This window comes from Erythrolamprus reginae, chromosome Z (genome assembly GCF_031021105.1).
Source record: "Erythrolamprus reginae isolate rEryReg1 chromosome Z, rEryReg1.hap1, whole genome shotgun sequence".
NCBI lineage: Eukaryota > Metazoa > Chordata > Lepidosauria > Squamata > Dipsadidae > Erythrolamprus > Erythrolamprus reginae.
The window spans coordinates 22,047,525-22,335,882 of record NC_091963.1 but is presented as its reverse complement, the minus strand read 5'-3'; the positions used below and the strand labels follow the sequence as shown (position 1 = coordinate 22,335,882).

Here is a 288,358-nt window from a genome sequence, read left to right as displayed (position 1 = left end):
TATAGGGCTGGTAGGCTCCGCCCCCCTGACGACGTCATCGGCCTGGGCCGATGCCCAAAGATGGCTGGGATCTTGCGAAATCTCACGAGATCCTGGCCTTCAAGATGGCGGCTACGCCAAGGACCGTGTCTCCTTGGCCCTGCGGCAAATCCGGGCTGGGGGTAAGCCACCGGCCACGCATTCTGGTAAGTGGTAAATGTGGTAGTCAGATTCAGTTACAAGGAAGTTACTAATTTAACGACTGTAGTGATTCACTTAACAACTGTGGCAGAAAAGCTTATAGAAATGGGGCAAAACTCACAACTGTCTTGTTTAGCAATAGATATTGTGGGTTCAATTGTGGTCCTAATTCAAGGACAATCTACTATTCTGTAAAAGTCAGCTGTTGGTATTATGAGCTGGGCAAAATCTGTATAAAACACAGTATTGTCTACCAGGTCTCCAAATATAACAGAATTGTAATCGTTTACTCGAAATGAAGTGCCAGGAGATTAGATGGCTGGGGGTCTTTAAATCTTGGACAACTGGGAATATGCTGTACCCTGCGCAGCTATGCAGTTTCCCCACATTTGAGATTTGAGATCTCTGCCTTGCACTTTTGGAATGAGGTAGGGTTGAACTCATTGACTTTGACTGTATGTAGGTCCAATCCTTCTGCACCAGTTTTCAAATTGTCCAATACACTGCACCAGATATCTACACAAAAGTATGCATGCATTTCTAGGTAAATTTCATCTGATTAGATAGATAGATAGATAGATAGATAGATAGATAGATAGATAGATAGATAGATAGATAGATAGATAGATAGAGATAGAGATATTACAATATTTGTATTGTGTGCATTTTGTGTAACAAACATTTTAAAATTCTTAAAATTGTGGATGTTTATGCACATATCTGGAAGATGCAAAATAGATAAATATTAATTGAATTTTGAATCCAATTTCTTCTCCATCATTACAGAGAATGTAAATAGTCCTTATCTTAAATCTGTTTATGAAGCACTAACATATCCTTCCTCTTCTAAACAAGAACAGAATCAAGAACAGAAATCTTACATGCGTATTAACTTTCCCTGGGTTTATTTTGTTTGTAAGCATTTTTTAAAAGAATCTGTAATTTTCCATCTCAGGATGATGTCCAAAAGCTTTGTTTATTTGTTGGAAATGATTAAGTGGTGGGCAAAGGCACTTATCTGTGAAATATATAAATATAAATGTCTATCATCTTGTATTGCATTCCTTCACTGAAGATATGGGTTTCATGTACAGCTTTGACTTGGGTGGAAAACCTTATTAGGGAAGGAAAGAAGACCATGACTACCATGTGCTTGGAATTTCATCAGCACTTAGAACTGTTTGTCTGGAAGGCAGACTTTTAAAAACAAGATAAATTGCATCATGCTCCTAAAGTACAATTTCTGGCTAATAATTGTTTCAAGAAATAAAAATAATTGGAACAGCAGGATTTGGAAGAGCATTCAGAGTCTATAAGAAAGTCTCAGTTAGAATAGAATGCACTCTTCTAGCAAAGGTGAAAATCCTTTCACCTGATATTCCCAAAGGTGCCTTTTTAGGGGGCAACTGGACTTTCTACTTTTTTCTTTGAAGACATTTTGCTTCTCATCCAACAAGCTCCTTTAGCTCTGACAGGATAGTTGGGAATGGAAGGATATATATTCTTTGCCCACAGTTGTTCATTTGCATCCTTTTAGAGCAGGGGTCTTCAAACTTGGCAACTTTAATACTTGTGAACTTCAACTCCCAGAATTCTCCAGCCAACATAGCGACAAAATAAAAATTAAATTAAATTAAAAAATTAATTTAAATAGCAATAGCAATTAGATTTATAGACCTCTTTGCAACCCCCCCTCAACAGTTTACAGAGTCAGCATATTGCCCCCAACAATCTGGGTTCTCATTTTACTCAAATCGTAAGGATGGAAGACTGAGTCAACCTTTAGCCCTGTGAGATTCGAACTGTCAAATTGTAGACAGTCGGCAGAAGGAGTCTGCACTGCAGTACTGCGTTTGTTTGTTTGTTTGTTTGTTTGTTTGTTTGTTTGTTTATTCATTCATTCATTCATTCATTCATTCGTTCATTCATTCATTCATTTAATCATTCATTCATTCATTCCCAATCCTGTGGGACTCACGGATTCTAACCACTGTACCATTTATGATGAAACTTACTTGTATTGTATTTATGATGAAACTTACTCCAAGAGCTGAAAATACAAAGAATTTGCAAGCGCTAGTAATAAAAGTTAAGGAACAACATGAAAAAAAATGAGATGTTAACTTGAAGACCGAGTAAAATGACTACAACATTTACAAATCTTAGAACAGTGAAAATATTGAAGTGGTATATTCTTTTTGCCTTTCATGATCAACCATGAAAGAGGAACAAGTAACCAAGAAATTTGCCATAGTTTAATACTTGATAGAGCAAGCATGAAACCTAGGAAATGATATTCAAATACCATGATTTGTATATACCTACAAAAGTAAAAAAAGTGCAAGCAGTAATGATCCCAGTGACACTATAGAAGTGAAAGTCGGATTTTGAATAGAATAACAGACTTGGATGGGACCTTGGAAGTCTTTTAGTCCAACCCCCTGCTTAAGCAGGAATCCCTATACCACTTCAAACAAATGGTTATCTAATCTCTTCTTTAAAATGTCCAGGGTTGGAGCATTTACAATTTCTGGAGGCAAGTTGTTCCACTGTTCTGTCAGGAAATTTCTCCTTAGTTCTAGGTTGCTTCTCTCCTTGATTAGTTTCCACCCATTACCTCTTGTTTTACCCTTTAGAGAACAGTTTGACTCCCTCTTCTTTGTGGCAACCACTGAGATATTGGAACATTGCTATTATGTCTCTCCTAGTCTTCCTTTTCATTAAACTAGATATAGCCTGTTTCTGCAACCATTCTTCATATGTTTTGTCCTCGAGTCCCTAACTATCTTTGTTGCTTCTCTGCACTCTTTTTACAATCTCAACATATTTTTTACATCGTGGTGATCAAAATTGGATACAGTATTCCAAGTGTGGTCTTAACAAGGCATTATAAAATGAAGAATAAAAGCAGAAGGAGTTGTTGTGGTTAGCTCTGGCCCAGCTCCTGCCCCAAGGAACGTGCAGGTGTATGTGGGGGAAACATCCACATGTCGCAGGCCTGTTTTGCTCCTGATGGAATCTGCCAACGAAGCCTCCTCTGACCAAGGAAGCGTGAGTGACAGGGAAGAGGGGAGTTTGGCAGACAGCCCAGGAGATCAATCATCTGTATCATCCCTGGATTCTGAACAAGAATTAATGACACATCCACGCATGTGTAGAGTGATGCATAGGAGACAACAACTGAAGGATTATTACAAGAGAAAATGAGGTCACCTGTGGTTGGGTGGGGCTGCTGTAATTAGTGCTACAGATAAAAGTGCAGCCTGGTGTTTTAGGCTCATGGCAGTTTATCTGATTCATTGTTTCATCAAGATTGTGGTTTTTGTGCTGTTCAAGATTGTGTGTGGACTCTCTGGACTTTAGAATTGGACTCAATTTCCCAGTTATGGGGTGAGCAATTGGATTGCATTTAACCTGTGCCTTGTGTGTACCAGAAAATCCCTTTGACATTTAAAAAGGGAGCTGTTTCTGTTTTTCTGTTTATAAAAACTTTTGGGTTTTCCTTTTATTGTGTGGTGTGTGTCTTCCTGGACTAATTACCCTGTAATTACCGGCGGTTGAAACATGCCAGCAGAACAAGGAGTATTAGTGTTTTTGAATGTTGATGTCATAGAAGACTCCTGATCATGCCTTAGAAAATAAATGGATCATTGAATAAAATGAATCCAGATTTCTTATTTAAGACAAAAATGTCTATGTTCAAGTTATCCTATTTTGAACACATGATGTGAGGACCTAATTTTCTGCAAAGGGCTATAATGCTGGGAAAGGTGGAAGTAAAAAAATGAAGAATAACCAGCAATAAGGTGATCCACTCAATCTCATCAGGAATAGGTGCACCATTAGAAAACATGAAGGACTACGTTAAGGAGACATGATCACAGAGTAATTATATATTAAGTATTATTTCTTTTTTCCCCAGTAATAACCATTTTTCCCAAAATAATCATTTATTTATTTAGTACTTTGATGTTTGTAATGTTATATAATGTTCAAGACTTATGTAAGAATTTTGCTGTCCAGAAGATTTTATAAAAAATAGTAATCTGGGTGTTTTTGTTTTGTTTTTTATTTGTTTTTTATTTCATTTTTTGATATAGTTAAATAAAACAAATAACAAATAAACAAAAACAAAAAACAACAAAAAAGGGAAACAATACAATAAATATCACATGTAATAATACAAAAACCCAAAACATATAAATACAACATTTGGGAAACAAAAGTTTCCCCACTTCTTTTTTGAGTGTTCAACCAGAGAATTTTCCTTTGTCATTGAATATTTCTTTTAAGTATCATTTCTAAGAGTTGATCCCATCTTGATGGCACATACCGTATTTTTCAGACTATAAGACGCACCTTAGTTTTTGGGGAGGAAAATAGGGGAAAGAATCTGCTTACCAGATACTCATCTGGCTAGTGTCCTTAGCCAGCACATTATATTATCCCCTGGTTAGGGCTTTAAAAAAACTTTATTCGGAGAGAGTAACAATGAAAGAGCTTGTAAGCCAGTAAGAGCTAGCACCTGGAAAGAAACATTCAGAGCAAATAGAGCAATGGGAAAAACTCTGTAAAGACTTAGGGCTTGGAAAACATTATTTGAAGAGAGAAACAATGAAAGAGCTTGCGAAGTAAGAGCTGGGAAGATCGTTAGCAGCTAGTTAGGGCTGGGAAAAAAATACATTCAGAGTATACGAAACACCCAAATTGTTAGCTGTTTTTAGGGAGGAAAAGGGTTAGTATTCTGAAAAATACGGTAATCACTTAGTCATAAAACTAAATTAAATATTTCATAATGCTTGCCACATCTTTTGTAAGAACTCTGGAATCCAGAGAAGATTATCTGTTGCCCTGGGATTACAAAATGAGTGTTCTTGCTCTAGGCCAATGATGGCGAACCTATCACATGGGTGCTACACGTGGCATGCAGAGCCATATCTGCTGGCACATGAGTCGTTGCCCTAGCTCAGTTCCAACATGCATGTGTGTGCTGGCCAGCTGATTTTTGGCTCTCACAGAGGCTCTGGGAGGCCGTTTTTGGCTTCCAGAGAACCTCCGGAAAAGCCTTTGGAGCCCTCCAGAGTCTGAAACACGAGCCCACCAGAAGTTGGGAAACAGACAGTTTCTGGCCTCCAGCAGGCAGGGAAAGCTTTGCTTGCTCTATGTCAGCTCCAGCACGCATATACACACTGTCCAGCTGCTTTTTGGCCTTACGGAGGGCAGGGGAGGCCTTCTACCGCACGAATCCCAGCGACCAGTTAGGTCCCACAGAGTTGGCCTTCTCCGGGTCCCGTCGAATAAACAATGTCATCTGGCAGTACCTAGGGGAAGAGCCTTCTCTGTGGCGGCCCTGACCCTCTGGAATCAGCTCCCCCCAGAGATTAGGATTGCCCCCACCCTCCTTGCCTTTTGTAAACTTCTTAAGACCCACCTCTGCCATCAGGCATGGGGAAATTGAGACACCTCCCCCTGGCCTATATAATTTATGCATGGTATGTTTGTATGTGTGTGTTGCTTTTTAAATGGGTATTTAGAGACTTTTTAATATTAGATTTGTGATACATTGTTTTTTATTATTGTTGCGAGCCACCCCGAGGGGCGGCGTACAAATCTAATAAATAAACAAACAAACAAACAATTAATTAATTAATTAATCCCCCCCCCCCTCCAGACCCCTTTTTTTCGCCATCCACAAGCTCCAGAGGATTTTTGGAAGCCTGTGGAAGGCAGAAAAATGCCTGACAGGCCGACTGGAAGTCTGGAGGCTTCAGTAAGGGCTGCATGCATGCGTGAGGGGGCAGCGATGTACGTGTGTGTGCGTGCGCTGGGAAAAGGCATTGAATTATAGCTGTGGGCATGCATGTTCACATTATCACATACGCACGTACTCTTTTGGCACCCGAGAAAAAAAAGGTTTTCCCTCACTGCTCTAGGCTAAACTCAATCTCCCCATTAATTAAACTGTTGCAGTTATTCTGAATTAAAATCATCATAAATTAAATTTGCTTTAATAATCCTCTAAACTTTCTTGAATGCTTTCCGTTTTAATCACTTTTATTTGTCCAATGTTTACTGTCAAGATCCTTTTATGAGGTTTCTCTTCTCCCTCCTTTTTCTAGAAGCTGCAAGTTTGTGGTTTCTTTGTGTTCTGGAACTGCCTCCCTCATCCGGAGTGCAAGTTTTCTTCCCCATTTATGTGGTCCATGACTCATCTCTTTGTGAAGATACCTAAGACCTAGAAGATTAGGTTGTCAGATTGTACATTGTTGGAAATGTCTGATTCAGCATTGTTGTAATTTTTGCTTTACCTTTTTTTTTGTTTATTTAAGAATTGTGTAACTTAGATTGTGACTAATTTCAGCAAATAAACAAATTTAGATACTCATAGTAAAATATATCTATGAAAGAATAGAAGAGAAGATATAGTAATAGAACATATCAATGAGAGAATAGAAGAAGATATATAGGAATAGAAGAAAGGAATAGGAGATATAGGAGGGCAATAGGACAGGGGACGGAAGGCACTCTAGTGCACCTGTACTCGCCCCTTACTGACTTCTTAGGAATCTGGATAGGTCAACCATGGATAATCTAAGGGTAAAGTGTTGGGGGTTTGGGGATGACACTATGGAGTCCGGTAATGAGTTCCACGCTTCGTCAACTCGGTTACTGAAGTCATATTTTTTACAGTCATGTTTGGAGCGGTTAATATTAAGTTTAAATCTGTTGCGCGCTCTTATGTTGTTGTGGTTGAAGCTGAAGTAGTCGCCGACAGGCAGGATGTTGCAGCATATGATCTTGTGGGCAATACTTAGATCATGTTTAAGGCATCTTACTTCTAGGCTTTCTAGGCCCAGGATTGAAAGTCTAGTCTGGTAGGGTATTCTGTTTCGAGTGGAGGAGTGAAGGGCTCTTCTGGTGAAGTATCTTTGGACATTTTCAAGGGTGTTAATGTCTGAGATGCGATATGGGTTCCAAACAGATGAGCTGTATTCGAGGATGGGTCTGGCAAAAGTTTATGTTGTTGTGAGCCGCCCTGAGTCCTTGGAGAAGGGCGGCATACAAATCTAATAAATTATTATTATTATTATTATTATTATTATTATTATTATTCTTACATATTATTAGTTTCTACTTGTATCTTATCTTCTGCGGTTGTAACATGTCAGACTTGTCAGGTGCTACGTTTCTTTTTATCCTGCTCTACAGAGTGGAGAGTTGGTTTCTGGCAGAAAGCCTCTTAAAGAGACTAGAAGCATTTAAAATGTGGATTTGCAGACAGCTGTTACGTATAAGTTGGATTGACAAAAATCAGAAATGAGGAGGGGATCAGCCACCTGAGAAAGCCAAGGAAAATAGTCAAAATCATAAAAAAGTGAAAGATAGAATATTTTGGACACCCAGAAAGATATGGCATACTTCATTTAATCCTTTATGGCAGCAATGGCGAACCTATGGCATGGGTGCCACAGGTGGCATGCAGAGCTGTATCTGCTGGCAAGCGAGCCGTTGCCCTAGCTCAGCGCCAACATTCATCTGTGTGCCAGCCAGCTGATTTTTGGCTTGTACAGAGGCTCTGGGAGGGTGTTTTTGGCTTCCAAAGAGCCTTTGGGTGGGATGGGGAGGACGTTTTTACCTTCCTCTGGCTCCTGGGAAGCCTTTGGAGCCTGGGAAGGGTGAAACACGAGCCTTCTGGGCCCACCAGAAGTTGGGAAACAGGCTGGTTTTGGCCTCCCGAGGGCCTCTGGGGGCGGGGGAAGCTGTTTCTGCTCTCCCCAGGCATTGAATTATGGGCGTGGGCACTCATGCTTCCACAACAGTGAACACGTGTGCTCTTTCGGAACCTGAGGAAAAACAGGTTTGCTATCACTGCTCTAGGGAAAGACTGGAGTTAAACGAGGTCCAGCAGAACAACATCATTGCTTCAAAATTTAAGGGACTGGTTTGGATAAAAGTCAATGCCACCTTTTTGTGGAGCTGTTGATAAAAATAGGATTACCAACATGAGTCTACGGAGAGGGGCGGCATACAAATCTAATTAATTAATTAATTAATTAATTAATTAATTAATTAAAATAAATAAATAAATAAATAAATAAATGATCGCCAACGTTTGATGATCGATATGGCACAACAATAAGAAGAAGCTTCTATTATCTCTTTTCATCTGGATCTACATTCTCATTATTATTATTATTATTATTATTATTATTATTATTATTATTATTATTAATTGAATTTGTATGCCACCCCTCTCCGTGGACTCGGGGCGGCTCACAGCAAATATAGAAAACATAGTAATACAATTGATCCAATGAATACAATTTTAAAACTTCAAATATTCCTAAAACACTTTAAAACAGTCAATTATCATTCCCTCAATAGATCATGTTAAAACACATTGGTCATGGGGGAGAAATCTAATGACCCCAAACCGGGCGTCAAAGATGTGTTTTTAAACTTTTTCAGAATGCAAGGAGGGTGGGGGCAGTGTGAATCTCTGGAAGGAGCTGGTTCCAGAGGGCCGGGCCCCCCACAGAGAAGGCTCTTCCCCTAGGCCCTGCCAGCTGGCATTGCCTGGGAGACCAACTCTGTGGGACCTCACTGGACGCTGGGATTCACGCGGCAGAAGGCGGTCTTGGAGATAATCTCCAATGACTTTAAAACATTGCTCATCCATTATTGAGATGATACAAACCTTGGCTTCTTGCACCACAAACATATCTCCGTATCTTCTTTTTACTTTTTCTTCACAGTTTTGCATTCACATCATTGCCAGTCAATGAGCAAGGCAGCCTTCAGCCATTTATATTTATTTTATTTATTTATTTCATTTATTCGATTTTTATGCCGCCCTCCTCCTTAGACTCAGGGCGGCTTACAACATTATCAATAGCACTTTTTTTAACAGAGCCAGCATATTGCCCCCACAATCCGGGTCCTCACTTTACCCACCTTGGAAGGATGGAAGGCTAAGTCAACCTTGAGCTGGCGATGAGATTTGAACCACTGACCTGCAGATCTACAGTCAGCTTCAGTGGCCTGCAGTACAGCACTCTACCTGCTGCACCACCCCGGTTCGATATATGATAGATAGCGTGTTGCTCTCGTTCCAACAACATCCAAGGACAGCTTCAAAGTACAAAATTATCTTAGAAGGCAGTCAGGAGACAAGGATCACTTAAACCAGAGGCTGGTTAGGATCAGCAAGTCCTGTCGGGGGAGTTTTTTCCAACCATAGATAGGCGGAGTACCCTTTAATTGAAGAACGAGGAAAGATCATTGGTGGGAATCTTGATGTGACTTCTTCCTAAAATCAAAGTAAATAGCACAAAGGAAGTATTTCAAGATGTAAATGACTTAGTTTGATCCTTTTAGTCTAATCTACAACTGATCCTTAGATTTTAAATTTTGCAATCTTTGTGGGAAAGCAGAATTTCCCCAAAGTCTTAGGAATGCTGATTTTGGCTTCAGCACCTTTGAGAGGTAGTTACTTTTACCGCCAGACAACAGGCAAGCAGAAATTAAACCACAGAAGTTGAAATGTGACGTATTCTATTCCCCCCCCCCTATTCCCTTTTGTCATAAAGGTAAATAGATGTTGTAGGCAAAGATATAGAATTATGTAGCCTGAGACAGGCTTTTATGTTTCTGAAACGTATTATACATAAAGAGAAGATGTATGCATATCCTTTTTTGGCATCTTCCTCTTTGCTTTTTTCCAAACTTAAATTTGATTGGAGATTTCAAAAACATTTTGCAGAAAAAATATACATTTTCCCTACCACTGACATTTTTGTATATGTTTATGCTTTATTTTATTTATTTGAATTTATTAGTTACCCATTTCCACAGCAGAGGTGTTAACCTGGATTTCTTCAATGGCCACATCTTTATTCCTTCCTCCCTCCCTCCCTCCTCCCTCCTTCCTTCCTTCCTCCCTCCCTCCTTCCTCCCTCCCTCCCCCCTCCTTCCTTCCTTCCTCCCTCCTTCCTCCTTCCTTCCTTTCTTCCTCCCCCCTTCCTTCCTCCCTCCCTCCCTCCCTCCTCTTTCTTTCCTTCCTCCCTCTTCCCTCCCTCCTCCCTCCCTCCTCCCTCCCTCCACCCTCCCTTCTTCCTTCCTTCCTCTTCCTCACTCCCTCCCTCCTTCCTTCCTTCCTCCTTCCTTCCTTCCTCCCTCCATCCATCCCTCCCTCCTTCATTTATTTCATCAAGCATGTATTATATTATCAGACATAAGTACAAACATAGCTATGAATATATGAAATGCCCACCAGGGAGAGAGGGGAGATGGGAAGAATGGCAGCAGGGTGGATGCCTCCTTCAGCACTCTGCTGGCCAAAACACAACTGTGCACAAACATCCCCTACTCCCGTGCCCCATTTTTGCTAGGAGAGGCAACATGATCTGGTCCTTTGCTATTTCCAGGCTGGCCTCGTGGACAAAATTTGGCCCATGGGTCTTAGGTTTGACAACCTACACCAGTGATATCTTCTAGCACTCTAGTTCAGCTCCAAAGTGCATGTGTGTGCCAACCAGCTGATTTTTTGCCTGCACAAAGGCTCTGGGAGGGTGTTCTTGGCTTCCAGAGAGCCTCCAAGGGGATGGGGGGAAGGTGTTTTACTCTCCCCATGCTCCAGAGAAGGCTTTGGAACCTGGGGAGGGAGAAACACAAGCCCATTGGGCACACCAGAAGTTGGGAAACAGTCCGTTTCCAGCCTTCAGAGGGCCTCCGGGGGGGGTGGGGTGGCGGGGATCATTTTTTGCCCTCCCCAGGCATTGAATTATGGGTGTGGGCACTCGTGCCTGCGTGATAGCGTGCACACATGCTTTTTCAGCACCCGAGGAAAAAAAGGTTCGCTATCACTACAATCGCTACAATATGTAAAAAGTGCTTCCTATGACAAACATGGGTTAATACATTGTTTTCTGAAATATTTATTTTTATTTGTTAAATATAGCTGTGTGTTACACAAGATACAAGCCTCAGAGAAGGAAAAAAAATACCAGATGCATGGAAAAATGCTGAAATGAACACTAGGCCCAGGATGACTTAAAGAACTATCACCTGTTGTGGTTGGCTCTGGGCCAGCTCCTGCCCCAAGGACTGTGGGGTTGGATGTGGGTGAATCCTCCGAGGGTCAGAGGCCAGTTTTACTGCCGACTGCTTCTGACAGCGAAGCGTCTGAAGCAGAGAGTGAATGTGAAATGGGATCCTCAGAGGAGGTCATGGCAGACAGCCCATTAGGGAGTAATTCATCATCGTTATCCTTGCTGGATTCGGATGGAGAAACATTCATTGACGTATGCAGATGCAGAGCAATGACTAGGAAAGAGCAACTGCATAAATACTATAGGAAATAAGGGAGTTCACCTGTGGTTGGGTGTGGTTCGACAGAAGGAAAAGGGGGGACATGATCGAAACATTTAAATATGTTAAAGGGTTAAATAAGGTCCAGGAGGGAAGTGTTTTTAATAGGAAAGTGAACACAAGAACAAGGGGACACAATCTGAAGTTAGTTGGGGGAAAGATCAAAAGCAACATGAGAAAATATTATTTTACTGAAAGAGTAGTAGATCCTTGGAACAAACTTCCAGTAGACGTGGTAGATAAATCCACAGTAACTGAATTTAAATATGCCTGGGATAAACATATATCCATCCTAGGATAAAATACAGAAAATAGTATAAGGGCAGACTAGATGGACCATGAGGTCTTTTTCTGCCGTCAGTCTTCTATGTTTCTATGTTTCTAATTGGGGCTGCTGTTAAATTGGCAGCGTTCTGGCCTCTGAGTGTGGAAGTTTATCCATTTGGTGAAAGAGGAAGTGTATTTTGTCTCAGGATTCTCCAAGGACTCTCTTTGCATTGATTCCATGACTTTTAAACTAAACCATAGTCAACTGTGTGAGTTGAAAACGTTTGAAGGAGAGTGGCTGTGACGTCTTCACAGCTGCTTGTTATTTGCTTGGCATTTTTTATTGTTTTTCACAGCATTGAAGTCTCTTGCTTTGAAGGTGAGCCCTTTGACTACCAAAAGGGTGTTTTTGCTTCTATTTTTCTTTCGATAAAAACAGTGTTATAGACTTTTCAAGTGTGTGTGTCTGAATTCCTACCTTTGCATTTAATTGGGGGCTCGCGCCGTGAAGCCCAGCAGAACATCACCCAATAAGTCTTTTAGTCATCTACAAGGTTTTCACCAAGGCAATAGCAAAAAGAATATTAGATCATTAAACGATGCCCAGCCAAAGGAGCAGGCAAGGTTCAGAAATGGCTACAGTGCGATGGATCACATCCAGGTTGTTCAGCAAGTCATTGAAAGGCACAACAAGCATACCATGCCTCTGTGCATGGCTTTCATTGACTATGAAAAGGCATTCCAGCAAGCAATAATCAAAGCATTGCTCAACCAAGGCATGGACAATGCTTACATAAATGTACTACAACCAGTATATGAAAAAAAAAACAATGGCAACAATTGGCCTTAATGACCTTAAAGTACAAATAAACATAGAAGGACGCGTATGATAAGGCAGTGTAATATGACCCACCCTTTTCTCAGCCTGCTTTGAAGAAGTATTTCACAAACCGGACTGGACAAAAAATAGAATAAAAATCAATGGCACCTATTTAAATCATTTAAGATTTGCAGATAATTTTGTTCCCTTCTCACAAGACCCAGAAGAGCTAGAAAGACATATGCAACAGCTGCACAAGGCAAGAGAACCATTTTGCTTAAAATTAAACTTGAAAAAAAGCCAGGTTACTATCTATCTATCTATCTATCTATCTATCTATCTATCTATCTATCTATCTATCTATCTATCTATCTATCTATCTATCTATCTATCTACCTACCTACCTATCCATTCATTCATTTATTTATTCATTCATTCAAAAAAATTTATGTTGCCCTTCTCCTTAGACTCAGGGCGGCTTACAACATGTTAGCAATAGCACTTTTTAACAGAGCCAGCCTATTGCCCCCACAATCCGGGTCCTCATTTTACCCACCTCGGAAGGATGGAAGGCTGAGTCAACCTTGAGCCAGTGGTGAGATTTGAACCGCTGACCTGCAGATCTACAGTCAGCTTTAGCGGCCTGCAGTACAGCACTCTACCTGCTGCACCACCTCAGCTCATTATTATAATTCTTATGGCTATTAGGCTTTTAACTTCCAGCATCTCACTACCATTTGAACACATTCTGTACATTTCCCTTTAAAGCAGTGGTTCTCAACCTGGGGGTTGGGACCCCTTTGGGGGTCGAACGACCATTTCACAGGGATCACCTAAGATCATGGAAAAAGAGTTTTCGGAGAGGGGCGGCATACAAATCTAATTAATAATAATAATAATAATAATAATAATAATAATAATAATAATGGTGTTAGAAACTAAAACTTCTATGCTAGCGCCTTGGAACATATTTTTACAATCCAACCAATCAGGTGTTTACAGTGGGGGTGTCCTTCTGACCTTCCTGCCAATCAGCTTAAAGCTCTGTTGGAAGAATTGGCGCTGGACTTGTGGTTGTGGGTCACAACATGAGGAATTACATTAAGGGGCCACGGCACTAGAACCACTTCTTCAAAGCAAGTAGAGAACCACTGCTTTAAAGCAAATAGCAGAAATTCAGACTGAGATTAGGGCTACAGTGTTCATATCTGTCTGCTGAGAGAGAATGGCCCAAGGTCACTCAGCCAGCATCACACATTTAAGCCAGGACCAGAATTCAATTATCTGTTTCTAGTGCTGTTCTTTTAAAGGCTACATCTCACTGCCTCGCAATGATACAACTCCTCGGCTAACTTAATTATTGTTTCTCTATTAAGCCAGTTTTTCGGATTTGCATCACAAACTGAGCAAATGCGCCTGAGATTTGAACCGCTGATCTGCAGATCTTGCAGTCAGCTTTAGTAGCCTGCAGATTTATTTACACACACACACACACACACACACACACACACATCTGGAGAAGATATAAAGACATAAAAACATAGTAGACCACATAATAAACCACTAAATAGAACTTGGCCAATAGATCTCAATGGAAGGTGATATAGTGAAGAAAATTGAACAACGTGTTTAATGTGGTTGGCATTTGGCAAACTAAGCATAATTTTCAAGAACAACTTTCTCCTTTCCTGAAGAGTGAAGTTTTTGATCAGCATGTACTGCCTGCTCTAAAATATGCTGGTAAAACTTGGACACTAATCTCACAATTGATACAAAAGCTGCAGATGGGTGCAAAGATGGGTAGAAAGATTCCCAACATTACACACCAAGACAAGAAAGTCCAGTACATGGATTAGAGAACAAATGAAAATATACAATATCAAGAGCATTGAATGGAAATGAAATGGAAAATAATTGAAATAGGAAGATCACATAGCAAGAATAATGGCAGGTAGACCAAGGCAGTCATAGAATGGACCCCAGTTGATTAAAAAAAAATCCATGAAAGAGATCAAAACAAGAGATATCCTTTCCCCCTAGGCCTATACAATTTATACATGGTGTTTGTGTGTGTGCTTGTTTGGTTTTTAATAAGTTTTTTTTAAGGTTATTTTAAATATTAGATTTGTTATATGCTGTTTTTATTATTGTTGTTAGCCGTCTCAAGTCTACGAAGAGGGGCGGCATACAAATCTAATAAATAAACAAATAAACAAATAAACAAATAAACAAATAAACAAATAAACAAATAAACAAATAAACAAATAAACAAATAAACAAATAAACAAATAAACAAATAAACAAATAAACAAATAAACAAATAAACAAATAAACAAATAAACAAATAAACAAATAAACAAATAAACAAATAAACAAATAAACAAATAAACAAATAAACAAATAAACAAATAAACAAATAAACAAATAAACAAATAAACAAATAAACAAATAAACAAATAAATAAATAAATAAAAATATTTTGTTATTATTTATTAGATTTGTATGCCACCCCTCTCCGAAGACTTGAGACGGCTAACAACATGACAATAATACAATGCATTACAAATCCAATAATAAAAATTAAAACCAATATAAAACATTTATAGCATAGCCAATATTATAATAAAACCCCCAACTACACAATCAAACACATTCAACCCAATCCATTATACAGTAGGGGTCGAAAACATAACAAGGGTGGTGGTGGTGATTATCCCCACGCCTGGCGACAGAGGTGAGTCTTCAACATTTTACGGAAGGCGAGGAGGGTGGGGGCTATTTGAATCTCTGAAGGGAGTTGATTCCAGAGGGCCGGGGCCGCCATAGAGAGGGCTCTTCCCCTGGGCCCCGCCAACTGATATTGTTTAGTCGACGGAACCCAGAGACCCAGAGAAGGCCAACTCTGTGGGACCTAATCGGCCGCTGGAATTCGTGCGGCAGAAGGCGGTCCTGGAGGTATTCTGGTCCAAAGATGGGTCAATGACATGAACAAGTATTTCAGGTTGGCAAAAGCAGTCTCAGGACTACATTGGTTGGAAACATGCAGAAGAGGCCTTCATCCTACAGTGGACAAACAATGGTTAAAAATGATGATATACATTTTGTATATATTTTCCTCTAAGACTCTGTAGGGATTCTCAGTCACCCAGGTCACGATTGTCCCAAAGATGCTTTTTCAGGAGGCAACTGGCAACTTTCTTGTTTTTTTCTTGGAAGATGTTTCGCTTCTCATCCAAGAAGCTTCTTCAGCTCTGGTAGGACGGCAGGGAATGGAAGGATTTATATCCCTTGCAGATAGCTGGAATCAAATTATAGCCCATCATCTCTCAATTGATGCCTTCCAGGACTGCTGTGTTTTTGTGGCTTTTGAAACAAGGTTTTGCAACTGATTCTTAATGCTTGACAAATGCAGGGCAAAGAGCATGCCAGGAAAAAGAAAATCTTGGCAGCCTATCAAACGCAGAAGGTGCAGCCCTGAGATAAGTGGCAAACAGAACAAAGGAACCTTAGTTATTCCGACAAGTAAGCAACAGAAATACCCACTGTTTTTTCATTATTTTTCCAAAGGGAATTGGGGTTGAAGACCCAGCAGTTTCCAGCTGTTATATGGCCACACCAGACCACTATTAATGCAGAAGGGAAGAAGGCAGAAAAGTGGTTTATGTACAACTTTGTCCTTCCAATAGGAACTCCATTTGTATATCTTAATGATTGTTAACAGTATTCTAATCTACATGAGCTGAATATTTCAGGCTCCTGATGAAACAAGTTGAAAAGTCAAACTACGTTTTGAAAGATCAAGTAAAATATGTGATAAATTCACAACTCTGATACAGGCACCGAGCTGAAGGTGACATCTATCTGACCTTAGGTGATTTCAAAAAGCTAAGTAGGTTTAGGCCTAATTAATATATGGGTGGGAGGACAATAGGAAATTCCAAATGAGAAAACGAAAAACATCCTGGAAATACAGAAAGACAAGTCCTACCCATTTTGTGGTCAATGTGGTATAAAGTTACTTTTCAAATGTGTACTATATCTCTTTAAGCAATAGGGTATAATTGGAGAGGAATGTAGGAAAAATATATAATAAACAAAGTCTACAGGTATTGCCTTGACAACTTTCTTGTAGGATTTTCAAGCACTAATTTTACAATAGGACAAGTTACAGGTTACCATTCTAGAATCTATAAGGGTAGTGAGCTTGATGGGCATTATATGTAAATTAGAAAGGAAAGAAGGGGGGGAAGGGAGGGAGGGAGGGAGGGAAGGAAGGAAGGAAGGAAGGAAGGAAGGAAGGAAGGAAGGAAAGTTGTCCATTTCTAATCGCAGAACAATCTATTGTTGACTTTGCATCATTTCTCCTACAATCCAGGATTCCTGATACATTATTATTTGCATTCAGATAAATGTTTTGGAATACTAGGCAGGGTTATTCACTGGAAAGCAAGAGCTTTGGGAGCTGGTTTAGTTGAGGAGCAAGAGAGATTGAATTGAACCTATTTTGGCTAATTGGACTATCCATTTCACCAATGTGCAGTTCTGCACATGTATCACTGCACAACAACCATTTCACAAACGCATGGGATAGCACAAAAAAAAACAACCAGATCTATCAGGAGAAGATTCAGCTGTCCAAAGGTCACTCTTCTGAAAATAGCAAAATCCACATTCTGGACAGAGGGCTTTGAAAGAGGGGTCAAGGAGGCTATTCATATTAAAATTGAACAGCCCTCCTTTTGCGAGTTCCCTGGCTTATCGGTGTCTTTATTGGGCATATTTTGCATAAAATATCTTAGCATTAATCCTGATTTTGTGATGGGTTCCCGTTCTGGTTTATTTCTGTCTCAATTTTCATAGAGAAATCTGCTACTCTATAGTCTAGATTATCAGAATCACTGGATACATTTTCAAAGCTGTTAAAGACAATTTTCTCTTGGGCCTATCCAGTTGTAGAAAATAGAGCATCGATTTTGGAGATTCAGACTTTGTCCAACCTCTGCATGCCACACGGACAAAAAGAGAGATATAATTCTGAAACATTTGTATAATGTACCAAAAGGAGAGGCAATGAAATTTAAAAGCTACTGAAATTAAACCAAATGGAAAGTGGTTGATGTATTATGGACAAAACAAGGATAGTAAAACTTTATTGTGAGTTCAGAAAGCAATTGAAATGCACACTGGCATAAAGATCAACTACGTTCTTGACCTTTTAATAACACCATCTTCACTGATGCCCATATGTTGTCTAAGACAGTTCTGATAGCTTGAGTTCCATTTCTCAGATCAAATCTTGGCACTGAAGCTGATGCATATTGAAATTTCACACCAACAGTATTGCTTTATGTATTGGAACAATTTCCATGTACATATTCTTTTGGGCATAGGAAATAATATGCAGATATTTACATATACTGTACTTAGCACTTGGAGAGCCAATTTAGTTTAGTGGTTCAAGTCTGGTTAAGATAGAAACATAGAAGACTGACGGCAGAAAAAGACCTCATGATCCATCTAATCTGCCCTTATACTATTTTTTGTATTTTATCTTAGGATGGATCTATGTTTATCCCAGGCATGTTTAAATTCAGTTACTGTGGATTTACCAACCACATCTGCTGGAAGTTTGTTCCAAGGATCTACTACTCTTTCAGTAAAATAATATTTTCTCACGTTGCTTTTGATCTTTCCTCCAACTAACTTCAGATTGTGGCTCCTTGTTCTTGTGTTCACTTTCCTATTAAAAACACTTCCCTCCTGGACCCTTTAACATATTTAAATGTTTCGATCATGTCCCCCCTTTTCCTTCTGTCCTCCAGACTATACAGATTGAGTTCATGAAGTCTCTCCTGATACGTTTTATGCTTAAGACCTTCCACCATTCTTGTAGCCCCGTCTTTGGACCCGTTCAATTTTGTCAATATCTTTTTATAGGTGAGGTCTCCAGAACTGAACACAGTATTCCAAATGTCGTCTCACCAGCGCTCTATATAAGGGGATCACAATCTATCGGACTGTAAGTTCTATTATTGTCTTAGAAATGATAGCTGTTGAGTGACTTTTGACCAGTTACTCCCTTTCAGTTCAACCCATCTCACGTGATTTTTGTTTTGGTGGAAAATAGGGGAAGGAATATTATGTATGTTCCCTATTTTGAATTACTTCTGAAGTAATAAATGTGGGATAAAAATCTAACAGGCATACATGCAAATATAAATACTTGGGCTCTGAGTCTTGTGAAAATAATGTTAATTATTTGTTTGAATTCATAAGTTGCATTTCAGCCAAAGAATTCTAACTGCCTTGAGCTCCATGAAAAGCACCATTGACATGCACAAAAAGAGCCTGTTAATTCATCCACCAAACTAACTTACATGTTGCAGTGGAACAGTTGATCCTATAAAATGCAAACTTGAAGGTTTCAAACATTCTCTCCCAGAAAATATCTGGGACTTCATACCCTGTGTTCACCTCTTGCTTTGAAATAATAGCTTTTAGTTCCTGCTGTTACCCCTCTATCTCTTCTTGTTTCCCCACCCCACCACCCCTTAATCTTAATATGAGAGAGAAATAAAGATTTTTTTATTCCTTATACTGCCTTTATGGCAATTAGAATACTTTTTTAAAAGTCAAAATAATTTTTATATTGCACCCTCCTGGCCATTGTTGTGATTCAGCCCGAGGCTCCTCAGGGACCGGCTGGAGCTCTGCCGGATCCATGCCCAGAGGAGGAGGAGGACAGTGACCAGGAGGGGGAGGACCAGGCAGACGGGGGAGAGGAACGTCAGGAAGAGGAGGAGGGAGAGCAGCCTGAGACCCCCGGGGGGGCCCCTCTCCCCAGCTAGTAGCCTGGATTCATTGGATGAAGACGCACAGGCTATAATAGACATGAGGCAGAGACGTGCAGCTCAAAGAAGGGGCCAATGAGAAAGGTATTTCCATCCCTGAATTGGCAACAGCTGGGTTTGGGTGTGGTTCTCCTCAGCAGGGTTGAAAAGGCAGGCCCGCCCTTACAGTCTTGTGGAGAGTTATCAACTGGGAGTCCTGTGACCTTGCTTCGATTCTTGGCGTCTCTGATCTTGGCTTGTGGCCTAGAAGGCTGAAAGACTTGGGGGAGGCGTGGGTTTTATTATCTCCAGTGTTGATTTTGCCAGCAAGAATCCTGTTTTATTGCCTGGCCTTCGTGAAACCTCTGTGAAGCTTCATTGTGTTCCTGTCTGTAAGAACAGTTTTTTTTACCTGTGTTTGCTTTCCAGTATATAAACTGCCTTTGCTTTTTACCAGTGTGTCTGGCTACTCTTTTTGGTTGGTGTTGGCGTCTGGGGGAACCCAGACAGAACAGCCATGTGGCATAGAAGCATGTTAAATTATGATTTTAGTCTTTTCTTTCTTTTTGAAAAAGAGGCCAATAATATTTTAGACATGTTTTTAGTTGGCATACAACATATTATATTTGGACTTGCAATATATCTTAACCTTTCATCTGGAGATTTTATTGAGTTTTATTAATTTAGATGAAATACCAGAGATAAAAAGAGAAGAGGAGATATTACATTTTCGGATACATTAGTGTCAACATGCAAGAGGATTGTACGCCCTCCCACTCAGCTATTTAACTTCTAGAAGGTCAAAGTTCAGCAGGACTGAACTCTGAAAAATGATACTGCTCATACCACAATAAGATAAAAGCACAAAATACGGGCAAGTGATTTATCAAGGACACACACAGTACTAAAAGACAGAAACTGTCCTTTATTAACAGGAATAACCTGGATGTATTCTGCAGCCTGTTTAATTTTGAAATTAATTTAAAACATAATTGGATACTCTTGTGTTCAGCCTATTTGCAGAAATATTGTTCACGCCTCTGAGCTTATTCAGACTTATGCAATCTACTTGCTGTGGTGCCTCCTTTTCTGTTATTCTTCCCCAAAGTTACTAAGCAACAATGTGTAGAAATTGATGGAGATACTTTTCGAAATTAAAAGAGATTAGGTCCAATGGCACTGATCTAAGAGAAAAATCAATCTCATTACAACGGAGGGCATTATATGTTCTTTGGGTGTCCCTTCTTTTAATCTTCTGAAAAGGGATTTGCATCAGATGGAAACCTGTTTGTTAAATTAAAGAGTGGAAAGGCTTAGATGGGAGAATAAATTACAGATGCTTGGATTAGAGAAAGGTTTGTCATTTCCTGGGTCTAGTTGATTAAGTCAGTGTCTAAGAAATGAGTGATGGAGAAGTTGCAGCTGCTTGTGCCCTGAAAGGAGGAAAGTTCACACTATAGGACATTATTGTAAGGCTCCAAGGTAAAATGCATCATGTATCATACTTTATTTCTCTTATTGCCGTTTCCGAGCAAATTTTCCCATACATTTCTAAGCTAGGGTTTGCTCAATCCTGGCAGATTCATAGAAAAAGCAATTTTACAAAAGGAACGTTATGGCATTACCTGATGCATGGACCTAATCTCAGTTCCAAACAACCAAATACTGTGATACCTCTACCTACAAACACCTCTACTTATGAACTTTTCTAGATAAGAACCGGGTGTTCAAGATTTTTTTTGCCTCTTCTCTAGAACCATTTTCCACTTACAAACCCAAGGCTCCGAAACTGTAACCGGAAAAGGCAGGGAGAAGCCTCTGTGGAGCCACTCTAATAATCTCCTGGGAGGAAACAGGTCTGGAAAAGGTGGATAGAAGCCTCCATGGGGCCTCTCTAGGAATCTCCTGGGAGGAAACAGGGCATCCACCCTCCCCGTGGTTTCCCCAATCGCAAGCATTATTTGCTTTTAAATTGATTCCTATGGGAAAAATTGCTCTTCTTACAAACTTTTCTACTTAAGAACCTGGTCACGGAACGAATTAAGTTGGTAAGTAGAGGTACCACTGTAAATAGCTTAGAGATGTTTCACTGAATTGGACTATTGTCTTTTGCAGACACAAATGGATGGCAAAGGACCATGATGGCGAACCTATAGCATGTATGCCGAAAGTGACACACAAAGCCATGTCACCCAGCACACGTGCCCCTGCCTGTTTGTTTTCCAGATTTCTGATGCGCATGTGTGCAATGATCAGCTGTCCTTCATGCATGAGGGAGTGCTGAAAACCGGTGTGTACATGTGAGTTGGCCAGTCGATTGTCGGGTTCACATGCGCACTGGAATCCAGAAGTTTGGCTTTTCGTAAACACTCCCCCTGACAAGAGTATGCGCCGGCCAACCTTTTCAGCACTCAATGCCAAAAAAGTTCTCCATCACTGGTATAGAAGAAGTTGAATTCTTCAATGAGAGGGGAGATCCGTACACTATCAGGCTGAAGCCATCATTTGGAGTCAGAGGCTTTGCCCTGCCACAGTAGAATACGATTATGGGAATTGGGAAGGGTGGTTGCATCAGAAGGAAAGTTACTAGCCACAACAAATTCCTTTCTTAGAGTCCAAGGTCGTCCTTTTGTTCTGCACCAGCGGATGTACGAAGGAGGTCGATGGAATTCCCTCAACCAGACTGGTCCACATGATGAACTTGTGGGTGTGGGGACGAGGGGTGAACCTTAACCTGAGTGGGGTCCTGGAAGGAAGTTAGTATCAGGATGGCTACTGTGTGTTGTGATTCAGCCTGAGGCTCCTCAGGGACCGGCTGGATCTCTGCCGGATCCATGCCCAGAGGAGGAGGACAGTGAACAGGAGGGGGAGGACCAGGCAGACGGGGGAGAGGAATGTCAGGAAGAGGAGGAGGGAGAGCAGCCTGAGACCCCCCGGGGGGGCTCTCCCCAGCTAGTAGCCTGGATTCATTGGATGAAGACGCACAGGCTATAATAGACATGAGGCAGCGACGTGCAGCTCAAAGACGGGGCCAATTAGAAAGGTATTTACATCCCTGAATTGGCAACAGCTGGGTTTGGGTGTGGTTCTCCTCAGCAGGGTTGAAAAGGCAGGCCCGCCCTTACAGTCTTGTGGAGAGTTATCAACTAGGAGTCCTGTGACTTGCTTCGATTCTCGGCGTCTCTGATCTTGGCTTGTGGCCTAGAAGTCTGGAAGACTTGGGGGAGGCGTGGGTTTTATTATCTTGTTTTTGCCAGCAAGAATCCTGTTTTATTGCCTGGCCTTCGTGAAACCTCTGTGAAGCTTCATAGTGTTCCTGTCTGTAAGAACAGTTTTTGTTACCTGTGTTTGCTTTGAATTATATAAACTGCCTTTGCTTTTTACCAGTGTGTCTGACTACTCTTTTTGGTTGGTGTTGGCGTCTGGGGGGACCCAGACAGAACACTGTGTAACCAACCTGGCTCCGTTAATAAATCGAATCTTGGATGAGAGAAATGGATTGGAATCTGATTTATTTCTCAGATGCTATTTGGAGCTCTGAAATACACACGGAGAAACTCCCAATGATTTCTGCTATAAAGAATGAAGAAAAACATATGTATGCCTTTGAGTCATTGTTCATTTCTGTTAATTGCCTGGTGAAGTTGCTGCAAAGTTCAGGAATTGCCATCGCTCCCTTTCTAAGACTGAGAGCGAAAGAGAATGAGTGCCTCAAGACCATCTAACTGGCTTTATGCCTGAAAACTAGAAGTCCTGGACTAATTGTTTATAGCCTGGTATTTTAATCATTACACTAAGCTGTCTCTCACTCAGATGGTTGAACTGCTGATTGTTTGGTTGCCCTCTCCATTACTGGAACTGGATTTTGTTCTCCTTCTTGGAGGAGAGATTAGACCCCGGTTCTCATTCCTATCATTACATAGGATTACTGCAACACTGACCAAGCAGCACAGGACCAAGGCTTCTGTGAATCTAATAGGACAGCGTGTACATCCTTGGGTGCCAAAAATACTAGAGAGTTGTATCACATTTATAGATTCTTCATAGCTTTACCACCGTGTCACAAAAACAGTACTGAGGTTCTGATATTTTATATTGGATATGGCATGATATAGCACTATCAAACTACTTACTAAGTCTGCACTACCATTACTATTATTATTTTTCTTCCCGGGTATGAGATTTTTATTTTTCTCCACCATAAAGTAAAACAATAGGTACAGTGGTACCTTTACTTAAGAACTTAATGGGAATCAAATAAAAGTGGACAAAGTTAATCTAGTGTGAAAAGGTATGATCAGGTAGCTTCCTGTTTAGATTACTGCAATAGGCTTCCTCTTGAATATATTTTGAAAAGTTCAGTTAATTCAAAATGCCGGAGTAGTACTACTGATTGCAACTGGAATACAACACTCCAGTTCTTTGTTATTTCCACTGGCTCTTTCTATCCCAAGCTATAGGAAAGCCTATTTCTATATACAGTGTTTCTACCAGTGTCCTAAGGTGGTCTCTGATACCAAGCCATTTTTAGATTAAAACCAGCATTTTACATGGAACGTGAAAACCTACTGGTAGCCAATGAAGGGCATGCTATACTGATGTAATATGATCATTTATTTATTTATTTATTTATTTATTGGATTTGTATGCCGCCCCTCTCCAGAGACTCGGGGTGGCTAACAACAACATGAAACAGCATATAACAATAATCCAATACTAAAAACAGTTAAAAACCCATTACTGTAAAAACCCAAACATACATACAGACATACCATGCATAAAATTGTAAAGGCCTAGGGGGAAAGAGTATCTCAATTCCCCCATGCCTGGCGTCAGAGGTGGGTTTTAAGAAGCTTATGAAAGGCAAGGAGGGTGGGGGAAATTCTGATCTCTGGGGGGAGTTGGTTCCAGAGGGCCAGGGCCGCCACAGAGAAGGCTCTTCCCCTGGGTCCCGCCAAGCGACATTGTTTAGTTAACGGGACACGGAGAAGACCCACTCTGTGGGACCTAACGGGTCGCTGGGATTCGTGCAGCAGAAGGCGGTCCCTGAGATAATCTGGTCTCCTAGCACCATTTAACATATGTGAGCTGCCACAGTTTGTACCAATTGCTGTTTCTCAAGAGTGGAAATTATATATATTCCCTTTACTTTTCTGTACCCCGTTTTTAATGTATATTTTCAATAAACATATTATTTTTTAAAAAAGGAAATACAGTGGTACCTCTACTTAAGAACTTAATTTGTTCCGTGACCAGGTTCTTAAGTAGAAACGTTCTTAAGTAGAAGTAATTTTTCCAATAGGAATCAATGTAAAAGCAAATAATGCCTGCAAACCCATTAGGAAAGAAATAAATGCTCAGAATTTGGGTGGGGGAGGAGGAGGAAGAAGAGGAGGAGGACAGCTGCTGCCTAGGGAAGAAGGTGAGGTTGGGGGAATCAAAAAAATCCAAAACTTTAAGGCTTAAAAACCAAAAAAGAGGGGCTCTGAGGCGGAGAGGAGGAGCACACACCTTCAATGCACCCAGTGCGAGGCTGCCTCCCATTCACTGGCTGCTGCTGCTGCTACCTGCTGCCTCTTCCTTCCCATGCTGAAGGGCTCCCCTCTCCTCTCGCTTACTCGCTTTGTAGCCGGTGCCTTTCCTTTGCTGTGGTGACTCCTCGGCTGCCCAGAGCGAAGGGAGCATTTCTTTTCTCTGGGCGCCGGCAGAGGTTTATTCCCTGTGTAAGCGTCCACAGAGAGGAAAATGCTTTGTTCGCTCTGGACTGCCAAAGACTCCTTAAGCGCCACCAAAAGGCTCCTCCGGCAGCCCAGATGCCTGGGATTAAAGGGGGAATGGCAGGAAGCTGGCTGACCCTTCGTGCCGCTCTCAAATTTCCTGGGAAATTTTTTGGGGCTCGGGGTCTTAAGTAGAAAATAGTTCTTATCTAGAAAAGTTCTTAAGTAGAGGCGTTCCTAAGTAGAGATATCACTGTATAGTTATAAACACAACAACAATGCTTAAAATCAATCATATATGAACTTTTCTTATTACTCCCTCAATGGAGGCTCTTATCTCTCCTCTACCATTATTATTGTTGTTTCCTTATCATTCCTATCACCCATTTCCTCCCACTTATCACTGTATGATTGTAACTTGTTGCTTGTATCCTTAAGATTTTTATTAATATTGATTGTTTCCTGATTGCTTAATTGACCTCTATGACAAACATTAAGTGTTGTACCTCATGATTCTTGACAAAAGTATCTTTTATTTTATGTACACTGAGAGCGTATGCACCAAAGACAAATTCCTTGTGTGTCCAATCACACTTGGCTAATAAAGAATTCTATCTATTCTATGTTTTGCTCATAACGGATTTTGGGGGGAAATGGTATCCTATGGCCCCTTTTAGGATATTACTTTATTGTCATGGATTTGACTGTGGTGAATTAAAGCCCTTAACTTTGTCCTTGGGGTGATATTATATTACAGTGCTGTCCATTGCATATAAATGTCACTCTTTGAATCTCCAGATTCTTTAGTAATTAACCTTTGACTAGGATTGAATTGCTACTTCTTTCTAATTCATATAAGGAAAGTGATCGTCTAAATCAGTGATTTTCAACCTTTTTTGAGCCGCGGCATATTTTTTACATTTACGAAACCCTGGGGCACATTGAGCGCGGGGGGGGGTGCTAAAAAAAGTTTGGACAAAAAAATTCTCTCTCTCTTCCTCCCCTTCGCTCTATTTCTTTCTCCCTCCCTCTTTCTCTCACTACCTTCCTCTTTCTTTCTCTCTCTCCATCCCTCTTTCTTTCTCTCCCTTCCTTCCTCTCTTTTTTGCTCTCTTTCTCTCTCCCTCCCTACGTCCCTCTATGTCTTTCTCTCTCTCTCCTTCCCTCCCCCTTCTCTCTCTTGCTTTCTTTCTCTCTCTTTCTCTCTTTCTTTCTCTTGTTCTCTTTCTCACTCGCTCGCTCTTTCTCTCTCTTGCTTGCTTTCTCTCTCACTTTCTTTCTTTCTGTCTTTCTTTCTCTCTCTTTTGGTTTCTTTCTCTCTGAGCTTCGCGGCACACCTGACCATGTCTCGCGGCACACTAGTGTGCCACGGCACACTGGTTGAAAAACACTGGTCTAAATAACTTGGCAACCACTTGGATCTTATAAGTGAGCACTGGTAATTCAGACTTATTTCTAATTTGTTTCCAAGCCCAAATCAAGTATTAAAAGACTTATAGGCAGTGATGGGATGCTGCCCCCATGGAGGGAACGTAGTGCTTTAATACGTAATAGGTTTTTTTGTTTTTTAGACAACAAATAATGTTGTCTATCATTTGTCCTTTTTGTGGCTATTCAAATAATGTGACTTAATCAACTGAAAATAGAGTTCAATCACTTATTTGAAAACTTATCTTAGTCAGTCAGTCACTCCCACCCTTTCACATGATCTTTATACCACCCCCTGGTCACATGATTGTTAAGGCACTCCCACCTGGTCACATGGCTGGAAAGCCACTCCTATTCAGCCACATGACCATCACGCCACACCCACAAAATAAGCCAATCTCACAGCGTGGCAGTAAAATTTTTGGCAGCCCATCACTGGCAAGGTGAAATGAATCTATTGAAATCATTTGCGGAGAACTGTTGTATCTTCTATTAAGCAAAAGAAACAAGATGTTTTATGACTACAGCGTTGTTATGGAATTCTTGTAGAGAAAACCAAACAAAGATAGCATTTGAGCAGGCATTGAAAACCTTCCGATTCCTTTAGGCATTTTCCGTTTTAATGTTGAAAGTTTTGCTGTGTTAATTTGATCTAGTCAAAATGCATCTGGTTTGTGATTGCTTTGTTCTTAAATTTTGTCTTTGTTTTAAAAAGTGTTCCACGGGATTTCATTAGACTTCGAAAGCAGTACAAAATGATTTATGTGAATAAATGAAATACATTTCATATACTGCTTATGCACAAACGTTAATATAGTCTCGAGACTGCGGACCGTTAGTTCACATGCCGAAATGGTTAAATTTTGATAACAGTTAGTCCAACAATGTTGTGGTTGGCTCTGGCCCAGCTCCTGCCCCAGGCAATGGGGAGGTGGATGCAGGGGAAATTTCAACATGTCACAGGCCTGTGTTAAAGCAGACAGAATCAGTTCAGAGTTTAGTTTCCTTGGACGAAGAAGAAGGTGGGAGTGACTCGGCAGAGGGGGGCTTGGCACACAGCCCAGGCAGTCAATCTCCCTTATCTTCTGTTGATTCAAATGATGACGTTTTGGATCCACGCAAGCGCAGAATTATGCGCAGAAGAGACCAAGTAAGAACATATTACAGGAAATAAGGGAGGCCACCTATGTTTGGGTGGGGCTCCAGTAATTAGGGCTGCTGCTATAAATAGCAGCATGTGGGTTTGGCCGTTGTGGAAGAATATCTGATTGGAGTTCGTCAGGAATCTTGTGTTGCTGGACTTTGTTGCTTTTTCACGCCTTTGAAACCAAAGCAGAGCAACGTGTGTGTGTGTGTCTCACTTCGTTGGAAGAAGAAGGGGTGTGAAGTTTCTTCACAGCTGCTAGCTAAGTACTTAATGACTGCTTAAGGGAAATTGTACAGACTACCCGGTTGTTTTGGGAAGAGTGCTCGTTGCAATACAAAAAGAGTGCTTAGTTTATTTTGAATGTTGTGATAAAGAACATTGTTTTGAATTTTCAAACGTGTGTGTGTCTGAAATTTGTACCCTTGAATTTTCGGGAGGCTCCTATCAGAGAGCCCGGCAGAACAAACAAGGAAGATATTCTAGCATTATCTCCACTTCAGCCTAAACAGCAAACCAGCTCTTCACATTTTACCTTCGTAAAGGATAGCTTATCTTAGGGACAGTGTATAACTTGGGTTGCATTGCTGAGTCAGTCATCTTTGATATGACAATAGAACGTCCCTAATGAAGGAAAATATGATTAAGTGGGCACAGGATTTTGGTTACCCCATTACCCTAAACGAAAGGCAACAAATGTGGAGCAGAAACAAAAAGATAACATTAGCCACAAACTTTAAATAAAACTAGTACTAGCATATAACCCCCACAAAATTAGTTAAAATAGACAAAAAACATTCACCTAGATGTTGGAGGTGCAACAAAGAATTTGGATCATATTATCACATGTGGTGGAGTTGTGACAAAGTTAAAAGATACTGGGGGGAAATTTAAACATGATTAGAAGAAATATTAGAGAAAAAAATAGAGAAAAAACCTGAATTTTTTTTTTAGGTATAACCCGTGAAAATTGGGGGAAAATCAATTGTTTCTAACCATCCACATAACGACCGCAGCAAGAATAGTACTTGCACAACATTGGAAAAACAGAAATCTGCCTATTGAGGAAGATTCAGTATAATTGAAAAAAATCACAATGTGTGCAGAAATGGATAGTTTAACTAAAGAAATAAAAAAATATAGATGAGCAAGAGTACATTAACGGAGTAGGTTTTATCACTGGATGGAAAAAAGGAAAAAAAGTAAAATCAGAGAGTTAATAAATATTAGATAATATGGGAAGTAAATGTCAGAGAATCGGTCACAAAAGGAAAACCAAGACATACCAGAATAAGATCTTTGCCAAAACTCGATGTATATATGTAAATACAATTTATGTAATAGTAAATAAGCACCATTAGATTTATACTACAGGCACATCACAAAGTGTCCAACTTTTATTTTAATGTTTTTTTTTCTTTTTGTGTGTGAGTTTAATTGTTTGTATTTTGTGTGTTTAGATAAAGTTTACTTTTATTTAAAGAAAGAGAGAATAGAGTGTTCCTATTTTTGTCTAGGATATGTTGGTAGATGCAGAATTATGGCAAGAATATTATTACTGATAACTAAAATTAACAAATCGGCCCAAGTAAATGTGTTCCAATATTAGCAGTTTTGTCTAAAGATACTACAGAGCTCTAACTTCCACCATTAGAAAAATATTCCCACCCTACATCTTGAATTTATTTTGAGAACAAATAATAATCCTACATCGAACATGTTTTTAGTCAATATGTTAGCAAATCAGCTGGGAAGAATCTTCTGAAGGCAGGGATATCTTATGACCTCTAGTGCACAGAACACAGAGTGGTGAGTTAATCTGCTTAAGAAGTTGAAAGTGGGACACCACTTTCAACTTCTCCATTTCCAGGGAATAATTTCAGCTTGGTTTCCATGTCCTCATTTTTGTTTCTTTGAAGCGTGAAAGTCCATCCTTTTTGTCATAACAGTGACAGATCCTTCAGTGGTTATATGGATATAGTCCCCAAAGTCTTAGGAGACTCTCAGTTATCCAGGCTGGTTGTCCCAAAAGTGCTTTTTTTCAAGAGGCAACTGGACTTCCTTTCTGTCTCCTTGAAGACATTTCACTTTTCATCTGAGAAGCTTCTCAGTTCTCCGAGGAACCTTGCAAGTGATCAAGTCCAACCCCTTGCCCAAGCAGGAAACCCTACACTACTCTAGCCAGATGGCAGTCCAATTTCCTTTTGAATGTGTCAAGTGATGGGGCGTTCACAACCTCTGCTGGCACGCCCTTCCATTGGTTGATTCCTCTCACCATCAGAAAGTTCTTCCTTATTTCCAGATTGAATTTCTCCTTGGTCAGTTTCTATCCATTGCTCCTGGTCTGGCTTTCTAGTGCCCTGGAAAACAGTGTGACATCTCTGTGGCAACCCATCAAATATTTGTATACAGTTTTATGTCCCCTCTGGCCCTCCTTTTTGCTAAATTATCCATGCCCAGTTCCAGCAACCTCTCTTTGTATACCTTGGTTTCCAGTCCCCTTATCATTCCGGTTTCTCTTTTTTGTACTTTCTCTAGAGTTTCAATGTCCTTTTTGAAGTGGGATGGCCAAAATTGAACTTATATCCATATATGGGATATACAGTGTTCCCTCACTTTTCGCGGGGGTTGCATTCCGAGACCGCCCGCGAAAGTCGAATTTCCGCGAAGTAGAGATGCGGAAGTAAATACACTATTTTTGGCTATGGACAGTATCACAAGCCTTCCCTTAACACTTTAAACCCCTAAATTGCAATTTCCCATTCCCTTAGCAACCATTTAGATTATTACTCACCATGTTTCTTTATTAAAGTTTATTTAAAAAAATATTTATTAAAGGTGGACGAAAGTTTGGTGATGATATATGACGTCATCGGGCAGGAAAAACCGTGGTATAGGGGAAAAAACCGCAAACTATTTTTTAATTAATATTTTTGAAAAAACGTGGTATAGACTTTTCGCGAAGTTCGAACCCGCGAAAATCGAGGGAACACTGTACTCCAATCTTAATGTCAGACGTCCACCTATTGGTGGGAGTAGGAGCAATGATAGGCACAAGATGGATTACAGCTTTTCTCAAACTCTTAGTATGGGAAAGATTTCCCCCTTTTGCCCCTCTCTCTGCCTCTTCTCAAGCTTTTCCCAAAACAAACAAACAAACAACAACACTATCGTGTTTGTATTTTTTTCCTCCAGAATGTGGAAACATCCTCTGGAATTTTTGGTATGGTTGCCAGGAGCTCAAGAAGTCATAGGAAAGTTCATGACCAGCTATTGTTTGAAGCCCGCAGGATATTCATTCCTGTTTGACAATTAAATAACTGAACTGTGCAGCTTGTCCCCTGGGGCACAGCGTTGTTGCTGACCCACTTTAAATCCTTCCATCTCCCCTAATTCTTCATCTCCCCCCACCAGTTCTTTCTTTCTTACGTTATCCAGAAAAGTTAAGTCCCTCAAAAACATTCTACCATTCCTCAGATTTATCTGCCCTACCGACTTTCCTCTCTGTGAACATCGAGATCCATTCAGGTGTATTATTATTTTGTCAAACATGTTCAAGATAGCAAGGTATATGTATAAACATAAATATATACAAAGTAAGTACAGATGAATGAGGACAGTAAGAAAGGAATGGTAGGCACAATGGTGCATTTATGCACACCCTTTACAGACCAGTTAGGAATGGGGTGAGGTTGAGAGTTAACAATCGAATATTAAAGCTTTTGGGGCTTGGGGAAGAAACCACAGAGTCAGGTAGTGCATTCCAAACATTGATTACGCTATTGCTGAAAGCATATTTTCTGCAATCAAGTTTGGAACGGTTTATATAAAGTTTATATCTATTGTGTGCTTGTCTATTGTTGTGGTTGAAGCTAGAGTAGTCATTGACCTGTATTGTTGCAGATAATTTTAGGAATTATGCTTAGGTCATACTGAAGGTGGTGTAGTTCGAAATTACCTAAGTCCAAAATTTCAAGTTTTTTTTAAATTTATTTATTTATTTATTTATTTATTTATTTATTTATTTATTTATTTATTTATTTATTTATTTATTTATTTATTTATTTGTTCCAATACACAATACATATTGAAGAGCATAGACATGAAGTATTATATATAAAGAGAAGATATAAAAATAGAGGAAAAGATATATGAAAGGAAGAAAAGATATATCATATATAAGATAAGGAGAGACAATTGGACAGGGGACGAAAGGCAGGCTAGTGCGCTTATGTACGCCCCTTACTGACCTCTTAGGAACCTGGAAAGGTCAATCGTGGATAGTCTAAGGGAGAAATGTTGGTATAAGGTATTTTGTTGCAAGCAGAAGAGTGGATGACTCTTCTTGTGGCCTGCACTGGCTGCCGATCAGTTTCCGGTCCCAATTCAAAGTGTTGGTTATGACCTTTAAAGCCCTACATGGCAATGGACCAGAGTACCTCCGGAACCGCCTGCTACCGCACGAATCCCAGCGACCGATAAGGTCCCACAGAGTTGGCCTTCTTCGGGTCCCGTCAACTAAACAATGTCGTTTGGTGGGCCCCAGGGAAAGAGCCTTCTCTGTGGCAGCCCTGGCCCTCTGGAATCAACTCCCCCCAGAGATTAGAACAGACCCCACCCTCCTTGTCTTTCGCAAATTACTCAAGACCCACCTATATCGCAAGGCATGGGGGAACTGAGACACCTCCCCCAGGCTTTTATATTTTATGTTTGGTATGTATGTGCTGTATGGTTTTAATTGTTGGGGTTTTATATATCTTTTCTTTTAATATTAGATTCGTTTACTGTTATATTGTTTTTATTATTGTTGTGAGCCACCTCGAGTCTTCGTAGAGAGGTGGCATACAAATCTAATAAATTGAATTTAATTGAATTGAATTGTGAAATATTTCTGGACTCTCTCAATTGTATTAATGTCTGATATGAAGTGCGGATTCCAGACAGGTGACCTGTATTCGAGAAGTAGTCTTGCAAATGTTTTGTATGCTCTGGTTAGCAATTTAATGTTGCCAGAGAAGATACCATGCAAGATTAGATTAACAATTCTTAGTGCCTTTTTGGCAATGTTGTTATAGTGGGCTCTGGAACTTAAATTATTAGATATGAGTACAGTACTCCAAGGTCTGTGACAGAGAGAGGGTCATCTACAAGATTGTGTCCTTTGAGCTTTTATTTTGTGTTGATTCTTTTTGCCAATGTGTAAGAAAGAACATTTAATGGTTGAGATTTGAGGCTGCAAATTGTTTGGCCAAGACATAGTCAAGGTCTTTTTGAAGGGTAGTAGCATTGCTGGTGGTGTTAAATAGTTTAACATCATTAGCGAATAGAACGAAGTTGCTTATAACATGATCACAAAGTTTGTTTATGTATAGAATGAAGAGTCTGGGTCCTAGAACACTGCCTTGAGGGACACCAAAACTGACAGTTGCAGGATTTGATAGAATGTTACCTATTTTGACCCATTGTTGTCTGTTCAAATGCAGTTATCCAATCATATAAGGGTCCGGAACTGCCATAAGATTTTATTTATTTATTTATTTAATTTGTCAAACATGTATAAGATAGTAGTTTGTATAAACATAAGTAAAAAGTGATGATAAAAGAGGACAATAGGACAGTAAGACAGGGACAGTTGGCACAATGTTGCGTTTATGTATGCCCCTTACAGATTTCTTAGAAACGGGGAGAGGTCAACTGTAGACAATCTAGAGTTAAAGTTTTTAGGGTTTGGGGTAGTGCATTCCAGGCATTGATCTCTATTGTTGAAGTTGTATTTTCTGCAGTCGAGTTTAGAGCGGCTTACATTTAGTTTGAATTTATTACGTGCTCTTGTATTGCTGTGGTTGAAGGTGAAGTAGTCCTTAACAGGAAGGTCATTTTGGTGTATGATTTTATGAACTACAGATAGATCAGATTGGAGATGACTTAGTTTTAAATTGTCTAATTGCAGTATTTCAAGTCTGGTCCAATAAGGTATTTTGTTGTGGGAGGAGGAGTGAAGGATTCTCCTTGTGAAATATTTTTGGACTCTCTCGATTGTATTAATGTCTGATATGCAATGGGCATTCCAGACAGGTGAGCTGTATTCTAGAATTGGTCCAACAAATGTTTTGTATGCTCTGTTTAGCAGTTCAATGTTGCCAGAGAAGAAGCTACATAAGATTAGATTACCAACTCTTAATGCTTTTTTGGCAATGTTGTTACAGTGGGCTCTAGCACTTAGGTCATTGGATATGAATACTCCAAAGTCCTTGACAGAGTGAGGGTTATCTACAAGTTCATTTCCTCCAAGTTTGTATTTTCTATTCTGATTCTTTTTACCAATGTGTAAGACAGAGCATTTGTTGGTTAACATTTGAAGTTGCCAGTTGTTTGACCATTCTGCTACATGATCAAGGTCCTTTTGAAGGGTAGCAGTGGTGCTGGTGGTATTAAATAGTTTAACATCATCAGCAAAGAGAACACGGTTGCTCATAATGTGATCACAAAGATAATTTATGTAGAGTATGAAGAGTGTTGGTTCTAAAACACTGCCTTGAGGGACACCACTGTTGACAGGAGAGGGATTAGATATGGCACTTACTATTTTGACCACTTGTTGTCTGTTAAACAGGAACACTGTTATCTAATCATAGTGATCCAGAGATGCCACAGGATTTTGGCTTCAGAAGTAGTTTGTCATGAACTACTGAATCAAAAGCTTTAAAAAAAGTCTATGAAGATTGTGTCTATTGCTTGATACGTGTATCTGGGTTTTTCCTTTTGGATATGAAAAGCAGAAGTTACAAATAACTCCAGCAATCTGATATTCTTGAACTGAAATCTCAGTGCTAGGCTTCGAAAAGCCGCATCTTCTGCAGGTAAGTTAAGAAAAAATTGTAAGAGGAACTATTTTGAAAAGGTTTGTGATGGTCCAGCCTCAGCAAGCTACAAATGAGTAATACATTCAATTTCACCGGAGGAGGTAAGTTTTTGTTGTCCTCTATTAAGGTTCTTAACAGTATATCTTCTTACTAATTAAAGTAGGACTTACGAATAGATTAAAATTTCACAAATGGATATTCCCCACTGATTTTATTTTTTAACCCGTCTTTTTTTAAAAAAAAAGAACTTAGAAACACAATGTAAAAAATTATTATATCCATCTCAGTATCTATGTGAAAATTGATTCCTTCTGTCACATCAAACACGACTATTTGTTAACACTTCAAGGGAGCTTTTGAAACTATATGCAAGGCTTTCAAGGTAATGCACTTTTGCTGTAGAGATTTTCAAGGGGGGAAATTATAATGCAAATCCGGTGTTCAGTTTGATCCTTGGACCAATTCCAGGTACTCATAAATTAATTAGCAGATGTTTACTCTTTCCCGATCTACTCTTCTGAAGGTGAATAGGTCCTATAGCTTTTCCCACCTCCCTGAAAGCCCATATGGGTTTCTTAGCTTCTTGACATTTCCAGAAAGCTAATTGAGATTGTATGAATCTTGAGCTAAAATCATATTTTTGGGGGTGAGAAAATAACTTCTTTTACCCACTGTGAATGCTGGATACAAAGCAAATGGGCTTTGAACAGGCATAGAATGTCAAGAGAAAGTTAAGGGGTTTGTATATATGACTCACTAAGCCAGGGATCAGAAACCTGTGCCCCTGGAACCGCATGTGGTCCTTTCATCCTTCAGCACCACAATTTTGAGAGGAGCTTCTAGTTTTGGGAGGGGGAGCAGGGCATGCCAGGAGGCGACTCTGTGACAGTGGTTCTCAAACTTTCTAATGCCGTGACCCCTTAACACAGTTCCTCATGTTGTGATGACCCCAGTGGCAGGCCACCATTCCCGGGACTACCAGAATGGGTTGGGAGCATACGTGCGCCTGGTGCACATTTGTGCCCGGCACAGGATTAGGCTGTTGTCCATGCACAGAAGCCGAATCTCGCACAAGGATGCACAATTTCTGGCTTTTTTTTTGCTTCCGCAAATGTGCAGAAGCAAAAAAGGTGAAAAACAGCAACAATCAGGTAAGTTATCCCCGCCGCCTACCCTGCCCATTTGCCTGCCCATCGTGTGCCCTGCCACGAGCGGCGGCTCTGCCCCGCCGCCTCCCTTACCTTTTGCTCCAGTGCTTGCGCAACAGTTTCTCCCTCGCTGCGCGGAGAAGAGGGCATGCGGAGCGGGCGGGAGGCCAGGCAGCCCCAAGCTCCAGCTGAGATATCTAATATCCTGCGTTTAAAGAAAGTATAAGTATTTGAGCCGGGGTGGCGCAGCAGGTAGAATGCTGTACTGCAGGCCACTGAAGCTGATTGTAGATCTGAAGGTCAGCAGTTCAAATCTCATCACCAGCTCAAGGTTGACTCAGACTTCCATCCTTCCGAGGTGGGTAAAATGAGGACCCGAATTGTGGGGGCAATAGGCTGGCTCTGTTAAAAAGTGCTATTGCTAACATGTTGTAAGCCGCCCTGAGTCTAAGGAGAAGGCAGCATAAAAATTGAATGAATGAATGAATGAATGAATAAATAAATAAATAAAATAACTTAGAAAGCCTCTTGAAACTTTGAAACCAACCTAAACTTTGTCATAAGGATAAATGATTTTTGACACTTAATTTTTTAATAGTAGTGTTTCCAGATACAGTGGTACCTCTACTTACGAACTTAATTCGTTCCGTGTACCGTGTAAGTAGAAAAGTTTGTAAGAAGAAGCAATTTTTCCCATAGGAATCAATGTAAAAGCAAATAATGTGTGTGATTGGGGAAACCACAGGGAGGGTGGAGACTCTATTTCCTCCCAGGAGATTCCTAGAGAGGCCCCATGGAAGCTTCTCCTCACCTTTTCCAGCCCTGTATCCTCTCAGGAGATTCCTAGAGAGGTCCCACAGAGGCTTCTCCATGCCTTTTCCAGTTCTGTTTCCTCCCAAGAGATTCCTAGAGAGGCCCCACGGAGGCTTTTTCCCACTTTTTCTGGTTACAGTTTTGGAGGCTCAGGTTTGTAAGTGGAAAATGGTTCTTAAGAAGAGGCGAAAAATTCCTGAACACCCGGTTCTTATCTAGAAAAGTTGGTAAGTTGAGGCGTTCTTAGGTAGAAGTACCACTGTACAATATCCATTGTCCCCCAGGAACTAAATTATATAATAGTATATTGTATATTAGTGGAAAAGTTGAATACAAAACCTCTGATTAAGATAGGTGGATTTAACTCCCAGATTTTCCCCTGGCTGGAGGATTCTGGGATTTAAAATCTGAAGATTTTTAAGTTGCTGAGATTCATATGAGTAGTCCTTCAGGCATGATCCTGATTGAGTCTGGAAATTACAGCTGTTAGTTGCAATAAAGTGAGTCACCCTATGACTCGACCTGGTTTTATGGTTATTATTTTTTTTGCAGCAATTATTAAGCAAATCCATCAGTCATTCGGTGAACGCATTGTATCTATGGGCTGGGTTTCATCAGAAACTGAAAGTAAACAATGTTTGTGGCAGAACTATCAATTGTGCTTACCTGATTGCAGAATGCTGCGAACAGCGTAAATTGTGAGCCGGTTGTTGAGGGCCAAAATGTGCTCATATATAACCTCAATGTTGGAACTTCAAAACCAGTCCATAAGTAGCTTTTGGGGGGAAAGTATAACCATAAAAGCAACTGATCATAAGTCAATAACTTTCCATATAGATAGGGAATTCTTTCACTGATATTGGTAAAAAAAAACCACACCACTTGCACCAATATTACAAAGCAGACTGTAGGGAGGAATGTTTGCCTAAGCAAAACACATGGTTGCAGTTCCCAAGAAGACAGGTCTATGCCCTCGACATTCTCCAGTTACAAGATACTGCATTGTTTGCAATAAACTATGATTTTCAGTCTAATGATCTACACCAAAGTACAGGGCCCTTTGTATACTTTTTTCCTTCTGGAGTGGTCATAAGGAGAGGGTCAGAATATTCCACTTTTGATTAAATGTCCATCTTCATTCACTAATAGAATCTGCGGAGAGAGGTGGCATACAAATCTAATAAATTATTATTATTATTATTATTATCATCATCATCATCATCATCATATCTGGTGTAAGAAACTTCTTGGATAAGAAGTGAAATATCTTTAAAAAAAAAACCCAGAAAGTCCAGTTGCCTCTTCAAAAAAACACCTTTGGAACAACCATGACCTGGATGACTAAAAATCTCCATAGATATGTGTTCAGAAGTGGGTTCCTCCTGGTTTGGGCTGGTTCTTTAGAACTGGTAGTGGGAATTTCCCCCCGCTCGCCAAACCAGGAGTGATTGCCAGCTGGCCCCACCTCTGAACCAGCACCTATGGTGCCGCCATCTTGTTTTTAGCTTCTGCACACGCAGAGAAGCTGTTTTTTGCTTCTGTACATGTGCAGAAGCTTGGTTTTTGACACTGTGGTTGCATGGTTTCCTATGCAGCATGGGAGGAAGCAAACCGGTGGTGAGGTAAATTAGAACCCACCCTTGCAAGTATAGTACATGAATTATAATCTTAAAAAGTTTAGGCCTGGTGTATCTATCTATCTATCTATCTATCTATCTATCTATCTATCTATCATCATCATCATCATTATTATTATTAATTAGATTTGTATGCCGCCCCTCTCCGTAGAGTATTGTGTATTATTGTGTATTTTGTCCAATACACAATAATACACAATACACAATAAAGGTTATAGAGAATATACTCGAAGTAAAATATATCAAAGAAAGAATAGAGGCGAAAATATATGAATAAAATATATCAATGAGAGAATAGAAGAAAAGATATATGGATAGAGGATATAGGAGAAACATTAGGACAGGGGACGGAAGGCATGCCCCTTACTGACCTCTTAGGAATCTGGAGAGGTCAACCATGGATAGTCTAAGAGTAAAATGTTGGGGGTTAGGGGATGACACTACGGAGTCCGGTAATGAGTTCCACACTTCAACAACTCGATTACCAGTTGTATTTTTTTACAGTCAAGTTTGGAGCGGTTCACATTAACCTTGAATCTGTTGCGTGCTCTTGTGTTGTTGTGGTTGAAGCTGAAGTAGTCGTTGACAGGCAAGGTTGTTGCAGCATATGATCTTGTGGGCAATACTTAGATCATGTTTATGGCGTCGTAGTTCTAAGCTTTCTAGGCCCAGGATTGTAAGTCTAGTTTCATAGGGTGTTCTGTTTCGAGTGGAGGAGTGAAGGGCTGTTCTGGTGAAGTATCTCTGGACATTTTCGAGGGTGTTAATGTCCGAGATACGGTATGGGTTCCAAGCAGATGAGCTGTTTGGAACCCATGCGAGACGTTGTCCTATGTCACCTCCAGCAACAGACATAAATATGAACCAGTTGCCAATCACATGGTCATAGAGACAATGCAAAGGTGGTAATTATGAAAACTGGTCATGTCACTTTTTTCAGTGCTGCTGTAACTTCGAACAGTCATTAAATAAACTGTTGTAAGTTGAGGACTGTGATTTTCAGACTTGGGGAAGGCCATTTCACCCTCTGGAGCCTTTTGGAAAGCTTCCTGAAGCCTTAGAGTGCAAAAAAGTGGCCAACAGGCAAACCAAAAGTCTGTTTTTTCTGAACTTCTGGTTTGCCTGTTTTTTCACCATCCCAGGCTTTAGTGAGGCCTATGCATAAGCACAGAGATGGGGGGGGGGGGAGATTGTGTGTATGCGCAAGGGCAGCACCCGGGGTATGCATATGTGGAGGGGAGGGAATGAGTGTGTAGACACATGCGTGCATGCTAGCACACGTACACATTCCCTTTTGGCACACGAACCAAAAAAGTTTTGCCATCACTGGTTTAGGCTGATGGGGCCTATTGTTCCTACATTGATAAACTATGTTGTTTATGACTGGCAGCTGTTCGATTTAAGTTGCTCCTTATTTGATGCACATTGAATGTTACAATTGCAACTAAACATCAATCTTGGTTGCAAAGCTAGAGGTATAACAAGCAGGAAGAGGGAGATTGTGACCCCGCTGTGTAGAGCGCTGGTGAGACCACATTTGGAATGCTGTGTTCAGTTTTGGAGACCTCACCTACAAAAAGATATTGACAAAATGTGACGGGTCCAAAGACGGGCTACAAGAATGGTGGAAGGTCTTAAGCATAAAACGTATCAGGAAAGACTTAATGAACTAAATTTGTATAGTCTGGAGGACAGAAGGGAAAGGGGGGACATGATCGAAACATTTAAATATGTTAAAGGGTTAAATAAGGTTCAGGAGGGAAGTGTTTTTAATAGGAAAGTGAACACAAGAACAACGGGACACAATCTGAGGTTAGTCGGGGGGAAAGATTAGAAGTAACGTGAGAAAATATAATTTTACTGAAAGAGTAGTAGATGCTTGGAACAAACTTCCAGCAGACATGCTTGGCAAATCCACAGTAACTGAATTTAAACATGCCTGGGATAAACATATTTCCATCCTAAGATAAAATACAGGAAATAGTATAAGGGCAGACTAGATGGACCACAAGGTCTTTTTCTGCCGTCAATCTTCTATGTTTCTATCAATCCCTTAATGTCTCTGGAAAATTGGAATGGACCACTGGGACCACAGCCACAAAGGTTCACCGCATGGTAAGATGTTAAATGACTATACCTATAAAAGCTGAAATTCTTCGGAGAGGGGTGGCATACAAATCTAAATAATAATAATAATTAATAATAATAATAATAATAATAATAATAATAATAATAATAAATTCATTAAGTTCTTTTCATTTGACTCATTCCTCTGTGCATGTGTATACTCACACACACATAAACATGCAGAAAAACAGGGGAATACAGTACAGGCAGTTACATAGAAACATAGAAACATAGAAGTCTGACGGCAGAAAAAGACCTCATGGTCCATCTAATCTGCCCTTATACTATTTCCTGTATTTTATCTTAGGATGGATATATGTTTATCCCAGGCATGTTTAAATTCAGTTACTGTGGATTTACCAACCATGTCTGCTGGAAGTTTGTTCGAAGTATCTACTACTTTTCAGTAAAATAATATTTTCTCATGTTGCTTTTGATCTTTCTCCCAACTAACTTCAGATTGTGTCCCCTTGTTCTTGGGTTCACTTTCCTATTAAAAACACTTCCCTCCTGGACCTTATTTAACCCTTTAACATATTTAAATGTTTCAATCATGTCCCCCCTTTTCCTTCTGTCAGTTCTCTATTTACAACCACAATTGAGTCCAGAATTAATGTTGCTAAGTGAGAAATTTATTTTCCTGCCACCTTCGCTAAGTGAATGAGTGCAGTTGTTAAATTAGTAATATGACTGTTGAGTGAATCTGGCTTTCCCATTGATTTTGTACGTCAGAAGATCACAAAAGGTGATAATGTGATCCTGGCACACTGCAACTGTCATCAATATGACCCACTTGCCAAGCATTTGTTTGCAAATGACATGACTCTGGAGATGCTGCAATAAATGTGGAAAATGGTCACAAGTCATTTTTTTTTAACGCCGTTGTAATTTGGAACAGTTGCTAAATGAACTGTTGTAAGTTAAGGACTATCTGTATTGAGAAGGAACAAAGAGAAAGCAGTTTGGGCTGCAAAACTGATATAACCAGACTGGGTGGCGCAGCAGGTAGAGTGCAGTACTGCGGGCCACTGAAGCTGACTGTAGATCAGCAGTTCAAATCTCATCACTGGCTCAAGGTTGACTCAGCCTTCCATCCTTCCGAGGTGGGTAAAATGAGGACCCGGATTGTGGGGGCAATAGGCTGGCTCTGTTGAAAAGTGCTATTGCTAACATGTTGTAAGCCTCCCTGAGTGTAAGGAAAGGGGCAATATAAAAATCGAATAAATAAAAAAAAATTGAATAAATAATAAAAACGTAGAAACTTTTAATTTTTAATTTATTTTTTTCTCATTTTCTTCTGCCTTGCTTACTTTGACCTTCAGCTAATAAAAACATGGGAGAATGGTTCTAAACTACCCTTCTCAACTTTCTTGTTCTGGATGAGCATTGAAATAATTTATAGATCTCAAGGAACTCCTGCTAAGAAATAAATATATCACAATACAATTCACATCTAACCTGCACACTCCATGTTTTACAAAGATCCAGGCAGTGTCAGTCTGGTAACCATTTACTTATGCCAGCATAAGTGTGTTTTTAACGCCTTTCTGAAAGCGAGGAGAATGGGGGCAGTACGAATCTCTGGGGGGAGTTGGTTCCAGAGGACCGGGGCCACAACAGAGAAGGCTCTTCCCCGTGGTCCCACCAGCTAGCATTGCTTAGCCGACGGGACCCAGAGAATGCCGACTATGTGAGACCTAATCAGTCGCTGGGACATGTGAGGCAGAAGATGATCCCGTAAATAATCTGGTCCTAAATCTGCATTGGCTACCGATTAGTTTCTGGGCACAATTCAAAGTGTTGGTTATGACCTATAAAGCCCTTCATGGCACAGGACCAGATTATCTCCGAGACCGCCTTCTGCCACACGAATCCCAGTGACCGGTGAGGTCCCACAGTTGGCCTCCTTAGGGTCCCAAACAATGTCGGTTGGTGGGACCTAAGGGTAGAGTCTTCTCTGTGGGAGCCCCGGCACTCTGGAATCAACTCCCCCAGAGATTTACACTGACCCCTCCCTCCTTGCCTACCAAAAGAGCTTAAAAACTCATCTTTGCCGCCAGGCTTGGGACTTTTAGATCTTCCCCTGACCACTGAATGCCTTAGGTATGACTGCTGAATGTTTGGTTAATAAGTTAATTGTTTGGTTAATTTTTTTTCTTTTAATTGTTTTTAAATTGTAGTATTAATTGGATTACATTATTGTTCTGTTTTTTAATATATGCTGTGAGCTGCCCCGAGTACTCGGAGAGGGGCGGCATACAAATGTAAATGATGAGCCGGGGTGGCGCAGCAGGTAGAGTTCTGTACTGCAGGCCACTGAAGCTGAGTTGTAGATCTGAAGGTCAGCGGTTCAAATCTCATCACCGGCTCAAGGTTGACTCATCCCTCCATCCTTCTGAGGTGGGTAAAATGAGGACCCGGATTGTGGGGGCAATAGGCTGGCTCTGTTAAAAAGTGCTATTGCTAACATGTTGTAAGCCGCCCTGAGTCTAAGGAGAAGAGCGGCAAAAACAATGAATGAATGAATGAATGAATGAATGAATGAATGAATGAATGAATGAATGAATGAATGAATAAATAAATAAATCCAATTAAATAAATAAACAAACAAACAAATCATGTCAGACTTTATAGGTAATAACCAACACCTTGATTTGTGTTTGGAGAAGTAGGTCATGGCATGTAAAAATTCCGACTACTTCAAGCAGTATGTAGTGTGCAAAGTTCAAAAAAACTTTACTGTTTTGCCAAACCCACAGTGACACCTGTGGAACACCAATTGGAAAAAAAATGCTTTACACTATTGTAAATCACTTTTCACTGGGATGTACCTGAAGGTGGTTTGGAAGTTGCGCCTGGTCCAAAACGGAGCTGTCCACCTGCTGCCCAGCACCAACCAATTTAACAGAATAGACTTGTTAAGTTCTGGGTGAAGAATGGTGAGGCCTGGGTGATTTCTAACAGCTCCTTATTCAACGCTGCCTGTGAGGCAATTGAATTTCCTGGCTGACACAGCTCCTGTTATAGGGGACTGTTCAACCACACAGCCAATTAGGACAGAGTATTTTCCTGCTCCCACAGAGGACTAAAATGAGAACTTCAACTGACAACTATACACTATACCAGGGATGGGGAACCTTTTTCAGCTCGGGTGCCAAAAGGGGGTACACATGTGAGATAATGTATGCACGTGTGCCCACACCCATAATGCAATGCCCTCCCCTTGCATATACACACAGGTCCCACACTGTGCCTTGCATGTGCACAATCCCCCACATCAGTGATTCCCGAAAAAGCACATGCCGAGTGCCCACCCGTAATTAAATGGGAGAGGGAAAAAATCTTCCCCCACCCCCTGGGGACCACCTGGGGCCCGGAAACAGATTGTTACACAACTTCTGGTAGGCCCAGTAGGCTCATATTTCGCCCTCCCTAAGCTCCAAAGGCTTCCCTGGAGCCGGAGGAGGGTAAAAACACCCTTCCCCATCCCCCCGGAGGCTCTCTGGAAGTCAAAAACGCCCTCCTAGAGCCTCTGTGCAAGCCAAAAATCAGCTGTCCACCACACACATGCACGTTGGAGCTGAGTTAGGGCAATGACTCGTGTGCCAACAGATATGGGTTTGCGTGCCACCTGTGGTACCTCTGCCATAGGTTCGTCATCACTGATCCACATGGTCCCCCTGTGTATGCACACAGGCCTCACTGAAGCCTCTGGACTTCCACTAGGCCTGTTGGACTGTTTTTGGCCACCTTCAGGGTTCAGGGGGCTTTCCTGAAGCTTGGAGAGAGCAAAAACGGCCGAAAGAAGGCCAAAAATCAGCTGACTAGTGGACACATGCACATTGGAGCTGACATAGGGCAACACCTCATGGGCCCTCAGATATGGCTCCACGTGCTACCTCTGGCCATATGTTCGCCATTACTGCAATATACCTCTACCTAAGAACGCCTCTACTTACGAACTTTCTAAATAAGAAACGGGTGTTCAAGATTTTTTTTGTCTCTTCTCAAGAACCATTTTCAACTTACAAACCCGAACCTCTGAAACTGCAACTGGAAAAGAAGCCTCCGTGGGGCCTCCCTAGGAATTTTCTGGGAGGAAACAGGGCCGGAAAAGGCAGGAAGAAGCCTCCATGGGTCCTCTCTAGGAATATCCTGGGAGGAAACAGGGCCAGAAAAGGCAGGGAGAAGCCTCCATGGGTCCTCTCTAGGGATCACCTGGGAGGAAACAGGGCCAGAGAAGGCGGGGAGAACCCTCTGTGGGCCCTTTCTAGGAATCTCCTAGGAGGAAACAGGGCCAGAAAATACGGGGAGAAGCCTCCGGGGCCTCTCAAGGAATCTCCTGGAAGGAAACAGGGCCTCCACCCACCCTGTGTTTTCCCCAATCACACACATTATTTACTTTTACATTGATTCCTATGGGAAAAATTGCTTCTTCTTACAAACTTTTCTACTTAAGAACCTGGTCACGGAACGAATTATGTCCGTAAGTAGAGGTACCACTGTACACTGTATAATACATACAAGCCTCTTATCTTGTGGGAGCTGCATTAAGTTCCCAATAAGCATCAAAGCTTGTATCAATGAAGAGAGATGAACTGAAAAATCCCAGATGGCTTTGGCATTTCTTCTTGTTTAGATAGAATATACCCAGGGATGAAATCCAGCAGGGAGAGGATGCTTGGGAAGCACTAGTTGATATTCTTAGCATCAACCTTCTTATTTTAGAACAGTTTGCTCCCTGAGGACATACCGGCCCACCCTTCGACCTGTACCTTGTCCTTTTCCACAGGGCTCTTGAATAAAAAGAATTTAGCCGACAGCAGCAATTTGGGTAAAATTCAGGATATTTTTTTTCAGAGATATTTTTTTTTTGGCACAGGGGTGTCAAACTTGATTTCATTGAGGGTCGCATCAGGGTTGTGTTTGACTTTTGGGGGGCAGGGTGAGTGTGGCCAGCTTGTGTCGGGGTCACTGTGGTGGCTTGAGTGCTCTACCGGTGAAAACTGGCTCTCAAGTTCCATTTTCAGCTGCGGCAGCCTCCTGCAACCCTCTTCCAGCAAAAAATGGACTTCGGGAGGGCCGTCTATAGCCCCCGCAAGTTCTGTTTTTGGCTGCAACAGCCTTCCGCAGCCTCAATTGAAAATGAAGCTCAGGAGAGCTGCGAATGGCCCAAGCTCTGTTTTCACTTCAAGAGGCACCATAACTGCTTCCTTTGCTGTTTCCAGAGCAACCCTGCGGGCCACATGTGGCCCACGACCCCTGAGTTTGACACTCCTATTTTAACATGTCTATAAAATAAGCAATTTAGAATTGCACAAATAGGTAGCCTACAGATAGTCGTTGAGTAGTTGCTTGATGACAAAAGTTCAAAAGACGCAGGCGCTTGAAACTGGACATTGTCCTATATGCCTATGATTGTGATTTGCAATGTTTTTGGCCATTTCTATAATCTGGCAACCATACTCAGAAGCACTCAAGTCCAAAATATAGCATTATTGCTATATGCCTTTATTTATTTATTTATTTATTTATTTATTTATTCATTCATTCATTCATTCATTCATTCATTCATTCATTCATTCATTCAATTGTTTTTTATGCCGGCCTTTTCCTTAGATTCAGGGCGGCTTACAACATGTTAGCAATAGCACTTTTTAACAGAGCCAGCCTATTGCCCCCACAATCCGGGTCCTCATTTTACCCACCTTGGAAGGATGGAAGGCTGAGTCAACCTTGAGCCGGTGATGAGATTTGAACCACTGACCTACAGATCTACAGTCAGCTTCAGTGGCCTGCAGTACAGCACTCTACCTGCTATGCCACCCTGGCTCATTATTTTAATTCTTATGGCTATTAGGCTTTTAACTTCCAGCATCTCACTACCATTTGAACATATTCTATATATTTGCCTTTAAAGCAGTGGTTTTCAACCTGGGGGGTTGGGACCCTTTTGGGGGTCAAACGACCGTTTCACAGGGATCACCTAAGATCATGGGAAAAGACAATTTTCTCACGGTGTTAGGAACTAAAGCTTCCATTCTGGCACCTTGGGACATATTTTTACAATCCAAACATTCAGGCGTTTACCATGGGGTGTCCTTCTGATCCTCCTGCCAATCAGCTTAAAGCTCTGTTGGAAGAATTGGCGCTAGACTTGTGGTTGGGGGTCACAACATGAGGAATTACATTAAGGGGTCACGGCACTAGAACCACTTCTTCAAAGCAAGTAGAGAACCACTGCTTTAAAGCAAATAGCAGAAATTCAGACTGAGATTAGGGCTACAGTGTTCATATCTGTCTGCTGAGAGAGAATGGCCCAAGGTCACTCAGCTAGCATTACACATTTAAGTCAGGACCAGAACTCAATTATCTGTTTCTAGTGTTCTTTTAAAGCAGTGTTTTTCAACCAGTGTGCCGTGACACACTAGTGTGCCGCGAGACATGGTCAGGTGTGCCGCGAAGCTCAGAGAGAGAAAGAAAACAAGAGAAAGAGAGAGAGAAAGAAAGAAAGAAAGAGAAAGATCGCAAGAGAGAAAGCAAGCAAGAGAGAGAAAGAAAGCGAGAGAGAGAAAGAAAGAAAGCAAGAGAGAAAGAAAACAAGAGAGAAAGAAAGAAAGAGAGAGAGAGAGGGAGGGAAGGTGGGAGAGAAAGACATAGAGGGAAGTAGGGAGGGAGAGAGAAAGAGAGCAAAAAAGAGGAAAGAAGGAAGAGAGAAAGAGGGATGGAGAGAGAGAGAAAAAAGAGAGAGAGAAAGAGGGAGAGAGAAATACTGTAGAGCAAAAGGAAGAGGAAAAAATTTTTTTGTCCAAACTTTTTTTAGAGCCCCCCCACCCCATGTGCCTCAATGTGTTTTGTAAATGTAAAAAATGTGCCGCGGCTCAAAAAAGGTTGAAAATCACTGTTTTAAAGGCTACATCTCACTGCCTCGCAATGATACAACTCCTCGGCTAACTTAATTATTGTTTATTATTGTTTCTCTATTAAGCTCCCCAGTTAAGATTCCGTTGTGAAATGCGTTGTGCGAACTTTCTCAGGAAAGCTTAAACTGACCTGAATTCCAGTGACCGCCGGGAACCTTGTGAAATATATTTACAGTGCAAGATTCTGCCAGCAGACGGGACAGAAGCTGTTTGTAAAATCATTTTGTGCTGTCTGCAACTGCAAGGCAGAGGGCACTGGTACAACTCAACCCATCGCCGGCACGTTGCCCGCGCGCGAAGGACCGTGAAAGGCAGAATGAGACGCGGTTCCTTTAAAACGGACGAAGAGCCAGGGGGGGAAATATAAAAAAATAAAAAGCCGGCCAGAGGCTCAATTTTACGGATGCCGGGCGAACCAGGTCGGCTGCCGCTTTCTGAGAGAGCAGCTGCAGCAGCAGGAGCGCCAAGAAAGGCTCGCGCCTTTGCAATTAATAACTCCGCGGGGCTGCCGGGTGGGAGAGGTAAGTCGCGAAATCGAGGTGGGACAAAAGCCAACTACTTCTTCTTCGAAAAGCAGAAGGGGAAAATCCTCTTTCTCAACGCTCCCCTCTGCAATTTTTTTGCAAACGTGCTGCTTTATTTCTGAAAAGGCGGGAAACTCCCCTCGGGAACCAGGCCGGCTGGTCCGCGGCTCCACGAAAGTCTGATTAATAAATGAAATCAATGATGCGAACGTGGTCTAGACGGCAAAGCTAGCTAGCCCAGTTTTTCGATTTGCGTCTGGGGCGAGGGCAGCAGCGGCTGCTGCTGCTGAGTCAGGAGGCGTTTTTCAAAGTGACTTTGGAACGAGGATTTTGCAACAGGTTTTTCACTCGCGCGGTGTTGCAAGGACGTCCCTCCACAGGACTCGCTCTTAGGAAACAGCCTGAAATGTGCTTTGTTTTGTAGGTTCTTCGCCAACTGAGCTTTCCTTACGAAAATGTATGCGATTCGAGTCGGGTTATTTAGGCAAGGGGGGCGGGGCAGGAGAAGAAATGCCTCCCCCCTCTCCACAAAACAAACCGTCGTAAATTTCCATAATGTTTGTCTTGGGGAAACCCCCCTCCCCCCGCTGTTCTGTCATTTAAATAGAATCCACTATCTCTCATCCCTTGCAGCACACTGACAAGATAACATGTAGGCCAACCCCCGCTCTGTTATTCATTTGCTAATTGTGGATGGCCACAGTTTTTATTTTATTTATTTATTTTGTCCAATACACAAAGAGGGTTTTAGTGGGTATATATCAATATACACATAGTAAAATACATGATGAAGGTTATAGAGGAGATACTCATAGTAGAATATATCTAAGAAATAATAGAAAAGAAGATATAGGAATAGAATATATCAATGAAAAAATAGAAGAGATATAGGAATAGAAGAAAGGTATAGGAGATATAGGAGAGCAATAGGACAGGGGGATCTGGATAGGTCAACTGTAGATAATCTAAGGGTAAAGTGTTGGGGGTTTGGGGATGACACTATGGAGTCCGGTAATGAGTTCCACGCTTTGACAACTCGGTTACTGAAGTCATATTTTTTACAGTCAAGTTTGGAGCGGTTAATATTAAGTTTAAATCTGTTGTGTGCTCTTGTGTTGTTGTGGTTGAAGCTGAAGTAGTCGCCGACAGGCAGGACGTTGCAGCATATGATCTTGTGGGCAATACTTAGATCTTGTTTAAGGCGTCTTAGTTCTAAACTTTCTAGGCCCAGGATTGAAAGTCTAGTCTCATAGGGTATTCTATTTCGAGTGGAGGAGTGAAGGGCTCTTCTGGTGAAGTATCTTTGGACATTTTCAAGAGTGTTAATGTCTGAGATGCGATATGGGTTCCAAACAGATGAGCTGTATTCGAGGATGGGTCTGGCAAAAGTTTTGTAAGCTCTGGTAAATAGTGTGAGATTGCCAGAGCAGAAGCTACGTAGGATTAGGTTTACAACTCTTGAAGCCTTCTTGGCTATATTGTTGCAGTGGGCTTTGGCACTTAAATCTTTTGTTATTAGTATACCAAGGTCTTTAACCGAGTGGGGATTATCTGTGATAATTTGATTATTCAGTTTGTATTTGAATTCTTCTGTGGGTCTTTCTTTTGGGTCTCCCCTGGACAATCTAGCAGCAGGCAAGTTTTCAATTGAAGGATCTTTTTTGTAGAACAGACTACAGCAAGGCCTCTTTTCATTTGGTTTTGCCATCAAAAAACCCCACCCCATTTTATTTAGTCAAATTTGATCAATTGTTGAACCGGCTTAATTGCTACAGCAATTCTAAGTAGCAGGCAGTCTTTTTAATTAAGTGCCATAAAGTCATTTTTGACTCCTAGCAACCAGATCAGTAGTGGGTTCTAAATCCTGTTGCTACCGGTTCGCTTATGCGTGCAAAGTTTAGCACACGCGCAGAAGCATCTTGGGTGGGTGGGTGGAGCCTCCTGAAAGCTGCTACTGGTTCTGAGAACCAGGCTGAAATGGGAGCAACCAAATATATCATGCATGCTCAACCCATGGGCCTCATGTAGTCCTGGAGAACTAGTAACATAGAGCATAAACCTTAAATATTATTGTACACACATATATAAACTATATTACATGCCTCCTATGAAGCCCAGGCAAGCCAAATGGTTACACATGGTTTAAGCAAAGGGGTGGGCAAAATTGGCTCTTCTATGACATGAGGACTTCAATTCACAGAATTCCTGAGCTAGCATGATTGGCTCAGGAATTCTGGGAGTTGAACTCCATAAGTCATAGGAGAGCCAACTTTGCCTACCTCTGGTTTAATATTTTATCTATCTATCTATCTATCTATCTATCTATCTATCTATCTATCTATCTATCTATCTATCTATCTATCTATCTATCTACCTACCTACCTACCTACCTACCTACCTATCTATCCCCTCTCCGTAGACTTGGGGCGGCTCACAACAACAATAAAACAATTCAAGACAAATCTATTAATTTAAAAACATTTTAAAAAAACCCCGTTATTAAAGCAGACACACAAACATACCATACATGAATTGTATAGGCCTGGGGGAAGATGTCTCAATTCCCCCATGCCTGATGACAAAAGTGGGTTTTAAGGAGTTTATGAAAGGCAAGGAGGGTAGGGGCAGTTCTAATCTCAAGGGAGAGCTGGTTCCAGAGGGTCGGGGCCGCCACAGAGAAGGCTCTTCCCCTGGGACCCACCAAACGACATTGTTTAGTCGATGGGACCCAGAGAAGGCCAACTCTGTGGGACCTAACCGGTCGCTGGGATTCATGCAGCAGAAGGCGGTCACGGAGATATTCTGGTCCGATGCCATGAAGGGCTTTATAGGTCATAACCAACACTTTGAATTGTGACTGGAAATTGATCGGCAACCAATGCAGACTGCGGAGTGTTGGTGCAACATGGGCATACCTGGGGAAGCCCATGATTGCTCTCGCAGCTGCATTCTGCACGATCTGAAGTTGCCGAACACTCTTCAAAGGTAGCCCCATGTAGAGAGCGTTACAGTAGTTGAGTCTCAAGGTGATGAGGGCATGGGTGACTGTGAGCAGTGAGTCCCCGTCCAGATAGGGCCGCAATTGGTGCACCAGGCAAACCTGGGCAAATGTCCCCCTCGCCACAGCTGAAAGATGGTTCTCTAATGTGAGCTGTGCATTGAGGAGGACACTCAAGTTGTCTCTTAGGGGTCAATAATTCCCCCCCCCCAGGGTTATGGACGGACAGATGGAACTGTCCTTGGGAGGCAGAACCCACAGCCACGCCATCTTATCTGGGTTGAGTTTGAGTCTGTTGACACCCATCGAGACCCCAACAGCCTCCAGGCACCAGCACATCACTTCCACTGCTTCGTTGACTGGACATGGGGTGGAGATGTACAGCTGGGTATCATCTGCGTACTGATGATACCTCACCCCATGCCTCTGAATTTCCCCCATGATACTTTAGCCCTAGTCTGTTCTTTCAAGTCTCCCAGTGGTGCAAACATAAAAAGAACAAAATACTCTGGCAACCCATGCTGGGGAATCCACAACTAGAAACACTATACAGACACCGATCGGTTTCAAAAGTGGGGTCTCAAATTGCCTCAATTGCCTGATGAATAATCTCCAAGACCTTCTTAAAAATCAATAAAGTCCTGCCATACCGCCGTTTGTATGGTGGAGGTCCAGAGGAAGGGCCAGCCACAAAGAAGGCCATCTCTACCTAACATCCCATAAGATGGAATTGTTTTAATAATAGAATAGAATAGAATAGAATTTTATTGGCCAAGTGTGATTGGACACACAAGGAATTTGTCTTGGTGTATATGCTCTCAGCGTACATAAAATAAAATATATATTTGTCAAGAATCATGTGGTACAACACTTAATGATTGTCATAGGGGTCAAATAAGCAATGAAGAAGCAATATTAATAAAAATCTTAGGATATAAGCAACAGGTTACAGTCATACAGTCAACATGGGAGGAAATGGGTGATAGGAATGATGAGAAAAACTAGTAGAATAGAAGTGCAGATTTAGTAGAAAGTCTGACAATGTTGAGGGAATTATTTGTTTAGTAGAATGATGGTGTTCAGAAAAAGACTGTTCTTGTGTCTAGTTATCTTGGTGTGCAGTGCTCTGTAGCGACGTTTTGAGGGTAGGAGTTGAAACAATTTGTGTCCAGGATGTGAGGGGTCAGTAAATATTTTCCCCGCCTCTTTTTGACTCGTGCAGTATACCGGTCCTCAATGGAAGGCAGGTTGGCAGCAATTGTTTTTTCTGCAGTTGTGATTCTCCTCTGAAGTCTGTGTCCGTCCTGTTGGGTTGCAGCACCAAACCAGACAGTTATAGAGTTTCAGATGACAGACTCAATGATTCCTCTGTAGAACTGTATCAGCAGCTCCTTGGGCAGTTTGAGCTTCCTGAGCTGGCGCAGAAAGAGAATTCTTTGTGATTTGATTTGAGCACACTCTTCTAGATCTTCAGAGTATGCACAAACTAATTGGAGAAAAGCAATTAAATAAATATCCAAGAAAGAGCCAGTTTTCTCTAGTGCAGTGGTTCTCAACCTGGGGGTTGGGACCCCTTTGGGGATCGAACGGCCATTTCACAGAGGTCTCCTAAGACCATGGGAAAAGACAAATTTCCCATGGTGTTAGGAACTAAAGCTTCTATTCTGGCACCTTGGAACCTATTTTTACAATCCAACCAATCAGGCATTTACACTGGGGGTGTCCCTCTGACCTTCCTGCCAATCAGCTTAAAGCTCTGTTGGGAGAATTGGTGCTAGACATATGGTTGGGGGTCGCCACAACATGAGGAAATGTATTAAGGGGTCATGGCATAAGAAAGGTTGAGAACCACTGCTTTAGAGGCTAAGGGATCCTGTTAGAAACCAAGAGACTGTAAGTTGGATGATCTTGGGCCAATCACACTCTCTCAACTCTAGGAAGTGGTCAATGGCAAACCACTTAAGAAATCTTGAAAATTGCAGAGACTTATGCAGGCAGTCAACCCTGAATTGAAAACATCTATTTACATAGTTATCTAGGCCCACTTCCTCCAAAGTGTCTTTCCCAGAGAACTCTGAAGATAATGCTTAATTAATGTATACATTATATGTATACAGACACAAACACAGCATGTTCAAGTGTATTTGTGTACACTTACAGAGTACAGTATATGAATGAATTAGTATCAAAGGAATTGTTTTTCCTGGAAGTCTTTATTCCCAGTCTGGAATGCCCTAATTTTTACTGCTTGCATATATATCAAAGAATGTTGTCTTATTTTGGAACTCTCGGGCCAAATGATTACCTAGGGTAGGGGTAGGTAAAGTTGGCTCCTCTATGACTTGTGGACTTCAGCTCCCAGAATTCCTGAGCCAATCATGCTAGCTCAGGAATTCTGGGAGTTGAAGTCCACATGCCATAGAAGATCCCGGGAAGGAGAGCGCAGGAAACGTGAAGCAAATTGTCACTCAAGCGAGCAACACTGGTAAGGTTGTAAGTCGAGGATTTAACAGTTCACTTGGACAATGATGATCGTTCAAGCCACTCCCACCTGGTCACATGGCTGGCAAGCCACTCCTACCCAGTCACATGTCCATTAAGCCACACCCACAAAATAAGCCACACCCACAGTAAAAAATTTGGCTGCCCATTACTGAGCACACATACAGAAACATAGAAGATTGACGAAAGAAAAAGACCTCATAGTCCATCTAGTCTGCCCTTATACCATTTCCTGTATTTTATCTTAGGATGGATATATGTTTATCCCAGGCATGTTTAAATTCAATTACTGTGGATTTACCAACCACGTCTGCTGGAAGTTTGTTCCAAGCATCTACTACTCTTTCAGTAAAATAATATTTTCTCACGTTGCTTCTGATCTTTCCCCCAACTAACCTCAGTTTGTGGCCCCTTGTTCTTGTGTTCACTTTCCTATTAAAAGCACTTCCCTCTGGAACCTTATTTAACTGTTTAACATATTTAACATGTAGGCACTGGTCACGCATGCACTCCAGAAAAGTGAAATTTCTGGCTTGTAGTGTGCATGTGCGCCCGATGATCACCTGGCTACCACATATGCGCAGGCCATTCACATGAAGGGACCGCATTCTGGGAAAGCTGAATTTCTGGGTTTTGGCATGCATGTGCACACAATAATCAGCTGGCTGGCATGCATGTGCACACTGGGCTTTGGCCCTGTCTCACACGCAGACAGCTGATCATGCATGTCAGAAACCCAGAAGACAAACAGGCAAGGCCATGCGTGCTGGGCGACATGGCTTCCCGTGCCATGTTGAGCACGTGTGCCATAGCTTCGCCATTCACAGGAATAGGGAGATTTTTGTACAGCCAAAATGAATGGTAACTCCCATGTGTGCTGAATGATCTCAGAAAAGTCAATGTATAAGTGCAAAAAGTAAGTTTGGTGTACTTTGTGAATGTAGCCTATGGCAGTGTTTTTCAACCAGTGTGCTGCAGCACACTAGTGTGTCGTGAGACATAGTCAGGTGTGCCATGGGGAAATTAAACATGGGTCCCCAAACTATGGCCCATGTGCCGGAAAAGGTCCGCGGAGGCCATTTATCCAGCCCACCGCCAGCTGCCTCCATCCGAACATAAAAATTCCCCTCAAACCCCTCCAGCTATCAGCAACAGGAAGAGTGGCGGCACAGGGAACACTCACCGACCAATCACCTTCTAGGATTCATCCCGACCACTAGCGATGAACCAATAGCAGGCCGCCTCTCATCCACACCCAGGAAGGTCCCCACTCGGGCTGCCGCGCACTTGTCTATGTGTCGCCGCGGCGAGTAGTTGAAGGTACTACTCTTCCCCATGGTCCCGATTTCTAATCCTGGTCGGGACTGGAGGTAAATGTTGCCACCACTAGATGAAGATTCAGCCTCAGCAGGCTATGTCTATCCTGATGGTGTATTTAGACATTTGACCCTTTTCTTTTTATAAGAGGCCCCCGCAGAAAGTGATATGCAATGCATCATAATGTTATATATATAATATGTAGTGTTAGAGTGCCATTTTGTGTCATTTTGGTTGGTGGTGTTCCCCAGGATTTTGTAAATGTAAAAAATGTGCCCCGGCTCAAAAAAGGTTGAAAATCATTGGCCTATGGCAATGTTTCCCAACCTTGGCTACTTGAAGCTATTTGGACTTCAACTCCCAGAATTCCCCAGCCAGCGAATGCTGGCTGGGGAATTCTGGGAGTTGAAGTCCAGATACCTTCAAGTGGCGAAGGTTGGAAAACACTGGCCTATGGGATGGATGATCCAATGGAGAGCCTTTCTTCATTTCTTAACTTTGCTGGGAAGATACAAGGAGGGACAATAGTTGAATATCTTTCTTACTGTACATAGCAGTTTAAAAAAGAAACAAATGGTTTAAAAATCAGTTGGGTTAGATTTAATTTTCATATATAGTTTATACCTTGTGTAATAATCTTAACCCAAGGACTTACTGTGCAGCTCACCTGAGGTTATCAAATTTGTTTTTGGGACAGGGTCTGCTGATATCTGCAGTTTTTGCTATTTTTAGATATGGAACAAATGAATGCCATGGTAGGTACTAAAATAGACACACTACAATTAAACAAAAACAAGAAACATTGGTTTAGTTCAACCCCATGTAACTGATATGATTCTCATCTGCCCAAATTTAGGATTGTGAGCTCCAGAATAGATGATTGGAATGATATATAAATGTTGGGGAAATATAGTTAAGCATGTCTTTAGGCCAAAGTTACTCCATCCCAGGTTATATGTTTAAAAAACAAGAAACATTGGTTTAGTTCAACCCCATGTAACTGATATGGTTCTCAGCTGCCCAAATGTAGAATTGTGAGCTCCAGAGTATATGATTAGAATAATATATAAATGTTGGGGAAATATAGTTAAACATGTCTTTAGGCCAAAGTTACTCCATTCCAGGTTATATGTTTAATGTATATACATAATTGATATACCACTTTGGGTATGAGGGACAAAATAACACATTTTTGTACAAAGTAATACAGATTTAACATGTATTGTTTCTAAGAGGTAAATCCTACCAAAGTTGGGATTTGGAAAAGTTAGATTAAGAATTACAGCAGTTCAACTCGGCTATGCATCTTCATAGTTGAATGTTATATACCGTGAATCCTCAGCTGATAGCCACAATTGATCACAATGTGCATATGTTAATTTCTTACTAGAAAGCTGTGCTAATGATGCCGAGAAAATTTATTTATTGGTTTTTATTTTATTTATTTATTTTGTCAAGTACGTATTGGTAATATACAAAGATATAACAATGTTTATATACATGATACTAGTAGGAGAGAAACATTAGAACAGGGGACAGTAGGCATGCTTGTGCACTTATGCGCACCCCTTACTGACCTCTTAGGAATCAAGTGAGGTCAACAGTGAATAGTCTAAGGGTAAAGTTTTACTTAAAGGTTTACTTCAAGTTTGTATCTGTTGTGTGCTTGTGTGTTGCTGTGGTTGAAGCTGAAGTAGTTGTTGACAGGGAGGAGGTTGTAGCAGATGATTTTATGGGCTACGCTTAGGTCGTAGTTCTCAGCTTTCTAAACCTAGGATTGTAAGTCTAGTTGCGTAGGATATTCTGTTGCGAGTGGAGGAGTGGAGGGCTCTTCCGGTAAAGTATTTCTGGACATTTTCTAAAGTGTTTATGTCTGAAATGCGGTGTGGGTTCCAGTCAAATGACCTGTATTCAAGGATTGGTCTGGCGAAAGTTTTGTATCACTCACTCAGTGGTACCACCATGGCTGCGAATACCATAATTGAATCCTGGATCATTTTGGTCCTAGTCCAGTAGCATCTTAACCATCCTCTTTGACAAGTCCTGGGATTCCCAAGAGCCTCTTTGAAAAAGGAGAAGTCCTGGGATTTCCTGGAGGCCTGCTTTAGAAATATTAACCCATCCTGACCCTTCTGAACTTTTTCAAAGCAGCTAAGCAAAGCCTTTTATGATCTCCTTTCCCGAGGCAAGGAGGGCTTCGGAGGTGAAACCGCCACAGAAGGCTTAAGGGAAGAGTTAGAGCTAGAGAGCCACTTTCCCTAAATGGAAAAGCTCATCTGTTTGGAACCCATATCGCATCTCAGACATTAACACCCTTGAAAATGTCCAAAGATACCAGAAGAGCCCTTCACTCCTCCACTCCAAACAGAATACCCTACGAGACTAGACTTTCAATCCTGGGCCTAGAAAGCTTAGAACTAAGACGCCTTAAACATGATCTAAGTATTGCCCACAATATCATATGCTGCAACGTCCTGCCTGTCGGCCACTACTTCAGCTTCAACCACAACAACATAAGAGCACACAACAGATTTAAACTTAATATTAATCGCTCCAAACTTGACTGTAAAAAATATGACTTCAGTAACCGAGTTGTCAAAGCATGGAACTCATTACTCATTTCTAAGAGGTCAGTAAGGGGCGCGCATAAGTGCACAAACATGCCTACTGTCCCCTGTCTTAATGTTTCTCTCCTACTAGTATCATGTATATAAACATGGTTAATTCTTTGTATATTACCAATACGTACTTGACAAAATAAATAAATAAAATAAAAATCAATCATCCCCAAACCCCCAACAATTTACCCTTAGATTATCCATGGTTGACCTCTCCAGATTCCTAAGAGGTCAGTAAGGGGCAAGTACAAGTGCACTAGAGTGCCTTCCGTCCCCTGTCCTATTGCTCTCCTACATCTCCTATACTGTACCTTTCTTCTATTCCTATATTTCTTCTTCTATTCTTTCATTGATATGTTTTATTCCTATATCTTCTCTTCTATTCTTTCTTAGATATATTTTACTATGAGTATATCCTCTATAACCTTAGTTATGTTTCTTTTTATTTTATTTATTTATTTATATTGTCCAACATACAAAGCATATTGAAGAGAATAGACATGTAGTATTGTATGTAAAGAAAAGGATAGAAGAAAAGATATAAAAATAGAGACGATATATGAATTTTACTTTGTGTATACCCACTAAAACAGTGGTCCCCAACGTTTTTTCCACCAGGGACCAGTTTCAGCAAGACAATTTTTCTATGGCCCAGTGGGGGCGGAAAGGGGCGTGGTTGGGGGTGGGATTAAGCATGGGGGTGCTGGTCCTCCCCGCCCCTCTTTCCCGCCATCGTCCTGTGGCCGGCAGAACCTGCCTCCCAAGCCCTCTTGCCCAGCGGGAGCTAAGCGCTGGAGAGAGGGGGTCAGGCTGGCCCTCCTGCCTCCCCCCAGCCAAAAACGCAAAAGCGCCCCGCGGCAGAAGCCAAAAGAGGCTTGAGCCTCTCGGTCCTTCCCGCCCCTCTGTCCCATCCATCATCCTGTGGCCGGCAGAACCTGCCTCCCGAGGCCTCTTGCCCGGCGGGAGGCGAAGCGCTGGAGGGAGGGGGTGGCGGCATGAGGGCCGGCAGCTGCTGACTCCACGGACCGGTGCAACATGCCCCGCGGCCCGGTACTGGTCCGCGGCCCGGTGGTTGGGGACCCCTGCACTAAAACCCTCACTGTGTATTGGACAAAATCAACCAATCAATCAATCAATCAATCAAAGCGCTCTTGACATGCCCCAAAGCAACCCCTTTGTTCTCCTCGACGCTCCCGAGCGCTGGGAGCTGCCCAATGAAATCAACCCTCCGGCGGGGCAGCAGATGATCAGCCTCGCCTTCCCCCGCTCTTCCTGATTTATACCCGGGAAGGGGGGAGACGAGGCGTCCCCTGGTCTCCGCCCCCACCGGGAGGAAGCGTCTCCAGCGCTCCCTCCGCGCTCGTCTGCTGTGTGGCCGACAAGGGTGCGGCGGAGGCGGCAGCCCTCCACTTCCGTCCCAGCGTGAAGGCACTCCTTGCCTCCCCTGCCCGCCCGCGGGTCACGCACTTCGGGGTTGCTGCTGCTGCTGCCGGTGCTCGGTCGGCCGGAGCAGCTTCCTCTCCAACCAGACCGGGTCGGCGGCAGCACCGGCAGCGGCTGCGTTTCCTGCACCAACCCAACTTTCTCATTGGGCGCCCGCGAGCCTGCTCGCCCGGCCCCCAGCCAGCTGCTTCGCCGCCGGCGCAGGCTTCGCAGAAGTTTTTCCTTTGTTGGGGAAGTCGCGCGGGCTGCCAAGCCGAGACCGGAGCGCGAACTCGGGGGAGCGGCACAGGTGGCCGACGCCCGCGCTCGGTTGCCAGACCCTCGGTTGCCACACAGGTAATGTGACTCTTCCGGCTCGGGACTCTCTCTCTCTCTCTCTTTGCGCTTTTCTTTTCTTTGCAACCGGCCGTGAAGGAGAAAGAAAGAGATCGGGTTGTGTGAAAGAGGCCGGGGTTGGGGGAAGGGGAGAGGTAAGATGTGTGTTTTATTTTTTTTATTTTTTTTGCAACGCCGCTCCGTTGGGGAAAGAGGGAAGGTGGTTTGCTCGGAGTTGGGGCTGAACAGAAGCGCGTGGAGAAGCCCAACCTTGGGGTGGGGTGGGGGAGAAGGGAGAGCAAGGAGGGCCATTGTGCATTGCCAGGTGGTGGGGTCTCCCCCAGTTCAAAAGGTGCCTTGGCTGGAAGAGTAGCTGGTTTCCAGGGCATAAACTGGCTCGCTTCCGGGGATGGTGCACATCCGCTCACTTGCAGGGAAACAGCTTTGGGGCTAAAGAGGCGCTCCGGGCGCAAGATTGTATCCCGAGTAAGTAATTCCATTTACTGCTCCGATGTGCCTCGCTGCAGGCTTTCTGTCAACGAAATAACAGCAACATGTTCTTGGAAGCCAGCTGACAGCGCGGTGTCGAGTCTCACATGGGGTTGCCAAGTTTTGTTTGTTTCTGATATGGAGCGAGCGCCCTTTAATAGGCTTATCAAACATCTGGAGGGCTAACAAAGCTGTCCCCCTCCTCCATTCTGAAGTAAATAACAATACGTGTTGCTGTCTAAGGAGTGGCCCCATAAAACCAATTCAGCCCACAGTCTAAAATGTTTTCATTTTATCACCAGGCACAGACCAGATGAAAGTTAAACATGCTCCAGTCTGTTTATATTTTTATCTTATTGCTTTGGAGTGTTTTCAAAGGGTTTTGTCGCTTTAGCAATTAAATATCAACTAAGTCCTGTTCAATTTTTGCTTTTCCACAGGCATCCCTTGAGCTTATCCTCACTGAGTCTAAAGAGACTCTTTAAACTTTGCACACCATAGTGTATATAAAGCAAGCTGTTATTTGCAACTGGGTAGATTTTAAACTTAAAGTGCTTTCCAAGCAAGCTGGCTTAATAGTAAGGTTTCCTATTATTCAACTGCAGGGTTATATTGGATTCTACCTTCCGGAACAGAGCAATGTTAAGAGAAAAGGATTAGCTTTCAGGAAAAACGATACTAAATGTTAAACAAACCTTTGTTTAACTTAACATTAGTTATCTTTGGCCATGGCTAGATTAAAATTTTTAGAATTCAGTTCATTTAAATTGTATATATAGGCAGACATAGAGGGTATTTCAGATTCAAGCTTTAGAAATGCAGCCAGCTGTTAAAGAAATCCAGATATTTCTTGATTTTGCAGAATGTACAAACCAGAATTGGGAAATCTTTAGTCTGACACAAGCTAAAGAAAGGCACATTTTCAACTTGTCTGTTCTGCACAGCAATTGGACTTCAAAATGTTTCTTTCGGTGAAGTAGAAACTTCTTAAAGCCTAGATCAGATCCAAACTCCTTACCTTTTCTCCTCCTTTAAATAACCTGTAAAATATTTTGGCTGATAACCTTGAAAGTTTTTCATTCTTAATGCCTGTGCTATTTCTTATAGCAGACAAGGTAAATAAACGAAACACAGTGGTGTTTCCAATTCAGAGGTAGAACTTGAAACTTGTAGCCTAGCTCTTGGCTAGGATAAAAGGATTTCATCTTAACCAGTGTTGCCTTCCAAATATGGCCAAAGTCTACCTTTTAGCCTCTTTCATCATTGGCCATGTTGGCTGGGGCTGCTGGGAGCTGTAGTTCAACAATATTAAACCACAATGCTGTTTGGAATCAGCCATTTAAAAATGGCTGATTCGATGAACCAAGATTTGTTTTTTAAAAGGTACATCTCATCCTGTGTTTCTTTCCAAGATTAAGAGTTATCTAGTCTGTTTAATATGGAAACAACTTTTTCTGATCCTCATTTCTTTTAGCTACAATAGTAACAAGAATAAATGCCAATTAAACATTCTGTGGGGAGAAAAAAAGGATTTTATCTTCCTCCGGAAGCCAACATTAAAAGGGTTTTAGGTACACCAGTGCAGTTGCCTACCCAGATGTAATTTTTTTGTGTTTACAACCCACATATTAACAAATTATTTAAGAAATACAGACTCCAAAATCTTTCCATATTCTTATTTATTTGTGGCCTGACAGGGCATGTCTTAAAAGTAAGCAGAGCAGTGAATGACATAAATGCTTAACAATCTGCTTAAAATCTTATAACTCAAGAAGAAAGGAAAAAAAGAAACATCTGGAAAACAAAAAACCTTGGGGAGTATCTACCTAAAGGTGTTTCCTTGCCTTCCTTCCTTATGGCCACATTGGGCTCTGATAACATTCAGTGCAAATAGATCAAGTAGAGCAAACTGATCCAATACAAATAAATCCAAGTAATTTGAATGAGAGCACCAAAACATTGCAAACAAAAACAAAGAAAGAATTCCAATTGCCATGACACAACTTTTAGACAGTTTTAACTGGATGCCTGAGAATAGTTGTTCTCCAAAGAAAGACTATTTTTATCGAATGGTGGGTAATTTAGCCAGGTTTGGGAAACACCGGGTTAAACTAAAATTCGCAGCCTTGCGAGAAATTGCAGTCGGATCATAAGGCCAAAGTCCTTTCTGTAGAAGAAAATCAACGTTGGTAGGCGAAGAGAATGATTGGGAAGCTCATTATTTTCTCTATAAAACTCTGCTAGGATAAAATTATATTGGCCTGCTAAATTGTTCAAAAAGGAGAAGACAGTTTACTTCTGATGAAGTTAAACCCCTGCCTAATCTTATACCGTGTGTGTGTGTGTGCATGCATTTGTGTGTGTGTACAACCATGCACCCACTCATTTTCAGTTTTCAACTCCTGGTAACTACATGGACTAGCCCCTGCAGTTTTCTTGGCAAGGTTGTTCAGCAGTAGTTTACCATTCCCTCTTTCCTAAGACTGAGAGTGAGTAATAGGTCCCACAGAGTGGGCCTTCTCCGGGTCCCGTCAACTAAACAATGTCGGTTGGCGGGCCCCAGGGGAAGAGCCTTCTCTGTGGCGGCCCCGACTCTCTGGAACCAACTCCCCCCAGAGATTAGGACTGCCCCTACTCTCCCTGCCTTCCGTAAACTCCTTAAAACCCACCTTTGCCGTCAGGCATGGGGGAACTGAAACACCTCCCCCGGGCATGTTCAATTTATGCATGGTATGTTTGTGTGTGTGTTTGTTAGTAAATGGGGTTCCTTTTAAATCTTTTTAAATACCGTATTTTAAAGCTATTTGGATTTGTTATGATTCGCCGTATCTTGTTGTGAGCCGCCCCGAGTCCGCGGAGAGGGGCGGCATACAAATCTAAATAATAAATAAATAAATAATAAATAAATAAATTGGCTCAAGGTCATCCAGCTGGCTAAGGCAGAACTAGAACTCACAGTCTCCTGGTTTCTAGCCTTCTGCCTTAACCACTACATTAAAGTGACTTTCCTATACATCTTTTGTTATAGTTACTCTCCATTGGGCTTTCTTAATGGGTCATTTTCAGTTGCAATGATAGCCCTTTCCATTTTTCTCATGCATACAGAAGCTTGCAGCCACTTGGGAAAATAGCAGATGTTCCACCTTATCTTCCTGGAATCTGATGAGAAGTTTGGGATTGGAAGAAACTCACAGTGTGAATCTCTGCTATAACGTTCATCATAACTAATCACACTGTCAGTTAAAACTTGCAGCTCTGGTAAATATCTCCTAAAGGCAAGCCACATGGTTACTGTCATTCGTTGTACGTGGCTTAATCTCCAAGACATAATGTTAACTAATGTCTGTGAATATTTATATAGTCCTCCTTGGTCTGAAAACCATTATCACTTTGTTGAAAAGGAGAAATATGGAAAGTTAAATGAATGGAAGTATTTCTAGATAGCTTTACATGTGTCGCTACAAGCGAAGCAGAATTTTTGAAATGCACAACATTTCATTTGTTTCATATTTTGCTGCTGGACTCTAGGGAACATTTCTTAAAGGTTTATTTTTGTTTATTGGTGTTATTTAGCTGCGAATAGAACAGAAGTATGTATCAGGTTACTATGTTCTTCGCCATGTTAATATCCTGTTTGTTTTGAATCACTTCAGTTTGAACTTCTACAATTACTGTGGTGCTAAGTATAGACTGGGCTGAAGTCTGAATTGTTCAAAACTATTTTGTAAGCAAAGTGTCCCAGCTTAGCTGAATAACATCCAAAAACAGTGCCTGGAAGTGACAAATGTCATAGTTAAGAATAGTCTGCTATCCACCCTAAGATCTTAATTTTTTTTTAATCATCAGCTTTTCAATCTTGTTCATGCTAAAATGTTTGCTCAATTTGTTAGCTCAGTTATAGATGGTTGTTTTAATTACACATTTAATTGTAGTTGGGAAAGATGTACTTATAAGTAAGTGACTAAGATGTAAGGTTTCTTAAATGTCTTACTGAGCAACATGGTGAAAGAACTAAACTTTGTGAAGGATTAGAGAAAGCTATTGTTTTCTCTGGTTGTCATTGTATTTCTGAAAGCTCACCATTACATATAATGAGCTGAATTTGGTTACTCTGATCTGGCATATTTAAATGAGATGAAGATATGAAGCAGTTTGTTCTACAGGATAAGATTAGAGTGCTGTAATCAGAGTTTATGGTCTTTATACATTTAAATCCTCTGATCTCGGCTTTTGAAATGATAGCAAATGACTGATTTATAATCTTAAGTTTGTTCCTGCAGATCTTATTGCTTCTAAAAATTCCATGGCATGATTGAGGTAAGACAAAGCTGTTTCACTTCAGTAACTTAGATCATGGTCTATGCAATTTACTTAGAATTGTGGGTTCCCATGAGATTCTGAGCCAAGAACCAAAGCTACACAGGTTGAGTTAAGCCAGTGTGTAGAAACTGAAATATGATTGACTGGTTAGAGGTTCAGTCTGTTATGTAAACAGTTTTAGTTTATGCCAGCTTCTAATACTCGCTGGGATATTCTGGTTGGAATTAGTCTGCTGTTTTCATACTCTATTTTATGTCAAAAAGGTGAGTTTACTTTCATGGAGTTGTGACTTAAAAGCTGGACATGCTTTCCAAACAAGAATTATTCTTAGCTCAAATCTCCCAAATATTTCTGTTCTTGCTTATCACAACTATCGTACAGCAAGATGCTTTGCTAAAAGCTGTTCTTAAATCTTCCAGATTTTAATGAAAAGTTATTACTGTTTGTAAATGGAATGGATTTAAAGATTGTGTTTGATTACACTGTTTCTATTTCTGCTTTTGAGAATGCAGAAATAAAGACACATTTTGGAAATTCTATAGATTATTTAAATTGAATAAATAGTGATTCATTTGGGATTAAGAACATAAAAACATAAGAAGAACCATGATGTATCAGGCCAAAGCCCATCAAGTTCAGCATTCTGTGTCACACAGTGGCCCACCAATTGTACATGGGGATCTTGAGTAGAAAGAGAAGGCAAAACCCTTCCTTTCCCTTGACCCCCAACAAATGGTACTCTAGGGAATCCTGCCTGCCTCAATCAACATAGAGGCAGCACAGGGACATCCATTTCAATAACTACTGATACACTTGGCATCCATGAATCTGTCTAATCCTGCCTTGAAGCTATCAAGGCTGACAGCTGTCATGACCTCTTCTGGAAGTGAATTCCATAAACCAATGACCCTCTGGGTGAAGAAATATTTCCCTTGATTTGACCTCGCTTTCTTATCTATGAGCTTTAGGGAAGGCCCCCATTGTGTGATAGAGAAAAGAATTTTTCTCTATCCACTTTTTCTATCCCATGCATGATTTTATACACTTTGATCAAGTTACCCCTTAAATGCCGTCTTTCAAGGCTGAACAGACCAAGGTGATGCTCCATTTCCTTGATCATACTTGTTGCCCTTTAAAGTGAGAGCTTCTGTCTTAATCTCCTGGAATTTTACCATTCTTGAAAAAGGAAAAATTCCAGAAAAACATGGATGGCAATGCAATTTTTTTAACTTATAAAAATCAAATGCCTTGCACCATTGGGGGGGTTCATGTATGTGTAAATTATTTTGCAGTAATCAATATTCAATGTTTAGGAACAACACAGAGACACTTAAAATATTATTCATATTCAAATATCAATTAAAAAATGGAAATCATCCTCTATATTGATAATGGCTGGATTCACGTATCTTTTATGCCAAATTTGGTGTTTCTATTCTCTCTCTCTCACTTGATCCTATGGAAACTAGGCTTTCAAGTGAGACACTTGTACCAAATGATCACTCACCATTCACAGTTCTATCCTTCTTCTGATACCTTGTCCTATTTTTTAAAATTGCATTTATATCCCTAAGACCGCTCATAGGATCCTATGTAGAGATTACTTAAATCTCTAGGCTAAATGAAGATTTAGCTGGGTTTTTCTGATCCAGGTGTAACATACTGCATCGTAATGTATAATATTCAGCTGCTGCTTTTCAAACGATGCTTATACCTGCACATGCAGAACTGGGGACGCACCCTTTCTATTTTGTGCCTTTTTAAAGTAATGCCCAGTTATTTCAGTGTTCCACAATTAATATTCAGCAAAATGAATTCAAGGGCGATCTTGCATGTATGTATTAGAAACTGAACTGCTTTCTTTGATGCTGAGGATTAAACGATTTGTTCTACAATCTCTTGTAGCTACTTGCGCATGGGTGAAGTAAGGAACAGCTGGGGTGCATGTGCCAGGCTTGAGTTGGCTGCTTGTTACCCTTGCTTCATGGTGTGTGTGCCTCTAAACATGAAGCATTATTTTGGATTATAGCTTGCCCAGAAGTGTTTTGCATTTCCCAGCTGTTTCACAATTTTTATCTGCGTAGCCTCATCAGCTGCTTTCACACATGTAACTTCAGCTATGTTGGTGCTCTGAGTTCTGTTTCAACCAATTTAACTACTTAGGCGGCTCTTGATAGAGTAAGCTAGTAAATGGCTAGAATAATATGAAAACAGCTTATTAAATCTGGGAGTGCTTTGGCAATGTGTAGGTGCTAAAATATGGCAATTAAAATGATTTGTCAAATGAGTAATTTTATAATGCAGCACCTAATGCAATATTTAATAGTACCTGATTAAAGTGGCAGAATAAACTCCAAAAACAAGCGGAATTTAGAAAATACACTTGATCATCTGGTTAAAGAGAAATGGTAAGTAGGCAAGAAGTTGAATGAAATATATAGACCTTCATAGGAATTGACCAGCACTTGTTTTTCAAACACATTGGTTCAAATAGTCACACAATGAAAGGTAGACAGTTTCTTGGCAGAATGGACTCTGGTCCCAAGCAATAAATACCAAATTCCTGAATATCAAAAAGGACAAATCGAGAAGAAGTTGCTAATCCTCATACATATATACTGACTCTTTGAACATTTAATTAGCACAGTACTGTCTTACGGTATTTCTAATGATGTGTATCCATGTCGTGTCTGTATTATTGTTCTCATCTTTTTCTCATCGGTCCAATCACACTTGGCCAATAAAGTGTTCTGTTCTATACCCATTCCATTCCATTCTATTTTAGCGGTGACAAAGGTTAGAGTTCCAGATGTTGAGGTATCAACTCCTAAGATTGTTCAAAGTTGACTCTCATCACTAAGGTTGCTTGGAACAAATACAGTGATACTTCGTCTTATGAACCCCTCGTCATACAAACTTTTCGAGATATGAACCCGGGGTTTTAAAAATTTTTTGCCTCTTCTTCCGAACTATTTTCACCTTACGAACCTGCCGCCATTGGGATGCCCCACCTCTGGACTTCCGTTGCCAGCCGAACACCCGTTTTCATGCTGCTGGGATTGCCCTGAGGCTCTCCTCTATGGGAAACACCACCTCCGGATTTTGTGATGCCAAAGCACCCATTTTTGTGCTGGTGGGATTCCCCTGCAGCATCGCAAAATCCGGAGGTGGGGTTTCCCCATGGAGGGGAGCCTCAGGGGAATCCCATCAGTGCAAAAATGGGCGCTTCGGCTGGCAAAAGGGGTGAAGTTTGGACTTGCACACATTAATCGCTTTTCCATTGATTCCTATGGGAAACATTGTTTCGTCTTACGAACTTTTCACCTTACGAACCTCGTTCTGGAACAAATTAAGTTCGTAAGACAAGGTATCACTGCACTTGGAAGTCATATCAGACTCAGCCCTCATGTAAATAGAGACATATGGGTGCCAAATAATTTTACATAAATTAAAAGCTGGCTCATGTTGTGTTTGCAATCATTTGTAAATAATGAGGTTAGCACCGTGTGCGAACATTATAAATCAGTCAACCATAAGGCAGGAGTGGTATTCCTATCTAGATGGAGTTGTTTGATATTATAAATGTTAAATTGTCCTTTTCAATCTTTTGTGTTACTAAGCCCAGTTAACAGTGAGGTGGGTTGTTGTTGTTTTTTAAAAAAATCCCATTTTATCAGTCCTCCAACTAAGGCTTGAACATACAAAGTGGAAGGAAAATCAGGCTTCTCCATTACAGAATTGTCTACAGCAGTGGTTCTCAACTTTTCTAATGCCACGATCTCTTAATACAGTTCTTTATGTTGTGGTGATCCCCAGCCATAAGTCTAGTGCCAATTCTCCCAACAGAGCTTTAAGCTGATTGGCAAGAAGCTGAAAGGGACACCCCCACCGATTGGTTGGATTGTAAAAATATGTTCCAAGGTGCCAGAATAGAAACTTTAGTCCCTAACACAATGGAAAATTTGTCTTTTCCCATGGTCTTAGGCGACCCCTGTGAAACTGTCATTCAATCCCCAAAGGGGTCCTGACCCCCAGGCTGAGAACCATTGGTCTAAAGTTATCTGAACCATACTCACTGCTACCTACCTTGTTTGTAGAAAATAAGTTGGTGGTGATTGCTATTACATCCTTAGTAAAACCCAAGGTGCCAGGATTGGTTGCTCTAGGAGGCGGGGAGATTTCCTACGGCCTGATTGGTTTGGGCTAGTTGAGAGTGTATATAAAGGAGGGGTTTTGAGCCAGCTGGGCGTTCCTTGTACATGGATTGTTTGCTTGTTGTTGTTATTGCTTTTACTAAGATATTAATAAATCCAGTTTGTTTTACGATTTGAGCCTATATAACAATTGCCAATTCTTAGTATACTGGCTTATGGTATGTTAAATAATAACAGAGGAAGTTGGATGATCCTAATTATTTTAAGTATTACTGAATGAAGCAATTATTCTGAGTTTAAAAAGAATTGTTACTACTTTTCTGGAAACTTTGGAGTTTGAAATTGGAGTTCTAAATTCAGAAGTAAGTTTTGGAAGGGTTCTGGAATGGGACATTTCAGCCTCAACATGTTCCGGATTCAAAATATTGAGACACTCTAAATTGTGAAATGGCTTTGGCTGGGTTGGAGGCTGACTAGATGAAGCATGCAGTGTAAATAGTATGATACAGTGTAGTCTTGTGCAATCTTTGGTATTCTATGAGCTTAGTTGTTTGTTTGCAGACATTTTATTACCTAGCCAGGTAACATTATCAGTGATGTTAACCTGGTTGGGTAATGAAATATATGCAAGCAAAAAGCCGAGCTTAAAGACATCAAGATTCTATAGTTCAATCCCGAGCCAGGAAATATTCTGTATTGGAAAAATACAGTGGTACCTTAAGATACGAACTTAATTGGTGCCGGGAGGAGGTTCGTAAGGTGAAAAGTTCATAAGACGAAACATTGTTTCCCATAGGAATCAATGGAAAAGCAATTAATGCGTGCAAGCCCAAAACTCAGAAACAGGGAAGCCGGCCGCCACCACCAAAGGAGGCTTGAGCCTCCCTTTGCCCCAAGCTGCTTCGCCCTGCCTGTTGTCCTGGGTGAAGTGCTGGGGGGAGGGAGTCAGGAAGGTCCTCCTGCTCCCCTCCCCAGCCAAAAACACAAAGACAGACAGGGCGGAGCAGCGTGGAGCAAAGGGAGGATGAAACCGCCGGCGGCTTCAGCTTCCCATTGCTCTGTGGGAGCGGCAGACCGCCTTTGTATTTTTGGCTGGGGGGGGGAAGCAGGAGGCGCAGGATCGGGCCGGCGGCGGGCGCGCCGTGAGGTAGCAGGTCAGCATCCTGGGCGGCTGGGGGGCGGCGGGCGAGGAGGCGCGGCCGAGCGGACCTGGCTCCGGCTCCGGCTAGACCTCCAGCGAGGATGGGGCGGGCAGTGGGCGCGGCGGCAGCGGTAGTGGTGAGGGTGCGTCCAATTTGGGGCTGGCGGCCCCCGACGCAGTGGGGAACATCGGCGCGGGAGGCAGGAGAGGACCGGGCGACTGGAGCAGCAGCGCGGCTTCTTTTTGCCTGGGAGGGAAGGTGAAATGCCGGCAGCTCTAGCAGCTGCTACGAGCGGCATTTCACTTTCCCTCCCTTGCAAAAAGGCTGGCATTCTGGGATGATGGGGCCGGACTTCCCAGGCGGAAGGCGTGCCCCTCTCCCTGGCATCTTTTTTGCCTGGGAGGGAAAGTGAAATGCCGCTCGTAGCAGCTGCTACGAGCGGCATTTCACAGCCGGGCTGGGGGGCTTCCCAGCAACCTCCCGAACCCCGAACTTCCGGGTTCGGGGTTGGGGGGGTGCTGGGAAGCCCCCCAGCCCGGCTGTCACCTTTTAAAACAGCCGGGCTGCTTTCCAGGAGCCTCCCGCAGCTGAACGCCAAACCCGAACTTCCGTGTTCAGCTTCGGGAGGCTCCTAGAAAGCCGCACGGCTATTTTAAAAGGTGACCGCCGGGCTGGGGGGCTTCCCAGCACCCCCCAAACCCCGAATTTTTGCCGAACTTCCGGGTTCAGGGTTTGGGGGGGTGCTGGGAAGCCCCCCAGCCCGGCGGTCACATTTTAAAATAGCCGCACGGCTTTCTAGGAGCCTCCCGCAGCCGAACGCCAAACCCAAACTTCCGCGTTCGGCTTCGGGAGGCTCCTAGAAAGCCGCGCGGCTATTTTAAAAGGTGACAGCCGGGCTGGGGGGCTTCCCAGCACCCCCCCGAACCCCGAACTTTTGCCGAACTTCCGGGTTCGGGGTTCCGGGGGGTGCTGGGAAGCCCTCCAGTCCGGCGGTCACCTTTTAAAACAGCCGGGCGGCTTCCCAGGAGCCTCCAAACGCCGAACCCGGAAGTTCGGGTTTGGCGTTCGTAACTCGAAAAACGTTCGTAAGAAGAGGCAAATTTTTTCTGAACCCCGGGTTCGTATCACGAGTTGTTCGTAAGACGAGGGGTTCATATTTTGAGGTACCACTGTATAGTTCTTTTCTCTCCCCCCCTTTCCTTTCCTTTTCTTTTACACAGAGTTGAGGAATGCTGCAAATTCTCAATTCCCACCCCACTCCAGAGGAATTAAATTGCAAAATCTCCATTCCTACCCCATTCTGGGGCCAGCCAGAGGTAGTATTTGCCGGTTCTCCAAAACTAATCAAAATTTCCGCTACTGGTTCTCTAGAACCTGTCAGAACCTGCTGGATTTTAGCCTGAACTTAACATGTAGTAAGTACTGTACCTTTCAAAAGCTTGCTTCCTCTTCTATCTATAGCAAAGAATTAAGCTTCTGTGTATTTTTCTTCATTTGTAAATATATATTCTAGACCTGCCTCTAGGGAATTTATTGTAATTATTTAATTATTGCAATGAAATGGCATCACTGTTGACTTCTTTCTCAAGAAATGTTGATTCCACTGCTAATCTGGGTGTTTTGGAGGCAAATACTTCATGGGTGATTTTTAACTATTATAGAAATTTCTTACTCATGACTATTTTACTAACATTCTTGATATTTTATTGGGAAAGATACTACATTTGTGAACAGCTGGTATTTGTTCATTGGGCAACATAGAGATGAGCCATTTTATTCAGAAAAATAGTTGTAGAAAACTTTTCATTGCAAAATAGCGCAAACTTTTCATCTAGCAGTCAGCATTTCCTAATTGCTTTGAATGCTCTTCAAATATAACATCTCGTTATAATGAGATGTAATTATCTCATTAAGAAATGAGATAAAAAGCATGACAACACTTAAAAGAAGAAAAAGGTTAAAATTTATGGCAAAAGCTTAGCATGACTAAAATTACAACAATATAAAAGAAACTTAGAACAGTAAAATTCAACAAAAATATTTCAGGATAAGTACCAGCAAAACTATATTTTAAATATTAATGAATTGATAGTAAAAGCAATAACAACAACAAGCAAACAATCCATGTACAAGGAACGCCCAGCTGGCTCAAAACCCCTCCTTTATATATACTCTCAACCAGCCCGAACCAATCAGGCTGTAGGAAATCTCCCCGCCTCCTAGAGCAACCAATCCTGGCACCTTGGGTTTTACTAAGGATGTAATAGCAATCATCAGGAATTTTCATTTTTACCAAAAATCAGAAATAATCTTTCTCAATGTCTTCCTGCAGAAAGTTTTTCAGTCTTTGTGACTGGATGTTAGAGTTAACTGTTAATAATTGCTTCTGTAAGCTTATAACACTAGTTGATATCACCAAAGATAAAGCAGGTACTCTTCACTTAATGCCCGGTTCAGATTTTTTGTTCAGACTTAACAATGGACTTTCCAGGAGTACTTACAACCTGCTTTTAATGTGATGGTGGCCTCCATGATCATGTACAGTAATTACACTTTGGACTCTTGGCAACTGGTTCACATTTGCAGTCATTTACAGCATCCTATGGTCATGTGATTGCCTTTTTTTTTTGGATAGTTTTGATATTTTTGGCCTTGAGCAAAATATGGCCATTGGGAGGAAAAGGTCTTGTTTAACAACCATGATATTTGCTTAAAGGTTGCAAAACAGAAAATGATCATGTGGTGACCCATTTAACAACCTCCACAACTATAATTCTGAGCTCATTTATGGTCATAAATTGAAGGCTACCTGTATTTAACGACCCTTTTAAGATTTTCTCTAGGTTTGCCAACCACAGGAACATCCCCAACAAATTTACTTGTATTTCAGGTCCAAAATAATTTAATTATTGAAGGGAGCTCAATGGCTTAGCAGTTAAACACACTGAGTTTGTCAAAACACGCTGAGTTTGTTGGAAAGTTGACAGCTTCGGTTTGAAATCTATGTGTGTTTATTCTCTCCTCTATTTCCTCAGTTTCTTTCAACGAAGTTCTATACATCAAAAATATATACCAATTGTATAGATTATGGTGTTCATAGTAAATAAAAAGTACTGAGCAGAGTAAAACCAAATACAACCCCAAGAAAATAAATGTAGAATGTATTAGGTATTTAGTTACACATATGAATTGAGCAGATGTTACGTTTCAGTGCACAGAAATCCTAATCTGTTATATTTATTTAACATTTGATAATGATTGTGCTTTAAATAGAGTCAGTTCTGGGCTACAAGATGTTTGCGGTTCACCAAATACATATGGTGATTTGACTTCATCTTAGAAGATGTAAATAATTTACAATCTGGATTTTTGAAGAAAACAGGTGTTCGGTGAATTGGGCCAATTGTTGAATTGAGTTCAGTTGTTATTTAATCCAAATCCTAATAATGCAAGTAGAATTGCATCATTCAATAAGGTGGATTTGCATTCATGTCCATTGCTAATGAGCTATTGCTGAAGTATGTCACAACTCCTGTCTGTATCTTGCTATTGTCTGCAATGCTTATTGTACTCTTGGGTAGTTCTGTATTCTGCTAGTGAAAAAAGAGACTATCAAGAATAATACATTGGAACTAGACTTTAGTTTGCATGAATTATTTATTTTCCTTTCCGTTCATTAATTATAGGATATTTGAGTTTCCTAGAAGCACGTTGAATAAGAAAGAATTCTGATTCAAGCCACAGGTGATTAGTGAATCTATATCCAGATAGACCTCCAGACATTTAGATGGGTTTTCTGGGCATTTCCGTCTTCAATTGTTTTAACAACGTGATCGTGTTGTGTGATGTAATGCCCCACTCTGATGTCTTAAGCAATAGTTTCACAATCTTTGGATGTTAGCTTTTCAGACTATAATTATGTAAGCTGTAATTCAGATTTTTGAGGGCACTGTTTTTATATCTTGAAAGTATCTAAGGTTATAAGGAAACTCTGTTTTATGCACACACATATACACAAACATATTTTTTGTTTATGTATATGTATATATATATATATATGTATATGCAATGGTGGTCAGCAGGCAGGATGGGGTGGAACGCAGTTCCACCGGCAGAAATAAAGATGTGTATGGAGCTCCAGCTGATCGGCGGCTGTCGTTTCCTGGATTGCTGGTCTCGGCTTAGCTCTCCTTTTTCCCCCTGCTGCTGCTGCTGCATCTGCGCTCCTTGCTTTTTTCCTCTTTTCTCCTTCCTGGCCTCGGACGAGCTTCCCTCTCTCCTGCCTGGCTCCCCTCCAGCCTCACACGGCCACCTCCTGCCTGAGCTGCAAGCAGAAGGCATGGGTGAAAGCCGCCCTGGCAGCATTTATGCTTCTGGCAGCACCCGTTCGCCTAGCTACCCAGCCTGAGGCGGGGAGGGGCGACCCAGGAAGGAGAGCGTGGGAAACGCGAAGCAAATTGCCACCCCCTCGAGCGACACTGGTAAGATTGTAAGTCAAGGTCTTAACAGTTCACTTGAACAATGATGAGCGTTCAAGCCATTCCCACCTGATCACATGGCCGGCAAGCCACTCCTATCCAGTCACCATTAAGCCACACCCACAAAATAAGCCACACTCACAGTGTGGCAGTAAAAGTTTTGGCTGCCCATTACTGCGTGTATATGTATGTATGTATGTATGTATGTATGTATGTATGTATGTATGTGGCGGTCTTAGTATATTCTGTTTTTTTCCGTGTAGGATTTAGAAATTTCTGGCGACGTTTTGACGACGTTCCACTCGTCATCTTCAGGCTGGTGCTTCTGTCCTTGTTCTCGGGCGAACACTAGTGTTCTAGTGTTCGCCCTAGAACAAGGACAGAAGCACCAGCCTGAAGATGACGAGTGGGACCTTGTCGAAACATCGCCAGAAATTTCTAAATCCTACACGGAAAAAAACAGGATATACCAAGACCTCATACCTGTACCTGTGAAAATCTACGAAAACAAATATATGTATATGTTTATATACATACATTGAGCCTGTCATCTGCACCTCTATAACCGTCTGGTTTGGTTCTGCAACCCAACAAGACAGACACAGACCTCAGAGGATAATCAGAACTGCAGAAAAAATAACCTTCTATCAAGGACCTTTGACCACGAGTCAAAAAGAGGGCTGTGAAAATATTTACAAACCCTCACATTCTGGACACAAACTGTTTCAACTACTCCCCTAAAAGCGATGCTGTAGACCAGTTGTGGTGAACCATTTTTCCCCTCAGGTGCCGAAAATGTGTATGCGTGCATACACACATGCCCACATCCATAATTTCATGCCTCCCATGTCCCCCCTGGACATGTGCACCATGACATCACCTCCCCACCGACCCAACCCCCATGGATGTGTGCATTACCCTTCCCTCCCACATTTTTCTGACTTCTAGTGGGCCTTGTAGGCCCTTTTTCCAGAGGCGTTTTTGAAGCCGGGTGGTGTGTATGTGTTAAAAACTGCCTTCCAGAGGCCAAAAACACCATCCCAGAGCCTCTGCATGAGCAGAAAATCAGCTACATGGTGCGCACATGCGCACTGGAGCTGAGCTAGGGCAATGGCTCGCATGCTGGCAGATATGGCTTCACATGCCATCTGTGGCACATGTGCCCTGGTTTCATCCTCACAGCTATAGACTACGACACACCAGAACAACTAGACAGAAGAACAGTTTTTCCCCGAACACCATCACTCTGCTAAACAAATAATTCCACTCTGCTAAACAAATAATCGACAGCAATACCGTCAAACTAGTTACCAAGTTTGCGCTACTATTACTAGTAGTTGTTTCTCATCATTCCTATCACCCATCTCCTCTCATTTATGACTGTAACTTGTTGCTTGCATTCTTAAGATTTTTATTAGTATTGATTGTTTCCTCATTGCTTATTTTTACCCTTATGACAATCATTAAGTGTTGTACCCCATGATTCTTGACAAATGTATGTTTTATTTTATGTATAGTGAGATCATATGCACCAAAAACAAATTCCTTGGGTGTCCAACCACGCTTGGCCAATAAAGAATTCTGTTCTGTTCTGTTCTATTCTATTCTATTCTATCCTTTTCTATTCTATTCTATTCTATTCTGGTCTAAGTCTATTTCAATTTTCTCTTCCAGTTTTAGCAGACCAAACTTCTGCTCTCTTACTCTGAAATGCCCTGAAGATCACCCATTTTCTCTGTCTGTTCATACTTTATTCCTTCTTGGGTTTTCGGAAGAATCTCAGATAAAATTTCCCTATGGAAAGGAATCCATCAACTTGGTATTTCTTGTTAACTTTCTAAAGCCAGCTTTCAAATCTTTCTTAAATGATTAAACTTGAAAGAATACAGTATGCCTTGAGGGACACATGTATGCTTTGGGCTCAGCCGTAATGAAGATTTAGGGAGTTGGATAAAATTCAGGAAAAAGATTTCCCAGAATATATATATATATATATATATATATATATATATATATATATATATATATATATATATATATATATATTAAAAAAGGTCTTTCTATAGAAAATGTTTGACAGCTGAGGAAACAAGTTTATGAAAACCCACCCAAGCTTTCTTCTCGCTTTGCTGTTAACTAGCTCTGATCTTCCACTCACTGTATTTCTTGGCTGGGTATTCGTTTTCAATGGTAAGATCTGAAATATTGTTCAAATTTTAATAGGTAGGGCATAAAACTTGGCTTGGGAAATTCTTTTTCTTGTGCTCTGTCCACATAAGATAGGGGATCAAGTGTACAGTGGTTTTCAACATTTTGAGAAAAGTAATTGGTAGAAGAAAATACTTGTAGTTCAGGGACTGAACTATGGTGTCCCTGTTGCTCTCTCTGGTTTACTTGCAGAGGTTTCATTATTAAACTAGGTAATATCACCTGAGGATGTTAATCTAGTCTGGTAATGAAATATTAGAAACATAGAAACATAGAAGTCTGACGGCAGAAAAAGACCTCATGGTCCATCTAGTCTGCCCTTATACTATTTTCTGTATTTTATCTTAGGATGGATATATGTTTATCCCAGGCATGTTTAAATTCAGTTACTGTGGATTTATCAACCACGTCTGCTGGAAGTTTTTTCCAAGGATCTACTACTCTTTCAGTAAAATAATATTTTCTCATGTTGCTTTTGATCTTCCCACCAACTAACTTCAGATTGTGTCCCCTTGTTCTTGTGTTCACTTTCCTATTAAAAACACTTCCCTCCTGGACCTTATTTAACCCTTTAACATATTTAAATGTTTCGATCATGTCCCCCCTTTTCCTTCTGTCCTCCAGACTATACAGATTGAGTTCATTAAGTCTTTCCTGATACGTTTTATGCTTAAGACCTTCCACCATTCTTGTAGCCCGTCTTTGGACCCGTTCAATTTTGTCAATATCTTTTTGTAGGTGAGGTCTCCAGAACTGAACACAGTATTCCAAATGTGGTCTCACCAGCATTCTATATAAAAGAGGAGAGAGAGCAGAATGGTATTAGGGTGGAAGGATAGCAATAAATGGACAATCCAGAATTGGTACTGGTACATGGTGGACCACATCCACTTCGAAATTATGGAAATAAGATTAAATAACTTTGATGAAAATAAATTGGAGAAGCTGATGGCATGATGGAATAAGGTGAAAAACTATATCTTAAGTAGAATTTATGACGACAATGTGAAAAATAAATTCCAATCACTTTTTGTATGTAAAGAAATGTAAACCGGAGCTAAGGAAGAAATTGAAACTTATTGCAAATAACTTAACCCCCTAAATGGTGGTGGGGTTTTATTAGTGTTGGGCACTTTTTCTTTAAGTATTTTTTTTCTTGTTTGTTGTAATAAAATTTAATAAAAATATATTAAATATATATATATATTCACAAGAAAACCACCAAACTCAGAGAGCAACAAGGATACCACAAAAACATTTCTTCTCCTCCTTATAATGTTTCATATTTTATTTTTAAAAATTGCTGCATGGTCTGTTAAGATTTTTAAACTAATGCCTTTGTATGTTTGTTTTTGTTTATTTGTGGCTCTACCATCTAATTATAGTTAATGCTTTTGTTGGTGGTACGGTGCTCCCTCGATTTTCGCGGGCTTGAACGTCGCGAAAAGTCTATACCACGGTTTTTCAAAAATATTAATTAAAAAATACTTTGCGGTTTTTTTCCCTATACCACAGTTTTTCCCGCCCGATGACATCATATGTCATCGCCAAACTTTCATCCGCCTTTAATAAATATATTTTTAATAAACTTTAATAAATAAACATGGTGAGTAATAATCTAAATGGTTGCTAAGGTAATGGGAAATTGTAATTTAGGGGTTTAAAGTGTTAAGGGAAGGCTTGGGATACTGTTCATAGCTAAAAATAGTGTATTTACTTCCGCATCTCTACTTCGCGGAAATTCGACTTTCGCTCGCAGTCTCAGAACGCATGCCCCGTGAAAATTGAGGGAACACTGTATATTAAAAAAGGGAGGACACGAGGCCTCAGTGGCTAAGACCCTGAGCTTGTCGATTAGAAAGGTCAGCAGTTTGGCAGTTCAAATACCTTGCACCGCATAATGGGAGTGAACTCTCATTACTTGTCCCAGCTTCTGCCAATCTAGCAGTTTGAAAGCATGAAAAATACACAGATAGAAAAATAGGGACCCGCTTGGTGAACAAGCGTTCCATGCACCTTCGATATTTAGTCATGCCGGCCACATGACATCAGACAATGCGGTCTCTCCTGTTTAGAAACAGAGAAGAGCACCACCCCCTAGAGGAGGGAATGACTAGTGCATAAGTGTGATGAGAATCTTTATCTTTTACTAGAATGGAATAGAATAGAATAGGCCAAGTGTGATTGGACACACAAGGAATTTGTCTTGGTGCATATGCTCTCAACGTACATAAAAGAAAAAGATACATTTGTCAAGAATCATGGGGTACAACACTTAACAATTGTCATAGGGGTCAAATAAGCAATGAAGAAACAATCAATATTAATAAAAATCTTAGGATACAAGCAACAAGTTACAGTCATACAGTCCTAAGTGGGAGAAAAAGGATGATAGGAATGATGAGAAAAAAAACTAGTAGAAATAGAAGTGCAGATTTAATAAAAAGTCTGACAGTGTTGAGGGAATTGTTTAGTAGAGTGATGGTGTTCGGGGGAAAACTGTTCTTGTGTCTGGTTGTCTTGATGTGTAGTGTTCTGCACCAACGATTTGAGGGTAGGAGTTGAAACAGTTTGTGTCCAGGATGCGAGGGGGTCAGTAAGTATTTTCCCCGCCCTCTTTTTGACTCGTGCAGTATCAGGTCCTCAATGGAAGGCAGGTTGGCAGCAATTGTTTTTTCTGCAGTTCTGATTATCCTCTGAAGTCTGTATCGGTCCTGTTGGGTTGCAGAACCAAACCAGACAGTTATGGAGGTGCAGATGACAGACTCAATAATAAAAATATAAATTTAAGAGGAAATGAATGTTCTTCTGAACTCAATGAGGAAAGTTCTCTTAAGCAAGTTGTGAGAATGTTGGTTTATCCTTTCTCTAGTCCTTTTGGGATTTTTCAAGGCCACCATTTCCTGTTCAGATGTTTATTTTCTATACTGTACTTACGTGATCAGAAGTGGGAAAAGATGTTTTTTAAAGAAGAGCAGATTCTTCCGTTTCAGTTATTAATATGTAGTGAATGAACTGAAATAGTCAATGTACCGATAGAAATGAAGATAGTTGATCAAAGTCAAAGAAATTTGGCACTGTTCGCTGAACTGGCAATGATGACCGGTGGTCCACCACTCCCGAACCGGTCCTCAGGTCGCCGCAGCTTGCAAAAAAACCCCCTCTGCGCATGTGCAAAGGTTTCTGCATATACGCAAAGGATCATTTCTGGGTAGTGATGGGTGCACATGAAGAGAGTACTTCCATTGTAATGTGAACCAGTGGGGAAGGTAAATAGAACCCAGCCCTGATGGGTTTCTCAATTATGTGATTAAGTTAACTTCATATCAGGCTAAAATCCTATGGTATGGACTGTGTACACGTAGTCTAGTGTGACTGAGTTTGTTTAGGGAATCAGAAGAAAACAGCATCAGAAGAAAACATGGGTTTTGTTTAGACTTGCTTCCCGCAAATCTAAACTTAGATTTCCTTGACCTCCTTCTAGGCTGTCAATTAAGTACCACTGATTCTAGATATTTGGCAGGGGTTTTCGTACCCTAATTTACAAAGAGAAGAAAGGGGATTATTTTTGCAAATATGCAACAACTGAAGTGCCTTTCCCATGAAGCGTTAAATGTATTATAATCTTATGCAAACAGAGTGACAGACATTTCTAGCTCTTGAATCTGGAATTTGGGATATGCAGTTGGTGAAGTAATTGCTTATAGGATTAATTTTTGGCACACCTATACAAAAGGAAGTACCTGCAGGCAAAATATATGAACGTTCATATTTACAAATGCTCGTTGTAGCAGCAGGGCCAAGCTTGTAGAATGAAAGTTCAGAGGTCTCAAATCATCTTACCCGTAAGGGTCCTTGGTTTACACATGCCACCTTTCTGCCTTAGTATAACTTCTTTATCCCTATCTGTCTGTGCCATATCATTCTTCCCAAAGTCTGACTTGCGTGAGAGATAACAAAGCTTCCACAGTCTCCTCTGCCTTACAGGTGAATGTGTAAACATGGAAATAATGGCCATATCTCCACCTAGTGGTCATATAGCCTCGAGGATTCAGTGTTTCTTTTCTCTATTTTGATAGGATAGACAATTCCTATAAAAGATAAAGAAAATGAAACTTTTTTAAAAAAAGAACTACATTTGTTAACATGGAGCCATCTCTTGTTAAAGAAAAGAAAGGCGGTATTCCTTAATAAAACAAATGCTTTCAAATAACGGAATAACAGAGTTGGAAAGGACTTCGCAGATCTTCTAGTCCAACCCCCTGTTTAAGCATGAAACTCTATACCAGTGATGGTGAACCTATGGCACAGGGTCCACAGGTGGCACGCAGAGCCATATCTGCTGGCACATGAGCCGTTGCCCTAGCTCAGCTCCAACATGTATGTGTGTGCTGGACATCTGATTTTTGGCTCGCACAGAGGCTCTGGGAGGGCGATTTTGGCTTCCAGAGAGCCTCCAGGGAGTGGGGGAGGGTGTTTTTACCCTCTCCGGGCTCCAGGAAAGCCTTTGGAGCCTGGGGAGGGCGAAACATGAGCCTACTGGGCCTACCAGCAGTTGGGAAACAGGCTATTTCCTGCCTTCAGGGGGCCTCTGGGGGGATGGGGGAAGCTGTTTTCGCCCTCCCCAGGCATTGAATTATGGGTGTGGGCACTTGCACATGTGCGATAGTGCATGCACATGCTCTTTCAGTACCCTGGGGAAATAAGGTTCGCCATCAGTGCCCTATACCGTTTCAAACAAATGTTTGCCCAATCTCTTCTTTAAAAGCTCCAGTATTGGAACAGCCATGATTTCTGGAGGCAAGTCATTCCACTGATTAATTGTTCTAACTTTGAAGAACTTTCTCTTTAGTTCTAGATTGGTGTGCTAGATTCATTAAATGAATTAGTTAAATGAACAGTGGAACTTTAAAAAGTGACTTACAACTGGTCCCCACATTCACCATCACAAAACAGCCTCGTTGTTTAGCAATGGCAATTTTGGACCCAGTTGTGGTCGTAACTCAAGGACTGCCTCTAGTGAGTAATATTGCATCACCTGAACAATCTGGCTATTTCTGTTCTTCATTGCTGCTCAGTTGGAAGCAATAAATGTTTCTCATTTAATTTCTTTCTCTCCTTTCTCTCACTATATGGAATTAAGTGAAATATTTCCATAAACAATAAGTGTGTCAGAAACTAAACATTTGGTTTTTCACTTTGGCTTCATTGTTCAGATCTGCCCCTATAGATTTTTAAAGCCATATTATTCTGTTTCCTTATTCAATTGATTCAACAACAGTGTTTCCTAACAGTGAGAAATTTGAAGTGTATGGATTTTAAATGCCATAGCCAACATGAACATTGTTGAGAATTCTCTGAGTTGACTTCTACACACTTGGCAATTGCCAAGGTTGGAAAATACAGGTTTCTGGGTAGCTTTTCTAAGGCAATCTTCATACTTCAATCTTCAAAGAACCAGGATGGCAAATTGGTTTAGAGCAGGGTTTCCCAACCTTGGCCACTTGAAGATATCTGGACTTCAACACCCAGAATTCCCCAGCCAGCATTTGCTGGCTGGGGAATTCTGGGAGTTGAAGTCCAAATATCTTCTTCTTCTTCTTTTTTTTTTTAAAGATTTTCATTTACATATAAACAATTGCACAGATAAACATTTATAACTTACAGTACATTACTTACAGTACAGACAAAAAATTAAAAGACAAGTATGTAATATATCTCCTCTCCCCTCCTGAGGCTGGCTTAATTGACAGCCTCCTTAATTTAATTCTTAGCGGTATTGTAACCAGTGGTCATAGTATATAGTATGCAATATTACATTCTTTGGTTTTTGTTTTACTATTTGAAATCTTATATTCCATTAACTAAACATAGAAAAGAGTTATATTAAAGTTTAATTCTTAAGTTGTTTGTGTTTATTTGTAACGTTTATTGTCACGCAGCATTACTAGTAGTTATTCTTTTATTCAACCATGTATAAAAGTCATTCCATATTTGATAGTATTTTGAGTTATCTTGTTCTTTTAGCTCCATTGTGAGCTTGTCTGATTCAAGATTAAGTTGCGTTTGTTCGGCATAACTTCATTTTTCCAGAATTGGACTAAGGTTATTCTTGTTGCTGTTATTAAATGTTGTATAAGATAGTACTCTTCCTTTTTCATCTGTTTATCTTCAAGTAGTGCAGCACTGCAGGCTACTTCAGCTAACTGCTAGCTGTAGTTCAGCAGTTCAAATCTCAAAAAAGGCTCAAGGTTGACTCAGCTTTCCATCCTTTGAAGGTGGGTAAAATGAGAGTCCAGATTGTTGGGGGAAATATGCTGATTCTCTAAACTGCTTAGAGAGGGCTGTAAATGCACTATGAAGCAGTATATAAGTCTAAGTGCTATTGCTATACAGCCTTAGAGCAGCATGTTCATATTATAGGTAATTCTTGACTTACAACAGTTTGTAGACAGGTGCAACAGGCAGATGTTGTGCCAAGTGGGATGCAACATTAAAATATTTTTCTAAGGCATTGGGCGATGTTGGTCCCCCACACTGAAAAAAAACAACTTGATGACCATTGCAGTATTCCCCATAGTCATGTGATTTTCATCTGGATGTTTGACACATGACTCACATTTATGACAGTGGCACTGTACTGGGATCATGTGATCACCTTTTTCAACCTTCTGACAAGCAAAGCCAATGGAGAAACCTGGTTCACTTAACAACCATATTACTAATTTAATAACTGTGGCAAATCACTTAACAAATGAAGAGCCGGGGTGGCGCAGCAGGTAGAGTGCTATACTGCAGGCCACTGAAGCTGACTGTAGATCTTAAGGTCAGCAGTTCAAATCTCTTCACCGGCTCAAGGTTGACTCAGCCTTCCATCCTTCCGAGGTGGTTAAAATGAGGACCCGGATTGTGAGGGCAATAATGCTGGCTCTGTTAAAAAAGTGTTATTGCTAACATGTTGTAAACCGCCCTGAGTCTAAGGAGAAGGGCAGCATAAAAATTGAATAATTAATTAATTAATCAATCAATCAATATTGATTGATGGATGGATCAATTGATCGATCAATCAATCAATCAATTAATTAATTAATTAGGCAAGAAAAGTTGTAAAATGAGACAAAAGTCAATTAGCAAATTTCTCACTTAGCCACATAAATTTGACAAAAGTCAATTAACAAATTTCTCACTTAGCCACATAAATTTTGGGCTTGACTATAGTTGGAAGTTGAGTAAAGCAAAGGAAAAAGTAAAATATAACTTAAATCATGCTCATTCTTGATAAATTTCTGGATATGGTTTCTTGGATGTGAATTGTTCTTGCTTTCTAATTGGATTCTTTTCAATTTCCTGGTTATGCCAGCCTGAAATGTCTTCAATTCAAAAACTAAGCAAACTTCAAACTGTTTAGATGTTGAGCCCAAAGCCATTGTTTAATCTGTTGACACTCTAAACTTCCAAGATCATTTCCTTGTAATTGCAGTTACTAATAAAATAAATGTTTATTTCTGTGGCGTCTTGTTTTGAATTACTGTATTTGGTACTGGCTTGGAATTATCGCTTACCTTGCTTGAGACAATTATCATTTAGACTTCTATTGCAGCTCACCTTAAACGTGGCTTAAAATGTCCTTTCATACAAGTCAAATGAAGTACTGAATTGTAAGTTCCTTGTTTTGCAGTGAAATGTGATAGGGTTAGCAAACCTTCTAAGCTGCTCTGACAACATGATTGTAGTGTAATTTAAGTATCCTGCATCTTTTCAGCAACAAAATATAAATCCTGTGCACAAAGAAACCAATTCTTCTATTTAATGAATTCTGAATTCACTACAGGTAGAAAAACGTAATCACAGGGTTCTGCTTCTCCTAATAAATTTGTCCACCATTGCACCTTTGAGATAAAATATAATAACAATAAAACTTAGATATGAAGAAATCGGTATAGGTTTTTAAAAAAAACCTCAATGTTTATCATCTTTCAAACCATTTTTTAAAAAGTATCTTGCTTCTCAAGCAGTTTTCTCTTCTGTGGAGATCTAGGCCTGTTCGGCTAATTGTGTTAAAAGTCCACGAAACTTTTATGTGACTCTGGGTGAAGTTCTATATCTATTTTAAAAAATCAGCAAACTTATATAAACACTAGTTAGTTTGCTTATCTTTCCAAGCAAAGCTTTAATTAGTGGTGAGATATGTGTGTACACCCACACACACATGCGCTTATGCACGTGTGTGCGCGCGCTCACACAACACACACACATGCCCTGAACATAACATGACTCTGTTGTTTTTAAATTCTTATAATCACATACCAATCTTACTATGTACTACAAAATTCCTTGTATTAAGTCAAATCATCAGGCCTTCACAAACAGGAGTGATTTATTGTCTTGGACTACAGATCATATACACATGTATTCTAACTTGGACTCTGTTTTCCTAATTTGGTGACTTTGAAACCTGTTGATTTTTATCTATGTTGGCTGAAAATTAGGAGATCTAACATCCACACATCTAGAAGGAATTGCCCACAAGATCATATGTTGCAACGTCCTGCCTGTCAAAGACTACTTCAGCTTCAACCACAACAACACAAGAGTCCACAACAGATACAAGCTTAATATTAACCGCTCCAAACTTGACTGTAAAAAATATGACTTTAGCAATCGAGTTGTTGAAGCATGGAATTCACTACCAGACTCTGTAGTATCATCCCCTAACCCCCAACACTTTACCCTTAGACTATCCACGGTTGACCTCACCAAGTTCCTAAGGGGTGTACATAAGTGCACCAGAGTGCCTACCATCCCTTGTCCTATTGTTTCTCCTATATCTCCTATATCTTCTCTTCTATACCTATATCTTTTTCTGCTATTCTCTCATAGTTACATTTCACTCCTTTATTTTCTCCTCTATTCCCCCTTTAATACATTCTACCTGATTATATCCTCTATAACCCTCATTGTGTATTATTGTGTATTGGACAAAACAAACAAATAAATAAAATAAATAAATAAGTATTAGGCAAGGCAACCAATATTGTGAAGCCATACTGGGAGATGCTGGCAAGAATTAAGTTTAGGATTTCCTTTTCTCTTTTTGCATTTTGCAATCCTATTGATAGTTTCTCTATGTTTGTAGTAATAAATTAGACTGAAATCTAATTTAGATGGACTAGAACAGTGATGGCAAACTTATGGCACATGCGTGCTGTTGTGGTTAGCTCTGGCCCAGCTCCTGCCCCAAGGAATGTGGAGGTGGATGTGGGGGAAACATCCTCATGCCACAGGCCTGTTTTGCTCCGGACAGAGTCTGCCAGCGAAGTATCCTCTGACGAAGGAAGTGTGGGTGACATGGAAGAGGGGGGTTTGGCAGACAACTCAGGAGGAGATCAATCATCTTTATCTTCGCTGGATTCAGATCAGGACTGTATGACAGACCCACGCATGTGTAGAGTTATGCATAGGAGAGAACAACTTAAGAAATATTACAGGAGATAAGAGAGGCCACCTATGTTTGGGTGGGGCTCCAGTAATTAGAGCTGCTGATAAAATAGCAGCATGCTGGCTTGGTCGTTGTGGAAGATTATCTGATCATAGTTCGTCAAGGTGAATTGTTGTTTCCTGATTGTATTCAAAACTGTGTTTGGCTTCCTGGATTCCTGGATTTTGGATTCTACTTCATGGTGAATGTTTATCACTGTTTGGCAACAGTAGCTGTGACCCAATTTCACAGTTACTGAGTTAATCATTGGACTTTGTTCTTGTATTGTATTCCAACTGTGCAAGAAATCCCTTTGAAGTTCAAAAGGGAGTTTTTTCTTCTCTTCTGTTGATAAAGAACATTTGTTTGCCTTCTATCATGTGTGTGTGTCTGCTTGGACTAATTAACCTGTAATTAAGGGCGGTTGGCACACGCCAGCAGAACACGTGCTACAGTTGGCACGCGGTGCCATATCTGCTGGCATGTGAGCCGTTCCCCTAGCTTAGCTCCAATATGCATGTGTGTGCCAGCCAACTGATTTTTGACTCACACAAAGGCTCTTGGAGAGCAGTTTTGGCTACCAGAGAGCCTGGGAAGAGGAATGGGGGAGGGCGATTTTCCCATCCCTGGCTCCATGGAAGCCTTTGGAGCCCAGGGAGGGCGAAACATGGGCCTACTGGGCCTATCAGAAATTGGGAAACAGGCCATTTCTGGCATCCAGAGGGCCTTTGAGGGGGCGTGGGAAGCTGTTTTCGCCCTCCCCAGGGATTGAATTATGGGTGTGGGCACTCGCACATGCATGATAGCGTCACCAGAGGAAAAAAAGTTCACCATCACTGGACTAGAATCTCTTTTGCTTGAAAGACTGCATCCCGTCTCTGGGACTCCAGATGCTTCAGCGAGCAGTGCACTGGATTCGTATCAGTGGTCTGCTGGATTTAAAATTACTAATTTAGGGGTCCCTGAGGTCCGAAAGGTTGGTGACCCCTGAGCTAAATGATAATTCAAGCCAGATGACAGCATATTTGGGAAGAATTATTTCAAATCATCCATGACTTCACCTCAGTAAACTAACGATAAATAAGGGTTGGAAAATCTTCCTATAGTTACTAAGATTCTGTACCTACTTTCTGAGTGGAATTAAATGGAATTCAAGAATGGTGGAAGGTCTTAAGCATAAAACGTATCAGGAAAGACTTAATGAACTCAATCTGTATAGTCTGGAGGACAGAAGGAAAAGGGGGGACATGATCGAAACATTTAAATATGTTAAAGGGTTAAATAAGGTTCAGGAGGGAAGTGTTTTTAATAGGAAAGTGAACACAAGAACAAGGGGACACAATCTGAGGTTAGTTGGGGGAAAGATCAAAAGCAACATGAGAAAATATTATTTTACTGAAAGAGTAGTAGATCCTTGGAAGAAACTTCCAGCAGACGTGGTTGGTAAATCTACAGTAACTGAATTTAAACATGCCTGGGATAAACATACATCCGTCCTAAGATAAAATACAGGAAATAGTGTAAGGGCAGACTAGATGGACCATGAAGTCTTTTTCTGCCGTCAATCTTCTAGGTTTCTATGTTTCTGAATATATTTTACGAAAAATCTGGGTAGGTCTTATTTCTTTTAATCTTACCCAGCTAAATGGGGTTTGAAAATAACAATCCATGAAATATAAGAGAGAATACATGGAGTTAGCAAGAACAAGGGTAAAAAATTACAACATCTGTATGTTGTTAGGCTTAACATAGCTATAGACTTAGAGTTAGAGACCACTTCAAAGGGCTTTAAGCCCTCTTAAAACAGTTTACAGAGTCAGCATATTGTCTCTAACAATCTGTGTCTTCATTTTACCCACCTTGAAAGGATGGAATGCTTCCTTAACACAATCTTATTCCCAAATAAATATGGAAGAAATACAGGATATGTGTGTATCTCCGTATTTATATCTATATGTGAAAGTGTATTAGTGATTGGACAAGGCAGAATGGCAAACTGCTTCACAAATATTGCTAAGAAAAATGCAAGGTTGCTTCCATACTATTAGCAATAATTGTACTCAACACAAGCTGTTTTTACTCAAGTAGAGAACGGGAACCAAAATATGACCCGCAGGTTTTTTAAACCTGTTTTTCATATAATCTGCAACTTTGATGCTCTATCTACAATATACATGGATGATGTATGTTTTAAATACACATCATGTTTCCCTTAAGACCCTGAAGCTAGTTTGGGATACAAATACACTTTGGTGCCACATTTTGACATTTGTGTTCCTAAAAAGCTACTTTCTTCTATCCCACCTCCAGGCTGTTGTTTTTCATAGAGATGTAGGATGCTATAATGGTGTTCTGGAGCTCCAAAATGCCCCCCCCCATTCTCCGCCCCCACAAGTGAATATATGAATGAAAAAGGATTATGTGCCTCCTGCAAATAGGATACATGCTGAAAGAACTTAGTTTGTTAATGCTCATCAATTAAAAAACTTGGATCTGGAAAGTCAGACTAATATCTTTTCAGATGGTTACAGCGACAGACCTGATGGATATGGAAACAGCAACTCCTTGGCCAAACAAAACATAAGGGAAAAAACCCACACCCTTCCTGTATACCTACAACTGAGTATCTGTTGCTTCAGACAACTAATGCAAACTTATTTCAGGCACTCTTCTCTGGCTGACGATAAGGATGGGGAAAACTTTGGCAGTTCTAGTGGGGATCTGAGGAAATGGACTATTGTCTATAGCAGGGTGTCCAACTCAAGGCATGGGGACTAAATCCGGCCTGGGCAGCTGCTTCGATCTGGCCTGTGGGGCTGCAGCAAGGATTGGCCCAGAGTGCCTCTGCCAGCAAAAACGGAACTCAGGAAAGCTGGGAGCAGCTCTCACAAACTCTGTTTTCACTGGCAGAATGTTGCATGAAGCCATCGCAGCCAAAAACAGAGCTTGGGAGCCAATTTTCGCTGGCAGAGCCCTCAGGCCGCCACCGGCAACCCCAATGTTGAACCGGCCACACCCATCCTGGCCCCCCAAGGGCAAACACAATCCTGATGCATCCCTCAATGAAACCCGAACTATTTTTATTAGGAATCATAAGACAAAACTTTAGTAAAGAAAACAGATATATTATAATTCACATTATTACAGCCGCAAGGATCTTATATGCACAATTCTGGAAACAAGAAAAAAACCCAACCGTTCTATCACTTTTGATTAAAATAATGGAATGTGCAGAAATGTCCAAGCTAAAAATGGAACTGCAAAACATGGATGAGATAGATTTCTACAAAGCATGGGACAAATGGTACCTCTGGTTAAAAAAAAGGAATTACTTAAAAATTATCCATCAAGAAAAATATCCAACAAAAACAACTTGAAAAACTAGCAACCTACATCACAAATCATAACATCAAATTGAAACAACAAACTCTAAACATCGATCGACACGAACTTCAAAATTACAAAGAAAACCCTTAAACCACTGATACGTATTGGCACTAAAAATTACATCCAAAACATATGGATAAAACTTTAGGGAAATTTACACCAACTATGGGCTCAAATCACAGGCCGCAAACCATGAAAGACCCAGCTTTAACGCTGGCCTACTCTTCTTACCACTCCCCTTTTGCTCCAATTTCCTACCCCCCCTTCCCCTTATATCTCTTTCCCTTCTTCCCCAACCCCCTACCTTTCCTCTGTTCTCTTTTCTTCCTCCCCACCTACGTGTACTATATAAGTAAATTATAAATGTTAGAATGTATAGTACAGTGGTCCCCAACGTTTTTTCCACCAGGGACCAGTTTCAGCAAGACAATTTTTCTATGGCCCGGTGGGGGCGGAAAGGGGTGTGGTTGGGGGCGGGATTAAGCATGGGGGTGCTGGTCCTCCTCGCCCCTCTTTCCCGCCATCGCCCTGTGGCCGGCAGAACCTGCCTCCCAAGCCCTCTTGCCCAGCGGGGGCTAAGCGTTGGAGACAGGGGGTCAGGCTGGCCCTCCTGCCTCCCCCCAGCCAAAAATGCAAAAGCGCCCCGCGGCAGAAGCCAAAAGAGGCTTGAGCCTCTCGGTCCTTTTTTGCCCCTCTGTCCCGTCCATCGTCCTATGGCCGGCAGAACCTGCCTCCCGAGGCCTCTTGCCTGGCGGGAGGCGAAGCGCTGGAGGGAGGGGTGGTGGCATGAGGGCTGGCAGCTGCTGACTCCACGGACCGGTGCAACATGCCCCGCGGCCCGGTACTGGTCCGCGGCCCAGTGGTTGGGGACCCCTGGTATAGTATATATATCCCTTTTGCCTTTCTGTACCCTGTTTTTAATGTATATATTCAATAAATTTATTTAAAAAAAAAAAAAGAAACTGAATTTGACACCCCTAATCTACAGGGATTGTTGGGGCAATCAGTGTGTGAGTCTTTAAGACTCTTAGTTACGTTTCACTGAAAGTTTATAGAGATACTTTCTTGGGAGTCATTTCAGGGGGAAAAAATGCTTATTAAATTCCTGGCTTAATTCTAGTTTTATCAGAAAACAAAATTATATAGATAGAGATATCTCTTTCATCATTTGTGTGCAACTCTATGAAGGCTTTAATTATTGGACCTGTCTTTGTAGACCTGTTTTTTTCCCCCCTTGAATTCCCTAAGGGAATTCTGTGCTACAACAGAGTCTGGTTTAGTGAGGACTTGGATCAAAAGATGGGTGGACGTAGCTCTAACACAGAAGAAACACGAGGCACTTCTTTAGGAGGAAGGGATTCATTTTTAATGGAAGGTTAAATACAATTCCTGTGGTTTCTGTCGGGAGGCGAGCTTTTACAGTATAGAGGAGGATAGGAAGTGGGGGAGTTACTATAAAGCAAAAGTCAGCAATCTTTGGGCCAGAAGCCAATCTGGCTGTGAATGCAGTCCCTGGATTTCTGCTTGTTTTTCCTACCAGAAAGTAACCAGCTGCTAGAAGGAAATTGTAACTGCAAATTTCAAATCTCCTCTTTCTATTGATGCTTTGGAATCAGCAATTAACTTGGAAACTAGTAGCTCACCTGCACTATTGATCTCAGGTGGGGCAGGCAGAAAATTCCTCATTGCCTCTTAATAGAATAGAATAGAATAGAATTTTATTGGCCAAGTATGATTGGACACACAAGGAATTTGTCTTGGTGCATATGCTCTCAGCGTACATAAAATAAATAATAATAATAATTTAATAATAATAATAATTTATTAGATTTGTATGCCGCCCCTGTGGTACGACACTTAATGATTGTCATAGGGGTCAAATAAGCAATGAAGAAGCGATATTAATAAAAATCTTAAGAATGCAAGCAACAAGTTACAGTCATAAATGAGAGGAGATGGGTGATAGGAATGATGAGAAACAACTAGTAGTAATAGTAGCGCAAACGTGGTAACTAGTTTGACGGTGTTGTTGTCAATTATTTGTTTAGCAGAGTGGAATTATTTGTTTAGCAGAGTGATGGTGTTCGGGAAAAAACTGTTCTTCTGTCTAGTTGTTCTGGTCATACAGCCAACATGGGAGGAAATGGGTGATAGGAATGATGAGAAAAACTAGTAGAATAGAAGTGCAGATTTAGTAGAAAGTCTGACAGTGTTGAGGGAATTATTTGTTCAGTAGAGTGATCTCAGAGATCCAAAACCCCAACAAGGAGGGTAGTGTGGAAGAGTGCAAGAGATGGATTTTGGCAGGGCAGATTTGATTTAAATCATAAGTTTTAAAGAGCAACTGTCTCTGTCCGACAGCGGGTCCACTGACCCGCTGTTGAGTCACCGACAGTCCCATTCACTTTAATGAGACAGCTGGTGATGCAGCAATGACACAACAAAATGAGGGATGTGTCGGGCAGCAGGTGAGTCGATGCCCGCTAACAGGCGCTTCCGGGTGGTCTTTAAATTTAAGGGGCCTCGTTCTTGCTGGCAGTTATAATCTTTAATATTATTATTTGAAAACAAAAGGTTTCCTAGTTAGCTTGCAAAGCGTGGATTCATTGAATGTGTTTACAAAAAATGTAAATATTACAGAATATGCAGCCTCATGCTACATAACTAAGCTCCATTTAAGGCTGACTCAACTAAATTATTAATGTATGTTAAATGGATAGATTTTTATTCCAAAAGCATTTTATTGAAATAAATTCGTTAGAAATTAAAAAATCATTTTAATTAAAAAAACCCATCAATTTTTATCCACCCTGGATTTGGAGTTAGAAAAGGATTAAAAATGGGTGCATAGATACTCTCTCTGACATGAACGTTTGTGAAACTCTCAGAAGTAAATGTGCTATAAGCTATAAGGTTCCTCCTGGTTTGGATCAGATTGACCTTTTCTTCAGAATTCCAGATTACCTCCGGAACCACCTGCTACCGCACGAATCCCAGCGATCGATAAGGTCCCACAGAGTTGGCCTTCTCCGGGTCCCGTCGACTAAACAATGTCATTTGGCGGGCCCCAGGGGAAGAGCCTTCTTTGTGGCGGCCCCGGTCCTCTGGAACCAACTCCCCCCGGAGATTAGAACTGCCCCCACCCTCCCTGTCTTTCGTAAAGTACTCAAGACTCATTTATACCGCCAGGCATGGGGGAGTTGAGATAGCTCTTCCCCCTAGGCCATTGCAAGTTATGCATGGTATATCTGTATGTTTGGTTTTATAATAGGGGTTTTTAGTTGTTTTTTATTATTGGATTGTACATGTTGTGTTTTATTATTGTTGTGAGCCACCCCGAGTCTGCGGAGAGGGGCGGCATACAAATCCAATAAATTATTATTATTATTATTTTGGCAATTTTTTTTCAATGTTTGGGTGGCTGCTCTTTATCCTCTGCTTTGAAAAAATCCTCCCACCTGCCCCCAGGTTAATACTGAATTTTATTTCTTTTCCCGAAGCACATTTGAGCAACTCCTCAGCTGTGTTTCGGGCTGAAAGCCCCTTCTGAGCATGTGTGGAAGTGAACTTGCACGAACATGGGAGTGGAACGAGCACACAAGCTCAAAATGTCACAATGCGAAACAGTGGTGAAGATAAGTGGAATCCACCCTTGGGCTTAAGAGTTAAGGTCGAAACACTAGACTCAAATCCATAATTATGCAAGCTCATGGTGACCTTGGGCCAGTCACATTCTCTTCACTTGCAGGGTTATTTTAGGTATAAAAGTAGAGGAGAAGCTGCTAGAGATGTCCCCTTGAGTTTTCGGAGAAGATATAGAATATAAATTTAAGAAATAAATACCTTCAGTTTTTTTATTTTTGAATCTGCAGATTACTTGCAGTTTTCTTTGTGTGCTTCATTTCAATCGGCAGTTCAGAAAATATCAGGGAATTATCAATAAAACCAGAATAAATCAGGGGAAAACGCCAAACTATTAAAATGTTTAAAAATCAGGGGGAAAAAATCATATACTGTATATATATTTAAAAAAGGATCGAGCTGCATGGCAGAGTCAAGCAAAAATGAGCATAACTGTGGCAACAACTTGCTTCCTCAGCTACCAATATTTCTCCATGGCTTAGCTGTTTGGTATGATATCATCTATGACCACACCTTAACTAGATAATAAGTTACAGGGAAATGTCAGGGAAATATCAGGGAATTTAAAAATGCTTTCTCCCTGATTAAAGATACCAAAGTCTCAAAACACAAGATATAATTAGATCCTCTAATAAAAGGTGTTAAACTTGTGGCTGCAGGGTGGTATAGTGAACTGGGAAAAAAATCTCGGTTTAGTGAACTGGGGAAAAAAACCATGATATGTCACGTGACATATCATGCCGTGAGTTTGCTCTAGTGCCACTTTGCATATATTCAAAATTGTAATTGTTGCCCTAGTAATATCTGCAACATTGAAACAGTTGTGTCTATGGCTCCTAGCCTCAAAAATACAACTTTTTGTTTGTTTGCATGTTATAGAAACCCATCAATTTGTATAACTACCGGTAGTAAAACCTTAACTTGGGCTATGTATCCATTTGGCAAATAAAGAGTTGATTGAGTGACTGAGTGCATTGCATTATGCAAAATAGAGTTTTTGTTTTGACTTGGCCTAATTCTGTTAGAATTCGAAAGATGGCTCTTAAAAGTGCTGCATAAAAGTGACCACTCATATCAGGGTAATAAAGCCAACAGAACCAACCAAATAACGTGTTTCCCCGTTATATTAATTTTTGCTCCCATAGATGTGCTACGTCTTATTTTCAGGGTATGTCTTATTTTTTTCCAATGAATTGTATCCTGTATCCTGCTGCAGCAAAAATGCATCCAAACACGCAGCTGCATGTTGGATGCGTATTGGATGTGTTTTAAAGCTGATTGATGCAGCATTTTGCGATGCAATTTATGGACAGCAGTGTTATATATGTTCTGTTTGGGAATACTGCGAAATGAAACATCTCCTATGTCTTACTTTCAGGGGATGCCTTATATTAGGCAATTCTACGAAACCTCCCCCATGTCTTACTTTCGGGGGTGACTTATATTTGGGGAAACAGGGTAGTAACATTCATTGTATATGGAATTAAAGTGCAATGATAATACCAGAAGAATAGTTCTTTTGGATCATGGGGTTACCTTTGAAGAGTGTTCGTAAACTTCAGACCATGCAAAATGCAGCTGCGAGAGCAATCATGGGCCTCCCTAGGTATGCCCATGTCACACCAACACTCCGCAGTCTGCATTGGTTGCTGATCAGTTTCCGGTCATAATTCAAAGTGTTGGTTATGACCTATAAAGCCCTTCATGGCATTGGACCAGAATAACTCCGGGAACGCCTCCTGCCGCACGAATCCCAGCGACCGGTTAGGTCCCACAGAGTCGGCCTTCTCCGGGTCCCGTCGATGAAATAATGTCGCCTGGTGGGACCCAGGGGAAGAGCCTTCTCTGTGGCGGCCCCGACCCTCTGGAACCAACTCCCCCCAGAGATCAGGACTTCCCCCACCCTCCTTGCCTTTTGCAAACTTCTTAAAACCCACCTCTGCCGTCAGGCGTGGGGAAATTGATTCCCCTGGGCCGGTCCATTTTATGCATGGTATGTTGGGGATGTTTGATTGTTTTTACATTAAGAGTTTTAAACTGTTTTAATAATTAGATTTGTATTATGCTTTATTGTTGTGAGCCACTCCAAGTCTTCAGAGAGGGGGCATAAAAATCTAATAAATAAAATAAATCATCAGGGCTCATCTTGGTCCAGTATCTGAGTGAATCAGGTACTTCAGGGCGCTCACAAGCAAAAGAGATGGGGATAAGCAAGCACCTCTTCTACCATTTTCCCTCTGGTAGCTAATTGGATGCAAGAGGCACCAATCAGTGGTAATGTTAAATCTTCAAAGTAACCCTTGATAGATTTTCCCCCCACTGATTTATTAAATCTCCTTTTAAAACCATCTAATTTAGTAGCCATCACTACGTCTTGTGGAAATGAATTCCAAAGGTTAATTAAGGTTAGCTAATCAAGCAGAGGAGCAACCTGGAATTAAGGAGAAACTTCCTGACAGTGAAAACAATTAACCAGTGGAACAGCTTACTTTCAGAAGTTGTGAGTGCTTCATCACTGGAGTTTTTAAGGAGAGGCCAGACAGCCATTTTTCTGAAATGTTATAGGGCGGTGATGGTGAACTTTTTCCCCCTTGGGTGCCGAAAGCATACACACACATGCCCATGCCCATATTTTTGTGCCTCCCTGGGCCCCACCCCCTGTAATGAGCATTCAACCCCCCCCCCATACTGCCCCGTTCCCCCATTCATGTGCGCACATCTCCTTTCTCTGTTTCCCGACTTCTGGTGGGTCCAGTAGGGACGTTTTTTACCCTCTCCAAGTTCCAGAGGCTTCTTTGGAGCATGGGGAGGATGAAAACTGCCCCCCCATTCCCAGAGACCAGAAACGGCTCATTTCCTGATTTCCAGTGGGCCCAGTAGGACTGTTTTTCGCCCTCCCCAGGCTCCAGCAGCTTCCCTGGAGCCCGGGGAAGGCGAAAACAGCTTCTCCCACCCATCTGGAGGCTGGAAATGGCCCATTTCCTGACTTCCGTGGGCCCGATTGGCCCGTTTTTCACCCTCCAAAGGCTTTCTTGGAACTGGGGAGGGCAAAAACACCCCCACCCATCCAGAGGCTGAAAATGCCCTGGCAGAGCTTCTGCATGAGCCAAAAATCACCTGGCCAGCATGCTAGAGCTGAGCAATGGCTTGCGTGGTGGCATGTATGTCTCCGGATGCCACCTGTGGCATGTGTGCCATAGTTTCACCATCATGGGTATAGGGTCACTTGTTTGAGCAGGGGGTTAGACTAGAACACCTCCACTGTTCCTTCCAGCTCTATTAGTTAAGATATATTACAACACATTGAGCTCTCAAGGGATTTCTGTGTGGCCATTGTGAAATATTTTTCCCCCTTATTCATACTCTCTTTGTGTTATTAATCAGTTAACAAACCATAAAATCCCAAGCTATCTTATTCTGTATCTTCTTAGAGCCTTGGGAAATTTGTCAAATGCTTTACAAAAATCCACAGCTACAATGTTTACAAGGTGGCATCTAGTCCTTTCATCTGCTGATGTTTAAAAATGGTTGGATTGGAGTTCCAACTTTACAGAACTGCTGTTTTTTTCCCAGCAAGACTCGTTGTTCTGTGCACTTAATTATTTTCTATGATTTTTCATCTTTGTTCCAAATAATCTGACAGGACTTAATTTTTTTTAGTCATTGTACCCCCTCCTTTTTAATAGATATCTTCCAGACCATTGGGACCGAGGCCTGTTTGAAAAATAAATTATATATTTTTACTAAGAGGTCAAGAAATCTCTGAGAAAGTAGTACAAGGCTGCAACATCTGACCTTTTTTTTTTGCTCTTGTGTGAATATAGCTGATTAAAATTGCTTTGAAAAAATATGGTTAAGTAATCCATGGCTTTTGAATCCAGTAATTCTAGTTCTCTAGCTCAAATGTATCCATAAAAGGAAGAAATTTCATTTATTTTCTGAGGAGGACTATTTGCAACGAGAAATCTACTTATGTAGAAAGTGTATTGCTAAAACAAAGTTATCTGCCCAGTTTACTTGCTAGAAGTGTGGAATATCTTTATTAAAATTGCAGGCAATGAAAGAACCCAACAAACCCCAACTTTTCCTCCTTTTTTTGATGATTTTTCCTTTTATCTGCTCAAGGTATTCTGCTTAGTTTACTAAACTCCCTTCAGTTACTCTTTAAACCAACATTAGCAGCTAATCTGGAGCTAACTCCTATTTTTATAAAACTAGGTGGCTTCCATTAACCTTCCCAGGTAATCTTTTAGTTGCGTATGCTGTTTTGTACCACAAATCTATAAGGTTTGTCTAATTGATACATACAAAGCTTTGTGCTAAAGAAATCTGTTAGCAAAGTTTTCTACTATAGAATAAAAATTGTATTAGACCTATTTTTGTCGAAGACACAATTTTTGCATTATATCATTCTATGAACCTAGCTTGCCTTCTCTGATTTAAGAAAATACTTTTGTAAAAGTTTTACACATCAGTGGAGAAGGTGCTATTTTTGCCTGTGATTCGCCTTAATGAAGGGGGAAAATCAGTAACACTTTGCAGCTTATTTTGCCCTGCTATATATTAGAAAAAAAAAATATAAAGCCTTAATTTTCAGGTACTTCATAGAGTCTCAAAAAAGCCATCGATGAGTATAGAAGGCAGATTATCCCTCCTTTATTTAATGGTAATCTGTTTCTCAGTAAACAATATGCTTGCATTTTCCTCTACAGTACACAATTAAATGGTTGCTTAATTCATTATACCGTGTTTCCCCGAAAGTAAGACAGTGTCTTACTTTCTTTTTACCCCCAAAAGCCCCACTACGTCTTACTTTCGGGGTTTGTCTTACATTGGAAAAAAATTGAAAGGGTCGCGTTCCCGAAGGCATCTCCCCAGAGTCCAGAAGGGCAGCCGCGGGACAGGAGCCTCGTGAGCCCTTTTCCAAGTTCAACCTCAGGGCTGCAAGCGGCGTGCACGCGTGGAGCCACAGACGCGTGTTGGGGAAGCGTGTGTCTGGAGGGGAGGAGCCGCTCTGCGCAGTTGGGAAGCCCCACCTGCCTGCCGGAAAGGAGGCGGGCGAAGGAGGGCGCAGCTCCGACCGCTCGCCTCGGAGCTGGTCGGCCTTGCTGGCCGCTTGCAGCCGAGCCTCGGCAGGACTCGGTTGCTGGGACGAGTGCCTTCGCTGCAAGCCGCTGCCCGCTCGGCTCACTTCGGACCAGCGCCGTCCTTCGCTTTGCCAAGCTGGGGAAGAGGCGGTGGCGCCACGGCGAGGCGAAGGCGACGGGCGCGCGGGGAGCTTGGAAGCGACATCATTGGGCTCCCCCCACGGCAATACCCCCGTGTTTCCCCGAAAGTAAGACATATGTCTTACTTTCGGGGTACGGCTTATATTAGCCGACCCCCCTGAAACCCCCGATACGTCTTACAATCGGGGGTGTCTTACTATCGGGGAAACAGGGTAGTAGTTCTAAAAGTATACTTACGGGACCACCTCCAGCCTCTCAGCGACTGATCAGAGTTGGCCTTCTCCAGATCCTGTCAGCTGAGCAGTGCCGTCTGGCAGGCCCTAGGGGAAGGGAACCAACTCCCTCCAAAGATTTGTACTGCCCCCACTCTCCTAGCCTTCCGGAAGGTTTTAAAAACTCCAACATTTTCTCTGCCCATTAGTATGACTGAGGTGTGAATGAAAGTGGTTTCGTGATTTTATGACCTGGGTTTAGATTGGTTTTAAATTTTATAACTTTTTACAATTGGGCTTCAGAATTTTTGTTTTGTATTATTTACATGTTGCGAGCCGCCCCGAGTCTTCGGAGAAGGGCGGCATATAAGTCCAATAAATACATAAATAATGAATAAATAGGCTTTCACTTTCCAGTGAGAATATACTGCTGTCTGGAGAATTCTGGAAGTTGAAATCTATACATCATAAAGTTCTGGAGGTTTTATTTACAGAATAGCAGAGTTGGAAAGGATCTTGGAGGTCATTTAGTCCAACCCACCACCCAAGCAGGAGATTCTACCAAGGGTTTCAAACTTGCGGCCTGTAGGCCGTATGTGTCATGTGCTGGCCTTGCCCACCCCTGGTTTACCCACGGGGGAAAAAGTCACAATATGTTATGTGATGACGACATGATGACATGTGTTTGACACCTGCTCTACACCATTTTGGGAAGATGGCAGTCCAGTCTTTTAATGAGTGAAGGTTTTAATTGTTATAATTGTTATATTAAAGAGCCGGGGTGGCGCAGCAGGTAGAGTGCTGTACTGCAGGCCACTGAAACTGACTATAGATCTTTAGGTCAGCGGTTCAAATCTCATCACTGGCTCAAGGTTGACTCAACCTTCCATCCTTCCGAGGTGGGTAAAATGAGGACCCGGATTGTGGGGGCAATATGCTGGCTCTGTTAAAAAGTGCTATTGCTAACATGTTGTAAGCCGCCCTGAGTCTAAGGAGAAGGGCGGCATAAAAATCAATCAAACAAACAATATTAGTTTTATCATTAAGGTAAGATTAATATTTTTATGAAGTTCATGTAAAACAATTGTGCATTGCAGCATAGGAAAAGTCATAGCATACATTTATTTATTTATTTATTACTTAGATTTGTATGCCGCCCCTCTCCGAAGACTCGGGGCGGCTCACAACACGTGGAAACAAATCATAAATAATCCAAACAGATTTAAAATATTTAACGATTTAAAAAGATCCCATATACTAACAGACATACACTCAGGCATACCATATATAAATTAAACATACCCAGGGGAAGTTGTTTCAGTTCCCCCATGCCTGACGGCAAAGGTGGGTTTTAAGGAGTTTTCGGAAGGCAGGAAGAGTAGGGGCAGTCCTAATCTCCGGGGGGAGTTGGTTCCAGAGGGCTGGTGCCGCCACAGAGAAGGCTCTTCCCCTGGGGCCCGCCAACTGACATGGAAGAACTACTGTATTTTCTTTGTGGTTTCTTAAGAGTTCTGTAATTTTTTTAAAAAAAAAAATACATCTGTGACTTGTCCTTAGCTCCTACATATTAAGCAAAGGCTGAAAAGAATGCAAGCCTTTTGAAGGTTGTTCAGTTTCGCAATCAGTTGGAACAAAAAATTATTTCACTAGATTATTATTAGGCAACAGGGCAAACTATAAGCTGATTGATTGGTAAAAATTCCCCTGAATTTCCTTTGACTCCTGGTGACCATGGACACATCATGTTTATTTTTTTAAAGTAAATTGTACCAATTTCAATGTAATGTATTTCAATCACTTTTAGGAAGGAAATGGCCTTTCAAAGCCCCATTGTACATTGCTTTGGAACAGTAATCAGTGACTTTGCACAAGAAGCACAATCAAAGCAACTTTTGTGATTGTGGTTTCCTGCCTTCACATTAGGTCCTTTTATCTGGATTTCAAAATTCTTAAGACACATCTTCATAATTGCTTCCCTGGAAATGTGGGGTAATTTTGGGTAATTGTCAGGTCTGTCATTCCTGCCAAAATGAAGACCACAATAGGCTCTTCGTTGATCAACCCAGCTTCTAACCTATTGTTTTGACTTGTAGAAAGTGGCATTCATCAATTTGTATAAAATCGAAAGATAATGGTGAAGGGTGGACCAACCAAAAAGAATTGCAAGTGAATGCCGATGGAGAATCTTCAATAAATTATTAGATCAGTGTATTGTGCTATGAGTTATGGGTTTATTATTCACAAGTGGTGGACTGGCACAGGCTGGTGCTCCTAGTTCAGCAGTGTCAAACTTGTGACAACATATTACCATGCGACATATCGCAACTTTTTTTCCCTTCAATAAAATGGGGGGGGGGGGCTGACACATCTGGCTCTCAAGTTTGACAATTTTGTCCTAGTGCCCTGATGGCAAAGTTATGGCATGCGGAGCCATATCTAAGGGCATGTGAGCTGTTGTCTTATCTCAACTCCAGTGCGCATGTTCACCCTGATCAACTGTTTTTTGGCCTTCTAGAGAGCAGGGGGAGGCCACTTTCACCCATCCCAGCTTCCAGTAGGCCCCCCTGGGCCTGTTTTTCGCCATCCACAGTATCCGGAAACTTTCCTGAATCCTGGGAAGGGCGAAAAATGGCCCAATGAACCTCTCAAAAGTCCAGAAATTAACTTCTGATAGGCTTGTGCAGTTTCTCACCATCTGCAGACTTGGGAGGTTTGCCTAATATTTTACTAGAAATATTTAAATGGTGATTTGGCTTTACATTCATACATGAATCCTGGCTTGTCACCCTGAACCTTACCAGAAAATCATAAATCAAGAACAGACACCAGCTTCTTTGACAAGTACAGACCAGAAAACCAAATCGTAATCTATAGATAGTTCTTGATTTTTGATCATAATTGAGCCTGAAATTATGGTTGTAAGTTGTGGCCATTGTTATGGGGCTCACTACATGACCTTGATTGATTTTATGTCTTTTTTTTTTTTTTGCATTAGTCGCTAAGTGAAAGTCAGTCCAAAAGGAGGGCAGGCTATAAATCTTCTTCTTCCTCCTCCTCCTCCTTCTCCTTCTCCTCCTCCTCCTCCTCATTATTATTATTATTATTATTATTATTGTTGTTGTTATTGTTATTATAACAATACAACACAGCAAATAAGATCACTATGCTGGATTTCATATTTCATCACCAATTAGGCGCTTCCCAAGCACCTAGGACTGCATGATATAGCGGCGAATTATGTGTGCCGACCCCAGTAAAGTGGCCTTTTGTAGTTGACAGATTGATATTTTGTCAATTCTGATGGTTTTCAAATGTCCGCTGACATCTTTTGGCACCATGCCCAGTGTGCCAACGACCACTGGGACCACGTTCACTAGCTTTCACCAGAGTTATTGCAGCACAATTTTCAGATCTTCATATTTCGCTGATTTCTCTAGCTGCTTCTCTTCAATTCTGCTGTGTTCTGGGATTGCGATGTCGATGATCCATAGTTTTTTTCCCTCCACAATCATGATGTCTGGTATATTATGTTCCAAAATTTGGTCAGTCGTCGGAAATCCCACAGTAGTTTTGCTTGCTCATTTTCAACCATCATCATCATCAACGCTGTCATCATCATCATCATCATTATTACATCCTGATCACTAAACAAGCCAATTTTCTTCAATGGGCATTTTTGGCTAGAAACCAGAAACGAATATGGAAAATCATGTTCAATTGAGTCTGAGATGCTAAAAATGGCTACCAATGTGATCACATTGGTAGCCACTTTTAGCATCTCACACTCAATAGTTGCCAAATGCTCAAAATATGGTCACATGACTGCAGAGTGGAATGTGGCCATCAGAACCAGGTCAGAAGTAACTCTGGGAGGCCTGTTGTAACTTTGGTCACTAAATGACCAGTCATTAAATGAGAACTATCTGTAGTAGTAAGTAAGCTAATACTTTTGATTTTTTGGCTTGTTTTGCCACTTTGGCAGACAGAACTATGAAAGAGCAAAAGGTAAATATGTCTAAAACACTGTTTATGAACATAAGCCAGAATTTATAGCAATTTTTTCTTAGTGTATGACTGGACCAACTCTGCATCTGGTTAAGTTTGTTTATGTTTCCCCAATTATATTTTAAAATTCTCTTTGAAGCTTAAACTGAAGTAAATCATTGTAGTAATGTGAAATAGATTAATGCTCAAATTATGGCCATATAGTTATGTTTAAAAATTTCCATGTGGCTGGCAGATAACTATTTTGTCTGTGATATTAAGCAAGAATAGACAGTTGGCATCTGGTGCTTTGCTTGGAAAGCCTGCTGTTGCTCAAAACAGGTGATCCTATCACCTTTTACTTCACTATTTTTTAATTAATATTGCTGATAATGCAGTCAATAGCATCAAGCTGTTTGTTCTCTGAGCTAGCATGGTTCAACCAAGATGTTCCTTAACCAGTAGAGTAAAACTAAGAGTAGAACAGAAGCAGAACCAGAGTTGGATTCCTCCCAGTTTGCACTGGCTCTATAGAACCGGTAGCAAACCGCTGGTGATGTCACGGAACTAGTTCTGTTGGTGCCCGTCCATGGACACCGCCATTTTTAAAAAATCCATTTTTTCCCCTTCTTATGTGCAAGCAGAGAAGCTGAGATTCTGGTACTGTGCATGCATTGCCACCTTGTTTTCGTCTTTTTCTTTTTTGGGTAATTTTTTTGGGACTTTTAGGCATATAGCACGCACATGCCCATGAGATGCAGCCATGCAGCATGGGAGGAAGCGAACCGGCAGCGAGACAAGTTAGAACACACCCCTGAACAGAACAAAACAGAATTCTTTATTGGCCAAGTGTGATTGGACAACCAAGGAATTTGTCTTCGGTGCATAAGTTCTCAGTGTACATAAAATATATAAGTGATAAATTTATTTATTTATTTATTGGAGTTGTATGCCGCCCCTCTCCGTGGACTCGGTGGCTAACAACAAACATGGAATACATAATTAAACAATTTGATCCAATTAATAACAGTTACAAGACTTAAAAACATCCTTAAAAAACCATTCAATTATCGTTCGCTCAATCAATAGATAATTCTAAATACATTTGTTGGTCAGTGGGGAAGAGATCTAATGGCCCCAGGCCTGGCGGCAAAGATGAGTTTTCCAACTTTTTCAGAAAGCAGGGAGGGTGGGGGCAGTGCGAATCTCTGGGGGGAGCTGGTTCCAGAGGGCTGGGGCCTCCACAGAGAAGGCTCTTCCCCTAGACCCCGCCAGCCAACGTTGTCAGGTCGACGGGACCCTGAGAAGACCAACTCTGTGGGATCTCACCGGAGATAATATATACAGAGAGACAGACAGATCAGCATACATCCGATAGAGTTTCCATATATACATCAATACATAATACCTTAAGAATAATTAAATTGCATACACATTTCCCAATCAATCAAAATTCAATCACCTAGTCACGGTTATTTTTCCTACCCCAATTACTTGTATAATGTAAAAAAGTATCCGTGATGGTGAACCTATGGCACGCATGCCACAATACCTCTCTGCAGGTATTTGACCAGCTCAGCTCCACTGTACATGTGTAAGTGCCTCCCGCCAGCCAGCTTACTTTCAGGTCAGACAAGCTCATGCTTTCTCATCACTTTCTGCGGCCTGTGCCTTCCCAAATCTCTGGATATTCCAACCTAGCGCTGTTTGGGCAAGCAACTCCCAGCTGTGTTTGGGGAAAGAGGCTTTTCCCCTCTCCCACAGGTATTTTGAAATCTGAGGCCTTGCATGCATATGAGGAGATGGGCATGTATGTGCAGGGGGGAGGCCTTAAGAGGGGCATTGCATTATGGTTGTGGGCACTCACACATACTAAGCAAGATAAAACCTACAGTTCTTGGAGAGGGGAGGGGAATCAATTCCTGACTTCTACTCTGTGCAGGCACCATTTTGCATATTTTTGTTTATGAGTAGTGTTGGGCGAACCGAACTTACAAAGTTTGGGTTCGTGCCGAACTTTGCAGTGTTCAGCATGCCAAAACCAAACCTGAACTTTTTAAAAAGTTTGGGTAAAGTTCAGGTTTGGGTTCAGGTGCGGCCGAACAGCCGCCGCCCGGGAGGAGAATGGGGAATCCCATTGTGGGATTTCCCACCTCCTTTTGATTGCGGTGCTGAAAGCAAAAGGAGGTGGGAAATCCCACGAAGGGTTTTCGGGGGTGGGGCTTTAAAGTCACAGAAACTACTTCCTAGCTGGCCGAAACAGGGAGGAAAGAGTCTCCGTGACGTCAAAGCCCCGCCCCTGGAATCCCTTCGTTGGATTTCCCACCTCCTTTTAGAAACATAGAAACATAGAAGACTGACGGCAGAAAAAGACCTCATGGTCCATTTAGTCTGCCCTTATACTATTTCCTGTATTTTATCTTAGGATGGATATATGTTTATCCCAGGCATGTTTAAATTCAGTTACTGTGGATTTACCAACCACATCTACTGGAAGTTTGTTCCAAGGATCTACTACTCTTTCAGTGAAATAATATTTTCTCACGTTGCTTTTGATCTTTCCCCAACTAACTTCAGATTGTGTCCCCTTGTTCTTGTGTCCCCTTGTTCTTGTGTTCACTTTCCTATTAAAAACACTTCCCTCCTGAACCTTATTTAACCCTTTAACATAGTAACATATTGCAGCACCGCTGCGGCATTCTTTTCTGTAAAAATAAAAGGAAGTAAAAGGAGGTGGTGAATTCCCCACCTCCTTGTTTATTTTTTACAGAAAAGGACGCTGCAGCATCTTGCTGCAAGCAAACGTTCGAGTTCAGATTCGGCGAACTCACCTGAACTTCACGGCAAAGTTCGGGTGAGTTCGCCAAACCCGAACTTCGTTGGGTTCGCCCAACACTATTTATGAGCTGAGGTGGCGCAGTGGTTAGAATGCAGTACTGCAGGCTACTGCTGACTGCCGCCTGCCTACAATTTGGCAATTCGAATCTTACCAGGCTCAAGGTTGACTCAGCTTTTCATCCTTCCCAGGTCGGTTAAATGATGACCTAGACTGTTGGGGACAATATGTCAATTCTGTAAACCACTTAAGAGAGAGCTATAAAGCACCGTGAAGCAATATGTAAGTCTAAGCACTGGTGCTACAGGCCTCAGTATTTCATTTTATACAAATCATTGGCTTACATTTTCATCCATAAATCTAGGTTCCTTTACTTCGGGGTATACTAAAATACACATCTTAATTCTCCGTAGGAATAAAAAAACCCAGGAGTTTTGAAATGAAAGTGATCTTTTGTGAGCTGTAGCTATGGAGATGTTGGACTAAAATAGAGGAGATATTAGTTTAGGTGTATCACTCCAAGAAAGCTTTTACTTTTCTCTTGTAGATTTTTAAAATTCATTTTTCTTCAGTATTTCTTTCGGAAGAAGGCCTTGTAAGAGGTTCTTTGCTGAGGAACAGTCCCTGGTGACCTTGGGCCAGTCCCTCCCTCTCAACCCAACATATTTCACAGGGTTGTTGTTGTTGTAGGGAAAAATAGAAGTAAGAAGCGTTAAGATTTGTTCACTGCCTTGAGTTACTGAAAAAGTAATGAATGTGATACTTTCTTAGCACACTAGAGGTCATTGTATAATGAGAGGAACTCCTTCACAAAGAGGCTAGATTTTCTATACCGATTTTTTTTACTGAATCAAATCACTCAAAAAAAGTTACTTTTCTTTTGTAGGTGTTCAAAATTCATTTTTCATATTTTTTTTCTTCAATATCTCTATTGGAAGAAGCCCTTGTAAGAAGCTCTTTGTTGATAGCATAGCAGTATTCCAATATCTAAACAGTATTCCATTATCTAATACAGTGTTCCCTCGATTTTCGCGGGTTCGAACTTCGCAAAAAGTCTATACCACGGTTTTTCAAAAATATTAATTAAAAGTACTTCGCGTTTTCCCCCCCTATACCACGGTTTTTCCCGCCTGATGACGTCATATGTCATCGCCAAACTTTCATCCACCTGTAATAAATATTTTTTAAAATAAACTTTAATAAATAAACATGGTGAGTAATAATCTAAATGGTTGCTAAGGGAATGGGAAATTGTAATTTAGGGGTTTAAAGTGTTAAAGGAAGGCTTGTGATACTGTTCATAGCCAAAAATAATGTATTTACTTCCGCATCTCTACTTCGCGGAAATTTGACTTTCGCGGACGGTCTCAAAACGCATCCCCCGCGAAAATAGCAATGTTCCAATATCTAAGAGGTTGCCACAAATAAAAAAGAGAGTCAGCCTATTCTCCAAAGCACCTGAAAGTAGAACAGGAAGCAATGGATGGAAATTAATCAAGGACAGAATCATACTAGAACTAAGGAGAACTTTTGTGACAGTTGGAACAATTAATGAGAAAAATAATAACTGGAGATTTTTAAGATTAAATAACCATTTATCTGAAATGGCAGAGTCTCCTGCTTGAGCAGTTGAACTACAAGACCTCCAAAGTCTCTTCAAATTTGGTTAACTTGTTATAAGTAAAAGAAACAAAACGAGTGTAAAACTTCAAGCGAAGAATACCATATGTGAGACGCCCTAACATTGCTTCAATATACTTGCCAAATTTTCAAATTATGGCCTGTGATATCAGATTCTGCGCACATTGATCTTCTTGGGAGCCATCTTCTCTATTTGAGCTCTACAATCTTAGTTCAGAATTCAGGAAGGGTTGGTTATATGTTCACGTTGCTTTTATTAGCATGATCTCGTGTTCTCGCAACATAAAACTTATTAAGCCCTAAGCTGTAAGTAGTCTGGCCCTAAGCCATAAAACTTATGGTTTAGGGCCTGACTACTAACAGGACTGTCTTTTGCTGCATACCTCCCAGAGATTGATTAAGGCTCACAGGATTGGCCTTTTCCGGTGCCGTCGCTAGACAGTGTCGGCTGGCAGGGCCACATAGGAGGGTCTTCTCTGTGGTGGCTCCGGTTCTCTGGAACCAATTGCCCCAAGAGTTCCATACCATTCCCAGCCCTCTGGAAAGCCTTCTGGCAGACCTGATGCCGTTGAGCAATTCCATCTAGCTCTGGCCAAGAAGAAATGGATGGGTTTTTTATTTTTATTTTCAGGGGGTTTAATTTTGTTGTACACAGCCCAGAGTCCGGCAGTAGTGAAGCTGCTTAGAAATCTAATAAATGAAATGAAATGAAATCTTTCAGATCATCACCTTTAAGGACTTCAACTTTGTGTACTGTTCTTTGCCTTCATAAAATTTCAGATCATGTAAGATACTTAAATTATCTCTTTAAGATGTTTACCTCTTGGAACAGGTCATGTTTCCTAACGTTCATTATATCTACTCCTTATTCTGATCACAAGTGGCTCCATGGTATGATGGGACATTTAAAAAGCTCTGCATTTGGCACCCATTTACTTCAAACAGATAATAATGATTTCATTTGACTTGATGGTCCCTTTAATGATCACATCTTTTTTTTATTTCCTCTAGGGAAAAATAACTTCACACTGAAATTTCTGCGAAGAGTTGGTGTTGGTGTGCTCTGGGCAGCCAGGAACAACTGCTAAGGTGAGTTTCTTAATAAAGGTGACTTTTTATGAGCCACGGGGGTGCAGTGGTTAGAGTGCAGTACTGCAGGCTACTTCTGCTGATCACCAGCTGCCAGCAGTTTGGCAGATCGAATCTCACCAGGCTCAAGGTTGACTCATCCTTCCCATCCTTCCAAGGTAAGTAAATTGAGGACCCAGATTATTGGGGCAATGTGCTGATTCTGTAAACAATTTAGAGAGGGTTGTAAAGCACTGTGAAACAGTATATATGTCTAAGGGTGATAGTTATTGCTATTTAGAAGTAACAGATCAAATGTTAAATGTACAATTTTGACCATAAACTTACTTCTTGAATATATTAAAAAGAAGATTCATTGCATTGTTAACTCAGTTATTGAACCAAACAGACAGATGTAAAAATTGGACTAGAGATCACATGATTAAAAAATAAAAATAAATACTTTATTGTCATTGTATGTATATCCACAGTATACAGTGGTACTTCTACTTAAGAACGCTTCTACTTAAGAACTTTTCTAGACAAGAATCGGGTGTTTAAGATTTTTTTGCCTCTTCTTAAGAACCATTTTCTACTTAAAAACCTAAGCCTGGAAAAATTTCCCAGGAAATTTGAAAGCAGCACGAAGGCCCAGCCAGTTTCCTGCCATTCCCCCTTTGATCCCGGCCATCTTGGGCTTTTCTGGGCTACCAGAGGAGCCTTTCAGTGGTGCTTAAGGAGGCTTTGGCAGTCCAGAGCGAACGAAGCATTTTCCTTTGTCTGGGCACTTGGAGAGGGAATAAACCTCTGCCAGTGCCCAGAGAAAAGAAACGCTCCCTTTGCTCTGGGCAGCGACTGTTCTCCTTCTCCTCTTCTTCTTCTTCCTCCTCCTCCCACCCAAATTCCAAGCTTTTATTTCTTTCCTAATTGGTTTGCACGCATTATTTGCTTTTACATTGATTCTTATAGGAATAATTGCTTCTACTTACAAACTTTGCTACTTAAGAACCTGGTCACGGAATGAATTAAGTTCTTAAGTAGAGGTACCATTGTACACATACAACAAAAGTCCCATAATGCCCAAAGACTAGTCCCAACACACCTAACAATCCAAACAAAAAAAAAAAAATCCAAGCCACCACAAATTCCCTATCCTGAGCCACCCAAACATCTACAGAACAGACCAAGTAACACTGTCCAACCGCTCACTGATCATGACCCTTTAGTTCATTGTTAAGTGGGAGTATAGCTGTGGGATAAAAACTATTCAGAAACTGTGTGTCCGAGTTTTAATTACAGTATTCTGTATCTTCTGCCAGAAGGCAACAGTTCAAAAAGATTGTAAACAGGATGAAAAGAGTCTCTGAGAATGTTGTGCACCTTCCTAGAACAGCGAGATGCGAAGATACCATCCAGGGCGCCTTGCTGGAGGCCAATGGTATTCTGGGCAGTTTTAATAATTCTTTGTAGAGCTTTTTTTATCCGCGACAGAGCTGCTCCCACACCTTGCAAGAATGCCGTATGTCAGAATAGTCTCATTGGTGCAGGGATAATAAGATAACAGTAGATGCTGAGATGAATTTATCTTCCTGAGCATTTTCGGGAATATTATGATAATTATGACTGTCGAGTAGTCCCTGACTTAGCGATTGTTCAAAGGTAAGGTGGATATATTTGGAAGCTGCTTATGATCCAGATTTGAAGTTCCAATAGTTGCACATTCCCTCTCATAGTCTCATGACTGAACTTTGGGTGCTTGGCAGTATGGCATCATTTTGGGTGTGTTCTATGTCCCGCAATCACATTGATTGATTGATTGATTGATTGATTGGTTGATTGATTGATTGGATTTGTATGCCGCCCCTCTCCGTAGACTCAGGGCAGCTAACAACAATAAAATAAACAGCATGTAAATACAATACTAGAACAACTAAAAAACCCTTATTTTACAACCAATCATACATACAAACAAACATACCATGCATAAATTTTAAAGGCCTAGGGGGAAAGAGTATCTCAGTTCCCCCATGCCTGACGGCAGAGGTGGGTTTTAAGGAAGGCGAGGAGGGTGGGGGCAATTCTAATCTACGGGGGGAGTTGGTTCCAGAGGGCCGGGGCCACCACAGAGAAGGCATTGTTTAGTTGACGGGACCTGGATAATGCTGACTCTGTGGGACCTAACTGGTCGCTGGGATTCGTGCAGCAGAAGGCGGTCGCTGAGATAATCATGACCACAGTCTATAATGATTTTGTTGAAAATTGGCTCTAAATTCCATTTTGGGGGGAGGGGAAACCACACCCATTCCAAACTATTAATTTGCTAATGACTGCTGCATTCACTTAACAGATGCAGTGGTTGACTTAACGACTGCTGCAAAATCATTTTAGCACCTTCCTGCCTTATGTCCATGATGAGCAAGTTTTTTTTTTTTACAGTTCTAAGCCTAGTACTACCTGTATTGATTCCATAATGCAAGGTTTTGTCCTACTTCCTTCTCAATGGACTCGATATTTTCACTGCTAATTATTGAATTTATCTGTGAAGCTTCAGCCATGAATGCAGTAATATGGTAAGGACTATACAGAGTTTTATTTTATAGCAAAGTGGCTACTAAAGAATGAGTTTTGGCTTTTAGGCAAGGAATCTGAAACATAAAATAGGGCACCTTTTCTTTATCCGTATAGCATATTTTACAATGAGGAGCAATGGAAGTATTTCCTACATATTTTCTGTAGGATAGATACATATAGTAATACTTACATTGTCTCAGCATAACAGCATGAATTTTCAGAGTATAAGACGTACCGGAGCTATATTCCAGTAGTCTTATACTCCAAAAAATGGAGGAAAATCTGCTACCAGGTATTCATCTGCCTAGTGTCCTTAATCTGGTCAGCTCAGCACATTATTTTATCCCCTGGTTCAGGTTTTAAAAACCCTATTCGGAGAGAGTAACAATGAAAGAACCTGCAAGCCGGTAAGAATTAGGAAGATAGCACTTTGTTAGGGCTGGAAAGAAACTTTTTCAGAGCAAGTAGAGCAATAAAAAAAAGTCTGCAAAGACTTAGGGCTGGAAAAACATTCTTCATAGAGAGCAATAATGAAAAGGCCTGCAAGGTAAGAGCTGGGAAGACTGTTAGGACTCTCATTAGGGCTGGGAAAAAAGCTTTGAAAAAGCTACATAAGACGCATCCAAAATTTCAACCTCTTTTAGGGAGGAAAGAGGTGTATCTTTACTCTGAAAAATACAGTACTTTGTAATATACAGTGATCTCTCGTTTAGCGCGGGGGTTACGTTCCAAGACCTCCCGCGCTAATCGATTTCCGCGTTATAGTGGTGCGGAAGTAAAAAACACCATCTACGCATGCGCGCCATTTTTTTCATGGCCGCACATGCGCAGATGGTGGAGTTTGCGTGTGGGCGGCGGGGAAGACCAAGGGAAGGTTCCTTCAGCCGCCCAACAGCTGATCTGCTCCGCAGCGCGGAAGCAGCGAGGAGCCGAAGATGGGGTAAAGGCAAAGGGGAAACCCCATCTTCGGCTCCTCGCTGCTGCCGCGCTGCGGAGCGGATCAGGTGTTGGGCGGCTGAAGGAACCTTCCCTTGGTCTTCCCGCCGCCCAGGCAAAGGGGAAACCCCAAGATCGCTTGCCACTTGCCGCTTGCCGTATTGCAGCTTGGAGCCTTGCTTCGCCTCCTTCGCTGCAATACGGCAAGCGGCAAGCGATCTTGGGGTTTCCCCTTTGCCTGGGCGGCGCTGGGGCCATGCGGAGCCACTCATCTAGGGGGGCATGGACCGGCAAGGTGCCCTCCGCTCTCTCTCTTTCTCTCCCTGTTACCGGTGTGGTATAAGAGAGAGAAAGAAAGAGAAAGGAGGGCGACTTGCCAGTCCACGCCCCCCTGGATGAGCGGCCCCGCATGGCCCCAGCGCCGGACTCCGCCGTTGCCTCCGCCCTTGTTCGGCTCTGCAGCTGAGAGGCCACGTCCACCCCCTCCTCGGTGTCCCCGGCACCCAGCGTCCCCACACCGCCTCCACCTCCCGGTAATGCGCCCGACCTCTGCCTCTCTCTTTCTCTCTCATATACCACGCCGGCAACAGGGAGAGAAAGAGAGAGAGAACTAGCGCGGACTTATTTTTTAATTAATATTTTTTGAAAAACCGCGTTGCAGCGTTTCGCGCTAATCGAGACCGTGCTAATCGAGGGATCACTGTAGATTGCTCCCAAACATTTTCAAATTGCATTCAGTGAACACAGATAAAATTGTAACTTTCATACAGGCAAAATTCTGAAGTTGTAAGAAAATGGAAATAAATATAAAACTTGAAGAAACCTATATTTATTTATTTTTATTTATTTATTTATTTATTTATTTATTTAGATTTGTATGCCGCCCCTCTCCGCAGACTCGGGGCGGCTCACAACAAAGTGAAAAACAATTTATAACAAATCTAAATTTCTACTAAAAAACATTTTAATTAGTTCACAAGTGATCCGCCTAAGAAGACTCAGTCCTGGATGCTTTCATGCCGAAGCTATCCTCTATGGACCTGTTTCCTATTTAGACAAAACAAGATGTTACTCTTTAAAAATTAATAATCCTGTTCATAATGACCATTAGTATTATTGCTGTTCTCGTTTCTGCTTATAATACCGATGATAGCAGAAAGTATTGCAAGTTATCGAGCCATTTTAAAAAAAGGTTCCCTTTCAACCTAACTCTTCTTACATGGTTGCTGTGGGAAAATAGGGGAAGGGGTATTATAGGTACAAATAGTCCTTGACTTAGAACAGTTCAGTTATAACCCTGCTGTTCTGTTCAGGTTGTATTTGGCCCGAAACAAAGTTTGAGACCCTGTAAAAAATTTCCCCTGCATATCTGAAACTTGAAACTACATGACTTTGCATCATTTGAGGGGTTCTTTCTATAAGTATTTCGGGGTGGGGGGGTGCTTAGTTTTTGCTGGACAAAAAAGTCACACTTGTACTGTTCCCTGGTCTATTTGACCCGGACTAAAAAAGGTTGATTTTAGCTACTTTAAAAAAAGAAAAGAAAACTTTTTGAATTGGTTTTTCTAATTTAAACAGTCCTGATCGCAACCAAATGAAAAATGAAATGAAAAAAAAATAATGTTTATTTGTTTGTTTTGCTCAGAAAAGTTGGAACTGGCAGCCTAATCTAGATAAAAATGAACAAAATTGCCCACAGATGAGGGGGAGGGGGCAGTATGAATCTTTGACGGGAGATGATTTAAGAAGGCCAGGGCCACCACAGAGAAGGCTCTTCCCCTTGGCCCCTCCAGATGACATCTAGCTGATGGGACCTGGAGAAGGCCAACTCTGGGACCTGAGCAGTCTCTGGGATACATGCGGCAGAAGATGGGCCCTTAAGTAATCTGGTCCAATGCCATGTAGGTCTTTGTACGTCTTGATGATCTCCTAATCTAAATAGTATGCAGATCTGATGATTAACATTTCAAAAGTCAGCCAGGGAATGTTGTCTGGTACGTTTCTTGGATAATAAACCCAAAGAAGCCAGAAAAATAGCAACCGTCTCTTCCCCAAATCCAGATGGAAAATCACATCGAACACACCCCTTTTGCATCATCACAACCTCTGTAAACAGATAAAGTACTCACAGCAAAATCTCCTCTGCCAGACATCCTTGAGGAAACGTTGATTATAGGTGGTGTGCCAAAGCCGAGTCTTGACATGGAAAGCTGGTTCTGGGCCTAAATCCAACCTCAAATTAGAAGCTGACTGTGATGCCCGTAGGTACCATTTTAAAGCTTCCTGCGCAAGTTAACAATATGAAACCCTAACTCCACCTGACTGGGGTGTAGCTCTGGTGCCTGCGTTTATTGTCTAGCTAGCGCTGGGTAAGTACAAGGTTTTGTGTTCAGTCAGCGGGTAGCCCTTCTGGAGAGAAGCTGAAAGACAATTGTTGGCTATGAGCTTTTAACTTCTAGCTCCGCAAGTTGCAAACAAGGCAGTCCAAAAAATGCCTCTCTGGATCATTTCAAGCTCTCGGGGAAACATGAATGCGCTTATTAGAATTGTTTGTGAATGAGCCAATCGAGATGGCCTGGCCGCGAGGGTACAGGCAGTGTTTTCCTCCTTTCTCTTCTCCACCCTCCTCGCACCAAAGGGAGGAGGGGAGAGAGAGGCAGAAGATATAAGCTCAAACAAAGCGAAGCTGTGTGCCTGAATCGCTCACATGCCCTGGATAAGTAAAGCTTGACCCTGAAAGTGAGAGGTTGGAAGAGGGAGAGAGAGAGAGAGAGAGAAAGAAAGAAGTGGAGTTATGATTCTAACAATGGAAACGGGTAAGATTTTTTTACCGGCTGGGGGAAATACAAGCAAATGTGCTCATTTTGATTGCTCTCTAAAGGAAACCCGTGCCTACCTCCTAATTAGTGTGTGATTGGCTTAAAGAGTATCTGTGGAGTATGTCTTGTGGGGGACTTTCATCCTTGAAATATGCCATTTTTAATGGAGCTAGAAGTGAGATGGGAGGGATTGGCAGGCAGGCAGGATTTCTCAGATCAAGCCGTGGCTCTGATTTATTTCGCAGGGAGCCATCTGTGCTAAGCATTGAGAAATTCCAAAGAAGCAGTGTGTGGCATAAGGAAAATTTTAACAGCATGCTGTGAAGTCTCCTGCATGTTGCAAACCGCTTGATACAGGTTATTGGGTGGCTATGAAAACTTTTTAAATTTAACGCTGCATACCTTTAAAAAAAAACAATAAAGGAAGGGAAGAGTTGTAATAGCAACTTGGGTTACTAAAAACATTTCAAATGACTTCTCCAAAACTGTGCAGAGGGTGTGTCATGGGTAAATGTTGTTCTGGTTAAGTGATCGTGAAGAATTCGCATTTGCTGGATGGCTATGAACAAAGGCACAATTTTATGCTTGCTTTGGGAGGGAACCTTCTGAAGATGGCACTTAGACCTAATTATACTTCTTGGTTCTGATATACATGTTCCATTTTTCTTGCATTTGCTTACATGGCTGTTGTTCCATAGCTAAGATTTGTGGATTTTACTTAAAAGTAAGTGCATAACATTTCAGTAGGACAACTGTGGGTAAGGTTGCAATTCTAAGCACAGTTTCTTGGAAGCATGCCTCTCTGTTTTAAGTGTTTTAAATAACACTTTTAAGGATTATTCTGCTAATGTTATTTTATTGTCTTCAAGGAATCTGGAAGTTACGGTCAGAAAGGGAATAGGAATGACTTTCAGTAGCCTCTTCAGAGATGAAACCAGTACGGTGTAATAGTTAAGATGTTGGGTTGGCACGTTCAGCCCCTTTGCGCCTGACACTCTTGGCCCATCCTACCTGACAATATTGTTGTGGGGGAAATGCTTAATGAGTTCCTGTACAAATGACAACATTATTAAGTTTAACAAATTAATAATTATAAACAATGATATTGTGGTTCCTAATATTCCTCCCAAGAAGCTATTCTGCCACACGAATCCCAGCAACCGGTTACGTCCCACAGAGTTGGCCTTCTCCGGGTCTAGTCGACGAAACAATGTCGTCTGGCAGGGCCCAGGGGAAGAGTCTTCTCTGTGGTGGTCCCAACCCTCTGGAATCAACTCCCCCCCAGAGATTAGGATTGCCCCCACCCTCCTTGCCCTTCGCAAACTCCTTAAAACCCACCTCTGTCGTCAGGCATGGGGAAATTGATTCCCCTGGGCCGTTTCTGTTTTATGTATAGTTTATATGAGATGTATGATTACTTTTTATATTAAGAGTTTTTAAATTGTTTTAATCAATTGGATTTGTACTGTTTTATTGTTGTGAGCTTCTCCGGGTCTCCGGAGAGGGGCGGCATACAAATCTAATAAATAAATAAGTAAATAAATAAATAAATAATTGCTGGTGATCTGGGTTCCAACTAGTGCCGAATTATTTCAATCTCTACAATTTGTATTAATAAATACAAGAAGACAGTACTGTACTTGTATGATTCTTGTTATTTCTGTGAATAAATTAAATTCCCTGACTTGAAAACTGATTTATTCTGTAGAATCATAGAATTACTGTATGTTTATTGAAACATCAGCATTCCTTAAACTATTTACTTTAAAGGATAACAAGGTCCCCTTGAGTTCTATTGTGTTTTAATTTGGCATGGGTATCTCTAAGTTAACCTGAGTTAATCAAAGAAGTTTTCTTTCCTGTTCTGCTCCCTGGTTATTTTTTTCCCCATTACCAATAATGATTTTAATGATAAAGCTGCTTCTTAAATTGTCAGGTGCTCCCAGCAAAAGGGAATCTTTTGGCCCTGCATTCTAGAGGAAGGGGGAAGAATGAGCTGTTGTCTATTAATCTGATGAAGAAGAGACTTAGTAGACATCACTCTGATCCAAAAGCAATAAACTGCTTACTAAAATGATCCAGACCAGATATTCATCTTTTTCTTTCCGAGAAACATTTGCCTCTTGTTAATCTCTTCCCTGCAATTGACTTTCCCCAATTTTTGTTTTTTTTTTTTAGGATATTTTTTCCCTACCCACCTCATTTTTTGTTTGGAAGTGCACCCACATTTGAAATAAAGGCTAAGATTGGAAATTTTGACAGAGGAATAGGATTTGAACTTGCTGCAGACTAGGACTGTTATAACAGCTGACCTGATCCTTCTGCATTTCAAGAGCTATTTATGGTAGATTAGCTGGTATCAAAGCTCCAGTGTTCAGCCCATAAAAGGTTGGTCCTGTGTGAAGCTACCACCCTGCATTTGGCTAAAGTTCGGCAGCCTATAGTTGTCTGTGAAGGAATTCCAATGATGGATAGAAATGCTAAACCAGAGAATTGTTCTATTGAGAGTTTCAGATGCTGGACAACATTTGAAAGGAAGGGTTTTTGCATTAATGTTTTGGCCCTGTCTTTTAGTTCTTGGAGTATAACTTTTGCACATGAACTCTGTTTGGTGCCTGCACACTATTGGAAAGCACCTTTCTAAATTCATCTGGCACTGAATCATCTTTGGCCAGTCACAGATATACTTTCAGAGCCTATACGCTAGTGATTTCTTATGTGATGTGTCACTTAGACTTAAATATTTGCGTCTGAGATAATTTTTTGTTGACACTGCCGGCCTCTTCTGAAGTTTAACTTAGTTTACTGGATTTAAACCTTTTAAAATAGTGGGGCTTTTTTCTGAAAGTTTTTTTTCTCTATAATTAAGAAAAATAAGCTAGGGTTATAAAAAAACAAGACCAACAAGACTTTTGAAGTAAGTAATTTCTATTTTCTTGAAATGTTTGGTAGCAAAAGTGTTCAAAGCCAGTTGTTTGAGAATGTTTGAGCTTTGTCAGCTTGTTATGGGAATGAAGTTTTTTTTCCCCTGGTCCCACGTTTGTGCATGTCAGTCATTCAAATGATTTTGAATCTGTTTTCTTCTTCTTTTTGTATGTATTGGATAAATTTTGTTATGGATGGAATGTTTTCCTCAATGCCTTTTTTGTGTGAAATGTGTTACAATTAATGATAAATGTGTTGGCCTTTAAATACCAGTGAGATACACCAGATTAAATATAGCATGGGAGGGTTAATATTTATAGTGGAAGATTTGCCTGGTCTTTATTAACATACAGTATATGTAAGATGAATAAGAATTATTGCCTCTGAACTGTTAGCAGAACACTTTTTATTCTCATTAAATTCTGGTATGTTATGTTGAACTCTTTTTTTCTTGTGATTTCTGAGTTGACATAATCTGGTTTAGCACAGTATGCTGAATTATATTATGTTTAACCATGGTTTGTTGAATGAACCATAGTTAGTTGGGTTCATTGAATCATACCTTCTGAATAACAAATTACTGAATAATTGCTTGATTTTATAACATATTAAGTCCAAAATTATGATTCAAAGACTATAGTAACTAGGCATACGTAACATGTTAATCCCAAATTTAATAGTTTAGAGCAATTCGCAGTGACAATCAGCCATTTGTTCTCCCTCATTTGGCATTTCTGGGAAAGGAAGTGAATAAAGTTTTTTAAAAAACAAAGAACAAGAACAACAGCCTTTATTATGGAATATAGCCTTTAATATTCTGGTCTGTTTTATAACCAGGTCATTCATTTCTTAGTATATGTCTGGCAGCACACACATATATTCATATAAATACTGCATGATATCCTTACTTGATGTGGTGAATAAAAATAAACTTTGCTCCAAGATGCCCTAAGTTCAATTTTTATTCAAATACTGACAGACTAGGTCTCCTAAAATAGGCTATTATAGCATATCTACCTCCCTCTGCTTATATCTCTATGTTATTTTAAAAAAAGACTTGTTCTGTCTTGTAGATCAGTTGAGATATGGAACAATGAAACATTTGACATAATATATTAGCATGACCAGTAAAACCTATTAGCTAAGTGGAAAATGAAATGAGTTCTTTGTAAAATACACTTATCAGAAAAGTAGTTATGGTGATGAATTACAAAACAGAATTCCTAAAAAAAACAATGTTTTGAAGATGACACAATTGAGATGATTTTATATTCACCTAAACTTGTTTTCTTCCAGTAATCTCATGCATAAACTCTATGCAGGATCGTATGTGAAGATGGGCCTTTCTATATGTTCCTTAATACGCCAATAGTTGATTGTATTTTGCACACATGCAAATGAGAACTGCTTCAGTGCAGTATACATGGATGTTACAGCACAAGGGTGTCAAACTCAAGGCCCATTAAGTGCTTAAATCTGGTCCTCTGGGCTGCTTTGGAAACAGTGAAGGACTGGCTAGTGGAATGCTACAGACCTCCCCGTGTTCTATTTTCGCTGGCTGAATGCTGTAGGCCACTGTTTCCCAACCTTGGCAACTTGAAGATATATGGACTTCAACTCCCAGAGTTGAAGTCCAAATATCTTCTAGTTGCCAAGGTTGGGAAACACTGCTGTAGACCACTGAAGCTGAAAAGAGCCTGTTTTCACTGGCAGAGTACACATGCCATTACACGCACCCCCAAAACAATTGATGTCACGCCCCCTAGCCATGCCCACAACCCTCCGAGGTCATACACAACCCTAATGCAACCCTCAATGAAATTGAGTTGCTATAGGGCCAATAGAACCAGCATGCCTAATTTATCAATTGTTTATTTTATTTGTTCAGTTTTTATAGTTGCCTAACTCAACCAAGTGACCCTGGGTGACTTCCAATTCTAAAATCATTAAAACATTAAAAACATTGAAAGAATAAAAACAAATACAGTGGTACCTCCACTTAAGAACTTAATTCGTTCCGTGACCAGCTTCTTAGTAGAAAAATTTGTAAGTAGAAGCAATTATTCCCATAGGAATCAATGTAAAAGCAAATAATGCATGCAAACCCATTAGGAAAGAAATAAAAGCTTGGAATTTGGGTGGGACAAAAAAGAGGAGGAGAAGGACAGTCGCTGCCCAGAGCGAAGGGTGTGTTTCTTTTCTCTGGGCACTGGCAGAGGTTTATTCCCTCTCCAAGTGCCCAGAGAAAGGAAAATACTTTGTTCACTCTGGACTGCCAAAGCCTCCTTAAAGCACCACTGAAAGGCTCCTCTAGCAGCCCAGAAAAGCCTGAGATTAAAGGGGGAATGGCAGGAAACTGGCCGGACCTTCATGCCGCTCTCAAATTTCCTGGGAAATTTTTCCAGGCTCTGGTTCTTAAGTAGAAAATGGTTCTTAAGAAGAGGCAAAAAATCTTGAACACCCGGTTCTTATCTAGAAAAGTTCTTAAGTGGAGGCGTTCTTAAGCAGAGGTACCACTGTATACATATTTGCAATGATGATTAATCAAATAATAGTAAAAGCAAGTAACTTAGCCCTTAATACCTTCTAAGACCCAAGTACATAGGTTGCTCAGTCTCCTCCATCTGGCCTTGTCTATACTGTGGCTAATCAGCTGTAGACATTATCCTAAGGGCTTTCATGCTAGTGTTCATACACAAGGCAAAAGACATCTAGATTTTCCTTTTAAAACACTCTAACTGTAAACTAATTATAGCTAAAAGTTTTTTTCATCTCTTCTTTATCCAAGAGTGTTCTTCTGTTTCGATATTGGCAACATATTATACTAATGAATTTTATACAAACTATCTGAATACAGCCATCTCTCTTTTTCTTCTCCCCCAATATTTCCCATACTGCTAACATTTCAATACAGATAGTTTTTGACTTACAACTGCAACTGAGCCCAAAATTTATATTGCTAAGCGAGATAATTGTTAAGTGAATCTTGCTCCATATTATGACCTTTCTTGCCACAGTTGTTAAGCAAACCACTGCAGTTGTTAAATTAGTAACACAGTTGTTACTTCCCCATTGACTTGGTTGTCAGAAGATAGCAAAAAGGGATCACATAACTCTGCAACAGTCATAAGTGCATGTCAGTTTCCAAGTGCCCAAATTTTGTTCGCATAACCATGGGGATGCTGCAAGAGCCTTAAGCATGAACAATGGTAATGAGTCAATTTCCCCCCCAATTCCATTGTTACTTAGGACAATCACTAAACAAAGGGTCATGCATAACCCTTTTTTGTCTTGTTTTAAAAGATACAGTACAATTCCCATCTTGATTTATTCTATTTAGATAATTGTTCTGTCGGGCTCTCTGGTAGAATCCTCGCAAAAATTCACAGGTACAAATTTCAGACACACACACGTTTGAAAATTCAAAACAATGTTCTTTATAATGAAAATTCACTTAAACTAAGCCCTCTTTTGGTATAGCAAAGAGCACTCATCTCCAAACAAGCTGGTAATTTATAAAAGTCCCTGATCAGTTCTGTGATACTTAGCTTGCAGCTGTGAGGCAATTCACAGTCCTTCTTTCACAAAGTGAAACACACTGCTCTGGTTTAGTTTCAAAGCGGGGGAAAATCAGCACACAAAAGGTCAAAGTCAGTCAAGCAGTCACGAAACACAACGATCAGATAATCCTCCACAATGGCCAAACCCACAGGCTGCTATTTATAGCAGCCTCACTAATTACCACAGCCCCACCCAACCACAGGTGGCCTCATTTTCTTTGATAATAATCTCTCAGTTGTTGCTGCCTATGCATCGCTCTCCGTATACGTGGCTGTATCATTAACTCTTGTTCTGAATCCAAGGAGGAGGTAGATAATTGATCTCCTTCTGATCTGTCTGCCACACTCTCCTCCCCCCTGTCACTCATGTCTTCTTGGTCAGAGGAGCCTTCATCAGCAGATTCCACCGTGGGCAAAACAGGCCTGCAGCATGTGGATGTCTCCCCCACATCCACAGTCCTTGGGGCAGGAGCTGGGCCAGAGCTAACCACAACAGATAATTATATTCTTCTCTTGAAATGAGCAAGGGGGGAAAACGCTAACAGTCGCAACATTAGAAAACATGTAATTAATGTATAAAGCCTCAATGGATAAACTAAGAAAATTAAGCTGAACCAAAAGGTCAGAGTTAAAAACACATATTAAGAAACATAGCAAAAAAAAATTATCAGAAAAAATTATCATAGGAAAGAGCTTAAATCAAAGTGCTTTTAAGATCAGAAAGCATGGAAAGATTCTTATGGAAGAAATTTATATCATAAGCACAGACATGCTTAAAGCCATCAAGAGACTTATGTGTTGTCGTTACGGTATATCTAAGTGGAGAAAGCTAAGACAGCTTCTGCAATTGATATACTGCTTTTTTCCTGGGTCGCCCTTTCCTAACATTGCACCTTCATGTTCTTAGCCAAATGCTTATGTAGAGTTTCCTAAATACAAAGCATTCTAATGTCAAATGCAGATGTTTTCAATTGTGGTGGATTCCAGGTATCCAGTCTTCCCATAGCCAAGTATAAGTGGTTTGAGTGGAACAGAGACAAAATGACTAATAACGATAGCATAACACTGCAGGTAGACACTGCTATACCTTCAGAATTTGGCATAGGGAGTAAGAATAAGCTCCTGACCCTCAAGTGAGCAGAAATATCTCAAGCCATGTTCTGTCACTGTCTAATAACCCAGTGCCTTGTATCCTCTATCAGTTTCACACTGATAAAGGAATTTCTGCTGCTTTAAAAATACACACACAGAGAGAGAGAGAGAGAGACTTCGAGGTTACAAACTGGAACCCTTTTGTTTGATCACTATGGTGGCACATGACAGAACCTGTGTGCTACATGTAGTTAAGACGTGGCCTTCACACTGGGCAGACCAAGGTTTAGATCTCCAGGTCTGTCTGGTTCTAAATCAGTACCTTAATTGGTGATGCTATGCAAGTTCACTCTCAGCAAAACCTGTCTACAGGATTGTTGTTGTGAGGAAGTGTAGAGCATAAGGAAGATGACCTTGATGAAGTTCCATTGTCAAACCATCAAGCAACATCCAGATCATGTTTGGAAATGGATCAGATAGACACATCCCTGATTCACGGAAATATAAGAATGCATAAAAAGAACAGCAATACCAGAGTTTCAACGTTGTGTTTTTATAACAAATTGCAATAAAAGTTTTAGCATTTTTTGTGTGCAGTTGATTTCCTGGTCTGGCCTACTAATGGAGCCAAAACTAAGAAGGGAAGTCTATCATGTTTCCCTGAAAATAAGACCCTGTCTGATATTTTTTTGAACTCTGAAATAAGTGCTTGGCCTTATTGCAATGCACTCAAAATCCCGACTGGGCTTATTATCAGGAGATAATGGGGAAAACAGGGTGGAAGAAAATCAAGATGCAAATCTAACATGTAAATATAAATATATCTTTCTCACCATGCCACTTTTCCCAGAAGGCAGGATCATAGAGGCGAGTGTCAAATGACCATTCCAATTGTTGTGTCCGATGCCCAATAAAAGAAATGATTTTGGATTGCAGCTGTTTCTTTAATGACAATTGCTACTTGCAAACAGAAGCTCCATGTTGCATTGAGCCTTAATAGGGTGATCAGTCAACAACTTCATGTCACTCTTTGCCATTAAGGAATGGATAAGACTGTTATTGAATACTGGTCTTCAGAGGAAATGACAGGTTCAAACTATCGTCGAAACTAATGATAAATAATTAGCTTTCCCAAAGCAAAATAATTTGAAAGCAAACGGAACATAAATTAATTTGCTTCATAAAGTGGGAAAATATATTTAAAGCAGATTGAATAAACATAAGTAACATTCCTTTTCTGAATAACACTGATGTGGTTTCATGTGTTAAAGAATATTTATAGAAAAGGAATAACAACAACAACAATAATAATAATAACAACAACAACAACAATAAATACAACAATAACAACAACTACAACAACAGAGTTGGAAGGGACCTTGGAGATCTTCTAGTCCACCCCCCTGCTTAGGCAGGAAACCCTAAACTATTTCAGACAGATGGTTATCCAACATCTTCTTACAAACTTCCAGTGTTGGAGCATTCGCAACTTCTTGAGGCAAGTTATTCCACCGATCAACCGTTCTGATTGTCAGGAAATTTCTCCTTAGTTCTAAGTTACTTCTCTCCTTGTTTAGCTTCCACCCATTGCTTCTTGTTCTACCCTCAAGTGCTTTGGAGAATAGGTTGACTCCCTCTTCTTTGTGGCAATACTGGAACACTGCTATCATGTCACCCTTGGTCCTTCTTTTCATTAAACTAGACATACCCAGTTCCTGCAACCTTTCTTCATATGTTTTAGCCTTCTATTCTTGGGACGAGAAGACTCAACAATATTTGAAGGGCTCTTCTTGATATACAAGCTGGTTGAAGAGATATTTCATTAGAATATTTTATTGTTAGCTGTATGCTGCACCTGTAATCCAGATGTTACATACATTCCAGGGAAAAAAGCACTAGCACATTCTGTTCCATATCAGCAGAAAAGTAAGCACAAGTAGCACACAAATGAAGCATCTGCTGTTTTCTTTGCAGAAGACGAACTGATTATTCATAACTGAGCACTCTTTCCCAACCCCAGCAGCTGGGGAATTCTGGGAGTTGAAGTCCACAATTGTTAATGTAAAGTTGTTAAGGTTGAAACATGATCCAGGGAGCTGTCAGGCACAAAAGACCAGCTCCACACGCAAAGGTTCAGTTAAGATGATTTATGGCTAAAACCCAATGCACAGGAATCTTCTAAACTAAGTCCACGGAGAGAGGTGGCATACAAATCCAATGGATAAAATAATAAAATAAATAAATAAATAAATAATACAAGTAGTCTTTGATTTACGACCTCAGTTGAGCCTAAAATTTCTGTCGCCAAGTGAAACAATTGTTAAGTGAATTAGCAACAGGGTTGTTAAGTGAATCTGACTTCCCCATTGACTTTGCTTCTCAGACATGCGCAAAAGCTGATCACATGACTCTGGGACACAGCAACCGTCATAAATATGAGTCAGTTGGCAAGCGTCTGAATCTTGATCATGTAACCATAGGAATGCCAGAATGGTTTTAAGTGTGAAAAAATGGTCATAAGTCATTTTATTCAATGACGTTATAACTTTGAACGGTTACTAAATGAACTGTTGTAAGTCAAGGACTAGCTGTTTTTCAGCACTTGCTTAGATAAGAATCATTGACACTTATCTAAGAATCATTGGCAAGGGGTCTTGGACTTAGTTGGCTTGTTGACTACGTAGGGATTCTAAGCTGAGCCTTCTTTTAACTCTGCTCCCAAGTTCTGCCATTCCTTCTTCTACAGGAGTCCTATCCTTTTCATCAAGGTTAGGATTCCAGATAAGCAAGTTATAACATAGAATAATAAATTAAATAAGGAATACAGTATTCCCTCGATTTTCGCGGGTTCGAACTTCGCGAAAAGTCTATACCACGGTTTTTCAAAAATATTAATTAAAAAAATACTTCGCGGTTTTCCCCCTATACCACGGTTTTTCCCACCCGATGACATCATATGTCATCACCAAACTTTCATCCACCTTTAATAAATATTTTTTAAAATAAACTTTAATAAATAAACAGTAATAATCTAAATGGGAATGGGAAATTGTATTTTAGGGGTTTAAAGTGTTAAGGGAAGGCTTGTGATACTGTTCATAGCCAAAAATAGTGTATTTACTTCCGCATCTACTTCACAGAAATTCAACACATCCCCCGCGAAAATCGAGGGAACACTGTATTACTATGTTCTGCGATACTTCAAAAACCATATCTTGCTTTTACCTGATTAGAAAGGGTACCTAAGTGAGCTTTGGCTTCTAGAAGCTGGTATTGCTGGGAAGTAAGCTGATTTACTGGTTCTCCCACACCAGCATTTGGCCAACGAATATTTGCTCATCTGTTTTTCACATGTGATGAATTGTGAGAATGTCTACTTTAGTTTGATACTGGAGAATGGATAATGTTTGATGATCAGTGATTTAATAAGTGATTTAATAAGCACATTATATAGGTTCCTAGGCTGTGTTGGCTGAAGAATTTTAAGAACTGAAGGTGGACCAATTTTGAAAGTTCAAAAGGTCTTTCTAAACATATTTTTAAATCAACATCATGGTTTATTCTGCATCCAATAAATGTTGGTCATTAAATATTGGAGCCATAGTTTATAAAATAGGTGTTTCTAGTTGTTTCACAATTACACAACATGAATCAGAAGTTTAAAAAGAGGTCAACACATTTAAGTTGTTGCATAGCATGATCCTTCTGATCTACTGATGTTATAATTTATTTAGTTTTGCTGAGAGGGATTATCCTCTCGAAACTGGAACTAAATAACATAAGCATTTATTTCACCTTTTTTCCCTAATGTGCCGTTAATGCATGCTTATTTTGTTAATGTTATATGTACAGAATGACTAGTTGCTATTTTTTTAAATTATCATGGAGATAAAGCTTTGATAATGTGTCACTGTAGTGGGATCTCTGACCTCGCATCCTCCAGAAATGTTGTGGCAATGAAGAAACCTAACTCTAAGTTTCTACATTTCATTTCTTTCACTGAATCTACCCTCTTGTCAGCCTGAAGGGTATAGTTTCTTCCATTGACCTGAACTTGTAGGTAAGTTTTAAAAATTAAAATAATTCCCTACATTTGAAAGTTGTATAAAGAAACTAAACCATGCTTTTATCTGCAACCTGAACAGAGAAAATTCATTCTAATTAAAATATAAAGGTATAACTACAGATTAACTGTATCATTAATATTCTGCTCATCACTATTAACAATAAAAACATTAACTGTATTGCAGAAGTTTGGAATATTAGCATTGCCTTAGCATTGCTTATATCCCAGTTACAATATTCATATTCATTGTATTGTATAGTAATGCAATCTGAAACGAAACTTTAGGAGTTATCTACCATTCCTATACCTGCAGAAAAAAGTAGTGGCATGAAATTTTCTGGCCCTCTCACTGAATCCAATCTTGCTCAGATTGTGTGTGTTCTGACTTGCTGCCAAGTATCCTAATTTCACCTGTTGATTTGCAGTAAACAAAGATTTCATTTGTTGTGCCAGTTTGTGGGAAAGTCTCCTGCCACATCTGTGCTCTAACAAAAATAGAGTGCCGATTTCAAGACTCGACTGTTCTCTGGACCCTTTCCTGTGCCCTCCTGCCTATGACACACACTCTCGTAAACTAAAGCTCAACAAAACAATCCAGATCAGTGTCAGAAGGCAGATAAATCACAACAGTACTCTAAAGATTTCTTTCCTCCTCTTGTTTTCGTGTTTTGTTTGTTTTTTAAATAGGCAAAAATGCCACTTTCCAGATTCCTCTGTGTTCGGTTTGGGAGAGAATGGAAGGGCAAGAACAACATGGCACAGTTTTGCATTTCAGCCTCGTGTAAACAGAGATAAAAATAAAGATAAAAGACCAGCCATGTCTGACTCTAAGGGTGGTGCTTGTCTCCATTTCTTAGCCAAGGGAATCTGCATTGTCTGAAGACACTTTTGCAGTCATGTGGCCAGCATAACTATATGCCAAGGCACATGGAATGTAGTTAGTTTCCCACCAAAAGTGATACCTACTTTACTTTACTCGCATTTGCATGCTTTCAAACTGTAGATGGACTCGAGATAAGGCAGCTAACAGCATTTGCATGCTTTCAAACTGCTAGATGGACAGGAGATAAGGCAGATAAGCCAGAGCATGGTGCTCAGGTCTCCAACCCAGGCTATCACAAGCTCAAGCTTAATCTCTGAGCCAGAGCTATAGCGTCTGATATATGACTAGTATAGTACTGCCTTGCCCAGGTTCACAGACAAAATACTGGTTTGATTGTAGGTGAGGTTGGCTAGGGACAAGAGAGGAGAGATTCTGCTGCCATCAATCTGAAGTAGCCCATGAGTGTTGCTCCTCCCCTATCTGCTATCCACTCCCACCTGAATTCCTCTCCGGCATAATGGGTTAGAAAGTATAATTTGTATTTGTTATTCAGTGGTGTAGATGTAAAGAGAAAAATATTACCTTAGTATGTGTACATTTAAAGGACAATTTAAGCCTGTCTCACAAATGGATTGGAAATAAAAGAAAGACAACCTGAAGAAGAAAAATATACAGTGGTACCTCTACTTAAGAACGCCTCTAATTAAGAACTTTTCTAGATAAGAACCAGGTGTTCAAGATTTTTTTGCCTCTTCTTAAGAACCATTTTCTACTTAAGAACCCGAGCCCGGAGAAATTTCCCTGGAAATTTGAGAGCAGCACAAAGGCCCAGCCAGTTTCCTGCCATTCCCCCTTTAATCCCAGCCATCTCGGGCTTTTCTGGGCTGCCAGAGGAGCCTTTCAGTGGTGCTTAAGGAGGCTTTGGCAGTCCAGAGCAAACAAAACATTTTCCTTTCTCTGGGCACTTGGAGAGGGAATAAACCTCTGCCAGCACCCAGAGAAAAGAAACACTCCCTTCACTCTGGGCAGCAACTGTCCTTCTCCTCCTCCCACTCAAATTCCGAGCTTTTATTTCTTTCCTAATGGGTTTGCATACATTATTTGCTTTTACATTGATTCCCATGGGAAAAATTGCTTCTACTTACAAACTTTTCTACTTAAGAACCTGGTCACCGAACGAATTAAGTTTGTAAGTAGAGATACCACTGTAATGATAAAGTGTTTAATTAAAGTGGGAAAACCCCTAGTGCGAAAGTATTTAGGGTGGGAATATGACATAGTTCATAAAATAGTGGCAACAGACAGACAGCTGAGTCATAGCTTAAGTCATATGTTGAATTTGAAAGCTACATGGCAAGAAAATTTTCCATTGCCATGGTTGAAGCAAACCATAGGCTTGAATCATTTTGGTACACACTTCATATATAAAAAGCTTGGCAGTTTTCTATCTTTGCTATAGTTTAAAATTCTAATTAAATTTGAACTTTATTAAAGAGCCCAGATTGGGCTGATTAAAAGACAAGTGGGGTCTGATGCACACTATTCTACATCTGTAGATCACCTTCATAGTTAAAAAAAACAATGTACAGTGATCCCTCGATTTTCGCAATCTCAATCTTCGCGAAACGCTATATCGCGATTTTTCCACCCGATGATGTCACTCCTTTCCTTTCTCATCTTTCTTTCTCTCTCTCTTTCTCTATCTTGCTTCTTCCTCTCTCACACTCTCTTCCTCCCTATCTCATCTCTTTCTTTCCTTCTCTCTCTTTCTCTATCTCTCCCCCTCTTGCTCTCGAGCGGCAAGCGGGCGGGCGGGTGAACGGGCAAGCGAGCAGCCGGGCGGGCGGGTGAATGGGCAAGCGGCAAGCGAGCAGCCGGGTGGGCGGGTGAACGGGCAAGCGGCAAGCGAGCAGCCGGGCGGGCGGGTGAACGGGCAAGCGGCAAGCGAGCGGCCGGGCGGGCAGGTGAACGGGCAAGCGGCAAGCGAGCAGCCGGGCGGGCGGGTGAACGGGCAAGCGGCAAGCGAGCGGCCGGGCGGGCGGGTGACGGGCAAGCGGCAAGCGATCTTGGGGTTTCCCCTTTGCCTGGGTGGTGGGAAGACCCAGGGAAGGTTCCTTTGGCCGCCCAGCAGCTGATCTGCTCCGCAGCGCGGCAGCAGCGAGGAGCCGAAGATGGGGTTTCCCCTTTGCCTGGGCAACGGGGAAACCCCATCTTCGGCTCCTCGCTGCTGCCGCGCTGCGGAGCAGATCAGCTGCTGGGCGGCCGAAGGAACCTTCCCTGGGTGCCGCCCGCCGCCCACGCAAACTCCACCATCTGCGCATGTGCGGCCATGAAAAAAAGGGCGCGCATGCGCAGATGGTGTTTTTACTTCCGCAACCCTACATCGCGAAAAATCGATTATCGCGAGGGGTCTTGGAACGGAACCCTTGCGATACTCGAGGGATCACTGTACATTGTTATCTATTGAAAACGTTTTTATTGCATGACATGATGGCAAAATTTCTTGGGATTCCCATTAAGAGCTTATAGATCTTAATAATGATAATGATGGGTACTATTAAAGAAAATAAAAAGTAGACCAGCTGGTTGCTTCCTGATGTATTCAACTATGGTGTTACACATACCTGTGATGTTACTATGATGTTGTGATCTACTGAACTTCACAGAATAATGTGTCAGAGTCTTAAATAGTTTCTGCAATTGGGCCAGTTCCTGGCATACTTTTTAGATGGCAGAGCCATATGACATACAAAACAATTGTAGGAATTAGGCATACATAATTTAATGAAAAGAATTCCTTGATGATATCTTAAATCTTCCATGTGAATTGGCAAGAAAAGAGACTGGGGAGAAAAGCCCCCAAAATTATGTTGTCGAATGAAGCTTGAAAACCTGGAAGAAAGTGGAAAAAGTGGGGGAGGGGGCAGAATGGGAGAGACATTAGACATATTACCACATTAAGCATCCTGACATCCAGAAGGGGATTAAGCAGGATATTTTTAAGACTCATATTTCAGTTCAGTTGCTAATTTTAAGTTTGTGCAAGTGACCTGAGGGAAGGGCTAGTTATCATCTAATTGCAAATTATAAGACTAAATTAAAAGTACAATCATCAAGAGAAATGCATAAAAATGAGAGGTTTTTTTTTTTTAAACCCTATTTTGCCAGTGAGCAAAATGGAATAATTCTACCTGCAAACTCATATTAAGTATTCTCTTTATAGAGTACTATAAAATGAAAAATTATAAATAAACATAAGCATTTTTCATCCCAGTAGGATAAATGTGAATTTTAAAATTGCTGAGAGCCTTCTGATTCTTTTAGACATTTTCTGAGATGATAAAACAACATGAGAAGATGAGCATAACTGAGCCCTTCACATGTAAAAATATGGAAGGATATTATATATTTTGCCTCTTATTTCTTTTGAAAGTGAAGGTTGTGACAATTACCTGGGTCATATGTGACTTGACTCTCTATGTGCAGTGGTAGTGACCTCATGAGTTCATATAGCCTGTAGGCTGTAGACTGCACCCTCTCTTGAAAAGGTTTAGGTAACCAGTTTTTCAAATCAACATTGGTCTTGCTCACTGTAGGACACTGTTATGAGTGCATGCTAGTCATAATAGATGGGGACTGTAATGATTTGTACTTTGCACCATATCTATCATTTAAATTGGGCAAAATTTCAAAATGCAGTTGAAATTTTAACATTCAAAGACAACTGGGGGGCAGAGGAACAGTTGGATGGTTCTTGTTTGGGTTAAACTAGTGTTTCTCAATTATTTTCTGTTACACACACACACACAGGAAGAAATAAACATTTCACTCCCCCCTACCCCAACTCTTTGCCGGGATAATTGTTTGCAATATTCAGCATGTTTTCGCTGAAAAAACTCAAGCGACTTATCAGTGTGATTGGGGTGTAATGTGTTTAAGTGATGCCTTAATTTATTTGGCTTCATACTGTCCGCTGCCAACATTTTTAGATATGGTCTTTCCACGTCTTCCACTGTAGTCACAGTGAAGCCAAGTGCTTCATATGCTTCGTCATATCTCCTTATCTTAGCTCTCAGAGACTTATGTTTGTCTCATTATCTCCATCTCTCTTCTCTTTTCTTTTCATCCTTGTTAAATATTTTTCCATGGTCTCTTAAGTATTTGTTATATGCACTTCATATCTCCTACTTTGTGGTGTGTGCTATTGTTCAGTGCAAAAAACTCCGACTCCCTGTGGCAAGAAAAGTACATTCCCAGGGTCATGTGCTCCCCCCCCCGGCATCGACCTGCACCCCCACAGGATGGGCACCCCATTATTTGAGAAACACTGGGTTAAATCAACAAATTGTTTCTCACTTTTAAAAGTTTGTTTGTTTGTTTGTTTGTAGATGACTTTACAGGTCATCTAGTCCAACCCCCTGCTGTTGCAGGAGACCCTACATGACACTAGCCCAATAGCAGTCCAGTCTTTTCTTGAAGGTCGCTAATGTTGGAGCATTCACCATCTCTGCGGGCAGGCCATTCTACTGATTGATTGCTCTCACAGTCAGAAAGTTCCTCCTTATTTCTGTTGTGGTTGGCTCTGGCCCAGCTCCTGCCCCAGGGAATGTGGAGGTGGATGCAGGGCAAACTTCAACATGTCATAGGCCTGTGTCATTGCCGACAGAGTCAGTTCAGAGTTTAGTTTCCTCGGACGAAGAAGAAGGTGGGAGTGACTTGGAAGAGGGGGGCTTGGCACACAGCCCAGGCAGTCAATCTCCATTATCTTCCATTGTTTCGGATGAAGACGTCTTGGACCCACGCAAGCGCAGAATTATGCGTAGAAGAGACCAAGTAAGGACATATTACAGGAGATAAGAGAGACCACCTGTGTTTGGGTGGGGCTCCAGTAATTAGGGCTGCTGCTATAAATAGCAGCGTGTGGGTTTGGCCGTTGTGGAAGAGTATCTGATTGCAGTTCTTCAGGAATCATGTGTTGCTGTTTTCTGGACTTTGTTGATTTTTCATGCCTTTGAAACCAAAGCAGAGCAACGTGTGTGTGTGTGTGTGTCTCACTTCGTTGGAAGAAGAAGGGGTGTGAAGTTTTTTCACAGCTACTAGCTAAGTACATAATGACTGCTTAGGGGAAATTGTACAGACTACCCGGTTGTTTTGGGATGAGTGCTCTTTGCAATACAAAAAGAGTGCTTAGTTTATTTTGAATTTTGTGATAAAGTACATTGTTTTGAATTTTCAAACGTGTGTGTGTCTGAAATTTGTACCCTTTAATTTTTGGGAGGCTCTTACCAGAGAGCCCAGCAGAACAATTTCCAGGTTGAATCTCTGCCACACGAATCCCAGCGACCGATTAGGTCCCACAGAGTGGGCCTTCTCCGGGTCCCGTCAACTAAACAATGTCGGTTGGCGGGCCCCAGGGGAAGAGCCTTCTCTGTGGTGGCCCCGACCCTCTGGAACCAACTCCCCCCGGAGATTAGAACTGCCCCTACTCTCCTTGCCTTTCGTAAGCTCCTTAAGACCCACCTGTGTCGTCAGGCATGGGGGAACTGAGACATCTCCCCCGGGCATATACAATTTATGAATGGTATGTGTGTATGTATGTGTGTTTAGAAAATGGGGTTTTTAAAATGTTTTTAGTAGAAATTTAGATTTGTTATAAATTGTTTTTCACTTTGTTGTGAGCCGCCCTGAGTCTGCGGAGAGGGGCGGCATACAAATCTAAATAAATAAAATAAAAATAAATAAATTGTGGGAATCTGTTGTGGAAAACTGTTCCAAATCTGATGCCTTCTAAAACCCAACACCTCCCATTTATCTGTCAGAATGGATAATAGTATCAGGAGGACATAGAGTTGCCAAAGTGTTGAGTGTCGAATATGTGGTCATATAGTACCAACCTGGCCAATTCAATTCAACAGTATTGACATACTCCTAGTTCTTTTGATTAAACAATGCTGTTTATTGGGATTCCAAAAGCATGCTTTTCACTGGAATAAGCTTCCCCCACCCTAGGCGCCTCCACATTTGGATGGCATTAAAAACTTGATTTTTCACCCAACTTTTGACAAGGAAGGGTATAGCCTCCTTCCAAAGAATGGATATATGTTTTGTTGCTGCCATCTTTGCTCTGTGTTTCTTCTTGAATTACTACGTTATTTTTTTTTCCATTTCATATTTTCATATTTTCTTGAGCACTGCTCAGAGTTCATATTGATAGTATGATGGGTGTAAAAATTAAATTAAGTAAGCAGGTAAATAAATAATAAACTGATGAAATATTGGGAGAATAATCTAAAAATAAAGAAATGTTTTCCTATTTATTATTTTTTTGTCAGATTAGACATCACATATTAATAAATCTTCAGAATTTCATACCAATCCATTCAACAAATTCAAAATAACTCTTTACTCAAAGCAATTTATCCAACAATTTCAAACTTGTTTGATTTCTATCTTTTTAGTTTTGTAAGTGCTTTTTTCCTGTTCAAATCAAAATCTTAAGTTATTTCCATAATTTTTAGGTACAATTAAATTATTTCTTAGCACTTTAAATAAATGAGAGAATAATAACATTTTATTTGTGGAATGCAAGCTTAATCAGAAAATATTTCTTTCCCTCAACTGTTTAGGATTTGAAAGAGGAAAGATTTGTTATATCTGATAGGATTACATAGAAATTGGAAAATCTTTCCTGTCCTGTTTTTAAATGATTCTACTAACAAGTGTGATTATGATCGATCAAATATATACCTGCAAATTTGTTGAAAGTTTGGAGTATATAATAGATTTGCTTCTGGTTTAAACAGCATGTTAAAAATGAGAACATTGTCTTGTGTTAGCAATTCATATTGTCTAATTTCAGATTACATCTTTTACATCTGGCATAAATTACCTTTTGAAGCAGAGTGAGACAATCATTGGCTGTGGATGTGGAAGGAATTTATGAAAATGACAGTCCTGTGTTCTTGTAATTTAAGAAGCATTATAAACAGAGATGAAATGCTTCTGTAATCCTGGCAGGAAAGAAACAAGAAAATAATAAAAGTGACATTGTGGTTTGGAGAAAAAAAACCAAGCAAACTTAAAAACAATTCACAATGTTTGAAATCCAGATGTTTTATTCATTTGAAGCATTCCAAGTTTTAATTTTAGGCATCCTGTAGAATAGAGTGGAGGAGACATTTATTTGGTCTAATTTTTAAAGAATATTTTCATCCTATTTGGAACCCTCTAAATCTGTCTGTGAACCAATTCACATAATTGGGAAGTGAGATCTGCAATTTTCTCAGATTTAGAATATGATTTGGAATTCAAGAAATAAACACACACACACAAACACAGATACACACACACGTACTCCAGATACAAATATTGTATATTAAGTAAATGGGTTGCAAAGATATATAAATTAAAGTAGATAATGTATTATATTGAGAAAAAAATTCTTGAAAAAATGAAAAGCAAACTTCTGAAGGCTACATGCATTTTTGTATGTGGTCTCCTATTACTTTCTCCTGGATTTCCCCCCTCTTTTAACTCTAAATTCTCACATATACGAGTTGTCTCCCATACAGACATTAGACACACTTCACAATGCTTGGCTTTGGAGATCAATTCATTTAAATTAGAGATTTTTAATGTTAACCACATCACAAAAATTGCTTTTTAACTTATTTTAATTATCATTTGAAGCCAAGATGAAGTCTAATTTTGAATATTTCATAGAAGCAATGGTTTTTATTAAGAGTTATATCTAATCAATCAGTCAAAAATCAAATCGCTTGGGTCCACTTTAAGTCTAACAAAGCGTAAAAGTGTTTGCTCAATTTTTGTACTGTTCATTTTATGGATAGATGGTATTTCAGAAAATTACATTTATTTTAAATGATAAGCAGCATATGATCGTACTGTTGGTGCCAACTGAAAGGGTCATTTCTTTTCTAGCCTGTATAACACCAAATGCAACCGTATTTTTTGGTGTATAAGACACACCTTGCTGCCCTTAGTGGAAATATCAGTGTTTCTTATACACCAAATACAGCCATTTTGGGCCTCCCCAAGCCTTGCCCCTCATCCCATTTTTGTTAAAGAGGGTTTGGGAGGAAGGCAAAAACATCCCAGTTTTTGCAAAAAATGGCCCATTTTTCATGGGATGGCGCAGCAGGTAGAGTGCTGTACTGCAGGCCACTGAAGTTGATTGTAGATCTGCAGGTCAGTAGTTCAAATCTCATCACCGGCTCAAGATTGACTCAGCTTCCATCCTTCCGAGGTGGGTAAAATAAGGACCCGGATTGTGGGAGCAATACGCTGGCTCTGTTAAAAAGTGCTATAGCTAACATGGTGTAAGCCGCCCTGAGTCTAAGGAGAAGGGTGGCATAAAATGAATGAATGAATGAATGAATGAATGAATGAATGAATGAATGAATGAATAAATAAATAAATAAATAAATAAATAAATAAATAAATGTTTCCCCCCAGCTCCCAGGAATATTTTGCAAGCCTGTCAAATCCTTTCCTCACTCCATTTTTGCAAAAAATAGGTGAAAAATGGGCCATTTCTTTTATTTATTTATTATTTATTTATTTACCAATTGGACTTGTATGCCACCCCTCTCAATAATTGGGTTGTTTTGCCTTTCCCCAACCCCCACGAGCACTCTTCAGTCTTCCTAAACCCTCTGCGTGCCACATTTTTCACAAAAACGGGTGAAAAACAGGTCCATTTTTGCAAAACACAGGGTGCGCAGAGGGTTTGGGCAGCCTGCAGAGTGTTCCTGGAGGATGGGGAGGACAAAAACTTTTTTCCTTAATTACCACTTTGAAATCTCGGTGTATGAAAACAATTCTGCATGCTGATTGCTCTTTTTGGGGATAAAAGCACAATTGAAACCCGGCAAATCTAACCTCTTAAAGCAGAAAAGGGATGAATTACGGTCTTATTAATTATGGGCTGAAGCGATTTGCTCTCTGTATTCTTCTCTAGTTGTTGTTGTTGTTGTTGTTGTTGTTGTTATTATTATTATTATTATTTATTAGATTTGTATGCCGCCCCTCTCCGGAGACTCGGAGCGGCTCACAACAACAAAACAGTACAAATCCAATGGTTAAAAAAAATTAAAACCCTTAATATAAAAAACAATCATACATCTCATACAAACCAAACGTAAAGCGGAAACGGCCCAGGGGAATCAATTTCCCCATGCCTGGTGACAGAGGTGGGTTTTAAGGAGTTTGCAAAAGGCAAGGAGGGTGGGGGCAATCCTAATTTCTGGGGGGAGTTGATTCCGAGGGTCGGGGGCCGCCACAGAGAAGGTTCTTCCCCTGGGTCCCCCTAGACGACATTGTTTTGTCGACGAGAGCCAGAGAAGGCCAACTCTGTGGGACCTAACCAGTCGCTGAGTTTCGTGTGGCAGAAGGCGGTCCCGGAGATATTCTGGTCCAATGCCATGAAGGTCTTTATAGGTTAACTGCTAAACTTTGAAATATTGATGTTTTAAAGTATGTTTTCTTCAAATAAATTTCAGGCCCCTATTTGGTATCCTAGAAATGACCCTGTTGAGAAATTATCTTTGAAATGACATGTTCAGTGTTTGCATGCTAGAGGTACATTCTTATGATAAGAAAGATTGTCCAAAATGAAATCTAGCCTGCAGAATACCCTGTAGAAATGGGACCATCTGTATAATTTCGGAAGAAGTCAAAAGTGAAAATGAAATATTGGATGTTTCAGGATTTGAAGGTTCATTGAAAGCACAGGTTCTTAATAAGATTATGAAAACAAACCTATAATGAAGGCTACTTACTCCATAAAATGGTTTCTTTGTATTTTAAAAAAATAAAGAACATTCAATTGAACTTGGTATTCAAAGAGACTAAAAGTTACATAATAGAAAATTTGAACAAGATTACCTTTTAGGTATACTGTATTGAATTGATTTATTTGTCAGAAATGAAGGATGGGAAATTGCTTCATTCTACTCCCTAACATGTGATCTAATGTATAGCTTACAGAATATTGTTTTTATTGGTAAAGATATCTGGATGAACATAGAATCATGTAGTAAAATGATTAGGATTCTATCTTATACTGATAGGATTATCATAATATACTCTGCCTATAGACTGATAGTCAAGATTTCCAATTGGTGTCGTTCAGCTTTATGTTCCTGCAGTTTATGCTTCTAAATAGTTTGAAGGGCATTCCAGTAAAAGGCAATGGATTGTCTAGTGCTATTGCTAACATGTTGTAAGCCGCCCTGAGTCTAAGGAGAAGGGCAGCATAAAAATCAAATAAATAAATAAATAAATAAATAAAGATTAATATCCTCTGCATTCACGTTTTTCTGAATATTGGAAGAGAAAAACTGAAAAGGAAATGTAGTCTAATGTCAGAGCAAACATGGGTTTGAAGCACACCAGCATTGTCTTTAAAAGTAGCCAACTCAGTTTACTGTCAAGATCTTGTCCCAGGCACTATGGATGGGGAGGAAATACTTCAGCTCAACCTCTGACATGATCAAATAAACATTTGGATCTGCAGATTGAAAATGTTACATCATTATATTGGAACAGGATCCTACTTCCCTCATTATGTTTAATGAACAGTTCAGGATGGATGTTTGTGAGAAAGATGTCTTCTTGAATTTTCAGCTCTTACTGATGGATCAGATGGCCCTTTGGCCAAGAAAGTCTTCACACAGGTTAATATGGTGTGCTGGTTGTGCTCATAGGTGAATCAGAAGGTCTTTAGGGCAATTTATGGCCCCCAAGCCTGCCGGCAAAGCCAGGTCTTCATGGCCTTACGAAAAGCCAGCAGGGTGAGAGCAGTACGGACATCAGGCGGTAGTTGGTTCCATAGAGCCGGAGCAGGCACCAATAAGGTCCTCCCCCATGTTCCTGCCAACCTGCATTGCTTAGTCGATGGGACCCAGAGCAGGCCAACTCTGTGAGCTCTTACGGGTCCCTGGGAGGTATGTGGCAAGAGACGGTCCCGTAAATAGTCTGGCCCTGAGCCATGTAGGGCTTTATAGGTAATAACCAACACCTTGAATTGTGCCCGGAGACTAATAGGGAGCCAGTGCAGCTTGTGGAGCAAAGGTGTTATATGGCTGTACCGAGGTCTCGCGGCTGCATTCTGGACTATTTGCAGTCTCCGAACACTTTTTAAAGGCAGCCCCATGTAGAGCGCATTGCAGTAATCAAGACAGGAGGTGATGAGGGCATGAGTGACTGTGCGTTGAGCCTCCTGGTCCAAATAGGGCCGCAACTGACAAACCAGGCAAACCTGGGCAAAGGTCCCCTGGCCACAGTCGAAAGGTGATGGTCAAAACTCAGATGTGGATCCAGGAGGGTTACTTGCACAAGAGGGACTGTGAGTGCATGTGACATTCATGAGAGTGAGACCCGGTTGCATATAGGCTATGGCCCATTATTAGGCTGCGGTCCACAAGTTGGGGACCCCTAGTGTAATTCACTTACCAATTGCTGTGATTAATTTAACAGACGTGGTAAAAAAAAGGTCATAAAGTCAGCTCACTTAACAACCACTTTGCTTAGCAGCATAAATTCTGCTTAAATACCCTGATAGCCTAGTTGTGTGATAGAACATCTGCCGTCTCTAGTTTGTGCCCATCCCGTGTGACTGAGCAGAGTTGACATGCTCTGGGTGCCATTAATTAAAGAGTATCTCCTAATGGGGTAAAGAAGTGCATCTTCTTTGTAATAGCACCTGCCCTCTAAAACAACATCCTGCCTAAGATTTGCACAGTCCCTATCTGGCTTTGTTTAGACAAGCTTTTGAAACCTTGCTCTTGCCTGAGGCTTTCAGATTGAATGGGTGGTGGATTCCTTATAGGATAAGAGGCCTATTGGAGTTTTTGTTATATCATTATATACTGCACTGCTTTAAACCAGATGTGGGATTCAACAGGGTCAGACCAGTTCTGGAGAACTAGTAGTGGAAATTTTAAATAGTTCGGAGAACCGGTAAATACCCCGTCTGACTGGTCCCACCCCAATCTATTCTTTTGCCTTCTGAGTCTTAGCTGATTGGGAGCAAATGAAGATCTTGCAGTAACCTTGCCCTGGAGTGGGAGGGAATAGAATGGAAATTGAATAGAATAGAATAGATTTTTTTATTGGACAAGTAATCTCAGTTTACATAAAAGAAAAGATATGTTCAGCAACAATCATAACGTACAACAAATACGAGTACAATTAAGCAATCAAATCATATTAGGAAGCCGTCAATATAAATTGTAAGCAAGAACAAGCAACAAAGTTACAATCATTAGTGGGAGGAAACGGGTGATCGGAACAATAAGAAGATTAACAAGTAGTGCAGACTTAGTAAATAGTTTGACAGTGTTGAGGGAATTATTTGTTTAGCAGAGTGATGGCGTTCGGGAAAAATTGTTCTTGTGTCTCATTGTTCTGGTGTGCAGTGCTCTATAGTCTTGTTTTGAGAGTAGGAATTGAAACAGTTTGTGTCCAGGAAGTTAGAGGTCTATAAATATTTTCACAGCCTTCTTTTTGTCTCGTGCAATATACAGGTCCTCAATGAAAGGCAGGTTGGTAGCAATTGTTTTTTCTGCAGTTCAAATATTCTCTGAAGTTTGTGTATGTCTTGTTGCTTTACAGAACCAAACCAGATAGTTACAGAGGTGCAGATGACAGACTTAATAATTCCTCTGCACAACTGTATCTGCAGCTTCTTGGGCAGTTTGAGTTTTCTGAGTTGGCGCAGAAAGAATATTCTTTGTTGTGCTTTTTTGATTATATTTTTGATGTTAAGTGTCTATTTTAGATCTTGCAATATGGTAGAACCTAGAAATTTGATGGTCTCTACTGTTGGTACTGTATTGCCTAGTATTGTAAAATGTGGAAGTTTGGGCAGGTTTCTCTTAAAGTCTATCACCATTTCTATGGTTTTGAGTGTGTTCTGTTCCAGATTGTTCCTGTCATCATAGTTCCCTCTAAGCTGAGCAGTGAGCAATCGCTCACTTAAAAATCATCATCAATTCAGAGTTTTCCAAACCTGCCCAGAAGCCGAGAGGGAAAGAGTGAGAGGGAAGGAGATAGAGAGGAAGAGAGGAAGAGAGAAACAGATAGAAAAAAGAGAGGAAGGAAAAGAGATAGAAAAAGAATGGGAGTAAGGAAGAGAGAAAGAAAATCAAAATCTAGTTTGAATCTAGCTCAACTATTTAAGTGGCATTTTGATATTGATAGAGTTGCCCTATTATGAGCTCACTGTTATAGACACACAGTACAGTATTTTATTTTGAAATTCTCTGAGGCAAAACAGGGTGGGTTTTTTATTTGTTTGTTTGTTTGTTTGTTTGTTTGTTTGTTATTTTTGTGCCGCCCAGTCCCGAAGGGACTGCCGCTCAGACACTATACATTTCCGCCCCCCCCCCCAAAAAAAAAATTAGAGGGAACACTGCCTGTCATACCACAAGGTTAGTTGTTCAACCTCCTATCTGTATGTGGATTCATCATAGTCTCCAATGAGGCTGATCACTGATGTATCATCTGCAAACTTTAGTACTTTAACAGATGAATCATTAGAGATGCAGTCATTGGTGTATAGAAAGAAGAGAAGTAGAGAGAGCACATAACCTTGGGGGGGGGGAGCTGTGCTAATTGTACAGGTATCTGATGTGATTCTACTTAGTTTCACCTGCTGCTTCCTGCTAGCCGGTTCAGCTTAGTTAGAAGAGTGTCTGGAACTGATATTGAACGCTGAACTGAAGTCTACAAAGAGGACCCTTGCATAGGTCTTTGGAGACTCAATATGTTGTAGGATATAGTGCAGAACCATATTAACAGCATCATCTGTTGATCAGTTTGCTCGATATGCAAATTGCAGGAGGTCTAACAATGGATCTGTGAAGATTTTTAAGTGGGATTTTCAAACGTTTTCATAACTACAGATGTTAAATCAACTGGTCTGTAGTTGTTCAGTTCTTTGAGGGTAGGCTTCTTTGGCACTGGGATGATAGTAGAGTATTTGAAGCAAGAAGGAAAATAGCATATACCTAGCGATTTATTGAAGATTTAGGTGAAGAACCAATTGGTCAGCACAGACTTTAAAGTAAGAAGAAGTTATCTTGTCTGGCTCTGGAGCTTTTCCTGGTTTCTGTCTATGAAATAGGCCTTGCACTTCCTTTTCTGTGATCACCAGGGGTTGTGAATCCAGTGGGATGGGTTCAGCTGTTGGAGGCTTGCCTGTTGTTGGTGTGTGTGAGATAGGTGCTGTATTTTCATTTCAAACCTGCAGTAGAATACATTCAGGTCATCTGCCAGTTGTTGATTTCTTTCAACCTGGGAAGGTGGTTTGCCATTATTATTATTATTGTTATTGTTGTTGTTGTTGTTGTTGTTGTTGTTGTTGTTATTATTATTATTATTATTATTATTATTATTATTATTATTATTATTATTATGTCAGCACAACACAGCAAACGAGATCACTATGCTGGATTTCGTATTTCATCACCAGTCGGGCGCTTCCCAAGCACCTAGGATTGCGTGATGTAGCGGCGAATTATATTTGCCGATCCCAGTAAAGTGGCCTTTTGCAATTGATAGATGGAGATTTTGTCAATTCCAATGGTTTTCAAATGTCCGCTGAGATCCTTTGGTACTGTGCCCAGTGTGCCAAGTACCACTGGGACCACTTTCACTGGCTTATGCCAGAGTCGTTGCAGCTCGATTTTTAGATCTTCGTATTTCACTCATTTCTCTAGCTGCTTCTCCTCAATTCTGCTGTCTCCTGCGATTGCAATGTCGATGATCCATTATTATTATTATTATTATTATTATTATTATTATTATTATTATTATTAATTAGATTTGTATGCCGCCCCTCTCCGTAGACTCGGGGTGGCTCACAACAACAATAAAACAATATACAACAAATCTAATAATTTAAAAGTCACTAAAAACCCCTTATTACCCCATATCCAGTGATACTTTTAAGAATTCTCTACATGTTTGTTGGTTCATTTCTTGAGAACTGATTCTTTAGCTTTTCAGAATAGTTTCTTTTTCCTGATATGATTTCCCTTATTAATACATTTCTGGCCTGATTATACAACATTTTATCACAATTTCTATAGGCTTTCTCTTTGGAATGACGTAGCTGGGAATCAAGGTTTATTGTTACTGTATATTCACAAGTTCCTTGTCGATACATATAGGTCTTCACAGAATTTCACATATGATGTTACAGTATCTGTGAGTTCATCCATGTCTGCAGAGGTACTGTATCTTCAAAAATATTCCAATCGGTGCAGTCAAAGTAAGCCTGTAGTTTTAATTTCGCCTCCTCAGTCCAAGTCTTTACTGATTTAATTGTTGGTTTTGTGGTTTCAAGTCTTTGACTATAAGCAGGTAGAAGGTGAATCATGCAATGATCAGATTATTCTACAGCTGCTCATGGTAATTGTACAGTATCCTTCCCCTGCCACATCCATTAAGCCACGCTTACAGAAGGGTAGCAAAATAAATTTAATTCTACCCACTGCTTTAAACTATTCTGAATTGTATCCTGCCAGAGTCATGATAGATTTGGGTGGCCTCTGCAATTAATAAACAATATTTTCTCATAACTATCTTTCAGTAAAAGCCTACTGAATAAAGGAACACCTTGAACTGAGGTTTTGATGATCTAATGTTAACTGGTATAGTTCAGCATTCTTCAAGTTAGTATCTTTTAAATACTTTGGTTTAATACCCAGAATTTCCTCTTAGTATTCAGTGATGATATTTGGTTTGTTCATTATATTTGAAAGTCACTAAATTACCCTTATGACCTGATGGGCTGAATTTTCTTCTAACAAGGCAACTTAATTTTAGGAAGCTTACGCACTTAAGCAGTAGATTTATTTTATTAAAATGGAATATCTGATTGAATATGGATGCAATAGCTGTAATAAAGGTACATTTATTTATTTGCAATAGCAAAAATACTTTTTCAGTTGACATTTTCTGATTCTTTCTATGAATCCTTTCTTTAGAAAGGCACTATATATCTTTGTAAAATAGCAATATTAAAAGTTTACCAAAATATGTATAAACCCATAAATTACAATCATTAAAATTACTCCGAAAGATGGGATTTAAAGCAAAACTTTGTGATGAAAATATGCAGAACCTTGATTTAAAAGCAGATAAAAGTTTGGCAAACTCTCCCTGGAGAATTAAAGCTAGAAATAAAATATGTTTCTCTTGTTACTTATTTAGAATTATTAGTTTGATTATCATTCTAAATACACTGTTATTTGGCCAGATCACACTGGCTGGAGAATTCTGGAAATTAAATTAAAATCCACACATTTTAAAACTGATAAAGTTGAGAAATCAATTTGGGCAGGGAGGGAGCTGAAAGAAAGTCCTTAAATTCTTTCAACCAACATAAATTTGGGAGATAAAGTGCTGCATAGAAGTTCCTTTGCTTTTGGGCTAGTGAAAAGGCATGTGCTATACAGTGATCCCCCGCTCGTTGCGAGGGTTCCGTTCCAGGACCCCCCCGCAACGAGCGGGTTTTCGCGAAGTAGCGCTGCGGAAGTAAAAACACCATCTGCGCATGTGCAGATGGTGTTTTTAACTTCCGCAGCGCTAGCGAGGAGCCGAAGATTTGGGGCGGCGCGGCTGTTTTAAAACGTCGCCGCCGACATGGGGGGCTCGCTAGCACCCCCCCGAACCCCCAACCCGGGTTTGGGGGGGTGCTAGCAAGCCCCCCATGTCGGCGGCGACGTTTTAAAACACCCGCGCGGCTTTCCAATGAGTCCCGAAGACAAACGCGGAAGTTTGACGTTTGTCTTCGGGACTCATTGGAAAGCTCCGATCGTTTTAAAGCAGGCGCGCAGTTCTCCGCTGACTCCTAAAGCGGGGAAGTTCGCCAGGAGTCAGCGGAGAACGGCGCGCCTGCTTTAAAACGATCGGAGCTTTCCAATGAGTCCCGAAGACAAACGTCAAACTTCCGCGTTTGTCTTCGGGACTCATTGGAAAGCCGCGCGGGTGTTTTAAAACGTCGCTGCCGACATGGGGGGCTCGCTAGCACCCCCCCAAACCCGGGTTGGGGGTTCGGGGGGGTGCTAGCGAGCCCCCCATGTCGGCGGCGACGTTTTAAAACACCCGCGCGGCTTTCCAATGAGTCCCGAAGACAAACGCGGAAGTTTGATGTTTGTCTTCGGGACTCATTGGAAAGCTCCGATCGTTTTAAAGCAGGCGGCCGTTCTCCGCTGACTCCTGGCGAACTTCCCGGGCGAAGGGCGAAGGGCGGGCGAGCGGGTGCTGGGGGGGGCTTCGCCCTCCCGCCAGCAAGAGGGGGAAGACCCAGGGAAGCCGCCCAGCTGATCTGCCCGGCGCCATCTACGCATGCGTGCCCATAGAAAAAAGGGCACGCATGCGCAGATGGTGTTTTGACTTCCGGGTTCAAAAATCGCAAATTACCCTGTTCGCAATGGTCGGGGACGCAATAACCGGGGGATCACTGTATTTCAGTACATTAATATATCATAAAGGAAACAAGTTAATACCTAATTTAGATGAGTTACTGATTACTGAGGCAAAGTAGATGCAAGAATATAATGACTTTAACCATGTTTCATGTATACTCTGAATAATTGTTTGGAGCAAAAATGCAATAAATGAATTTTGGACTTTAACCGTTTCTATCCCTCTTGCACGGTTACGTTGGAAGTAGGGATGTAGGTGATTCAGAACTCCTTCCCAATTCTAAGAACTGTGAGGAGTAAACAGTTGGGACAGACATATGTTACATGAAAGCTTTGGAATATTATGTTTTTATGAGTCCCATGCAAGAATTTATTATATTCCCTTGATAAGTCACAACTAATTGAAATGGATTCTGGCAGAAAAATGAAATGATTGTTTGCATACATAGTAAATGATTTAAATATGGCCTTATTGTCCGAAGATTAGAAGGAAATCAAACGTCTGTCTAATAAAATTATTCTAATGAGATCATTCTACCTCAATCAGGTACTCCAGTTTTATTGTTTCATACACTTTAACACACAATTAATTTCTTAGGCTGAAATCATATTGGTGTATTTCTCGTGTGCAAAATGGCCTTATATTTTGCCCTGTACTAAGTATACTTAGAAGGCTTAGTGACTATTTGAAGTTACAATGGATCCCCTAAGATAGCAATAGCGCTTAGACTTAGACTGCTTTACAGCCCTCTCTAAGCAGTTTACAGAGTCAGCATATTGCCCCCAACAATTTAGGTCCTCATTTTTCCCACCTCGGAAGAATGGGAAGGACAAGTCAACCTTAAGCCTGGTGAAAATCTTAAGTAGCCAGCAGGCACCAGACGTAGCATGCAGTACTGCACTCTAACCACTAGGCCATCGCAGCTCATAAAGAAAAACTATTTAGGAGTCACAGTTCCAAGGTCTGCAACCTCCCCATAGTCACATGACTGCCCCACATATGACCACAATTTACAATGTTAGAAACATAGAAACATAGAAGACTGACGACAGAAAAAGACCTCATGGTCCATCTAGTCTGCCCTTATACTATTTCCTGTATTTTATCTTACAATGGATATACGTTTATCCCAGGCATGTTTAAATTCAGTTACTGTGGATTTACCAACCACGTCTGCTAGAAGTTTGTTCCAAGGATCTACTACTCTTTCAGTAAAATAATATTTTCTCACGTTGCTTTCCCCCAACTAACTTCAGATCGTGTCCTCTTGTTCTTGTGTTCACTTTCCTATTAAAAACACTTCCCGCCTGGACCTTATTTAAGTAATGTTTTTACCTCCTATTTCTAGGGGAAAAAAATCTGTAGCAAAAAATGGTATTGCTTAATAACTGTTAACAGCTTAATTGCAAACACAATGTTCACTTTAACAATCATGGCAAAAAAGATTGCAAGATCAGATCATATAATGGCCCATTTTGGGGGCATCAAGACCTACAATCGTAATTCCTAGGCTCAATTATGGTCATAAATTGAGGATTAACTGTATTTGTTTCTATTCCTTTGAGATGTGTTTTATCTCTACCAGGTTAGTGTCAAAAATCGACCTGTGGTTACTCAAATAATATCAAAATCTATTCTAGTACCATAATCAAGTGGGGTGGTTTGACATGATCCTTTACCTTGTTTTTAGCCTTTCTGTACTCTGGCTACTAAGATGTTGCAATAAATTGGGCATCACACTGTGTTCTGCTGCTTGTTGTGCCTGTCTGAGACAATACATTCTGGATCTTTGTGATTGTGGCCAATGCTACTACAATAGTTGCTGCTGGATTCCTTACTCCATTCTTGATATAAATCATGTACTGTGTTGAGAACTGTGATGGTGTTTCCAACTAACAATATAAAAAAAAGCAATGATTAGAAAGGGAATTGTCCAAGAATTTAAAAAAGCACTGATTAGAATGGGATTTATTATTTCTATTCACAAATATTTTTTGTGTTGATTATGGGGAGCCTGATTGAAATCAGGTGAAAATATTTTTTTGTTTAAAAGAAATTATAAATTTCCAATATAACTAAGACAAATATTGTAATGATATTTGTGTTTCGTATAAGTGTAAGAAGGACAGGGTTTGAATAGTGTCCAACTGTTACCACGTTTCCCTGAAAGTAAGGCATGTCCCCATAATAAGGCCAGTTAGCCTTTTCAGCACATGAGCTGAAATTAGCCCCCCACCAATAAGCCCCCCTCCCACTACTTTCCAGGGAAAAGGGGAGGGCATGCTGGGAGCCGCTCCTTTTTGTAGCACTTTTGCATGGGAAAGCAAGAGTGAGAATAAGCGAGAGGCAGGTTCACGCACACCCCATGAGACTAGCTCGGCTTCTCTGGGCTCTGCCTATGACAATTTGAAATATTTTATTTATTTATTTATTGGATTTGTATGACGCCCCTCTCAAGGAAGAGGAGGCGCGCATCAATCCCTGCCTTGCCACATCCTCTCAGGCAGGAGTGTGTTTCAAAACACTGCTGGGGTGTGTGCGCGTGCCCACCTCTTGCTTGCTATCCCCCCCTCCCCTGGCCAAAAGAGTGCCTGCTGCAGAAAGAGCGCTCCCAGCCAGGAGACCAAGAGCAAATGAGCGGCGAGTATGCACACACCCCGCAGCATTGGCTCGGCTTCTCTGGGCTGCCTTTGGCAGCATTTTGAAATGCACTCCTGCCTATGCGGAGGTGGCGGGGCCAGTTGGATACAGACGCAAGGCTTGAACAGTAGACGGGTGAATTCATCCCATCCCCAATGCCGCCTCTGTGGCTCAGCCTTCTGCCACCACCTCCCTCGCTTGCTTGCCAGCTTGGGCCACTCGTCCTGCACCTGCCCTTCCCATGTCTTTCAGATGGGGGTGGTGCATGGGAATCCCCTGCAGGAACAGCCATCAGATGCAGGTGAGGGTGGTGCGTGGGAATCCCCTGCAGGAACAGCCATCCATTCCTTGGTGTTATGTCCTCTGCCTCTGGCTGTTAAGCGAAGCAATAGGAGGACCCAGAAATTCTTGTGGGCTGCCTGAGGCAAAGCATCTGCCTTTCCTCCTTTTCTCCTCCCTTATCTTTTGGCAGGAACTCTTTGGCTGCATGCTGCGTGTAGGAAATATTTCTCTTCCAAACTCCACCAGAAATGAGTCTTCGTGAGACTCGTTGCACCTGCACAGATTCTTAGAGCAAAACGGGAGAAAGGTTTCTTGCCTTCAGCATGCAGCCAAAAGGTCCCTTCTCCTACTGCTGTGTTTTAAGTGCGCTCTTCACCCTTCCCCTGCAGAGAGAGTGTGGGGTGCATTTGGAAGTGACACACTTGGCTGCTTCTACAATTGAGTATGCCCATGTTTCACCAACACTCCGCAGTCTGCATTGGTTGCCGATCAGTTTCTGGTCACAATTCAAAGTGTTGGTTATGACCTATAAAGCCCTTCATGGCATCAGACCAGAATATCTCCAGGATTGCCTTCTTCCACACGAATCCCAGCGACCGGTTAGGTCCCAAAGAGTTGGCCTTCTCTGGGTCCCATCAACTAAACAACGTCATTTGGCGGGACCCAGGGGAAGAGCCTTCTCTGTGGCGGCCCCGGCCCTCTGGAACCAACTCCCCCCAGAGATCAGAATTGCCCCCACCCTCCTTGCCTTTCGTAAACTTCTCAAAACCCACCTCTGCCGTCAGGCATGGGGGAATTGAAATATCTTCCCCAGGCCTATATAATTTATGTATGGTATGTTGTGTGCATGTTTTTTAAATTATGGGTTTTTAACTTCATATTATTAGATTTGTATTGTACATTGTTTCTATCACTGCTGTGAGCCACCCGAATCTACGGAGAGGGGCGGCATACAAATTTAATAAATAAATAAATAAATAATTAAATTGAGCCTGGCTAGAAGTTTGGCTGTCAGGTCAGCTTCCTCAGGCAGCCTACAAGAGTTTCTTCTCCCCCCACTTTGCTCAAGAGACGGAGGTTGGGAGGATCAGTAGACACCACACTGAGGAATGCAATGGAGCTACAAGTCCCATGTAGGCCATGCATAGCGTGGCCAACCCTATCCTGCCCCACCTGACCTGTCACCACCAAATTGCGCCCCTCCGCGAGACGCGCATCCTACCTGACACTGTAGCTCCAGTGCATTCCTCAACATTTTGTCCAGGGAAGCCCATTGTAAAAGAAAATTTCTCACAAGTTTGAGAAGTTGATTGAATTTGCAAGAAGTTCTCTTTTACAATGGGCTTCTCTAGACACAATGCTGAGGAACATGACAGAGCTACACGTATCAGGTAGGACACATGTCTCATTGCCCAACATGTTTTACCTGCCAGAAATGAGTCTCTGTGAGACTCGTTGTTAGTACAGGAGTACATGTGTGTTAGGGTTTGCCACTGTAAACTTGTACTGTCACTTTAAATGTTACAGTTGCTACTGTAAAACTGTACTGTCGCTTAAACAGTTAACTATTTCTAAGCTGGTACGTCATTAGAGGGCGCCAGTACTCCATCCCTCAAATGAGGCTGTGACGCACATTTCTGCTCAGTCATTCTCTTACTTTGTGTTTATGCTTCGTGCGTATCTTATTGTATTAGCTTTGTGCTTATTATCTATATTGTATTTTGCTTTGTGCTTCTAATCTTGTAATTGCTTAGTGCTTATTATCTTGTATTTGCTTCGTGTTTATTCTGGATTGTTTCTATATTTTGTTTATATGTAAATAATACTTATTTAACTAAGTGTGTCTTGGCTTTATCACACATCCACGCTCTGTTAAAATTCTCTGCTCGGTGATGTCGAAGGTTTCATAGACAAACCAACACTCGTCATGCCACTTCAGCTGCCTTGTGAAGCAGGATGCTGCAAGGCTTGTGTTGTCGCATGCACGAACGGCAGCAAGACCCCAGCTGTGCAGTCCCAGTGGCAGTCCTGCAGTTTGTGAATGCAATGGCACAAGAAGCCTTGCAGAGTTCTGCTCCACTAGGCGGTTGTGACGGGCCAGCCACTTGTCCGGTGCCAAGAGTAGGGAGGGGAGGCAGCAATGATGGGACATCTAGTCCCACACCCGCTGCCTACTGCATCCTCAAAAAATAACCCTCATCCCAATAATAAGGCCAAGGCCATACTTGAGAGTTCAAAAAAATATAAAGTCCTGTCTTATTTTGGGGAAAACATAGAAACATAGAAGACTGACGGCAGAAAAAGACCTCATGGTCCATCTAGTCTGCCCTTATACTATTTCCTGTATTTTATCTTAGGATGGATCTATGTTTATCCCAGGCATGTTTAAATTCAGTTACTGTGCATTTACCAACCACGTCTGCTGGAAGTTTGTTCCAAGGATCTACTACTCTTTCAGTGAAATAATATTTTCTCACGTTGCTTTTGATCTTTCCCCCAACTAACTTCAGATTGTGTCCCCTTGTTCCTGTGCTCACTTTCCTATTAAAAACACTTCCCTCCTGAACCTTATTTAACCATTTAACATATTTAAATGTTTCGATCATGTCCCCTCCAGGTGATTAGCCAGCATATTGCTGGTGAGAGAGAAACAGAATAGAATTTTGGCTTACAACCACAATTGGGAATAGACTTTCTGTTGCTAAGGCAGTTAAGTTCACTCTGTCCAATTTTAGGACCGTTTTGCCACTATTTTAAAATTAATCGCTACCTTTGTTAAGTGTAATGCAGCAGTTAGGCAAATAAACTTTCCTCCATTGACTTTGGTTGCCAAAAACTGAGAAGGTCACCAATGACCATCCCATGAAGCTGAGATGCAGCATGCTGATTACTATATAATCAGCATGATATAAATACATGGTGATTGCTAATGCCCAAATTTTGTTTCCATAATTATGGAGATGCGGCAATGATTATAAGTGTGAGGAACAACTGTAAGTCACGTTTTTCAGTGTCATTGCAACCTCAAATAGTCACTGAATTAATAATAATAATAATAATAATAATAATAATAATAATAATAATAATAATAATTTATTAGATTTATATGCCACCCCCCTCTGAAGACTCCGAGCGGCTCACAACAATGATAAACAATGTGACAAATCCAATACAGTGGAACCCCGACATAAGAGCTGCTCTACTTAAGAGCAACTCGAGATAAGAGCTGGGAGGGGAGAGATATTTTTGTTCTACTTACAAGCCCAAATTCGAGATACAAGCGCCAAGGAGCTGTCTCCTGAAGCCAAACGCTAACTTCCGCGTTCGGCTTCAGGAGACAGCTGCGAAGCGGCGCGCGTGTTTTAAAAGGTTGCAGCCGGCCTGGGGGGCTCGGGGGGGGGGTGCTTGCAGCTTTCTTTCTTGCTCTTTTTCTTTCTCTCTTTTACCTTCCCTTCCTCTATTTCTTCTTTTCTTTCTCCTTCCCACCTTCTTCCCTCCCTCCCTCCCTTCACTCATTCCTCTCTTACTCTCCCCTTTCATAAGTTTCCTTGCTTCCTTCCTCTGTTCCTGTCCCTTCCCCCTTTCTTTCTTTCTTTCTTTCTTTCTTTCTTGCTCTTTTTCTTTCTCTCTTTTACCTTCCCTTCCTCTATTTCTTCTTTTCTTTCTCCTTCCCACCTTCTTCCCTCCCTCCCTCCCTTCACTCATTCCTCTCTTACTCTCCCCTTTCATAAGTTTCCTTGCTTCCTTCCTCTGTTCCTGTCCCTTCCCTCTTTCCTTCCTTCCCACCCTCCGTCCATTCATTCACCCATTCCTCTCTTGATCGCTTAAAGCCGGTCCCTGGTGCAAAAAGGGTTGGGGACCTCTGTCCTACAGGATTGGGTGGCAGAGAAGTTGAACATATGTAAATTTAAAAGTTTAAGAAAGTTTACAAGTTAAGTGAAAGAAACTTCATTATTCATTTATATGTACATGTACATTTCTTCATTAAAAACATGTCTTTCTGCATAATTTAGACTAACTTTGTGAGTTTTTTGAGGGCTGGAACCAATTAAAATTATTTACATTAATTCCTATGGGGAAAAGTCATTCGAGATAAGAGCTGCTCGACTTAAGAGCCCAGGTCCGGAACGAATTAAACTCGTATCTCGAGGTACCACTGTACTTAAAAGCATCTAAAAACCCAATATCATTAAAACCATACAACTCAGTCATACGATACATACACTATATTAGCCTGGAGATACCTCAGTTACCCCATGCCTGGTGACATAGGTGGGTCTTCAGTAACTTACGAAAGGCAAGGAGGGTGGGGGTGGTTCTAATCTCTGGGGGAGTTCATTCCAGAGGGCTGGGGCTGCCTCAGAGAAGGCTCTTACCCTGGGGCCTGCCAGATGACATTGTTTAGTCAATGGGACCTGGAGAAGGCCAACTCTGTGGGATCTTATCGGCCGCTGGGATTCGTGTGGCGGAAGATGGTTCCGAAGGTATTTTGGTCTGATGCCATGTAGGGCTTTACAGGTCATTACCAACACTTTGAATTGTGACCAGAAATTAATCAGCAGCCAATGCAGGCCATGGAGTGTTGACGAGACGTGGGCGAATCTAGGAAGCCCCACAATTGCTCTCCCGGCCGCATTCTGCACGATCTGAAGTTTCTGAACACTCTTCAGAGGTAGCCCCATGTAGAGGGCGTTGCAGTAGTCAAACCTCAAGGTGATGAGGGCATTAGTGACTGTGGGTAATGATTCTCTGTCCAAATAGGGTCGCAACTGGTACACCAGGCGGACCTGTGTAAAAACCCTCCTCACCACAGCCGAAAGATGGTGCTCTAATGTTAGCTGTGGATCGAGGAGGATGCGCAAGTTGTGAACCCTCTCTGAGGGGGTCAGCAATTCCTCCCCCCCGGGTAATGGATGGACAGATGGAATTGTCCTTGGGACGCAAAACCCACAACCATTCCATATTGTCAGGGTTGAGCTTGAACCTGTTGACACCCATCCAGATCCCAACAGCCTCCAGGCACTGGCACATCACTTCCACTGCTTCGTTGACTGGACATGGGGTGGAGATGTACAGCTGGGTATCATCAGCATACTGATGATACCTCACCCCATGCTCTTGGATTATCTCACCCAGCGGTTTCATGTTGATGTTAAATAGTAAGGGGAAGAGGACCGACACCTGAGGCACCCCACAAGGGAGAGGCCTAGAGGTCAACCTCTGACCCCACACTAACACCGAGTGTGACTGACCGGAGAGGTAAACAGTGCTTCCCACTCCCAACCCCTCCAGCCAGCGCAGAAGGATACCATGGGCGATGATATTGAAAGCCGCTGAGAAGATAAGAAGCACAAGGACAGAGGATAAACCCCTGTCCCAGGCCCGCCAGAGATCATCCATCAGCGCGACCAAAGCAGTTTCCATGTTGTAGCCGGACCTGAATGCTGACTGTTGAGGGCCTAGATAATCGGCTTCTTCCAAGGACCGTTGGAGCTGGAGCAACACCATCTTCTCGACAACCTTCCCCATAAAGGGAAGGTTGGAGACTGGGAGATAGTTGTTAAGTATGGCTGAGTCCAGGGAAGGCTTCTTGAAGAGGGAGCACAAAAGCCAGAAAGGACCCCCTCCTCAAAGAAGCATTGACAATCCCCTGGATCCAGCTCCATGTCACCTCTCTGCTGGCCAAAAGCAGCCAAGAGGGATACGGATCCAATAAACAGGTGGCAGAACTCACAGCTCCAATGGCCTTGTCCACAGTTCCAATGGCCTTGTCCACTTCATCAAAGATCTCTGTATTAAATTTCCTCCTATCATTACCCAACAATCATAATGAACAAATTTGAGTCTCCAAAGAAGACGGAAGCAGACTGTAAGGATGAGTGCTGAAAAACAAAATCTGGTCCTATTCTTTAACAATTGCAGCAGGATGTACTGCTGACAAATATAGAAATTACAAACTGCTTTTGCAATTACTCCATCCTAAATATGTTGAGTGTTCTCACTGCTGATCTTGCAGAACGGACATTAGTAGTTTTTGGGATGACGACAGCTGGCAGAATTAAAATGTCTTTGGGAGCAGTCATATTCTAGATAAGCTAATGACAGAACATGAGCCTTGTCTGAAAGGCCATGAATTGAATCTAGAGAAGATGAAATCAGAGTTGAGTTCGATTGGAAGGGGTGCATCGTTTAATAAACTTATCTTTCTACAGTAAATGTGATTCTTGTCTTTCCTTGGTCCACATATATGCGGATAAAGGCATCTATAACACTTATCCAGATGCCCTTTCATTACAAGAGGTTGAAGTTAAAGTAATACTTCGGCCAAATAACTTAAAAATGAGTAAATTCTTAACAATATTCCTTATAGGTGTATACCATATTACATTCATCTCATAAACTGTTTTGTAAAAAACCTATTAAAACAATCTTTAAAGATTTCTCTGCTGTTGATTACAATATTTGGGGGGTATTTTTCATAGTAGATGCAGCATCAATGCTATTTTATTTATTTATTTATTTATGTTTGTTTGTTTGTTTGTTTATGTATGTATTTATTTTATTGATTTGATTTGATTTGATTTGATTTGTATGCCGTCCCTCTCCGTAGATTCGGGGCGGCTCACAGCATACATTGAAACAATTCATAACAAATCTAATAAATTTTAAAAACTTTTTAAAAAACCCATTATTAAAACAGACACACACACAAACATACCATACATCAATTGTATAGGCCTGGGGAGGGTGTGTGTGCCTCAATTCCCCCATGCCTGACGGCAGAGGTGGGTTTTAAGGAGTTTACGAAAGGCAAGGAGGGTGAGGGCAGTTCTAATTTCCGGAGGGAGCTGGTTCCAGAGAGTCGGGGCCGCCACGGAGAAGGCTCTTCCCCTCGGACCCGCCAGACAACATTGTTTAGTCGACGGGACCCGGAGAAGGCCAACTCAGTGGGACCTAATCGGTTGCTGGGATTCGTGCAGCAGAAAGCGGTCCCAGAGATATTCTGGTCCGATTTAAGATTACTTCCATGTTAATTCATATATTTCAGTTTTCATTTGTACATATGTACACAAATGCAACCATTGGATCCATTTCTAAATAAATAGCCAATACCTTGCGCTTTTAAGCCATTGCATTATTGGTAAAAGGAGGAAAGAAAATAGCTCTTCTGAGGAGAATTTATTCTCCTTGGGGCATTAATGCATTTCCAATCCTGTTTCATCCTCTTAAACAATTGTGTTGTTTCACAATATGATTGCATAGTTGCATCTTTCTCAATGACTGCCAGTTCATATTGTTAATCTGAAAATTTTTTGTGACTTGACAGAAAATTGTCTGTGACTGTTTAGATAGCTGAGCACCCTCTGCCTGCCAAAAGGTAGGATGTCACTTTCTTGTGAGGTAAACATTGCATGACCTATAAGCCAGCCAGTCAGCTCATACATTGCCTTATTAGGTAAGCAGCTGGGGATTATGTCTGAGGACAGAATTGACTATATGGCAAGCTGAACATCCTTCTGAGAGACAGGAAGAGAGAGAGAGATAGACAGATTGACCAACCAAAACATAAGGGATGTAGCTCAGTCAAAAGATAATCACAGTGTTGAGATTTGTTATCATTTGCATTTTAATTGAATATGGAATTTACATTGTGTGCATTATAAATTGTAGTGCAAAGATTCATCTGAATAACTCATGAAAAAGTCTATATTATTTTCCATTACTGTACTAGTTTTGCTAACAATATTGATGGATATATTTTATTATCTTTGCTAATTTATAAATATTTACTGATTTAGAGTAAAAAAAATTAGCTCGTCATAAATGTAATAATTTGAACTTGAAAATAATGGATGCGTGGGAAAAGGCATGGAAAACAGGCTTTTAGTCTGTGATTATTTAATAAAATCTGATAATTTAAAAAAAAGCACACAACAAAGTAAGTTCAAAACCAACACAAACCAATGCAAGAATTGCAGGATTGCATAAGTTCAATGGCCCAAGGCTAGGCAGAAATAGCATAAAACTATTGATGAGAAGGCAATATGATGTGATTTGTCTACGTTTTATGGCATGCCCAGGATTTAAATTACTGTAAACATGAATTGTTCTATTCATGCTGTTTGCAAGAGACTGACCAATGATTCATACTGATACACTGGCACTGATATGCAATAGAATTCTTAATATAGAGTTTCTGCTCCCAACAAGGCAGTATAAGCAGAAATTGCTCTTAAATAATATAAATAATTACAATTTGACTTTTATGTTACTTTCCTTATATGCAAGTATCACCTAAGGACATTGCAGGCTCCTTAACATGTTGCCCTCTGCCAGCTCTTGATAGCTTACTCTTGTTTGAGATGGCTTAACAATATCTCTCCAGGATTCTCAGTAGGAATTTTGTCTAAATCCTCTAGCTAATGCCAGAATAAAGCTTTTTGCCAAAAGCACATTCCCATAATTAAATTATGCCCCCTTGTTTTATCTTTTCTTTATCCAAAAAAACCTTCTATTCCTAAATAATTCCTGGGATCAGGAAATTCCTATTACAGCAAAAGAAAGTTCTTAAGATGTCAACCAGTACAAAGTTTGCTATATTTCTACATTACTATAAGGCGATGAATTGTTTTTAGATGGAAAACTAGGATAAAAATGCATCAACTTTGATTCTTCACTCAATATACGCTGAGAGCATATGCACCAAGATAAATTCCTTGTGTGTCCAATCACTCTTGGCCAATAAAATTCTATTGTATTCTATTCTATATGGAAAGAAACAATTAGTTTTCTTTTTCTTTTAATCAATTTGTTGCTTCAGCTTCAGTTAAAAAAACATTTATATCCTTAGTGGTTTGTCAAATGGATAATTCGTCAGACTTAATTAATGTATTAATACATTAATATCATAATTGCTTTTTGATATTGAAACCAGATTCATGGTATGATATATGCTGAATTCTCAACATTATACTTTGTATAGGTCTAAATCCTCTGCTGAGTCAGACATAGTTCCCTCTAAGCTGAGCAGTGAGCAATCGCTCACTTAAAAATCATCATCAACTCAGAGTTTTCCAAACCTGCCCAGAAGCCGAGAGGGAAAGAGTGAGAGGGAAGGAGAGAGAGAGGAAGAGAGGAAGAGAGAGAAACAGATAGAAAGAAGAGAGGAAGGAAAAGAGAAAGAAAAAGAATGGGAGTAAGGAAGAGAGAAAGAAAATCAAAATCTAGTTTGAAACTAGCTCAACTATTTAAGTGGCATTTTGATATTGATAGAGTTGCCCTATTATGAGCTCACTGTTATAGACACACAGTACAGTATTTTATTTTGAAATTCTCTGAGGCAAAACAGGGTGGGTTTTTTATTTATTTATTTATTTGTTTGTTTATTTATTTATTATTTCTGTGCCGCCCAGTCCTGAAGGGACTGCCGCTCAGACACTATACTTTTCCGCCCACCCCCCCAAAAAATTAGAGGGAACACTGGAGTCAGATGTCATTCATGTGTTTATGTGTATACATATACACACTAATGTAAAAACAAAGAAACATAGAAGACTGACGGCAGAAAAAGACCTCATGATCCATCTAGTCTGCCCTTATACTATTTTTTGTATTTTATCTTAGGATGGATCTATGTTTATCCCAGGCATGTTTAAATTCAGTTACTGTGGATTTACCAACCAATGTATTTTGTTCTTAAAAACAAATGCAATACTGGAAATAATTTCATAACTAGTAATATCTCCTTCCGTGTCTAACTCAAACTTTACACTGCCAGAATGAAGCCACCTTCTTGGCATTGTCATTGGACAAAAATAAATCATAAAACATAATCATAGCTGGTAAGATGAAATTTCAGTATAGATTGCAAAGCTTTTAAAATTCATGTTTAAAATGCTCGTTTCGCAGAGAAAAACCACTGGGATATTTAACATTGAAATGTTAGTGAAAGAAATGAATATGCAAGTCATTTGTCCTGTTTAGTTTTTATTATTGTCATTTTTATAGGTTTTGGGTTTTTTTCCCCCTTGGTGGTTATTTGGGGGCAGGGAGTGGGAGAATACCTTTATTTGAAGTAGTAGCTGAAATTTGTTCAATGCAGCCAAATATGGTTTACAGCAGGGGTCTAAACCAAAACTCTCGAGCGAGCAAGTTTGGAACTTCCTGGTTTAAAGTAACACCAAATTCTAGCTGTTAATGGATGTGCCTAAACTTTCAACATTCTCTAAAGCAGTCTTGAATTATTGCCTAGCAATAGACATGAGTGAAGGAAAATAAAATGTATTAAACGTTTTTCCCACTGGAGAAATGATCTCATGTCAGGAAACTTTATACCAGAATGAAACTTACATAAATAATATCCAGTAGGAAAACATCATCTTTTGTGGAGTGAAACAAGATTTAAAAAATCCTTTATACATTACACACCCAAATATGTGTTACATTGTAAGTGAATTCCTCCTTTTTCCACATTTGATTGAATGCTTTAGTTGTGGTGTGACCCACCACAGTTACCGCTTGCGATTGGGGTTGAAAAATATCCAACATTTGTTGATTGCCAGGCCATGCAAAATGAGTAAGACTTGTTTGTCAGAATGGATGTGAATCTAATTCGGGCAGAGGAAAAGTATGAAAAGCTGTTGTATCTTGCAAATATTATTGTGAGTTTCTAGAAAGTATGTAACTAGACATGTTAGTTATTATTATATCTTACTGTAATGAAAGACTGCAATCTCAAAGTAAGAACGATCCTTTTATTTAACAAGAGGTAACGGTTACAGAACAGAACGAATACAAACATGGCCGTGCCTGGCAGCTATATATATATCCCGGGCTGCCAGGCTGAGCCAACCAATCAGGATACAGTATTTTCCCGCCCAAGGAATGTGGGACGGGTACAAGGCCTAACTGTCTTCTGGACACAACAGTTATTATGGTGGGCTAGATGGATCTTTTGCCCATCTTCATGTATATAATGGGCAATTGCAGCAACATAATATTGTGGATACCTCAGAACAACTCATAACTGACCTGTAGACCATGTATTACCATCTATAGTAAACTTATCTATTGGAGTCAGTTGGCCAATTCAGCAACCCAGTACAAGGCTTCTACAACTTTTTATGATATTGGGTTTTTAACAAATTTGTTAAATTTAATTGGATTCAGGACACTTTGTATTGTTTTTATATGTTGTAAGCTCCCCGAGTCCTCGGAGAGGGGTGGCATATAAATCCAATAAGTTAGTAAGTAAGTAAGTAAATAAGTAAGTGGAAAAATATTGCTTTGACTTTTCCGTAGGATTAATGGCCAAGAAATAGAAGGAGAAAGGTCTGCCATCACACCTCAACTCCCAGTTTAAGGTGAAATCTTCTAGGGTGACAAAGGAATATAACCAACATAGTCCTTTAGGTAGATTGACTAATATCATTAAAGTTTGAGCTTATATTTTCTCAAATCAAGTTTTAGTCAATTTCCTTTTTATTTATTTATTTTATTTATTTATTAATTGGATTTGTATGCCGCCCCTCTCTGCAGGGGAGGATTGGAGTCTTAAAATGAAGCCATAGCAGAAAATGCTAAGTGGAGATTCATTTTGATTGAGACATTTTTGAAAATCTCAGTAGTAGTAGTAGTAGTAGTAGTAGTAGTAGTAGTAGTAGTAGTAATAATAATAATAATAATAATTATTATTATTATTATTATTATTATTATTATTATTAGATTTGTATGCCGTCCCCCTCCGAAGACTCGGGCGGCTCACAACAATTAAGTACACTAAGAAGGAAGTTCACTTTCTTCCTACCCTACAAATCATTTTGTGTTGTTGAGTCAGATAGTATACAAGTTTAATGTATTATGTTAATTGGTCACACAGTCCTTCCACAATTGGATTTGGCATTTTTACCATCTATTGCAGGGGTCCTTAAACTTGGCAACTTTAAGACTTGTGGACTTCAACTCCCAGAATTCTCTAGCCAGCTATACCGGCTGGAGAATTCTGGGAGTTGAAGTCCACAAGTCTTAAAATTGCCAAGTTTGAAGACCTCTGATCTACTGAGTCCTTCTTAAGCATCAGGCTATTACAGTATTACAGCGCTACTTGATTTTCTCCTTTTGTAGCTTTCAAATGGCCTTGATTTCTATTAATCAAACATCCTTTGTATTTACACCTGATAGGAGTAACAATTAGTTAAATTTCAACTTCTGCAAAGGCTGTTGGCTGATACTAGTAGAACCCATTGTTACTGTTAGTCTCTCCCCGCTCTTCTTTTCGGTAGTGGCATTATGCCCTAATTTCTGCATCTTACACTGATGGTTGGATGCTTAATCCCCTAAGAAAAGATCAGGTGCTCTAGTTTAAAAGAAAAAAAAGTCTGCTGTGATATTCTGTGATGTATTAGAACTGGCATGCCCTGCCTTTGCCATACTTATATATGTCACTGTATAAATAAGCTTTGCTCTTTGGTAAGTGCGTGAATCCATTCTATGTGAGTAGAATAACTTTGCTAGCTGCTTTAAGATTTTCATTCCTGGGTGGAATTGGATCATGATTTATATGTTTGCATCAGAGAAATAGGTTTGACATCTGTATGAATAAAACTTTTTATAAGTTTTATAAGCAGCCCTGAGTCCTACAGGATTGGGCGGCATAAAAATTGAATAAATTAAATTAAAGAGTAATTGCAGTAATAGTAATTGCATTACAGTAAGATGTTTGAAATATTTCCTCATACTTCAACCTATTTTGTCTTCTAAAAAGATACATATCAAATTGAAAAGCCATTTAAGTTAATTTATCTGAAGGGAAGGGAGATATCACCATTTATGCATCCAGGTTTGTCACTTGGAAGGCCCCTATGGAAAACTGGCACCAATGACTCAATATTGGATTCACTTAAAGCAAGAGGCTTTAAGTCAATGTGTCTGAACCAAGTATTTCTAGAATATAGTAGGAATCCTTAGCATGAGTTCATTAAGCAAACATAGCTGCTGACCTGAAGAACAATTCTCAACATAGTGGTAGCTAACTATTTTAGAAGATGTGAAATAATTTATCTCTATGTACATAATAGATGTAATATGAACTCTTAAGCTGAATGAAGAACCCATCAATCTCAATCATTTAGGGTCCATAGTAATCTTGTTTATATAATTAAAAAACTTGCTTACAGCAAAATGGCACTAATGAATATAAGTCTGTCTGTGTATCTCCTCTGTATCGTCCGTCCATCCATCCATCCATCCATCCATCCATCCATCTATCTATCATCTATATCATCTACTGAAAATCCTTTAGTACCGTGTTTCCCCGAAAGTAAGACAGTGTCTTACTTTCTTTTTACCCCCAAAAGCCCCACTACGTCTTACTTTCGGGGTATGTCTTACATTGGAAAAAAATTGAAAGGGTCGCGTTCCCGAAGGCATCTCCCCAGAGTCCAGAAGGGCAGCCACGGGACAGGAGCCTCGTGAGCCCTTTTCCAAGTTCAACCTCAGGGCTCCAAGCGGCGTGCACGCGTGGAGCCACAGACACGTGTCGGGGAAGCGTGTGTCTGGAGGGGAGGAGCCGCTCTGCGCAGTTGGGCAGCCCCACCTGCCTGCCGGAAAGGAGGCGAGCGAAGGAGGGCGCAGCTCCAGCCACTCGCCTCGGAGCTGGTCGGCCTCGCTGGCCGCTTGCAGCCGAGCCTTGGCAGGACTCGGTTGCTGGGACGAGCGCCTTCGCTGCAAGCCGCCGCCCGCTCGGCTCGCTTCGGACCAGCGCCATCCTTCGCTTTGCCAAGCCGGGGAAGAGGCGGTGGCGCCACGGCGAGGCGAAGGCAAGTGCGCGCGGGGAGCTTGGAAGCAACATCATCGGGCTCCCCCCCCCCCGGCAATACCCGTGTTTCCCCGAAAGTAAGACATATGTCTTACTTTCGGGGTACGGCTTATATTAGCCGACCCCCCTGAAACCCCCGATACGTCTTACAATCGGGGGTGTCTTACTATCGGGGAAACAGGGTAGTACTATGAATTTTGCACCAGGTACAACCCAGAATTTCTATATGTGTTACTTTTTTTTTTTTTGCAAGAACCCTATACAGTATGTCTTTATATTTGGTTCTTCATCTTTACACAGCAGACGTGAGTTTGAGTTAAGCACCCAAACTAGAAAGCTTAAAATCATCTACTTCCTTTCTTCCACTAGGAGTTTTCCTTTCCCTAATATTGTTACAAAACATATTTTTAATTGTCCCCCATTTGAAAATAGGAAACATTTCTCAGCCATTGCAAAATGTTTCTATGAAATAGTGGCTACATATGAAATATATTGTATATGGGATGTAGTTCCTTAAATAAGACACTGGGTGTTCTTTATTTTTTGTCTTGATCTATAGCCGGTCCACGGGCCAGATGTGTCACGTGCAGGCCATGTCCAACCCAGCTCCACGAAGGGGGAAAATGGCAACATGATGTCACAAGTTTGACATCATGATTTATAGCAGTGATGGCAAACCTTTTTTTTTCTCAGGTGCCGAAAGAACATGTGTGGATACTCTTGCGCATGTGCGAGTGCTCACACCATATTTCAGTGCCTAGGGAAGGCGAAAACAGCTTCCCCCACTCCGTGGAGGCCCTCTGTAGGTTGGAAATAGCTTGCTTCCCGAGACTCCAAAGGCTTCCCTGGAGTTGGGGGAGAGTAAAAACGCCCTCCTCCATTCTCCAAGAGGCCCTCTGGAAGCCAAAAACGCCCTCCCAGAGCTTCTGTGCAAGCCAAAAATCAGTTGGCCGGCACACACATGCACATTGAAGCCGAGCTAGGACAACAGCTCGCGTACCAGCCTTGCCATAGATAGAATAGATAAAATAATTCAAAGTGATGCATTTTCTAGCAGCACCAGTTTAAAAAGAAAATAATAGTCGTATTCCGTATCTAGCCTAGTTATTACAATTATTATATATGGTTTTAATTATAATTCAGTAGGACTTTTGGAGGAAAAACTACATATAAGATTTTGATGTATACCAGATTTTCAGGCCAGGATCTGTCTTTATGCTACAGCTTCTCTCTATAATCAACCAATTAAAGCTTGCTGTGTGTTGTGATTCAACCTGAGGCTCCTCAGGGACCGGCTGGATCTCTGCCGGATCCATGCCCAGAGGAGGAGGACAGTGAACAGGAGGGGGAGGACCAGGCAGACAGGGGAGAGGAACATCAGGAAGAGGAGGAGGGAGAGCAGCCTGAGACCCCCGGGGGGAGGGGGGCTCTCCCCAGCTAGTAGCCTGGAGTCATTGGATGAAGACGCACAGGCTATAATAGACATGAGGCAGCGACGTGCAGCTCAAAGACGGGGCCAATTAGAAAGGTATTTCCATCCCTGAATTGGCAACAGCTGGGTTTGGGTGTGGTTCTCAGCAGGGTTGAAAAGGCAGGCCCGCCCTTACAGTCTTGTGGAGAGTTATCAACTAGGAGTCCTGTGACCTTGCTTTGATTCTTGGCGTCTCTGATCTTGGCTTGTGGCCTAGAAGTCTGGAAGACTTGGGGGAGGCGTGGGTTTTATTATCTCCAGCGTTGTTTTTGCCAGCAATAATCCTGTTTTATTGCCTGGCCTTCGTGAAACCTCTGTGAAGCTTCATAGTGTCCCTGTCTGTAAGAACAGTTTTTGTTACCTGTGTTTGCTTTGAATTATATAAACTGCCTTTGCTTTTTACCAGTGTGTCTGGATACTCTTTTTGGTTGGTGTTGGCGTCTGGGGGGAACCAGACAGAACACTGTGGAACAGTTTAAATAAAAGGAAAAGCCTATTGCCACTTTTTGAACTATTTAAGTAGTTGAACTTGTTCCCCAGTTTATTTGGGAATGTGAACCACTTTTTCACTCCAAATAGAAAATGGAAAATTCTGACCTGGGAGTTGTGCTCTTGATAGATCTCAAAGGACCAGGATGAGTCTGGCCTAAACACTTGGAACCCTGTGCTTAATTTCTTGTGGTTTTGAGGGTCTGTCTCCTGAAAAAATAATTCAAGATGATAGGAATGAGATACACATGTCTTTTCCTTTTCAATTGCTGCAGGGAGAGCCATATTTCATGAAATAAGGTACAGTGGTCCCCCGATTATCGCGAGGGTTCCGTTCCAGGACCCCTCGCAATGATCGGTTTTTCGCGAAGTAGCGGTGTGGAAGTAAAAACACCATCTGCGCATGCGCAGATGGTGTTTTTACTTCCGCCGCAGCAGCGAGGAGCCGAAGATTGGGGTTTCCCCGCCACCCACGCAAACTCCTCGCTGCTGCCCCGCCCGCCGCTTGTCCGCCCGCCGCTTGTCCGCCGCCTGCCTGCCCGCGCGCGCGCCCTTCGCCCGCCCACGCCGTTCGCTCGCGCCGCTTCCCAGCTGAGTCCTGAAGCGAACTTCCGCGTTTGGCTTCAGGATTCAGCTGGGAAGCGGCGCTGGGGTTTCCCCGCCACCCACGCAAACTCCTCGCTGCTGCCGCGCCCGCCGCTTGTCCGCCCGCCGCTTGTCCACCACCTGCCTGCCCGCGCGCCCGCCCTTCGCCCGCCCACGCCGTTCGCTCACGCCGTTCGCTCGCGCCGCTTCCCAGCTGAGTCCTGAAGCGAACTTCCGCGTTTGGCTTCAGGACTCAGCCGGGAAGCGGCGCTGGGGTTTCCCCGCCGCCCACGCAAACTCCTCGCTGATGCCCGCCGCTCGCCCTCCCGCCAGCAAGAGGGGGAAGACCCAGGGAAGCCGCCCAGCAGCTGATCTGCCCGGCGCCATCTACGCATGCGTGGCCATAGAAAAAAGGGCGCGCATGCGCAGATGGTGTTTTTACTTCCGGGTTGAAAAATCGTGATATAGCGTTTCGCAATGATCGAGATCGCGAAACTCGGGGGACCACTGTATCTGTATTTGAGTCAAATCTTAAATGTAAAATACATAAAACATTCACTTGTCTTGAATTTCTTTTTTTAACGAAATTGTAAGACTTAGCTGCTTAAAAACAGTTTATAAAATTAAGGTTGAAATCAAGTCAGAATCAGATTAATTTTGTCCTCCATTTTTTGTAGCTGCATTCTTAATGCCATGTATTTGGAATTTAAAATATTGTGCAGATGGATGGCTCTTAGAAGTCCTTCATTTTGTTTAGCTCTTATCCTATACTTTCAGTCATGGGTTGCTTTATTTGGATGTCCATACATTTAAACTTTTTAAATATTTTGCTACTAGCGTGTTCTCTATAGAGCCATATCTTTGGCATAATGAATAGGAATACCAGCATAAACGTTTCCAAAGAGTGAAATAAATTGGTTGTTAGAATATTCTGTTTAAGTTATCACTGTGGGACAATTGATGAAGTTCCAAAATCTTGCCACAAAAACTGCCACGACTAGTCTTTGCAAGTTTCCAGGACTCAACATTGGCCGGAAGACAGACAGATAGATAGACAGACAGAGAGAGAGAGAGAGAGAGAGAGAGAAAGAGAAATACACACATAAATGCACACGTATTTGTGCATTTATATTTACAATTAAGTTGCATACAAATTTATAGCAAATATTTTTTCATTCTTTGGAAAATAATTATATCCATTTTAAAAATTCTGGAATTTAAATGCCCAGCTAACTAACACTTCGGAAAATCTGTAATATTACCATTCCAATCACGATTATCCAGTTTGTTTTATCATTCAGGTGCTTAATTTTTTTGCTTGAAATAGGATTACTGTTTTGAGCTGCTCCAGTTTTCCAGCCTATTATTATGCATTTACTGTACTTCCAGAAATGTAATAGCCTTGCAGTTGCAGTCCTGAGCTATGCACAATCTCTACACAACATTGCTAAGATAGGCCTGCTTGGGGCTAGGTTGTCTAAGAATTAGCTGTTTTCCCGGTTTCCTCCTTTTGCTGAGTGTCTGCATTCTGCATCCATGTTCCGAAATCCTTGGATATCTAGCTGTTTGCAAAATGTCAGATATTTGGAACAGCAAGGTAAGAATTATATCCACATCAAAAATAATGCAATTCATTCTCATTTATATGCTTTCTAAATGTAAACAAATTGCTGTATCAAGGTTTCTCTTTTCTCCCCCTACCCTATCCTAGTAGCAGCAGAACACGTTTGCTTCCTCAGTTATCAGCATTCATTTTAGCACTTCATCTTACTGCTCTTTCAAAGGATTTTCTTTTTTTAAATCAGATTGTACTAATCGTGTAATTAGCTTGGCTAGCAGTTAAATTAAGTCCTTGCTGATGCCGAGGTACCTTTAAAGCATTTTTAAATGATACTGTTCATGTCTTCATGACATGCTTACAATAACGGAAGGCTGACTTTAAAAATATATTTTTAAAAAAGGATTGTAAGAGCCAAGAGCTCAAACTTGGAAGCAAGAAACCATATAAAAACCCTTTTAAAAACTTTGCAAATGAGTGAAGGCTGCTTTCTAGTGAGTTTTATTAATACAGTTTTAATTCTGAGTCTTATCTGAGCAATAAATTATACTTTTGAAATGGAAAAAGTACTAGACATGCTTTCTGGATTAGCAGTTAAAACTGTGGAAAGAAGAACATTAAACTTCATTCACCACATTTAAGTGAAAGTGTGTGTGGGGGGGAGAGTGACATTTTTAAAGATATACAGTACTATCAAAAGTGCTATGCTGCTACATTATCACTAAAACTTCACTATGAAACATTTTGACATTATATGGTAGTAAATGAAAACATTGTGGAATTTTGTCTAGAAAGTATGCTCCAAATTTTGGGGTAAAGCATTCTAGTGTGGCTTGGTATTTCATGGCTAATAATAGTAGTGCCAGAATAATAGTACTGTAGATGTTTTCTTCTTCATAACTCTTCTTCATCCTTTTCTATGTTGTCCTTCAGGGATACAAAAGAACCCACTATGTGTTCTGTGTTCAGACTTTCATGGTGGACAGAGTTACATTCCATAACTTATATTGAGTTATATACCATTTAAAATTTTATACATGCCTGGTTCTAATTTAACCAGACACAAAATTATTAACAGCTGCCCTTTTTAGTAGTACCAAGTAGATATTTAACATGGCCTTTGAGGAGATCCTGAGACCTTTCCTTTCAGCTAAAATGGATTGTTAGTCACCATCCTTGATCTCGCATCTAACTTTTAACACCTGTTACTGTATATGACTTCCCTCTAAGGTAAGAGATGACAGCCAAACATATATTATATACCTTCTGGCTACCATTAGAAGGTAAGCAAATAGGGAGGGAAATTCCATTTTATCACCAGTATAATTAAAAGCAACTTAAAATTTTCTCACGCATGCAATATTATGGAACTTTAGTAGAAATGTTGGGTATATGATTAAACTGTTAGTGCAAATTCAAAAAGATCCTGAATTTCAAACAAGATTAATTTAAGTAATACATGTTTACTTGTTATAGGGTGATGGGAAACAATATAAAACTGTATACAATACACAATAAATAAAATGAAGATCTCCAGAAGATGGTTTCTTGTTATCCAAATGATTAATTTCTCTTTTTGTGAACATTTTATTGATTACTTATTATTTATCTTTCTTTTAGTTGAGAATCATGGAAATTGATAAGAGAAAGATAGAAAATGAGTGATTTAGCTATGCTGGTTTGTAAAAACAATTCAACAATGCCATCCATCCTAGTGCACATCACATGGATGCCAGGTTATTGCTGATAAAGGCTATTTAATTTTTCTTCCATACTTTTTCATATAATTTCTGACAGTTTTATTTATATCTTGTCTTAAAATATCTCTTCATAAGAGACTTTATGAGGGCTCCGGCAAATTTATGGGATCATTTTGAAATTAGTATAGACACTGAAGTCTACAAAAAGGGCTTTTATCAGATGTGCAGTCTGGTTTCTAGTGATTTTTGCTTCTTAAAGCTATCCTTACCAAATCGTTTGTATTAAGAAATACCAGCAAATTGCTAGTTATTAGTATCTGTTTATTTATCGAATAGATGATCATAGGGAATTATGAATGATTATAATTATTTTCATGATAGTACAATACAGAAAACGTCCTTTCTATAAAGAAGTATGATTTAATACACACAGACACACACACACACCTCAATTAACTAATACTGTACTATATGATGAGTTTGCATAGACCAAGCATAATTGAAGTAAGATTTAGAAGCATTTTTACAGTTCTAGGTCATATTTCGTAAGTTTCTACTTCCTTTTATCCCCACACTCAGCCCCATCTTGTCTGCTTTGAAATATAAACACTTAAGTCATTACAAGTTGATTGTTATTTAAGGCTTAAAATGCCATTAACTATTTTAAGACTTTTCCTTACTGTCAGACTGTGTATTGGTGGATAACTTTTTCCACCACTTTGTTTCAGATTTTGACAAAGAGAATTTGTTTACCTATAAAACTCCAAGATTACTCCAGAGCAGGAGGAGGACTTTAAGGTAAAACAATCTTTGCACTTCTTGTGTGTAATAAGTCAGTTTGCAGTGAGACCGAAAAAGAACAGGTTAATTTCCTATATTTCATGACAGTGATTTGGGAAGAAATTGATCTATAATGTTTGTTTATTGGATGACTCACTCTTTAAGAAATGTGTGTTATCAATTGACAAACATGTACAAAATCTATGAAGGAAAAACACCATACATCCCAAAATGAGCATTTGATTTTTGTGATATTTTATGCAATTTTTGAATAGAAATATGGCATGTCCTTTGTCATATTTAATGTCATAATGTTGGAGCCTCTGCTAATGCTGTTTAAGCTTTTGTCACTGTATTGTACAGACATTAGCATTTGCCTATTTTTAAGTTCTGAAGGAAGTGGGTTTTTGACTCCAAAATCTTAATACCACAATAAATATATAGTTTTGTGTAGATCTAGATATGCACATGTGGGAGCTGAAATGGTTTCTGATTTGCTCCAGGTCCAATTCAAGGTGCTAATTATCACTTTAAAAGTCCTACATGGTTTGGGACCAGGTTATTTGAAAGACCATCTTCTACCTAACCTACCAGACCAAGGAGATAGGAATCTATGGGTCCGCTCTTCTACATCTAGCAGGACCTACAAGAAGGACCTTCACCAGGGACCCTTCCACCTTGTATAACAACATTCCCACAGAGATAAGATTGGCCTCCACTCTTTCGCAAGGCCCCAAAGACTTGGTTTTGCCAACTGGCTAAGGACTTACAGAAACCTGGGACAGTCATTTGATTAGAATCAACAGGGAGTTGGGGAATTTTTCCTTTTTTTTTCATGTTAGGATTTTATTTTTGTAAGCTACCCAGAGTCATAGAGAGTGAGTAGGGTGGCCATATACATTTTCATAAATAAATAAATGGCAGAAGAAATACAAATCTGATATTTTTATATATGACTCTTAAATGGTTAGGCCTTGAAGAATACAGTATAGTATGTTTGCCTTTATTTTGAGATGAAATTTGTTAAATTTTGATACTTATCCCCATAGGAGTTCAAGGTGATAGCCATCTTTTGAAGAGAGATAAAATGAGCCATAATGACACAATATGAATCTCCCCAGGGTTTATGTTATTCACAATTAGGTTAATGGAATGGATGAAAGGCTGCATGTCACAACATAGTGAGCTCTTTGTCACAATTAATATTTGCAATAGCGAAAGAGTTTGGCAGGATAACTAAGCAGTTTGATTAAAACTACCTGGGTTTAACGTGGTAAAGAAGAAAAAAAAATAAAACATTTAATTCTGTGGGCCATGCTTTATGGTTACTAGCAAATAGCATAAGTTGTATTGGAGATGAGGGGTGGAAGGGAGAAAAAATGTTTTCAATGTTTTTTGTGAATTGTGAACTTAGGAAAATATTCAGTCTATTTCTTGCACTGGATGCTGTAACAGAAAAATATATATATCATGACTTCTGCTTTTAATCATTTATTAGATTTTTTAAAAATCCATCTTTTATTATTTTTTAATAAATAACTTAAGGTGGGAAACATGCTTAATACTCAAGGGTGGGCTACTAGCCGGAATGCCTAATTGGGCTTGCCTCCACAGCTCGGGATGTCCTGTGAGTTTGAGCGGAGTTATGCTGATGCACTTGTGCAGGTAGTGAAATCGTATATGGAGACACAGATGCCCGCTTATTCCGACGATGTTTTATGCTTCCACATGGAAGCAAAAAAACCTCACCAGATGCTCTCCTGGCATGTTTCAACTGCCGGTAATTACAGGGTAATTAGTCCAGGAAGACACACACCACACGATAAAAGGAAAACCCAAAAGTTTTTATAAACAGAAAAACAGAAACAGCTCCCTTTTTAAATATGAAAGGGATTTTCTGGTACACACAAGGCACAGGTTAAATGCAATCCAATTGCTCACCCAATAACTGGGAAATTGAGTCCAATTCTAAAGTCCAGAGAGTCCACACACAATCTTGAACAGCACAAAAACCACGATCTTGACAAAACAATGAATCAGATAAACTGCCATGAGGGTAAAGCACCAGGTTGCACTTTTATCCGTAGCACTAATTAAAACAGCCCCACCCAACCACAGGTGGCCTCATTTTCTCTTGTAATAATCCTTCAGTTGTTGTCTCCTATGCATCACTCTACGCATGCGTGGATGTGTCATTAATTCTTGTTCAGAATCCAAGGATGATACAGATGATTGATCTCCTCCTGGGCTGTCTGCCAAACTCCCCTCTTCCCTGTCATTCACGCTTCCTTGGTCAGAGGAGGCTTCGTCGGCAGATTCCATCAGGAGCAAAACAGGCCTACGGCATGTGGATGTTTCCCCCACATCCACACCTACACATTCCTTGAGGCAGGAGCTGGGCCAGAGCTAACCACAACACCAGAACACGGGCGTACCTTGAACTCTATGCACAATTTTGCAGCAGCATAACTCCGCTCAAATTCACAAGACCTCCAGAGCCGTGGAGACGAGCCCTATTAGGCGTTCTGGCTAGTAGCACACACCTATTAATACTCTTTCTCCTCCTATTTTCTCTACAATAACAATCCTGTGAGGTAGGTTGGACTGAGAGAGAATGACTAGTCCAATCACCCAGACTTTCATGCCTAAGGCAGAACTAGAATTCTCAGTCTTTTGGTTTCTAGGCCAGCACTTTAACTACAGCAAAAATTGGCTCCAGAATTTGTTTTGTTTTTCCCTTCTGTTCTCAAAGACTGTTTGCACAAGTCCCTGCAGTTTTCTTGACAAGGTTTTTTAGAATGGTTTGCTGTTTACTCATTCACTGAGTTAAGAAAAATGACTGGCCTAGTCACCCAGCTGGCTTCGTGCCCAAGACGAGGTTAGAAGTCACAGACTCTCAATTTCTAGCATGTTAGCTTAAGCCCTACACTAAAGGGGACCTTACACAATTTGTAAACAATTACTTCTAATTAACTATAATTTGTACTTTCAAAAATGGAATTAAAGTGAAGTCTGTAAGTAAATTGTCTAGATTTACTGCAGGTTATTATGTTGCAAGACTAAATGCTGCTTGCAACATGACCTGCAACAGCAAAATATTAATTTTCCAAATGATTAATATCTCAATTTCATAACATTAAGAATCCAAGATAAAATTGTATACTACCAGTTTTGACGGCATTGAGAATTGTATTTGCATAACAGTGGAAAAGTGAGGAAATTCCTACAGATGAAAATATAATTTAAATAAAAAACCAGGCTGATTAAATTGATAGGCTAACATTAATATTAAAGATAAAGGATAAAGAAGATGCAGAATATTTTACATGAGATTTGTTTTATCAATGGCTAAATAATAGAGGTAGAAATTAGAAGTTGGTAGAATCAAATAATAAATAAATAAATACATACATACATGCTTACCACTATGTACAAGTAAATAATAATATTATTACTATTATTATGTGTAATTGAATTGACCCACACTGTTTATTAAGCACTTATGTTAGTTAAAGAAAAATGTATGACTATTTCTTTTAAAATAAAGAATCCGAGATAAATTCATTAAGAATGAGGTAAATTTTGCTATAAGAGATCTAAAGGCTTTAAGATATATACCAGTAAATTTAATAATTATAGAGGAAATATCTCAAAGTACTATGTATATGGAAATAATATGATGGAAAAAAGTTTAGGAGGTTATCTTCAGGGTGAAATTCAAGATGCTGATTATTACCTGCCATGAGACACCAGATCTGTTTATTTCCTCTACTCTCTCCATTCAATCTGGCAGAAGCATCCTCCATGTTCCAGAAACTAAAGAATGACAACTGTTGTCACCAGGAAGTGTCCCTTTTCTGTCATAACACCTGCCCTTTAGAGCACCTTATTACCCCATAATTAGCTTAACTCAACTTTAGTAGCATTAAGGAAAGTGCTCAAAACCTAACTATTCTGCCAGACATAGGATTCAGGAGATTAGAAGGGCCTGTGAGGTTTTGTTGACAGCTGTTGAGAAGTTATCCTCAGTTGCCATTTTTGGACTTCCTATTACATGGATAATTTTTTTAGCTATATCTATTACTTTTTAACTTATTCCGTTAAAATTATTTTTGCCACCTAAATATGGATGCATTAATGAAGGATATGGTATTAACTATTTAGACTTTATCACTGTTTGTAGCATAGTTCCCTCTAAGCTGAGCAGTGAGCAATCGCTCACTTAAAAATAATCATCAACTCAGAGTTTTCCAAACCTGCCCAGAAGCCGAGAGGGAAAGAGTGAGAGGGAAGGAGAGAGAGAGGAAGAGAGAGAAACAGATAGAAAAAAGAGAGGAAGGAAAAGAGAAAGAAAAAGAATGGGAGTAAGGAAGAGAGAAAGAAAATCAAAATCTAGTTTGAAACTAGCTCAACTATTTAAGTGGCATTTTGATATTGATAGAGTTGCCCTATTATGAGCTCACTGTTATGGACACACAGTACAGTATTTTATTTTGAAATTCTCTGAGGCAAAACAGGGTGTTTTTTTTTTTTTGTTTATTTATTTATTTATTATTTCTGTGCCGCCCAGTCCCGAAGGGACTGTCGCTCAGACACTATACTTTTCCGCCCACCCCCCCAAAAAAATTAGAGGGAACACTGTTTTGTAGTACAGTATATGTCTTCATTTGTATCTTCAATGAAACCTGTCAGGGAAGTATAATCAAGATTGATCCCTAAGTCTCCAGAATAGGGAATAGTTGCGGGATCCTTGGTGTCATATGATCTCTGTAATTTTATTGCAAGTGTTGTATTAACCATCTAGATAAGAACATCAGTGTTAGAAAAGAGTTGGGTTTTCTCTCTGTTTCTATACTAGTACAGTGATACCTTGTGTTACGAACTTAATTGGTTCCGGGGGGAAGTTTGTAAGGTGAAAAGTTCATAAGACGAAACATTGTTTCCCATAGGAATCAATGTAAAAGATAATAATTTGTGCAAACCCATTAGGAAAATCCAAACTTTAAGGCTTAAAAAAAGAAGCGGTGGGTGGACAAAGTGAAGGCTAACAGAGTGGAGACGGACAGCGAGGAGAAGCGAGGAATGGAGGTCCTAACGAAGACTAAAGCGGTTCCAAATTGCTCCCAAAATCACCTCTCCAGATGCTTCCTATGCCAGCCCAAATCACTCCAAAAATCACCCTTCCAAAAGCTTCTTACCCCACCCCAAATTGCTCCCAAAATCACCCTTCCAAAAGCTTCCTACATTGCCCCAAATTGCTCCTAAAATCGCCCCTTCAAAACCTTCCTACGTTGCCCCAAATCATTCCAAAAATCACCCCTCCAAAAGCTTCTACATTGCCTCAAATTGCTCCTAAAATTGCCCCTCCAGCCACTTCCTATGCCAACCCAAATCGAGGTCCTAACAAAGGCAAATGGAGTGAAGAAATGCGGCAAGGAGAAAAGTGGCATTTTGAAAGGAGAGGTGATTTTGGAAGACTTTGGAAGTGATTTGGGGTGGCATAGGAAGCTTTTGGGGGAACGATTTTGGAGGCGACTTGGGGTGACATAGGGAGCATCTGGAAGGGTGATTTTGGGAGCAATTTGGAGCAATATAGGAAACTTTGGGGGGAGGAATTTGGAGGTGAATTGGGACGGTGTAGGAAGCTTTTGGAAGGGTGATTTTGGGAGCAATTTGGAGCAGTGTAGGAAGCTTTTGGGGGAGCAATTTTGGAGGTGATTTGGGGCAGTGTAGGAAGCTTTTGGAGCAGTGATTTTGGAGGCGATTTGGAGTGGTGTAGGAAGCTTTTGGAGGGGTGATTTTAGCAGTGACCTGGGGCAAAGGAAGCGGTAGGCTAGGGGGGATTTTGGCAGTGGGGTGGGGCGGCTGCAGGGAGCAGAGCAAGCAGAGGGCTAAAGGGGAAAGTGGCAGGGAAATGGGGCAGTTCCGGCATTTCTCGCCCCGGGACTGCAGGTGCAAGTAAAAGGAGGCGGGGAATCCCAGCGGGGGCAACAAGCAAATGGGAAATCCTGGTGGTGATAGTTACAAGGCAGGGGAATCCCTGGGCAGTAAGGTGAAAATGGTTCTTAAGAAGAGGCAAACAAATCTTAAACACCGGGTTCATATCTCAAAAAGTTCGTATGAAGAGGCGTTCGTAAATCACTGCAGTTTTTCTTGTCAGTGTTAGTGCAAGTCTTTCTTTTTGGTAGTTTCTTGGTGTTACCTAGTAGGGTAATGAAATATCTGCAAGAAAACAAACATGTTCAGGGAGCACCAGGGTCTCCACAGTTCGCCCCTGAGCTACAGATATTCTGTTGTATTGATAGAAATAACTTTGAGAAAGACAAACGTTCGAGAAATATGTGGACATTTCAAATTCTAATTTGCATTCATTTCTCATGCAATCAGCGTAAATCTGGTTGCAATCAGAATTGGCTCCCAACTAATTACATCAATAAATTACAAAATGGTGTCACGAGTTGCAAACACTTTCTGTACTAAAAAGTATTTGAACTTCAGGGTTTTTTTCATTGTACATAGGCTAAATGAGAATTCAAAACTTATCAATTAGGAATAAATAATCCAGAACAACACTTCCTATAGAGAATGAGACTTAAACCATAATGCAGTTTAACATGATAGATGCATTTTGACATCCCAGGATTGCTGTGTACAGATATCTTGTAATATCTTTGATGTCCTCTATACAATAGATATATTAGTTGGTAATCGACATCACTTCTAACTATCCAGGACAATTTCAAAGTTTAAATAATGGAAGATAAAATCATCATAATATTATATTCTCTTTTTCTTTAAAGCCTTATCCCCAAATACCCCCATTTTTTGTTGTTATAAAATTTACTCTGCATTTCATTTAAAGAGCTCAATAGAAATTTACAGCAAAATTATACTACTGTAAGAATAGGTCAACGCTTAGATTAAAATATAAGCTGAATGAGCTCTCCACTTCACTTCCTAAATTATAGGTACTGTTGCAAAGACCTAAATTATAGGTACTGTTGCAAAGACAGGACTTCAACTAAAAAATCCCTCTCGTCCTGGTATCTATTAGATTTTCATAAGAAATATGCATGATATGCAGTTTTTGTATTATAGTGAACAATTGTTTCTTAAGAAATCCCATACAAAACCAATTGAGGTTTCCCAAATGCATTGGATTGAAATCTTGAAAATCCTTAGTAGCCGATAGTCAATGATTATATGAATTGTACCCAATATATCAAATGGACTAAGCAAAACCAACATTGAATTGTGCTTGGAAATACACAGGGACCCTTCAGAATTGGAAAATTTCTCACTGCTCCCAGCAAATATTCTAGCTATTCAGTGAATTTAGAGAGGATGCAAATTCTTGTTCATGTCTCCATAAAGACATAAAAAGAGAAGTTCCTAAGTACCTGTATTACGGAATACTATGTTCCATGCTTAAATCAAAAGAATTATAAGATACAAAATGTGATTATATGAACTACATAATTTGTAATCATACTTATCACATGTATATGTGTGTTGTGTACAGGTATGAGTAGATATATAGTTTATTTTGATAGCAGGCAACAGAATTTCATTTTTAAAGTAGACCAGTGTGGTCACAGTAAAAAATAATAATAAAGATTATCTTCACTTTTTGAGCAATGTTGAGAACTGGTCCTGTTCTTCTTTGCTCCATATTATGACCATGATAATAATAATCTCTGTGTTTTAATATACTGTAGATTAATATTTCAAGCTTCTGCAGCTTTGTTAAAATGAGGTAATGATGCTTTAGTTTTCAGAAAGAGTTTTCATTTGAAGATAAAGAAGACTTGTCAAACAGCACTAAAGATATTGATGCCAGCCTTTTAGCAGTGTTGCCAAAAGGTATGTACAAGGCTTGTAATAATCATGTTTCTTTGTAACAACATCATAACATATGCACTGTAAGACACTTAATCTTGGAAGATAATTTATTTCAGTCCAAATGTGACAAAGCAGTTTAAACATTGAATATATGCTCTTCCAACTGTTCAGTTTTACCACCCAACCAATGAAACTTGAATATCCATCAGCTTTGATATGAATATCATTGTTTAGGTGCAAAAATTAAACTTGGGAAAGCATTTATTATACGTTTATTCTGGCATGTCATATTTAAGTTATGAAGGAACTGTTATATCTTAATCATAAGTTATTCTTAAAGCAATTCGAGTTTTTAATAATATCTGCCTTTGAAGTCCATGTCTAAATGCAGTTGTTTAAAATCATATGTCTTGTTTCGTTCAATGACTTGTATCCAATGAGAGGGAGGGACAGAGAGGTAGAATGTGGGGGGAAGAGAAATTAGGACAATTTATGAGGAATTGGGATTAGAGAAGAGTGCTGAATTTACCTATTTCATGTCTTAAAACCCTCCCAGCTCTCATCCCACATACAAATTGGTGTAAATGTAGACTACATTCAGAATGGAGGCATGAAGTCTTGTGTGCACAAATTTCTCACCTTTGGTCTTTTTCTCACCTTCTGTAGTGTGTAACTACAAATCCAGATAACATTAAGATGTGACTGACACTGCTTATTATAGAAGAAGGCAATTGCTATTTTGCACAGGTGTAGCTAATCAGACTGTAATTTTATTTAAGTTACAGTACTCTGTCTTTGAATATTTTGACTGTTCTCGCTAAGCGTTTATTACTATGTTGCTTCCCTGAAATGACTGAGATTGTCATTGCAACAGGAACTGATCACAGGTGGAGCAATAACAATAACACTCAGACATTTATTTATTTTATTTTATTTTATTTTATTTTTGTTTGTTTGTTTACTTACTTACTTACTTACTTACTTACTTACTTACTTACTTACTTACTTACTTGCTTGCTTGCTTGCTTACTTACTTGCTTACTTACTTACTTATTTATTTATTAGAGTTGTATGCCGCCCCTCTCCGTAGACTCAGGGCAGCTCACAACAACAATAAAACAATTCAAGATAAATCTAATAATTTAAAAACATTTTTAAAAAAAACGTTATTAAAGCAGACATACACACAAACAAACATACCATATATGAATTGTATAGGCCCGAGGGAGATGTCTCAATTCCCCCATGCTTGATGGCAGAGGTGGGTTTTAAGGAGTTTACGAAAGGCAAGGAGGGTGAGGGCAGTTCTAATCTCAGGGGGGAGCTGGTTCCAGATGGTCGGGGCCGCCATAGAGAAGACTCTTCCCCTGGGACCCGCCAAACGACATTGTTTAGTCGACGGGACCCGGAGAAGGCCAACTTTGTGGGACCTAACCAGCCGCTGGGATTCGTGCGGCAGAAGGCGGTCCCGGAGATATTCTGGTCCGATGCCATGAAGGTCTTTATAGGTCAGAACCAACACTTTGAATTGTGACCTCTATACCTCTTCACGGTGCTTTAAATCCCTCTCTAAGCAATTTACAGAGTCAGCATATTATCTCCAATAATCTGGGTCCTCAATGCATTAAAAAAAAAGGCCCATAGACTTGTTTATATTACTTCCTAGCATTTTTTCTTCCTTTTGGAGCATTTCAAGATATCATTATAGAACTATACTGTATGCCTTTCTCTTATGGCTGGAATTACAATAAGGCATTCAATTTTGCTTTTAAAATAAATTGAAAAATATTGTCCTGAGATCTGTATCTAAGAGGAAACCTTTTATTCCTTAAGAAGTTTCTGCCAGATATTTGTTCCTTAATTATAATAAGAATACTGTTCTTTTCTGTAATTTAAAACTCCTTAAAAGGCAATGATGTAGGCCAATATAGGCTGTGCCATTTATTACTTTGATATACAGTACAGTATTTGTGGTGTATTTGGGATATTCCTAAGGCTTCCCTATCTCAAACTCCTGAAATGTGTCTATTGGTTTATTAATAAAATATATAGCTTTTAAACAAAGTGTTTTCTAATGGAATATATTTTAGCATAACCCAGTTTATTTTATGGAGAAAGCATGCTAAATAAAGTTGCTGCTAACATTCTGCATGCAAAATCCATAAAATAAAAGGATTTAAGGAAATCTGGGACAGATCATTATTAAGGCACATACCGGTACTTTTAAAATACCTCTTCCTTCTTTTCTAAACATTCTGTTAAGTTGTGGCTTGGCTGGACTAACATTCTGCAGCTCTCCTGTTCTGGCTGTGAAATTCTGGAAATTGAAGTCAACACATCTTAAACTTGCTAAGGTTCAGAAACACTGAAATAAATTTTATTCAGCATGTCTATATGAAATTACTAACCTTTAGTAAAATTGTGAAAAGGGTAACGGTGACTTGCACTACTGTGATATACTGCAGAATGTACAGGAAAAACACCATTAAATGTGTCTCCCTGGAATTTATAAGATCTTCTGTATTTTTTTATATGTAAGCTGACGTGAATTTTACTTATATGAACATATTGCAGAAGTCTATATATATTAACTTGTATTGGCATTAGAATTAAAATATATGAGCAATTCTCTATGTAGATAGGATCTAAACATGGTAATTGATATGACCACTCTGGAATTTAAAGCATGGATAGTGTGTAGCCCTAGCTAGATTTGTGTGTGCTATTTTTGTCTCAAGTCTTGCCCAAAGAAGTTTTGGGAAATAGTTCTTAAGACCATTGCTTTTATTTTGGCCTACAAAATTGCATCGTATTTGCCTATAGCAAATACTTTTTGCTCAGGTATCAAAAGGTTGCACACGTGCAATAGTGTATATGCATGTGCCCACACCCATAATGCGATGCCCTCCTCCCCCACATGCATGCACAACCACCAACACCCACATTGCCACCCCACGTATGCGTGCAGGCATGTTTTTTGTCAACACTCCGCAGGCGTGCCCATTTTTCGTCAACATTCCACAGCCTGCACTGGCTGCCGATCAGTTTCGGTCACAATTCAAGGTGTTGGTTATGACCTATAAAGCCCTACATGGCATCAGACCAGAATACCTCTGGGACCGCCTGCTGCTGCACAAATCCCAGCGACCGATTAGGTCCCGCAGAGTTGGCCTTCTCCGGGTCCCGTCGATAAAACAATGCCATCTGGCGGGACCCAGGGGAAGAGCCTTCTCTGTGGCAGCCCCGGCCCTCTGGAATCAACTCCCCCCGGAGATTAGTATTGCCTCCACCCTCCTTGCCTTTCGTAAACTCTTGAAAACCCACCTATGTCGCCAGGCATGGGGAAATTTAATATACCCTTAGCTGTTTTGTTTTATGTATGATTGTTTTTTAATAAGGGTTTTAAAAACTATTTTAATATTGGATTTGTATATGATGTGTTTGCTTGTTGTGAGCCGCTCCGAGTCGTCGGAGAGGGGTGGCATACAAATCTAATAAATTATTATTATTATTATTAATTATTATTTTCACCATTTCTAGGCTTTCCTGAAGCCTGGAAAGATCAAAAAATGGTCCAGTGGGCCAAGCGGAAGTTCACTTCCAAACTTCCAGTAGCCCTGTTGGGTCCATTTTTCATCATCCACAGGCTTCGGAGGTTTTCTGAAGCCTGGGAAGGGTGAAAACGCGTCCCCCCACCATCTGTGTTGTACATACTCTTGATCAGTTGGAGGATGATGAAGATATTGAGGACTTGGATTCAGATAGCGTTTGTGAATTAGTGGGGAGCCCGGGGTTACAGGTAGTAGAACAGGTGGGAGGCCAACCACAGGATGGGGCTGTGAGTTCAGGATCTAGTGAGGGAGAATCAGATGCTCGCTGGGTTAACCCTAAATTCAGAAGGGCTCAAAAACCTAGAGAACAGAGGTCTGGAAGAAGATATTAAGGAGAGGAATGGGTTAAATACTGCAGTGATGTATTTGGCATGTCAGAGGGTCAGTAGAGAAGAAGGGTGGAGTTTCAACATTGCCGAACAGAAAATGGATGTGTTTTTGCCACATTAAAGTAAGCAAAAGTAGTTCTGTGTTGTTAACTGTCAGTTCTTATAGTGTGCTATCTATGGAACCATACTGAAATGCCAGAAGTAACGTGAAGTATGTTTTTTTACCCTTTAACTTACATGGACTTTTTTCCTTATATGATCTAATGCTGGAAGGTCATTGACCCATACTCAGAAATGAATCACTGAAGAGCATATCCAGTGATGCAAAGTTTGCACTGAGTATTATACTATAGACCAGTGATGGTGAACCTATGGCATGGGTGCCACAGGTGGCATGCAGAGCCATTTCTCCTGGAACGCGAGCCATTGCCCTAGCTCAGCTCCAACATGCATTTGTGTGCCTGCCAGCTGATTTTTGGCTCACACAGAGGCTCTGAGAGAGTGTTTTTGGTTTCCTCTAGAGAGATGGGAGAGGGCTTTTTTTCCCTTCCCCTGGCTTCAGGGAAACCTTTAGAGCCTGGGAAGGGAGAAACACAGGCCTACTGGGTCCACCAGATGTTGGGAAACAGGCCATTTGCAGCCTCCAGGGGGGCAGAGGAATGTTTTTGCCCTCCCGGGGCATTGGATTATGAGTGTGGGCACTCAGACATGTGCAATAGCACATACGCAGTCTTTCGGCACCCAAGGGGAAAAAAAGATTCGCCATCACTATAGCACTATAGCCCATTATGGCATGCGTGCCACTTAATTTTACTACATGGAAATAAAAGCAACGGTAGTAATATTGTCAAAATGACTGTTATTAGATGCATCACCAGAGAATATGGTAGTAAAATGTATTCATTTTATCAAACTGATATAGCCATCCAACTCTGAGCAGTGAATCATTTAAGCAATCATAATATAAAAAGTTATAAAAAATATAGGCTCTGGCACAGTGGTTAGAGTGCAGTATTACAGGCTACTGCTGCCAGCAGTTTGGCAGATCGAATCTCACCAGCTCAAAGTTGACTCAGACTTAACTCAGTCAGTAAAATTAGGAGCCAGATTGTTGGGGCAATACTTTGACTCTGTAAACCACTTAGAGAGAGCTGTAAAAGCACTGTGAAGTGGTATATAAGCCTAAGTGCTATTGCTATTGGCAATTATTATTTTTTAAAAATTAAAAATCATTAAAATAATTACAATTACAGACCACAAAGCACAAGTATCATCTGGCTCTCGGGAACACCCTAGCCTGATTACATAACCAGTTCTTCAAGAACTTTCTAAATTTAACAAGAACAGAGCTTACCCATGTATAGGCCCACCTCCTAGACCCCATCAAGTATAGGCCCCCTCAGATGAAATCTTTGCATGTCCTCTCTATCAGATATAATGGGATTGGATAATTAAGAATTACCTCAGATAAGCTAATTCCACATGCCATGAAGGACTTCAAAGGTCAAAACCAGCATCTTGAATTAGCCCGGGGAAAAACCTTACAAAGCATAGGTGCGATGTGGTATTATAACAATCTTCTCTGGATATCTGCTATGCAAGAAAGACAGTTAAGGTAATTCAACAAATAGATGTTTAAGGAATAGGTTGTAAAACATTTTGCTTTCATATACCAACATTGCAGAAGGGGATTCCTACTGGTTCTAACCTGTTCTTTAGATCTGTTAGTGAAGCAGCAATGATGTCATAGCTCCGGTCATTGGGCGCCACCATCTTGGATTTTGTTTCTGCACATGTGCAGAAGCTAATTTTTGCTTATGTGTAGAAGCTATTTTGATTGCTGCAGGGGCGTGCCGACGTGTCCCCAGTGCAATCCTGTGCAAAATGATCCACAACCCACTCCTACAACATTGGTTCATGACTATATATCATTATGGAACATTTTAGATATAAATTAGAGCAGTGTTGTTATTTTTTTAACTCTGTAAATTTTAAGATGGGTGGACAGCCAGCTTCTCTTTTTGAGGGATTTGGAAAATTGAAGCCCACACATCATAAGATCGAGAAACATTGAGTTAGCCTATTAATGTTATTCTGACAGAGTTAGTGGCTTGCAAACATTTGCATAATGTATTTATCCTATGGAAAGCAAGAAAGAAACTGAGCAAGCAAATAATTGGTAGGTGATCGCTATCTACTTTCATTGATTGACAATTGCTTTATGAAAACACAACCATTTCTTTTTATAACTGTTTGGTTTCAAATTTATGTTTATTTATTTTTAATTTTTTAGTTTCTGAATTAAGAAAACTCTTTGAACCGAACAAGCAGGATATTTTGGAAATGAAAAGGTATTTCTATTTATTTTATTTATTTTTATTTATTTATTTGTCGAACAAGTATAGGATAGTAGTTTGTATAAGCATAACATAAGTAGAGTAATGATTAAAAAAAAGACAATAGGATGGTAGGGCAGGGATTATTATTATTATTATTATTATTATTATTATTATTATTATTATTATTATTATTATTTATTGGATTTGTATGCCGCCCCTCTCTGCAGACTCGGGGCAGCTAAGAACAATGATAAAAAACAACATGTAACAATCCAACAATCCAATTTAATAAAACAACTAAAAACCCTTATTATAAAAAACCAAACATACACACAAACATACCATGGTAGACACAATGGTGCACTTATGCACACCCCTTACTAATCTCTCAGAAAAAGGGTGAGGTAGACTGTAATCTAAGGTTAAAGATTTTGTGGTTTGGGGAGGAAACCATAGAGTCAAGTAGTGCATTCCAGGCATTGATCACTCTATTGCTGAAGTCATATTTTCTGCAGTCTAGTTTGGAATGGTTTACATTTAGTTTGTATCTATTACATGCTCATGTGTTGTTGCATTTGAAGGTAAAGTAGTCACTAACAGGAAGGACATTTTGGTATATAATTTTATAAACTACAGTTAAATCATATTGGAGGCAACATAGTTGTAAATTGTCTAATTGCAGAATTTCAAGTCTGGTGGAATAAAGTATTTTGTATTTCTCCACCTTTATTGTTAAGCAAAGTGTAGATGGTTTTATAAAAGTTGTTTCAGCTTCTTTTTTCCTAGATTACATTTGTTATACTCTCTTTTTATTATCTTTTTTACAGGAAAGAGAGGATAGCTAGGCGCTTAGAAGGAATTGAAAATGAAGTTAGTCCCGGGCTAGTCACCCACCGTTTGTTAGAAGAAGATACATCAAGATACATGCGTGCGACTGATCCATGCAGCCCTCATTTTGGTAAGGAATACATTTGTGATATATATTCCATGTTTTCCAAGTGCTGTCATATGAATGCTACTGCTTTTACCTTGTTAAGAATATTAAATCAGGGCTTTTAAAGGTATTTTATCATTGGTTAAGATGTGCCTGTCCATATCAGATCTGGCAGAAATTTTTATTAGAAGATAATATTTGGCTGCTTCTGTTTCTTCTTGCAGCATTCACTGGTAGTCCCCAAATTATTTCCAAAGGGTTCATCTAGAATAGATTCAAGTGGTTCTAAACTTACAAAAGTACTAACTCGCTGGAATTATGACTGGAATTTTGGATGTAAGTTGTTTTCATTGAGGAACAGACATGTCCAGGCCCAATTTTTCAATGGTGGTTATGAAGCAAATCACATGAGTATAAGTCTGGATCATGCGATCATTAAGAGAACCACATGGCTGTTAATCTTTTCTCCCAAATGGGTGGTTTTTTTGGTAGGAATGAGCAAAATAATGTTGGAATAAGTTGTGGTCACATGACCCTGAAATGTGATCACAGAGACTAAGTGCAATGTTTTGTGATGGCTGGAAGGCAACAACGTCTAATACAGTGATCTCTCGATTTTCAAGGGTTCAAACTTCGCGAAACGGTTATACCACGGTTTTTCAAAAAATATTAATTAAAAAATACTCCGCGGGTTTTTTTTCTATACCACGGTTTTTCCCACCCGATGACGTCATATGTCATCACCAAGAGTCACTTCTCTCTCTCTTTCTCTTTCTTTCCTGTCATTCTCTGCTTCAATCATTTTCTCATTTCTCTTTTTTTCTCCCTTTTTCTATAATTTTTTTTCTCTCTCTACCTTCCACTCTCCCCCCTCTTGCTCTCTCTCTCTCTCTTTCTCCCTCTCTCTCTCCCTCTCTGTGAGAACGTCTGCCCCCACCTCTCCTGCAGCCCCCTCGCTGATAGCTGGGACGAAAACGCTCTCAGCTAAGGGACTGTGAGAGGGGCGGGGCGGGCATTCTCCAAGTGCTCAGAGCGGCTACCGGCCGAATGAGGAGGATGAGAAGCCGTAGCCGCCAGTGCTGCTGCAGGAGGACCCATGTCCCAAGAAAGCCGGTGAGAGGGGTGGATCGGGCGGGCGGGCGGTAGTGGCGAGGGGGCCGGAGGCGCTGGGGGGGGGCGGGGGCAGCCGACATTCAAAGCAATCTTTGCCAGCCTCCGCACTTTCGTCGCTCCCTGCCCTAATTTCAAGCCCGGCTCCTTGCGCTGCCTTGAAAAAGGGTGCGTGGGGGTAGTTTTTGGCTGTCCATAGCCAAAAATGGTGTTTTTACTTCCGCACCGCTACTTCGCGGAAAATCGACTTCCGCGGGAGGTCTTGGAACGTAACCCCCGCGAAAATCGAGGGAACACTGTACTCATTAAATGAGCAGTCTTAAATTGAGGATTACCTGTAGATAGTTCATGAAACTGCAAGTCAGAGGAGGGTCAAAGCAAATATTCCTTCTCTTTCTCCAGTGGCACATTGTAAATGCTCACCACCTCTAGCTCCACCTTGGAGTATGTTGTATCACACAGTTCGGAGACACGGATGACTTTATAAGGACCTAGAAAAATCTGTTTCTAAACAGCATCAAAGTTAACCTGAATATTGGAAGAAAATAAAGTGCTAAAAGCTGTAGTTATGTGTTAATTTTTTTTAAAAAAAAAATGTGTCAAATTTAGAAAAAGCTCTTAAATTAGGAGATTTTGAAATATATTTACAAACACATTGTTTGATTTTAAATGCAGTAGCATCTTTAAATAAGTCTTTAAAAATGTGATTACAATGAAAAATCCAGTGTTTTTCAACCCGAGGTAGAGAAGGAAAGTATCTAAAAAAGTCAATAACATCTTTAATCTGAGGAGTTTCCTAACTCAAAAGCAATTGGCAGAGAAGTGAAAAGCTTTTACCCCAATTCTATTAAGCTTGTGCCCAGATGTTGCAACTAAAATTCCTAGAAATTTCAGCCAGCAAGGTCGGGTATTCAAATGACTGTAGCTTCAAGAAAGCTTCCTTGCCCATGTTTTCAACTGTAGCTGTGATAAATAGCAGTGCTTTAAATTCAGATCATTACTTATATGCTTTAAAGTCCAGCATATACTTTATGCTGATGTGCGCTGAAATTTTATGAAAAAGTTCACACGAGACGTTTGGACAAAGAGAACAGAAATATTTATTCTCTCTGAGTACAGTAATCCCTCACCTATCGCGGGAGTTACGTTCCAGACCTTGCCGCGATAGGTGAAATCCGCGATGGGGAATTTATCCTCCTTCCCACCAGCTCCGGATGCCTGGAGGCGAACAACAGCCGGCTAACCTTTCCCCCCCACTACTACTTACTCTGTTCTTTGCAGCAGTTCGGCCAAATGTTGTGTTTTTTACCTTGCCCCGGCTGTAAAGTCCCTGGTGAGTTGCCCCGGCTGTTTCTTTTTTTCTCTCTCTCTCTTCCGCCCTCGAGCACTTCCTCTTCCACCCTCGAGCCCAGTCTGGAAATCCCCGCCGCGTCGCGTCGCGTTCCTTTCTTTTTTTTCCTTTCGGCACTGGCGAGGGGGATTGAACGAGGGGACGGGCCTCCGCCGGAGCTCAGTCCCCGCCCCGCTCATCATTTGGGAGTCCCGCTGGGGGATTCTAGCGCTTGTTTGTGTGGTAAAATCATTCAAATGAAGCTGACTTCAAAACCCGCAATGAAGTGAAGCCGCTGCAGGTGAAGCGCGATATAGTGAGGGACTACTGTATACCAAAAAAGGTTTGCAAAGCGGGTACTCTTCATAAGGGAAGAGACACTTGTACAGAAACTAAAGAGCAGGTTATATAGGTTTTACAAATCACAAAGGTACATAAAATTCCTCAACTTATCATAGGGGTACACAGAATTCCTTGCCCAAATATGGTCCACATCCTGCCTCCCTCTCCCGGAGATGAATAGGACCTTATGTGGTTTATTGGGTAAACAGCAAACATTTATCTTGTTAATCAGCAAACATTTATCTTGTTAAAAACAGATCCCAAAATGACAGTCACAAGATAAGGAAAAACAGGAAATCCTAATCTTGTTAAAGACAGAAACTACAGACAGTAAATACTGATATTCTTAAAATAAAACTTAAATTATTTTATACACAATGGATTTTTCCTTCACTGATACATCTGATTCTTTTTTTGTTGTTTTAGGAAGATCAAATGAAAAGGAAGTTCCAGATTCTCTATTAGAAAATCAGCCTAGGTCCACGCATCAAGTAGAATCTACAGCAGGAAAAACAAAACTCCCTACTTACAATCCTTTAGTCATGGATCCCCAAGGACTTGAGTCCAAAGCTGAGCGGATAGCCAGGTACAAAGCGGAAAGACGTCAGCAGCTGGCTGAAAAATATGGAGTCTCCATAGATTCCGATCTGGATTCAGAATATTTATCCAAATACACAAGGACAAAGAAAGACCAAGATGTGTCTGAGAAGAAAGTGTTGAAAGGTGGGAAAAAAGAGGACGAAGGTAAAGATCAAAGTTCTCAATATTCATGGAGGATTGAGAATAAGGAGCTGAAGAATGCTGCTGCTGAGTCAAAGGACATTCTTGGGCATGATGACAAAAGGAGGTCTCTGGAAAGAGAAAAGCTCCATTTGAATGAAGGCAGTGAACCAATGGTCTCCGAAGCTGGCTTGATCAAATATAATATACCCTCTACATCAGAGAATTCCACTGGTTTCTCACTTATGAGCTATGACTCTTCTGTAAATGAAGTGCCAATTTCACCAAAGCAAACTCAGACTATTCCTCTTTCCTCACCAAAGCCAGGAACATCACAAAGTCCTTCCCTGAATGACCCCAAATTAGGGTAAGTCTGCTATTACTGTCGTTGTTTACTGAGCAGCTTTAATTTATATGATCCTATCCAAAGTCTTTGCAGTTGTTCAATGTTTGATCCACAGATAAAAATGATGATAATAAAAAAAAATGCTGATGAGAAGAAGAGAGAAGGAAAGGATTGCTCATAAGGAGCATATTTTAAAGAAATGCATCTGTTGTGCACTCAGATTTAATATTAGAGGTATAAATAATATTTAGAAATGTCATATTTGATTTACATTAAAAATATAGAAAAAAGGGAAAGGGGGTGCTTCTAAAATGAGTTTTGAAAAAGAAGTTGAAGCAATGATATAGATAAAATATTTTGATTGAATGAAGCATTAGCAGACAATGTTTGAAAATCCACTGAAAAAGCAGAAAAATAAGTAAGATCCCACAGAGTCAGGCTCCTTCAGGTTCCATCAACTAAGCAATGTCGACTGGCGGGCCCACAGGGGAGGGCCTTCTCTGTCACTGCTCCGACCCTCTAAAATTAATTGCCTCCTGAGATCCGGACTACTCCTAACCTATTGGCCTTCCGCAAAGCAATAATACCTGGATATTCCAGAGGCCTGAGGCTGTTGATCTCACCATTATATCCTTATAAAATCCAAACAGAAATGAATTATGTATGTTTCTTAATTGTTTTCAATAGATGTTTTTGATGGCTTCGATATTTATGATGTTTTCATCTTTGTTGTGAACCACCCAAAGTCCTCAGGGAGTTGGGCAGCATACAAAGCTTAATAATAATAATAATAATAATAATAATAATAATAATAATAATAATAATATTATTATTATTATTATTATTATTATTATTATTATTATTATGCACCGACTCTGGCATAAGCCAGTGAAAGTGGTCCCAGTGGTACTTGGCACGCTGGGCGCAGTACCAAAGGATCTCAGCGGACATTTGAAAACCATCGGAATTGACAAAATCTCCATCTGTCAATTGCAAAAGGCCGCTTTACTGGGATCGGCAAACATAATTCGCCTCTACATCACGCAGTCCTAGGTGCTTGGGAAGCGCCAGACTGGTGATGAAATACGAAATCCAGCATAGTGGTCTCATTTGCTCTGTTATACTGACATAATAATAATAATAATAATAATAATAATAATAATAATAATAATAATAACAACAACAACAACATTAATTAATTAATTAATTAATTAATTAATTAATTAATATGAATGCATACATTTTTGTACTTCTATTAAGAGAGTGAAAAAAGCATAAATAATAGCAGGCCCAGCTTTGGTTTATGCACTGAGAATATAAACCATTTTTTAAGCCTTGTTGAGAATGAAAAGAAATTTGAAAAAAATCAAATTACCACTTCAAAACATTACAAGAACAGTCGGTAATCCCAACCAATAAGGAAATTTCGCCGGAAGTTATTGTTTAAGAATATTTGAAAGGTCAATTTTTTGTTACCTTGACATATATTATACATGGAAAATGCATGTTTCATTCATTATCAACCATTGGCAGAAGTGTTATTAAGTGTTTTGTTTTCAGGTAAGAGAGTAATTTATTCTTAAACGCTATTCCAGGGCATTAAAATAATTGAATAGTGCTCAGATTTATCAAAGCAACTTTCAGTAGAACTAGTAGGTGAAGATACAGGTTATCCTTGACTTAACTGAGCCCTGAATTTTGATTCTAAGTCATTCTACTTGTTAAGCAAGTCACAATGTGATTATGCCTGATTTTACAACACTTTTTGCAGTGATCATTAACTGAATGCCACGTATGTTAATCCATTGTCTGCAATGGCTGGTAAACACAGTCCCCTGACTACGGGATATTGCAAATGGCCATAAATGCAGGCAGATTGACAAGCACTCAAAATGCAATCATTGCACTGCAGGAGGGCAATTATTAGAATGTCAAGTCCAGTTCATAAATGCCCTTTTTGGGGTCTACTGAAGTTTAAACTGTTGCTAAGCAACCAGTCATGTGATAATTACTACCCATATACTTACTACCATAACAGACATTCAGGACATATGAAGTCCTTTGTCAATGATGACATTTCATAAAGTAGAGCAACAAAGTCAGGCAAAGGGTTTCCAGGTGATAGGCCAAGAATTAGGAAGCAAAAGGTACAAGATTGGTTCAAGAAAAAAATTGGTCCAGTCAGATGTGGCTGTCAGGCCAGGAAAGAGAATTATACAAACAACAAACTTCCAGCAGATGTGGTTGGTAAATCCACAGTAACTGAATTTAAACATGCCTGGGATAAACATATATCCATTGTAAGATAAAATACAGGAAATAGTATAAGGGCAGACTAGATGGACCATGAGGTCTTTTTCTGCCGCCAGTCTTCTATGTTTCTATACTAAATAGACTCAGCCTATATCTGAATTTAGCCAGTTTTGAATCAATCCTGATTTTATAAACTAGATTGCATAGCGCTGAGCCCCTGGACTGCATTTCAAGTACACTCCCAAATTCACATTCCCTCTAAATCAGGAATCTCCAACCTTGGCAACTTTAAGACTTGTGGTTTTCAACTCCCAAAATTCCTCAACCAGTTGGCTGAGAAATTCTGGGAGTTGAAACCCACAAGTCTTAAAGAAGCCAAGGTTGAAGACCCCTGCTCTAAATAAACCTCCTGGGAAATTGAAATTAGAGAAAAGCTTCAATGCTACATTAGTAAAATGAACAACTTTTGGAATAAGCTTTGGAGTTTATCATGATCTTTGAATTTTGATACAATACATTGTTTCCTGTGTAAAATCATTAGTTGCGGAAGCACTACTGTAATAATATCCACTTCTCCTTATCAGTGGTTTGGATTCACGTTATCTTTTTATTACTTTATGGTTACCTAATATAAATTCTGTAGAGTACAATTAAACAACTTTATCATTACTTTTATGATGCTTTCAAAAATAAAGCAAAAGTGCTAGCTCCTAAAACTGTCAATTATTTTAGATATGCGTCTTCCATTCAATTTGTTAAAAATTCTAAACCAATGAATTACTTAGAAAATAAAGTTCTAACCATAGATTTTGATCCATACAGATGATTACAGTTATTGTCTTTTTTCTTTTTTAAACTTACTTTCTTACTTATTTATTTTTTTAATTATTGTATTTATATGCTGCTTACTCCAAAACAGACCCAAAGTGACTAAGAACAGAACTAAATACAACAATTAAAAAACAGTTAAAATTTAATAATAAAAACCAACAATACAATAAAACAATAATGACATAAAAAATCATACAAAATTGCACTAACCTAATTCCAGGCCTGCCAGAAAAGCCAGGTCTTAACGGATTTCTGGAAGTCCAGTGAGGTGGGGTAGAGATAGTGTGGATCTCTGGGGGCAGTTGGTTCCAAAGGGTCGGAGCCACTACAGAGAAGTCTGTTCCTTGAGGCTCCGCTGACCAACATTGTTTGGTGGACGGGACCTGGAGAAGGCTTTATTGGCCGCAGCAAGGTATGAGGGAGGATGCGGTCCCGTAATTTTTAATTAAATTATTAAGTATTATAAAATACAAAATATAAAAGGAAATAGAGGAACTTTAAGGAAGGGAAAGGAAAGGGGAAAAGAAGTGAGGAAGGGTGGGAGAAAAAAAAGAAATAGAAGTATTTTACTGCAACTGTTGCAGTAAAATACTACTCTGATTAAAGAAAAGAACGTAAGTACAGTACTTTTTTTCCCACATGGAAACCGCTTCTGAATTTTATGCTTGATGTGGAAAAGAATGTAACTTTAATTTTGGGTTTTATAGATTAGATTGGTAAATCTTTATAGAAATGACTTGTTCATGTTATGGAAAAACAAAACATTGTGACTTGCTGTTAATGCCTTATTTTACTGCAACCGTTACTGCCTTTTTCAGCAATGCCCTCCATGAATTCATTTATGTTTTCTAAAATTGTCCTTAGTTTGGGTAATATTTTATATTAGATCAGAAGAAATCATTCCTAATTGCAATTCTCCCATTTCTTTGCCCTGTGTTTCATTCTCTTCAGTGTAAAGTATTTCTAAAGTAGATTTTTCCCAATATGGTCCTTTTTATATATTTTGACTACAAGTTTCATAATTCCCAGACATAAATACCTGGGAATACATCAAATACACCTGGTGTACACCACATTTGGAAACAATTGAATCCAATTTACTTATCCACAAAGAAGATCTGGGCTTTGACAATGACACTGGGAACCATGCACTCTGTTCCACTTTCTTTTGTTATCACTTCAATCTCTTGTTTCAGCATTAGCATTTTTACAGTTTTGTAATTTGAAAAAATGTAGCTTCCAGGTGGCTTCAAAAGTTAATAAAACTTAGTAAGATAGTGCAATGTCTGGATTTGAACAATAAAAGATAATTTGATCTCTGCATTGATATGCAGGTTGCATCGTTGACAATTCCAAATAAATATATATGATATACAGTAGTACTGATACATGACACACCTAAAATTTCATTTTTCACTTTTGTATTCTGATTACTGAACAAGTATTACTTACGTCTAGCAATATCAGCCAAGAAAAAAGTAGTGGCTATGAGAAACTGGCCTAAAACAGCTATTCTGTTAATCTTATTAATAAAGCATTGAGTGTGTAAATCATTATTTAAAAATATAGTTTTGTTTCAGTTTCAAACCTTTGGTTTTTTTTACATATCACTGTTTACTTTCAAACAAGGAATGACAAATAGGGCAATCCTATACATATCTGCTTAAATCCCATAAATAAAATGTATTCTTTTAAATGTATATACAGTATTTACTTGTTATAATTTAGGTATGTGGGGAAATAAAGAATATTCTAACATTAACACATTTCAGGTCCAGGGTTAGAGAAGAGTTCCTACAGGTTTGGACCGGTTCTATAGGTTATAACATTGCGGCCTGAGTTGCTGGAACTGGCAGTGACCCAGGCCTGCCACGCCCCCAAGTCGGTTCATTTCGCAGCGCCTCTGGTGCCGCCATCTTGTTTTTTGCTTCTGTGCATGCGCAGAAGCCTTTTTTAGTACTGGGCATGTGCCCCTGCAATGCACGTGCCCATGCATTTATGTGGCACATCCCTGAGCAAAGTAGCAGCAACGCAATCTGGAAACCACCCCTCTCTAGGATATGTAAAAGCTTTGAAAAATTAGGCTTCTTAAATAAAATATATATTAAAAATAAATATTTTTTTCTAATAAAGGATCCAGTCTAACTAATAATATAAGGGATTACTGTATAAGGAAATGCTTAAGTTTTAAATTATCTTATGTCTTGATATTTAGAATTCCATTCCCCTTTAAGGTCAAGGTATTATTTGTTAATTTAGTATTAGGTATTACCTTACTTCTTCAGTATTTCTTATTCAGATTAAACTATATTTTTTATTAAGATTAAACATTTAGAAAAAAACATTTCTTTGTGAACCCCTCTATATTATGGACTTGTGTAAGTAGAAGTAACTTTTGCAGATAGCTCTCTAGTTAAATTCACATACAAGATACAGTATGTTTAACTAGAGTCTATAGCAGAGTTGAGTGTACATGTTTTGAATATCTGAACATTTTCTGAAGTTCTATTTTCTGTAGTAGTACAGGGAAAACAAAATCCGATTGGTTTCTTCAGAAAGATTCCGATGGGGACACACCTTCACTTATCAACTGGCCCTCCAGGTATTCTACCATGTAGCTGTGTGGTGTAAATAATAACTGGACTGTAACATTTGTCTCTGTTTTCTTTCACCCATGATCATTTTAACAAATGTCATTAATATTTTTTGATGGCATGGAATCATAAATTACTGTTTCTAGTTAATGGACCATTTTGGTGCACCGTGTTCCCTTATAAAATCCTGGTCACTCGCAATTAATTGATGGTTTGTTAATAGAAATTACTTAATAGATATAGATATTGTAAAACTGGCTAAATTTAAGCTTTCTTTTCACAGTATTATGTCATTAACTTACTCTGTTGCCTTGCATTCAGTAACACCATAGATTAACAGCCTGTGAAATGTTTCAAGTACTAAATGCAGAAATGTTTCTCATACTGGGTTGTTTCCCATAATATTTAATTCAGTAGCTTTTATTTAGAATCATGAAAATCTTCATGCTTACAGATACATGAGTTATCATCAGTAAAGGAGCCTTCATTGAATAATAAATGCTGGAAAGTGGCTAGCTTTAATAAGCATTTGACAAATTCATTAAATATGTTAAAAAAAATTGGTGACTCTTAATCATAATACTGATATATTACTTCCAGAATCCTGAGCTACATTTTTTTTTTGTAGCACAAGATTTAAGAGAGCTAGTTTGGTACTCTGGTTAGGACAGGAGTTTATAAGTTGTAGTCCTACCGAAATAGAAAGCAGATAGTTCTCCTTGGTCTAGTCATTTTCAGTTCTAGAAGAAAAAAAGGCAAATAAGTTCAAAATCTTTCCAAAAAACAGCAGAGAATCATCCAGGTAGTGTCCAGGATCCCAGTTGCATATATCTGGGTTTCAATTTTGATAATAGAATGTTTTGACACATATCCAATGTAATATACAGTATTCAGCACCTTATTTTTTTCTGTTTCATCAGTATTGTTTATTTTGCAGAACATGTCTTTCACAAATAACACATTTATTTATATTGAAAATATAATAGTTCAGTGTGCATACCAAAAATTAAAGCTCTCTTTCAGAAATTTGGCATTGTTTATATTTGAAACAATTAGCCCCAATTAGAAATATGCTGTCCATAATTTTAGAATCATTCTTATAAGGAAATTGATTAAGTTCCAATTTGGTGCTAAATTGCCTGCAAACAACTCTGTATGTTCACCAGGTTCCTTTCCCAGCACTTTCTACATTCTACAACCCATATGACAATCATTAAGTGTTGTACCACATGATTCTTGACAAATGTATCTTTTTCTTTTATGTACGCTGAGAGCATATGCACCAAGACAAATTCCTTGTGTGTCCAATCACACTTGGCCAATAAAGAATTCTATTCTATTCTATATTCTTTTAGTTAAAAATAATAAATATATGGGAAGTTGACAAGTATATGTTTACAACAATGCTTCAAAGCATTGATGTGATGGCTAGGTTTCCCCAAGACATTATGTGTCAGAAATAGTGGTTGATGGCTTCATTAGAAAGCATTCATACCTGCTAAGAGAAAAAAATAGGCAGTAAGATGGGAAAGGAAAATTCTATGAGGTTTCAAAACTATAGGAAACAGTTTTACCAGCTTGCCTCCTAGGATAAAAGTGTTCTGTGTTTGGGCAGTCATTTAATAAGAGTGCATATAACAAGATGTCAAAAGTCCATGTATTTCCAAGTTCTGCAAACGTAATAAAGGGGCATGTTCAACACATTTGAGAACAAATGGCCCAGTTATTATTTGGACATTTTAACTGGCCATATTGAACTCCATATCCAACCTACCAAATTAACGTTGTAGACCATAAAAGTTCAAAACTTGATGTTTAGTGCATGAAAATAAAAATAGATGGAAAAGTAGCTGTACTGAAATCAGTGACATGAGTGGGGTGAAATTGGTAATTAGTAGTTCATGGAAGGATTCTCTGCAAACATTTAACGATATCTAATACTTTAATGTTACTGTCTCTTCCCAAAATTGGTGCATGCTTTATTCTCTCTTTCTCCTTTTCTTATTTATAGCTGAACCACTTTTTAATCCATTTTTCTTTCTTAAAGAGTAAAAGTTAGAGAGAAACTGGTGAAAGAGGAGAATTCTCGTGGCACCCTTGAACTTCTCACAGACACTATGTCTCAAAGAAAAATTCTCCCAGTACCTGTTAATGTTGTGCCTCTTCAGTCGGAAACATCTGCTTTCCATAGAGTTGCCAGTAAGCCATTTGATTTAGCCTGCCAACCAGCGCATGGCTATGTTCAGCCTGCTGGAATTGCTCATTCAGCTCAGTTGGTGGTACCCAAAGAACCAAAAAGGAACACTACTAGCAGGATTCCCATACAGCCCGCTGCCAGCTTCATAACTAGATTCCCACCAGATGCTACGATGGACAATGAGAAATGTCACTTGACTCAGAATTATGGACCTCCCAAGCTTGATTATTCTGGATTGGAGACTGAGAAGGAAAGACAAGTGGTTCGAGCTTCAGAGATGCACAAGCAAATGAAGAGTAGAGAAGATGGATTTAAGAAAGATTCAGTTGTGAAGCTAAAGTCTTTGAAAGTTGTGAAGGATCTAAAGAGCTTTAAGGAGTGGATGCCTGAACCTAAGATGAAGATTCATGAGAATGTAGAGAAAACTGAAAATATTATGTACCTTCGAAGTGCTAGAGGGAATGCTCAGCCGCTGGAAGAGATTACTATGAAACCTAAGTTCCTTCTACGCTCCCTATCGGATCACACAGGATCTCCTAAACTAGAAGTTTTCAAAAGTAAAGAGCATGTTTCAAAGAATGCCATGCAGTTCCAAGACGCTGAAGGAAAGATCACCAATGGTGAGATTACTGTGGTTGATACAAAAGTTTCCGTGACCCAACTCCGTAATGCCTTTTTGGAAACTGCTAATGCCAAGAAGAATCCTGAACTGTAGGTGACATTTTCTGGTTATTATTGTTATTACTACTGCTACTATTTTAACTGATGTGAACACTTGCACGTCCTTGGCATAAACGGCACTCAAAAACTCAACATCAGTTGCATTCTGCAGCACTTCAAATACCCAGTGTAATTTCCACCTAGTATGTTTGACACGATGTTGGCCTCCATCTTCTTCTTCATACATGCTTCTGCTTGCTTAGTGCAAGTTCTGATGTTGGGTGGCTGGAATGGAATGACTTTGTACTTTTTTCTATGCATGGTTTTTTTCTGGAAGCATGCCGAGTGAGCAATAAGGGACTGATTTTGATGGGATGTTTACATTTGACCTTCACTTTTCTCTTTTCTCATTCCTCTTCCCTTCCCTGTTCATCCTAATTCTTTGTTGTTCCTCTCTCCACTTTCTGCCGTGTTAAAAAGCGAACCTCAGTGTGAGATGCAAACATCAGGTACTGATTTGTCGGGCAGTGCTCAAAGTGAAAAAAGGTCACGAAAACCAAGACGGTATTTTTCTCCTGAGGAAAATAGAAAGACTTCTGAGAGATTTAGGACTCAACCCATAACTTCAGCAGAGCGAAAGGAAACAGATCGGTAGGCATTTGTAAAGCTGAGATCAGTGAATAATAGCCCATATATTGCACTTTATATTAGTAAAATAAACGAGATTCTTCAAGGTCTTTTAGGATTTCTTTGTTTTTTAAAAAATGAAAGTTAAGTATTATTCAGCCAGACTAATAATGCAGTTGGAGGCGGCTGATTCGGAGGGAGTGGTTTTATTATACATTGATATACTGTATATGCACACACACATGTACATAACTACATTCTATTCCATATTAGGAACAGTAAACAGTTGTCTTTAAAAGTTTAGCATGTATTCTATGGTGAAAATAATAGCTTTATCCCTGCAATAGATTCAATCTATCTATAATGTTTGAAGCAGTGTTTTTTTTAAAAAATAATCTGAAATCAGTGCTAGATGTAATCATTGGGGGCTGTATTTTAAGATGTTTGATTTTTATTATTTATGTAATGAATTACCTGATTTCATTCTCCTTCATGCAACTTACACTTGGCTGGAATTGCTTGCGATCCTGCTTTCAGGTTATTTGCAAACAAAAGATTATTGCAAACTGAAACACTATCTTATTTGTGGTTTCTCCTGTCCTTCTTGACTTCAAATGGATTATCTTTTTCCTTTGTAAAAAAGAAATACTATTGATTTATCTTTTTCTTTTGTGAAATTTCCATAGGTCCACTTTCAATCCAGAAATGCCAACTCCTGAAGGTAGGATTTTGTTTTTTGATCCATATTTTTTTTCTTGACTATTTTCATTTTTTCTTTATTTTTACTTATTACATTTACAGTATATCACAGTGTAATCTGGCAACTCATGAGAGCTAGCATTATATATAAAAAACGTTTTAACATCCATGATAAGTTAAAAGTGAATCAGACCAAAATGCATCTAAATAAGACAATATAACAACAATAAAACGAAACAATAAAATGCATTAACTGAACTCTTTATAACATGGGTCCCCAAACTTTTGCACATTAAATTAATCATTTTAAATCCCACGGATCACTAATATGAACTGGCTAATGACCAACTGGGTGGGCATGATTGGGTCCGTCTGGCCAACTCAATGGCCAACTCAATATCACTCACATCGAGAGTTGCCTCGGTGGTCTCTACTCACCTCTTACCTGTCCACCACTCCTTGCCTCCCTGCCTGAGCTTCCTAGGGTCCCAACAGAAACAGTTGTTGGAGCTAAGAAGCCACCACAAGAAAGAGTTGGCAAAACAGCTGGTTCAGCTGTTGAATCTGACCAAGAAGGAAGATAATCAACTCACATTACTCCCAGATTGCCATAGCCTTCAGCCACCTGGAGAAGGCATTGGCAGCATTCTTTCTATTGTTGGGGTGACAAGATAGAATAGAATAATCTGAAGTAATAATAGGATAAATAATAGAACAGAACAGAACCTTATAGATGACCCTCACTCTGTCAAGGACCTTGGAGTACTCATATCTAATGACCTATGTGCCAGAGCCCACTGTAATAACATTGCCAAAAAGGCACTGAAAGTTATTATTCTAATGCGTAGCTTCTTCTCTGTTAATATTAATCTACTAACCAGAGCATACAAAAAATTTGCTAGACCAATTTTTGAATACAGCTCATCTGTCTGGAACCCACACTGCATACTGGATATCAATACAATTGAGATAGTCCAAAAATATTTCACAAGAAGAGTCCTCCTCTACTTGCAACAGAATACCTTATTATTCCACCCGACTTAAAATTTTGGGCTTGGATAATCTAGAACTTTGTCGTCTTCGATCTGAGCTAAATGTAGTTCATAAAATCATTTACCATAATGTCCTATCTGTCCATGATTTCTTCAGCTTGAACTAGAACTATACACAAGCATACAGTCTATTCATACTTAATGTAAAACACTCCAAACTCGACTGCAGAAAATACAACTTCAGCAACAGAGTGACCAGTGCCTGGAATGCACTACAGTAGTCCTTCACCTATCGCTGGTGTTACGTTCCAGACCTGGCCGCGATAGGTGAAATCCGCGATGGGGAATTTATCGACTGATAGTACTTATTTAAGTATTTATATTGTAATTGTTTGGTAAGTTTTCATTGTTTTAAGTGTTTATAAACCCTTCCCACACAGTATTTATTTTAGATACAGTATTTAAATACAGTATTTACAATTTTAGATTTTTATTTTTTTTTTAAAAACCTGCCGATCGAGTTCGGCGGGCTGTTTAAATCTGCCGATCGGCTTCCTCGGAAACCCGCAATGAAGTGAAGCCACAGTAGGTGAAGCGCGGTATAGTGAGGGACTACTGTACTTGACTCTGTGGTTTGTTCTCCAAATCCCCAAAAACTTTAACCTTAGACTATCTACAGTCGACCTCATCCTATTCCTAAGAGGTTTGTAAGAGGCATGCATAAGTGCATCATTGTGCCTACAGTCCCTGTCCTACTGTCCTATTGCCTAATTTACCTGTACCTACTTTGCTAATGTTTATGTTGATGCCAATACCTACTACCTTGTGCATGTTTGACAAATAAATAAAATAAAAATGAGCAGAATATTAGAAGGGACCTTGGAGATCTTCCAGTCCAACACCTTGCTCAGGCAGGAAGCCCTAAACCTTTTCAGACAAAAGATAAATTTTGATAGACCAATGTAATGATGATAACTACACTCCAAACTGTATTAGATATATAAACCACATCCTGCAAATTGCTATTTTCACCTCTTCAAGAACCGAATAGCATTTGCAACTGTTATATATGTCTTTCGTGTGCATGTCTATTTGTTTATGGAGGAGGCCTGTTCATATCTTTCTTTCTCCCTGTTTTTGTCTGCCTTTAATCCTTTTTTTCCCCAGTTGACTGTTTTAATGTTTGCTGATATTTAATAAATAAAAATCAGGCTGTATTTCTTTGCTATGTGGACTGAGTGGAATGTTGCCCTAACCTCATCTGAATATAGAGTTTGATTGGCAGGTTGCTGGATAGAAATTAAACTGAACATTACATGAAATCCTCTTGTCTTCATATGTATGTTAAAGAATGGGGATTCGTCCCTCAAGTACTACATAAGATATAATGAAACGTAATATATTTAACACCTTCAGGGTAGCTAGTCAAATAGGTAAAAGGTAAAGATTTTCCCTGCCCAGTCATGTCTGATTCTTAGCCGGTGGGAACCAGCGTTGTCCGAAGACACTTCAGTGGTCATATGGCTAGCATGAGTACGCTGAGGTAGACAGAACCTCATTACCGTACAACTGAAATGGTACCAATTTATTTACTTTCATTTGCATGCTTTCAAACCGCTAGATGGACAGGAATTGTAGAAACAACAGGAGCTCATCCCGTCAAACGGAGCTTGGGTATCAACCTTCCAACCTTCTGGTTGACAAGCTTAGAGTAAATATATATTTTCAGAACCACCTGTTCTGAAAGCAAAGAGACAGACTAATTTTCAGAAAGGGAAATTTTGACATTAGAGGAATAAGTAGGAGAAAATGTTTTTGTGCTACAGCCACCAAGAAATACATTCTTCTTTTAACTTTCAAGAGCAAGTCAGACAGGCCAGATCTTGTTTCTTTGTTGTTGTGGTAAGACAATTTTTGGAACTAAAGTAAAGGATATCATCAGAGAGGTCAGTGTCTAAGGGTCTAATGAATAAATCAAACAGCAACTCTAAAGGTCACATCTGGTCTCAACTTGTGCAAACCTGCTGCAAATGCAGACTGCCCTAGATGCTATCAATTTTTGGAATTAATAACAAAAGGTAACGTGAAAACATCCTGACTGCTGCAGTTTTTAAATGCTTTGCCTCTGGGGACATCTGGTAATAAACTTCAATAAAATTTAAAGATCAGTTGGAAGATAGAGGTATAAGGCAGAAAAAGGATTGCGTTGAACCCTTGCCTGTTTATTAGACCCCTCTTTCTTCTTGAACTAGCTGGAATAGACTTTAGGAGGGTGTTCCAACTTTTTTATTTTTATTTTATTTATTTATTTTGTCCAATACACAATAATACACAATGAAGGCTATAGTAGAGAAGAAATACAAGATATAGGAGGGACTATAGGACAGGGGACGGAAGGCACTCTAGTGCGCTTATGTACGCCCCTTACTGGCCTCTTAGGAATCTGGAGAGGTCAACCATGGATAGTCTAAGGGTAAAACCGCGGATAGTCTAAGGGTAAAATGTTGGGGGTTTGCTGGTTGTGCTTAGCTGTTCATGGCCTCTGCGTCAGCCCTACAAGATAAACCCAGATGGAGATACTGACTCTCTATAGGAAACTTAGAATTCTATTGAAATAGGTCATAGTAAAAGAATATTGCAAGTCTGCCCATGTTTTCCCTTTTGTAGTCTGATAAATTTAGGAAAGACAGTCTGAACCTTTTTTTTCTCCAGTATTTTCCCACCTTACCTGAACTTAACACAGATTGTTCTGACAGCTTCCAGGTGCCTTCTTCACAGTCATCCCCATTACTCCTCTTCTGTAGAATCTGTGGATTTTGAACTAGCATCAATGCCATTCATTCATCAAGGAACCAAATGGATGGATTGCTGGTTATTACTGTAATAATTCTTTGTCATAGACTGATGATTACTTGATGGGGCTCTATTGTAGGTATGTGTTGTGAAGGATCAATTTAAATTGTCTGCCCTAGAGCCTAATACATCATTTGTTTTCTGTAGATGAAGACAAATTAGATGAAAGAGCTAAGCTGAGCGTTTCTGCAAAAAGGTTGCTTTTCAGAGTAAGTATCTTATTTTTCTCAAAGGATGTAAATCTTTCACTACTTCAGTTTAAGGGAGGGGTATCAAACTGGTGGCCCATGGGCCAGATGCATCACGCACAGGCCACACCCACCCCAGCTCCGCAAATGGGAAGTGTCAGGGAGTGTCACATGATGACAACATGATGTGGCGAGTTTGGGTGTAAACTCTCATTATTTATTTATTTATTTATTTAATTAGATTTCTATGTCGTCCTTCTCAAAGCGACTCAGGGCGGCGTACAACATTAATATAACAGTATACAAGAAATTTAATATCTCTAAAAATAAAAAATTTCTAAGCACATTTAAAAACCCCATACACATTCGCATACACTCATCCAACCCAATCATGTAACATTATCGGTTGGAGACAGTCTCATCACTCATGTCCCCCATGCCTGCTGGCAAAAGTAGGTTTTTAAGGGTTTGCAAAAAACTGGTGAGGAGGTAGTAGGCGGTATGTATATACGGAGGGAGTTTGTTCCAGAGGGCCGGGACCGCCACAGAGAAAGCTCTTCCCCTAGATCCCACCAGTCGACATTGTCTGGCTGACAGGACCTTGAGAAGGCCAACTCTATGGGACTTAACTGGCTGCTGGGATACATGAGGCAGTAGACGGTCCCAAAGATAATCTGGTCCTAAGCCATGTGAGGCTTTACAGGTCATAACTAGTGTTGGGTGAACCGAACTTGCCGAACCCGAACCTGAACTTTTTAAAAAGTTCGGGTTCAGCATTCGCTCGAACACCGTGAAGCACCACCACCTGGGAGGAGAGTGCGGAATCCCATCGTGGGATTCCCCACCTCCTTTTGCTTGCACCGCTGCAAGCAAAAGGAGGTGGGGAATCCCACAATGGGATTCCGGGGGCAGGGCTTTGACGTCACGGGGACTCCTTCCTGACTGGCGAGGGAGGAAGGACTCTCCGTGATGTCAAAGCCCCACCCCCAGAATCCCATCGGAGGATTCCCCACCTTCTTTTGCTTGCAGGGCTGCTGCAACATCCTTTTCCCTAAAAATAAAAGGAAGTATAAGGAGGTGGCGAATTCCCCACCTCCCTGTTTATTTTTACGGAAAAGGACGCCGCAGCGGCGCTGTTCGGGTTCGGGTGAGTTCACCGAACCCGAACTTCATGGCAAAGTTCAGGTGAATTCGCCAAACCCAAACTTCGTTGGGTTCGCCCAACACTAGTCATAACCAGCACTTTGAATTGGGCCCGAGACCAATTGGCAACCAGTGCATCTCACAGAGTGATGTTGAAATGTGGGAAGATCTTGGTATCCCCACTATAGCTTGCGCGGCTGCATTCTGCACAATTTGTAGTCTCCAAACGGTATTCAAAGGCACCCCCATGTAGGAAGCATTGCAGTAATCGAACCTCGAGTTGATGCACTGGAGAGGTCTTCTCCTGGAGATGTGTTCTCCATAAATATATTGGCCCAAGACCTCCTTTTAAGCTGGTAATATATTTCATTCCAGGAAATGGAAAAATCAGTTGACGATAAAAGTGTTCCAAGACCACGTTCAATAAATTATTCTGTGGAGAGAAGATTAAGACGGATGCAAGATAGATCACGCACACAACCTGTTACAACGGAAGAAATGGTCATTGCTGCCACGTAAGTCCTAGAAATATGTTAACTAAAATAAAATACTTGCTTGGCTTCTTAATTAGACAATTTTACTTCCATTCATGAAGTATTTATAGCTAGGTATTTATGAAGAGGTTCTAGCAGACGGATAACAATTTTTGGGAAATTATGGTAGCTTAAAGGAGAACAATTATCATTTTTTGGAGTCACTGATTTAAATCAGGACAAAGTACATGTATAGGCTAATTAATAAATCACAGATGATAAAGGGATATACTTGATACTACTTGGAGTTATAAATGAAATGAAATCAAATATATCACTTTCCTCTGCCAGTGAAATTTCATAACCTACCAGAATCGCAGAAGCCTTCTAAATGCATGTACCATCCTAATAATGAATTCATATTCTGTATGTTTAAAATCCTGCAACTGTCTTTCAAATCTCTTTGCTCTTGTAGACAATATAAACATCAGTTAAACTTTTGTGGAACCATTCCTGTCAACCGATAACTTGGCCTTGGAAGTGCAGTTTTATAAAATACTTATTGAACTTCGTTCAACTCTGGAATAGCTACTGTATATCATCTTGCATAGTGAAATCTATATGCCTTTCTTAATGCTGTTCTTTTCTCTTTCCTTGTGAATTTTTCTTCCTTTTGGCTATTTTTTTTTTTTAAGTGAACCTACCCCTGCCTCATGTACTGTGAATACCCACACTGTAGTGGCAAGAATACCTAATCCCACTATAGTTAAGAACACTGTACATCCTACCAGGCAAGTTGCATGTAAGAGGGAACGCAAGCTTCATTGCTAGTAAATGCATCTGTAAAAGCAAGCGTACTGGATGATTTGAAGGCCTTTAAAGAATGGTTGACTTTCTTATAAAAACCTTTCTTTGTCTACTGCAAAAGCAGTCAAACCTTTTTGCTTGTTGCTGGCTTGATTCAAGAGCTTTTAGATTAGGCAAAGTATCTGGTTTCTTTCTTTCTGGGGGGAAGGAGAGGATCTCATTCTCAAATATAAAAGGGGAGAAACGCATGGAGAAAGTCAAATATACTCATTGGATATTTGCTTTCTGTCTCTAGTCCCTTAACAGAAAGATTGATCGAAGGATGAACAATTGCACCCTCTATAGGTGTAAGCATAAATTCTTCCTTTTGTTTGGATTGCCTTTCAGCTGCTTAATACAGTACTTGTAAAAGAAACTGAAAGGGTCAGAACTGAAAGATTAAAATATGGTGAGAAGAAACAATCCAGAAATTTCCTTGAAACTGGCAATTTTGTTGGAATTTCTGTTTCTGTTCACTATAGCTGACTTTGCCGGATGGTAATGTTTAAATTGCAAAGATGGATTTTTACCCACAACATAGACTACGATGGCTCATCCTTCCATCACTCTTGACTGCTTCCCAGTGTCTTTGTATATTTATTGGGCGAATGTGTTTGAATTTAATAGCTTAATGGAAAATGGATAATGGCATTGGTGAATCCAAGCAGGAGGTTAGTGAGATTGAACCTAGAAGACAGTATAGTTCTTAATTTAACCTGCCAGGTATATAAAGTTGTAAATAATAAATAAAGTATTCTTGAGGACTGCTCAACTTTTGTATTTACTCAAATTTATTTATTTATTATTTTATTTATCAATCAAGTATAGGATAGTAGTTTATATAAACATAACATAGGAAGTAATGAGAAAAGTAGACAATAGGACAGTGGGACATGGACGATAGGAACAATGGTGCGCTTATGCACGCCCCTTACAGACCTCTTAGAAAAGGGGAGAGCTCAACTCTACATAATCTAAGGTTGAAGATTTGGGGGTTTGGGGAAGAAACAACAGAGTCAATAGAGTAAAAGATAGAATTATAGAAAGTTATAATTACACCGATTCAAGCTATAAGCACCGAGTCTCCGGAGAGGGGCGGCATACAAATCCAATCAATCAATCAATCAATCAATCAATCAATCAATCAATAATTCACTTAATTAATGCTCACTACGACCTGTGTTGAAGAGTACTACTACTCTTCTTTCCTGAAGTGAGAAATCTTGCTGAAACCTTTCCTAAGTCATTCTCTGTCTCAGTCTATATTAGATATGTGTGCACACACACAAAAGCACATACATATATAGCCCAGACAAACAGAAAGTTTGGAATCATTGCCATATAACAATGTTGTTGTCATTGTTGCCTGTTTTGCATGTAGAAACCACTGCATGTGATGCTCACTATAGATCTTACGAAACATCTGGCTCAGTCTTTCCTGCCCCGCCCATGAGTTGAGCATGCTGCACAAAGATTAATGCTTTCCCCACATCCTTTTGTGGGTAATACAAGCTTAAAAGGCTGCATAAGCAGCCTTTCCTGATAGAATATATATTGTTTTAGCATAGTCACTATTTATCTTAAATTGTAAGCAGTGAATGGAAGGCTAGATAAAATGGAGGATATCCCTCACCCTAAGAATTGTTTCCTGGAAAGCAAAAGTAAAACGTGGTTCAAGAGTTTGGTACTCTTTTGTGCATGTTTCTATGAAAATAACACAAATATCTTGCTATGTTTACAACAAATAACAATCAAAATGAGAGGGTTTTTTTAATGTTAAATTTAGTAGCTAAGTGTTCAGAAGAGCCTTTTATCGAGATTATATATCTTCTGTCTTACAATATGTAGCTACACAATGTAAATTGGTGCATTGCATAGATATGATTGCTGTGATTCCTTTGGGTTTTGAAACACTATCTTTAGATAAATGTGGAATATATGATTTTAAAAAGATAATGCAGATCCAGCTGCACAAAACCAAGTTGCCAACAGTTTACTCCTGACTCTTCCTAGGTCTTGTTTGAAGCTTTCCTGGGTTTTTGTTTTTTTTTAATGTGTCATGTGCTATTAAGGCTGCTAGGTATGCTAATTCTGAGGTTTCCTTTAAGGTTGCAAGCAGCTGTCCACAAAAAAACATCAATCAAAGAAGAAATAATAGAAGCCAAAGCTGCTGCTGAGCCAGATCAGTCTGGAGAACCGGATTCTTCTACCCTAAGTTTGGCTGAAAAGATGGCCTTATTTAATAAATTGTCTCAACCGATAACAAAAGCGGTCTTTGTAAAGAAGAGGGATCTAAGACAAAGGAGATTGAAAGCTCGTTATCAAACTCAGCCTGTCACTCTTGGAGAAGTTGAGCAGGTACAAATGCAAATGTTTTCCTCCGCTCACAACTCAGCCATGTCATGTTTATTCAGTAGAAATTGTCCACATGGAATTTAATGCCCTCTTTCTTCAAACTTCCTTGTGTAAAAATGTGGTCCAGCATTTCATCTGACAGCAGCTCTACTGCTGTTAATCAAACTGTGTGATTAGTGTCTCAGCAGGTAGAGATAACCTCTTATCATGAGGCAGACTTTAAACACCCAAACACATTTTTCTAATGCAAGGTAACTTGCCTGCACAAAATTATTGATAATTTTGCAACCCGGTGAAGACAGTACAATATGGTGTATGTATTTCTTAATTGTTTTTAATATATGTGATATTTACGATTTTTTCATCTTTGTTGTGAGCCGCCCAGAGTCCTGGGACGGCATACAAATCTAATTAATGAATGAATGAATGAATGAATGAATGAATGAATGAATGAATGAATGAATGAATGAATGAATGAATAAATAAATATATACAGTATATTGACTTTGAAAAACTAAATTACTTTCCAAAACAGAACGCGTATATAAAAGAATAATCATGGAAGCCATAGAGATAGTAAAACACCCCCTCAGCATGAATAAACGTGATGACAAGTCCCGCCTACTAGAAATTTGGAAACCAGCCTTAAACAAAAAAACATATCATAATCATCACCATGTCAATCCTTCAACTAAATGTGATTCCACCAACCAATCAAATCATTAAAACATAGCCACCCAATCTACTTGCTACATTCAAACCAAATCTCCACCCCCACCACTATTTATAAGGAACAAATGGCAGTTGCAAGCAAACTATATCTACAACAGCACGAAGCTTACAACTTCAGCCTGATGATGGTGAATGTGATTTCACTGAAACGTCACATAGACATGCAGTTATATTGGTACCGAATAGCTAAGCGCTACCTAAGTTGACATTTCCAAATGCAAATTTCCCCACATAAATTCTTGAAGTTCTTGAAGTACCTGACACTGTCATTGTTTTTGCAAAAAACGGGTGGAAAATAGCCCTTTTCCCCTTTTGGGGGGGGGTCCTGTGGGAGGGCAAAAATTGCAGAGTGCTCTTGGGGGAGGGCAGAAACTTTTTCCTTACATATCTCTTCAAAATCCTGGTGCGTCACCAGTGCATCTTATAGTATGAAAAATGTGGCATTATCCTAAGTAGATCTCAAATTCTAGTCATTTAGCCCTGAACTTCAAAAGCTATATACTTCTCTAATTCTAAACATGTTTACTAGGTAAAAAATAAATCCCTCTTGGTTTGGGTACAAGTACACCACAAATTCTTTCCATATTGGAAATTTAACTTCAGAGGCCCAGCTGCTACCTGGAACCAACTTGCCTATAAATAGGGTAAACATGGACTGTGTTTATCATCAGAGCTTAGATTATTTGATTTATAACCATGTTGTTTGCTCCTATTGTTCTTACACCCAATAATTGAACACAATTTTTATTAGGATCAGTGACCAGTACATATTCAAGAATTGTGTCTATCTTATTTTCATCTGTATGTGATCAATATTGGTAAAGTAGCTTTCAAGGTTGAAAATTGGTACAAATAGCAAATATCTTATTTTAACATTAAGGTTCCCCTGCCCCATTATAATTGATCCATGATGTCAAAGGTGTGTTGAGCTCATCTGGATATAATCATGTTCTGCAACAAATAACATTTTTAAAAACTCGTACATTCTATAAATTTTATTTAAAAGTGATAGCACTAATAGAGTAAGCGTATGTTTGTTTGTTTGTTTGTTTGTTTGTTTGTTTGTTTGTTTGTTTATTTGTCCAATACACAATACATATTGAAGAGTATAGACATGTAGTAATATATATAAAGAAAAGGATAGAAGAAAAGATATAAAAATAGAGGAGAAGATATATGAAAGGAAGAAAAGATATATGAGATAAAGGAGAGACAATTGGACGAAAGGCACACTGGTGCACTTATGTACGCCCCTTCCTGACCTCTTAGGAACCTGGAGAGGTCAATCGTGGATAGTCTAAAGGAAAAATGTTGGGGATTAGGGGTTGACACTACTGAGTCAGGTAATGAGTTCCACGCTTCGACAACTCGATTGTTAAAGTCATATTTTTTACAGTCAAGTTTGGAGCGGTTAACATTAAGTTTGAATCTGTTGCGTGCTCTTGTATTGTTGCGGTTGAAGCTGAAGTAGTCATTGACAGGCAGAACGTGGCAGAATATGATCTTGTGGGCAATACTTAGATGGTGATTTAGGCGCCGTAGTTCTAAGCTTTCTACGTTAGTAGGGAGGTTAATTTTGTTGCATCGATAATGTCGTAGTTTGGAGCTCTGTAGCAAAGTAGGAAGCGGAGTGTGGTGTTGAGGGAAAGATCACATATAATGGTTTCAGGAAGGATAAGATCATGTGCAACTTGAATGTTTTTTAGATTGAGTGAATTTTTATAGAATATAGCTACCCCACCTCCTCTGCAGGATTCACGGTCAGACCGGAAAACAAGGTAGTTACTTGGTGTGATGATGGAGTCAGGATAGGATGTATTCAGCCATGTTTCACAAACAAAGATTATGTCAAATATGTTGGTGTCAAGTAGTAGGAGGAATTCAGACAACTTGTTGATTATACTTCTTGCATTGATTAATTTACAATGGTTGAATTGTAGAATTAAAATATAAAGGCTAATGCTTCCTGACCATGTACATAAATATTTAGAAATTGGGGTTTTTTTTCCAAATTAAATTATTATATTTTATCTGACTGTTTCTTCAAATTACATACAAGGTTCATTCCAATTCTTTTTCCCCATGCTTATTCCCTGCAACTTTTATAAGATAGATTATATGAAGAGAATGAGTTCATATGTTGTGCTAAACCAAAATGTGATTTGTTTGTATATTATTGTGCTATTCAATTCTTTATTAATTCAGATGAACAGAGTTAAGCAAATGGTGACTTAGTGTAATATATGAATTTAGTTGTAAAACTTTCATAAGAAAGTCTCCCAGCAAGTTTTCTGCTGAATGAGGAATTGAATCCGAGGCCTAGTTTGACTTTCTAATACTCAGTTGGATAACTTGTGGCCTTCCAGATAAATGCTAGACTTTAGTTGTCCTCATCAGAGATTGGAGCAATGGATGTTCTAATCCAGTGTTTCCCAACCTTGGCAACTTGAAGATATTTGGACTTCAACTCCCAGAATTCCCCAGCCAGCAAATGCTGGCTGGGGAATTCTGGGAGTTGAAGTCCAAATATTTTCAAGTTGCCAAGGTTGGGAAACACTGTTCTAATCAAATATTAGAAAAGGACCAAAATTTCCCACTTCTGTTTCTGATTTCCCACATTCATCAGCCAACATATATGATTGTAGGTTTGTTAAGATGTTAGGAAAAGTAGGTTTGTAAATAAATATACTTCTCAGCTGATGAAAAGAGAATCATTGAGGATCTGGAATTGCAACTGTTTCCAGAAGCAGCATTTTAAAAATATGGAATTATGGCGAAAGAGGTACAAAAATCACAATTGTTCTCCTATATCTCATTTTCACTAGTCTTCTTACGCTTCTGTGCGATCATGTTGCCAGCTCAGCGTCTGAAAGGTTACAATAATGAATAGCTAGCATAATTGTTGGTTATTACACAGTTTTTCTTGCAAACAACCAGTTTTAAGTCTCTTATCTCATTCCCTAGGTACAAAGTGACAGTGAGAAGATCACTCCTCTGTCTCCGACTACTATAACATCCGTATCAAGTATGATATCTGCGTTGCCACCATTATTTAGTAAAGATCTTCATATGAAGGCAGAGGAAGATACAATGGTCGATAAAGCTGATTTCAAATACCACCCTTCAGTGGAAAGCATGGATTTGTCGTTAAAAATCACCCCGACAACAGAATTGAGGCAGCCTTCAGTAGAAATAAGAAAGGACAATCAACAGTTGAGAGATCATGAAGAAGCAGAGCCCAAGGAATTTTCAAAATGGGAAATGGTTGGTAAAAGGAAGCATTGCTTCTTTGAGGAAGAGCTCCCACATCCTCTTCCTGATAAAAAAGTAGACAACAACAAAGAGAAGAAATATGCATTCCCAAGAAAAAGCAGCATGGAATTGCTTCACCCACAGTCTCTTTGTCAGAATACTGAAGAAAAGGTCACTGACATCCTGCCAACGAAACAAGAAGTCAAAGAGGAGCCATTTGAGGAGCAGATGGAGTATGAAGAAATTGCTATGGACTCAACACTGCAAAGAGGTAAGTGATTCACTTCCAGTGCTTTGTTTGTCTAAATAAATCTTAATCTCCTCATTATACAAATTTTAATCAGCGTTTAGCTCCCAATGAAGGTGTGCGTATATGTGTAAGTGAAAATGAAATTATAGCAAAGGGATTGAAGCAACATGCTTTGCAAGCTACGTTCTAAAAATACCCTTCCTTCTCTTTAAAAATTCTTTTGTTTAAAATGTGCATTTTAAAAAGCTGCCTGATTAACTGGAACACATTTTTGAGTTAGTTGGCTGATTAATCAATTAAATATCGTAATCCTAAATTCAATATATGATTATAACCTATTAGTAGTTTTTCAGGAAATCTATTTGATTATCAAAAATAGCAGTTAGATATTTTTTCCCTTTTAATAAAATCAATGATGATATTTTCATATCAATCTTCCATAGCTTTTCCAGGAAAAAATATCACAGTATAGCATGTACTATTCTTCCCAGAAGCATGGACAAAACAATTTTCTTAAACTCAAGTTAGTTCAAAATTTTATTTATTTACTTATCAAAGTTGTTGGCCACTGGTTTTATCCCAGGGTAAAGTAAAGATAAATTACCTTAAAGCGGGCTGGGTTTTTTTTTTCATCTTTTATTTCCTAATGCAAATTTGCTAAAATACATTTACTGATTTAAGAAACCAATTGAAAATACTTTCTTTATAAAATAGTGTTTTACTCAGTGAATACATTATTTGTAAACCATGGTTTATTCTTTAATTTATTGTGCACATCAAGCCCTTGAGATTTAGTAAAAGTACAGTTATGTAAATCATGGCTTGGCATAATATGTGAACCAAATAATTATCTGAATATGTGTAGAAAATATTAAAACATATTTCTTACTATAAGAATAAAGAGTAACATGCAATTTATATTGAATTCTAAATATTTATCTTTTAAAAAACAATCATTAGACTATTTGTTTAAGATAAACAAGCCTTTCACATGGCAATTATTTTATTCCCTGGCAATAAAACAATCCCAACAAACACATTACAGTGTTATCGAACAAATTTTTAAAACAAACTAGACAGTATTTCTGAACAGTTGAGAAAAGTTGACCCATGGTGCTTTTACAAGAAACAAAGAAATCTAGTACTCTTTTTACAGTTTCTTTTTTACATGATATAGAAGGAAAGGTGCAAATCTGTTCATCAGGGAAAACCTACTAGATATTTTGCAATCACCTTATGGAGAACCCAACTCATAAATTATCTTAGTATATAGGCATATTTTATATATTTGAACCAGAGATGATATGATTTAATGACTTTGAATTGGAACTTTTACAGATCCAAATTGTCTTCTATACTATGATGACCCAGATCAATTGAATGCTGCCATCTACTGATAAATATTTGTTATTACTAATCCAGACAAATTGAAAGGTTCCCACGAATATTAATAAAAATGATGAAAATAAATAGTGCTTGAATAATATAAAAAATTATCAGAATCACTATTACACAGTGATTTAATCTGAAATTAAATTTATTGAAAAGTAGTGGTGCATTTCTACTGCTTAGCACTTGAGGCATTTGACAAGAAATTATTTTTAGCAATTAATTTAGATTATTATTATTATTATTAAATAATAAAAGGTTATTTTAGATTATTCCACCTCTATTATTTTTATAAATAACTCAAGGTGGTGAACATATCTAATACTCCTTCTTACTTCAATTTTCCCCAGAACAACCTTGTAAGGTAAGTTGGGCTGATAGGGCAGTACGGAGTTATTTATACTTCAGCCAGGTTTCATGGGATTAGAGGGGACTAGAACTCACATATCCTGGTTTCTAGGTTAGTTTTTGTGGCTTGGAGCATGTGGAAATGTGAAAATCATACGCCATATCCCAAGCGGCCACATCTTTTCCAAGGAACTCCCAAGATTGAAAATCTGCCTGGAAAGTTGAAAAAACACATCCAGACATTATACAGCTCTATGTAATTACCAGGAATTCAATCTTGGGGGGGGAAATTTATCATATATTAAAAGCTGCAGTGATCTATTAACTGTGAAGGCAAGCATTAACTTTTAGTTATGAGTACTATAAAGGCATATTAAAAAGTAGAAGTCGCTTATCGATTTAATTGATGCAAAATATGCAGGGGGTTCTTGCAATAAAGCACTAATGATGAATTTCTCCCCTTCAGAGATTGATGAACCATCTCCAGAGTTTAGAGCAGCTGCAACAGAAAGTGTTTCTCAATCAGCCGCAGTGCTGTCCTGTAGGCAACAGGAAACCTTTGAGCTGTTAGGAAAAGAAGCCTTTAGTGACAGTAAAGCTGAAATAACAGAGGACACCCTTGATGCATCCAGCAAATCTATGTCCATTAAAGAAAGGTAAATAGACTCTTCTGAGTGTATGATTGTCCTCTTATTTATAGGTGGAGTCTAGTTTAGTAATGATACAGAAGACCATTCCTTGTGGACAATCTTCATCTATGTAGTGGCACCTTGATACTCGCCGTTAATTAGTTCTAATGAGCACTAAAAACGGCGAGTATCAAACAAGCCATGTGACTTAGCTCCTGACCCGTTATAGCAAGTCGTGAGGCCTAGCTGAGACCTAGTGTTCTATCTTGCACCTTGAGTACCAAACAAACAAAGAGCTTTAGGCGACAAAATTTTCACGTTGAAATGTGTCAGGTACCAAAACTGACGAGTAGACGAGTACCAATATTTTAAGGAACTTTTTTGACTGCTAAAAATAGAACAACGTGATCCTCAATCCTACCAGATAGTTAATTTATTAAGTAAAGCAATTTATTAAGTAAGAGAAAAGAGAGTCGGAAATGTGGTTTTAATCAGACAGCTGAATAAATGGTTATTTATTTATTTATTTATTTATTTATTTATTTATTTATTTATTTATTTATTTATTTATTTATTTATTTAGATTTGTATGCCGCCCCTCTCCGCAGACTTTAGTTACAATCCAAGCAATTGCTTATTACAGTTATCATGTTGCCAAATATAACTGTGGATGCAGCATTTAGCATTTTGTGAGTCTCCCACTCTTCTTTTTAAAACAAGGAGCTTTTTTATTTTTTGGTGGTGAGTGTCAGTATCAAACTGAAAAAAAATGTTATGCTTTTCTCGATCCATATGATGAAGCAGAATGAATTATAGCAATTGAACAAATGAACATGTTACAATTCACTATTCCACATCTGTGCAAAATCTGAGCTATCTTGGCATGGTTTCCTTTTAAGCATACATTGCATACAATTCCCAATACAGCTATTGGCCACACATCTTTTTTTCCATGGCAGGATTACAATGTAAAAACTGAAGTTTGATAGTTTTAGTAACTTTCAGAATTATGTCAAGATGTCAAGATTTTCATACAGTAAGAAATTTGGCTTGGTATAATTCATGGCCTATAATTTCTTCTTACTTTTAAGCAAGGAAGTAACATTTGCAGGCTGCATGAAGAACTGGGACTACAGGTAGTTCTCAATAACCATTTGTGTGGTGACTTTTCAAAGTTATAACACCACTGTAAAAGGTGATTTAGGATTATTTTCCACACTTATGACTGACAATTGCAGCATCCCCACGGTCACATGACTAAAATTAAGATGCTTAGTAACTCATTAATATTTACAATGGTTGCAGTGTCCCAGGGTCATGTGATCATCTTTTGTGATCTTCTGACAAGCAAAATCAATGGGGAAGCAAGATTCGCTTAACAACTATGATATTAACTTATAAACTGAAGTGATTCACTTAATAATTGGGGCAAGAAAGGTTGTAAAATGGAGCAATTCTCATTAGCAATAGAAACATTTTGGTCAATTGTGGTCATAAGACAAAGATTAGATGTAGTCACCAGTGCAAATTTTGCCATAAATTTCATGGTGGGGAAATATTGTGTTGTCAACTCAGAAATGTCCCTAAAAAACTAGTGTCTTCATGTGTTTAATAAGACATACCGTAAGCGAAAGTGGTGGTCATAATTTCCGAAGGAGGGATTGGAAAAACAATGGCCAGGCAGAGTGACAGAGAATACTAATTTTCATGTCGGTCTATCAGAGCCTGGTTTCTTATAAGTACATTATATCCTTCAAAGAGGGGGGGGGGAACCCAATCTCTTGGACAAGAAGTAGGCAAGTAGACAAGAAATAGTATCTTCTAACTTATATCTTTGAACATAATAGAATGTTCAGTTCCATATAACTTAACACTCATTTTTGGAATAGAAAAGTAAGGAAAAATTGCATTCCAACTGTGGCATGCACCCATATTTACAGTGATCCCCCGCTCGTTGCGAGGGTTCCGTTCCAGGACCCCCCGCAACGAGCGGGTTTTCGCGAAGTAGCGCTGCGGAAGTAAAAACACCATCTGCGCATGTGCAGATGGTGTTTTTAACTTCCGCAGCGCTAGCGAGGAGCTGAAGATTGGGGGCGGCGCGGCTGTTTTAAAACGTCGCTGCCGACATGGGGGGCTCGCTAGCACCCCCCTGAACCCCCAACCCAGGTTTGGGGGGGTGCTAGCAAGCCCCCCATGTCGGCGGCGACGTTTTAAAACACCCGCGCGGCTTTCCAATGAGTCCCGAAGACAAACGCGGAAGTTTGACGTTTGTCTTCGGGACTCATTGGAAAGCTCCGATCGTTTTAAAGCAGGCGCGCCGTTCTCCGCTGACTCCTAAAGCGGGGAAGTTTGCCATGGGGGGCTCGCTAGCACCCCCCCGAACCCGGGTTGGGGGTTCGGGGGGTGCTAGCGAGCCCCCCATGTCGGCGGGGACATTTTAAAACACCCGTGCGGCTTTCCAATGAGTCCCGAAGACAAACGCGGAAGTTTGACGTTTGTCTTCGGGACTCATTGGAAAGCTCCGATCGTTTTAAAACAGTTGCGCCGTTCTCCACTGACTCCTGGCGAACTTCCCGGGCGAAGGGGCGAAGGGCGGGCGAGCGGGTGCTGGGGGGGGCTTCACCCTCCCGCCAGCAAGAGGGGGAAGACCCAGGGAAGCCGCCCAGCAGCTGATCTGCCGGGCACCATCTACGCATGCGTGCCCATAGAAAAAAGGGCACGCATGCGCAGATGGTGTTTTGACTTCCGGGTTCAAAAATCGCAAATTACCCTGTTCGCAATGGTCGGGGACGCAATAACCGGGGGATCACTGTATACCAAAAAGCAAGTGCATATGCAGGTTTACTTGCCATATGATAGAGGTGTCAGATTAAGTTCAAGTGATTTGCTAATTGGGTGCTGGAATAGATGGTACAGCTGTGTATATTTTTGTCTCCATTGTAAATTATCTTTTTTGGAATCCTCTAGTCTATTGATAAATTGCTCATTAGTCTTGTATCATCTGTGATCGAAATATGTGACATTCTTAAGGGCCCAACCCAGTTTGCATATAATCATATCGTAATTCTTGTAATGGCAGATAATATTTTCTATTGTTTATTTGTCTTTTAACATTCTTTTTTGTATAATGTCAATTCACTTAAGATTTCCCTTTTTGTAAGAGAAAACGGAAAGTACAGATAAGGACCATGGAATTAAAGAAGGGCAATAGTCCATTTATAACTCAAAAAAATGATTTAATTCATTTAGGCTTAGTTTGATGAGTGAAGATGAGTAAGGAGGTTTTTTTTAAAAAAAAGAAGTAGGCTTTCATTTGAAAAAAGGGGGGGGGAATTTAAGTGGTAACTGAACTGGGATGGTTCCCTCTCCTGTGGTTCTCCATTTCTCAATCTTACCTTGAAAATTCTAACGAACATTGCATTTCTTGTATGGCCCTCTTCAGTTGTATGAGACACAGCACCAATGCCGCCACCTCTACACACAATTCGAATTTGGGGATGGGATGTGATCAATATTGAGCTGCCAGTTCTAAATAAGGAGTGGAAATACTCATTTAAAATAGAACATACTCTTTTTTTTGGGGGGGAGGGGGGGGTTGATGCTCCCATTTCACTACCAGCCACAATTGCCTCAAGGTTCATGTGGTTGAAAGGTTCTTTAGGCTGAAAGGGAGTAAAGAAAACTGGCGAACATTTCTAAAACTATAATTTAATAACTAGAGAGTAAATTTATTTATTTGTTTGTTTGTTTGTTTGTTTGTTTGTTTGTTTGATTGATTTGTATGCCGCCCTTTTCCATAGACTCGGGGCGGCTCACAACACAATAAAACAATTCATGACAAATCTAATAATTTACAATTTAAAATTTAAAATAGTTAAGAAAACCCCATTTTTAAACAGACATACCTACAAACATACCATACATAAATTATATAGGCCCGGGGGAGATATCTCAATTCCCCCATGCCTGACGACAAAGGTGGGTTTTGAGGAGTTTACGAAAGGCAAGGAGGGTAGGGGCAGTTCTAATCTCTGGGGGGAGCTGGTTCCAGAGAGCCGGGGCCGCCACAGAGAAGGCTCTTCCCCTGGGGCCCGCCAACCGACATTGTTTAGTTGACAGGACCCGGAGAAGGCCGACTTATTTTCAGACATCACAGTTTGGTACCATTTGTCTGAATTTGCTTCAAGTTGTCATTGTGTCCTTTTTTAACTGGATGTAATACTCCAAGTAGTGCCTGAGCAGGGCATAGTAGTCTTGTCTTAATTTTAATTGTCAGTCTGAGTTTCATTGGGTCTTGCCAAAAACAATTCTAAGATGAAGAAGTATTCCACTTTAGTATTTAGTATTTAAAAGAATGAACACAACTCTTCATATATTTTTCAAAAGGAGAATTTAAGATCACTTATTACTGGATTTTTGTTTATATGTGACACTTAAACGATCCAGGATTCATTGTATCTATGTCAGATTACTTTTATTTAAGGATTGTATCATGGGTTACTTAATAAATCTTTTTTCTGTACATTCAGACTAAAATATATAGTATGGTTATGTCAAAGAGTAAGGTTTCTGAAAGTCAGAATTTGCTTCGTCTTTATTATTGAATGGAATTATCAGTGGAATACATTTAGTTGCTTCATACAATTTACATTCACAGATCCAACCAAGTCTATATATTTTTCCTTTCTTCAGGTTGGCACTCCTAAGGAGGAGTAGTGAGGAAGACTGGAAAAACAGGATGAATAAAAAAACGGAGCCTGGACGAGCATTAGGCACGGAACTTGCCCTTCAACTACAGGAGAAGGAGGAGCAACTACTTACAAAGAAGGTACAGACCCCTATATTTAGAAATAACATTCCTCTTTAAAAAAATTCCTTTTTTACTTCAGAGTTTCCACGGTGAGAAAGAAGTTCTAAAAAGCCAAAAAGTTCCATATATTTACAGGATTATTAAATCACTCACAGTATTTAGATGGGCCATACCATAAATTTAACTGTTTTATAGTTTCCATTGTGTAACCTAATTGGATTGCCAAAAACAGTAATCTTTATACAATATTTTATGTTATAGTCTGTCAGAAACAATTTTTATAAGCATATGCTATAATAAATCATGTACTTTTAAAGTACGATAAATCCTATACTTTTAAAGTTTAGCATTTTTATATTTTTGAAGTATTGTTGTACCAATACATTATTTCTATGGTTTTATAAGAAGATAAGATATAATCCAGAACTGTTCATATATTAAGATTTTATCAGGATTCCAAGTAGCATTGAAAATGAAATCAGAGTCCAAGACAAAGTATTCCTCAAAGTTCCAATTTATTAGCAGAGCCATATTGGCACATCTGAGAGAAAAACCTGAGGACCCTGAGATTTCTCCACCCAGTTGAAAGTTCAGTCCCTTGTCCCCCACCCTCAAGTCCATCACGTTGACCATCTTCATCTGCCAACTTGGCAGCAACTCCCATCTCCTTCCTTGCAGGTGCAGAAGTACAAAGACAAAGGATGACCCTGACAATCCAGATAGAATTTGTTATGGCTATGTACAGTCATCCCTCATGCAATGACCCTTCCAAAATTCCCATACATATAATACATTTTAAAATAGCATAAAGTGTAGCAGGCCAAAGACCCCAAATAAAATGGCTTCAGCCTTACAGGCGGCCTCCACTCAGGGAAAAACTGTCCCAAAAGAAAAAGAGAGAGCTCAACATAGGAGATTAATACAGAATCCTTAATTACCCCACCCCCCTGGGGGACCCTTTTGGTTTTTCTGACTATTTATTGTGGAATTGTTTAACTAGCTTGTTTTATATTCCAACTTTTCAACCAAGTAGCTTTAGACAAAGGGTACCCCTTCCAATGGATTAGATATTGTAATTGACCTCTAAACATTCTGGAGTCTAAAACTTTCTTCAATTCATAGTGTGTCTACAGACAGAGGTGGGGTTGGGTTGTGGTCTTATATTTGACCCAATCATAAGTTTTAATAAGCTGCATTGAAATACTGGGTGAATTTCCCCAAATATAGTGATACCTTGTCTTACAAACTTAATTGGTTCCGGGACAAGGTTCTTAAGGTGAAAAGTTTGTAAGATGAAACAATGTTTCCCATAGGAATCAATGGAAAAGCGATTAATGCGTGCAAGCCCAAAATTCACCCCTTTTGCCAGCTGAAGCGCCAGGGTTTGCACTGCTGGCATTCCCCTGAGGCTCCCCTCCATGCGAAACCCCACCTCTGGACTTCTGTGTTTTTGCAATGCTGCAGGGGAATCCCAGCATCGCAAAAACGAGCGCTTCGCTGGCAATGGAAGCCTGAAGGTGGTATTTCCAAGTGAAGGGAGCCTCAGTGAAATCACAGCATCGCAAAAACACCGAAGTCCTCGAAACCCCACCTCTGGACCTCTATGTTTTTGCAATGCTGCGATTTCACTGAGGCTCCCCTCGCTGGGAAACCCCACCTCCAGACTTCCGTTGGCAGCAAAGCACACGTTTTTGCACTGGTGGGATTCCCCTGCAGCATCACAAAAACATGGAAGTCCGGAGGTGGGGTTTCCCATGGAAGGGAGCCTAAGGGGAATCCCAGCAGCCCAAAAACAGGTGCTTCGCTGATAACGGAAGCCCGGAGGCGGGGCATCCCAGCAACGGCGCTGGGTTTGTAAGGTGAAAATAGTTTGTAAGAAGAGGCAAAAAAATCTTAAACACCGGGTTTGTATCTCAAAAAGTTTGTTTGATGAAGCGTTTGTAAGACGAGGTATCACTAGGCAATGCAAGCTGCACAGTGAATGGGTTGATAATTTTAACTATTGGGAACGGACCCAAAAATTTTGGCCCTACCTTTCTGTTGAGCATTCTCTATCGGTTTTATTTTGTGGACAAGTAAACTTTATTCCCCACTTGGAAGGGGGGCTGAAGCAATCGGTGCTTGTCTGCTTGTTTCTTATAGGCTTCCACTGCTTCAGTTAGTGCTTCTTATCCTTCTTTCAGCATCTCCGTCCACTCAGTCAGTGAAAGATGGGAGCCTTCGTAGGTAGCTCGGGCATGGGAACAAACTCCCTGCTGCTGGTAACCTGAAAAAAGTTAGTTCAGTGCTGCTTTGAACAGCATTGTTATATGCCACTTCTTCAAAAGACAACAGCTCTTGCTGGTAATCTACATGACAATGGGTATATTTGCTCCATTTGTACTCAAATGGAAAGCTGAGCTGAGCCCTTGTGTGGATTCAATTGCTCGGAGGAACTCCCTCCAGAACGTAGCAGTGAACTGCACACCTCAGTCAGAGATGACTCTTTTTGGGATATCATGTAGGCGATAGATGTGCTTGAGGAACAGTTTTGCTAGTTGCCTGGCTGATGGTAGACTTGAGCGAGCGATCAACTTGCTTGGAAAACAAATTGATAACTTGTTTACATTGCTATCTGGAAGTTCCATGATGAAGTCCATGGCAATCTCCTCCCAGAATTTGTTCGGGTTGGATGCAGGTGGATTTCCAGGCTGATGTTTCCCGTTTGTGCAAGTGGCATAGCTCCTTATGTAGTCCTCCACCTTAGCTTTTATCTTTGGCCACCAGAACTGCTGCCAGGCTAAGTAAGAGTTTTTAGGAATCTGAAATGACTTCCCAGTTTGGAGTCATAGCTTTGTTGAAACACTTCCAATCTGAGTCTGGCACATACATATAGTTTGGACCCCTTCCAGGCCAAGACTTCTTTCATCATCAAGATCTCCTTGATCTCCAGTAGGACCAGGCACTGCAGGGGATGGTGCCAAACTAAACATCGGAGGGGGTTTATTTGCTGCTGGGTTCAAGGGCTCCATTGCCACTGTTTCCATCCTATGCTTGGAAAGAAAGCCCGTCCTGTTGGGGCTGGTCTCGGTGGCACAATGCCAAGGTTCTGCAGCAGGTTTGGAGCTGACACTTCTCATGAGCCCATTGGATCATCTGTGCATCAGGACGATGGGTTGCCCACATAGGTTTCACCCCAATTGAGAGACTTGCTGGGGTTTCACTCTTCACCATGTGGAATGAGGCAGAGTCTCTGCTCAATTGGGCCAGTGGATCCCTCCTTGGGAATGAGAATGTTGGCTAAGCCAAGTGGCATCTTGGGGCCTTGGGCCCCAAAGGATGGTTGGGCATCCAAATTAGTTGGGGAGTTCCACCAGCAATTGGCTGCACAACAGCCGCTGGGATCCCTCACCTTTGGAGTGTCCAGCTGGCGTAAGGTTTGACTGTCTCCACATGTGGACTGAGGGTGATCCTACACCCAGGTATGGCTCTCATATTCGCTTCGTGGGAGAGCTTAGCCCTTAGGCTTCCCCTTGAGAGGTCCCCTCTTGCGGGGAGAGATGCCCAGAAGTTGGCTGTTTGTGCCAAGCCCCTAACTAGTGTTCCTTCTCCATGGTCTCTTCAGCTTCCACCATGGCTTTGGAAGGAACATAGAAGTCCTCTGTTGGCTTGTCTCGGTTAGCTATGCTATGAAACCTTCAACAATACCGAGCAGAGAATTTTAATAGAGCGTGGATGTGTGATAAAGCCAAGACACAGACCTAGTTAAATAAGTATTATTTACATATAAACAAAATAGAAGCAATCCAAAATATGCACTTAGCAAATACAGAACAATACAGAATATAGATAACAAGCACAAAGCTAAATATAATAGATAAAGCACAAAGCTAAAATACAATAAGATAGATAAAAGCACAAAGCTAAAATATAAGCAGGAAGCTTACAACTCCCCCCCCCCCCCTCTCTGGCAAATATAAAGTAACAAGGAAGTAACTGGGCAAGATCATGAGCTTTTATAGCTTCAGTGAGGACATAGCCTTGAACATTTACTCTGCAATTAAATGTTAACTCTTTGAGTGCACATTAACCCTTTAAGTGACAGTACAGTTTTACAGTAGCAACTGTAACATTTAAAGTGACAGTACAAGTTTGGTACAGTTTACAATATGCAGTTTACAATGGCAAACCCTAACACACATGTACCTTGTACTAACATCCTCAATGTGGATATGTGATCCATCCCCTGCTTGCTCCCCTCTGGCATGCCTTTCTTTGTCCACCTTCCCTGAGTCTTTATACTGCCTGTGGCCAGGTCAACGCTGGAGCTCAGGATCCTGAACAGCACCCTAAGGAGTCAAGGTGGCTGGGTGAATTTTAAAAGTGATTCGGGTTAGTGTCATGATTCCAAATAGCATCGAAAATTAAATCAGAGTCCAAGGCGCAAAGTATTCCTCAAAATTCCAATTTATTAGCAGAGCCATGTTGGCACATCTGGGAGAAATCTGAATCTGAAGTCCCCAGGGTTTCTCCACCCAGTTGAAAGTTCAATCCCTTGTCCCCCACCCTCAAGTCCATCACATTGACCATCTTCATTTGCTAACTTGTCAGCAACTCCCGTCTCCTTCCATGCAAGTGCAGAAGTGCAAAGACAAAGGATGTCCTTGAGAACCCAGAAGGAATTTATTATTACATGCAGACATCCCTCGTGCAGTGACCCCCTCCCAGATTTCAATAACAAAGAATACATTTTAAAATAGCATAAAGTGTGGCAGACCCCAACTAAAATGGCTTTGGCCTGACACTAGACCTGTTCCTATATTAAGATTTTATCGCTCCCCAAATGTCAAAATACTCTGAAAATATATTTTTCTATCACATCCTGGATTTGGTTTTATGTAGGTTCTCAAGCAATTTCCAACATGTATATCCCACTGGTCTGCCCACCCCCAATCTTGCCAATGTATTCCTGCCCAGTCATCCATTGCCAATATCCTATCTTGGACCAGCCACCAATCTATTTACCTTCTTGTATTCTCCTTGCTTTCACTTCGCAGCTGCTTCTGCCACTAACATCCTAGTTGGTGTTGTATGTACTCTTGATCAGTTGGAGGATGATGAAGATATTGAGGATTCAGATTCAGATAGTGTTTATGAAGTAGTGGGGGGCCTGGGGTTACAGGTAGTACAGGTAGTACAGGATGGGGCTATGAGTTCAGGATCTAGTGAGGGAGAATCAGACGCACGCTGGGTTAACCCTACATTCAGAAGGATTCAGAAACGTAGAGAGCAAAGGTCTGGAAGAAGATATTAAGGAGAGGAAAGGGTTAAATATTGTAGTGAGGTATTTGGCACGTCAGGGGGCTAGTGGAGAAGAAGGATGGAGTTTCAACATTGCTGAAAGGAAATATGGAGGTGTTTTCGCCACGCTAAAGTAAGCCAAAGTATTTTGTATTGTATTTAGTCAGTGCTGCTGTCTTTTTTAAAGCTATGTAGTTAGGAAATAAATCTTGTCTCAGTGAAGCAGGAAAAGGAATGTGAGAAATTTGGCTAAGAGAGAGATAACAAACCGAGTGATGTCTGGAATGTGTTGAAAATACAGGAAAGCAGAGAAATAACCGGAGTTGCTTTATTCATGAAATGATGCATTTAATGAGAGTTATTTGTAATTACAAAACTTCTACCAGAAACCAGAACAATTGGGATATCTCAGTGGTTCTTCCCATTGGCTTTTCTTCAGTCCTTCCTACCTTATATTTCTGCATCCTACAGACTAGCCCTGCTTATTCTGCAATTAACAACTTGCATTTTGGCACCAACCTTCTGAAATCCTTGCACTATGACTAGTTTATGGCTCTAATCTTGTATAAAATTGGTTCATTATGGGACGACTATCATGCAATGGTAGCTAAAAATCAAGATTTGCTAGTATCTTTCCAAATTTAACATGATTTCTTAGAAAGCTATGCTTAAATATTTTTCTTTTAGCAGCAGGGTGGATGGTTAAAGTAGCTGAATACAAAATGTTTGTGCCATTCAGAAGATGCTCCCAGCCTGCTTGTTCCCTCAAAGCTGGCATGTGTAAGGGTTGCTTGCTAGCAAGGTGAATGAAATACTCCTTTTAAACAGATGCAGTTTTAATTTTCACAACGCATCTGCCCTTGCTTTATTGAATCCTGGCTAAATTAGGAAATTGGTGACAATACCATGCATATATGGGGTTTCAAATACTTAGAGCAGACAGCATTGTAGAATTATCGGGGGGAAGGGGGGAAGCCTATGTATATAATATCAAGAACAGCTGGGCTCAGGATGTAGCTATAATACAAAAATTCTGTGATGAAAATCTGGAGTCCTTACTCCAATTGCAACCCCTACATTCTCCATGAGAGTTTATTTCATTTCTGTTAATTGTGTGTATATCCCACCAGAAGCCTGTGTAAACAAGGCTTTACGAACTCAAGCTGATCAGATTATGGAGGTTGAAGCCAAATGCCCTGATTCACTAGCCGGTATTCTAGGTGGTTTTAACAAAAGTAACTTGAAAAGAGCTTCCAAAATATTTTCACCATGTCAGTTGTCCCACCAGAGGCAAGAATCCTTTAGACTACTGCTACACAACACTAAAAGATGCTTATCGGTCCTTACTATGAGCAGCTGTGATCTGATCATTGCATGATTCAGAAGGCAATGGCTGGAGATGAAGAAGTGCCCGGGGCTGATTCTCTGGTGCCTCAATCTTGCTTGAACTTCTTCTGCTGGTGCTGGGCATACCTCAGTAACTTGGGGAGACCTGCAATCTGTTCTCTGACCCAACCCAACCTGGCTGCAACGAATGAACACGAGGCCTGGTGGGGTGGGAATGGGATCTGGGAAGAGGGAATGATGGAAAGGGGGATGGGTCAGCAGTGCCCAGACGGCTTTAAAACTTGCCCAGGGAACTATTGTTCTCCAGAGGATGCTTTTCAATGAAAGCCGACAGTGGCACCACTCCACTGGAGGACTAAAGAAGCTTAGGGCAGGAGGGAAAGGGCTGGCATTGCCGAATTTCACCTACCCACCCCAGTGGTCAAGCTTGGAGAACGCCGGAATGCTTTATCAATGACACTCACCCATCAGCCGGTCTCCTCCCTCTCTGTATCTTTCTTTCCCGTTCTCTGTATGTCTGTCTCTCTTTGTCTCTGTGTGTATCTCCCTCCACCTTCCCTTCAGGTGACCCTCCTCCCCACTCTTTCTCCTCCCCGCACTGTTCACCCATTTTGAAACTGTCAGAAATCACTACCCCAAAATCCTTCTCTTCTGAAGTTTTTGCTAACAGAACTGCCAATACAATACTCAGATTGAGGATTCCTTTTCCCCAAATGTATTATTTTACATTTGAAAACATTAAACTGCAGTTTCCGTTGCTTTGACCACTTATCTAGTAAAGCTAAATCATTTGCCATATTACAGACACCTCCAGGACTGTCAACCCTATTACACACTTTAGAGTCATCGGCAAATAGGCAAACCTTCCCCTTCAAACCTATTAAAAAGAATAGGACCCAGAACATACCCTTGTGTCACACCACTTGTAACCAGGGTCTGCTCAGAATACTCGCCAGTTATAAGGCTGAAGGGGAAAGATGTACTTTCAGACTTGCAAGATTCTGTTAATGTAACATTACAATAAAATAGAATTAGTACATATGGGTATATTTCCTGTCTGGGCTATCTCACAATACAATATTATTTCAGAATGAGGAATTTCAAAAGTTGATAGCTGTAAAGTCTCACTCTTTTAAATTGAAATGTTTTAAATTAAGATATGGAAGTCATTGAGATTTATGGAAAGCTCACTCAGAAATAATAAAATATTTTAAATAAATACAGTTTTGATGGAAACATTGCATACACGAATCTAAGCAGTTGGTGTTTATACACACACACACACACACACATACATGTAACATATTTTTGCCAAATTTGAAAATGAAGGGAGACTAATATAGATCTATTTCGGCCTTGTTGTGGCTCATCAGCTATACCCTCATTGGATTTCATCCTGCAGAGAATTAACCTCTAGGCTGCAGGATCTCATCCTTTCAGCTTTGTGCGTGTGTGTGTGTTTCTTTGTTTGCTTGTGTGCGTGTGTGTGTATGAATTAATTGTGCCCATCTGCTACAATTGTTGACACAATTGTAATGCTTTACTGCATTAGGGTAGATTAATTATTAATTCATATGTATAAAATTGTAATGGGTTTCATATTTTTAAAACATCCAGATAGGAATACTGCGGAGAGGGGCGGCATACAAATCTAATAAATAATAATAACAATAATAATAACAATAATAATAATAATAATAATAATAATAATACAGTTGTATCTTAAGAAGTCATTTTTTCACGTTCTCTTTGTATTTTAATTTTTGCTCTCCTTCCATAGTTTCAGAGTCATACGAGACCTCCTCCCCAAAAAACACTCTATTAGATTAATTTTTCCAATAATGAAATGACCACTCTTTATTACATTTACATTTTGAACACTAGATTATTTACTGATCTTGGGGTTATTATGTCAGAAGTTTAACCAAACCAAAGGATTTTAATTACACTTTATTCCAGCAAAGGCCTCTTGCAAAAGATTAATCTTTCAAAACTTACCAAAAAATAAAAATGATCCTGACTCAATTGAACAGAAGAAGAAGTTATGATTAAAAATTGTTATGTAAAGTATGGATATCTTTCTTTTAAAAAATTGGTTAGAAATTGCTTTGTTCCTGTGGCTATTAGTTGGCAGCCTATTGCTTTTCTTCTTCTTCTTCTTTGGACTTCTTAATTAGACAAGGAACCATACTATCCAGGACACAAGGTAGTTCTTTCCAACTTTTTCCATTCTCTCATTCTCTGCAATGTTTGGAATGTTTGGAGACCACATTTGGAATACTGTGTTCAGTTCTGGAGACCTCACCTACAAAAAGATATTGACAAAATTGAACGGGTCCAAAGACGGGGCTACAAGAATGGTGGAAGGTCTTAAGCATAAAACGTATCAGGAAAGACTTAATGAACTCAATCTGTATAGTCTGGAGGACAGAAGGAAAAGGAGGGACATGATCGAAACATTTAAATATATTAAAGGGTTAAATAAGGTCCAGGAGGGAAGTGTTTTTAAAAGGAAAGTGAACACAAGAACAAGGGGACACAATCTGAAGTTAGTTGGGGGAAAGATCAAAAGCAACATGAGAAAGTATTATTTTACTGAAAGAGTAGTAGATCCTTGGAACAAACTTCCAGCAGACGTTGTAGATAAATCCACAGTAACTGAATTTAAACATGCCTGGGATAAACATATATCCATCCTAAGATAAAATACAGAAAATAGTGTAAGGGCAGACTAGATGGCCCAGGAGGTCTTTTTCTGCCGTCAGACTTCTATGTTTCTATGTTTCTATGTTTCTATGTTTCCTGTCTGTTTCAATCTGTAGGAAGAAGGAGGAGGTTCAGATGATAAAGCCATATCTAAGCTTCTTTGGGTAAGCCTGACATGAATGCAGAGCGGCTATTCTCGGCACGCAGGCTTATTTTTTTTTTCTTCTGATTATGGTCTGCTTCATGTTCAAGCTCTTTGTGGTAGTGGTGCATCACAATTATGGACACTTCTTTGTTTCTAAAAAAGAGACAAATACATTACTAGCCAAAGTATTGCTGATGTGATTAAAAGTTATTCTCCATGCTTGCCTCCTTCAAATCTTTCTATCATCACTAATCCTTCATCACTAATCCTTTCTATGGCAGCATCTGAGTGGCTATAATAAGTGTAACATTCTTGCATGGATTTTCTTGTTTGGTTATTGCAGTATATTGGCTAGATTGACAAAACCCTGAAACACTTGAGTGTAAGAACTTTCATCAAATTATTTGGTGTAAACTCATTTCTTTCCTCCTCTTCTCTAACTGTCTAACATATCATTTCCATGTCTTTTTAATTCTGTCCTATGCTTCTGCCTCCTCTTCATAGGAACCTGTCTATGCTTCTACTTATTCTCCTGCTATACTTGCTGCCCATAAACTTCATTCCTTCATACCTATTAATCAGGTGAGCAAATCGTGCATAATTTAGGGTAGGTCTTGCAGTGATTTATTGAGCACTTATTCAACAAAGTTTTCCCCACTTCCATGTATATCAATCAACAACTTTTCTGTCTAGAGGTTCTTAGAATTGTATTCCAATATATCAATAGTTGGGGAAGGTTGTATAGAGTAACTCTCATTTCTTCTTTCATTCTCTTTTTTTAATGTACTTTCAGTTCTAGCTCACTTCTTAGACATCAATGATAAAAGCAAAACAGATCATTGTTTTCCAATATAGAGTGGTTGTGGAGGGGGAAGGGGAATGTTTGTGAAGCAGCCTTAACACTTTTCTTGGCTAGATTTTCAGAAGTAGCTATACTATTGCCTTCATCCTAGGATTGAGAGTGATTGGCCCAATATCACCCAGCTGACTTTGTGCTTCGGTAGGAACTAGAACTCACAGTATCCCAGTTTCTAGCCTGGTCCTTTAATCATTATATAAAACTGCCTCCATATTCTGTAAAGTCAATAGTTAAAAAATATATAAGTTTGCTTTAAGATTAGGAATTCAAAATAAATTTTCAAAACAGCGCCGGCAAAAATGAAGGGAATCCTAGCAAGGGGAGCCTCAGGGGAATCCCCGCACTTCAGCTGACAACGGAAGTCCGGAGATGGGATTTCCCAGCGAGGGGAGCCTCAGGGGAATCCCCATGCTTCGACTGGCAATGGAAGTCCAGAGGTGGGGTTTCCCAGCGAGGGGAGCCTCAGGGGAATCCCCGTGCTTCAACTGGCAATGGAAGTCCGGAGGTGGGGTTTCCCAGCGAGGGGAGCCTCAGGGGAATCCCCGTGCTTCGACTGGCAATGGAAGTCCATAGGTGGGGTTTCCCAGCGAGGGGAGCCTCAGGGGAATCCCCGTGCTTCGACTGGCAATGGAAGTCCAGAGGTGGGGTTTCCCAGCGAGGGGAGCCTCAGGGGAATCCCCGCACTTCAGCTGACAATGGAAGTCCAGAGGCGGGGATTCCAGTGGCGCAAGGCAAAAGGGGTGACTTTTGGGATGGGGTTGCATGCATTATTTGCTTTTACGTTGATTCCTATGGGGAAAATTGCTTTGTCTTAAGAACTTTTCATCTTACAAACCTGGTCACGGAACGAGACGAGGTATCACTGTATACACACACACACACGTATGCATGTATGTGTGTATGTGTGTATGTATATTAACTCTTTAATCCTAGGTTGAAGAAGGCAACAATAGTGGAAGTTATATTTTATTTGCTTTATATATTTCACTTAGTCAAAGGTACTCCAAGAGTGATGTGCAGATATATATATGATCAATTACAAACAATGTACTAAAGCTGATAAAGTTTAGGGAGGGGAAAAAACAGGAATTCTTAGAACTCATTAAATCTTACAGTATAATAATGAAAATAATTTAGTGAAGGAAAAAAGAAGTCCAGGAGACTTTTCAAAGAACCAGTGGAATTACTTTAATTTCCTTTTTTTTAAAAATCTTCAGAAGTTTGCCTAATCACATTCTCTGCAATAAATATCTTTAGTCATTATTCTATTACTATTCTGAATATTTCTTAGCTGTTTTTTTCCCAAAACAAATTCAAGTCTTCTGAATATACCTAGAAACATTTATTATAAGAATCCAGAGACTTGAACCAAGTTTATGTTGGTAACTAGGTTTGCAAATTCTATTTTGCACTATCCTTTAAAATAACATTTATCACTGTGAGGGCGCCACTGTGACCATCAAGCACAAACCATTGCTTGATGTTCTAGATTTAAGTTACCATAAGTATGCTACAGGGATGGGTTCTAACTTCCCTCGCTGCTGGTTTGTTTCCTCCTGCTACGCATGGCAAAAAAACAAAGCCGAAAAACAGATTGTGACCACATGCACAATGCCAGAACTTGGCTTTTGCATGTGCTCAAAAGGAATTTTTAAAAAAAATTGGAAAAAAAATGGCGGCTCCCATGTACCAGTACCGACAGATCCGATTCAGTGGCATCATTGTGACGTCACTAGCAGGTCACTACCAGTTCGGGCAAACCTGTCCGAACTCAGAGGAACCAACCCCTAGTGCGCTAGTTTCTCTTTTATACTGCCTTAACAATTCAGCTTGGCAATCTTGGACTCCCTGATTCAATTCTGACCCAGCTTCTGTGCTGTATTTCTTTCTGATACTTGGGTTTCTTTTCCCTTAAGGTCAGTAGTGCTAGTTTGACACAGCCAACCCCCCTGGAGTTTGACCGTCACCCTTGGAGATGGAAGGTGAAATGTTGACTTTTCTGCCTGTTTCTTTAGCTTAGCAAGCAGTGAAATGAAACAGTTTTGAAAAGCAATGATTTCAGGTATCATTGTATTGGGCATATGCATTATTTGTGTGGCTGGATTCCACTTGTACGAAGTCAGATTCTTTTTAGGCTGGTGACTCAAATACGTAAATGGTACTTTCAAGCTGTGTGTATATTAAAAATTACATTACGGTAAAAATAGGTCCTACTTTATACAGGAAAGCATTTGTTCTGTATCCTTCCTTTAACCTTTGTGAGCTAAGATACCGCCCAAAGATCTCTTTTTATATATTGGTGTTTTCCGTTATGAAGCATTTCAGCATTGTTTATAAAGTCAGAAGTTAATATGATCTCAAGTAGATAATCTCTGGGGTATTTTACCAAATATTCTCAGCTCAAGGAGGAATAATCTTTATTTTATTTTATTTTGAATTGTTTGTACAAATTAATGATTATGAGACAGGGATAACTTATACCGGTGACAAGTTAAAGGTATCTGCCCAAAATCTGTGATTGCAAGTTAATGGTCCTTTACTATAAAGAGCACACATAGTATTTAAATTGAATTTTAATGTCAAATAGCACTAGCATTTAGACTTATATACCACTTCATAGTGCTTTATAGTATTCCTTACTATTTACAGAGTCAACATATTGCCCAACATATGTTGCGTAATACAGGGGTCGACAAAGTTGTTCAGAATCTAGGAGCCAGCCAAAAAATTTAGGAGCCAGAATTTTTTTTAAGCAAACTTGGTTTTTTGCCGAGTCTCCACCTGACATCGCTTTCACCCCCTCCCCCCCGGCGCAGGCCTGGCTCCGCCGAGCCGGCTCTGCTGTACTCCCGTCGGGATCCGAGGGGAGACCGTTAGTCAGAAACCGAAACAGAGAAGAAGGAAAGGGAGACCGGGCCGGGGACGCGGGTGAGGGGGGGAGGGGGGAGGAGGGGCTACTGGTCGGAAGTCACCGTGCACGCGGCCGGAGGAGGAATGAACAAAACCTCACGCCGGGAGGGGAGGGGCTTCCGCTTCTCTCCGAAGGCGGGTGAGCGGCCAAGATCGGAGCGTCTGTGTGCGGTGGGGGGGAGTGAAGGGGTTCGAGTAGGAGGCGGAATGGAGGCAAGGGGGGGAGGGAGAGACGCACGCAAGCGCAGGGGACGCTGGGAAAGCAGCTCGCTCCGAGGTTGATGGGCGGAGCTACGGAAGCCAAGATGTACCATTTCTGGGCGTAAACACAAGGCGGGAAAAATATACTGTATACACATACAGCAGTGTTTCCCAACCTTTTTGGAGCCGCGGCACATTTTTCATATTTTCAAAATCCTGGGGAACATGGGGGGGGGGGCGCTAAAAAAAGTTTGGACAAAAAAAATCTCTCTTCCTCCCTTTCGCTCTATTTCTCTCTCCCTCCCTCTTTCTCTCTCTTCCTTCCTTTCTCTCTCCATCCCTCTTTCTTTCTCTCTTCCTTCCTTCCTCTCTTTCTGTCTCCTCCTTCCTCTCTCATCTCTTTCCTTCCTCTCCCTCCCTTTCTCTCTTTCCTTTCTCTCCCTTTCTGTCTATCCTTTCTATCTCTCACCCCTTCTCCCTCTTTCATTCCCTTTCTCTCCCTCCCTTTCTCTCTCATTCCTTTCTCTCCCTCTTTCCTTCCTATCTCTCTTTCTTTTTCTCCCTCCTTCATATCTTCTTTCTCTCCCCCTTCCTCCCTCTTTCCTTTCTCCCCCTCCCTTTCTCTTCCTTTTTCTCTATCCTTTCTACTTCTTACTCTTTCTTTCTCTCCCTCCTTCATTCAATTTTCTCTCCCCCCTTCCTCCCTCTTTCCTTTCTCTCCCTCCCTTTCTCTTCCTTTTTCTCTATCCTTTCTACTTCTTACTCTTTCTTTCTCTCCCTCCTTCATTCAATTTTCTCTCCCGCCTCCCTCCCTCTTTCCTTTCTCCCCCTCTTTCTCTTCCTTTATCTCTATCCTTTCTACTTCTTACTCTTTCTTTCTCTCCCTCCTGCATTCAATTTTCTCTCCCCCCCTTCCTCCCTCTTTCCTTTCTCCCCCTCCCTTTCTCTTCCTTTTTCTCTATCCTTTCTGCTTCTTACTCTTTCTTTCTCTCCCTCCTTCATTCAATTTTCTCTCCCTCCCTTACTCTCTCTTTCCTTTCTCTCCCTCCCTTGTTCTCCCCTGGGGCTGCCTGTGCCTGCCCTGCACCACCCAACACGGACGGACAGCCCCCGGTCGTCGGTTCGTCGCCCCCCACCCCCCCACGGAGGGAGATCAGGCTGGCGAGGGCGGTAGAACTACGTCACCAGCCACTGGAGGGAGATCGGGCTGGCGGGGGCGGCGAATCCACCTCCCCAGCCGCGCGGAGGGAAATCCGGTAGGCGGGCGGGTGGCCGCGGCTCCCTGCGCGCCCCTGGAAAAGCGTACAGGGAACGGTGCCCGGGGCCGCTTTAGCCGCCCCCCGCTCCCCCCGCCATCTCCCCGCGACTGCCTGTGCCGCTGCAGCCGCGGCCCCCCCCCCCGCTCCCACCGCCAGTGCCCTCCCGCCGGGCCCCAAAGGACACTTGCCGATGACGACAGGGAACCTTCAGCTGGGCGGGCGCTGCCGTGCCGGTGCCTCCGACCTCCCGGTTCCTGCTCGATGCCGCGGTTTCTGGCGCTCTCCTGCTGGGCCCCAAAGAAGGAAGGCGGGAAAAAGGCGCGAAGAATGGAGCTCTCCTTCCTGCCTGCCTTCTTTGGGACCCAGCAGGAGAGCGCCAGAAACCGCGGCATCGGGCAGGAGCGGAGAGGTCAGAGGCACCGCAGCGCCCTGCCCAGGCGGCGAAACGCTGACATACAGTACAGCAGGCAACATTTTCTAGGCGCCAGACAACATTTTCTAGGCGCCACTGGCGACCAGGCGCCTGGGTTTGTCGAACCTTGGCGTAATATAGTACATGACTCTTTTTTGTTGTATAGTGGAAATGAATCCAGGATACGTAGAAGCGCTTTATGATGCTACAAATACAGACTATTATGTCAGACTCTTATTTAAAAATGTTTACTTCAACTGATGGTCTATATCTTTTAGTGAGATTACATTGTTTATCACTGAATATATGAATGTATTTCCTAGATGTATATCTGTCTTGTTTTTTTTAAAGTCTAAACTTCTGTGACAATCTTATCTTTTGCTGCCTTTCATTGATTTTTTTGTTGCATTAATAATTTTTGGACTAGTAAATATTTGGACATAGCTAATACAAAAACATTATTTTTTTAACATGTCCTTGTATTGAAAAAATTCCCAGGTGCGCTCTAAACTCGTGTTCATTATAAAGTGTATACACACACACACACACAAAATTAATAAACACAAATATACACATAAATTAAGAAAAAAAATAACCAGTTTATATTTTTAAGAAAATTATTTCTTGTGACACTGATGCTAAAAGAAAGATAATACAATTGTTGCAATGTATATCAATACTGCTAAAGAATTGTTGGTTAAAATGGAAATATTACCGCTTGATAAATGGACTGCTTTTATCTGAGAAAAAGGCATAATTTTCATGCTTCCAGACTGTCAATTGTAATTTTTTTTATATAGACATATTATACATAGTAATCAACCAAATACTAAACACACAAAGGTTATTGGCATTTAAATTAAATAAATAACCAGGTTATTTATTGTTGTAAACCATGCTTGCTAAAGAGATTTGATATAACTTTGAGAAAATAAACAATTTTGTGATATACTATAGGACAGACTATTTAGAACATTACAAATTCAAGATCGGGCATTTCCACTTAGATTAAATGGCATTTGAGTAGGAAAATGCCCATAACTGAAACCTTGTAGAAGATTGTAATATATGAAGCAGATAAAGGCATAGCCTTTGCTATGTTTTATAGATGTATTCATTGTACCTTGAAGGCCAAAAAAAGGAACTTTTGCTTTTTTTCAATTGTATTATAACATAAAATAAATACAGAGTACTCTGAAATCTTTAAAGTTCAAAATTTCAATATAGCCATTTGAAACTCTAATCTAATCATGTAATCCTATTAAAAGATATATAAAATATTGATAACCACACTTATTCTTTGGAAAAAACAGAAGAATGTGGATACCTCTGAAAATCAAATGACAATTGAAGAAAGAAAGCAATTAATAAGTGTTCGAGAAGAAGCTTGGAAAGCTAAAGGCAAGGGAGCATCGAACGATTCTACCCAGTTTACAGTGGCTGGCAGAATGGTAAAAAAAGGTCAGTAAATTTATTTAATGTTATTTAATCGTTCAGTTTCTATAGCTGCCCTTTTCATCCAAGTGGTTCTGGTCAACTTGCAATTCTAAAACAGTTAAAACAATGAAACACAACAAATCAGTAAATTCATCCTTTGTATCTGGATTTTTAAACAACCCAAAAAGGTTTTGTCAAGAATTTATGTTGCTTTATTTTTTTTTATTTTGGAAAAAAGTTTTATTGAATTTATATACAATTTAAAAAGACAGTACATAATCTGTAGTATCCATTTCATATTTCTATAAACTAATTTTGTATTGTACATTTGTCTTAAAACAAACAAATACCTAACACAAGAAAAGAAGGAAAGAAAGAAAAGAAAAGAAAACGAAAGAAAGAAATAAAGAAAATGAAAAACACATAAGAACATCTAACAAGCACCCCTCCCCCCCCTTGCTATCTTGACAGCTAATCCATTTATCATTTATGTCATTTTACAACACTCGGTACCAACGGTTTTCATTTGGCTTTCGGTGAAGCCTTGTTTTCCCTCTTTTTGGGTATCATTATTCATAATTTCAATAGCTATCTTATATTTTTATGACTGTTTAACATAATATCCCTTTATACAGCTTTATACTTTTAATTTTTTTAATTTTGATCCACATATTATTTAAGGAGTCATTTCAGTGATATTTAGAATTCAGTTGGACAGAACACCATCTGTTCTGAAGCCTGCAATGTTTAATATCTTGATGTACATAAAAATTGCCATTGAAATAAGAAACAAAATATACCATAACTGAGTGAGCAAGCTGATCAAATCTCATGAAACCACTTAAACTGAATATCATACTATTTTTAGGATACATTTACGGTATATTTTCTTTTGGCAACTTAACTGATGGGCTTTTCTATTAGGAATAAAAAAAATTCCTTGGTTTCTGTGTGGCTAACATTTAAAAGCACAGATGTCTGTGAAAGCCCAATTTAAAAAAATAGAAACACATGGCCAGCTTTTTATCTAGTTTACAGCATCCTCTGTTATTCCAGATGTTGTTTAGTTAGAACATTAATACTGTATTCCTTACCAACAATAACTTATTTATTTATTTATTCATTAATTCATTCATTCAACTTGTAGACTACCCAACTCCTTTTACAACAATGTAAAAACAATAAAACAATTTTAAAACCCTTAAATTAAGCCATTCATCTATTCAGCCGGGACAAGATAGAACCATTCAAGAGCTCCAAGCCTGCTGGAAAAATCATGTTTTTACCGCCTTTCAGAAGGCCAGGAGAGTGGGGATCATACAGATCTCAGGGGGAGTTGATTCCATAGGGCCGGAGCTGCCACAGAGAAGACCCTCACACATGGTCCCGCCAGTTGACATTGTCTGTCCGAAGGAACCGTGAGACACCCAACCCTGTAGGCCCTGACCAGCCACTGGGAGGTATGTGGCAGAATGCAGTCCCTACAATAATCTGGTCCTTGTAAACCAGGTAGGGCTTTAAAGGTGATAACCAACAACTTGAATTGTGTCCAGACACCTATTGGGAGCCAATACAATGCATGAAGCATTGATGTAACATTGGTGTATCTAGGTACACCCACAACAGCTTGCGCAACTGTGTTTTGGACCAATTGTAGTCTCCGAACACTTTTCAAGGGTAGCCCCTGTAGAGTGCATTGCAATTTATATACAAGACTGCATGGAATTATAGTTTAATGACATCTTGGAGGGCCAGAAACATCTCATTCCTAGTACACCTTGTTACAAAAATGACTATGTTCCAGAGGTATTAAAGTGAAACTTTCACTGGTATAATCTAACTTTCTATTCTATCCAATAGCCACATTTGCCCAGAAGGAATTAACAATCTGCAAATGGTAGAATAGAACTGAGCCTCCATTTCTGTTGTATAAAACCAAACCTGAGGCACGCGTGTCTTTTTGGGGGGCGTTTGCCCAGGTTCGTCTGGTGCATCAGTTGCGGCCCTATTTGGACCGGGAGTCACTGCTCACAGTCACTCATGCCCTCATCACCTCGAGGCTCGACTACTGTAACGCTCTCTACATGGGGCTACCTTTGAAAAGTGTTCGGAAACTTCAGATCGTGCAGAATGCAGCTGCGAGAGCTATCATGGGCTTTCCTAAATTTGCCCATGTCACACCAACACTCCGCAGTCTGCATTGGTTGCCGATCAGTTTCCGGTCACAATTCAAAGTGTTGGTTATGACCTATAAAGCCCTTCATGGCACCGGACCAGAATATCTCCGGGACCGCCTTCTGCCGCACGAATCCCAGCGACCAGTTAGGTCCCACAGAGTGGGTCTTCTCCGGGTCCCGTCAACTAAACAATGTCGTTTGGCGGGACCCAGGGGAAGAGCCTTCTCTGTGGCGGCCCTGACCCTTTGGAATCAACTCCCCCCAGATATCAGAGTTGCCCCCACCCTCCTAGCCTTTCGTAAGCTCCTTAAAACCCACCTCTGTCGTCAGGCATGGGGGAATTGACATGTTCCTTCCCCCTAGGCTTATAAAATTTGTGTATGGTACGCTAGTGTGTATGCTTGGTTTTTAACTTGTGGTGTTCTTAAAATTAACTTAATATTGGATTTGTCTTGTATTGCTGTTGCTGTGAGCCGCCCCGAGTCTGCGGAGAGGGGCGGCATACAAATCTGATTAAACTAAACTAAACTAAACTATATTGGAGGGCATGCAAGGTGTTGCCCTATGTTAGTTTCAGCGCGCATGCCTGTGCTAGCCAGTTGGTTTTCTGTCTTAGGGAAGGCCGTTTGCCCTCTGGAGGCTTCAGGGAAACTTCCCTGAAGCCCTGGAGTGCAAAAAACAGCCAAACAGGCAAACTGGAAGTCTGTTTTTCCAAACTTCCAGTTTTCTTGTTTGGCTGTTTTTTCACCGTCTTAGGCTTCAGTATCCCCCAGCTTCCCCGTGCTTTCCCGAATGTTCAAGCAGACCATGTGTCTTTTTGGGGGCACATACTTGTGCGAAAAGCTCTTCTTTACCTTGAACTTCAATAAGACCAAGTACAGGTCCAGACTTGCTGATGAACATCTTCAAGCCCTACTGAGAGTCTCAACTACTTCCTCCCTTAAGTCAAATGTGGCTCGGCTATACGAGAGTAAGTGCTGCCAGATCTCTAGCAGTAAGAAGTAGGCAGAAGAAGCCATGTTCAAAACAGTTTATGTTCAATGTTCCATTCATGTTCAGAAAGTTAAATGTTAAAGAACTATTAATACAGACATTTGAATCTGAATAATACTAATAATTACATTTCTCTAGTCAGCAACTATATGTTGTTTCTTCCGTCTTCTATATCTGCTGTATTATTATTATTATTATTATTATTATTATTATTATCATCATCATTTTCATTTTATTTATTTATTACTGATTTATTTATTTATTTATTTATTATGAATTTGTTAATTTATTTTTATTTTTTAACACAAAATAAGAGGAGAAAATAAAGACTTTTGATAACATTAGAATGTTTTTGTAAGAGCTTTTCTTGTGGAAAACCTGATGCAGCCCTGCCTCACCCAGATACTACCTCCAGCGGCCCCCGGGTAAATTGAGTTTGAGACCCCAGATTTAAGCATTTGGTGGAAGGCATAAATTGTGTAGAAATAGAGCTTCTTAATGAACACAAGAACAAGGGGACACAATCTGAAGTTAGTTGGGGGAAAGATCAAAAGCAACATGAGAAAATATTATTTTACTGAAAGAGTAGTAGATCCTTGGAACAAATTTCCAGCAGACGTGGTAGATAAATCCACAGTAACTGAATTTAAACATGCCTGGGATAAACACATATCCATCCTACGATAAAATACAGAAAATAGTATAAGGGCAGACTAGATGGACCAGGAGGTCTTTTTCTGCCGTCAGACTTCTATGTTTCTATGTTTAATGTCCTTCAAGGAATATACTTATGCCAGGCTTTTTTGATTGCCTGAAAAGTTCTAGGCATGCCTGAAAACTGCATTGTGCGGAAAATTGGAAACATCTATTCTTTGATATGAAATTAAGTATTTTATTATTCATTAGGCTTAGCATCAGCAACTGTGATTAATCCAGCGACATCCTCTTTCTGCAACAGACTAAAAGCATCCTCATCTATTTCAAAACCCCTGGAAGGTAAGTTATTAAAATATATAAGAACAGTTTGAATTCTTCTTTTTTCAAAGTTAATTGTTTTTACTCTCATTTTCTTTAGAAATTGAAGCGAGGCCAGATATGCAATTAGAATCAGACATGAAGTTGGATAAACTGGAAACTTTCTTAGGAAGACTCAACAACAAAGGTCTGAAAAATCTTAAGAAGGCAGCTTGTGTTTTAATTTGCTGTTCTGTGTAAAGAACTTAATTCATTATTCCAATAATGGTCTGGGGCCTATATTAAGAATCATAAGCAAGGACTCATTAGCAAAAGTTTATTTTGTTAAGGAGATAAATAGCACCTTTTAGCATGTGGCATTTACATTTAGTTTATGTTTGATAATTGTTCAATGTTTGAAACATTTAATGATCTAAATCAGTGTTTTTTACACCTAGCATCTTTAAGACATATTGACTTCTACTTCTGTAATTCTACAGCATATATGTTAGCTGGGGAATACTGAGAATTGAAGCCCGCACAATTTTCAAGTTTGAAAAACAATGCTTCAAATGGTTTATACATTTTTCGTACAACAATATTAATAGTATAAGTATTCTTTTTTTAAAAAAAATGCTAAACAGCATGTCTTTCTACTAAACATAACTGGATTAGAAAATGTTATAATGGCTTTTTTTTTAAAAAACAACCCTGACAAATAAGGATATTCCAGAGAACACCAAATATATTTCTCATGACAGTTGGGGAATAAATATGGCTGAGATATAGATTGTTTTGAAATTTAATATTTGGATTTTTGTTTGATCTGCCCCGTGGTTGTTTGTTTATATTTCATATTAAATGGGCAGGATGATTAATTAAAATAGATTAGATTAGATTAGATTTATTGGATTTATATGCCGCCCCTCTCCGCAGACTCTAGATTTTTGCTAGTATGTTTTTGCCTCCTTTTAAACTTGGGTATTAGATAGGTGAGATGGAGTATTTCTTGTTTATTAGATAGGTGAGAGGGAGTATTTCTCACACTTAATACAATTGATTTCTGTTACACTATTATCTTAAAGAGCTCCAGTGAGGGAATATACATTTTGACCATCTTTTGCTAGCCCTTTCCAACTCTGTGTTTTCAAATGTCCCAGGGAACCATTCCTACAACCCCTAATCATTGATCATTGAGACTGTGACAGCTAAAAATTGTCATCACCTCCATTTATTGCAATCAAAATTTAAAAAAATATTCTAATTTACTTAGAAACCTTTGTTTTCTATTGTTATTGACAATAGGAAATTCATGCTCAGATAACTATTATATCTTTCAGATTAAAGTATAAAAACAGCCTATCTAGCTAAACTGTTGGTTCACTTGTATTGCCAACAAGATACTTGTAGATGGTCTACAAGCAGGACATCAAAGAAGTTGCATTGTCCTTTCTTTCTGATAAGGAGTAAGCTGTGCTACTCCTAAGTTATGAAGGATATGCAGAGAAACATGTGGAGGTAGAAGATATCCATCTGATAAACCACAGATATGAGTGGTACTGTATATAACCAGACCAGATAACTTGAGTACTGTATATAAATATTATTTACATTTATCAAATATCATAGTCAGTAACAATTCTAGTCATTCACAAATACAGTACATCAATCAATCTTTTCAATACATATACATATACAAACCAACATGACAACACACAATTCTTACTACACACAGTGGTTCTTACAACAATTCTCCCCCAAGAGAGATGTTGCTGGCTCCCTCTTATGGCTTACTGCTGCCCTGAGTCGTCTCAAGAAAGGCAGCATAGAAATCTAATTAATAAATAATGAATAAATGGGTGAACAGTGCAGTCAGGCGGTAGGGAAAGCAAGTAGGGTGCTTGGCTGCATAGCTAGAGGTATAACAAGCAGGAAGAGGGAGATTATGATCCCGCTATATAGAGTGCTGGTGAGACCACATTTGGAATACTGTGTTCAGTCCTGGAGACCTCACCTACAAAAAGATATTGACAAAATTGAACGGGTCCAAAGACGGGCTACGAGAATGGTGGAAGGTCTTAAGCATCAAACGTATCAGGAAAGACTTCATGAACTCAATCTGTATAGTCTGGAGGACAGAAGGAAAAGGGGGGGACATGATCGAAACATTTAAATATGTTAAAGGGTTAAATAAGGTCCAGGAGGGAAGTGTTTTTAATAGGAAAGTGCACACAAGAACAAGGGGACACAATCAGAAGTTAGTTGGGGGAAAGATCAAAAGCAACATGAGAAAATATTATTTTACTGAAAGAATAGTAGATCCTTGGAACAAACTTCCAGCAGACATGGTTGATAAATCCACAGTAACTGAATTTAAACATGCCTGGGATAAACATATATCCATCCTAAGATAAAATACAGAAAATAGTATAAGGGCAGACTAGATGGATCATGAGGTCTTTTTCTGCCTTCTATGTTTCTATGTTTCTATAAATCACTGGCTCTTAAAGCAATAATGTACTAAATCTGTAAACACACAATGTTGGTTTAGTTTACAATTTGTAATACCCGATTAGTTATGCACATAGCATTAACACTTTCCTGTTAAAAGTTGCTTATCATATGAAAACTACTGACTGCTGACAGTCTTTTCTATACTTTCTAAATTAGTCAATTTCTCCTTTACAACTATTTGAGTTATTAAAACCATCAGGGGTTTTTTTTATGGTCAATCAGGGGCAAAATGCAGTATGTTTTCATGTACCAAATCGACAGGCCAGCACTAAAATGAATGTTTTTGTGATAAGAATGTTAAAATCAATGACTGCTGCAATATACAATATTACTGTATGCTCTTAATGTGTTCTATAGTTGCTGGAATGCAGGAAACAGTCTTGACAGTCACAGGAAAGTCTGTGAAAGAAGTCATGAAATTGGATGACGAAGAAACATTTTCCAAATTTTACCGGTGCATGAATTTACCATCTAGTTCTTTGTCTGTGGAGGTGGATGAAGATTTTGATGCTATATTTAATCCCAATTTACCAATGTGAGTAGTTTCCTTTTCGCTCCTTTAAAAATTAGTGCAAAGGTAAGGACCAAGAATCAATCATTTCTGAGATATCATGCTGCAAATTTGGATTATCATTTCTTTTAACTTCTTTTCTACTTATTTACTTACTTACTTACTTACTTACTTACTTACTTACTTACTTACTTACTTACTTACTTACTTACTTACTTTTATTTTATTTTATTTTATTTTATTTTAATTAATAAATTTATTTATTTATTTACTTACTTACTTACTTACTTACTTACTTACTTATTTATTAGATTTGTATGCCGCCCCTCTCCGTAGACTTGGGGCGGCTAACAACAGTAAAAAGACAATATGAACAAATCTAATATTAAAAGTAATGTAAAAAACCCCAATTTAAGAAACCAATCATACATACAGACATACCATGCATAAATTTTATAAGCCTAGGGGGAAGGGAATATCTCACTTCCCCCATGCCTGACGACAGAGGTGGGTTTTAAGGAGCTTACGAAAGGCAAGGAGGGTGGGGGCAACTCTGATATCTGGGGGGAGTTGGTTCCAGAGGGTCGGGGCCACCACAGAGAAGGCTCTTCCCCTGGGGCCCGCCAAACGACATTGTTTAGTCGACAGGACCCAAGAAAGCCAACTCTGTGGGACCTAACTGGTCGCTGGGATTCATGCAGCAGAAGACGGTCCCGGAGATATGTTTACAATATTTCCAGTTTTTCTTCTTTTGTCTTCCTGCATCTTATTCCTCATCTGGGTCCAAGAGGTGACAACTTTTCACAAAGGAAATCTAAAGAAAGAATATTGAAAAATAAAAATTCCATAATTTGAAAAAAAAAATGAGATAGTAAAAAATAGTAGTTGTAACGTTTTATTAAATTAGCATTTTTGGAATTTTCAGCCCATGTAACACTTCCCAAATTAATTGTATCTTTCTATCGGGGTTGTCATATCAAATCAAAGAAATGTTGAGCAAATCACAGTTCTAAAAAGGCAGATGCAAGAAATAGTCAAGAGCGTCTACCTCTACCTTCCACAAGCAGAAGCTGTGGAAGGTAGAGGTACTTTCACTGCAGAAGCTGTGTCACCATTCACCCTTCTACTATTCACAACCTCAGAGCATTATTGTGTGGGTTTCAATCACTTTGTTAAAGTATTGCTCTGTAGCTCCTTCACAATGGTTTATATGGTGTCTCAGCAGTTCTGATGTGTGGAGGTTTTTTTTGTTTAGGCACAATAAAGCCACAGCATTAGGCATAAGAGGGTATTTGGGCCTAGTTTATGCTCCTCCTAGTTTTGTCTGACCAGCCTTTGTTTTTTCTGGATGTTGGTTAAGACATTCAGATGTAGAGGTTAATTGCATCCAGGGTCTTTAAGGAAAGCTGGTGAAAAATGGTAGGCTAAGTGGGAAGATCTTTTGCTTTTCAGGTTGATTTCTTCAGGAACAGAGCACAAACGAGCTGTGAGGCCTACACGCAGAGTCCAGGCTTCCAAGAACCCTTTAAAAATGCTAGCCGCAAGAGAGGACATTCTTCATGAATACACGGAGCAAAGATTAAATGTGGCCTTCATGGAGTCGAAGAGGATGAGAGTTGAAAAAAGTAAGTTTAAGGTTCCAAACGGCTTTCTGTGTACTTTTATAGTTTACTCGTCAACAGGATGGTCAATTTCAAGTACAGTTTGAGAAAAAATAGCACTATTATCTCTATTTTCCCATGAAGTGTATGTCATGATGCTTCTCAATCATATTAATTAATTATTGGTTGGTTGGTTGGTTGGTTGGTTGGTTGGTTGGTTGGTTGGTTGGTTGGTTGGTTGGTTGGATGGATGGATGGTTGGTTGGTTGGTTGGTTGGTTGGTTGGTTGGTTGGTTGGTTGGTTGGTTGGTTGGTTGGTTGGTTGATTGGACTTATATGCCGCCCCTCTCCATGGACTCAGGTGGCTTACAACATTTTAGTAAAATATACAATAGATAAAACATTCTAGGCCAATTAATAAGATAATAACTTTTAAAAAATTCTTAAAACTAAACATTTAAAATCAAAAAGTCACACACATACTATCACAACAGATACATTCATAATGGTAAACCATGGTTTATTTGCTTGACAGCAAGTCATGGATGATGTATTTCCATCGCTATAATTTTTTTATTCCAGTGTTGATGCTGATATTATAGCTCCTTTAATCCAGTTTCAGAATCTAAAACTTCATTTCTTAGAAAGCAGGGATTAAACCAGAGATTTCCATTTAGAATATTAATGGAAAACTAACAAGCCATAAATAAGATAGGTGCCTATGCCTGGTACATAAAGTCAAAATAGAAGCACACAAACATAGAGATTGTTTTCATTTGTTTATTTCTTATTAGGTTCTACAAGAAAACAAACTCAGAGGCCACATAATCTGGATTTCCTAGTTTCACTGTCAACCCACAATATTTAAGCGAGGGAAAGGGAAAGAGGGTGTAATAGCTCATTTTCTACAAAGTAACTTCCACAGAATTGCTAAGATACCTGGATATATGCAAAGCCAAATAACCATTGGAACTGGCCTTGCATAATTTTTGAACTTTTTTGGTAATATTTAATGATCTAGACTAAACTTTGAAATTTTATTTTGTCAAGTACATAGTTGATAATATACATAAGGATAATATTATTTGAATGCATAAGATGGGTACAAATATAAGAAACATTTGGGCAGGGACGGTAGGCATCCTGGCATGCTTATGCACACCCCTTACTGACTTCTTGGTAATGGGGTAAGGTCAACAGTAGACAATCTAAAAGTGAAGTTGGGGGATTTGGGGGGAGGGGAACCACAAAGCCAGGTAGTGAGTTCCAGGCATTAACCACTCTGTTGTTGAAGCCATATTTTCTGCAATCAAGTTTGGAGCAGTTCACTTTGAGTTTGTATCTGTTGGCTGCTTGTGTATTGTTGTGGTTGAAGCTGAAGTAGTCGTTGACAGGAAGGACGTTGTAGCAGATAATTTTATGAGCTACTCTTAGGTCATGCTTAAAGCAATGTACTTCTAAGTTTTCTAAGCTCAGGATTTTGAGTCTGGTGGCTTGGTATTGGAGGAATGGATGATTCTTCTTGTAAAGTATATCTGGACACGCTCTATTGTATTAATGTCCGATATGCATTGTGAGTTCCAGACAGATGAACTGTATTCAAGGATTGGTCTGGCGAATGTTTTGTATGCTCTGGTTAGTAGTGAAATGTTACCAGAGAAGAAGCTATGACAGATTAGGTTTATAATTCTTAATGCCTTTTTGGCAATGTTGTTGCAGTGGGCTTTGGCAGTTATATCTAATGATCTAACTAATGATCTAATATCTAATGATCTGAGTTGCTCCTAGATCTTTGACAGGGTGAGGGTTGTCTGCAAGGTCATGTCAATTCAGCTTGTATTTGGTGTTCTGATTCTGTTTGCCAATGTGTAGGACAAGCATTTGTTGATTGAGATTTGGATAGCCAATTGTTCAACAATTCTGACACAAAGTCAAGGTCTTTTTGAAGGGTAACACTTTTCATTTTTATCTTGAAATGTTCCCCTGGAAACGTGAGGGTCTTCAGACTAGGAAGTAATTTGAGCTCAATTTGTTCTTTGTTATCACTTTCAGCAGCATCAACAAAACTAAAGGCTGGATATGAGCCATGCATGGGGGGGAAAAGCTAAATAAATTTGGAAAGGAAACATAACACCTTTCTTTTGTTTTGTGTGTGTACAGTGATACCTTGTCTTACAAACTTAATTGGTTCCGAGATGAGGTTCTTAAGGTGAAAAGTTTGTAAGATGAAACAATGTTTCCCATAGGAATCAATGGAAAAGCGATTAATGCGTGCAAGCCCAAAATTCACCCCCTTTGCCAGCCGAAGCACCCGTTTTTGCGCTGCTGGGATTCCCCTGAGGCTCCCCTCCATTGGAAACCCCACCTCCGGACTTCTGTGTTTTTGCGATGCTGCAGGGGAATCCCAGCAGGGGAATCCCAGCATCGCAAAAATGAGCACTTTGCTGCCAACGGAAGTCCGGAGGTAGGGTTTCCCAGCGAAGGGAGCATCAGTGAAATTGCAGCATCGCAAAAATACCGAAGTCCTTGAAACCCCACCTCCGGACCTCTGTGTTTTAGCAATGCTGCGATTTCACTGAGACTCCCCTCGCTGGGAAACCCCACCTCTGGACTTCCGTTGCCAGAGAAGCGCCCGTTTTTGCGCTACTGGGATTCCCCTGCTGGGATTTCCCTGCAGCATCACAAAAAACACGGAAGTCCAGAGGTGGGGTTTCCTATGGAGGGGAGCCTCAGGGGAATCCCAGCAGTGCAAAAATGCGTGCTTCACTGGCAACAGAAGTCCGGAGGCGGGGCATCCCAGTGGCGGTGGTGGGTTTGTAAGGTGAAAATAGTTTGTATGAAGAGGCAAAAAAATCTTAAACCACGGGTTTGTATCTCGAAAAGTTTGTATGACGAGGCGTTTGTAAGATGAGGTATCACTGTATCTGCTTTTTTATTTATTTTTTTCTGTATTTTCTCTTCCTGTCATTTTTTCCCCTACTTTGTCGGTCTTAAGTGTCTGCAAACTCAAATTTCTCAGAAGTAGCACTTGCTGGCTTGGCGAGTAAAGAGAACTTCAGCAATATTAGTCTGCGTAGTGTCAATTTGACGGAGCAGAATTCAAACAACAGTGCTGTCCCGTACAAGAAACTCATGCTGTTACAGATCAAAGGTAGGTGGAATAAGTACATTTTTTAAAATTAATCCAAAATGCAACATTAAATATTGGCAAGGAGTTTCAATAGCTTTTTTCAACTATGGAGAAGATGGGAAAAGGGAAAGAAAGACACTGGTCACCCTGTTTAATACAGTAATAAATGTAATTGTTATCTAGTAATCATGTTCTCTGGAAGATATTTTCTTAAATTACATTAAAATCTGGCAATATTAGTTAAGGACTTGAATTTAAAAGTAGTTGTTTATTACCTTTACCTTATATTTTTTTAAAATAACACAAGGCAATGAACATATCTAATTAATACTCTCTCCTCCTCCTATTTTCCCCACAACAATCACCCTGTTAATTGACTTGCACTAAGAGAGAATGACTAGCCCACTCCAGTTAGCTTTCATGCTTAAAATGGGATTAGAACTCCACGGTCACCCAAAATCACCCAGCAGGCTTTTATGCCTTAAAATAACCTTTATGTTTTAAGATTGATATCCTAAGATGATCCTAAAAGTTGTGATAGTGTCATGGTTACAAGTAGGAAATCTAAAACTTCCTATACTTACCAGTTTTGAAAGGTTTGGGATAGAAAACCTGTATAGATCAATATAACGCAATTATTTTAGCTCTTTATTTAAATATAAAAAAACCCTCCCTGCTGAAAATAAGTATTCCCAGGTTTTAGAGACTCACTCTTGGGGAGGTACTTTAAAGATTACAAATCACAATGGATTGCCCACCCTGTTTTATATGATAGGATAGGATAGAATAGGATAGGAAGGACAGAATTCTTTGTTGGCCAAGGAATATGCCTTCGGTACATAAACTCTCAGGGTACATAAAAGATATAAGTGATAAATCATGATCATAGCCACCATAAAAATACATTCATCATAAATCATAAGATACAACACTTAGTGATAGTCATAAGATACTAAATAAACAATAAAGATAAAACATACTAGGAAACTAAATAGCAATAGCATTTAGATTTATATACCATTTCATAGTGCTTTACAGCCCCCTCTAAGAGGTTTACAGAGAGCAAGCATATTTCTCCCAACAATCTGGGTCCTCATTTTACTGACTTTGGAAGGAGGAATGGCTGAGTGAACCTTGAGCCTACTGAGATTCGATCTGTCAAACTTCTGGCAGCCAATGATCAGCAGAAGTAGCTTGCAGTACTGCACTCTAACCACTGCGCCACCGAGGCTCTATAAATAAAACAATATAAATCGTAAAGGTACAAGAAGCAAAGTTATAATCACAAGTAGAAAAGGAGATAGGTAATAGGAAGATGGGAAGAATTTAATTTCTAAATTAAAGTACTTGATAATTTTTGTCTTAAATGAACAATTGCTAAAGCTGCTTTATTGCTGGTTCTATAGTACAATGGTTAGCACTCTGGACTTTGAATCTAGCGATCTGGGTTCAAATCTCAGTGGAACCTCCTTTTTAAGGGGCGAGTACAGGTGCACTAGAGTGCCTTCCGTCGTCCCCTGTCCTATTGCTCTCCTATATCTCCTATACCTTTCTTCTATTCCTATATCTCTTCTTCTATTTTTTCATTGATATGTTATATTACTATATCTTCTTTTCTATTCTTTCATAGATATATTTTACTATGAGTATCTCCTCTATAACCTTCATCATGTATTTTACTATGTGTATAAATATATATATACCCACTAAAACCCTCATTGTGTATTGGGCAAAATAAATAAACAAACAAACAAATAAATAAATAAATAAATAAATAAATAAATAAATTTTAAAAAATGTTAAGTTTTTGTTGCTACGACACATAAAATGTCATTTAGAAAATTGTATTAGTGTATTTGTCTGAGATAATAAACATTTCCGAAAGTTGCCTCTAGTCCCTTATTTACAGGATGTTGTTGGACTTTTTTTTTCTTTTTAGGAAGAAGACATGTTCAAACCAGATTAGTTGAACCAAGGGCCTCATCACTTAATAGCGGCGACTGTTTCTTGCTACTCACGCCACAGTTTTGCTTCCTGTGGGTAGGAGAGTTTGCAAACGTCATAGAAAAAGCCAAGGTTAGTGCTCGGGTGGTCTAAGATAGCACAACCCTTGGTTATCCTTTTTTTTGTTAGGCTCATGCGCATTTGCAAAAAATAACCGTTCACAAGATTCTTAATGTCTGTAAACACGGTATGAATGTCATTGGGAAAATTCTTACAGTCCACCACCCCTTCTGAATTTTTTTTTTCCTCGCTAAAAATCATTAGGGGAAAAAGGTCCACATTCAAAAGTCTTGAATGACAGGAAGTCCTTTCTGACTTTTGCAGCTCAACGGGCTGTGTCCTCATTAAAATGGAAACAAGGGAACCTATCTGTATTTGACACAGTTTCCATCTTTCAGTTTAGTATGTCCCGTGAAAGTTGCAACAAGTACACATTCATTCTTTTCTGAATAGCCCAATTGTCCCCAAAGCTTAGGCAGTCCTATCCAGCTAATCATGTTCAATTTCTTAGGCTTCAGAGCTCGCAACTTTAATTCAGACAAAGCGAGAACTTGGCTGCAGAGCTCCTTATATACAGACCATAGAAGAAGGCATCAATACTCATACTCATGCAGCCAAAGAATTCTGGAAACTCCTTGGTGGGCAAACAAGCTATCAGGGTAAGAGTGGGTTTGTTTTTGCCATCTCCATGCATTTTTCCTCTTGTAAGAATATTCTTAAATTGCTTCTTTTTTAAAAAAAATAATAATAATAGTAATTTGCCATCCCTGGGCTGCTGCATTGGTGATAATGTTTATTTTGCCTGCCTCTTTCAAGCGGTTGGAAGACCAGAGGAAGACGAGATGTATGAAGCTGCAATAATAGAAACTAATTGCATTTACCGGCTTGTTGATGATAAACTTATTCCTGATGATGACCACTGGGGAAAGATGCCAAAGTGTACGTTGCTGAATTCGAAAGAGGTACAGTAAGAGGCATTTTCAGGCTGAAGGACTCATATTAAGTGCTGATGAAAATGTACACTGCTCAAAAAAATAAAGGGGACACTTAAACAACACAATATAACTCCAAATAAATTGAACTTCTGTGAAATCAAACTGTCCACTTAGGAAGCAACACTGATGGACAGTCAATTCCACAAGCTGTTGTGCACATTCAACTTTGTACAGAACAAATATTCAGTGAGAATATTTCATTCTTCAGATCTAGGATGTGCTATTTGAGTGTTCCCTATATTTTTTTGAGCAGTATATATATACAGGTAGTTCTCAACATGCAACCTTTTGTTTAGGGAATACAGTGAACCCTCGAGTTTCGCGTCCTCGAGCATCGCGAAAGGGCTATATCGCTAGTTTTCAACCCGGAAGTAAACTCCACCATCTGCGCATGCGTGCCCTTCCACGCATGCGTAGATGGTGGAGTTTCCCCGCCGGGCTGAGGCTTCCCTGGGTCTTCCCCCTCTTGCCCCGGTAAGACCCCAGCGGCGGCGCGAGCAACGGCGTGGGCTGGCAGGCGGCACGCGCGCGGAAACCCCAGCTCCGCTTCCCAGCTGGGAAGCGGAGCCGGCAACAGCATGGGCGGGCGGGCGGCGCACGCGAGCTTGGGGACACCCCAACTCCGCTTCCCAGCTGGGAAGCGGAGCTAGGGTGTCCCCACGCGCGCGCGCGTTGCTGGGGAAAGCGCGCGCGCTTGGGGACACCCTAGCTCCGCTTCCCAGCTGGGAAGCGGAGCTAGGGTGTCCCCACCGCGCGCGCGTTGCTGGGGAAAGCGCGCGCGCTTGGGGACACCCTAGCTCCGCTTCCCAGCTGGGAAGTGGAGCTAGGGTGTCCCCACACGCGCGTGCGTTGCTGGGGAAAGCGCGCGCGCTAGGGGACACCCCACCTCCGCTTCCCAGCTGGGAAGCGGAGCTAGGGTGTCCCCAAGCGCGCGCGCACCCCAGGCGCGAGCAACCGGGTGGGCGGGCGAAGGGCGGGCGGCAGTGGAAGTAAAAACACCATCTGCGCACGCGCAGATGGTGTTTTTACTTCCGCACCGCTACTTCGCGAAAAATCGATCATCGCTTGGGGTCCTGGAACGGAACCCTCGCGATGATCGAGGGACCACTGTATTCAAAGTTACAACGGCACTGAAAGAAATGATTTATGACCTTTTCTCACACAACGTTGTAGCATTCCCTTAGTCATGTGATCAAAATTCAGATTGCTAGGCAATTGTTTCATATTTATTACCGTGGCAGTGTCCCAAGATTATATATAGCTCTCTTTTGCAGGCTTTTGACAATTCTATTTCTTAATAACTCTGGCAAGAAAGATCGTAAAATGAAGCAAAATTCATTTTTTAACAACTGCCTCGCTTATCAATAGAAATGTGACTCAGTTGTGGTCGTAAGCTGAGGACTATCTGTATCTTCTTTTCTCACATGCTAAATGTTCCTTTCTTCTTTGGGCTCAGAGATGGTTGTCTTTTTTTATTGTCAAACATAGTGTATAAACCTAAAAGCGTCCGGTAAATTAATTTTAAAAAACCAAACAACCTTACAAGAAGCAGATTGAAATATTTGGGTTCTTAAAGAGAGTCAGTAAGGTAGCTATGTCAATACGCACTATTAAAGCATAAACTTGTATAGTTGAACTTGTATAATTAAAAGGGAAAAACTTCACATTTCTTAAACAAAGAAATTAATCTTGTAATTATTTTAATTGAAATTATATGACTGTAAATGATATGACTTTTAGAAAAGGCAGCCAATAAGCATTTGGGCAGGGAGACTGTTAAACATAAGCTATGCATTACATTTACACAGTTGAATAAATAGTAGTAGAAAAAACGTATCCAATATACAACTATTTTAGCAGCTAGTGAAGTAGAGGCACAGAGGAAAGGGGAAAATGTAGCACATCAGGTATTTTACCAAGATACTACAGTAGAGAGGGAAGACGTAAGTTCATATAAGCCATGCAAGTCACAAAGCATCATATGGTTCTGCTTCATTTGCATTTACATTGTAAATAATCTAAAATTTATTATTTTTTTTGAGGCAGAAGCAAATGAAATAAATGTCTCTAACATAAAACAAAGAGGCTTCTTAAAAATGCAGAGCAGACATGGTAAAGATACCAAGGATAACTAACTCAAGGAATAGCCTTCTTCCTTTAGATTCCCGCACATGAATCATTAAAACCAATTTTGTTTTGTATTATAAAAATAAGCTTTAGATAGCTTGTAATTTACACAATTTCTCCTCTTCCTTATCTTTCCATATGAGTTTAAGGAGGAGTTTCAAAGCTCTCACTTCAATTTTAGATCAACCTAGTCATCATGTTTCTAGCGTCCAAAATTACACTAGATAATCTTACATTAGATAATTTGTTGAAAATAAATCTGCTTCAGATTACAGTATTCAAAAACTGGTTTGTTTCATCAAAATACTGTGGATCTTAAATGCTTTGATGCTGCACTAAATTTTTAATTAGCCTAAAAACAGAATTATGATCTTTATGCCTCCTCAGTCTGGCTAAATTAAAGAAGAAGAAGGAAAGTGATCAATAAGGACATTTTTAGGTTCATTCCAATATAAATAGTGTTTGGGAGCACCTGGAATAAGACCAGTGGTGGGTTTCTCCAGGTTCAGCCCTGTTCTAAGAACTGGTAGCACTAGGAATGGTAGACTCTGCCCACCCACTCACAACACTTCTGCACATGTGTCAATGCATCGCACGTGTAAGCAAAGGTTTTAGAACCCACTACTGAATAAGACAAATAAATATGTATCAAAATATGCATCAAAAGGTCATAAAACTCCCAGATGATGACTTTATCAAATCAATCCAGAGCTTCCTTTGTTCTGTATTCATAGGGCACTTTAATGAATGTTAACAACTTGTTATTGCTTGGCTAAAAATTGAACATTGACTCTATATTTCTCCTTGCCCATTTAAAAATTATTTCTTATTTTCTTGTTCTCTTTTTTTTTTAGGTCTTAGTTTTTGACTTTGGAAGTGAAGTGTACGTTTGGCATGGGAAAGAGGTCACACTAGCACAAAGGAAAGTTGCCTTCCAGTTAGCTAAACATCTATGGAATGGGACTTTTGACTACGTCAATTGTGACATCAATCCCTTGGATCCTGGTGAATGCAATCCTCTTATTCCAAGGTATCAAACCTAAGGATAATGATAGTTGTGCTATCCTTATTTAAGAAAAGAAACTTGTTAATATAAGTTGTTAATATAACTTGTTAAAAGAAACTTGTTAATATATAAAAGAAACTTGTTAATATTAACCGCTTCCAACTTGACTGTAAAAAATACGACTTCAGTAACCGAGTTGTCGAAGCATGGAACTCATTAACATAATGTCCATAGAGTCATCCCCAAACCCCCAACACTTTACCCTTAGATTATCTATAGTTGACCTATCCAGATTCCTAAGAGGTCAGTAAGGGGCGAGTACAAGGGCACTAGAGTGCCTTCCGTCCCCTGTCCTATTGCTCTCCTATATCTCCTATACCTTTCTTCTATTCCTATATCTCTTCTTCTATTCTTTCATTGATATGTTCTATTACTATATCTTCTTTTCTATTATTTCATAGATATATTTTACTATGAGTATCTCCTCTATAACCTTCATCATGTATTTTACTATGTGTATATAGATATATACCCACTAAAACCCTCATTGTGTATTGGACAAAATAAATAAAAAATAAATAAATAATTTCAATATTATTTTTCAAATTATTGGAAAGTTGTGTCCTTATGTTTTTATTCCACACTTATCTACGGGATCAATATTGAGTTCCTACCTGGACTGGAGGGAGGGGGCAGCATGCCATTAGCAGAAATGGAGCTATGCGCGCAGTTCCGGGTGACACGCCCACAGAACCAGTAGTTAAAAATAAATTGGATTTCACCACTGATGCAAAGTCTTCAAAGGCCTTTGTTGGCTTCTCTATATCTTCAGGACTTTTGGGATGGGGAGTTATTGACCTGCAATTTTCAAAAGTCAGAACCCATGTCTGCCAAATTATGAACTAAATATTTTGCCATTACTGTTACTTTTTCTTTTATAGCATGAAATTCCCCTCCCCCCTCTCTTTTCCCATGCAGAAAAGGACAAGGGCGACCAGATTGGGCCATTTTTGGCAGACTCACAGAGCACAATGAGACAATATTATTCAAAGAAAAATTTATTGATTGGACTGAATTGAAGAAACTTGCTGAGAAGCATTCCACTGAATCGCCTCAGAAGGTGGCTTGTTTGTTTATAATCTTCTTACTTGTTTATAATCATTTTATTAGGAATCACTTGATAAATGTATTGCAGTTTTTGGCATGAAAGGTATCTTGCTTTTAAAAATTCAGCTGTTTTAGGTAGATTTGTGAATAGTTCAAATTAGTGATTGACCCGGTGAAAATATAATTAGGAAAACTTTTTCTAAAATATGCACAGTACTCACTTGAGTATAGTAAGTACAGTGTTCCCTCGATTTTCGCGGGTTCAAACTTTGCGGAAAGTCTATACCACGGTTTTTCAAAAATATTAATTAAAAAATATTTTGCGGGTTTTTTCCTATACCATGGTTTTTCCCACCTGATGACATCATATGTCATCGCCAAACTTTCGTCTGCCTTTAATAATTTTTTTTTTAATAAACTTTAATAAATAAACATGGTGAGTAGTAATCTGAATGGTTGTTAAGGGAATGGGAAATTGCAATTTAGGGGTTTAAAGTGTTAAGGGAAGGCTTGTGATACTGTTCATAGCCAAAAATAGTGTATTTACTTCCGCGAAATTTGACTTTCGCGGGCGGTCTTGGAACGCATCCCCCGCAAAAAACGAGGGAACACTGTATATAATAGATTAATTTAACCTTTTGTTGTTGGTGGGGGTGATATCTTATAAAAATAGATGACATCTTCATGCATGAGACTGTTTATCATCAGAAACCCAAGTCCTAGCATCTCGGGTAAACTCAGAGAGTAATTGAATTACTTTCAGTTCTTTGGAAATACAAAGTGAGTGAATTGTTGATAAAAGCTGTTTATGCGTAAGCACTGTAATAAGACTTTTGGCTTGTGATATGAACAATGGACTTGGTGCCTAAGACTAAATTGTGTTGTGTCCTCTTACAGGAAGAAACCAAATCTGACACAAAGCCATATGATGTCCTCCGGATGGTCCCAGTTCCCCAGGCAACCGTTGGCATTGTCTTGGATGGATTAAAAATTGGCCGTGGTTATGGATTCATTGAAGGAGATGATGGGAGACAATTCGAAATTATCACCATCTCTGTGGATGTCTGGCACATCCTGGAATTTGATTATAGCAGGCTTCCTAAACAAAGTATTGGACAATTTCATGAAGGTGACACGTATGTTGTCAAATGGAATTACCTAGTGAGCACATTAGGTCAGTAAAGTATCTTCATCTTCTATTATGACTCAAGTTTCTGTAAATGATATGCTCAAATAAGTGAAAGCACTCCCCTGTATCTCAGGATAAATGTAGCTATTCAAGGCCATTGGCAGTTCATTGTAGAGTTACCATATTAATTTATAGGAAGTGCTATGCTTCTGAGGCAGAAAATAAGTGATGAATGTACATTTCTCTATGTGATGTCATATACATGTGTATGTGTGTTACAGTAATCCCTCGCTACTTCGCGGTTCATCTTTCGCGGATTCGCTACTTCACGGGTTTTCAAAGGGGACTTACATCCATTAAATCCATAGAAAGTTTTAAATCCATTAAAAATTCATAAAATTCTTCTACGGTACTACTGTACTCTATTAAAGAAACTGGTAGGATATCACACGTAGTTCCAGCTAAGAAACATTATAGAATGACTGTTTAATGCAAAGGATGGGTTCTAAAAGTCCAAATCCTTGTTAAATACATTTTAAAAAATCTTTCCGGAAATTCATTTTTCACGGGTGGTCTTGGAACGTATCCCTCGCGAAAAATGAGGGATCACTGTATATGTATGCATCAATTAATATAAACGTATACATAAAAACATGTACACATTTTTAATAAGACAGAATGGGCATGCATAATACCGAAACATGTTTCAAGAAATGCTCATCAGTTTCCAGAAGATTTTGGGCTGTTGGAATATTTCTCTTCCAGTAATTTTGAACAGCATATCACATTCCTTGCATATAATGTTTGTTAGTGCAGCTTTGGTTGAGAATTCTAAGCTGGGCATATGCCTTCTAAGTCACAACCTCTTTGTTTTGATCTTGCAGTTGGAAGCAGACAAAAGGGGGAATTACAGACGAGAGTTGTTGGCAAAGAGAAATGTGTATACTTCTTTTGGCAAGGGAGACATTCTACTGTCAGTGAGAAGGGGACGTCTGCACTGATGACTGTGGAACTCGATGAGGAGAGAGGTGCACAGGTGAAAAAGCAGCGACTGGCAGAATAATGAGTCTGGGGTCTCCAGGGTCACTCTTTCAAACCTAGCATATTACAATCCATCTAATGCAAGAGTGTCACAGACCATGCGCACACCAGCTCTGCAAATGGGAAAAACGTTGTGAAATGTCACATGACAGCAACGTGACAAGCGAGTTTGACACCCGTGTTCTAATGTGTATGGGCTTCCATGTCTTTAATAGCACAGAGCAACTTACAGAAATGTAATAAAACAATGCTGAAAAGAAACACATAGTAAATGGATAAGGATCAATATCAAAATTAGCAGGTGGATAAGTATATTTCTAATTTCCTTGTAATCTGTAAGATCTTAAACAAGGGAAGGCTTGTTTTAACTCCAGTAGAATTTCTTTTATATCTTGACTTACCTGGCCCCACAGGAAAAAAAAATACAATTCACTTCAGCCAGGGTATACAGTCTGAGCCATACATTGCCACCAAATCCTCTTTTATCACCCTTCTAACACCATTTGCAAAACATCAGCAAATTTCACATCATTTTGAGATTACATTGTAGTGAAAGCTCTAAAAAATTGTTAACTCTTTAAAAAAAAACAACTAAGGGAGATTATGGACAAATTGAGTGACATCCATTCAAGCCCATGCTGAAAATATATTGAGATAAGACCTAGCCATCAAAAGCTTGCCTACTCCCAACTTGGGTAAAACCCTTTATCCCCAGTGGCTGAGTCTCCAATGTTCTTGAGTTTCTTCAAAGAGAATAAGAACCAGTTCAACTGACTCTAGCACTGGGACCAGAAATGTATGAATCTTGCGGAGTTTGTCCAATGAAGGTGCCATTAGAAGGGTACAGAAAATGCACGAAGCGATGCAGACAAACATGTTCGCTAGTATTGCTCTTTTTATATTTAAATAAGAGCCAAACTTTGTTTAGAAGAAGACTATTTAAATTATTGTAGGTACAGGTTGTTCTCTATTTATGACCAATCACTTAGCTATTGCTTGAAATTACAACAGTAATTTCCCTCAAAAGTACTTATAATAAAAGCACTTATAATAGATAGATAGATAGATAGATAGATAGATAGATAGATAGATAGATAGATAAAATAAAATAATCCCTTCAAAAATTTTGACAAATTTGTTTAATGATCACAGTGATTCGCCTAAAAAGGTAGCAAAATTGGAACAGTCACATGAGCAACTGGCTTTATAATCACCATGACTTACAACCATAGTGAATATGTTCTATTATAGTTGTAAATTGAGGATTACCTGCAGTGGTGGGTTTTAAAACATTTTACTGCCAGTTCTGTGGGTGTGGCTTGCTTGGTGGGCTTGGCTTGATGATCATGTGACTGGATGGGTGTTGCTGATTGGGCATGGCTTGAAAAAAACTTTAGACAAACTCTTTACAGGGCCTGCTCTACATTTGACAGTCTTAATTCACTGAACACGTGGATTTGCATACCAGTTGCACATGGTATTGTGCTGCAGCTTGGACAACAGATCAATAGCGGAGCTCTTACATTTTTGGTGCTGAAGAACCCAGGTTCAGTTGCCAGCCTTCCAGTAAGGCTAGGAACAATTCTGACCTGAAACTGGAGAATCACTATCATCCCATTCATTATAAATACCACCCAAATAAACTGATTGTGGGGTGATGAAAGGCAACTTCCTGTGCAAAATAGTTTAGTGGGAACAACCCTGTTGCCAGGGAACAACTGTTAAAGCAAAATATCTGCCAGCAACAATAAGTTCTCACTAGAGGGAAACTTTTTCAAGGGAGTTTGATGCTCAGAAACTGAGCACTTCTAAAAGTTACTTAAGCAATGTAAGAAAATTTACTTGCTCATTATTAATGTACAGTCAATATCATTGGATGATATTGTTTAATTGCGCAAGTGGCCTGCCAAAGCATTAATGAGATTTAATGGGATTAGTATTGTTGTGATTCAGCCTGAGGCTCCTCAGGGACCGGCTGGAGCTCTGCCGGATCCATGCCCAGAGGAGGAGGACAGTGACCAGGAGGGGGAGGACCAGGCAGACGGGGGAGAGGAACGTCAGCAGGAGGAGGAGGGAGAGCAGCCTGAGACCCCCGGTGGGGGCCTCTCCCCATCTAGTAGCCTGGATTCATTGGATGAAGACGCACAGGCTATAATAGACATGAGGCAGAGACGTGCAGCTCAAAGAAGGGGCCAATTAGAAAGATATTTCCATCCCTGAATTGGCAACAACTGGGAGTCCTGTGATCTTGCTTCGATTCTTGGCATCTCTGATCTTGGCTTGTGGCCTAGAAGCCTGGAAGACTTGGGGGAGGCGTGGGTTTTATTATCTCCAGAGTTGTTTTTGCCAGCAAGAATCCTGTTTTATTGCCTGGCCTTCGTGAAACCTCTGTGAAACTGCATCATGTTCCTGTCTGTAAGAACAGTTTTTGTTACCTGTGTTTGCTTTCCAGTATATAAACTGCCTTTGCTTTTTACCAGTGTGTCTGGCTACTCTTTTTGGTTGGTGTTGGCGTCTGGGGGGACCCAGACAGAACAAGTATTAGCATCCTAACCTAATGGGGCTGCCACAAACTTTCTTTGTTAAACTTTCTTAGTTTAGACATTCTATGCAAAGCCCATATATAGGAAAGTCCAGATATTGCCTTCAAGCCAATTATACTGTGGCCTTGCCTTAATTTGTTGTGATTTTAAATTATTACCTTTTTCCAGATACAAGTTCTTCAAGGAAAAGAGCCTCCGTGTTTTCTTCAGTGTTTCCAAGGTGGAATGATTGTTCATACAGGAAGAAGGGAAGAGGAAGAGGAAAATACACAAAGTAAAAATAGCTTCTTGTTGCAGTAGTTTTGCTGAAATTTGAAGGAACAAATGATCTTGTGCAATAAATAAACTTAAATGTAATCCTTTTGCCATTTTATTTAGTTTAAATGCTACTTCAGTAGCCATTACAGATGGTCCTCGTTTTGCAATGAAGCCAGCAATATGTGAAGTGGTCACTAAGTGAAATTGTGGCAGTGTTTACTATTTTACTTCAGCCTTCCTTTACAAATCTGCAAAGTTAGTAACTATGAAGACTGGCCATAAAGTTCCTTTTTCATCATCATCTGAATTGTGAACGGTTGCTCTATGAACCAGTCGCTAAAAAAAGAACTACAGTGATACCTTGTCTTACAAACTTAATTGGTTCCAGGACGAGGTTCTTAAGGTGAAAAGTTTGTAAGACGAAACAATGTTTCCCATAGGAATCAATGGAAAAGTGATTAATGCGTGCAAGCCCAAAATTCACCCCTTTTGCCAGCCGAAGCTCCCATTTTTGCGCTGCTGGGATTTCCCTGAAGCTCCCCTCCATGGGAAACCCCACCTCTGGACTTCTGTGTTTTTGCGACGCTGCAGGGGAATTCCAGAAGAGGAATCCCAGCATCGCAAAAACGAGTGCTTCGCTGGCAACAGAAGTCCGGAGGTGGGGTTTCCCAGTGAAGGGAGCATCAGTGAAATCGCAGCATCGCAAAAACACAGAAGTCCTCGAAACCCCACCTCTGGACCTCTGTGTTTTTGTGATGCTGTGATTTCACTGAGGCTCCCTTCACTGGGAAACCCCACCTCTGGACTTCCGTTGCCAGTGAAGCACCCGTTTTTGTGCTGTTGAGATTCCCCTGCTGGAATTCCCCTGCAGCATCACAAAAACACGGAAGTCTGGAGGTGGGGTTTCCCATGGAGGGGAGCCTCAGGGGAATCCCAGCAGTGCAAAATGGGTGCTTTGCTGGCAACGGAAGTCCAGAGGTGGGGTATCCCAGCAGCAGCAGTGGGTTTGTAAGGTGAAAATAGTTTGTAAGAAGAGGCAAAAAAATCTTAAACCCCAGGTTTGTATCTCAAAAAGTTTCTATGATGAGGCGTTTGTAAGACGAGGTATCACTGTACATGTAAAATTAGTCCTGGAAGTGAAATAATATTAGGCAAAGCTGATACATTTGAGCATATGTGAAAAGTTGCCTTTTTAATGACTAGCTACAGCAATAAAGCATGGGGTAAGAAGAAGAAGAAGAAAAATGAAAATCTAGATTGATGGTATAGTGATTCTTTTCAGCCTAAAATAACCCAACTTCAAAGCAAGGGAAAGCTCAGGCCATCTCAACTAATTCTACCCGGGGCTACCCTAGAAGGGTACTTGAAAGTTATAGTTGGTATAGAATATAGCAGTGCAAGAAGTTCTGGGAGTTCCTATGGTGGCCCACTTAATATCCCTGCTACTAGTGGCTAGCTTGCTTTTGGGTCCAGTTCAAGGTATTGTGTTTTTCAAAGCTGCTTATGGCATGGATCCAAATTGAGGAACCATCTCACTTCAGTGGTTGGCTCAGCTCCTCCCACATCGATGTAAGCCCCCGTCAGTCAAGGAATTCCAACTAATGGGGTCAAGGAGGAAGATCTTTTCTGCTCTGGCTCCTCTTCGCTGCCACATTGTGCCGCTAAAGTTGAGAGCTTCACACATACTCTTGGCTGGATGAACCTGAAACCCTGGTTCTTCAAATTGGCCTTGGGATCCAACGAGGCATTTCAAACAGAAGATAGTTAATGGATTAAATGAAGACTCCACATCTACCCTATTAATTATTTATTTATTTATTTATTTATTTATTTATTTATTTATTTATTTATTTATTATTTAGATTTGTATGCCGCCCCTCTCCACAGACTCAGGGCGGCTCACAACAAGACACAACACTTCATAACAAATCCAAATAACTTTAAAATATTTTTAAAAAGAACCCCAATTTTCTAACAAACACACACACAAACATAGCATGCATAAATTGTACATGCCCGGGCGAGGTGTTTCAGTTCCCCCATGCCTGACGACAAAGGTGGGTTTTAAGGAGTTTACGGAAGGCAGGGAGAGTAGGGGCAGTTCTAATCTCTGGGGGGAGTTGGTTCCAGAGAGTCGGGGCCGCCACAGAGAAGGCTCTTCCCCTGGGGCCCGCCAACCGACATTGTTTAGTTGACGGGACCCGGAGAAGGCCCACTCTGGGACCTAATCTGTCGCTGGGATTCGTGCGGCAGAAGGCGGTCTCAGAGATATCCTGGTCCAGTGCCATGAAGGGCTTTAAAGGTCATAACCAATATTGCTACTTTCTTGGATATTTAATGGCAATATTTATTATTTTGATATTGTTATTTAGCTTGTTGTAAGCTGCCTAGAGCCCCTGATATACATTTAATAAATAAACAAGGAAAGTTCCCTTATAAAAATGTGAATAAGCCACTGCCAATAGGTTAAACAGTTCTGAAATAGATAAGCCCATGCTTGATTGAGTATAATGTAACTTATTGAATTTTAACCTCTACTTTTATGAGATTCTAATAATAGTCTGTTCAGATAGGAGATCATTATTGTGGAATTGACATATCTACAATCAAAGTGCAAAGCAAGAAAAAAAAAGAATATTCATTATATAAACCATTTCTGCTCATTTTAGTTTGTCCGGGGAAAATTTGAAGATTAACTTACAAGTGCATAATAAATCTGTATCTTTAATGCAGGTGATTGGCGATTATATTGTGTTCGAGGAGAAGTTCCTATTGAAGGGAACTTGCTTGAAGTAGCCTGCCACTGTAGCAGCCTAAGATCTAGGACTTCGATGATTGTTCTCAATATCAACAAAGCCCTTATTTATTTGTGGCATGGCTGCAAAGCCCAGCCACATACCAAGGAAGTAGGAAGAACAGCAGCCAACAAAATAAAAGAACAGTAAGTAGAAGGACTATTGGTTTGTGGTTGCATTTGTAGAACTCATTCTGGTCAACTCTAGCCAGGGATGAAAAATGGTCATGTACTAGAGTAATATTTAAAATTATGCTACTTATGTAAAAGATTTCTAAACTGGCTTCAAATGTTTTTCCACCTCACCATACAGAAATGACTTCATATACATAACGTAATTAAAATTAAAAATAACAAAGTCAATAAACCATTCTATGTCATCTTTATTTATTGCCATTGCTCCAAGGAATTCAAGATTAATATAGTACATGAATTTAATGTTCCATTTAGCTTCTCAACAATCCCATGAACTGGGTCAGGCTGAATAGTCGTAATCTCTTTAAGATCTTCTCACAAGCTAAAGTAGGATTTGAGCCTTGATCTTCCCAATTGTAGTCCACTGTTCTTTAAGTTTTAAAGCTTTTCGGCTCTGTAGTTGTCTATTACTAATGGTCTGGAGAAGATTAATTAAGTGAAGCTTTTCTCTGTTTCCCAAAATTGAAACTCATTTATCCAGTGAAATTAATTAGCAATATACAGTATTTGGAATGGATAAAATGTATTTTTTTCATACAATGAATAATTATAGCATTTACTGACTGCCACAAGTTTTGTGGTTTATTAACAAATGGGCTAACAACAAATTATACCCCACTTTTGAAGTCTGTATATTAACATTTAATAGCTGAGGATTCAATGGGAGTTCTATATTCACAGTCAGTACAGCATTATTAAAAAATGAGTGGTATGTACAGAATATCTTAGAGAGCTTTGCCGCAGCAACTGATTGGATGCTTTGGAGAGTTGAATGCTAAACTTTGAGAATGATTCAGAAGGAATGCATTTTTGTCCTTAAATTGGAAAGTGAATTCAGCATATGTGGTTCATTTGCAAAAGGGAGCAGATATCTTTTTATTAAAAGAAATAAGAGAGATGATGAAGCTTTCCCCTGAATTACTCCTTAGACTTATCTCAAAATGATTGGTTCTTGGTATAAATTATGCTAAATTAAATTCTGAATCTGACGGACTGAAAATTGCATTGTAGATGTCCGTTGGAAGCAGGATTACACAGTAGTAGCAAAGTGACAATACATGAATATGATGAAGGAACAGAGCCATTGGGATTCTGGGATGCCTTAGGAAGAAGAGACCGAAAAGCCTATGACTGCATGTTGCAAGGTAGGGTTAGGGTTGTTTTCTTGGGATGTCTTTAAGATGGCCAAGATCTTTTAAATCTCATTAATTTTTTTATAAATCAGTGTCTGTCAAAAAAAATGTGATCAAAATGTATTGGCTCATATTTTTATGCAAAACATTTTAAGTGAACTCAGGTAGTATTTTGATTTTAAAATTCTGCATACAAAAATGAACTTATTAGAGTAAAATAAGGTGCATTAGGTAGGAGAACCTATAAAATCCATAGGTGCCGAAATGTATATACAAAAATAGAGATGAATTTTCATAAGGAGAAAAATGCAGACTAATGTGAATCAGTTGATCTGTTTTCTAAAAGAAAATAAACCAATTTATTACATCCATATTAAATTACTTAAAAATTGATTCCTTTTCAGAAGTACAGTGAAAGGAAGGCAGTCAGATTGTGTTTTCAAGATCTTACATCAACATTATTCACATTGCCATTATTCATCTTTATATGATTTGGGCAAAAAAAATGTAACATCCAAATTGTATGTACTTTTGTAATTTAAACATCTGTTTTTCTTTTTAAAGATCCTGGAAAGTTTAATTTTACACCTCGCCTGTTTATCTTTGGAAGTTCATCAGGAGAATTCTCAGCCACTGAGTATATTTATCCATCAAGAGAGCCCTCCTTGGTTAATTCCATGCCATTCCTTCAAGAAGACCTCTATACAGCACCCCAGCCAGGTAAGTTAACTTATTTAGGGTACCGCAGGGGTTGGGAACTATGGCCTTTTATGACCTGTGGCTTTCATGCAGGCTCAGGAATTCTGGGAGTTGAAGTCCACAAGTTATAAAAGGGCCATTGTCCCCCACCTCTGTAGTACAGGGTTAATAATTATATGAAATTATTATAGAAACATAGAAGACTGACGGCAGAAAAAGACCTCATGATCCATCTAGTCTGCCCTTATACTATTTCCTGTATTTTATCTTAGGATGGATATATGTTTATCCCAGGCATGTTTAAATTCAGTTACTGTGGATTTATCTACCATGTCTGCTGGAAGTTTGTTCCAAGGATCTACTGCTCTTTCAGTAAAATAATATTTTCTCATGTTGTTTTTGATCTTTCCCCCAACTAACTTCAGATTGTGTCCCCTTGTTCTTTTGTTCACTTTCCTATTAAAAACACTTCCCTCCTGGACTTTATTTAACCCTTTAACATATTTAAATGTTTCGATCATGTCCCCCCTTTTCCTTCTGACCTCCAGACTATACAGATTGAGTTCATTAAGTCTTTCCTGATAGGTTTTATTCTTAAAACCTTCCGCCATTCTTGTAGCCCCTCTTTGGACCCGTTCAATTTTGTCAATATCTTTTTGTAGGTGAGGTCTCCAGAACTGAACACAGTATTCCAAATGTGGTCTCACCAGCGCTCTATATAGCGGGATCATAATCTCCCTCTTCCTGCTTGTTATACCTCTAGCTATGCAGTCAAGCATCCTACTTGCTTTCTTACATATACATTGAACATCTGAAAATCCTTGTTTCCAGAAAGATGCTTTTGTTTAGATGTGAAAACATTGAAAATATGTGTGCGATAGGGTGCCAAGAATTATTATCATTGCCTTTTGTACCGTACAATATTTATGAAGGATTTATAATTGTCATCACCATAACCATATGGAGAACTGAAACTTACAGCAACAGGCAAAATTACAGTTCTCCAAACAAATAAGAATTTCTTCTGAGACATCTGAGGAGAAATTAATGGTCCACTTTAGGAAAAGCAACAAATTTCCTGCATTTAATTTGTCGATTTGTCAGGCAAGGATAGCAGTTTATGCAATAATAATAAAACGTCCGTGTTATGTAAGCCAGGGTGGAGAAGCTTTTCATCCTCCCAACTCCTTTCATATTTCTGCAGAACCACACTTTGTAAATGTTGCTTTGCCCAGGTCCTTGGAGAAACTCTAAATGTGCAGACTAGGTGTACAGTGTCCCCTCGATTTCCATGGGGGATGCGTTCTGAGACCACCCGCGAAAGTCGAATTTCCGTGAAGTAGAGATGCGGAAATAAATACACCATTTTTGGCTATGGACAGTATCACAAGCCATCCCTTAACACTTTAAACCCCTAAATTACCATTTCCCATTCCCTTAACAATCATTTACTCACCATTATTACTGGTACTCACCATTGAATAAGACACTTAGTGATCCTGATATTTATAAACATAATTATTTATTAACAATAATTATTATTTTTTTAATTTAATTGCAAAAATTATTAGTTTGGCGATGACGTATGACATCATCGGGCGGGAAAAACCATGGTATAGGAAAAAAACCACAAAGTATTTTTAAATTAATATTTTTTGAAAAACCATGGTATAGGCCAGCGGTCCCCAAACTACGGCCCGCGGGCCGGATGCGGCCCGCTGAGGCTATTTACCCGGCCCGCAGCAGCGTGCAAGATTTTACCATATACCGTAATATACTAAGTTCCCGAATCTCCCCTCCACTCTGCTGCTGAGCGTCTGGCGGCGGCAAGGAAGAGGAAAGCCAGGGGGCGGGGAGGAAAGCACCCTATGGCAGAGCAGCAACAGTTCCTCTCCCTAAAGGCGAGAAAGAAATTGGCCAATTGCTTTCCTCCCCCGCCCCCTGGCTTTCCGCCTCCTCTCCAGACACTCAGCTGCAGACGGTCTTGGTCCCTCCTGCTTTTTTTTTTTTTTTTTGCATCGGTGAGGTTTGCGCGCGTTTGGGCACTTTGGTGTTGGGGGGGGTCTGCTGCGGAGAGGGAGAGAGAGAGAGAGAGAAAGAGGGAGACATAGAAAGGGAGCGAGAGAGAAAAATAAAGCAAGAAAGAGAGGGAGAGAGAGAGCGGGAGAGTGCTGCTTTTTTGCTTCTTCGCTGCCCCGCAGGGAGCCTGGAAGCCCTGCAAGAGCATCTGGAGGGGGCAGTAAACAATTTATCAGGACCCCCGCGCACTAACTTGTTAACGGCCACACCGTCCCGGCCAGGCGACGGGGAGGCCCTCCTGCTGCTTGCCCGCCGCCCAGGCCCCGCGCTTGGAGCCGGGGGCGACGGGCCTAGCCTCGGCTTACTTGGCCCCAGCACGGCCGAAGCGCGGGGCGGAGTAGGCGGCGGCGGCTGCTTCAGGCCCACCCCCAAGCTGAGCTTCCTTTGGCTTCCTTCGAGGCAAAGCTGCAAAGCTCACCTGCTGCCTCGAAGGAAGCCAAAGGAAGCTCAGTTCAACGAGGACCGGCTGTTGGTCCCTTGAAGCTGCCGCTGCCCACTGCAGAGATCCCTTCCCCCGAACGGAGGCGGCGACGGCGGGCTCAAGGGACCAAGAGCCGGTCTTTCTTGGGGCTGAATTGTTGCAGCCTCTGAGTCCGCCTCCAGGCGAAGGGATCTCCTCGGGGAGAAAGGAAGGAAGCCAAAGGAAGCTCAGCTCAACGAGGACCAGCTGTTGGTCCCTTGAACCCGCCGCCGCCTACGTTCGGGCGAAGGGATCTCCGCAGTGGGCGTTGGTGGCGGTGGCAGCTTCAAGGGACCAACAGCCGGCCCTCCTTCAGCTGAGCTTCCTTTGGCTTCCTTCCTTTGGCTTCCTTCCTTTCTCCCCGAGGAGATCCCTTCACCCGGAGGCGGACTCAGAGGCTGCAACAATTCAGCGCCGATAAAGACCGGCTCTTGGTCCCTTGAGCCCGCCGCCTCCGTTCGGGCGAAGGGATCTCTGCAGTGGGCAGCGGCAGCTTCAAGGGACCAACAGCCGGTCCTCGTTGAATTGAGCTTCCTTCGGCTTCCTTCGAGGCGGCAGCTGAGCTTTGCAGTTTTGCCTCGAAGGAAGCTCAGCTCGGGGGCGGGCCTGAAGCAGCCGCCGCCTACTCCGCCCCGCGCTTCGGCTGCACCGGGAGCTCTGGTGGGCGCGGGGCAGCAGGGCAAGCCACGAAGGTGGCGCAGCGTGGGTCAAGCGGGAGGGCACAGCAGTAGTCGTAAGGCGGCGGTGGGGCGGTTGGCTGCAAGGCACCGGCGGCGGCGGCTTGATGTGTTGCAGGACGCCGTACATTGCTGGCGCTGCGCTGGGCATGGGGCTGGCACCTCCGTCCTGGGCCAGCCAGCGGGCCAGCGCCAGCAATGTACTGCGACCCGACGTCGGTGCCACCGTCTTGGGAGCTTCTGCTTGCAGCCGACTGCCCCGCGGCGTGTTGCAGGGCAGAAAAAGAAAGAAGAGAGGAAGGAAGAGAGAAGAAAAGGAGAGAGAGAAAGAAAGAAAGAGAGAGAAGGAGAGAAAACAAGTGAGGGGGGAGGGAATGTGAGAGAGAGAAATGAGAAAATGATGGAAGGAAAGAACAAGGGAGAGGGAAAAAAACAAATGAGAAGGGAAAAAAGGGAGAGGGAAGAGAGAAGTGGGAAGGAGGGAGGGAGCGAAAGAAGGAGAAATGGCAGGAAAAGGAAGGAAGGAAAGGAGGAAGGAAGGAAGAAGAAATGGAGGAAACAAAGAAGGAAGGAAGAATAAAATGAATGGAGGGGGCGGAGGAAGGAAGGACTTTTTTGTTTTTTAAATTTTTCTCAACATACATTCAACCAATATAATGTACCATCTAATTTTCCCTGAATAAAATGCGGTATTTTGTCAGTAACTAATATCAATCATCAAAAAAGTTGCAAAAGTTTTTTTTTCTAATGTTGTCATCCAGGTACATACTTTTCTTTTAATTAAATTCCCTCCTTAATGTTCCTTCAAGAAGTACAACACCAATTATATTTCCAACTTATTAATCATTATGCCAAAGTGCTTCCTTCTTTCTTTATACATTTTTCATAAGTCAAGAAAACCTTCTATAGCCAATCTGATATCAACAAAAGAAAATTAAAAACAAAACATAAACATGTATGAATTTCAGACTTCTTCCCCCCCTCTAAATAGTACATTCCCATTTTGTTTTTTAATGTTAAAACAAGGTATGTGCAGTGTGCATAGGGATTTGTTCATAGTTTTTTTTTATAGTCCGGCCCTCCAACAGTCTGAGGGACAGTGAACTGGCCCCCTGTGTAAAAAGTTTGGGGACCCCTGGTATAGGCTATTCTCAAAGTTCGAACCCGCGAAAATCGAGGGAACACTGTATATCTATCTTGCTTTAGGTCATTTGAAATCTGTATGTGTAGCCTTTGGAATGCCCTCTGAAAAATAACATTGATTTAATCTGTGCAGCTCTCTTCCTTGTTGACAATCACCACGAAGTATATCTCTGGCAAGGTTGGTGGCCAGTGGAAAACAAAATTGCAGGGTCTGCCCGAATTCGGTGGGCTTCAGACAGGAAATGTGCCATGGAGACTGTCCTACAATATTGTAAAGGTAATCATAAATGCAGATATGTTCAAAATGGTGCTATGCAGAGAGAAAGATAGGCAGCCAAAAATAGTATCATCAAGGTGGATTTTGCTTAACCATGTTGAACAGGAATGGGGGAAATGCACAATGAAACAATGTGACTATGAAGTTTGTTTATTTATTTATTTATTAGATTTGTACGCCGCCCCTCTCCGAAGACTCAGGGCGGTTAACAACAATAAAGAAAACAAAGTAACAAATCTAATATTAAAAAATAATCTTAAAAAACCCCAATTCAAGAGACCAATCATACAAACAAGCATACCATGTATAAATTCTTTAAGCCTAGGGGGAAGGGAAAAAATTTCAATTCCCCCATGCCTGACGACAGAGGTGGGTTTTAAGGAGCTTGCGAAAGGCAAGGAGGGTGGGGGTAACTCTGATATCTTGGGGGAGCTGGTTCCAGAGGGTCGTGGCCGCCAAAGAGAAGGCTTTTCTCCTGGGTCCTGCCAAATGACATTGTTTAGTCAACGGGACCCGGAGAAGGCCAACTCTGTGGGACCTAACTGGTCGCTGGGATTCGTGCGGCAGAAGGCGGTCCCGGAGATATTCTGGTCCGATGCCATGAAGGGCTTTATAGGTCATAACCAACACTTTGAATTGTGACCGGAAATTGATCGGCAGCCAATGCAGACTGCGGAGTGTTGGTGTAACATGGGCATACCTTGGGAAGCCCATGATTGCTCTCGCAGCTGCATTTTGCACAATCTGAAGTTTCCGAACACAGTACGTTTATGGCAGCTTAATCTCCTTAATTCCCAATCTTAAAATATTAAGGCTGGGAGTTCTGAGAACGGTGTGTTGTGTGTTACTGGGATTTGAACCTTCAGACTCCTCCTTGTAAGACTCCTCCTCTCAGCTTGTACCAGGGAAGAGTTATATGGATTTTTTTTCTCTCAAATCACCCTGATATACCCAAAAAATGTGGGGGGGGCATACTGCTTTTTTTTTTTTGCCCCTCATCCCCTCCAGGGGCCATATCCAAGGCAATTTAATTTTTATAGCCGACAAACTATAATCCATATTTGTAATATATTTTTGCTGATAGCCACTCTTCCCTGGTACAAGCTGAGATGGAGGAAAACCTGTGGTCTAGATGTTAAACTACTGCCTTACAAGGCAAAGTCTGCAGGTTCAAATCTGCAGTAAGGGTTTGGCTAGCTGAAAAGAGCATAATATCTCCGGGACCGCCTTTTGCCGCACAAATCCTAGCGACCGGTTAGGTCCCACAGAGTTGGCCTTCTCCGGGTCCCGTTGGCTAAACAATGTCATTTGGTGGGACCCAGGGGAAGATCCTTCTCTGTGGCGGCCCCAGCCCTCTGAAACCAACTCCCCCCCAGAGATCAGAATTGCCCCCACCCTCCTTGCCTTTCGTAAACTTCTCAAAACCCACCTCTGCCGTCAGGCAGGGGGGAATTGAAATATCTTCCCCAGGCCTATATAATTTATGTATAGTGTCTTGTCTGCATGTTTTTTAAATTATGGGTTTTTAACTTCGTATTATTAGATTTGTATTGTACATTGTTTCTATCACTGCAGTGAACCGCCCCGAGTCTACGGAGAGGGGCGGCATACAAATTTAATAAATTAATTAATTAATTAATTAATTAATTAATTAATAAGATTGAAATAGATCTATACTAGTCTCCCTTACTTTTCACTATCAGCAAAAATATGTTACACATAGAGATTATAGTTGTATTACAGAAAAGAAAAAAAAGTCTGGTTCATTGATATTGCAATACCAAGTGATATACGAATTGAAGAGATAGAACAGATAGAAAAAAATAATGAAATATTGTGATTTGCAAATAGAAGTTGAGTGATGATTGTACCAATAGTAACCAGAGCTCTTGGAGCACTACCCAAATGGATGCCTAGATCAGCGTTGGCGAACCTATGGCATGGGTGCCATAGGTGGCACACAGAGCCATATCTACTGGCACCCGAGTCGTTGCCCTATATCAACTCCAGTGTGCATGTGCGTGGCGGCCAGCTAATTTTTCGCTCACACAGAGGCTCTGGGAGAGCATTTTCAGCTTACAGAGGGCCTACGGGAGGGTTTGCCCTCCCCAGGCTCCAGAGAAGCCTCTGGCGCCCACAGAGGGCAAGAAATGGGCCTATTGGGCCCATTGGAAGTTGGGAAATGGCCATTTCCAGCATCCTGAGCGCCTCTGGGGGTAGGCACTGAATTATGGGTATGGGCACTTGCGCATGCGCAACAGCATGCGTGCACGTGCTTTAGGCACCTGAGGGAAAAAAAGGTTCGCCATCACTGGCCTAGATACATGGAAATTTTGAATATATCAGACCTTAATATTCTGACTTTTTTTAAAAAAAGCACCTTACTTAAAACTGCCTATATAAAGCTATTACTTTAGCAGCTCTTAGATTCTTGGTTAAAACTTGAACTGTTAAGTTTTTACCAGTCCCAAACTATGAATCGAATTGAAGATTAAATCTTAAATAATCATGATGTTGATTGTCAATATTGCAATGATACTTTCAATACCATCAAAAAATAACATCTGCCTATCCCATGTTCTTGGGAGGAGTTGATAGGTGATAAAAATGCCAAATGCAGTCTAAACATCTAACTAACTGTGCAGCCAACTATAATAATGAAAAAATTGAAACATAAAAAGATAGAAAGCCAAAAAAAATAACCTGATCCCATCCAAAGGCAGGAAAAGAAAGGTGGTTAGGCCTATCAGATGTAGATGTAATCTACATCTATGATGCCCTGCAAAAAAGAATTTATTAATGTTATGTATTGAAAACTCAGGGAACTTCTGAAGGAGACACATTCTTAAAGCAATCAAGCAGCTTCCTACAGTCCATAAAATAATAATAATAATAATAATAATAATAATAATAATAATAATAATAATAATTTATTAGATTTGTATGCCGCCCCTCTCCGAGGACTCGGAGCAGCTCACAACAGCAACAAAATATAATATGATACAAATCCAATATTAAAACTAATTTAAAAACCCATTACTTTAAAAAAAACATTCAATTCTACACAAACACACCATTCTCAAATGCTAGAGTCAGAAAGGTGTATAATCTCACCCAGCAGTTTCATGTAGATATTAAATAATAGGGGGGAGAGGACTGACCCCTGAGGCACCCCACAAGGGAGAAACCTACAGGTCGACCTCTGACCCCCCCCACTAACACCGACTGCGATCAGCCAGAAAGATAGGAGGAGAACCACTACAGAACAGTGCCTCCCACTCCCAACCCCTCTAGCCGTCGCAGAAGGATACCATGGGCGATGGTATCGAAAGCCGCTGAGAGGTCAAGAAGCACCAGGACAGAGGATAAACCCCTGTCCTAGGCCCGCCAGAGATCATCCATCAACGCGACCAAAGCAGTTTCCGTGCTGTAGCCGGGCCTGAATCCTGACTGCTGAGGGCCTAGATAAATAAATAATTTGGTTTCACTCTCCTGAGTTTTGTATATATGTTAAAACCATGGTTTGAAATGTCTACTGCAATACAAAGTGTTTGGTCTTGGGTTTTCTCATAAATAATTCAGAATAGTAAAGAGGGAATATCAGCCACAATTTGTTTCCTGAGTACCGTAACAGTTTTTTCTTAATGTATAGGAAAGAACGTGAAGAATCCTCCTAAATCTTATCTAATTCATGCTGGTCTTGAGCCTTTGACATTTACTAATATGTTTCCCAGCTGGGAACACAGAGATGATATTGCCGAAATCACCGAAATGGTAAATAAACCTTTCTCAGTTTTCTATCTGCATTTGGACATGTTGGAAGCTTCATGATGGGAGGCACAAAAATCGAGGGACTTAACCAGGATGGAGTGTTTGAAGCTTTTCAGGGCAGTGAATTTAAAACAATGAGGAGATGGATTCTAACTGAGGTTTTATTACCTATTCATTAATTTTCCAAGGTTCAAGGAAACATATTAGTGCTAAAACAACAATAGACTAAAGGCTGTTAGACAGTGGGCCAGGAGTTACGCCTTATCTTTCTCAGGGAATAATGGATTTCTTGTTTGGGAAAAGCTGGAGTTTGTGATAGTTGTACTTTTTCCTTTGTAATATAATAGATCACTTTATTTAGAAATATATAAGGTGCAATACAAATTTGAGGAAACAACGAGAGAATATTAATTTGTAAATAAAGTATAAAAATTAAGATTGAGCCAATTAAAGAGAATATAATATCAGAAATCTTTTTATAGAATCATAACATGTAAGGATTCTTAGAGACCCACCCTAACAACTCCCTGCCCAGGTTAAAAAAAAACAACAACAACCCACTATTAGTGCATTCCTGACAGATGGCCTTCCAGCATTTCTTTAAACAGCAAAAGAAGGTCCATCCCTTTTCAAAAGTCAAACAACTATTACAGTGGAAAATTCTGTTTGCTCAATCAAAATATGCCTCCTTGCAATAGAGTTCCATCTGTTCTTTTCCTGTAATTCTGGAATAATTGAACAAGCCAAATGTTATTTTCTATATGAGACCTCTTCAAATACTTCAAGACGGCTATTGTATGGTACCTTTCCACAAACCTGTTTTTTCCAGATGAAATATAACCAGTACAGTGGTACCTCTACCTAAGAACACCTCTACTTATGAACTTTTCTAGATAAGAACCGGGTGTTCAATTTTTTTTTGCCTCTTTTCAAGAACCATTTTCCAGTTAAATAACCCGAGCCTTTGAAACTGTAACTGGAAAAGGTGGGGAAAAGGTGGGGCGTCTCAAGGAATCTCCTGGGAGGAAACAGGGCCGGAAAAGGTGGGGAGAAGCCTCGGTGGGGCCTCTCTAGGAATCTCCTGGGAGGAAACAGGGCTGGAAAAGGTGAGGAAAAGCCTCGGTGGGGCCTCTCTAGAAATCTCCTGGGAGGAAACAGGGCCGGAAAAGGTGAGGAAAAGCCTCAGTGGGGCCTCTCTAGGAATCTCCTGGGAGGAAAGAGGGCTAGAAAAGGTGAGGAAAAGCCTCGGTGGGGCCTCTCTAGGAATCTCCTGGGAGGAAACAGGGCCAGAAAAGGTGGGGAGAAGCCTCCATGGGGCCTCTCTAGGAATCTCCTGGGAGGAAGCAGGGTCTCCACCCTCCCTGTGGTTTCCCCAATCGCACGCATTATTTGCTTTTACATTGATTCCTATGAGAAAAATTGCTTCTTCTGACAAACTTTTCTACTTACTGAACAGATTAGGTTCATAAGTAGAGGTACCACTGTACCTCCAACTGTTCTCTGTAATTTTTTACTCTGTTGCCATATTTATTTCTGGTAGTTCAGTTTCTCAAGGGCCATCCTAAAATGTGGTGCTAGAACCAGGATCAATATTTTAGATGTGGTCTGACTCAGTAGTGGGTTCCTACCGGTACACCTAATTGCCTGCAGCTCTGCGGCTCTAGTGCACGAGTGCGCATTTGAGTGAAATGTTATTTATGTGCAGGAAGCAAAATCTCACACGGGGACGCCCATGCGCATGTGTTTTTACACAGAAGCAAAAACCTTGCCAAAACATGTGCACACAGGCGTCCACAGGTGCAGGAAGAAAAATTTCACTCGAATGCGCACCCACACACCACAGCCGCAGAGCTGCGGGAAATTAAACACACTGATGGGAACCCACTACTTGGTCTTTCCAATGGCCAAACAGAAGGAAGCTTTTCTCTTGATTCTGATATAAAACCTTGGTTTATACAGTGTGTTCTGTCGGGCTCTCTGGTAGAATCCTCCCAAAAATTCACAGGTACAAATTTCAGACACACACACATTTGAAAATTCAAAACAATGTTCTTTATAAGGAAAATTCGCTTAACCTAAGCCCTCTTTTGGTATAGCAAAGAGCACTCGTCTCCAAACAAACTGGTAATTTGTACAAGTCCCTTATCAGTTCTGTGATACTTAGCTTGCAGCTGTGAGGTAATTCACAGTCATTCTTCTTTCACACAGTGAAACACACTTTGCTCTGGTTTAGTTTCAAAACAGGGAAAAATCAGCACACAAAAAGTCAAAGTCAGTAAAGCAGTCACGAAACACAACGATCAGATAATCCTCCACAATGGCCAAACCCACAGGCTGCTATTTATAGCAGCCTCACTAATTACCACAGCCCCACCCAACCAGAGGTGGCCTCATTTTCTTTGATAATAATCTCTCAGTTGTTGTTGCCTATGCATGGCTCTCCGCATGCGTGGCTGTATCATTAACTCTTGTTCTGAATCCAAGGAGGAGCTAGATAATTGATCTCCTTCTGAGCTGTCTGCCACACTCTCCTCCTCCCTGTCACTCATGTCTTCTTGGTCAGAGGAGCCTTCATCAGCAGATTCCACCGGGGGCAAAACAGGCCTGCAGTGTGTGAATGTCTCCCCCACATCCACAGTCCTTGGGGCAGGAGCAGGACCAGAGCTAACCACAACACAGTGTAGGATTTCATTGCTTGCCTCCACCCCTGCATAACCGTGTTGCCTCCTGCTCAGCTTATGAAGCTCCAAGGGTTCCCTGATCTTTTTCCTGATCAGTAGGGCTCCCCAGTCTTATATTTACATCTCTGTTTTTTTCTGATTCAAATACAAGGCTATGAATTTGTTTCTATTGAAATTCACGTTGCTACTTTCTGCTTATTATGCAGTATATCAGCAGTATGCTCAATCTTTTGGATTCAGGTGTCTTTCGCAAATTTCATAAATATTTCTTCTAATTTGCCAATCTAAATATTTATAAATATGTTGAATAAGATAAGATGTGGAATGGAGCCCTATGACTTGGATTAGAAGACCTCCAAGGTCCCTTCCAATTCTTCTCTTCCATTCCATTCTTCTATATCAGTGTTTCCCAACCTTGGCAACTTGAAGATATCTGGACTTCAACTCCCAGAATTCCCCAGCCAGCATTCGCTGGCTGGTGAATTCTGGGAGTTGAAGTCCAGATGTCTTCAAGTTGTCAAGGTTGGGAAACACTGTTCTATATAAACAAGCAATTAAATAAACAAACTTGATTTCTTTGTATAGAGTACTTGACTGCTTTAAGGGCGATAACCCATACCTTTGATCCCCTGAATAATTCAAACTCCATGTGAAACTGTTTGGTTCCGATTATTTTTGCTTATTTGGATTATTTTGTTCTGTGATCTATGTTTCTTCCTCAGGATGCTGAAGCTTCTAACCAGATCATCTTGGTAGAAGATGTCCTGGCCAAGTTGTGCCAAAAGTTTTATCCACTTGCTGATATCTTAGCAAGGCCTCTTCCCGAGGGAGTAGACCCACTTAATCTTGAAATCTACCTTTCAAATGAGGACTTTGAGGTAAACTAGAAGAAATAACTAACTATTTTGTATTCCTTCTGTATGTTGGTCTACCTTTTTTTAATTCTTCCATTCTAATTATGTTCAGGCTGCATTACAGTTAACTAGAGAAGAATACAACGCGCTGCCTTCCTGGAAACAGGTGAACCTCAAAAAGGCAAAAGGGCTTTTCTGAAAGTGCCAGAATTGTAATCACAGGCTGGAGCTGGAGTGGAACGTGACTCACTGACATTTTATACAGGTTTTGGCCAACGTAGCACGCCCGTTTTCACCCTCAAAATCAAGATTCTATCTGAAGTTACCAAGGCTATGTTATGTTCTGAAGTTATGTTCTGAAGTCATATCATAATGTAAATCTGCAAGAATCGTCTTTGGAAGACATGTTGTGGCCATTTTTAGAATTTATGTTATTTGTACTCTGAGCAGGAACTTTTTCTTTGGCTACTCACACTACGTGGCATTTGAGTTTTGAAAATGCTCTTTTTGTAAAGTTTTATTTTGTTCAAGCTGTGGATTTTCGAAAGGATTTTTATTTATGTAAACACATAGGAGAAGGATGTATTTAACAATGAAGTTTGTATTATTCATTTTCAACATTTTTGTAAAGAAAGTTCCGGTAAAGTAGCTAGACTTATTATTTTATCTTTGATCTGATCTTAATATCTCTCTCCCTCTCCCACTACCTCCCTCCCTCCCTCTTTTGCAAAAGTGTTGTTTTTAGAGCTGTTTCTAGCTACTAAACTGAACAAAGAATTATCATATATGTTTCTAGAGAATCTCACTGAATCCCAACTATATCCCAAAAATGTATAGTGCCTTGTTGTTGTTTTTTGTTGTTTGTGTACAGTTTATATACCAGAATATTGCCCAGCTTTTTTCAAATGACTCAGAACATACTCTACTTTTATAATAGTAGAAACGAAAAGAAACAAACCCTCAGTTTGTAATAACGTGGCAAAGATAAATCATGTTATGAAGACTCAAAGCAAAGGCTTCAGAATAAATTTGTAGCAATGGGCTGGCTCCTTATTCTCTTCTTTGCCATCTGAAGTAGATTACTGGATGGAGCATTTTTGCTTTATGAATTACTGTGGGAAATGTTGACAGCAAACTAGCAACACGGAAAAAATAAATAAATCCCTGGACTCTTTTCATTTCATTTCCTTGACTAAAACTGTTGTGTGCCAGCAATAAAGATTTCTGATTGTATATTTTAAAATGTCATAAGGTGGGGCTGGTCTATACATAAAAACTGGATACCTGTATTACAGATTCCGCTGTATATTAAATGATGCCTAATTAAATCAAAATTAGGTCTCAACTTGCAGCTTTCATCTCAAGAGAGTTGAATAAGTCCAATAAGATCATGCTAATAGAATAATACCTTGGCCATTAAATCCTCTCCTCCAGCATCAATCTTTGTTGTGTCTTTTAGCACTAACAGTACAACAGCTGTGTGCCACAAAAGTCAAGTAACTTTCTGGTTGTTATTTGTAGAGAAAAGGAGGCTAAGGAAAATATATTTTAAGAAAGAAACTTTCAAGGAGCAGATAAACATTACTTTCTGGGAATGTTTAAAATCGCATTGCAACGGAGTATATATGAAATCTATGTAGACTTAGAATAGACTCTTGCGTCAACTTTTTCTTATATGTGAAGCCGTAAGCGTAATTTATTGTGTGTTCAGTAATGCAAATGGTGGCTGCATAAATCTAACTCAAAGTTCAGATTCAGTCCATGAAACATCTGGCTAAATCTTGGTTCTGTGTAGTGTCAAACTTGCAAAGGGGTTATTTCATTAAGAGGAATTAATGAACCCCTATTACTGTGGCATTAAATTTAGTATTGATTTGAACAAAAAGGATGTTTGACCATGTTTGTATACTCTGTAAGCCTGTAATGTTTATTCTTATACACAATGTTTCTTTCCTTTTTCTCTGCAACATCACAAATAAAATATTCAATTTTTAGCTTTTAGTTTCAGGAAAGTATTCAATAGACTATGATAACTGGGGGGGGGGGGAATAACCTTTAGCCAAGGACCATCTACAAGGCGTTAAGATAAGTGACATGATGAATTCTTCAGGGGTTGTTCTTAATCTGACTAACTAATTGTAGACAAAGCCTATTGAATTGCCATGCCAAATAAATTTGGACTAATTTTACAAACACAAACTTTAAAAATATCTGATATAGAAACATAGAAGACTAACGGCAGAAAAAGACCTCATGGTCCATCTAGTCTGCCCTTATACTATTTCCTGTATTTTATCTTACAATGGATATATGTTTATCCCAGGCATGTTTAAATTCAGTTACTGTGGATTTACCAACCACGTCTGCTGGAAGTTTGTTCCAAGGATCTACTACTTTTTCAGTAAAATAATATTTTCTCATGTTGCTTTCGATCTTTTCCCCAACTAACTTCAGATTGTGTCCCCTTGTTCTTGTGTTCACTTTCCTATTAAAAACACTTCCCTCCTGAACCTTATTTAACCCTTCAACATATTTAAATGCTTCGATCATGTCCCCCCCCCCTTTTCCTTCTGTCCTCCAGACTATACAGATATCAAGCAGTGTCTGAAAAGACTATCAAATAACAACCTTAAAAGGGAACAGCTAGAAGTTAAGTATAGTACACTGATATACCTATATGTTTGAGGTTAAGCTCTGCGTTTAGGACATTTATCCTGAGTTCCTTGCACTTTTAGTCACAATTATTTGGTAGAAAAAACTTGATTTATATTATTGATTAGAATATTCTATTAGGAAAAAAAATCATACCAGGTTCTACATTCAGTCATTATGGCTCTGCAGCTTCATATTTCTATTAGAATGCATATTTCATAGTAATGAGTCCTTTATTTATCTGGAGCACTAGCAGTAAATAATCTTGTGGCTCTTTTAAACCAAGGAGTTCTTGGTTTTCCTTGAAGACCTTTCACTACTCAAACTAGATAACATTGTGTCGGATGCGGAATAAGCAAACGGACAACAGAGCTGGGTCTTATGGGTCACTTTATTTATTTAAATCTGGACCTGCAGAGGAAGCCAATGGGGCAGAACTTCCGTTCCAAACATACTTGGGCAACTTAAGGGTGAAAGCTCCTTGCTGAACAAGGGAAGTCGTCCTTGACCTTGACCTTGGCCTTGACCTTCCCTTGCCCTCTGCCATGCCCAAGACATGTGGGAAGGCTCACCCCCATTTGTGGGCTTGCGGCAAGTGATCCCCTAGGGCAGCCCCTCCCCTACACTCAGGCAGAATCTGCCCGGAGCTCCTGGTGGGAGGGAGGCCATGAACTTCCAAAAGGTGCCCTAAAAGAGATCACACAGTTGCTGCTAGCCCCTTTTTCTGCCCCATACCCCATCCCAGTGAGCAAAAGAATTCAAGCCAATTAACCCTTTCTTGCAAGGAACTAATGCTAAGCACCCCCTAACCTCTCCCATCCCCAGACCCAGTGTTGATTAAGCGAAAAAACGGCCATAACCTAAACAGTGGTATGGCTGCCAAAAATTCCTACTTGGCCCCCGAAGATGACCAGTAATCACCCTGATACCTTGGGGAGGGTGGGCGGGTGCCTGCAACTGGGGCCGATGAGTCCAAAATGGAAAGGGCGGAGAGCAGCACCCCGTCACTTTTAAGCGAGGGTCTCTCTGCCCGATCCCCAGCATGCCTAGCGCTGAGCGTAAGGCCTCATGGGCAATTGCACGCATTATCGCGCGACCGCCCATTATAAGCTTCCGGCGGTGGTGCCTAGTGAAATCGGCCCCGTTGCAAATGCAAGCCAGCCAAGAGCGGCCAGCTTTTTACTTATTGGAGCTGGTGGGGAATTGAGAATTCGAGTCCCTACCAGAACTAATTACGTTATCTATTTTGGGTAATGAAATGACTGCAAGTAAGCAGCCAAACTCAGGGAGCACCAAGTGAGTATCCCTCATTTCAACCTGAGATACAAATATTTTCCTCTGTTGGCTTTTTAAACATGTGACATGTCACTTCATTCCATTTATTATTCCAACAATTGAAGCTGAAAGTTTAAATAGGGTAAATGTTAGATTAGGAATGAATTTCTCATTTCCAATCAGATTAAGTTTTGAGAGTGAGTTACTAGAAGGCACACAAAGATTGCTAGGGTCTTGCAGTTTGTTTGGGAGTTCAACCATTTTCCTCCTCTGCCAAACAGCTCTTTCTTATCTCCCGCCCTCTATTCCTCTCCAATTTTCCTTCTCAATATTTTCAACTACCAATTCTGAGGATTGTCCAACAACACATCTGGAAACATTGGTGAGCTATGAGCCAGAATGCTAAATTGCGCTCGCCGCCACAGCTCATAAGTGCTTGCGGAACCAACGTGACTTTGCTGCTGCACTTGTGGAGGTAGCAAAATCATGCACGAAGCCACAGGCGCATCTGTGTTTCAGTATGTGCAGAAGCAAAAAAATCTCACTGAAACACAGGCGCACCTGCAGTTCTGTGCACAATTATGCTACCTCCAGAGGGGCAGCAGCAAAATAGCGCTGGCCCCGCAAGAACTTACGAGCCTTAGCGGCAAGCTCAATTTACCATTCCGGCTCATATCCCACCGCTGTCTGGAGAGATGAACACCCAATAATTCCTTTTGAACTTAGCACATAAAGTTCAAATTTGTTATTTGTGTAAACATAACTTGCTAACAGAGGTTTATGCAAAGCAAAATTGAAAGTGATCAAGTTTGTTTCATCAGATTCATACAAAATTGTTGATCAGAAAGACTGGCAGTTTGAACCCCTAGTATAGGTCTCCTGTGTGAGCAGGGGTTGGACTAGATGACCTCCAAGGTCCCTTCCAGCTCTGTTACTGTTACTGATGACAAATATTTGCTACACTGTAAGGGAATCCCTTTACTATTGAGAGCTGTGACTTTCACATAGTTGACTGTAACTTGGAAGATTGATTGTGGAAGAAAAGACACATCTGATTTGTATCACCAAGACATTATCCATGTGTCAGGATTGCATCAGCCAATATCTCAAGAGAAGGGAAGGATAGAGATCGTGAACTGGATCTGTGCAGTTCTACAGATAAGAGATCCTACTTGTGTGATTGAGCTAATGGACAATCTGGGTGTGTTGAAGTCTGTTAACCCTATTAATCCAGATTTTAGTCATAAATAATTTCCATATGCTTTCAAGGGCAATTCATGCTAGCTCATAGTCATAAGTGAAGTTCCAGCCCTTTCAGAAAGACAGAACTGACCATTCATTGTCTGCCGCTAAAGAGCGGTATTATGCAATAAGATTTTTCATTATTTATTTCATATTTCATTATGAAGCATTTATGCTTCAATGCTATTTTCTGCACATTCCCAACCTTAATACTATAGGCAGGAACATAAGCTGCTTAGAATTGCTCATCTTGGAACAACATAGTAACAAATTAAAAAAATGATCTAATGATGACCATGCATTGCTCAGATTCAGGCGTTAGAATAACCATGGTTAATCCATACACTAGTCTTACTCAAATGATGTCTTCCTTCTGAAGTCATTCATGTGTTCCCTGGAAATGTCAAGAAAAAAGCTGTCTACTTAGCTTCTAAGTTTATTTATTTATTATTTAGATTTGTATGCCGCCCCTCTCCGCAGACTCAGACTTGGTGTTTCTCAATCTTGAAAAGTAAGAGGTATGGACTTATTTGGGTGACCTGGGGAACTTTGGGACTTAAAATTAAAAACACTTTAAAAGTTCAAGGTTGAAAAGACTTCTAGGTGAGCAATGGGTGAACACAAATTCATAGTGAGGACCCGGATTGTGGGGGCAATATGCTGGCTCCGTTAAAAAGTGCTATTGCTAACATGTTGTAAGCCGCCCTGAGTCTAAGGAGAAGGGCAGCATAAAAATTGAATGAATGAATGAATGAATGAATGAATAACACAAGACATACTTGTAATATCTATACATATAACCCTTGTACATAGGGAAGTCAATACGTACCGACCTGTGCAAAGGTTTATTTATTTATTTATTTATTTATTTATTTATTTATTTATTTATTTATTTATTTATTCAATCAATTTTTATGTAGCCCTTCTCCTTAGACTAAGGGTGGCTTATAACATGTTAGCAATAGCACTTCTTAACAGAGCCAGGCTATTGCCCCCACAATCCAGGTCCTCATTTTACCCACTTTGGAAGGATGGAAGGCTGAGTCAACCATGAGCCGGTGATAAGATTTGAACCGCTAACCTTCAGATCTACAGTCAGCTTCAGTGGCCTGCAGTACAGCACTCTACCTGCTGCGCCACCCCGGCTCAAAAGGTTGTTTCTGTTGGGAAAAATTTGCAGTAAATATCTTCAGGAGAAAGACATTACAGTGATCCCTTTTTTTCTGTGGGGGATGCATTCCAAGACCATCCATGAAGTAGAGGAAAGATATTTTTATGCATTTAATGAGTATTTGGACTTTTAAAACCCTCCCTGTATTCTTAACAACCCACTGCTGCTGACTGCTGAGAGAGACCAGCTTCTCTCAGCGGTCAGCAGAAGTGGTAGTGGCTTTCCTGTAGTTGGGTGGTGGCACACACATACACACACAAATGGTCCCTGCCCCTGCGTTCTTTTCCCTTTGAAAAAAATCAATGAAGTAGCGAATCCGTGATATATGAACCGCAGTATAGCAAGGGATTACTATGTATGCATTTGTATTTGTATTATGTACAGTGATACCTTGTTTTACGAACCCCTCATCATACGAACCTTTCGAGATACAGACCCGGGGTTTAAGATTTTGCCTCTTTTTCTGAACTATTTTCACCTTACAAACCCGCCGCTGCTGCTGGGGTGCCCCGCCTCCGGACTTCCGTTGCCAGCCGAAGCACCCATTTTCTCGCTGGTGGGATTCCCCTGAGGCTCCCCTCCATGGGAAACCCCACCTCCAAATTTTACAATGCTGCAGGGGAATCCCATCAGGGGAATCCCACCAGCGCAAAAATGAGCACTTTGCTTGCAACGGAAGTCCGTAGGTGGTGTTTCCCAGCAAGGGAAGCCTCAGCGAAATCGCAGCATTGCAATTGCTGTGATTTCGCTGAGGCTTCCATCGCTGGGAAATCCCACCTATGGACTTCCGTTGCCAGCGAAGCGGCTGTTTTTGTGATGCTGGGATTCCCCTGCTGGGATTCCCCTGCAGCATCGCTTGGGCTTGCGCGCATTAATCGCTTTTCCATTGATTCCTATGGGAAACATTATTTCATCTTACGAACTTTTCACCTTACAAACCTCGTCCTGGAACCAATTAAGTTCGTAAGACAAAGTATCATTGTATTTACAAAAATGCCAGCAAGAGCAAGCTAATGGAAAGACTCCCATGAACAGGTGTTCACATTTCATAATGTCTGATCAAAGTTTTCTATCCTTTTTGGAATCAAGATAGTAGGACCCAATATCATTAAAATAAATGAGATAGTAAAGAAAGGAGCGAGGCAGATCTTGATGTCTGGTCTGGCAGCTAGATTGTGCCAGCAAGGTTTTATATTAATCTACCATCAATCAATACCTTCCCTATAGTTTGAAATCCCTGAAAGCCAACACAATTAATTTGTAATTATCTTATTTAGGTGACAGGCTCCCTTGTGATTGTACAGCTTTTAGTACGAAACATATTCAGAGTGTGTGACAGCTGCCTGTCAACCCTAGAATCACTGATTCATAAATGTGACTGCATAGCTTATCATAATGATTCGACAGAGACATATCCATGAGTGAAAGAGGATATGTTTACAAGAGACATAACAACCATATTTCCTCATACTTCAGCTTTCCAAAACCCCTGGCTTTCTCTATGCCAGTGATGGCAAACCTTTTTTTCCTTGGGTGCCGAAAGGGTATCATGCCCACTATCGTGCAAGCGCGAGTGCCCACACCCATAATTCAATATCCTGGGGAGGGTGTAAACAGCTTTCCCCCACCTCACTGGAGGCTGGAAATGGTCTGTTTCTCAACTTCTGGTGGGCCCAATAGACTTGTGTTTTGCCCTCCCCAGGCTCCAAAGGCTTCCCTGGAGAGGGGGGAGGATAAAATGGCATCGGACCAGAATACCTCCAGGACCTCCTGCTGCCGCACGAATCCCAGCAACCGATTAGGTACCACAGAGTTGACCTTCTCTGGGTCCCGTCGATGAAACAATGCTGTCTGGCGGGACCCAGGGGAAGAGCCTTCTCTGTGGTGGCCCCGGCCCTCTGGAATCAACTCCCCCTAGAGATTAGGACTGCCCCCATCCTCCTTGTCTTTTGCAAACTTTTGAAAACCCACTTATGTCGCCAGGCATGGGGAAACTGATATGCCCCTTAGCTACTATGCTTTTTTATGTGTGGTTTGTTAGGTTGTTTGTTTTTTATAATGCATGCCCCTTTGCGAGATTAGACTTCTGCATATGTGCAGCAAAAATCTTGTGTGAGGATGCTTGCATGAGTGAGATTTCGTCAATTTTTCCCAATTTTTTGTTTCTCCGCATGCACGGAAGTAAAAAAATATCAGCGAAAATGCTGAAATCACACTTGCGCATGCATCCTTACACAAGCCAAATTTCACACTGATGGACATCCATGCGCCTGCCGAATGTGTGTGCGCCCAACAGACGGAAGTGTATGCAAGTGACAGCCTCGGAGGGTGCACGGGTAGCGCCAAACATGAGCAGCACTTCACTGAATGCCTTTATCAAACAACCTGAAAAATGAAAGTATTAAACGGCATCCCTGTTTAGAATACAGGAAGTCCTCACCAGCCATAGAAACATAGAAACATAGAAACATAGAAGACTGACGGCAGAAAAAGACCCCATGGTCCATCTAGTCTGCCCTTTTACTATTTCCTGTATTTTATCTTACAATGGATATATGTTTATCCCAGGCATGTTTAAATTCGGTTACTGTGGATTTACCAACCACGTCTGCTGGAAGTTTGTTCCAAGGATCTACTACTCTTTCAGTAAAATAATACTTTCTCATGTTGCCTTTGATCTTTCCCCCAACTAACTTCAGATTGTGTCCCCTTGTTCTTGTGTTCACTTTCCTGTTAAAAACACTTCCCTCCTGAACCCTATTTAACCCTTTAACATATTTAAATGTTTCGATCATGTCCCCCCTTTTCCTTCTGTCTTCCAGACTATACAGATTGAGTTCATTAAGTCTTTCCTGATACGTTTTATACTTCAGACCTTCCACCATTCTTGTAGCCCGTCTTTGGACCCGTTCAATTTTGTCAATATCTTTTTGTAGGTGAGGTCTCCAGAACTGAACACAGTACTCCAAATGTGGTCTCACCAGCGCTCTATATAAGGGGATCACAATCTCCCTCTTCCTGCTTGTTATACCTCTAGCTATGCAGCCAAGCATCCTACTTGCCTTTCCTACCGCCCGACCACACTGCTCACCCATTTTGAGACTGTCAGAAATCACTACCCCTAAATCCTTCTCTTCTGAAGTTTTTGCTAACACAGAACTGCCAATGCAATACTCAGATTTAGGATTCCTTTTCCCCAAGTGCATTATTTTACATTTGGAAACATTAAACTGCAGTTTCCATTGCTTTGACCATTTATCTAGTAACGCTAAATCATTTACCATATTACAGACCCCTCCAGGAATATCAACCCTATTGCACACTTTAGAGTTATCGGCAAATAGGCAAACCTTCCCTACCAAACCTTCCCCTATGTCACTCACAAACATATTAAAAAGAATAGGACCCAGAACAGACCCTTGTGGCACACCGCTTGTAACCTGTCTCTGCTCAGAATACTCGCCATTAACAATAACTCTCTGATGTCTATGCTTCAGCCAGCTTGAAATCCACTGAACTATCCAGGGATTAAGTCCAATCTTCACTAATTTATCTATCAGCTCTTTATGTGGAACCGTATCAAAGGCTTTGCTGAAGTCCAGATAGGCAATATCCACGGCACCACCTTGATCCAACACCTTTGTGACATAGTCAAAGAACTCAATGAGATTAGTCTGACACGATTTGCCTTCAGTAAAGCCATGCTGATTTGGGTCCAATAAGTTATTGTTTTTTAGATGCTGATTTATCCTCTTTTTGAGTAGAGTCTCCATCATTTTAACTACAACTGATGTCAAGCTAACTGGCCTGTAGTTACCAGCTTCTTCTCTACTGCCCTTCTTGTGAATAGGCACAACACTGGCCATTCTCCAATCCTCAGGAACATCTCCTGTTAACAGGGATTGGTTAAACAAATCAGTCAGGGGGGTAGCAATGACAGATCTGAGTTCTTTAAGAACTCTGGGATGGATGCCATCTGGACCCATTGCCTTATTTATCTTTAATCTTTCAAGTTCTTCTAAGACATCAGCTTCTAAGATCACTGGAGCTGAATCCGTACAGCTGGAAGCAATGCTATATCCCTCTATAGTATTATTTTGTAAGGTGTCTTTTGAGAAAACTGAACAGAAGTAGCTATTGAAATGGTCATAATAGAGACTGGCAACTTTGTCAATTGCTAAGCGAAAGGCAGATAATTAATTATACCTGTCCTATTTATTATGTTCATTTTTGTATGTTGGCACATACAGAATATAGTTGTTGGCTATAAATAAATTAACTGCCTTGAAATGGTCCTGGGTTGGGCCTAGAGGCAAAAAGGAGCTGTGACGTTCCGTCAATATACCAGGGTGATCCGACATAAAAAAACATATAGCCCCTCCCTGGTACAGAGCTGGAAGGGATCAGGTCTGATAGCTCAACTGCTAATTCTCTGCCTTACAAGGCAGAGTCCACCAGATCAAATCCCAGTAAGGAAGGGTGTGGCTAGCTGATGAGGCCAAAATACATGATGGTTATAGAGGAGATACTCATAGTAAAATATATTTAAGAAATAATAGAAAAGAAGATATTGTAATAGAACATATCAATGAAAGAATAGAAGAAGAGATATAGGAATAAAACATCAATGAAAGAATAGAAGAAGAGATATAGGAATAGAAGAAAGGTATAGGAGATATAGGAGAGCAAAAGGACGGGACGGAAGGCACTCTAGTGCACTTGTACTCGCCCCTTACTGATCTCTTAGGAAACTGGATAGGTCAACTGTGGATAATCTAAGGGTAAAGTGTTGGGAGTTTGGGGATGACACTATGGAGTCCGGTAATGAGTTCCACGCTTCGACAACTCGGTCACTGAAGTCATATTTTTTACAGTCAAGTTTGGAGCGGTTAATATTAAGTTTAAATCTGTTGTGTGCTCTTGTGTTGTTGTGGCTGAAGCTGAAGTAGTCGCCGACAGGCAGGACGTTGCAGCATATGATCTTGTGGGCAATACTTAGATCATGTTTATGTTTGTTCACATGTTAAAATGCTGCCTTTCTTTATGCAAAAATCTCCCACTCCAATATGTTGAATGTCACTTCCAAATGCCAATTGAAATGGTAGAAGGCCTGTAAAGTGAAGTAGGAGTAAATGGCTAGAATTCCTGTAAAGTAAAAGAGGGAGTGAAATGCTTGCAAGAATGAAACCTTCCCTACTGAGTGTTTTATGGGAAGAACTGAAGTTGAAACACTTCATGTCAGATTACGGGCATTCTGCAGCCCCTTCCAAGTCTGATACGCTGCTATTTCATGTATTCTTTTACTCTGCTTTCTTCTTATCTGTTTTGTTATTCTGTTATTCTGATTCTATCTTGAAAAAACTCCAGACTATGAAGTCTCCCCTCTCTTCTCCCTTCCTCTCGCTCGCTCCCTCTCTCTCCCTCCCTTTCCCCTCCCCTCTTCGTCCCTCTCCCGTTTCCCTTTCCCTCTCTCCCATTCTCCCTCCCTCTTCCCCCTCTTTCTCCCTCTCCCTCTCTCTCTGTTGGGATGGGATTGGCTGTAACTAGACTGTTTACTGCTATCTTTCTTCAGTCTCATCTGCTAAGTGATTTTAATTTAATCTGTATGGGAAAGAGGGAAAATGCCACGTCACACAGCCTCCGGGATTATGGACCTAAATTAAAGTTACCTTTCAAGGCCTCGTTGCTGTCACATGCCTAGCCAGAAATATGGCCTATTTTGCAAGTCTCAGTGCCTGCCAGCAACCCCGTCAGTCTAGGCAGCGCCCACCAGCTTAGCTTCATTCAGGAAGGCGCTCTGGGCTACCAGCCAGGGAATTGTGGCTGTTAAATCTGCTTCTCCTAAGGGTATAATTTAACTGTTTCATCCCTGCCAAATTCCAGTAATAAAATAGGGTCTGTACTTGGCATGTCACTCCCATCTGTCTGCAGGCCTGGAAGTCTGAGTCAAAACATTTATTTTTCCTTCTTTTCTTTTCCTTTTAACAGAGAGTCTGACGGAATTGAGGCGTGGACACCCCCATTAGTACTATTTTAGCTTAGGCTCATTAATAACCCAATGCCTGCCCTCGCTGTTATGTTCCTCCAAGCTGAGATCACTGGATCACGCACTACCTGTGAACACCGAGCCCTTAGCAGAGGAGTTTATACACGATGCTCAGCCATGGTTGATTGAAAAAGACAAGAAAGGGGATTCATACGTATTAAGCATAGATTTGGCTTAAACAATGTGAACTCGAATACTTTACTTGGGGGGGGGGGGAAATCACAGCTAAAAAATGATTATTTGTTCCACAATTTATAGATTCCATGCTGACTGGGGAATTTTGGGAGTTAAAATCCATAAGTCTTAAAGTTGTCAATTTTGGAAACTTCTGTTCTAAGCTAAAATCAAAGAAAGCACATTGTAACTTGGTTTGATGAGTAGTCTCAGGTACTATATTGCCTGATTTCCAGTGATGGGCTCTTATAGGTACAGTCAGGTATGCAGAACTGGTAGACCAATTTTGATATTTTTTTTTTTTCCCCTTCTGGGCTCTGGGTATGTTTTTCCTATTACAGTAAGTGAGGTTGAAAGTGTATAATTTTAGAAGAGCTGTGTGTGCGCTGTGTGTGGACGTACACATACAATTTATATAGTAGATAATGTATATTTTTTTGTGCCTGAATGTAATATGTATGTACACATGTAGAAATAAATAGTATATTTTAGATGTTCAGTAATAATAAATAGTTTGGGGAATTGTATTTCTTTGAGGCAATGAAAGGCCAGGCACCCTAACCTTAATTCAAACCCTTGACATGAGTGACAAGGTCCCACAGAGTTGGCCTTCTCCAGGTCCCGTCGACTAAACAATGTCGTCTGGTGGGACCCAGGGGAAGAGCCTTCTCTGTGGTGGCTCCGACCCTCTGGAACCAGCTCCCCCGAGAGATTAGGATTGCCCCAACCCTCCTTGCCTTTCGTAAACTCCTCAAAACCCACCTCTGCTGTCAGGCATGGGGGAATTGAAACATCTTCCCTTTGCCCATGTAGTTTTGGTGTATGATTGGTTGTGTGCTTGTTTTTTATATATTGGGGTTTCTTTTGTGGACTTTTTAACCTAAAACTGTAATTTAGATTGCTAAATATTAGATTTGTTACTATGTACTGTTTTTACCATTGCTGTGAGCCACTCCGAGTCTGCGGAGAGGGGCGGCATATAAATCCAATAAATCTAATCTAATCAAGTTGGCCACCTTTAAGCCAGTCACATGACCTTTAAACCCCCCAGTCACATGATCACCAAACCACTCCCACCTGCTCACATGGCTGGCAGGCCACACCCACAAAATAAGCCACGCCCACAGTGTGGTAATATTTTTTTTTGCTCACTGAAGGGAGCATGTACGGGATGCTTCTGTTTATGCGCAGAATGTCTATGATGACGTCCGGACAGGTTGCTGGACTCTCTTGCTGGAATCAGTTCACCCAAACCAAGGCAAACTGGTAGAAACCCACCACTGTTCTGTATGGCATGAAATCTATGAAATTTATCCAGAAGATAAGTTTGAAGAACACTTTAGATGTTGCTGATGTAAAAAAAGAAAGAAAGAAAAGAAACTTTTGGTTTCGTTGCAGTGAATTCCTACCATTTATCTATGCAGGATTCCAAGCACGACTTATTATTATCAATCCTGAATTTCCTACCATTCTGTGTCGATGGATAATCTTAGATTGTGAGAGAGTGAGAGAGAAAATTCTGCATGCACAGAAGCAAAAAATTGGCAAAATATCACTTGTGCGAGCATTCTCCCACAAGATTTCACTTGCTGTGAATGCGCAGAAACTCGTATGGGGCACATTGCACGTATCAGGAATGTGCAGCTGCATGCGTGTCCCGGAATTTCCTACTGGGACGGAACACCTGACTGCACCGTCTGCTGCCCTCCACTGGTTCTTTCGTGGCATCCCCCCAAAAAAACATGCACCCTTTCCTTATAGGAAAATTGTGAGGAAAGCTCTTTTCTGTACCTTTTCTAGTTCTGCAGTTTCCTTTTAAAGATACAGCAACTAGATCTGTGCATAAAAATTCTAGGCAGTTTGAATAAAAGTAATACAAATAGTACTCAATGTAAAACTATAATAGAGTCTGCCTATTGTTGTTGCAAGTCACAGCCAGGCCCTCTGGCAACGGACTTTGAGCCTGATGAACTGGGGCCACCTGGGCATGGGTCAACCTGTCAGAGGAGTCAGACAGTGAGCTGGAGGAGGAGGGAAAGACTGGGTGTGAAGAGCCAGTAGAGGCTATAGAACCCCCAACTGGGAATTTGCAGCCCCCAAGCGGAGATTTGGGGTCTGAAAAGGAGGAAGAGGAGATAATGGATCCGATCCTGAATGTACGGGTAAGAAGGATGCAGGGGAGGCAGGAGCATATATGGAGGCTCAGAAAGAGGAAGTAAGCACATCTGTGCATAGTCTGCACTCCCAGAGAATATGTAAGGGGAAGGAGTTGGAAGGTGCTCTTTTCAAAAAGCCAATGTTCGTGCCTCTGGAGGATAAGAGCATGTGAAGAATGTTTTTGTCTTACAAACCTTGATACAGTACTGAACATTTATAGAGTTAATATTATTGTAAGTAGACTCAAGAAGCAACTGTTTGGGAATTTATCTTATCAATTTGGCCTCACGCCTGGATTTTGGAAGCGAAAGACATTGTTTGGTTCACGTTTGTGCAGTTCAACAAATATCCTTGTAAATAGACTCTTGTTCATTTCAAAAGTGT

The 288,358-nt window shown here is 40.3% G+C and overlaps 1 protein-coding gene and 1 non-coding gene across 13 annotated transcripts; both read left to right on the top strand.

Annotated features, from left to right (window-relative positions):
• Positions 1–47,666: 47,666 nt before the first annotated feature.
• On the top strand, positions 47,667–275,251 carry SVIL (supervillin). Of its 12 annotated transcripts, XM_070728944.1 has the most exons (38): positions 164,323–164,383; positions 166,773–166,842; positions 174,596–174,687; positions 180,900–180,957; positions 181,773–181,903; positions 185,088–185,748; positions 191,330–191,413; positions 193,453–194,313; positions 194,743–194,913; positions 195,576–195,610; positions 199,581–199,642; positions 201,140–201,279; positions 201,933–202,028; positions 204,192–204,441; positions 208,135–208,693; positions 210,876–211,065; positions 215,731–215,866; positions 232,281–232,428; positions 236,481–236,570; positions 236,650–236,736; positions 239,400–239,577; positions 241,006–241,178; positions 244,150–244,305; positions 246,224–246,360; positions 246,800–246,947; positions 247,105–247,250; positions 250,265–250,440; positions 251,395–251,536; positions 252,421–252,697; positions 253,537–253,688; positions 256,405–256,510; positions 259,228–259,435; positions 260,495–260,628; positions 261,181–261,336; positions 265,808–265,951; positions 269,604–269,725; positions 273,126–273,281; positions 273,370–275,251. In XM_070728944.1, the coding sequence occupies exons 1-38, from the start codon at positions 164,323–164,325 to the stop codon at positions 273,454–273,456; spliced, it is 6,780 nt and encodes a 2,259-aa protein (XP_070585045.1). In that variant the 3' UTR covers positions 273,457–275,251. The 12 variants fall into 12 exon arrangements, with proteins under 12 accessions (XP_070585054.1, XP_070585056.1, XP_070585053.1 ...); XM_070728945.1 differs by lacking the exons at positions 164,323–164,383; positions 201,933–202,028 and adding an exon at positions 113,466–113,574; XM_070728953.1 differs by lacking the exons at positions 164,323–164,383; positions 191,330–191,413; positions 193,453–194,313; positions 194,743–194,913; positions 201,933–202,028 and adding exons at positions 47,667–47,788; positions 107,195–107,272.
• Positions 245,681–245,752, top strand: TRNAQ-UUG (transfer RNA glutamine (anticodon UUG)). The gene has a single exon. It is a non-coding gene; the product is annotated as a tRNA-Gln (tRNA).
• Positions 275,252–288,358: the final 13,107 nt, after the last annotated feature.

Bases quoted from the DNA above. Each gene is read 5' to 3' on its own strand.
- SVIL (XM_070728944.1), top strand. From the start codon at position 164,323: ATGTTCCGAAATCCTTGGATATCTAGCTGTTTGCAAAATGTCAGATAT. The intron at 181,904-185,087 runs GTAAGGAATACA...TTGTTGTTTTAG, and splicing joins TCCATGCAGCCCTCATTTTG to GAAGATCAAATGAAAAGGAA. The intron at 253,689-256,404 runs GTGAAAAAGCAG...ACCTTTTTCCAG, and splicing joins ATGAGGAGAGAGGTGCACAG to ATACAAGTTCTTCAAGGAAA.